The sequence below is a fragment of the Melanotaenia boesemani genome, chromosome 11, assembly GCF_017639745.1.
Source record: "Melanotaenia boesemani isolate fMelBoe1 chromosome 11, fMelBoe1.pri, whole genome shotgun sequence".
Lineage (NCBI taxonomy): Eukaryota > Metazoa > Chordata > Actinopteri > Atheriniformes > Melanotaeniidae > Melanotaenia > Melanotaenia boesemani.
Genome location: NC_055692.1, coordinates 3,840,796 through 4,084,967, shown reverse-complemented (window position 1 = coordinate 4,084,967; position 244,172 = coordinate 3,840,796). Strand labels below are relative to the sequence as shown.

The window sequence follows — 244,172 nt, the reverse complement described above, 5'->3', positions numbered from 1 at the left end:
TGTTGCAGCACGAGCCGGTAAGCCGCATTTGTTTTGCAGGGCTGCCAACACGCAATGGCCGTGAGACTTGCGCATTTAAGTGGCTTCTCACGCTCTCGCGCTAAACCTCCGATTCTCATGCTAAAATATGTAAATAAGTCGAATGGAGAAATAATAGATGCAAGCACCTCCTCTTTTATCATTTCGCTGCTCCCCACATGTAAGCAGAACACACACATTCTAGCTTACGACGTCAGTACAAAGCCCCCACTTCCTGGTCTACCGTAATAACCCCTGTAATCCGCAGGCACATTACGCAAATAGAGTCAGCCTATATACTAGCGTATTTGACAAAATACACATTAAGAGCAATGCCGGCTAATCGAGAGGTTTGGGAGGATTCCCAGTGGGTCGCATTACTTTTGGGCCGGTGTCCCGGCGTATGTGAAAAAGGCGCTTTTATTTATTTAGTTTATTGACCTTTACAAAATGTGTACTTGCATTATTATGGCATATGTCATTATATTAGTTGAGAATGGTCTCAAAATGACACATTAGCGCTTTGTGCAATATTATCGTTTATCGCGATAATTTCTGAGAAAATTTATCGTACAGCTAAATTTGTTATCGTGACAGGCCTATGTATGTATGTATGTATGTATGTATGTATGTATGTATGTATGTATGCATGTATGCATGCATGTATGAATGTATGTATGTATGAAAGTATGTTTAAATGTATGTATGTATGTATGTATGTATATATGTATGAATGTAGGTACATGTATATGTATGTATAAACATAGGTATGTATGTATGTATGCATGTATTTATGCATTTATGTTTGTTTGTATGTATGTTTGTGTATATGTATGTATGTAAGGAAGTATGTATGTATGTATGTATGAATGTATTTATGTATGCATGTATGTCTGTATGTCTGTATGAATGTATGTATTTATATTTGTATTTATGTATTTGTATACGTATGTATGTATGTACATGTATATATGCATGCATGTATGTATGTATAAACATATGTATGTTTGTATGTATGTATGAATGTATAAATGTATTTAGCTATGTATGTATGTTTATATGTATGTATGTATGTATGCATGTATGTATGTGTGTATGTATGTATCTATTTATGTATGTAAGTAAGTAAGTATGTATGTATTTATGTATTCATGAAAGTATGTATGTATGTATGTATGTATGTATGTATATATGTATGTATGAATGTATGTACAAATGTATGTATGTAAGTAGGTATGTATGTATTTTTGTTTGTATGTATGTTAGTATGTATGAATGTATGTATGTATGTATGTATGTATGCATGTATGCATGTATGCATGTATATATGAATATATATATATGTATGAATGTATGTACGTGTATATGTATGTATAAACATATCTATGGTTGTATGTATGTATGTATGTATGTATTAATATATGTATGTATCTATATGTGTATGTATTTATATTTAATGTATGTATTTATATTTGTATTTATGCATGTATGTATGTGTGTATGTATGTATGTATGCATGTATGTATGTATCTATGTATGTATGTATGTATGAATGTATGCATGTATGTATGTATTTATGTTTGTATGTATGTATTTATATATTTATGTATGTATGTATATATGTATGTACGTATATAAGTAAGTATGTATGTATTTATGAATGTATGTATGTATGTATGTATGTATGTATGTATGATTGTATCTATTTATATACGTATGTAAGTATGTATGTATGTATGTATGTATGTATGTGTCTATGTATGTATGTATGAATTTTTGTTTGTATGTATGTTAGCATCTATGTATCTATGTATGTATGTTTTTATGTATGCATGTATGTATGTATGTATGTATGTATGTATGTATGTATGTATGTATGTATGTATGTATGCATGTATGCATGTATGTATGTATGTATGTATTTATGTATGTATGAATGTATGTATTTATGTTTGTATGAATGTATTTATATACGTATGTATTTATGTATGTATGTATGTATGTATGTATGTAAGTAAGTATGTATGTATTTATGAATGTATGTATGTATGTATGTATGTACGTACGTATTTATGTATGTCTGTATGTCTGTATGTATGTATGTATGTATGAATCAATGTATGTATTTATGTTTGTATGTATGTACATGTCTGTATGTATGTATGTATGAATGTATGCATAAATGTATGTATGTATGTGTCTATGTATGTATGTTAGCATCTATGTATCTGTGTATGTATTTATTTATGTATGCATGTATGCATGTATGTATGTATGTATGTATGTCTGTATGTATGTACATGTATATATGCATGCATGTATGAATGTATGTATGTATGAAAGTATATTTAAATGCATGTATGTATGTATGTATGTATGTATGTATATATGTATGAATGTAGGTACATGTATATGTATGTATAAACATATGTATGTATGTATGTATGTATGCATGCATGTATGTATGTATTTATATTTGTATGTATGTATGTATGTATGCATGTATGCATGTATGTATGTATGTATGTATTTATGTATGTATGAATGTATGTATTTATGTTTGTATGAATGTATTTATATACGTATGTATTTATGTATGTATGTATGTAAGTAAGTATGTATGTATTTATGAATGTATGTATGTATGTATGTATGTATGTACGTATTTATGTATGTCTGTATGTATGTATGTATGTATGAATCAATGTATGTATTTATGTTTGTATGTATGTACATGTCTGTATGTATGTATGTATGAATGTATGTATAAATGTATGTATGTATGTGTCTATGTATGTATGTTAGCATCTATGTATCTGTGTATGTATTTATTTATGTATGCATGTATGCATGTATGTATGTATGTATGTATGTACATGTATATATGCATGCATGTATGAATGTATGTATGTATGAAAGTATGTTTAAATGCATGTATGTATGTATGTATGTATGTATATATGTATGAATGTAGGTACATGTATATGTATGTATAAACATATGTATGTATGTATGTATGTATGCATGTATGTATGTATTTATATTTGTATGTATGTATGTTTGTAAGTTTGTATGTATGTATGTATGTATGTATGTATTTATATATGTATGTATGTATGTATGTATGAATGTATGTATTTATATACGTATGTATGTATGTGTCTATGTATGTATGTATGAATTTTTGTTTGTATGTATGTTAGCATGTATGTATGTATGTATTTATGTATGTATGAATGTATGTATTTATGTTTGTATGAATGTATTTATATACGTATGTATTTATGTATGTATGTATGTATATAAGTAAGTATGTATGTATTTATGAATATATGCATGTATGTATGTATGTATATAAGTAAGTATGTATGTATTTATGTATTTATGAATGTATGTATGTATGTGTGTATTTATGTATGATTGAATGTATGTATTTATGTATTTATGAATGTATGTATGTATGTATGTATGAATGTATGTATAAATGTATGTATGTATATATGGAAGTATGTTTATATATATATATATATATATATATATGTATGTATGTATGCATGTATGTATGTATGTATGTATTTATGTTTGTATGTATGTATGTATAAACATATGTATGTATGTACATGTATATATGCATGCATGTATGAATGTATGTATGTATGAAAGTATGTTTAAATATATGTATGTAGGTATATATATATATATGAATGTATGTACATGTATATGTATGTATGAACATATGTATGTTGTATGTATTTATATTTAATGTATGTATTTACATATGTATCTATGTATCAATGAATGGATGCATGAACATCTGTATGTATGTATTTTTGTATGTATGCATGTATGTATCTATGTATGTATGTATGCATGTACGTATGTTGGGATGTGGGTGGTGACTGAAAGAACAAGATCGCAAATACAAGTGGCCGAAATGAGTTTTCTCTGCAGGGTGGCCAGGCTCTCCCCTAGGGACAGGGTGAAAAGCCCTGTGATCTGGGAGGGGCTCAGAGTAGAGTCACTGATCCTCCACATCGAGCGGAGCCAGATGAGGTGCCTTGGGCATTTGGTCAGGATACCTCCTGGACGCCTCCCTGGTGAGGTGTTCCGGGCACCTCCCACCGGAAAGAGGCTCCGGGCAAGAGGACACGCTGGACGTGTATGTATGTGTGCATATGCATGAACATATTGTGTATGTATGTACATTTGTAGGTATGTATGCATGTATGTATGTATGTTTGTGTGTATGTATGTTAATATGTGTATAAGTATGAATGTATTTACGTATATATATGTATGAACATATATATGTATGTATCTATGTATATTTTTATGTATGTACATATATATATATGTATGTATGTATGTATGAATTTATGTATGGATGTGATTTAAAATGAAATAAGAGAAAAGCTTTTTCATATGGCTCAGAAATAAAATGAATAATAAATAATGCAAACTGCATTTCATTTTCTTCTCCAACACTGCTTCTAACACCGTAACCTAATTAAATGATAAATAAAAGGACTTTTAAGAATTCATTTTCTAAACATGCCCCAGCACATAGTTACCAAAATTCAATTTAAAATGTCAAATTTGAAAATTAAAATGCATTAGCAGAAAGGCTTTTTCCTTTTAAGGTCAAAGCTGCATTATTTGACTCATAAATAAAATTAATAATAGATCATCCAAACTGCATTCTATTTTCAAATTCAAAACTGCTCTTTTTATGACACAATTAAAAAGAAAACATAAAGGACATTGCTCTTTCGTTTTCATGTCTGCCCCGCAAAACATGTTGTAAATTCAATTTGAATTCGCAATCCCAGGTGGCGCAGGATAGTGACGTCAGTGTCCGCTCTTCTTCTTCTAATTCTTTAGCCCCAGTTTGACACAGCTGCTCATCTAATACGCTTGAGGGCGGTGTGCATATCTGACACTGGAACATGAGAGAAGAGTAGAGCTTGAAAGTTGTGTTGGTACCACAGACTCTTAGAGTATATCTGTATGTGTATATATGTATGTATGTAAACTTCAACTGGTTCAGAATGCAGCAGCCTGGGTCATCACGAGAACCCCGTCCACCCATCACATCACTCCCTGTCACCTACAAGGCCACTCATAACGTCGCTCCTCCATGTCTCCATACCAGTCCGTTCCCTCAGATCCTCCTCATACATCCACCTCACCGTCCCCCCAGCCCGCCTTGTTGCCATGGGGAGCAGAGATTTCAGCTGCTCTGCTCATTTCTGGAACTCACTCCCCCCAGGCCTCCGTAACTCTGATTCTATACAACTGTTCAAATCCAAACTCAAAACACATCTGTTTGAACCGGCATACTCACTGTAATTTTTCACACTGCATATTGTTTTAGGCATCCTTTAATTCATGAATGTATTTATTGATTTGTTTTATTCTTGTGTTTTATTCTGTAAGGTGAACTTAAGTGTCAAGAAAAAATAAAATGTATTATGTATACATATATATGTATGTACATGTATGTATCTATGTATATATATATATATATACAAACATACATACACATGTATAGATAGACGTATATGCATGTATGTATGTTTGTAAGTATGTGTATATGTATTATGTATGTATATATATATATATATATATATATATATAGAGAGAGAGAGAGAGAGAGAGAGAGAGAGAGAGAGATATGTTTACAAATGGATGAATATAGGTATCAACATATACATATATACATGTATGAAAATACGTATGTATGTATGTATGTCTTAATGTATATATGCATGCAGAAATGTATGCATGTGTATGCATGTATGTATAAATCTGTGTGTGTATATATATACATACATACATACACATGCATGTTTATGTAGATATTTATGTATGTACATATGTATGCATGATGTATGTTTCAGTGTATGCATATATATATATGTAAATATAAATGATTGTAAACATAACAACCAGTTTTTCCTTTTTTTGACAGAAGACCTTCAGTTTCACCAGATGACCTTGTTCTCACCTGAGATTCTGATGAGGGAGGAGACCAGCAGCAGTTCTGCAGATTTAATCAGACCAGGATGTGATGAGCTGATGCTTGTCAGACGAGTATGAACATCAAATGTCTGAGCAGTTATAGGAGAACTGACAGTGGATAGTTGTTACCAACAGAACCCTGAAGACCTGCAACATTTATTTCACTTTACAGAAGATTTATTTACTTTATTTTTCTTCCTCTAGTTGGCATGGTTTTTTTTTTCTTTTTTTAAATTTTCCGTAAGCGGCCTGTAATCAATCAATCAATCAACCTTTATTTATATAGCACCTTATCATACCCTAGGGTACCCAAAGTGCTGTACAGATAAAATAACAACAAATAAAACATCAAATCATAATAAAACAAACAGTATAAAACAGTAAAATAAATTAAATAAATTAAAAGGCCTAGCCCAATGATCCTGCTCTCTAGGATTAAAAGCCAAAGTAAAAAGATAAGTTTTCAAAAGACATTTAAAATCATTCAAGTCTTTGGCAGACCTCACAGATAGAGGACGTCCATTCCAAAGTTTTGGAGCCACCACAGAAAAAGCTCTGTCTCCTCAAGTGACTAGTCGGGTCCTAGGGACTACTAACCTCAACTGATTTTCTGACCTCAGTGCCCTACCAGGACGCTGGTGGTGAAGAAGCTCGGAAAGATAAAGAGGAGCCAGACCATGTAAACATTTAAAAGTCAGAAGTAAGACTTTAAAAGAAATCCTAAAAGAAACAGGCAGCCTGTGAAGGGATCGCAGTACTGGAATAATGTGCTCCCACCGTCTGGTCCCTGTTAACAGGCGGGCAGCTGAGTTCTGAATCAGCTGTAGACGGCGAAGGAGAGATTGATCAATCCCAGAATAAAAGGAGTTACAGTAGTCCAGTCTTGAGAAAATAAAAGCGTGAATGACCCTTTCTAGGGCATCACGGGGAAGGTAAGGCTTAATTCTACAGATAAGCCTCAGATGATAAAAACTAGACTGGACTACTGCACAAACCTGCCTGTCAAATTTCAGGTTAAAATCAAATAAAACACCAAGGTTTTTAATAAAAGGATGAGTGGATGAATCCAGGGTGCAAATAATGCTGCTGCATCCTGTCAGCAGGTCAGACTTACCAAAAATAATTACCTGTTTTGTTGCTGTTTATACTCAGGAAATTCCTCTGTAATTGAAACCATGTAGTTTTTACTAATTTGTACTTTGTTTGCAGAATATAACCCACTAACTTTAAGAATCTTTAAAACTGCTTGATCCTTGAACATGTCGTCTGTGAAATCTAACGTCTTAAAAAGGGAAAATTAAACATCACTACTCTTCATCACAAATCAGCTGATTTCTGTGATACTGTGACAGGTGTCTGTGAAGCTTTCAATGAAATCAAGTAGAAAACCAAAGACTTGTGTAACAGTTTATACTTCATCCCTCAACGTGGACTTTGTTGGTGCTGAGTGAGATTTTTACTAAAATGTCTGTACAGATATTAGAAATGCCTCTGTGTGTTAGTACTTGATAACTGCAGACATGAATGTTTTGCTTCGTGTCCTGTTAAGCTGGGATTAACTGGGTTTCTGTACCACACAGACTGTTTGAGGAAGCAAACCTCGAGGTTCACTACTTCCACATGACCGATGAAACTAGTTTTTATAGGAAATCCTTTTTCTGACGTTTCCAGCTGTTTATGAGCAGCTCTGCCTGTAGAAGATGTTGTTATTAAAGTGTGACCCCACTCCAAATCTAAGCAAGTAGCTCAGTACAGAAATGACATTTCTAATTAGCAGATTTAACTACATGTAGTTTTAAACCGGGACACGGTTTAGTTTTTAGGAATTCAGGAACAAATTTTAACATGTTTTTGTTTTTTTAGGGTGATGTGCAATGTTTAAGCTTTAAGTGTTCAATGTTGGGAAGGAGTCACTTTTACCATCAAACTGGGCAACATTTTAAGTTCTAGACAGTTTTTCATTGTAAAATTTTACCATCTGAAGCAAATGACTTTCCTGTTTTGAGTCTTAATGTCTGAAGCATGAAAAGGCATCAGTCTGCTACCGTTTATTTTCTCTAAACTTTGAGTCGAACAGTTGCCGACTCATTTTGGAATGAAAGCCATCTTCCTGTGTGATTATTTAAGATTTTAGGCTTTTTAAAAAGTTCTGCTGTGATTCGTTTTTTTAAATTATTCACCATAAATATGCTCTGTACTGTTTGTAAAAACTTTTTAGTCTTTTGTAAACAGACATCCGTATTAGACACGTTTTCTAACAGCCGGATTTTTGTATTTTTTCTTACACGAAACTGCTGAACTTCACTCTAAATAAAATAAACCTGGACTGTTTGAAACCATCTTTTTCTTTTGTCATTTCTATTAACGTCCTGAATTCAAACTGGGCAGCAGTGCTGGATGATAAATGTTGGTGGAAAAAAAGATGGCTCCCCTTCTGGAATTAGAGAAGAAGACCCTTCAAGAACTATCTGGATTTACTAATTTTCTATCAGAAAAAAAAATCATTTACACAATATAATTAATCTTTGTTAACAAATCCCAAAACAAGACTGAAAACACTTGAAGTGATCCTTTAAATCAGTGGTTTTCCAACCTGTTTTCCCTGAAGACCCCTTTCATGCCGCAAAAAGCCATGGACCCCTAACCGCCCATGCTGAAATCATGCTTTATGTTTCAGTCATCTTCTCACCATTAATTATACACCGTGGCTGAGTCCTGTCCATCGATAATCCCAAAGTTAAGGTATCATCAACATTGAGGTAAAACATCACAGGAAAAATTAGGGTTATGATCTCCACCACCATCACCACTACACCTCACCTAACCACAGTACATGGATGAGAATAGACTGGAAGCAGAATGAAGTTGTGGCCTTCTTTTTTTTTCTTAAAATATTGTTGCCTCTGAAACTCTAACAACCTTATAAAATAATATTTCCTCTTTTCTCTAAAAGCTACCAGTTTTCCTTAGCATGATCATTATTTGTTATGAGCTGGTTTATATGAACACAGTTATGATAAACTAGACTAATGTGGATCATATAAGCCCAGATCACTAACTTCAGATCTCTCTGGGATACTGTCCTACAGGCTGTTGATGTTTCCCTGCTGCAACACATCTGATTCAAAAAGGTCATCAAGACGCTGGAGACTTGTTTCATTTAAATGGGAAACATCTAAAACCTGCAGGGCAATAGCCCAAGAGGTCCATGGGTGGTAATCCCTGATTTTAAGGTCCGGTTTAGGACAGGACGGTGCACACTTCATTGCGTTTCCACTGGCAAGAAACTAGTAATAGTGACAGAAAATCTGATCTGAGCCATCCTACTTTTTTGATTCCCTTCCACTGGAGTCCCAGTCTCACAGATCCGACTCTAAAGGGTGGAGATTAACACTTCAATCCACTGATTGGCCGAAAGAATCGTCACTTCCTGTGTGATTCAGCAATAAGATCAAAGTAGGAACAGCTCCACGTTTAAATATATGGTGTTTTTTTGTTGACAAGAAGAAAGAACACAAACGACTGGATGTCCGACATTCTTTGTCGGTTTCTGGTAGAATTCTTTGTTAGAAGGCTTCATGCCGCTATGACGTAGCTGACGCATCTATCGCTATTTGGCTAATACACAGTCTACCAGGTAGAGGTAAGGCTTAATTAGACTATAATTAATGATGGTTGGAGTCCGTACATAGGACCGGAAGTGCTGAAAAACCGACTCACTTTAGGAGATTTAAGCATAAAACAAAAACTTGGATGACTGAGAAGTAAAATGATAAAATGCAGCTTTGTTTTATTTCTTCCTTCTAACAGAATGATGAGTGGTAGATTCATAAAAAACAAAACTTACAGAAGTTTTCTGCTCAGGGAAAAGGCAATAGTTAGGAGCCGAAATTTAAGCCTGATCCAAAAAAACAGCTCCAGCTTTTTAAGGAAGTACAATAAAATTCATCCCTTCTAGTATTTAAAGTAAAATTTAACACATTCGGCTGTGTAGACTACAGGGAAGGTATGCATAGAGAAAAATCTACTGCTGGGTAGAAGAAAGTGGTTAAAAACGACTCGGATGATGTAGTTTACGAGGTATTGCGAAGCGAGGCGGAGCCCAGCTCAGGTAAGGCATCATGGTGCTGAAAAGGTTTCAGAAGGCAGACTGGAAAGAGCTTAAAGCTTCTGATCACAGTTTGGTTGTTTCACTGGGTTTTCTCTTTGTCTCTAAAAGCATCAAGATGCAGCATAAAAGGATGAAAGACACGTGGAAACACCAACCCGAAATCCCCGCAGGATTTAGGGGTCACTCAAATAAAATTAAAAAAAAAGTTAGGATATTAAGTTTGTGTTTAAAAATGATCCCAAACCAAAAGAGCTGAGGGTTAATAAACCAGCGGAGCGTGAAGCTGTAGAAGTTACTGCTTTGAGGGGAAAGGAGCAGCTCCGAAAGGGTCCAGGTCCACCGGCTGTGGGGGCGCCGGCTGCTGCTGAGGTCCACTGTCGATGACCATCTCTGTGAAGGGCACCGCCCCAAAGTCATCCATCATCCTGCTCTCTCCAAGGCCGCCGTGGAGCGAGGCCGTCCAGGACTTCCCATTGGCTGTAGTCATGTCACCTTTACCGTCACCCAGTCCTGGATACTGGCTGTGGCGGCTGCCGTCCTGAGGATGGAAAGGTTTGGCTCCGAACGGGTCCAAAAGAGTGTCGTCCACCAGAGACGCTCCCTTGTCCTTGCCTTCTGCCATGGTGATGTCCACGCTGATGTTCTCCTTGGAGTCTGAGGTGCTGAGGAACTCGTTGCTGCTCTGCGAGTCTCTCCGGCCGACCTTCTTGTGTCTGCGGACCCTCTCTGGCGTGCGGTAGGTGGTCTTGTTGCCTTTGCGTCCCCCAGTCGGGGTTCCGTGGTGCCGCTTCCCGTTGGTGGCCCCCATCGCAGGCTCCTGCTTGGTTTTCCTCTGGCGTGACGACAGCTTCTGGAGGCTGCGCTGCTTCAGTCTCTGCTGTTGGGGGCTCGCCGAGTCCTCCACGGACGACCGGAAGATGTCCTCTGCACTCCTGGAGGTGGTGGGTGGCGGCTCGGCGGGGCCCGGCTGGAAAGGACAGAAGCCAAAAATGTCGATGCCCTCAGGGGATACGGGCGGCGTTTGGCCCATGGGGATGTCGCCGCTGCTTTTGCCCGACTTGGAGAGGTTCCGGCTAAACGGCGCTTTGGTGAAAACATCCAACTCGTCTGCAGCCGGCTGCTCGTGGCTGACCTGCCTGAATGGAGCTTTGGCGAAGATGTCGGCGCTCTCCACGGGCTCGACGGGCGAGGCGTCACCAAGAAATGGAATGGCACCGAACACGTCCACAGCCTCGGCAGCTCTGGCTCCGCTGGGCGACACGGGAGGGGTGATCAGGGTGGACCCAGAATCCCCTGGAGGACTTGTGGAGGCGACAGCTCCTTTACCGCTTGCTGGTTTCTTCGAGCGACTCCTGACCCTGCTAGGGTCACAGTCCGAGTCAGAGCTGTGTTTGTCTTCATCCTCCTCATCCTCAGAGTCCATCAGCAGAGGCCTCTGCCCTAAATTCTCCGGCTCAGTGTCTTCACCGTGCTCACTGTTCAAAGCTTCATCCTCCTCCTGTTCTTCATCCTCGCTGCTTTTTGGAGAAGGGGGGTCCGACTCGAAGTCGCTCTCTGACTCGTCGCTGGCCTTGCTGCTGTTCTTCTTGCCCGGTTTGCTCTCCTTGGGCGCCGCCGACTGCAGACCCTCATCCGAGGTGGGAGCGACCTCCTCCATGGTTCCTGCAGAAACAAAACACACCAAGAGTTAATTCTGAGCTCAGCCTGCATCATTAACCGTTTCCTCCACAGAAAATCCAACATGTCCGACTGGCTGAGTTTCATTCAGTCCGAGTTCGTTTTGGGTCGGATTCATTCAGACATCCTCTTGTCTTCAGGTTCTGTAGACGGTGTTATCAGTACTGTAAGACATCAGCCTCTGGTACTGTAAGACCCCCAGGACCCATGATCCCCAACACGTTGGAGACCAAATAATAGTTTACCAACTAAATCAAACACATTCTCAGAAACTTCCTTGGGCTCATTTCTAACTAGAGAAGAAACTCAAGAGTCATTTATTTTATTAATTTATGCCAAATTATATTTATATTTATAAATTTAAAAGAACGACTGCTTATTTATTATTATTTAATTCCAAACAACCAAAGTGATTTTTTGACCAGATTTATTTTTTTATTTGTAAACTAATCCTTTTATATCAGAAAAACTTTAACATTTTTTTAATTCAGAACATAATATTTATTAAAATCATCTTTTTAATACAAAAATTCAATCAGATTTTTTAAATTTTTCTTATTCGTTAAAAAAACTGAGTAAAAAAAAAGGTTTCCTTTGTTTTTAGTAAAATTATATCAGTTCAGTTAAAAAAAGAAAATCCTTTTTTTTTGTTAATTATCTAATTAATTCAGAAAACTGCACCCAAAATTGTTTTGGGTAAATTTATTTAGTTCATTCAGAAAAACATTTTTGTTTTTATTATCTAATGAATTCAGAAAACTAAACAGATTTTTTTTTTAAAAATATATACTTAAAAATAAAACTAACAGAAATATATATATATATCTATAGATATGTCTATATATCTATATATTTAGATATATATAGATATATAGCTGAATGAAAATTATCTTGTAAATTTACAAAAACAGCCCCATTTCTTCTTCTTCTTCAACTGAATGCATGTTCCCGACCTCTTGGACATAGAAACAGATTAAATATTTGTCTGGGATCCGGCAGCTGTTTTATCACCATAAGTTCTGACAGAAGGAAAATCTCAACATGAGAAATAGAACTTTTCATTTTCTTCCAATTCCCACGGGACTTCCTTAGTATGTTGCATTAGTGAAATCTGGATTACTCGGCTTACAGATGCCAGCAGTTTGTCTCTTACTGAAGGAGCAGAAGAGTCACAGCCTTCAATATGCTGCTAAAAGCTGCTGTTTTTCTCTGTATGGAGCTAGGACAGCGACATACGTTCGGTAACTTGTTTTTCCATATTTGTAAGTGTAACGAAGTACAAGTTCAAATTAAATTAAAGTACAGATTAATTCTGTAAGTCTGAAAACTTACAAGTCAGAAAATAAGTCAGCTTTACAAGTACAAAAAAAAAATTGTAATACATTTATAAAACTTATTTTCTAACTTATATCTTTAAAACTTAGAAAATGCAGGTAAATTTTACAAGTCAGACAAATTTAAATTTTTTAAACTTGTAAAAATTATTTGTACATTAGACTTATATTTTCCAACCTGTAACATTTACTTTTATTATCTGACTTTATTATGTGTCTTGACAAAGTGACTTTTTTCTTGTATTTTTAAGGCTTGTACAGATACTTGTATTTTCTGCATTGTATGACTTAACAATTTTAAAACTTTTTTGTACATTATTTATTTTTTTACATGTAGTTTACTTTAAAATACTTCATATACCAATTTCAAGAATATGTACACGAGTTAGAAAGCTTGTGTCCCTCTCGTAGCTCCATAACCCTGCAGCAGTTAAAGGTTAAAGAAATAAGACGACCAGCTTTTCAAGATTCACAAAATTGCTTTTCAGTTCAAATCTCCCTAAAAAGGTTTAAGCTCTAAGTCAGTTATTCCCTGAAGGCTTGGAAAACTGAAGTCATTTCCATCGTTTAATTCTGCGTTTCTATAAATTCCTGCACACGTTTGGCATTTCATGAAAAAAAAATCATGCCTTGTGTTAATAATGTCCAAGAGATTTGCATAAAACTCAAAAATTAGCCTAATTAGCGAATGGAGAGCCTCCAGTCGTGTTGAAGAATGAACCAGGAGCCAACTCATTGTTCCCCCTCTGCATCAGAAGACCCCCTGCTGAGAACATGAAAATGGAAACCTCTCCTGTCTGCATCCAAACTGGCAGGACGGGACGACAGATTAGCCAAAAAGCTTTTGTTGTCCTTAAAGCAAACAAAGCTGAGAGGTCTAAAATAAAAAGATATTAAGGCAGGCGGTACGAGGCGCGGTGCATCTGTTCAGCCGGCCACAGATTAAAAGTTGTAATCGTGTTCACCTCTCGATGAGGCAGCAGACCGTGGAAGCGATTTAATCACGAGATGTCACAGATTGTGCTCCTGAGCTGAAGGATTACACGCTCGTCTGATCTTTAAGAAGATGCAAATAAGTGGTGAAAACATTCAAGTGATTGTTCTGCTGCAGGATGGAAGATAAAATCTGTTTGAGCTCACAAAAGTCTGTTTCCTCGCATCGAGCACAGATGGGTTAAAAGCTGCAGAGAAAGCAAATGAAAGGTTAAAAATCTCAGCCTCATGAGGAGCAGCGATTCAGGCAGTTTGAAGACGAACCGTCACCTTGTTTATCTGTAAGCAGGATAAAGAGTAAATTTGGTGCATCGGCAGCCTTCAGGTTTATGGTGATGCTAAATCATGAAAGGTTAAAGACCTGAATCCAGGTCCACGTTCCTGGGTCTGCTTTGAAATTTTAAGTTTGTATTTTCTGAAAGACTTTCAGAAAACAGGAAAAATTCTCCTGTTTGACACAAACATTGTACTAAATGTATCTTTACTTCACTTCCTGGTGTCAACCTACTTCTTTACATTACATCACTTTCGTTATTCCTCACTCTACATTTGTAATTTTCTCATTTTTATTATTTTAATATGCTTGTTTCTCTATTGTTGTAAGTGCTGCTATATACCACAGTGATTTGGTTTCTCATTACAAAATCCCTGATCAAACTCTGTTTCACAGTTTTAGTCTACGTTACATCCAGCGGGGCTCAGATTTAAAACTGCACCCTCTAGATGTAATTTTAAATTCCCCTAACCAGGCCATTTATTTACTTGCAATGATCTGGACATTTGAAACCCTCTAATTGGGGCAGCATGAGATCCTGCAGTCCAGCAGATGTCTGCAGACACCAGGACGCAGCAATGCTAACATGACGGGGAGAAACTCAGCTAAAAGACTCTACCAAGCACGGACACCCAAACCAAACACAGTTCAAAGCCCAAGCAGTTATATGGGAAAGTAAGAAAACCATGAGAACACTTCTGCCCACTTTGGCGCTTCTGCTAATTTCTCCACACAAACAAGGTGTCACATGAAAGCAGAAACTCTGCTGCTTACAAAGACGTCTGTCTCATCACTGTGGGACAGAAACTCTGGAGCTAGCAGCCAGAACCAGAAATCATCAGCTATCACGTGTTGGGGTGATTAACGGGGAACTTTAATGCCGTTCTTCATAAGCTTGGGATGCCTGTTTCTCTTTGTTTTAGATAATAAAAGTTGCTATATTTAAAATGTATTTCCAGAACTACAAGCAGTTCTGGCTCAGCATCGTTAGCTGATTTAAGTCAGATGACAGGTGGACCATTTATTTCTAGAAGTTAATAATCAAAAGTTAGATGAAGAAAACTTTCTTCAGTTTCTTCGGTTTCTAATCAGCTTTGAAAATGTGTTTCCTCTGAGATGCGGTAAAACTAAAGCTGAGATACTCACAAGACACCTAATCAGGTCCACCTGTTCAACTGCTTGTGACCCAAGAGACTTTGATCGTGGCATGGTTGTTGGTCTAAGTGTTTACTGGGATTTTCACACACAACCATCTCTAGGGTTTACAGAGAATGGTCTGAAGAAGAGAAAATATCCAGTCAGCAGCAGTTGTCTGGATGAAAATGTCTTGAAAATCACACCAGGTGCCACTCCTGTTAGCTAAGAACAGGAAATCACCAGATCTCGGTCCAGTAGAGCAGCTTTGGGATGTGGTGGAACGAGAGATTCTCATCATGGATGCAGCAACTGTGTGATGCGGTCATGTCAATATGGAGCAAAAGCTCTGAGGAATGTTTCCAGCACCTTGTTGAATCTATGGCTTTAAGAATTCAGGCGATTCTGGAGGAAAATAGGGGTCCAAAATGTCTTTTTCTTTAGCTTATTTGTGACCACGACCATATTTCACAAATAATTTGGTCTCAAATGTCAAACAGATTTAGTGGAACTACATCTGTCAACTCTCAGATAAACATGTCCAACTCCAGGACTCAGCAGCCGTTACGCTGCAGGGACTTCATGAGGACAAGATCAGCTGTCAGTTGGGAGGAAAACCCCATATCCATCAGGCCAAGAGGGAAGGGGAGGGGTAGAGACATTACAGGCCTGTCATTACTGGAGAATTTTAACCATTACATCAAGTCCTCTGGACACTGATATCACTGAAAAACATGACAAACAGGGACATGATTAGCCCTCATGACAGCAACCTGGTACAAGAAGGTGGACCTGATGGTGGAATTTAAGGGAATTTAAGTCAGAGAGAAAGAGAGTTGCTGCCTCACAAAAACGACCAAATCTGTTTTAGAAAATGAGAAAACGGAGATGATTTAGCTTTCCTCCTCTCCCTTTAATCTGACCGAGGATAAAACCTTTAAACTATAAAATATGCTTGTTTTGGTCATGCAACTTAAAATTCTTTGCACTTTAAACCAAAAATGAGAACTTTTTATTTATATGATGTTAGTTTTTTTTCCTTTAACTGCAAACTCACCCAGCTCCGTTAGCCGAGTTTCTCCCTGTTAATTTGGTAAGTTAAACGTTTGAATTGATGATTTGATTACGAATGATTGCTGCTTCCTAACATGCACATGAATCATCAGCACTGCACGCATTTTACAACAGAGGTCAACCAGAATTATGCGGCTCTAATTTACCTCCCTGCTTAAACAAAACCAAACCAGTTGCTGTTATTGCAGCTTAACTTTAAAATAAGCCCGAACTAAGACAGCCATGTTAATGTCAGGAACACCTTGCTTGTGCTGGTGGAGAGACTAAAACTTCTCGGATCTTTCAGGAGCTACAAAGAAGGAACCAAAGTGAAAAATGATTTTTAATGTATTTTTTTATTTATCAGTAACATTCTATAAAGAAATACATTCACACTTACAGTATGATACACGGCCGTTTACATAGTCTGTTGCAAAAACAAGGTATGTATAAGACAGCTTAGTGATCTGCAGCTTCTTTCTGCAGGAGCTGCTCATTTCAAGTACAACTAAAAGTCAGAATTCATTCAAATAAAGACTGAGGCATTTAAACCTCTCTGGAGGATGTAAAGCTGGCTAAACAAAGTTTAAAAAAAGAAGGGGTAAACACCCCGAGACAGAGAAAGAAGAAAAAAACAGAGTTGAAAATGTAAACAAGACGTAACAACATATTCAAAGTGAAGTTAATGGCTCTGGTCATCCCTTTTTCTTTCCCCTGCTCAAACCAAGAGATCCGTCCACCAATACACATGAACAAGATGTTTCTGAGCATGGCTGTCTCACTACATGAAGAACGAAAGGAACAAAAACTGGACTGAGATGAAGCTTTTTGTTTTTTTCCAGAGAGGTTCGATAAGAGGCGGTGAGATGAGCGGAAACATGAACGACATGGACATTTCAACTTACCTGCAGCTAAACACATGCACTCTACGTTACAGATAAATGTGTCTGATGGATGGCTGAGGATTCAAAAACAAACGCAAATAATTACATACAGCCCTTTAGGATTGTATGGGTTACATGTAAACATCAAAATGTTCCCCCATTTTGATGGACAAACGTCTCAAGCATTCCTCACAACACGAGCACGGATGTTTACGCCACACTGTGCCATCAGCCAGGCGTGTTCAACAGGAAGTTCAGTCAGCGTGTCGATGAAATCGCTCCCACCGTCCGATTTCTGCACCAACACCTCGTTTCAGTTCAGGGGACAGAAGAGCCCACTTTAACCCACTTTGTCCATCATTTCTGTCTTTTAATAGAAACTTTGGGAGTTTAAGAAAACGAAAACTGCCGTTCTTTGATAATAAAAAGGAAGAAAAAAGAAGCTCTGTTGGTTACTTAAATAAAATGCTGCTCAAAGGCACTTTGTAGCTAAAAAATTTAATTAAAAGAGAGAAACATACTTTAAAACAAAAAAAGAAAAAAAAAAATCAAATGAATGCGATTAGAAAGTAATGAGCCTAAAAAAAGTCCCAAAACAAGTAAAAAAAAACTAACAAAAAAAAATTTATAATAAAAAAAAAGAGGCCCAAAACAAACAAGAAAAAAAAAACATTTCTGCTAAATATATTTAAAAATCAAATTAAAATTTGGCCTAACAATAAAAAAAATTTAAAAAAAAATTAAAAATCCCAAAATTATATAAATAAAATAATTCAGTTCAGCCCGGTTCAAAACAAACCCCAAAGTACCAACTGCTTTCACCTCCAGTAACTTCTTCCTCCACCACCGGCCTGAGCTGCAGTGAATCTGAGTTTTAACCACGGACCAGTCAGTCAATCACGGTTTACTCCCTCTCCTCATTCACCATCAAGCTCTCTCACCCACAGTGATGCTGAGTGGCTCCTGCTTTACAATGCGGTGATTCGTGGCTAGTGTGGCCGTGAAGTTGGCTGTGTGTGTAAATGTAGAGGTTTAATCGGTCTGAGTCTGCAGGCTCCATCTGTGGCCGACTGCATGCAGCCTAAATATTTTAATAACTGCACCTGAATAAATACACAAGCATGGAGAGCATCAGTTCCTTCCAGGTTTACTAATTTTACAAGACGTGTTGAAGGGAATAAGATGCTCAACTGATCCCTGAAGACCCAATAAAAGTTCCTAGTCCCTGGGAAAATTTCTGTTAAGTCATATTTTAAATTCTTCAGTAAGTTAAAATGGTTTAGTGAAATGCAATAGTGCAACATGACTGTCAACATTAGATTAATTCTAATTTCCATCTGGAGCAGTCCAACTTCAGGAAAAAGTTTGAACTTTAAACATCAACAGCTGACTGAACAGACACAAAAAAAAACAAAAAACAAAACAAACTTTAAAAAACAGACTCCTAAATTTGACACCTGATCCACTGATGGCACAAACACAAGAAGCTTAAAAAAAGGCTGATCAAAAATTCGTTGCAAATTTTATCACGTCAGCCTGCAGGAATGATCCGGCTGCAGCTAAAAGTCGGTACAAAAAAACTCTGTTTGCTTCGTTTGGTTTCTTTCTTTTGGTTTTCTTTTTCCTTTTGATCCAAATTCAACTCATTTTATATTCACTAAGTAACAAGTGAAGACAATAAAACATTTCCACACTTACATTCAAGTGCTTATAGGGTAATATTGCATCATTATCCTGCCTTATTCTACTTTAACTGGAGCCACTGAACTTGCATTAAGCCTGCGAGTTTAAAGACAAAAGATTAATTCAGCAAAAAAAAAAAAAAACCCAAACTTTTACACTCTAGAAAAAAACTGATCCCGCTTATCATTAAATATATTCTATGACTTAAAAACGTTTCTAAACCGCCTATTAAAACAGTAATTTATTCACATATCAGGGCAGGAAGAGAACAGAGGCACAGAAGCTTATTGCTGCCATCAAATACGTAAAAATACTCAACTTTCATTTTTACATGTTTCCAGACGATGAGCGAGAGCTAATTTTCAGAGCGTCAGCAGCAGAGGACAAAGTTCACACCAGAACGTTTGAGGTTGGTCCTGAAATCCGTGAGGAATCGAGAACGTTCCGAGAGGGTTTGGGCTGGGATTTTAATGTAAACACACGGCATCGAGCCAAAACTCTGGAAGCTTAAATGCAGTTTTGTTTCTGTAGTGGTGGAGTTAACAGTACCGGGCTGAGTGATGCTCTGGCTATACTGGTGCTTGACATCGTCCCGGTGAGACGTATGATCATTGGGGGAAGAATTACAACAACCCACAAATGGGTGCAAATCGACACCAACTACAGTTTTTATTTAAAAAATATTTAATTTAAATAAAACTGTTGTCTGAACACATAAGGAATTTTATTAATTTCCATAACGTGATACAGCTCAACTCCACACTTTAAAATACCCAATACATCTATCCAACTTCTCTGCAACGGTGTGTAAAGTTTGGACAGCCGTTTGTGTTAAAAGAGGCCATTTTCTCTGCTGACTTACATAAATGCACCGAGTCTTGAAATGCTGCAGATGTTCTGAGATGAAAAATGTCTGCAACCTTTATTTTAAACGTGCTGCAAAGAAAACATCCGTCTGCACCGCCTCTGTGTGATAACCAGCTGATCGCTCGAACTGAGGGGATACCGTCCCCCGTGGAAAACACGGTGGAAAAACGGGCCATAAAAATGAACCGTATCACCACTTCCTTCTGCTCGAGGATTTCAGCAGCTTAAAAGAGATGAAAAGGGACAAATATGTCCTCCTGTGTTGACATCACTCAGCCCTTTTTAGTACCAGCAAAGTGAAATTGTCATGAAAATGGTCATTGTCGTATTTCTCTTGCAGAACTACAGCAAGTCTGGCTCTAAATTACCAAAGCTTTAATAAACTACAAGTCAGTACCGTGGTGGGGAGCGGACCCTCGCTTTGCTAAGGGAGCTATAGAGGAGACTTACTTGCGTGTCAGTTATAGCAGGGGAGGATAAAATAAGTCCAGAAATAAGCCGCTAGCACTGGGTTCGCAAAACCTTTTTCCTCCTGATGTCCAGTCGGAGCCATTAATCATTTATTCTTTGTACTACAGACAGAAGAAGGTGACTAATCTGGAAAACCTTCCGTTATAAGAGGGCAGAGAGAGGAGGGTGGATGGGGAGTAGGTGGCTCCACAGTGTTGGGTCCTCATGGTTGAGACTCCTCTAAGACTTGCCTGCGTTGGCCACGAACGGGATGGATCCGAACAGGTCCTCAGGTGGGAGGGGTTTGGTGGTGGAAGCAGCGGGCGGCAGTCGGTCCGTTTCCACGCTGGCTGTTCTCTCCACCGGCTTTTCTGTTGGTGGGAGTTCACGGAGAGGAAGATGTTAAATATGAACATTTGTAGTAAGACAATAAATAAGTCAATAAAAATCTGAATTCCTTCATTATACAACAGATAAAATAAGTAATGAACACGCCAACATTTTTCTCAGTAATAGAGCTGCTGGCATGACACTCATGAACAGTTCAGGAATGGTTTTGAAAAAAAGCTGAAAAGAAGCCCCCACCATGATGCTCCCACTTCCCTATCAGTGTTTTTGGGGCCATGTTCAGTCCATTCCCAGGGGTTAGAAGACAGTACAAACAACGAAGAAGAAAACCGGTTCATCTATTGGTTGATGCAGGACAACTTCTGTTTCCATCAGAGTAAAACATGGAGCTACATCAGATCTTAGCCGTCTTCGGTTGACTAAGTTTACTATCAAAACTTTTTCTGCATTCTTCCATGTCTGTCTGTGAAACATTTCTTCTGACTATTGTTCTATGTGTGTGTGTTGTTTGGCTGCGTTACCCACAATGCCCTGCGTTACATCCCTTTTGCGTTGTAGCTCGCTTCCTGTTTTGTAGTTCATTTGAAGCAGAGCAAAACTTACGTTTTTAGCCAGACCTAAGTTCACTTCTTCAATCGCATCAGAGTTTATTTGCATGTTCACACCTCCCCAAATGTACCCGACTTTCCCAGCAGGCAAACTAGGATTCGAATCAGAAGGTCTGGAGTCAATGTGCCTTTAACAGGACCTGATGTGGTCTAGATGCCAACAATAAACAAAAGAAGAGCTTTATTTGCATTTTCCTAAATGGAATAAAAGTTTCACAAGTCAGAAGCTGTGTTTTAATAAACCTACATGCTTTGTAGAATAATTCTGTCCAGATTTGAGAATCCTAAGTCTTGCAGCTTTTCAGCAGGACCTGGTCTAAAGAGGTCAAGGTTCCCCATAACAGCAGAGAGCGTGTGTCACAAAACGTGGCATCAAGCAAACAAACATCAGTGCTCTGTGAGCCTTGCTGTCCCTCCAGGTTTGGTTCTGAAAGTGTTTGGAAGGGTGTCTGTGATAGAAAGTTATCAAAGGTCCCTTATTGATTAGCACAGCTTAAAATGGATCCAGTATTCTTTGTAGGTAACTGTAAAATCAACACGTTATCTGAGATCCGAACTTTAAAACAAGTTAGAGTCTACTCAGTAAAACCACAAATTTCATGTCAACAACCCCATCAGAAATATTTTTACAGAGAAAAATGTTAACGTCTTCAATACGAATTTTACCTGCTGTGTGAGAATACACACAGTATATATACACAGTATATTAAAGAAAATAAAACCCGTGATAAAAGCACTGAAAGTTCACTTGCTTGCTCTGAGCATATCAAACTCCCGGTCAATCAGCTCCTCTTCAGTTAATTTAGAAAAGTTGTCCTCCCCAAAAGGGTTCCAGCCTGACATGTCGGGGGGGTAACTGACAGCGCTGCTGCAGCTCTGAGACGGTGGGGTGATCCCATCTGAGGCAAGCAGAGGGTTTCTACTGCTGAGGGAAAACAACAAAAAGGCCTTCATTATGGATAAATTCACCAGCTGCTGACCCATCCTACTTCTACACTCCAAATTCTGTGGGATAATCTCGTTATGTTTATAACAGCAACGACAGCGTTTGTATGCGTTTATTACCAGGGATTAGTGTACGCGGGATCCACAGGCGACGCCCCCATCTGGGCAGCGCCACTTCCAGGTCCGGCCCCAGCTGTGGGTGTGGTGGCGTTGTAGGAACCCAGGGGAATCTGGAACTCAAGAGGGGAAGACATATAGGGTAGAGGCTGCTGAGCGGGATGATGCTGCTGCTGTGGATGCTGCTGATGATGATGCTGCTGCTGTTGCTGCTGGACAAAAGCCTGTTGGTACTGCTGCAGCTGTTAGGGAAGGAAGAGAGGGAGAAGAGGGCGAAGGGAATGAGGGACGGACCATTGATTCCATGGCGCATAATGATGATGATGAAATGTTGTTAGAAACCAGTTCTGGATTTGGAAAGCTGGGGACACGGTGGAGGGGAGGGATGAAGGAATGAAAGTCAAACGGTCGATAGAGCACCAAACTGAACAAATCAACCAAGTTTAACATGTAAAACAGACACTGATGGGCAAATTCTAAGCTAACTTATTACATTTCTGCTCAATAATAGACTTAAAAAAACTCTTTAAACCTTAACTCTCCATTTTTACTGTTGCGTTTTTAAATATCCAGACAAATTTAACTGATCTGATGTCATTTAACTATATTACAAAGCTTTTAAACATTTAGCAGCTATCTTAAGAATAACAGAACTAAAATGCTTCATATGTCAGCAAAAAACACAAATGAAAATGCTCGATTTCCCTCCCCATCCGATCCCCCAGTGGCTTCACTCAGACCAGATTGCCTCTGAAATAAAGCAGATGGTATGCGTTCGGTGGGAAACGGGCTAAAAATTGCGCCGCCCTTGCAGTGTACATTTGGAGGACCCGTGTTTGTGTGTTTGATTCTGTAGCTGCGTAAATACAAGTTTTCTGAACACTTGGACGGGTTCAGCAGGAAGTTTGAGCGTCTGCTTCTGATGCTGCTTGGCACAGACGTGAGGAGATCTGAGCAGAGACGACTCGCTGCCAGTTTTGGGAACAGAGAGAGCAAACTTGAGCCATTCTGACATTAAATGAAATATGCAGCTCTGTGATATTTCAAGCTGCGTCTCCATGTGTTTTACTGTCATTTGCTCAAACTATTTACAGCATAGCTGGATGAAATCTGCTCTGAAATGCAGTCATAATCGAGAGTAGTGTTTCTCAAAGGGGGGCACACATACCCCTTGGGGGTACTTGGACACACTCCAGGAGATGCATGGGAAAATAATAAAAAAAAAAAATATGATTACTGGTTTTCTTTTATATCTTTCTTACTCAGTAGAACTTATATCAGTTTCTATAATGAAGTCAGGATTACGACTTATACTGTACATTTTAAAAGTGTACATTTAAAATAACTTCTAGTTCATGAAAGGTTACTCACTTATGTCATTTACTGTATTTTTCAGTTCCAGATGCCTGGTTTATAATATTCTCTAAAAGGATAGTTCAGTGAATGTAAACATCTCAACAATGTAATGCTTTGGACTAAAACGAGGGGGGTAATGTGGAGTTTGTATTATTTATAGGTTATTATGCAGTTATTTTACTGGTCTGGGCCACATGAGATGAAATCGCGATGTATGTTTAGCTAAAATGTAAAGACATCACTGGCTTACAGGGGGTACTGGGCTGAGAAATTATTCCACAGTGATCACAATGTTGACAAATGTTTGAGATCCACAGATCTAGAGTTTAAGGTGTTTTATGTGCCTGAATGACAATTTGTTTGCCTTAGCAGCTGTTGGTCCAAGCTGAAACCTTTACCAGCACTCACCATGGCGGCGTACTGGGCCTGGGCAACCTGCTGCTGATACATGGGCTGCATCATCTGCTGCTGCTGGAGCAGCGCCTGCTGCTGCTGCTGCTGCTGAAGCTGGAGCGACTGCTGCACCGCCTGTTGGTACTGAGGAATGTGGGAATACATTTCTTCACACTTCCTGAGTAACAGACAAACGGAAATAACTGCTGAAACTGGGGGTGTACCTGTAAGTATTGGAGCTGCTGAGCATTAGCATGCTGCTGCTGCTGCACGGCTTGCTGCTGCTGTTGATGCTGTAGCTGCTGTAGACGAAGGTCACCAGGCTGCAGCTGCTGTAGGACTCGGTGCTGCTGACTGCCGGGCTGAGCCTGCATGGATGGCTGTCCTGAGCCAGGCGTGGGAGCTGAATGTGCAGATGAACACAGTCAAACTTTCATCCATGGAAGAGAAAATATAATTAGCCCTGAAAACTACCCTATTTCACCGGCATCTCCAAGTGCTATCGCCTAAATTTTATTTTGGTTTTCACATTGTTTTTCTTACATTTAATTTTGCACATCCTTATTTAAATTTATGGTAAATGGTCTGTATTTATGTAGCGCTTTCCTGTACCTGGAATGATACCCAAAGCGCTTTACATTATACATCACATTCACTCGCTCACACACTGATGGCTGAAGCTGCCATGCAAGGCGCTAACCACGGGGTGGGTGTTCTGCTCAGGGACACCTTGACATGCGCTTGACAGGTCGAGGACCGAACCGGCAGCCCTCAGGCTACAAGACGTCCGCTCTACCCACTGAACCACACCACTTATACACTTTTATAGCCTTTTCTTATTTTCTCTTGCTCGTACAGAAACAAGTATCCAGTTCTTTTCATTTTGACAACAACGGCGGGAAGCGTTTGGCGAAACGATAACAGTTGAATGACTTTGTTTGAGAGGTCTCTGTTCAGCAGTCAGCTTTTTTTTTTTTTTTTCTGCATGCATATATTCTACTTTTTTTTTACCCTCCCATCACTAAAAGAGGAAGAAGTGTAAATAGTTTCTGCTTTGTGTTCAAATTTATTTAGTTTTATTTGAACTTGTTCTGTCTTTTCTTTAATTTCTTTTAAGTTTGTTCTAATGATTCTTCTGCATCACGCTGTAATGCTTTTAATATTTCATGTAAATCACTTTAAATTGTCTTGTACATAAAACATGCAATACAAATAAACTTGCCTTGGTCAGTCACTCTCTTTTCATTATGAATTTTGTGGTTCACATGTTTAATATCTATGCAACAGTTCATATTTTCAATTCTTAACTAACACAGATGAATGGCTCTACCGTCATCATATAAAGTTAAAACCTATAAATACAAGGTAAGAACTGAACTCCCTTGAACAGGAACACTGGGGTGTACCATTTTAAAAGGGGCATGAAGGAACAAAAGGAAAGGCCACTACGGCATTAAATAAAGGATGGTCGTATCAATGTAAAATACCCATCCAACTCTACCATCTTTTTAGGAACACATCCTGCTGTAGTCTTACAGCAAAGGTTATTCTTTCCATCTTGAATATGTCAAATTATGTCAATCCACTCATCCACTGCAGGTTCCTACTTACTTATAATGGCTGCTCAGTCTTTCTCAGATATGTAACACACTGACTGAGGCCTCTGAGAAGTAGCTCTTGCTTTTCTTTCACAAACCTTTCTGGCCATTGCTGACAGGTGCTGAAGGCACGGTCATCTTGACAGGTGTGACAGTGTTGGTGAGCGGCAGGACGTTACTGTTTGCAGCCTTTGGCCTCTGTCTGGGAGCGATTGATGTTTCCGTTGGGCCCACAGAGTCGGTTATCCTGCACAGGAGGAATGAAAACTAACATTTTAATTGACTTTAGTTATGTCTTAATTGTATGTGTGAGTTTATATTATCTCTCATCCCCTCAGTCAGCAGTACAGTACCTTGCTTTTGTCATGCTTTTCTTAGCAGCAACCTCGCTGGCTGTTAGAGGCTCAGGAAGCGATGTAGGGATGGGAGAGTTCTGGGAAAAGGAAAAATAAAAAAGGCAAGAGAATAAAATTAACATCTGCAAAGGCTGAAAAGGTTCTAACAGATTTATTTAGCTGACTTACAAAGAGGTTTGGCACTGGACAGTCTTTTCCAGCTAATTTAAAGGCAAAGTAGGACACTTGGTAAATGTCTGGTCTCTTCTCCTGGTCTGGCTCGAGCATATATCCTTAAAAAAAAACAAAAAAAACAGAAAGGACAATTTACTGAGAGAGTGGTGCATATTCTCTCTTTGGCCACTTGGGGGAGCTGTTGGTCCAATATCTGGAGAAAAAGGGAAGCTCTGCCATAGGATACAGTTTGGGGAAGCTGTCATGACTGGCAGCCCTCAACTGGTTCAAACAGGCTCTTGTTGTCAAAATGCATAAAGAAAACTTGAAACAGTTACAGCAGTTTTCTTTGTTCTGAGGGTTTAACACAAGGAGAGAGAATATTATCCATTTAATGAGAGTAGAGACAATAAAAAGAGTAGTTGCACAACTTTGGTGTAAGCGTATTTAAATAGTGATTAACTAAATTGACAGATAATCAACAGAATGACAAAGCTGAAGCCTTTATAAACCACCAACTTACTGATTAAACAGTGCAACTTGAAGGAGAATTTGGAGTTATCTGGAACAATAAAGGTTCCGTCACATATGGCGACTTGACTCTCCCCAAATGGAAGTGTGAAGAAACACAGCTTGTACAACAAGCATCCAAGTGCCTGTGGAGAAAACACACAAAAACTTCATCCACTCGCATCTACATTAGCAGGATTCCAGTATGACTTTTAGTATTTGATGCACCAGGATAAAAAAAAAATAAAGATGCACCCAAATTTCCCCAACGTTACTCTTAGCGTCACATTTTAAGGATGTCCTTTTGATCAGGGATAGAGTATAATAGCACTACCTATATACATCAAAGATTATTTCAATTATGGTAAACAAAAATGAGGTTTTTATGAAAATGTTTCTTTATTTAAAGGCACAAGTGTATCTTGCATCAGTAGTTTAGTCAAAATCAATCAATATTTTTTTCTACAACAGCCTCCCGGTGCAGCTCAGACACATGCCGTGAGATTGATGAAGCTCTCGTGAGACTCTTTGTCAGCCAGTAAATTCTCAACCCAACGCTTCACCAGAAACAGATTTCTCTAAACATCTGCATCTCTGGAGGCCTCTCAGCCACTGCTGAATTTCTGGATGAGACTGGATTGCAAAACGAGTCCACAAAGACGGGGGGCTGCAGAGGTCAAAATTCATCAAATTTTTCCTGTTCATTTGACTCAAGAACCATAAAAAAAACCCAACTTCTAAAACTCCAAGCCCTGGTTTATTTGTTTTCGCCATCTTTGGTCGGCCTGTTTTTTGTTTATGTAAAACTTCATGTAGAAGCTCAACCCTGTAAATCCCAGTCCGTTAACATGCAGACATGATGTTTCCAGGACAGCCTCAGTTGTCAAATTATGAGGCTAAAATGATGTAAAATGACTGTATCAACAGATATAGCAGCATAAAGATCAATCTGACCAGCTTTTTTTCATCTACTTATCATTGTTCATCATCACTTCCGGGTCAAAATAGAGGTTTCTTAGCAACGGAGTAGTGATAGTGATTTTTTTTTATGATCAAAATGTGATAAAATAATGGTGTTATCATAGATCACTCATCGTGGATTTAACATATAGAGTCACTACATTTTATGGCTGGATTGTAAACCTGAACGGGATATAAATGCCTGGTAAACATATGTAGATCACTTAAAGGAAAAGCTACCCCCACTGAGTTACACACTACCGTTCCTGAGACACTGTTCACAATATAAGCAACAGTGACTGGGGGAAATCTAGAGCTAGCAGAGTTTTAAGGGTTAAAATACACAAATACATGGAAAGTTGATTTATTTAGCAACAGCAGCAGAAGTGGGAAGGCCTGGCCTTTGGCTTTATTAGTGCCAGTCTCTACCCTCCAAGTGTAACAGGCCTGTTAAGAATAAATATTTCTCATGTCACTGATCACAAAGCTGCTTTAAAGAAGAACCTGAGCCACAGTGTGCTGTGTGGCAGCAAGGCCTGTCGAAACAAATCCGCATGCAAAACCTGCCAAATCATTTATTCAGCAGGAGCTAAATTTGGCTCTCTGCCGCCTTTTTGCTGATGATGCAATAGCAGATGAAAGACTTAGCGTTAAGGGGATCCTTTCTTTGAGCTTTTTTCACCAAACAAGCTAATCCAGTCTGATACTAAACCCTTAATCCAAAACAGGCACCATCAAAGCCAACAACTTAAAATTAATAGTTCTTTGAGACTAAATAAAACTCCAATGCTACAGAACAGGAAGTGAGCATGCTGACAGGAAGTTGATGCTGTGTCACAAGACTATGTTTAAGACTTCTGTTCCGATTTAAAGATAAAAAAACAAAACGGTGATAAAAAGTCTGAATGTGTTGTACAATTTAATGTGTACAAGATGATCCCTCCACAGTCAACTTCATAACTTCTGGCTTTTATATTGCTTGTTCAGGGCTGAGGCCCAATTTCACACAAGCTTATGAAGGTCCTCAACTGGACCTAAATATCTCACATGTAGAGAAAGCAGAAGAGGACAGAGTGTAGATGAAGTCCTGGTTTTGTTCTTTTTTTGTGGTTAAAGAGCAAGTGAAGGCAAACTGGCCCAACAGGTTCCTTCTCCCAGCTGCTCTGGGCGGACTGACGCCCAGGACAAACCAGCCTTGCAGGATGTATAAAACACACCAACTCTGAACACACACATACACAAAGGTGATCTTACCCATATATCAGCCTTAGTGGTGATGGGTTTTCCTGCATACAAGTTAATCATCTCCGGGGCCCGATATGAAAGAGTTGTGTACCTGTGAGATACAACAAACATCAAACCGTTAATGGTCACATGAGGCATCACCAGAGCTGCACAACATTTTCTTCCACTTAACAGTTTTTAATTATTTTCCAAATGCAGTTACATAAAATAATTACACAGCCTGTAGACAAAAAAGCTAAACAGCTAAGAGCCTCCGACTGGATAATTACTGCATGGATGATGTTTCAGATGCAACGTTATTGGTGTTAAAGATGCGAGGAACGTGTGTGGAAAATGTACAAAAGTACTGTGCTTCCCAAGGATATGGTATCAGATGTGAGCAACAAAAATCAGGCAAACTGCATGTGTGGTCGAAGGATCAGAGGAGTGGCTGCATGTATCACACATCCTGTCCATTTCATAGACAATTCCAACTCCTCCTGGGACCACAGACAGGCACTTTTTACGACAGATGGATTCTGCCTGAACAGGTCAGGAGTGAGGCTGTTTGCCTCCAACTTGTTTTATTTTCTGAACAGACACTCTGTTCCTTCGGACAAGGACAACAGACAAGAGACCAAAACAAGGTGATAAGACAGAGCCTAGAGGAAACCTTGAGAAAAACCACCTCAGTTCCCTCCTAAAGAAAGTCCCAAAGCTGCCAGCGAGGACCCACCCTCTTCATCTCATCATACTCCACCCAGGTCACCCTCCCTCTCCCCATCCTCCCCACCCCTCCTGGACTTCACCACCCAGATGAAGGAGCTGGTCACTATTGTGACCAAACTGATCCCATACCCCAGTCCCTTCTTTTCATCCCGAAGCATCCCACTTCATCCTCCCCCACCAGTTCCCCAGCGAGCTCTGACCCAGTCATCCCAGCCCCAGCGCCCACCTCCCTTCCCTCCACAACCAAACTCCTCATCTGTCTCCAGCCTGATAACAGCACAGCGTCTGATTGATATGTGCTGGGTCCAGGCTGCAAATATGTGGGTACTCATGGCTCTCTCCAGGACAAGCCGGGTCCCAAAATTCCAGTAGTTTCTTTTATCACAGTTTTAATAGGCAACAAAAAAGCTTGATAAATGTTCAGAAAAGCAAGTTTCACCCAATATATTCTATACATTTATCAGATCTTGTGTTCATTCCTCATCAGACTCAGTCTGGCCATAACAGGAACTGGACAGATAACATTTTTAGCACACTGAAGCTAGCTTTACTAAATATCATGTTTGGCTTCAAAGACATTTTTATTCAATAATTTTATAACAAAGCACAAACTTAGTTTTTGTTTTTAACAGAAACCTGGTTAGACAAAGACAATGAGTCAGTTGTTCTAGATCACTTCAGAAAGGTGGAGGAGTGGCTGTTTGGTTTAACGAATCCCTCGAATGCAGCAGATATCTAATATCTTCATTGGAATATGTGGCTCTCCAGATGAATTCCCCTCCCGTGTGTTGTTTCTTGACATTTACTGACAATCTAAATACTGTGCAGCGTTTTTTGATGACTTTGCTGAACTGCTGTCAATAATCTGTGTTGACTTTGGAGAAGGGAAAAATGGAGGAGTTCAGGGCTGTGATCAAGACATTGTGGACATTAAACTGTTTGTCATGCACAGCTATGACTACAACCCAGCTTAGGCCATTTAACTGGACAGCCATTTTTGTGCCAGTATACATGCACATGAGAAGAATTGATTTGATGTCCGGCACCACTACGATACATGGCGATATTTCCCCTTTTAGCTTGTTAGTTTCTACCTTTTTTTCCAGCTGACCTACTACCTCACAGACTAAAACAATTGACAGACCATGTAGCTTGCGGCACACTGGTACCACATTTAGCTGTAAACCTGACAGCTTTACAGCTCTATACATTTCTGTATACAATGCTCATTTTGCTTTTCCTTTAAGGAGTTTTATGTACCAGCAAAGATCATTTACTTCATCTCAAAAACGTAATTAATTTCTCAAGAATTAAAGAGGATAGACGACAGCAACTCCAGATATAAAATGTGCTAAAAAATAACCCTAAAAGTTACATCTTATGATTTAAAAATTATGTTTCTGTTAATAAAAACAGCTGAATGTGTGAAACAAACTCAGTGGTTATGAAAAAAGCTCAGTGTGAGGAATAAGGCGAGTTTACACGTTTACTGCTGATAAGCGTCACAGTTTATAACAGCTGTAAATGTGGGCCAGAGCTGAACCAACCTCTGAGATTCGACCCTAAGCAAACATAATCATATAATAGAAAGCCGCAGAGCAAACCAGCCACAGTCAATCATTATTTACAAAGTGTTGAAGTTGTGATTGAACTTTAAGGATTATAAGGTGATAAAAAGCAGGTTTGAGGAACTGGCTACTTTGATCTGCTGATTTTAGTCATTCTGGTGCAAGGCCACAGCAGTGGAAGCCCATGTGATGTGATCATCATAAACTTCTCTTAATGTTGGTGTTTGTGAATGAAATCAAAACGAAGGCTGCTGTGATTTTAAAAACGATTTCATGTGAATTAATGAGTTAAACCAGTTCTATGACTAGAGTTGGTTGATGAGGAGTAAAATAGAACTGAACATTGTATATAAACTTATTTCTTTCTAAATGCGACAACAGTTACATTAAGCATGTTACCCACAGGTGGATTTATATTATTACATCTGCTCCAAATAAATCTTATTGTCGTTTTCAACCAAATAATTACAGGAAGTAAATTGCATTATAGGCAATTTTCTTCCTGTTTTACGTTGCAGTAATGTGAGTAATTAGTTTCACCTCATATTCAGTTGTCTAACTCTGGAATTTCCCACAGTGATTCTGGGGGAATACCAGTGAAAAACAAACTCACTGTCCTGTTCATCAGGTCCTCCTTCTAGTACCAGGTTTCACCACTTTATTACTTCTGAGGTGTCTTAATTTTTGGTGCAATGGTGCAAAAGGTGTTGGAAACTTTCCTGAGGTTTTGTTCCATATTGACATGACAGCATCACACTGTTGCTGCATCCATGATGAGAATCTCCCGTTCCACCACATCCCAAAGCTGCTCTACTGGACTGAGATCTGGTGACTGTGGAGGCTTTTGGGAGTCCAGTGAACTCATTGACTGGTTTCTTGACCATGGCAGAGATGATCTGAGCTTTGTGTTATGGTGCATTATCCTGCTGGAAGTAGCATCAGAAGATGCTACACTGTGGTCATAAAGGGATGGACATGGTCAGCAACAATACTCAGGTAGGCTGTGCTGGTTAAACCAGGCGACGTTGGTACTAAGGGGCCCAAAGTGGGCCAAGAAAATCTCCTCCACACCATTACACCACCAGCAGCCTGAAGCGTTGATCCAGGCAGGATGGATCCATGTTTCATGATGTTTCCACCAAATTCTGAGTTTAGCATCTGAATGTGGAGCTGAAATGGAGACTCATCAGACCAGCAACGTTTCTCCATCTTCTGTTGTCCAGTGTTGGTGAGTGTGTGTGAATTATAGCCTCATTTTCCTGTTCTTGGCTGACAGGAGGCACCCGGTGTGTCTTCTGCTGCTGTAGCCCATCTGCTTCAAGGTTGGACGTGTTGTGTGTTCAGAGATGCTGTTCTGCAGACCTTGGTTGAACCAGTGCTGATTGGACTTCCTGTTGTCTTTCTATCATCTCCAACCAGTCTGTCCATTCTCCTCTGTCCTCTGACATCAACCAGACTTTCTGGTCCAGACAACTGCTGCTCACTGGATATTTTCTCTTCTTCAGACCATCTCTGTAAACCCTAGAGATGGTTGTGTGTGAAAATCCCACTAAATACTCAGACCAACAACCATGCCACGTTCAAAGTCACTTAAATCCCCTTTCTTCCTCAGTCTGATGCTCAGTTTGAACTTCAGGAAGTCGTCTTCACCATGTCTACATGACTAGATATGTTGAGTTGCTGCCATGTGATTGGCTGATTAGATATTTGTGGTAAATAATTCAACAGGTGTAGCTGATAAAATTTCTGCCGCAATAATATGAGGCATTGGTTTCGCCTGTCAGGAATATACAGCTGTCCAACACAGTTCAAGTAATTCTAGTGACATATCAGAGACATATAACACCTACTAATCTAGACATTCTTGTCTTTCACAGATGATTAAAATAAAAAACCTTACTTCTTGATCTCGTCCTCCACTGCAGTCACACCATCTTTTTGTGGCAATAAAACCTTGTGTGTGGCGCTGCCGAAGTCACACAGCACATAACTTCCCTGGTCATTCAGCAGGATATTCTCAACCTGGCAAACAAACACAGATTTCATACTTTATGAGGTAAAACAAGTCAAATTAGAGGAAACGTGATTTTAAAAAAAAAAAAAAAAAAAAAAACCCTTTACAATAATTCCAATCCCAGAACTTTTAAATCTGCACATGAAGCCAAAGTTCACAAATACAAATAATCCTGGTTTACTAATAATTTCAAATTCAAGAGCTTGAGGTCAAATTTATTTATCCAGGTCTCTCTCGAGCAACTAAAGCTGGATTAATACGGCGTCTGTGTACAGTAGGGCCGGCCTAGCTGGCGCTGGTGAAATGCGCTCTTGCACTCGACTGTAGCGTTAAACTGTCGTGTTGTAGTTTCTCTTCAACGAGAAGCACGTTATCACAAACTGATCAATCACAAGGGAGCACTCCCCCGTAACTGTGCTGCGTAGCAGCGGTGCACATCGGGTCTGGAAGAGGTGCACGTCGGGGCTCTGCGGAGCTCATGACGTTGAGGGTGTAAATGACCGTACACAGACGCCATGCAAGTATAAATCCAGCCTAACTTTTTATCTTTGGTCACATCAAAGCACCTAAACCAGGGGTTTCCATCTCCAGTCCTCAAGGGCTCCAATCCTGCAGGTTTTAGATGTTTCTCTGCTTAAACACCTGATTATATTAAATGTCTCTCCTCAAAGGTTTGTTGTCAAGTGCTGCCCCACCTTGCTGACCCTTTAATCTGATTCCCCCAATCTAACATTTTACAGGTCTAGGTGGAGGGTTTTATCTCCCCGAATATCTTCTTAATCAGTTTTCAAATTAACCGTGGTCGACAAAACTAATAGGAGAGGCTGCTGTGTGTTTAAAATACAAACAAACCTAGATGTTTATGGCTGTTTGAGCAGGCATAAACCTGCCATATAATACAAAGAGGAGCTGCCTTTCACCTAATTCAAGTCTAAATAGATAATTTTTCATGAAAAAGATGGACCAAAGATACACCACCTTTTACCCTAGGAGCAAAGAAATGCTCTGCTCCTGTAAAGTGCTATAAAAGCATTATATAGCAATATTATTTACACTTTTACTGCAACCATCAGCCCTGTTGGTTGTAGTAAAAGTAACTTTTTAATTTAATTTGTATTTCTTGAACAATTTAAACCCTTTTTTGACATATAAACCCACATGTTTCAAATAATAAAACCATGAAACATTTCACAAATACTAAGTGCAAACCAGAGTAAATGCTTAAAAAGAAATTATGAAAGAGTAGAGATGTTTGGAGAAAGAAAAATGACTGAATGAGCACAAACTGAAAGCAAAACAAATAAAAGAGAAAATAAAAGCCAGTGAATGAGTTTCTATTTGTGGAGACGTGACATGAGAAAAAAAATTTCATACTGTCATAGGAAAAGAAAAAAAAGCTAATGCAAGCAGCAGCGAGTGTCTCAGTCTGTTGACAGCTCAGGGTTAAGGGTCTTTTTTTGCAATCTCACTTCCCCTGGCGATGCGTGACTGGGCCTCCATGGTCTTTTGTGTCCCTGCAATGTTATATAAGCTGTGTAGGCTGAACAGATAGACAGCAAACAGAGGACAGGCCTGTGGAACTGAAGGAACTGCTCTGTTTAGAGGCTTGTCCAATTGGACAGAATACAGCAGCCCACTGATGAGGCACTGAGGAGAATTCAACCAGGGTGGGAAATTACCATCAGCCTCTGTGCATCAGCAGAATGAGGGCAAAGCTGACTGTTAGCCAACGCCTGAACTGAAAATCCATCCTAAAAATCGGAACTTTAACATGCCTGCTGCTGTGATGTCAAGGTGCAACTTTAAGAAGAAGTAGATGGAAAAGAAAAGAGGGTAAATGGTGGATGAGAAGTCAAACAGAGGCATAAACGAAAGGAAACGAGAAAAAAAAATTTGAATTAAATTAAATCAATGCATTCTTTCCTTTAAATCACATTTTATTAAGTTTACAGACATACACTGAACACTGAAACAGCATCAATAATCATTTTTGAAACTTTCCTTTAACCTGCCATTTCTTTCCATTGTTTCTAATATGTCCAGTATAATGGTGCTTTCCCATTACATGTTATTGTGATGTATGATCATCCGTCCATCCCCCCTTCCATCCATCCATCCATCCATCCATCCATCCATCCATCCATCCATCTAAAGTTGTGTCACAGAGGAAATGGGTCCAGCTCCTCCTGGGCATCCCAAGAAATCCCAAGACCCAAGGTCTGGGAAAGTCTATGCAGCCAGTCTATAGTCTCTCTAGCGAGTCCTGGGTCTGCTCCAGTATTTCCCAGTAGGACTTAGCTGGAAAACCAGAAGGAATCCTAATCAGATGCTTAAGCCACCTCAGCTGGCTACTCCTCCCTTGTTTTGGGAATAAAGTGGTTACAGAGATGCAGTGACCTGGGTTCAAGTATGCTGAAATATGGCAGAGAACTGCTCTCTAGTAAAATCTACAAGCGATAAGTAAAATGCAAAGTCCAATTTCCTAATCATGATTAACAAAGTAAATACTAAATTTTTAACACACCAAGCTCCCTCCTGATATGGGAGCTCCTCTCAGGATGCGCTCGGCCTTCCAGAGGAAGCTTTTATTAACCGCTCGTATCAACAGTCTCATTCGTTCGGTCACTATCCAAACCTGGTGACCATAGGTGCGGGTTGGAACCAGTAACTCTATCTGCTCTCTTTTCCACAACAAACCAGTGCAGCACCCTCCTTACAGCTAATGGGGCCCCAATCCATCTGTCCTCACTCCATCCTACCATCACTGGTGAACAAGATCTTGAGATACTAAAAGTACTCCACCTGAGGCAGACTCCACCCTTTTCCAGTTGACCACGTCCTCAGACTCAGAGAGGCTGACCTTCATGTCCAGAACCACCCTGGTGCTGAGGATCTTGGTGACCTGTCATCACCTGTGGGTGTAAACAACTCTCTAGAGCTGCAAGGACACATCAGCATAACTTCTTGTTACACTAGTGCATGTAGATGACAGACTGTGAGAATGTCTACACAAACACAAAGTTTATTAACCACAAGTTTGGATTTCCAGATCATTTTTTGTTTCTCCTCCTTAGACGGAGCTCAGCTCTGCAGCAGATACTTATTTATAATTCTTGTCTGTGTCACAACAACTTGCCACGCTGACAAACAGCTGATACCGTCTGTAATAGAAAACAAAACGGGAAAGACGTACCGAGTAGTACCGGAGAGTATAATGTAATGAAAAAGCACCATTAGTGACAGCAATGGTGAAAACTTCCATTATAAACCTCGCTCTGAGTTTTTTTTTTTTTTAATGTGCATCTCTTTTATTGGATCATATATTTTGAATTTGGCCAGTAGATTTTAGTTTTAGGGTTTTAAAAGCCCAACTCCATAAGACGCAAATCCTCAAAACACACTTCATGGCCGTAGTATTGCATGGATTCTTCCGCATCCAATGAACGAGGATTTGTGTTGCAATGTCTCCAGGGATGCTCAGCAAATTAAATATTGGTCCCTCAACAGGACTTTAATTCCCAAACTTTTTGAGCCACGACCCACCTGTAGCCTCTATTTATTTTACAATAACCTAGCGACCCTCCTGAAATGACCTTGGAACCCCCGTGGGGTTCGGGATCCCAGTTTGAGAAAGGCTGGCTTGTTTAACTACCCCAAAAAACAAAGAGGCTAAAGCTCCCTCTACCTTTAGGTCTCTGTGGATGATGGGCGTCTTGCATTGGTGCAGGCGAGCCACGGCCTCACAGGCGTCGCAGAAGATGTGGAGGACCTCCGCCTCACTAAAGCCCACATTTAACCGCTGGTTCATCTGCTTCACCACCTGACCCGCTGCAGGAGAGACATGAAAATAGTCAACACACGTAATCAGTTCAGGCCACGACTTACATATCTGATTATTCCCAATAAGCAGAGGAATGTTTGCATGTAAATCTGACCAATGAGGGCAAAAACAGCTTAAAAATAGCACTGTAAAAGGAAAAGATGACTCACTAACCTGCTATGATCAATACACAGAACATGGGTAGCAAAAAGCTTGAGTTGACTCAGAACTTTGGTCTGTTTGATGTTTTTATGTAAAAATAAATGTAGAATCCAAACATGTAGACCATCATTCAGGACAGGCTCAGCTGTCAGATTATGAGGCTAAAATGAATGTATGAATAGATAAAGCAGCATAAAGGCCGACCAGAAAAAGAAAACTGAATTTATTACTAACAGAACTTTGTAGAAATAACACACAGATCAACAGTGACCAAACCTTTTCTCATCTCATCGTTCTCTCAAGTCTTGACTTCAGGAGAAAAATATTGTTATTGAAACAAACACACAACAGAAACTATTTCCATGTTTCCACTTTTCCTCATTTCCAGTTATTCCTGCTACTATTTACCTGCTATCCTCACTAAACCAACTCCAGCTCAGCTGCTTTGTGGCGCCACCGTGCATCAGAAACGTCTTCTTGGCTTTATTCCAGCCATAGAGGAGCATTATTTTTCTTCTTTTCACACACACATAGAACTTTCTGCTCACTGGTTGATCTTTGGCTGCTCCTGATTGGATGTTACCGTCAATCTAAGCTCTCTGATTGGTGGAAAGTCTGACAGGAAGTGGCTTCATCATCATGTCCAGGTCTAAATAGAGGTCTCTTAGCAACATAGTAGTGATGGTGATGTTTTTATGATGAAATGTGATAAATAATGCTGTTATCATGGATCATTGTGGATTTACCAGATAGTCTCTGAATAAAAACTACATTTAGTGGCTGGATCAGAAACCTCCTGGACAGAATAAAAATGAGTGGAAAACTTCTATAGATCACCTAAAGGGTAGCTATCCATCACAATTTACCCCCCAGTTACACACTGTCGCTCCGGAGAAACTGTTGACGATCTAAGTGATAAGCATCAGCAATGTAGACGGGTTTCAAGGGTAAAAGACGCTGTACCTTTACAGAACTCCATGAGGATCAGGACCTCCCACACACTGTCTGAAACTGGATTGATTGTGGAGTCCAGGTATCCGACGATGTTCTTATGGCCCGACAGCTCTTTCTGGAGGTGGGATGAAAACACAGGAGTGGATCAAATTAGAAAGACACAAACTGAGCACAAAGAAAATAAAACAATATTCTCTAAAAAGTGGAAACTGCATGTCCAGGACTAAGTTGGTAAGAGACACCTGATACACGAAGTAGTACCGATAAATCCTCAAGTTTTACATTTGATCTGAAATAAAATGCTTTAGAAGGAAAACGTGAGAAGCGCCGTTTAAAATAACGCTCTGCTTTGTTGTACAGACAACACATGAAAAGCACATGTAGGAGGACATGCCAGAAAAACTAGCTAAACAAATCTCAACATTAATGACACTGAATTTACACAACAACCACATTTACTGTCTGTCTCTGAAAAACAAGCCGCAAGTTTGTGTAAAATTGTTCACAACTACTGTTTGTGTGTAAGAGTGATGCAAATATGTAGTTAAATACCAGCATGACTAGAGAAGAAGCTGTGTGTGTGTTGTGGAAACTGACACACCTAAGGCAGCGTCCCAACAGGCCAGAACTGTGTCAACGTTTAAGGTTAGCCGTGTGTGTGTGTGTGTGTGTGTGTGGATATTGCACGTTGTTCCAGATGATAAAGCAGTAATCAGACAAACAACAGCTCAGACTGAGTCGACACTCTGGGGTCAAACACCTGCTGCTGTCGTAGGTGTTTGGAAAGCCTGAGAATATTTTGAGCTCTTAGCTCTTTATGACAGATGTCCATTAATATGTCAACCAGTTCACAGCCAAACATGTTTTGCTCTTGATGGACTGGAAAGGCTGGAAAATGTATATTTACCTTGTTTTATGACTGTATGCATTTTCATGAGCTGTGAGGGTTTGTGAACCAACAGAAACAAGAATTATATGAGCAAATTAAATACCAGAAAACTCAGAACGTTCACATCATCAGCCTGCTGCCTTCAAGTGGAAATTAATTAGAGTCTGTTTTGTAGTCAAGGAAGGTGGAAAAAGAACAGCAGCAAACAGTGTTTAAAGCCATCCCTACAACTTGGTAATGGTATTTTAATTAAAAACATCTGACTGTGATGGCGTTGTCTGTAAATAATATGATGGAAGACAAAGTGGGGTGTAATATCTCAGGCTAATTCGACCAACAGTGTGAGGATGCTCTCACCATGATGGTGATCTCCCTCTTGTAGACGTTCAGGTCCGGCACATTGTTGACGTACATCCTTTTGAGAGCGCAGCGGACGCCGCTGTGCGTACGAGCCAGGAACACCACGGAGAAACCTCCTGAAAAACACAAGACCAAAAAGCATCCGTTCATATGCAGAGTCCTTTCATGAGATTATGACATGATGGTCTGTTAATCATCCTTGATGATGGTACACTAAAGAAGAAGAAAGCTAAAAAAAGAAAAAGGGAAAAAATGAAGAGGGAAAATAAACATTTATAAAAAGAAAAAGGAGAGCGGAAAAAGAGGAAAATTAATGCAAAAGAAGAGAGAAAAAAACACAGAAGAGGCAAAAGAAAATGATGCTCACAGGACAATTTGCAGACACTTTAAGGTAGAAAATCTTGTCACATGGTCATTACAGTGTTGGGCAGTAACACATTACTTTTGTCAGTAAGTAATACTCTAATGCATTACTCTTTAAATAAAGTAACTCGGTTACCGTTACCCTACGGTGTGTTACTAGCCAAGTTAATACATTTCAGCCAGCAGCTGCAAGTTTTTCCTGTTTACAGCGGTGATGCAGTGCTACATGGGCGGCGTTGCAAAGTCCGCGTTTGTTTTTCTGTCGCTTGTAAATATCGACACTCGCAGGCTGAGGCTTCCTCTGTGAAGCCCTCCGGATTCTGTCACAGCTGACCACAAAGCAACAACCCCTGAATGCGGAGCGGAAACGCGAACACAACAGTTGTTTTTTTCAGGAACTAACATTCACAGAGCTGTGGACTAACCCACACACACACACACACACACAAAGCTTCACTTGACAGAGACAGTGAGGATGCTCGTGAAAAACTATGGAAATACGGAAATAAAAAAAATATATAATAAAAAGTAGGAGAAAGATGGACGGTCAACATGCAGCACAGATTTACTTTTTCACCAGCAGTTACTTTACTTTTCATTTCTATTTTTTTTTTTTTTTCAAATAATCAGCTGATCTGACAAATAAAGGGGTGAAAAATTACTTTAAGTTTGTTTTATATTTCGTACAACACCAAGTTATAAGAATGTTAGTGGGAGCATATTTAAGAATGCTACCTTTAAAAAAGTAACTAAAAAGTTACTTTTAGCAGTAATGCATTACTTTTCTGTCTAAGTAAACAAAGTAACTAAGTTACTTTTTGAATGAAATAACTAGTAACTAACTTTTTCAGTAACTAGCACAACACTGGTCGTGGTTAAGCTAATCTAGAGTCCCTGCCGCCGGCTGCTGTTACCCCGTTTATCTACAGTACCTAAACACCTCTGCTTCTGCATCAAGGCACACAATCCAGGAAACTTTCAGCCTCTAGCTTCTGTATTTCTTACTTTTTATGTACTTTGTGTCGACTGGTAACTTTAGTTTTTGGCTTTATCCAACGCTATAATCTCATAAGTTAAGTGAAATATAAAAACAGACTAAGCAAAAACAAACAACGTAAAGCACGGTGCCTGTGTGTAGTTACAACAGCGAGTGTTACTGTGGCAGATTATCAGATCAGAGGGGAGGGAGCTGAGGTCTTTCTGCAACACACAGCAGCAGATAACGATATAAAGTCCAGCCTGCTGAGACAAGAACTGCAGCAGATGATAAAGTCAGGAACAGATTTCAACAGAGTAAATAACAAACTGCTTTGATCCGAAGACATTTTCACATTTTCAGCTGTTCAATTCTACTTTCATTTGACTTAAAAACAGACAAACATTTCGTAAATTTATACCTTTACATTCCTTCTCATACATAAAAGGAGTAGATACAAGTAAAAACTTATGTCTCTAGAACATTTCTAAACAGCACTCAGTTTGTCAACTTCACAACAGAAGACTTATAATAACAGATTTAGCCCCACCCACAAACAAAAACACCTAAATATACAAAAACAATGTCAAAGAGAAGGAAAAAAACCTACAATATTTCTGGCTTTGAACACTAATTACCGTCCTGAATTAGAACACTGTTAAAGCTTAAAGTTATTTATTATTCAAAACTCAATAATGTTTTTACTTTGCTGTAATTTAGCTCATGTGCAAACAGATATGTACTAATACACTAAAACAGGTGCAGCATCATGAAACTAAAACATAAAAATAATTTTTTTTATTAATTTAAAAAGGAATATAAAATTAACTTAAAATATTATTTAACAGTTAAATAATTCTCATTTCATATATAATTAAAAATGATACTTTTAGTTTAATAATAATAATAATAATGAATAATTATATTAAAATATTTCATTATAATTAAATATTTAAATAACAAATTAAAACACTGATGAAATGCGTCACATATGCAGAATGTCTTTGCAAAGGAAACAAAGACATGAGTGGGAATATATCAGGAAAAGGACTAATCAGAACTCTCCTTTTGCAGAGCAAATCCACCAGAATTTAAAAAAAGCAGCTGTATCAGCAGACAGGCCTTTAAGCAGTAAAACAGACAGAAATTCTCCTCAGACAAAGTAACACCTTGTGGAAGAACTTCATCGATTTGCCTTGACCTGCCAGCGTGCTAAGGTTAGCTTAATGGTTATTCCAAACCACTTGGCCTAGCCTGAATTGATTACCTGCAACAACGTTAAGTACAAAGCCAAAGACTTGAATTATATGGGATAGTTTGGTGAAAGAAATACTTAAAAAGACGGCAGGATGCAGTCCTTCATGGTGTATTTGCTGTTTGAGGAAAAATTCTGTAGTAAAAGGTTAAACTTTACGCCAGGACAGAGAAAAAAAGATGTGGGGGTTACACTGACCGGATGACCAAATTTATAAAGGCAAAATCCATTTGCTCGGGCGCAGGGCCAAGAGACTGGAAAGAGCAGGCTGTTTGAGCATGCACGGACAAGATACAAAGAACGGCTGATCCTCACTGAAAGACTGCAAGGCAGAGCCAAATTAACCCCTTACCTTGTTGTTGTTACCATGAGATGTACAAATGGTACAGGCGCAAATCAGATGGCAGCTGATTGTTTTGTCTTTTTGTGCCCTACACAGACTCATAATCTTTTAATCTCTAACTCCTCTTGAAGGTGCTTCAAACACAAAAATGTTAGTTTACAGTGCGTTTTCTAGGAAACATAAGTTCATATTCTGTCTCAGTTCTTAGACATGTCTGAAGGACAGAAATCTGATAATTTAGCCAATTTACACGTATACATCTTCACTCTAAACTCCTGACATTTCCACTCCAGACTCCAGCGATCATTTTTAAGTCATAGTAACTTATGATTTCATCGCCTGGGCAGCTGGGGGAGTCTCAAAGGTGGACGTTGCTTTCAGAAAGTTAACAGAAGTTAGAACGGCCTCAGCCTCGGTCATCTTGCCAAACAATTCCTCGTCTGCCTGCTGGCCTGCTCTGCAACTGACTGGGGCCATATGCTGCAGGATCAGGTTCTCACTAAATCACCACCATGGGGCTTTTGTTGCCTCCCATAACTATGCCAGCCACGGAAGTGGTATGCTATTGAGTACATTATTCTCCTAAGTGGCTCTGGATTGAATGATTTGTTGTAGAGAGGCTTTTGTGCCCAGCATACAAACATCCTGGACAAATAAGGAACTCCAAAACCTCACAAAAAGGCCTTGCTGTACAGGAGGCTGGCCTCTCTGAAGACTAATTGTTGTCGTTATTCATTTGTGTCAGTTTACCTCATCACTGCTGAGTGCCAATAAAATACATCTTCAGTTTGCTGTTAAAATCTTTCTTTAGATTTTCTTAATTTTTTAAAGCACTTGTCTGGAACAAAATGTCTCATCGATGACAGAGAATGAGCGAACTGGTTGGAGATGATAGAAAGGCAACAGGAAGTCAAATAACCACTGGTTCCAACCAATATTAGCAGCTTATTTGTGACCATGACCATATTTAACAAATAATTTGGTCTCAAGTGTCAAACAGATTCAGTGGAAATACATCTGTCAACTCACAGATAAACATGTCCAACTCCAGGACTCAGCAGCCGTTACGCTGCAGGAACTTCATGAGGACAAGATCAGCTGTCAGTGACAGTTGGGAGGAAAACCCCATATCCATCAGGCCAAGAGGGAAGGGGAGGGGTAGAGACATTACAGGCCTGTCATTACTGGAGAATTTTAACCATTACATCAAGTCCTCTGGACACTGATATCACTGAAAAACATGACAAACAGGGACAGTCATGGCTAGCCCTCATGACAGCTTGAGAGGATATTTACAGCTTTTATCAAACAGATGCTCGGCTCCGTTTGTCAGTAATGAAAACAAAAAGGAGCACTTCAGTAGAGAACAGAAGGTTTGTAATTTCTACTCAGCCACGAGGCGCAGATGTTCCTCTGAAGTTGTCTGTGATAACAAATCACTCTGACCAACCACTTTCCTGTTCATCGCTCCATCACCCCCGCTTTGCCTCTCGCTTCTCAATCCACAGCTCTACTCTTCACAAAGTTCGACAACTCAACATTTTAATGAAGTTTCATAGATTGCAATTTAACCCCGCAGGTTTACTTCAGCTGGGAACAAACAAGATGAGAAAAGGCCATTTTTTGGAAGGACATTTCGAGCAGGCTGAGGTATTTCCTCCTTGAGGCCCCCATCTCTTTACATGAACCCACAACACTTCCCCTAAAACTCCACAGCTATAAAACCTGAAGAGGAACTGCCACTTCACAAAGAATGTGTAGGATATTACACTTCTACTCTAACATGCAAGACAGAAGATGGTTAACAGTTTGACTTTTCTCCGACTGAACAATAATTTTCTGGTGAAAATCAGTGGCTGTGCTTTGCAGAGCCAATCGTCATTTCAGTAACCCCTCCACCTACAATCTCACAGCTTTCTTTTATGACTTCCTGGACAGTAATTTCACAAGAATCAAGCTTGGAAATGGATCTTCTTTAATAAAAGTTTTAAAAAGAAGCTGTTAAAGAAGCACAACACAAAGAAGCTGTCTGCTCAAATTCAGGGAATGCAGTTAAACACTGGACTGAAAGTAAAAAGCCAGCAGAGGATTTAGAACAGAGTATGACACTAATATTTTTTCTAAATCTTTGGAGAAGCCCAAAAGCAGCTAATCTCGATTTAAAAGATTAAATCACAATTATTGTTAGGGAAATGGTGTTTAGATTTTTTTTTCATATTGTTCAGACCTACAGGCAGAAGGCCGCTAAAACCCCCCCCACCCAAAACAAACAAGAAAAAAATTATAACTAAAAAATAAAGTCTCTTTTGAAATGATTAAAAACCCACAATACCCCTGGGAAAAATTAGGTCACATAATAAAACAGAATTCAGGAGCGGAAAAAATGATAAAAACAATCTTTAAAAAAATTTACAGGACTGTACCAAACCTGAGCTTTTCCAGGTGAGGGACGCTTTGGAGAACTTTGTAAGACTCTTGTCTCCTTCTTGTTCTACATCATTAGCAGCAACACTGTATTCAAAACACAAACCAAGTTTCGATATTATCCAGACATTGTCTAATGCAGGAAATCAGCTCCTATCAGAGTACTCGTTAGTCAGTTTAATGTGCTGTGCAAGCTGCTCCTGTTAATTACCAACGACGACTTTTTCATCCCCAACACTTTAGAAAATCCTCTTAGATTTGGTATTTCACAGACTAATGCAGGAGAGGCTTTTGTTCCCCGGGGAGTTAAAATGGTTGCAGACATGCAGTTTTATTAACTGTATAAATGAAGCTTCAAAAACACGTGGACAAAATTGTTGGAACCCTTCAATTAAAGAAGGAAACACCCACAACAGTCACTGAAAAAACTTTAAAGTGGCCAAAGGCAATAATACATAAACCCATAATGAAAATCTGACATTTTAAACTGTGCTTCAACAGAATAATTAACAATAAAACAAAACATATTAATGAAACTGGCCTGAGCAGAAATGTTGGTACTCTTCAAATAATATTTTGTTGAGCAACCTTTTAAGGCCACAGGTATTTTGTTCTTCGTCATTCTTGGCTGTTTTTAGCCGTGTGCTTTGGCTCATTATCCTGGTGGAGAACCAATGACCTGTGACAGAGACAAAGCTTTCACAGGGCGGCAAATTTGGCTCCAGAATGCTCTGATAGTCTTGGGATTTTATTGTAACCTGCACAGACTCGAGACAGCCTGAGCTAGAAGCAGCAAAGCAGCCCCAAAACAGAACCAGGCCTCCTCCACAGTCTTTTTTCGATGCACAGAGCTGACGTGACAACCCAAAAAGCTCCAGTTTTGTCTCATCTCTCTAACAGACACGTTCTCCTAGAAGCTTTGTGGCTGGTAAATGTGCATTTAGGCAAAATCCAGTCTGGCTTTTTTATGGTTTGCCTCCAACAGTGGAGTCCTCCTCCTCGTCCTCTATCAAGTCCACTTTGGCTCAAACAACAACGGATGATTGGCGGTGCTTCTCAATGCCATTTTAAACAGATTTAAGAATCTGTTGCTCTAAACAAGGAGCTGTTCCTGCCTTGTTTTCATGCCAGGTTGCACGGGAAGTGACTTTTTTTCTCTGTGTCAAGCGCAGGGGCGTCGCCTGGCCTGGGCATTCCCGGCTCTAGCCCCGAACATTTAACATCAAGCCCGAATGTTTTTTCACTCCAGGAGGAATAAGTTCACATTCCCTCAGCTGCCTTATGACATTAAAGAAGATGGCAGTTTTGTAATTTCCTGGCTTCTGTGAATGCCACACAGGTACAACAATATGACCAATCACTGAGGAATTTTATGGAAGCGGGGAATCCTCCGTGTGTAATTGGCTGACAGCCCGATGTTTTATCCCTAATCTGAACTCTGGTGTTATTTCGAGCGGTCATCATTAGCGGTCAAACATGGACATCAGAGGATTTTTGATTTAAAGAAGAGAGACAACTCTTCAGTTGTGGTTGCTGCCAATGAGCAGCAGGACTCTGGGCCAACACACGAAACAGTTAAACCGCAAATAATTTAAACGCTGTATGTCTTAAAAATTAAATGAACAACTGCCCTTTTCTGTTGTTTGCATTAAATCCAGTGATGAGTCTACGTGATTCGCTGGTATACCCGCTGCTGTGTGTGTGTGTACGCGTTTGTGTTGCAGTAGATGAAAACGGCTTTCCCATTAGTGTTGGATGTTTGGTTTCTAGATGCTGCTTTAGTTCAAATATAGACAGAAAAAGAACAGCTTTATTATTTGGTTATTTACTGATGTTTTTCCAGGTCACTGGCTGGTCAGTAATTAAAATGTAAAACACTCTTTAAAACTCTTTATGTTGCTCACAATATATTTATATTTGGAATACAAAACCAGTCTTTCATGATCTTACCTTTGTGTGGGTGTATACTTTATGTATTACTGAGGTTGGTGGTTCTTGCATGTGTGTGTTGCACAAATACTAAATACAGTATATGGTCTGACAGTATGTATGTACAATATAGAAATATAAACAAAAAAAGTATATAAACATGTAAAGACAGTTTCCATGTGTTCATTGTAAAGTCTGACAGCAGCAGGGAGGAAAGACTCGTGGTATCTCTCCTTCCAGCAAGGATGGATCAGTCTGTCCCTGAAGCTGCTCTCCAGAGAGGACGGCAGCCTGCAGGAGGTGGGACTCATGGTCCAACATGGTCCAGTTTTGCCAGGACCCTTTTGTCACCTACCTCCTGCACTGAGTCCAGAGAACAGCCCAGGACAGAGCTGGACTTCCTGATGACTGTCCAGTTCTTCCTCTCCCACTCTGTGATGCTGCAACTCAAACCGTCCTAACAAAGATTTCTCATCTTCCTCATGTCATTGATGTGAGCCTGTTGTCTACAAACATCCTGTCCTGCCCTTGAACCCACTCCACACTAATGACAGTGGAGAGCGTGGCTTTATCCCTTTCTCCAAAGTCATCAAAAGTTAGACCTAAAAATAGACATGCAGTCGATTTCATCAGGTAGTTGAGAGATTCTGCACCCTGTGAGTTTTCTCTTGGTGGAACACCACACCGACTTGTCACTTTCTCTTATCCTGTATCCTTCCAGGTAGAAAACCTGCCTCTTACCAAAACTTGACTGGGCAAGAAGGGTGTTAGAGAGGCAACACAGACCATGTCCAAACAGAGACGAGTTTAAGTGTGTCTGCTAAAGTTTACTGTTATCACGGAAGAAGTGTTTTGGGAGCCCAGAAAGTAATTTTTTAAAGCAGGTGGCAAAGTTAATAAATCTAAAGCACTATTTCTTTGTTTCTGGGTTTACAGCCCAAACCCTTTTTTCCTGAGCCCAGGACGCCACAGCCCCACCTCTACCTGTTATCTGTTTATAAAAACTACTATAAAACTGTACATTCCACAGAAGTCAGCTTAACAGAAGAGCAAAAAGAAAAAGACAAAATCACTACTTATGGAAAACTTGCCAACTGTCATGTTAGAGGCCAAAAACATCTAGGAGAAGATCCTCTACTTAGATAAGAATTAAACTGAACTATGCGGCCATCAAAGACGACACTGTCTGGAATAAACCCAACACCTCTCTGTAGCTACAGGATTGTTGTTCCCTCTTGTTTTCTTTTTCAGAGGGAAGTAAAAAACGTGAGAAGAGTGTGGTTGAAAATGCTGGCTAAAGCCAACTTTGTTTTAACAACCTTTCAGTTTAATAAAGTTCCAGTAAGCAAGTGGAACTGCTTTAAGCATCTATTCTGGATAGCTAAGAAACAAAACCCAAACATCATCTGCAGTGAAGCACGGCGGTGGCCGCATCATGATGTGTGAACATTTTTCATTATCAGGACTGGAAAACTGGTCTGAGCTAAAGAAATGATGGATGAAGTACAAAGAAAATTCTCACTGTATTTGGCACTTTGATTCCCTTTTGTCTTTTTCATTTTTTAATAAGCTTCTTTGTCAATTTCTCTTCACCAATTTGAATAATTTTTCCAGATGTTTACAAAAATACCCGCCAAAAAATCCATTCAAATGAAAGATTGTAGGTAAAAAAAAACAAACAAGAAAAGCAAAAAGATGTCAGTGGGCTCATACAAGCCGCTGTAAGTAAGCTCTGTGGTGTATACCACAAAGAGAAAAAACCAAGGCTGCCAAGATCAGCTATGTGGCACTATGCCTGAGCACAAAGGTGATAGTGTGATGCTGCATGAACACTGGACCAAATGAATATAAGGTGCATTTAAAGAAAAATGTCAGAACATCCTTCATGTAGCAAATGTTCCAACACCTGGACCTGCATACTGATTTCTTTCAGCTACTTTATTAGACACCCACAATGCATTTCAAGAAACAAGAATTACTGAAAGGCTAGCAACCGCTACAAAAAGGCCTCGTGAATTATGACAGATCTATAACAATCTTTGGGATTAATCTTGTCAGGGACAGGGATGATTAATTCTTTAAAATCCTAAAAGATTAAGAAGTGATTTGTATCTAACGTCTCATTATTCTGTTTATTTGATGAAGCTGTTTCTACTGTACAGCCCTTTGCCCCAAGTTTATTCCTTAACAAGGGTCCCAGGACAGTCTAGTACATTTAACACGATTCTCTTTGGATTGATCTCTGGGCTCACTGTCGGAAAGCCGATGGCAAACTAGTTGATTAACCAAACTCACCATTTACTACTAGGCTTAAAACTCAGTACACGGCTAAATCAACAGTATGCAAGTTCTTTTACCATTTCAGACTCATTTATCCGTCCATTTCACTCTGTCTCTGCTTGTTGTAGAGCAGCAAAAGAGAAAAAACATCTTGGAAGTACATAAAACTTAAAAGAAGAACTAACAGTAACTCATCAGTTTTATCTAGACTTCTGCAAACCTAACAGGCCTTTCTTTCCCTTTAAAAATGGCATACTTCTAGTTGCCTACTGAGTGGCAACTGCAAACCGTTTACATCACACCTTTCAAAAGATCAACACTCATCTCCCCACCCTGATTCAGCACTTTGATGCAAGTCCTAAGAGAGAAGGTGCAGTGGTGACTGTACAGGCATTTTCATCCTGGGATTACTGAGCTGGAAGGTTCTGGCAGTCTGCGCTTATACATCTCACCTTCAGTTAAATGTCTGCAACTAAACCAACAGACAGGCGTGGCGGAGCTTTCAAGGATTTATGACAGCGTCGTGAAAGGATTCATGAGGGTGAAAAAATAAAAACATGGGCTGGTGGGACAATTTAACTTCAAGTTCAACGCCACCCGGACGTCCAGAGAAAATACAGAAAGTAGGAAGGACAATGTTTGTTTATTTATTAGTTAGAATAGCATACACAACTATGACATCATCACAATCTGGCCACAGATTTAAGCAAACGGCTGTAATCTGCACTTTACTGAGTCCCCCTGATGCTTATTCGTAGACGGTGTTGTGTTTAAACTGAATTAAATGAGCTGAAAGCCAATGAGTAAAAATGGGCTTTAAAAATGGACAATGTGGAGGCCTGCTGAATGTACAGGTTCCATAATTTAGAGAAGACCTTATCCCCAATGAGCTTCTGCAAATGAACCGTACTAGCAGACCAGGGCTTGTTTTAAGTAAACCTAACAGCGGCAGTGTGAATGAGGGGGGCACCTTTATCACTGCTGCACCACTAAACATGCAGCAGAGAAGCTGTGTTACTGGAGATGTTGAGCGGTGAAGATGGATGGAGAAAGTTCAGACATTGGAGTTGAATATAATCATGTATCTGTTGAGAGATACTTTGGTTTTAAAAGATCGAACATGGACCAAAATACTGAAAATGATGTTGATTAAAGTTGTCGGTGGATGCAGAGACACAAGAAATTGTCTGCAAACATGATTTGGAGAACCAAGAATGTCTGAAACTAAGATAAGCCCCCAGGTAAAGGTAGATGGAGGACACTGGAGTCGCTTGGACCGTGTTGGATAAAAGGTACAGACTATGACAAAATTGAGACAACCAACAACATGACAATTTATACAGCCAATGACCTGGTTCTGATAAGTTTTTTGTACAGTGTACAATTCTCATGACAATGGACATCTAAACCAATGTCCCTCTGGTTCACCCCCATTTGTAGCTGCACCGCCACCCCCTCCCTCTTCAGATCGGGTGATTGAGAAATGGTATGAAATGCTTCATTTGCGGTTTCTGAAAGCGAGATCGGGCGGCGACACAGAGAGGCAGTTACAGAAGGCCTGAATGAGCAAGCACAAAAGCAGCGATGCCCATCACGGGACCAAGAGCTGCATCGTACCAGCATTCTTTCTGGGGTGCTAGAATAAGACAAAGAGACAATGTGGCCATTCATCCCCAGTACAGTATGCTAATAATGTAGATGGGATGCTCTCTCACCACCTCCCCTCACAAACAGGGCAGATCAGATGGGTCAATAAAAGAAAACTTTATCAAGAGAAACACTCTGCAAATCATTTAAACAAACTCGAACCATAATGTTTAAATACAGGTTTAAAGGCTCATTATGATGTTTTTGTGTCCATTTATATACTAGATCTTAATTTTAGTGTTTGAGGGAAAGCATTTATTTAACTTGGTGTTTTTATTTTTATACATTCACTAATTTTATTATCTATTAAGTATAAAAAAGAGATAAACAGATATTGGTAGAGGTTCAGTGATGAAAACAACAGGTCAATAGGGAACCATCAGCAGCAAAGCTTTTAATATCCTCATGAAAGTCGCTTTACTGGTTTTAGACATACTAGAAGTTACTGGGAAGCTTTTGGAAGTTGTTGACTATAAACAAAATACTTAAATATTAAAATGGCTCAAAAATAATTTGACATGCCATTAAATGACACAAAAATTCTATTAAGAAACCTCTTAAACATGACAAACTTCTATTTCTTTTGTCATTTTTCAACTGTTTAAACTTTGTGTTAATTTTCCTATTTAATTTGCCTTGTCATTTATTAGTTCCATTTATTTATTTGATTTGTTTTCCTTTTTGCATTTTGCATTTTCCTTCTCTATTTATTTTTCCAAGCATATTTATTTCTGTTTCTCCTTTTTACATTTCTCTCTGTCAAAATCTGGATTTTTAATATAGCATGAGTATGAATTGTTGCTTATGCATTAATGTGTAAATAAATAAAACAAAAACATGTTATTCCACAGATTAATGTTTTGCTATAAACTCATTTATTCAGACAACCCGCAATAAACTTAAAGACCAACGCAGGGGTTTTAATGTGATTTTACACACTTACGGTTTAAAGAAATGAACACATAATAATTTTAATTATAAAATTATAATTATGTCTTTGATAACTGTTTCAAGAAAATCTGTAATCGTAACATTCCTACTCTGCAGACGGGATCAACTGTATGCAAGGTCATGCTCACAAAATTAGTTTATGCTTTATGTCAGGCTTGTGTCACCCAAATCACGGAGAGCAGTCAAAGCCAGTTTAGTCAAGCTTGTTAGGTGAAAGTTTAAAAAAAAAGAAGAACAAACACAAAAACACAACCGTAAAGAACAATGTTGCAAAACAGCTTGTAAAACTGCACCAATAGGAAGTGAAACCACTGAGCCAAACTCTTCCTGTTGATTAGAAAGAATCACATTTTACCAAGAATCCCCACATCACGCAAACACAAACCATCTGATCCGTACCTGCGGTGGGAAGTTTGTACGGCAGCCGTGTTACAGCTGTGGTCTGATGAATAAACAAAATAAAAATAGTGACATAAGGGCTGCTATCCATGTTAATCTGACAACCAGACATGTTCCAGAGGCAGTTTATCTGTTAGATCCTTAGTGGCTGCCCTGCAGAGAGCCTGGTGGAATATTCTGACTTTGAAGAAACAAACGCAAGCAGATTCACAGCAAAACACCACGTAGAATTAAATTTAAACACATCCTTGATTAAAAGAAATAACATTTATAACTCTGCTGTATAAGTTTTAAGGAAGTGTAACTGATAAACTAATAACTGGGTGTATTGTAATCAGTTATCCAAATATATTGTATGTATTTCCAGAATTCCAGCCTGTTAGATAAGTTCATGCAGAGGGGACGACATGCTCACAGCTGCATCCTGTTCCTACATGTTGACTCTGTGTTCCTCTTACAAACAGCTCGAGTAAAACCGCAGACACTGACGGACAGGAGGGAAATGACTAGGTTCCTACTCATCACATGAAATGTCCAGCTCTGCAGATCACTGGAAAAACAAGCCCCAATGATGTGGAGAACTTCTGACTTTGACATGTAGTGAATTTATCTGGATGGAACACCTGATAACCCCAAAGCCATGTGTGGGGGGAATCTCATGTCTTTCATTTAAGTGGTGCAGCAGCTGGAAAACAGCTGAATATGCTGCTAAGAGATGAGATGTCACATGACCACTTCAGTACGGAGACGTCAACTACCACAGTGATTCTGGATCAGACACTGTAGCACCGACATGATCCGCCCTACCTGGAGATTAATAATGACCTTATTTCATCCAATCTGAAGATCAACTTGACTAAAAGAAAAACGAAAACCTCACATAGGTGCAGACTCAGCCGTTGTTTTCACTTTGAGAAACTGCATCAGAGTTCTCATGTTTCTGATCTCATCTGGACAAAAGAAGTTAAACAAGAACTGTGCAAAAATTAAGAGGAAAAAAAAAAACATTTTCTGGATCAACGTCCTCCTTATTAAGTTCTATGCACTCAGGCCCTAACCACAATATTTTATATAAGACTTTAAAACTCTGCATATCTGACTTGTTCTGATGGTACACTGACTTTTACACACTTTACAATCCTTTTTCCCTGTTCCCACTTTACAACACCGCATCACACACTAGCAACTGGATACCGACACTGGCCGTGCTGAATACTGATTCAACAAAGACACTCAGGAAGTCATTACTGGAGGAAGAGTGTAAAAAGATAAGACAAGAGTCAGCACTGGGCTGTGTTTTTAGATGGATGCAGAATAAGCCGTTGTTAGGAGCTGGTAAGTAAAAAAAATTAATCTGAAAGTTCAGTAGCGCTGCTTTAATAAGACGCTGGGCTTCTCTGTCGGCCCACAGCTCTGCTTCGTTTCAGCTCTTAAAGGTTAACAAAAGAATTGTTGCTTACATGGACATTTTTTTCCAGATAACTTCTAGATACGGTATAATTTCCAAACCAATCGCCGTCACATCGTTCTACTCAAAATACTCAAAAGATCTTAAAATTAGACCCTGTTGATCTTAGCACTATCCATATTCAGAATCAGCCATGCATCTCTCATCACACTCCAGTCAACTAGCTTAGGTGATGCACCTCTAAACTGGTTGCCAACAGCTCTGATGGCAACTTCCAGCAGGATAATCCACCACACCACAAAGCTCAGATCATCTCCACCTGCTTTCTAGAACAAGACGATGAGTTCACTGGACTCCAACGGCCTCCACAGCCACCAGATCTCAGTCCAGTAGAGCAGCTTTGGGATGTGGTGGAACGGGAGATTCTCATCATGGATGCAGCAACTGTGTGATGCTGTCATGTCAATATGGAGCAAAACCTCTTAGGAATGTTTCCTTGTTGAATCTATGAAACCAAGAATTAAGGCCGTTCTGAATGAAAACAGAGTCCAACTCGGTTCTAGCAAGACGTTCATAATAAAGTGGCCGGTGAGTGTAATAGTTACAGTAAAAGCTCCTTCTGTGCTTCCCTGTTGCACATCAAATGGGAGGAGTATGTACAATCCATTACATCAGCTAGTACATACGCCAGATGCTAGGGCTGGGCGATATGGCCTAAAAATAAAATCTCCGATTTTTTATAACCAAATCCGATTTCCGATTTTAATCGATTTTTTTTCCTTTTCTTTTACAAAACATAAATAAACTTATTAAAACATTCATTTGTTTATATAGATGAATGCTAGCAAAAATAAAGCATATAATGTCATAGCTCTTCCACCATATAAACAACTTCATATCTTACATTGAAATATGCGACACAATGCATCCGTGATCTCTTTCCATCTGGATCCTTATCATACAGGATCCACTGCAGGAATAATTCCCCTGATGAAGGTTGTCTCTTAACAAGGGTTTGCAGCATTTCTCACTGCAGTTATACGTACAGCTAAATCCCAGGCGTGAGTGAAGGGTCACTTTACTGAAAATCTGTCAGACAAACACTGTTCTGGTGTGGAGGGAGGGCTAAGTCTGCTGCTAACTAACTATGGAAAAAAAATCCCGATTTTCAAAAAAATTAATCTCCAGAAATGAAAAAGTCGATTTATCGATTTTATCGATTAATCGCCCAGCCCTACCAGATGCTCTGCATAATTCAAGCGTTTAAGCACACACCCGCCTCAACTACATGGCAAATCTGCTGAACATGAATTGGTTTCCTCTGTGGCATGTAAGCTTATTTTTTCACGATACCTCATCCCAATAGCAAACATTGGAATCCTAGACCACATTAGAGGCTGGTCTAATGTGGTCTAGGTTCACTTGAATTCAGCAGAATCGCCCTTTACACATACGCTCAGCATGTTTATTTACGTGTTGACACTTTAGAGAAGTTCTTTCTGACATTGGCTTTGTTATCGGCCGGAAACTGACCAATCAGAGACACGTTAACCACAGTCTCCACTTCAGGAGTGTCAAAACTCGAGTGAGCGTGGATTGTTTAGCCGAGCGTTCAGTGACAGAATTGAGAGCGTGCTGGTCACTGCCACGAGGACATTGGTCCACATGTGCACAGAGTGGATTGATGGGTTCTCACAAGGGTGATTCTCTGCTTACAAACACTGTGTTATTCCCTCACAGTGCAGAACTGCCTCCTTGTAATATGCGTTTTCACTTGCGGGTACTAGTTTACTTGCTCGTATTATGTACACACACCCGGTGACCATGTGTGTTTTCATGCAAGCGGTGGGTTTTCAAGCGTGCCCCTTTTGGAAACGCTGTATTGAAATTTCTACTTGTAAAATCTAAAGCAACTTATCTGCAGCTACCTTTCCTCTCCACAACAGAGTCTGCGCTCACGTGCAGAGCAGATGTCTGACAGCACAGTAGCTGCTGGTTCAATGAAGAAGTTTTGAAGCCCATGAAACGATGTAATTCTCAGCATTTTGAAGGTGTGTAGTGCTAACAGTACAGCAGTGGCAGCCCGCCATGGCTGAGGAAACACTGTTATTACCATTTCTATCATCCAACTCCATCTTAAATGCAACGACAGGTTATGGTGGGACAGACTGCTGCACCTTTGACGGCACCACTTGGTAAACTTTAGTTACACACCATATGGATTTGCTGACATATGCAAAAACAAAGTCTAACAGGCTGCACCGTATGCTCTGGTGGCCCATCAAAAGATTTAGTTCAGGTGTTGAGCAGTGGTGTCAAACTCATTTTAACTCAGTGCCAGACCAGTAAAATACCAGCATAATAACCTAGAAATGAGAAACTCCTTATTTTTCCCCTTTGTTTTTGTGTAAAAGATACATGAATGTTTTCAAAATGTTAACATTTATTTCATTGTATCCCATTAATTTTGAACTGGAACTTTCTCAAGAAAAATAAGTGGTGTTCATCATTTACATGTGCAAATTACAGCTCACAATAGATCCACAAAATCACAATTTAACCCCCTGTATCTGGAACTAAAACAAGATCTTACATGATGATTAGAGTAACTTAACATTTTGAAAAGTACATATCTGTGCATTTCCATGTGTGTCGTAATCCTGACGACCTGAACTGACTCGCCTCATAACAGAAACTGAAGTCAGCGCTATCAAGTCAAAGATATAAGTTATTCCCCTGCCCAAGAAAAAACTAAAAAAATACAACCTCACTGTGACAAATGAGGAATTAAAGTTACTTTAATTTATTCTGTCATTTTTACCAAACTCATGCTGTGAGCCAGATTGGACCCTCTGGCAGGCCGGTTTTGTCACCTGGGCCCTATGTTTGACACCCCTGGTGTATACTATTTTTCTTGAATCTCTGTTGTAGTTTTGTTTTCAAATATCACGGTTTGAAGCAGCAAAAATAAAAACCCTGCTGGTAGCTCAGGTTGTGGGGGAGGTTCTTCTTGACTTACTTCTTAATGTTGTAAGGCTGCAAACTGAACGTAACAAATATATGACCAAGTGAAGCCCAGACAGCCAGCTTTTACTCTGAGACAGAGCAAAGGTCACTGTGCAACCTCCTGGCAGCAGAACCAGCTATAGCCACATCGTGTGATTATATGATGACAGACGTATGACCACTTGCAGTTTCTTTCTATTTTGTTCCTCTAAATTTGAGCGAGAGATCAGGTTTGCACTGTGATGTTATGTTGCATGATTAAACATGTTTTCAAGTCAGAAGCAGTTTGTTAGCGCTTATTTACAGTAGCTACAACAAGATATGTCCAATAATCCCTTTCCTCTGCTCATATTAATTACAGGACATCCCTCATTTTATATTTCATTAAAAAAGGCTGGTTTTTCTTTGGACATTTGGTAGTTTTTTTTCCCACTTATTGAGAGTCCAGTCATTGAACCTGACCACTATCAGTTGTTTAAGTCAAGCATTAAAATGCTTAAAGTAAATATTTATAAAACTTTTGTTCCAAAATAGCAATTAATGACTAGTTTAACAAGGACAGGGGCCTCGAAGACCAAGTTTTGGTTGAAAACTGAACCTAAAGACCACTTAAAATGGGTGTGTTCAAGAAATATTGACTTTTAAGCTAAACAGAATTGTCTAAACTCTGTTCCTATTGTTTAGATAGGGCTGCTCAATTCAGTCCGATGAGGACTGAAGTCCCACAGGTTTTCAATGTATCCCTGCACCAACACATCTGACTCAAACATTTTGTCAATGTGCATAACTTCTTAAGCTGTTAGCTCCATTTCATTCGAGTCAGGTGTGTTGCAGCAGGAACACACTTAAAAACCTGCAGCAGTGCGGTTCTTGTAGGACCTAATTGAGTAGCCCTGGTTAAGGCTAATGACTAACAATCCTTAGACAACTGAGAAATAATGAGAATTTAGTGGTTAAAATGGCTCTACATGTTGTTAGAAACAAATCTAAAGCACATTTCTTCACTTTTCAGTTATTATCACATTCCCAGGTAACAAAACGCAAGAAAATTTAACTACTTCCGGGCTCATTACAGATTCTACTGAAACAACTGGTTGTCTAAATGTCTGTGGAGGCAGCTCTACAACTCAAAATGTTTTTGCAATTAAATATACACCGTGATGGGCAGTGACCCGCTTCAAAACCAACAGCTGGTCTGCAAAACATGTTTGCCTCCACACTTCCTTATGCTCTTAACGAGATGGTTAAGTTATAAAAAACATGTTTAAAATTTTAAGAGGTCCATCGAAATGCTGAAGGGCACAAGTACAACTACTGCATGAGTCCTGTTTTATCCATTTTAATGCTGCAGTCTGTAATTTGGAATACTTTTTTTGGTTTTAATGTTTAGCTATTGTAAAGAAAGAGAGGTTCCTTATTTAAAAAAAATCCTCATGGGACTAAAGCAATGTGATGAACTGATGTGAGAATGCTGAACAAGGTGATTTTTTTACATGGCTGCATGTTGACAGAGCAGGGGGCTGGACCATTGTTAGCCGAGGTGGTGGGGCCAATCCCCAGCTGGAGGAGGATGTAAACCACAGCTGTATGAAGAAAAAGTTACATGTTTTGTTTGTAGCCATGAACGAAATCATTTGTGTTCCCGCTTAAAGCGCCACGATATGCAAAAAGAGGCGAACATATTTCAGTTAATCTATAGTTTGGGGGGAAATAAGAAGATTTATAGGTAAAGATCGACTTTTTTCACATAATAGAAAAAAACAAAGCTAGAGGAGCTGCTCTGCTTCTGTGTGGAAAAAAAAGCTCTTCAGACAAGGGATGGTGGGTGTGACCCAGAAACCCACAAAAAGTAGTACATACCCTCTGCAATGAGCTCCTCCACGGTGACTTGATACCGGCCGACTGCAAACACCTTCCCAAAGTAGCTGCTGACTCCGGAGCTGGAGCCGGACGCCCCTCCGAGTCCGCCGCTCTCAGACTTTGGCATTCTGGAAAACTTCTTCATCCTTTTAATTTCTCTTTCAGATCACCCAAAGCAACCCGTTAAGTCGTGGTAAATTAACCACTCAGTTCCAATTGAACTCGATAGTGTCCAACGTGCCCCCTATCTACTTATCTGGACTCTTTTCTTCTCCTGCATGCTCTGCGTCTGGTTCTTCTGGACGGACTACCTGCTGTCGGATAGATCGGCATTTAAGTGCAGTTAATAAAAAGGCGTCATGGTCAGGTGGTACAACCACAACGGTGTCCCAAATCTCTTGACAGCATCCACTCGCGTCAAAAACAAAAACTGGGTTCGTTAGCTTATGTGACACATACTGCTAGCTGGCTGCAGCCGTTGCTAGTATCCATGCAGCCACAGGACGCTCCCCCAACAACGAAAAGGAGGACACGAACAGCAACACAGGTGGCTCCGCCGTGGATAACACCTTCTCTGGTTGCAATAACTGTTTCTCAGCGATATATCCAACCCAACAGTCTTCTAAATGTAGCCGCGGCGTCGTTAGCTTTCCACACCCCGACGTCTTCACTTAGCTGGGGCGATATAGCTAGTTAGCTCCTCGTTAGCCGCAGAAGCTAACGAGCTTCGCTAGCACCCTCAGCAGTTCCTCTCCGCCCGAATTGCAGGTGGGCTAACTAAGTAGGAGCCCAGACCAGTGCTAGCAGTAAGCGTCGGCTGCTTTTCAGAAGCCTTCAAGTTAATTCTATTTCATTGTTTTTGTCGACTTCACTCCTCACTTTGTATTTTTTCTTTTAGCTTCGCCAACGTTAAACTTCTCGTGACTCCCCAACGACAGACTTCATATAAGTGGGTGGCTTGTTATTTACCCAATGAGAGTGACAACCAAACCTGACGTGGCCCCGCCCCCTCCTGTTGTTATGATTGGTGTGATTGGAGCTGTATGGAAGCTCTTTACTGCCAAAAAGCAAGAAAATTAAAAATGAATGAGGTTGCGCATGACAGCCTAAAAAATCACTGACAGAATATCTTAATTAAATGAAATAACAAAGTAAATATTATGAGGTAATTTTGATATGTGAAATACAATACTGTACAAGTCTTAAGCCATATGTCTTTTCTTAATATAAGAACATTTTAAATAGGCACAACCATTTATTGTATGCTCAAACATAGAGTTGGTTACTCAGGTTTTTATTCGCTGTATTACATTAGATAACTTTAGCTGTAAAAATCAATTCAATATTACAATATATATATTTATATATATACACACACACATATATATATATATATATATATATATATATATATATATATATATATATATAATTTCCTGGCACCCACCCAATCAAAACATTTCTAGACCTGCCCCTGTATAGCTGGAGTATAAATCCTCTCTACCACAAATCTACTACTTTGTTAAAGCTCAGGTCCGAGTCCTGGGAGCTTGAGGGTCCTTTGCAGTATCTTAGCTGTTCCTAGGACTGCCCTCTTCTGGATGGAGATGTCTGAAGTTTCTCCAGGTATCTGTTTGTGCCACTTCTCTAGTGTGGGGGACACAGCCCCCAGTGCTCTGATGACCACAGGTACTATTGTCATTCTGCACAAATGTTTCTGTATAGTATGTCGGCTACTTGTTTATATATATATATATATATATATATATATATATATATATATATATATATATATATATATATATATATATATATAACAATTATGCATAACTTTAATTAGTTTGGGTTTTTTTCTTGGTAGTAATAGGCTTCCATAAATAGCAGGCGACAATACTCCTATCTTGCTGGGCAGCATGAGGAGAACACTGAACACTGAACAGGCTGGAAAGAATGCAGCATGTGAAGACTTAAACAAATCTCAGGCTACACTGAACTGATGTGTCAGCTCATTTTTAAACATACAAAACCAAACTCTGATATGCATCTCTATCCAGTAGCACCCGTCTTCTTTTATAACTTCCTCGTGCCTGAATCGATTGCTTGGAACCCTCTTGAAGTTTAATGATCATCCTCTGTGGGAAAAACAATGTGATTCTTCACCCAACACAAGCCAATGAGAAAGGGGTGTGACAGCTGTTTCTGTGAACCACAGGCCTTCAGAACAAAGGCATGTGTGTGGGCTGGACAGTCCAACACAAAATTCTCAATGCCTTCACTTCCTCACTGTCCAACTTATGCAACATCACACAACCTCGCTCATGTCATCAGTTGCTACAAGCAGAAAATGTCTACTTCTGCAGATAAGTGGGTACAATTACCATATTCAGGTCAGTGGTTGGGGGGGGACATGGCTGAGATGGGTATTACATAAGAGATGAGGCGGAGCAGAGTCTGATCACATGATTGTATAAACCCCCATGTCTGGACACATCCTGTTTCTGCAGGGGGGAATCTTCCCTCTCTGACACACTTATTGTTGTGTTGTCTGTGCAGAGTATGCTGCCACCTGTTGGCATGTTTAGATACAGAAAAATGCAGATTGGTCATTGTAAGTAAAGTTAACGTACAAACTAATTCACAATATTTCAAAGCACTAAGACAGAGATTTCTGCACCATTTTCAAGATCAGAAATTCTCAACTACTTTCCTTACTTTAGACCCCAACATGAACATGTAATTTCCAGCTGGTGCTTGAGTTGTGGTACTCGTGGTGGAGTTGGATATTGGTTATTATAGAGCAGAACTTTAAGTCTTTGAGCTGTAAAAAATGTGGAACTTGAAGAAGGTGGTAACTAAAACAGAACCAAGACCCGACTTAATACAAATGTTGACTTAGAAAAACTGAATGAACTGAGGTTTACAATAAATGATAATATTTTTCTGAGCATAACACTAACATAATAAACTCTGAGGACTGTGCACTATTTGTTGATTTTAGTTCTGCCTTTAACACAGTTCAGCTTCGTCTACTCACTTTAAAACTAACGTAGATGAAGGTCAACCCCTTTTTTTACAACCCCAGTTCCAAAAAATGTGAAAACAGAATGCAATGATATGCAAATCTTATAAACCCATATTATCAACAGAACATATAAGATGTTAAAACTGAGACATTTAACCATTTCCATCCATCCATCCATTTATCCATGGACTCCATTTTCCTCCGCGGGTCGGGTCATGGGGGCAGCAGCCTAAGCAGACTTCCCTCTCCCCGCCCACTTCTTCCAGCTCATCCGGGGGTATACCGAGGAATTCCCAGGCCAGCCGAGAGACATAATCTCTCCAGTGTGTCCTGGGTCTTCAACGGGGTCTCCTCGCAGTGGGATGTGCCCAGAATACCTTACCAGGAAGGTGTCCAGAAGGCATCCTAACCAGATTCCTGAGCCACCTCATCTGCCTCCTAACAATGCGGAGGAGCAGCGACTCTGAGCCTCTCCCGGATCACTGAGCCTCTCACCCTATCGCTACAGGAGAGACCTGCTAGTCTTTGGAGGAAACTAATTTCAGGCCGCTTGTATTTGTGATCTTGTTTCCTTGGTCACCCTTTTTGTTCCAAACCAAAACCAGATCCCCTCAACACCTTGGCTGCGCCAAGAAACTCTGTCCATAACAGGATTGTTGACAAACTGCAGCCTCAGAGAAGTCCAACCCTCACTGAAAATGAACCTAACGTATTACTAGGAATGTGGATCAAGCTTTGGCATCGTTTGTACAGGGACAGCCCATTCGAGGTGTTCGGTACACCATAATCCCAGAGCAACCCCCCACACCAGTTCCGAGGAGACACAATCAAACACCTTCTTCAAGTCTACAAAATACAGACTGGTTGGGTGAAATCCCTGCCTCCCATGTTCCACCACAGGAACCTTTTCCAGGAAACGGGGTCTTTAAGGGGTCATTTCCTCGACCCCATCCACTTTAACTGCAGGGGCTTAAAAAAAACTCTGAGGCCCAGAAACACCCCTGGTATGGAAATGGTACTTTTAAAAACTACCTTAACCCTTTAGGGGTTGGGGCCTGCAGCACTGAACACTTAAGGTTAGTTGATTTTTCGATGCATTTTATTAGAAAACCAAAAATCAGGGCAAAAAAGACTCCAACATACCAGTTTTGGAGCAGTTTGGAGTCTGAAATTGAAGAAATTCAGATTAACGTGGGGTTTATTTTTTTCCACACATCACAGATTACAGGATAACCGATGAAAGTTTTCATTCAGTCTAATACAGTGACTAACAGTAGTACTTAGAGGAAAACTCCACTAGTATAAGTTATAACTCCCTAGAAGAGGAAAATAAGTTACAACATGAGAAATATGAAGTAGCCAATGAGAAACTGGTTGTAAGCGCCACAAAAACTCAACTCTGACGATGACAACAAGATAAAAACAAAGATCAATCCTGCAGGCTTCTAAAGCTTAGGCTTAAAAACACCAACGTCTATGAGGTGCAACAATGAACACCAAAATCACTTCTTATCCTCATTTACAAACAGGTTGTGAAGGATGCTTAAAATAAAAATAAACCAGATTTTACTGACTAATTTGTGCCAATCAGTTCTATCCAGACCTATTGATGGTACAACAGTTAAAAGAAGACGCTGTGTGTCTTAGATTAAATTATAACTTGGTGATTTTTTCTAATGCTTGAGGCCACCGTGTTTACAATAAATCCATCCAACTCTGAAAAGACTGAACAAGAAAAAAAAAATCACAGAGTTCAATCTTTATAACAAACAAAGTTCTGGACAGAATTACTCTACAGCTCACTCTCCCAGTTGTCAAACTCTGAGGAGTCTTGATTTAACAGCTTGTCCCAGTAGAAGTCCATGATGGCACTTGGCAGCAGCTCATCATCATCCACCAAATGGATGATTTTGATTTTCTTCAGTAGTTGATTTATACTTTTTGCCTCTGCAAAAGTGGAAAGGCATAAAATTAAGAGCAATATAAATAATATTTACCACATTTTGGTAAAGACCAGATGACTTTTTATGTCTTGATATACAGTCACTGACCACTTTATTACTGCTTAACACAAATATCTAATCAGCCAATCACATGGCAACAACTCAACACATTTAGTCATGTAAACATGGTGAAGGCGACTTCCTGAAGTTCAAACTGAGCATCAGAATGAGGAAGAAAGAGGATTTAAGAGACTCTGAACGTGGCATGTTGTTGGTCTAAGTGTTTACTGGGATTTTCACACACAACCATCTCCAGGGTTTCCAGAGAACGGTCTGAAGAAGAGAAAATATCCAGTGACCAGCAGATGTCTGGACCAGGATGTCTTGTTGATGTCAGAGGTCAGAGGAGAATGGGCAGACTGGTTGGAGATGATAGAAAGACAACAGGAAGTCAAATCAGCACTGGTTCCTACCAAGATCTGCAGAACAGCATCTCTGAACACACAACACGTCCAGCCTTAAAGCAGATGGGCTACAGCAGCAGAAGACACACCGGGTGCCTCCTGCCAGCTAAGAACAGGAAACTGAGGCTACAATTCACACACACTCACCAACACTGGACAATAGGAGATGGAGAAACATTGCTGGTCTGATGAGTCTCCATTTCAGCTCCACATTCAAATGCTAGGCTCAGAATTTGGTGGAAACATCATGAAAACATGGATCCATCCTGGATCAAAGCTTCAGGCTGCTGCTGGTGTAATGGTGGGGGGATGTTTTGTTGTCCCACTTTGCTCCCTTAGTACCAACGTGGCCTGGTTTAACCAGCACAGCCTACCTGAGTATTGTTGCTGACCATGTCCATCCCTTTATGACCACAGTGGAGCATCTTCTGATGCTACTTCCAGCAGGATAATGCACCATGTCACAAAGCTCAGATCATCTCTGCCACGGTCAAGAAACCAGCCAGTCAGTTCACTGGACTCCAACGGCCTCTACAGTCACCAGATCTCAGTCCAGTAGAGCAGCTTTGGGATGTGGTGGAACGGGAGATTCTCATGATGGATGCAGCAACTGTGTGATGCTGTCATGTTAATATGGAGAAAATCTCTGAGGAATGTTCCCAACACCTTGTTGAATCTATGCCACCAAGAAACAGTTCTGAAGGAAAAATGAGGTCCAACATGGTTCTAGAAGGTGGACCTAATAAAGTGGCAGATGAGCGTATACAGTGGAACAAATGTTATACTTTTAACTATTCATCAAAACATACAGTATTCAAAACACAATGAATATGGATTTAAAGTGCAGACTAAGCTTTGATGCTATTCACAGTTTAGGAATTGCAGCTCTTTATTATGTAGAATCATTTAATGGCTCAAATGTACTTGACTTAAACCTTTTTCTTCACCATGTCCTCATCAGATAATAAGACAAAAGGTAAAAAGATGAGTGCAAGAGTATCATTTGCATTTAGAAGCAATGTATTGATGGAAGAAAAATAGACCTGGAATCAGCTCTGCCTGAGTAGACGCATCATCATCCTCTAAACAAGCTTGTGATGCGTTTTCTTTGGCGTGAATATTTAGTATGTAGTAGGACAAAGGTTTGTCTCTGAATGTCACCTGGAAGGAAGCAGAGGTTTGTTCATGGTTGAGAAACATTTCCAATGTGACAAAGTAAATGATCACTTACCAAGACAACAGAGCATCTTCATGTGAATGAAATAACCAGCAAAACCTGCATCACGTCTCATATTTCCATCAAGCTTTGTTCAGTTCTTCAAATTAACCAAAAGTGTCTTAAGTAAATAAATATTGTGTCATGGGTTGATTCTGCATCTCAGTCAAAAATGATTAAATTTGAGAGTAAAGAAACGTAATGCACCATCCAATCACTTGTATTTGATCACATGGCTTTTACAAGCCCGTCTTCTAAAAAACAAACTGGAGGTCAAACAAACTGAAATAACTGATGTTGTGCAGGAGATATTAAATATTTAGATGTGAGTTTAACACTAGAAACCATATGTTTATTTATAAAGTGTTCTACATACAATGGGTCCAATAAAACATAAAAATCTCATAAAATAAATAATAACCATAAAAAAGTTGAGCTATGAGATGCCATAGATCTTTGCACATTACAAGAAGACGTTTCTGATGCACAGTGGCGCCACAAAGCAGCTGAGCTGGAGTTGGTTTAGTGAGGATAGCAGGTAAATAGTAGCAGGAATAACTGGAAATGAGGGAAAAGTGGAAACATGGAAATAGTTTCTATTGTGTTTGTTTCAATAACAATATTTTTTCTCCTGAAAGCCAAGACTTGAGAATGATGCGATGAGAAAAGGTTTGGTCACTGTTGATCTGTGTGTTATTTCTACAAAGTTCTGTTAGTAATAAATTCTGCTTTCTTCTTCTGGTCGACCTTTATGCTGCTATATCTATTCATACATTCATTTTACATCATTTTAGCCTCAGAATATGACAGCGGAGGCTGTCCTGAAACTTCTTGTCTGCATGCTAACTGGGATTAAGAGGGTTGAACTTCTGCATGTATTTTTACTTAAAAACAAAACAAAACAAATAAGAACAATAATAATGTGGAACAACCCCCCTTAAAGAAGCTAACCTGGAAAAACTCAAACCTGAGATTGTTATCAGGGATGTAAACAGACAGGAGAAACAACAAAAGCTAAACACAGAAAAACTAAAACCCAAATGTTTCATAATCTAAAATCCTTCATGCTGAATAATTTGGATCACAGCATGGAACCGTGTCCCGGTCTGCAGTAACATGTAGCGGCAAACAGCCACAACAGATCTGTGAATTTCAAAAGAAATATCAGAAACCAAAAGACAGGATAACAGTATAAAATACTACAAGACAGGATTTTTTCCCATGAAGCTGCTGTGTTTTAACATGACCGCAGGCTTTAAGGTGTTTGTAGTGAAAAGCAGCCATTCTTTAGATAAGCTAAAGATAACCTGGTAACCAACCTTGTTCAAAGCATATGTTGAGCTGATGGGGATGTTATTACCAATGATGGACTCCATCCACCGTTCTGGAGTCTGGTGCAGCTTGCCTTTACTCATCATGGAGCCATCAGCTTGTACAAAAGCAAGATGCTGTTTACCCTGCAAGAAAAGAACATAAAAATGTGGCTTTTTTATAGTAAATGTTGTATTCCCGGTGACAACTCTTAAGAAGACAAGCTATGACACAAGGGCTACAAAGAGGATAGCTTTATCTGACCTTCCAAACCAGCTGTAGAGCACTTCCAGGCGCCACAACTCCCCGCTGTACAAGCCGACAGAGATATCCTCTGTCCTCTTCAGCCCTTGCCTGTATCAGTGCTTTCTTTCCTTTCATCTTGAAGCTGGCATGTTGTAAAGTTGTTTCGAGTTGCGGGGTACTATGACAGCTGCTGGCTGTGTCATTCTGCAGATCAGGGTGTGTGGGAGCGCTCTTATCCTGGGAGAACAAACATCTCAACGAATCGGGCTGAGTAACCATCGCATGGCTCTGGTTCCTGTCTCCATGACAGCTGAGAGCTTCTCTGGGTTTATAAGATTCTGGTGTGGAAACTGGGGCGGAGCATCGATCCAGCTGCTGTCTCAGTGTGTTGTTGACTCTTTGATTTGAAGGCTGAGTTGAATGTTTGGCCTTTACTTGTTTATATGCTTCTTCCAGATGTATTTGCTTCTGTAGGATTTCCATTAAGCTCCTCTGAAGTGACGCAAGGGAGATGAACTGACTCTTTAGCACACGCTGGCGAAGGGAGTCAGGAACTCTCCTGCAGCCAGAAAATCAAACAACTCTGTTGTCTAGAAAGTTGATGTGGTACAACAACATCACACAAAACAGTAGTAAGATTAATCTCTTCTTGACGAGGCCCATTGTATTTGCCTCCTGTTTGAAATTACATACCAAAAACAAATTAGTATATCTTCACAACTACATGAGATTACTACAGAATTGTCAGAATTAAGATATGTTACTGTGTTAGAGTAAATTCACCCGGAACACAGTTAAAAAAGTAAATGTTATCCTAAAATACAACCACATTAAGCTTAGTGAAAACCAGAGAGTAGCAGCCAAATTCATCTAGGAATTAATTTAGTCCTAAGAACTAGCAACGTAGTCCTAGGAATTAGTAATGTAGTCTTATGAATTAATAACATAGCCCTGGGAATTCATAACGTAGTCCTAGGAATGAGTAATGTCTGAAGAACTGTGCGACAGTACAAGGTAAAATGTGAACCTAAGTAGTGTTGCAGGTGTTTTAATAGAGGTGTTATGCAGGTAAACATCTCAGGAAGCCGTCAGCCGATGATGATGATGATGATGATGATGGACACCTCTATCAATGGTCAGAGTCAGGAGAATCCAGGGATAGCCCCACATTTACCTTAGAAACACCATGAGGGTCCAGAAAGAAGTGAAGCCCAATACAGTCTATGACAGGAAGAGTGAATCCTTCACTATAAAATCTCCTTCATCTCCATGGCAACCAGCAGGACCTTCATGATTCATTTAAAATAAAACAGCAAAAGTAGACGTGGTTTCTGATTCTGGCCGCTAGCTCCCAGAGTTTCTGTCCCACAGTGGTGAGACAGACATCTCTGTTACCAGCAGAGTCTCTGCTTTCATACGACACCTTGTGTGTTGTGGTTTGCTGGAAGTGGAGATATTAGCAGAAGCTCTGAAGGGGACAGAGCAGTTTTTCTTACATTCCGGTATAATTGTTTAGGGGTTTGAACTGTGTTTGGTTTGGATACCACTGCTTGGCAGAGTCTTTTAGCTGAATTTCTCTGTGATTTTGGTATGCTGCATGTTAGGATTGCTGCTTCTTGGTGTCTGCAAACATCTTCTGTACTGCACATATTTTTCTTGTCCTGTCCAGCATCATGCCAGCAGAATGGTGGTCTGGCTGTTGCATTGTGGTGAACAAATTTGCTTTGCCAGAAGGAGCTTCATGGGTATAAGGCTCCTTTATTCTTTATTTTTAAATTAGTCTGTTGCTGTATTTACATATAAATGTTGGACCTACACATACATGTTTTTGTTGGGATGGGGACAAAAGAAAGAAGAGAATAAACAGAAGAGAAAAAAAAGAAGAAAAAAAAGGTACACCAGATAGAAAGCAACAGCATCAGAGTTTCAATCTAAAGAGGAAAAACCAGACAGCCAGCTGTTACACTCAAACGGAAACAGAAACCACCTGCAACATCTTCCAGAAAACAAAAGCCACAATCAGAAAATCGAGCATGATCATGAACAGTGAATGTACAATTGCGATCGGGCTCCTGCATCGATTAGAGGCAGACTGAGGGGCCCCCAGGATCTGGGAGGCTAACCCAGAGCACAACACTAAAGGCGGATTTATGCTCGCGCAGCGTCTGCTTCGTAGCTGACGCTGGTGAGTTTGCTCTCGCACTCGAGCGTAGGAGGTACTCGTCGTTTTGGTGTTGTGTCGCAGTTTCTCCTCCTAACCTGAAGGATGCAGCAGGGGTGGTATCGGTTGGTAAACTTACCAGGTCGGACTTCTTTTGATGGTTCACTTCAGTTTGGTCAGTATTTTCTGTTTTAAAAACACAATGGCGTCCAGTATGGTTCAGTGTGTTTATTAGCTTGTGGAAGATAACGAAGAAATAATTCGATCAGCCTCTCATTAACTTGATCCACTAGTTATTGTTTTTAAAAATGGTGGTTACCACACAAACTCAGTGAGAAGATCCAGAAAAAGGGGTTTTTCAGGCCAGATGTTTATCACTTTTAGTATTTTATACCAACATTCAGTTCGGAGACAGAAATTAAAGAGTAATTTGTGTACAGAACGGGGGGTGGGGGGGCTGCTTGGTGTGTGTGTGTGTGTGTGTGTATACATGTGTGTACGTGCGACTGTGTGAAAGATTTTAATGAGTGTTTTTATTGTTATGTAATTCTGCTTTGATGTATGTAAAGGCTTGTTTTATTTTTAATATGCATAACTTTTAAATCATGTAAAGCCCTTTGTGTTGCCTGTGGCATGAAAAGGGCTTTATAAATAAAATTTGATTTGATTTAAAGCAGCAAGTCTGGGGGAAACAGCTGAACTTACTGGTATTTCTGGGAGAGACTGTCCATCTCCAAACGTTGCTTGGCGAGCACATCGGATAACACACTCTGGATCTGTGTTAAACCTTCAGCATACCTGCCTGGAAAACAGCAGAAAATTTAACTGATTCAGTGACTGTGTAGTTCTCCAATTTCATACACTGAACCAAACCTTTGAAATGCTGTGTTCTTTATGAGTACTTATAGTAAGTGAAGCTTTAAATTAATGTAAATGCAATGAAAGACTTAACCTGCATCATTTAGATCCATTAGAGGCCAAACTGACATTTCTATTTGTTTCTTCCTGACTTCCTCCAAAACCGCTGTTACAGCTGCTGAATGACTCACCTAAAACAAAAACAATCTCATCCCACCGAAGAAGGTTTCTACAGAGAGATGCTCTATATTTAAATATATGCATGGAAAGCTCTTACAATATCAACAATTATGTCTTCTTTTCTCTGCTGAGCATCGTTGTGCTGTTGTGCTTCAACTCTGTCGTCTGATTGTCTGGACTGAAGGTTTGTTGAGTCGCTGCAGCTCCGACCGAAGCTCTGAGGGAGCTCTGAGAGGCAGCGAGCTACCGAGGACGTGGCACCTGAAACAATCCTGCAGTCAGATCGCTAAAGAAAACACAAGCTATGTTTACATGGACAAATGTTTCACTCATCTAATCGAAATCAATCTGATCAGATTCCAGCTGATGTGTTTAGATGGATGCTGGATAAAGTGTTTACATGATGGAAAGATTTAATATGATCGTAACACTTTTGTCATGCACAACTAGTTCCTACTAGTTCATCAGATGGTTTTTTTTGTTTGTTTTTTTTAACCTTTTGACCATCAAGATGCTCCATAATCCTTAACTCTTTGTCCCCCACCAAAAAAAATATCCGTTTTTATGCTGCTGCCGCCATTTTTCCACTTTTCCCTGAAACTCATCACCTCATGAATTCCCACGGGGTTCAGTCATGCACAGAAATAACATCCACAAAACAAACCATCACAATAGTAGACATGCTTTTTTTTCCTGCTGATCCCATCATGAAAAGGTTTAAAACACCCCTCTCGATCGGATTGAAAATTCTTTCCGAAACTGAAACAAACTGCCAGCGGAGATTAAACCGTCATCAAATGTAGACATTGTCATGAAGCCGTGGACGTGAGGACCCAAGTGCAGGCTTGAAGAGGCAGGAGGCAGACCGGTCCAGGTTAAAGGCTTCAATAACAAAAACTAAAACGTACATAACAAAAACACTCTGGGGCAAAACTGTGAGATGACATGGCATAGACTAAAGCTGGGCTTACACCAGAAGACTTTTAAAAGATTTGCAAAAGATTCCACCAGCGCACATCTAAAGACAAATGTTTATAGTTTTAAGCCTCAGCCTGAGATTTGACTAATGCTGGGCTCACACCAAACGATTTTCACGGTCGCAGACTCAAAACAGAAGTCTTTAGGAAATCTTAGGAGTTTTACTGGAGTCACAGCGCTCCCGTCATCTCGGTCGTTAGGTGTGAGCTGGTAATCTGCCCTGTTTAACGTCAATCTTTCTCCAGTCTTGGATCTGCGACAATTTCTAACATGTTTGATATTATCGCAAGTTGCAGTGACAAAACACGATCAACAACCAATAGATGAGCTCTGACAAAAGCAGAAACAGGAATCCCGACATTCAGACCACTGGCAAAAAAGGACGGGGGGGAAAAAAAAGAAAGAAAAAAAAAAAAAGACGAACAAGAAGCGGTGATGAAACATCGTAGGTGGAGCGTCCAGAAAGAGGAGCGGGTGGTTATTAGAAGTAAACGTAAAGAGGGAAACTCTTTCCTTGTTTGCTTTACTGTGTGCAGATCAGCCCTGTTCCATACCAACTGTCCAACATGTCGCAAAAAATGCTAAAAGAATCTAGTTGCAGTCTTGTAATTTGTGACCCTATAGATTCACAGTCTTTGTCAAATCTCAGTCTGAGACTAGGCTGAGACTTAAGACTCTAAACACTGATCTTTAGATGTGAGCTGGTAGTCTTTCAGAGTCTTGTGCAAATCTTTTAAAAGTCTTCTGGTGTAAGCCCAGCCTAAGACTGTGAATCAATATTTACAAGACTACAACTAGATTCCTTTAGCTTTTTTGTGATATGTTGGACAGTTGATGATCTGCCCACAGCAAATCAAGCAAGAAGAGAGTATCCCTCCAGGGAATTACAAATCATCATTATTAAATGTGGCTTTGCATCTCCACCAGGTGTTACACCGACTCATCAGAATCTGGAGGGATGAATGAGTTTCTATTCTTCTCTCATTTGTTAGATCATAATACTGTAACACATAAATGATCCACAGCAGACGTTTACTTCTTAATAACCGTCTGCTCCTCTTTCTGGACACTCCACCTACGATGTTTCATCACCGCTTCTTGTTCGTCTTTCCTTTTTTTTCTTTTTTTTACATCCGTTTTTGCCGGTGTTCTGACTGCTGGGATTCCTGTTTCTGCTCTTTAGAGCTCATCTATTGGTTGTTGATAGTGCTTCGTCACTGCAACTTGCGATAATATCAAACATGTTTTACCTGTGACTCCTGTAAAACTCCTAAGATTTCCTAAAGACTTCCGTTTTTAATCTGCGATCGTGAAAATTAGTATGGAGTGATTTATAAGCTTGCTCACCTGGTTGTCTGCATTGTTCTACGGTTACACCAGATGACTGCTGTACTGCAGTGGATGCCTGGAAAGACCTGAGCAGCTCCTTGATATTCTCCTCCTTTGCCATGTCTAGAGCACTGAGGCCACCAACGTTCTTGTCACTTGGATTTGATCCGTTCTGGAGGAGAAACTGCACCACCTGCACAGCACAGCTGCATTTATTATTACATAGCATCATGTTAGGAAGGGAACAAGGGGTTGTGCATGATTTATAACATGAAATACAGTCATGTGGTATTTGTGGAGCCCACTGTGGCCAAGGATTACTATTACTATTTCTCTTACTATTACTATAATTATTACTGTTACATTTTACATAACAAGAGTGTTATAATACAGTTTAAATGTAAAATAATCTAATTAAAATGTTTTTAATAGCTAATAAATTCAATTTAAATGCTGTTAAAACTCTGTTATTTTACTGTGAATTTATTTATGCTGGAGGAGCCAGGTTTAAGTCCCCAGACTGGTGATGAAGAACCCTTGAGCAAGGCCTTTAACCCCTAACTGCTCCGTGGAAAAAAGAATGCCAGGCAGCCCACTGCTCCTGGAGATAAGGTGGTAGAAAGGATTTATACTTCAGATACGCAGGGCCGGGTCTAGAAATGTTTTAATGGGAGACCAGGCGGGAGAGAGATGAGATATATTTTATAAGGTCTTGATTTTATGTAATTTTAAACTGATTATTACAACTAAAGTGATCATCTGATGTAAAAATGTGAAGAAAAACCCAAGTGATCTTTGGCTTTTTCTGTTGACAGAATACAGTGAAAACAGGCAGATTTCAGGCAAAGTCGTGAATGGTGATTAATTGTGATTAATTAACTTGTAAGCTGTGATTTCTCTGATTAAAAACTGTAATAATTTGACAACTCTTACTTTAAATAAGATTGATTGCTTTGTTTTAATCTGTCATGTACTAATTAACAAATAAAAATTACCAAAAAAAATTAAAAATTGGTTAAAAAAAAATCACCAAATAAATAAATAAATAAAACTAGAAGCACTCTAGAAGCATTCTGAGAAAAACCCCAAAAGGCCCAACAGCTCACCTAGTACCCCCTATAGTTTGAAGCTTCTGGATCACCAGATCCAGAATATCAACATGATCCGGGTCAAACAATGTCGGATTATAACATCTACCATGATGTCACCTTGTATTTTTTTTGCCAATAATTCTGGGCATTACCTAACGAGTTAGAAGTTGTTATGGTGAAATTATCCCCATTTCCCCATAATAAAGAATCCTTAAAAAATCACCCCCAAAATCTAATCACTTGTTCCTTCATTCCATGTCTGACATTTCCTAAATATTAAATCAAAATCTGTCCATAACTTTGTAAGTTATGTTGCTAACAGGCGGATGCTTCATTGGCGGAGGTAATTTAAATAATTAAAACTAAACAGAACATCACTTCTCATTTCATAAATAAAAGAAAGCCTGTGGAAACAAAGATCTTTGGCTCTCTAGTAACAATGTTCCACACCATCATGCTTCTCCATCACCTGATAGTTTCCAGAAGAAACAGCATCATGTAGCGGCGTCACACCATCACAGCTCCTGGCATTTACATTGGCTCCGGCCTTCAGCAGCTCCTCCACCACTGCTCCATCACCCAGAGCGGACGCCTCATGGAGAGCTGTCCAGCCTGGAAAATCAAGTCAAAATGTAATCATGTTATCAATCATGTTATCATAATTATAGGATGGATGAAGACATATGTTGATGAGATTTAGTGTCTGAGTCTAGAGAAACCTGCATAATCCTCCGTGTTGACGTTGATTCCGGCCTGAATGAGCATTTTGACCTGAACCAGGTCTCCTCTCTTGCATGCTTTGTGAAGATGTGTCTCACCCTTCCCATTTCTCTTGTGAAGATACTTCAGACTTGGGAACTTTGACCTTTGCCGAGCATTAGTTTTCAAGACTAATAAAATAAACAGGACAAGTTAGATTTAAAGGCCTTTTGGTTACCTTGGTAATCTCTGTAAACATGATTTCTCAGCTCACCTGATTCAGACTGCATACAGCTGGACATCGCTGGCTCCTGGGGTTTGAGCTGATTCAAATCCACCTCCTTTTTATTTTCCATCTCTTTATCAACAATTTGGGAACCTGAATTAGTTGTAGGAAGGTTCTCGGCAGCATATCTGGTTAGGTAGGCAGGAAGGTCCCGCAACAAGCTTGGAGAGTCGCCGTCTGAAAACAACATCTCCTCTTCCTCCTCAAACTCATTCCGATTACAGCCATCGGTCATCTCTATGGTCCCTAGAGGTTAAAAAAAACAGCAGATTAGAGACCTTTTGGCTTAAAAAATATCACAAACGTTCAGAAATTTAAAATGAAACAGCAATGCATGTAATTAACATTGTGTGCTAGACAGCTCAGACAGCGTGATCAGATCACATGGCATTTTCTCAGGGTCAAGTAGGTCACCCGGAGCTGCCGTCAGCTTCACTGGACGGTGCATATTTAAAACTCTCTCCCAGTTTTTTTGTTTTTTTTTACATTGACAGACCATATAAAACCAGAGATATGATGTTTTAAATTTATTTAAAAATATTTATCCAGGTGTAAAAGCGGGATGGAAATATATTAATCTTTTTTTCATTTAGCCAATTTATTGTAATAAATAATACAGTTTTCCAATCTGATTTAATTACTTGTGTATTTTTGGACCCAACATGTAAGTAAAGCAGGTTAAAGTGATAAAATAATTATTAGATCACATTGGTGAGAATAAAAAGAGATACCAAACATGACTGTGGTAAACATTTTCTCCTTTTTATGTGGTATATAATGGCAAAATTAAAAGCATTCAAACAGCCAAAATAGTTTTAGATCATTCAGGTTATAAGGACTTTGCTGAGGGGTTAGACTAAAATATTAGTTCTGGTGATGAATGCTTTTTGCAATGAGAGCTGCCACCATTCAACAATAAATAATATTTTCATTTGGTACTAACCTGCTTCTGTCTGAAGTCTGATGAAAAAGGGTAGGTCCCTGCTACTATATTTTAATGTCAGTCATAAAGGTGGTGCTTGGACAGCCTGATATCTTACAAGGTGGAACCTGAAGTAAAGAATTTGGGAACCACTGGCATACTGTATACACACCACTTTCAACACAGCATACCTCTGAACTGCAGTAGTCACATTAACAAATGTTTGTGGGTTAATTTAACTGAAGATGAACTGTTTAAGGCTGGGGTGCCGAAAAGGGGGGGTAAAGGGGAAGGATTCATGGGGCCCATGAGTGACAGGGGGCCCAGAAGGGCCCTCAATGCAACTGTAATACTGACAAAATTATCTGATACTTAATGATAAACGTACAATCATGCAAACAATTTAGTCACAATGCAACAGTATCACTAAGTTTTTTTGTTTTGGAAACACTTCTGAACACTCAACACCCCCTCCATATTTCCCTTAAATGGTTCAGTCTAGGCTGCACGGTGGTGTGGTGGTTAGCACCGCAGCCTCACAGCAAGAAGGTCGCCGGTTCGAATTTCAGCTGGGGGTAGGTTCGGACCTAGAGGGTGGTGGCCTTTCTGTGTGGAGTTTGCATGTTCTCCCCGTGTATGCGTGGGTTCTCTCCGGGTTCTCCGGCTTCCTCCCACCGTCCAAAGACATGCATGTTAGGTTAATTGGACACTCTAAAATTCTCCCTAGGAGTGAGTGTGCGTGTGAATGGTAGTTTGTCTCTATCTGTGTTGGCCCTCTATCTGTGACCTGTCCAGGGTGTACCCTGCCTCTCACCTGTTAAAATGCTGGGATAGGCTCCAGTTCACCCGCGACCCGAAATGGAATAAGCGGTCAAGATAATGGATGGATGGATGGATGGATGGTTCAGTCTACCTGCTCCTTCAGCTGCGAAGCAGCGCAACAGAGACAGAAAGCGAGTGGATGCTCAGACGGCAGCGTGCCTCAAAAGTCAGGAAGCTTAAAACGAAAAGGAAAAAAGCTGAGGCTGGAGAGAGAACAGATGGGTTGACAGTACGTCACCCAGTTCTTCCAGAGGCGAGGTGGTCAGTCAGTTCGTCTGATGCAAAGTTGTGGAACTTCAGCTTGTTGTCTCTTCTAAACTTTGTTCATATAAACTAGCTCACTTTGCTCCCCATATTGGCTCATATTTCTGAATAAAACGCTGGATTTTATTCATTTCACAATTTTAGTCAAATAATTAATGCAGACAAAAAATTAGCAAGCAGCTCTGGTAGAAAAAATAAAAAAATAAAATCACGCATGTTCCTTACAGAAAACAAGAGCAGCCGAAGCAGATGCTGCCAGACATTCCCTCCCCACCCCTCCGCACCTGAACACGCCCCCCACCCCTACCCACCTGAACATGTCCAGGTGGCCCCTGTGGAAGGAGGTGGGCAGCTGAGTGTTGAATTAATTGATTATTGTTAAGAAAAAAAAACGTATAATAGAAAAATAGCTCAGAATTAATAATAATACATATATTTTTTTGTTTATTTTAGACCGATTTGAATCGTTTAGAAAATGCTCAGCTATCACTGTAATGTTAGGTCAGGTCAGTAATTTGGGACTCATCCTCCTGCTTTGCAGTAGGAACATTTCCAGTGCAGCAGACTGGGTGACGGCTTTCAATCCAATCAGAGAAATAGTTACATTTTCTAGATATCAGAAGATTAACTAGCAACAACCATATAGCATCATATATGTTTCCCCACTAATCTAATGCTTCACTTGTGAGTCTACAGATCTGGAGATAAATTAGACTTCATGTGCTGCTACATGAGAGAAACAATGACGTGGAGGATTGGTAGTCAAATCAATTTCCGTTCACATTGTTGGTGAAATCACTGAAAGCACCTTTAAAACAAAATAGTGGGAGGCCACCAGAAATAATGATTGTGATGCTATTACAAATTACATTACATCATTGGAGATACTATATAATTTTGTATGCCATGTACACTACAGAGCCAGGTCCAGGATCATCTTCAAGTTTGTCAGAGAGGAGAGTGGAAATGGAGGAAGACATCGAAGAGGGTACAGATTCAGATGATGAGGATACACCACGAGAGAGTGTAGGAAGGCTCAGAGAGACAGCAGAGAGTGAGAACATTGAAAATCAAGCTGAAGATGTTGAAAGTGAGTCAGATGAGGGGGGCCCACTTCAGTTTCTTTTCATGGGGCCCAAAATCACTAGCAGCGCCCCTGGTTTAAGGTAATCCAAAAAGTGCGTTGTTAAAGAAGAGAGCTTCCTGTTTCCAGGACCAAAGAGCGCTGTCATGGCAGGGAGTCCAAAAATAGGAATTCAAATAATAATAACCAACGTAGCAGAAACGGAACAAGACTTGGCAGAAGAAGCTAACTACTAACACATGAACGGATGCTTGAAACCAGATATACAGAGGGAGATAATGAGAAGGACGGGGCAGGTGAGGCAGTCAATAAACTAGGACCTGAGGCCTCACAGAGGCTGTAAGAAATTGCTGATCTACTAGGACTTCCACTCAAAACCATGTGTAAGGTGGGTGGTCAAAGGGTGGTCTACAATAGAAAAAATATCCAGTGAGCAGATAATATGAAGCCAAAACTCTGACACCAAGTAGTAATGACACCAAGAATTAAGGCAGCTCTGTGGTCCAACCTCATACCAGCAAGATGGACCTGATAAAGTGACCACTGAGTGTATAAGGCTGTATAGGCATGTCTGAATAAATGTAAAAAAGACTAGACTTTATTAAATTAATAAAGATGTTAATGTTAATATTACGACATGTTGAGGCGGACAGCATTCAGGTGAATGCAGCTCTACATCCATGTTTGTGAGGGTTACCTGTTGTCAACAATACCTTTATTACATTTCCAGATGTGTTGAGCCATCACTGTACCATCAAGTAGTGTTGTCTCGGTTTAGGGATGGGCGGCTCAATACCCCGGAGTCAATACTTCAATATCAGCAAGTTAAAACATCGGATTCTATATTTTTTTGAGTATCGAGATACCACTCTGCTGATACGAAACATGCCGTTTGATTTCACTTCTGAGAGTTTTAGGGAATAAAAGTGCATGTGAAGACAGTGTAGTCCTTCTGTGTCACATGACTATGGTAGCCTATCAGATCTCTTGATGATGATGCTGCTGCTACTGTTAGTGATGAGGTTTTCATTTGATATTTTCTTGGTTTAATGCAGGTTATTGCACCATGTGCTTTATTTTATATATATATATATATAATTTTATCATTTTAAAAAGATTTATCTTATTTATGTTTAATTTACTCATCAGTATATTTATTGTTGTAAAAACATTCCCTTTAAGTACTCATGTTCTTGAGTTTATTCATATTTCATACTACCCTTGCAATAAAGATCTTAATCCACATTGTACAATTGTGATTTTCCTATAAGGACCAAGAAGTACCAATATCGATGAAAAAGTACTTTAAACTACAGGGATCGTATCGACAGGAAAATGTTGGTATCGCCCATCCCTATCTCAGTTGTTAGGGTTGTTGTAGAAATATAACATTGATATAGCCTGAGTATGTAAACCTGCATTATATTAGGAGCTCACATAGCGTAGCTTTCTAGTGGTTTGGGGAAACGCCGACACATGAAAGACAACTTGACAGCCATTGAAAATTATTTCTGTACCAACAAAGTGTCTGAATTTGTCAAGCTAGCATGGCAACTCATGGACAACAGTAGCTAAACGTAAACTTAGAAATGTGCATTTTTATCTTGTTTGCCATAAGCTAGGACTCTAAATTACTCGTGTATCTTGTGTTAAGTGGGAATATTACCTGTTTAAAGGGAAAGCAACAAGTGTTTCCTGTTGTACTATTTCAGTTTGCATTCAACTGGCGCGAAATGCTTAAACAACACGCATGCGCGTCACCGCTCTGGAGTAGCTATGTTGCATTCACTGGCAGCTGGGAATTCTCATAATATTGATACATCAACAAAGTCCAATAAAACGCCACATAAACGTGGAATGTCTAACAGCTGAGTAAGTCCGTTGCTTTATAAAGGTAGAAAGAATGTGTTTAGTCAGTTACCATAAACCCATTCTGTGTCATTCATACTTGTGTCACAAGTTAAAACACGCTGCAAATTGATGTTTTTTCCAGCCTGCTGTCATTACTGATTATATAGCAGTCTAATGGATGGATGGGTGGATGGATGGATGGATGGATGATTAGATTTCAGCATTTTTCAGAAAACTACAGCTTTGAATTTTATTGAACAATTGCACTCGGATTGCGTATTCCTTTATTTATTACAACATATTCATATTCCTATTGATAACAAAATGCTCTCCTTGTTTATCATTAATAAATAAAACAAAAAAAAGTCATATAACTTTTTAATAAGGCCAGTAATAATTTGACATAATATCTAGTCCGTTGTAGTGATTTGTGCAGGTTACAATATTCAGCAGAAATAGTTGTGGCATCTAAGTGATAAAAGAGATGCAAAATTAGCAATTAAATCTGTAAAAAAAAAAAAAAAAAAAAAAGCTTTTCAAAGATTAAACATAGTAAATACAATCCTTTCTAACGCCATTTTTGAAAAACTACAAAACATCAATGAAAGCAGCAGTTTATTTAAAAGCCTAAATCCCAGTTGTTGGGTAAACTATGCCACCTGCTGGTAGTTTTGCTGAACTACCAGTCTGAGCATATCAGTGAGAACGTTCAGAATCAGTCCTGGACTGGCTGTCTGGAGCAGCGGGACTGTTCCCGGTGACCTGGGCACTTAAGTGGCCTAACGTAATAAATAAATGAATAAACAAAAGTAAAAAAAAAAGAAACAGACACCGGCCCACCAATAAAATGATTTGTGTTCGTCAGTTTTCACCTTCACCAACTGGCGATTGATTAAAAACATCAGTCAGTCAAGTTTTATTTTCATCACGAGAACTTATCAGCACGTGCTGGTGGCCGAATGGTGACTCGGAAAAAGAGGAAAGGGAGAGCAGAAAGAGAACTATATACATATATAGCCTCTATATATAAAAGAAGGCGCTTGAATAGGAAGCGGAAAATGTCCGCAGAGGTGTCCAGTCACCGGCGACGTCACGTGAGTTAACGTTGAATAAATGACAGATGCGTGGGTGGGGGGCAGCGTGTTGTTTGGGGGCAAACTTTTATCTTATTAAAATGCTTAAAGAATTCTGCAGAAAGACCATCGTTTCCAGAGATTTATTATTTTTTAATTGCTGAATGGTGTGAGATACTGAAAGGAGCTTCACATAAATTTACTTCATTAGTACTGAGACGCTTGTCCAGGTGAACGGAGTCCAGAAATGAGGAAGCAGGATCTTTACAGTACATAGATCTATAAATATTCTCATAAAACTTGTTTTTAGGATAATCTGTTATTCCAGATTAGGCATTCGAGTTGCTATATTCAGATTTTTCTAAACTAAAGAAAAAATGAGTATTTTGTTCACCTTCCTCTATCCATTTACTCCGAGACGTAACAAATGCTCCTTCAGCTTTTTGTTTGTATATATTGTCTAATGTGCCTAGAAGCTTATGGTATTCCAGTTTACCAGACTCAGAAAGGTGGGACTGGTCAGCAAAAGATGAGAGATCAGTTAGTACTTTATCTTCCTCTGCTCTTCTAATTTTTGCTGACTTACTACCATGCATTCTTAGTAGTTTACTCACCTCAAATTAGCAAAGCTCCCAATTCAGACCAATTTTTTTCTTTGTTCCAGATTTTTTTTTATCAGATTGCTGATGCCTCCTGAAACCTCTGTAGATTTAAGATGAGAATTATTCATTTTCTATTACAAAGTTCTACGAGAAAGTGAAGAAGAGAAAGTGATAAAGATAGAGATGGCTTTGTGATCAGTCAAGGAACAAGTAATAAAGTTAACAGAAATATTGAGACTAGGTAGAGATCTAGAGAGAAGCCAATAATTGATTCTGGATTTATGAAAACAGTCTCTATTAGACCAGGGTTCTGATCTCGCCTTACATCCACCAGGTCAAATTTAGCCCTGAAATTATTAATAGATGGATTTGATACAGGAAAATTCCTGGGTGGCCATCTATCAATCCTATTATCAATAGCAATGTTAAGATCACCTCCTATGATCAGGTCAGCTTTTGGGTATTTTTGTGTCCAGTAGAGAATTTTTGTCTCTAAGGCATTAAAAAAAGTACTTACCTCAGAGCTAACATTATAGCCAAATACATTAATCAATAACAGCGTAGAGAGAGAAACTTTAACAACAGCTAAGCAGTACAGGATAAAATAATACAGCCGCCAGGGCGGTTACAATCTTTTAAAAGTAGCGTTTCAGACAATGATATTACACAAAAACATGGAAAACAGCACATAAATCAAGAGTTTTAATGGCTTTCATATTAATACAATGTCTAATAGTTTTAATATATTGTTTGACCTAATTATTTAAGATAGAGAAGAGTGGATTTTCATTAGTGTATCGACATTTGTGGATATGCCATTTGGCTAAACATATAATAAGACTAATGATATAAATTTGTTTTTTTCCCAGATGGATAATTAGTGAAGCCAAACAATATAAGTTCAAAGCAAAGGGAAAAGGGTGTTTCAATGTAAGAATCAGGTTGCAAATGTTCTCCCACAATTTGGTGGAGAAGGGGCAAGACCAAAATAAATAAAAAAAAAAAAAACATCTTCAGGGTGTCCTTCACAGAAACTGCAATTTATATCTATATCCTCTTTGAAACGTAGAAAAACTTTGGATGGGTAAAATCTGTGAATTATTTTAAAAGATACTTCTTTACTTTATTATTTAGCATGTATCTAACCGATAAGCTCCAAATCTCTTTCTAGTCAAGATAAGTAAGATACCACGTATGGAAGTGATAAAACAACTTGCTGAAATATTGAGCACATATGACGATTACTGTTGTGTGTTGAAGAGAAACAAATTTGGCCAATTTCAGACTTGGTTGGATCAATAGGTAGTAGTGTTGGATTCTGTCCTATACCTTTAAATAACATTAGTATTCCATAGTCCATATTTTAACTATGTTAAAGACGGGATAGTCCCTCAGCTTTGGTTAGCAGAATCCTACCTCTCAATGACAAATCTCTTTGTAGCCATTAGTTCATTTTTTTTTTAGTTTTGTCAATAATCAGATCAAAATTCAAATTGCATCTGGTTTCTAGAGCTTTAGAGATGTTGATACCCAAGTAAGTAATAGTGTCTTTTACTGGTATATTACAGATAGAAAGGACGTTGCAGTATTTAAAGGCAAACAATTCACATTTCTTTATGTTTAAACAAAGTCCAGATGCAGCAGAGAAGGTATTTATCAAATCAATAGATAAAAGGTATCTGAGAGAGCTTTTAAAAAAATGTTGTATCATCAGCCAGTTGGCTGTAAGTAAGTAAGTAGCTGAGTACAAAGCAAAAAAAGACAAGTCAATATGGGACATCCCTGTCTGACCGTGCGTCTAAGGAAGAAACAAGGAGAAAGATACTTTGAGCAGTTTCCATATGTATATGTGGTTTTGATTTCACTGCTGAAATATGAGCCAAAGCCAAACTTCTTAAAAGTCTGGAACATAAAATTATGTTTGATTGTGTCGAAGGTTTTATAAAAATCTAAAAAAAGGATCAAACTTTCATCAGAGGGTAAATTTGAATAATCAATTAAGTCAAGTACTAATCTGATGTTGTTGGAAATGTGTCTGTTACTCATGAATCCAGTTTTAGTCTCATCAGTTATGTGGTCCAAAACAGTTTTAATTATTTTAGCAAAGATTAATGCAAATATTTTATAATCATTATTGAGTAAGCAAACTGGGTGCCAGTTGTCAACGAGGAGTAAATCTTTCTTTGGTTTTGGTATTAGAGTTATGAGCCCTTGGTTTAAGGTAGGAGGAAGGGATTCATTGTCTCAGAGGTAATATCATCTGTACCTGGAGACTTATTAGGCTTGAGGTGTTCAATAGCAGATATGACTTCCTGTAGTGTTGGTGGTTTGTCCCATGATTCTTTCAAATCTCTATCAATTATTAGTTTGGCATGAAAGTCTGAACAATAATTAGCTATGTTTACAGCGTCATCTGTAATGTTGCCCTCAATATTTAGCTTTTGTATTGTATTATTTTTAGCAAGAAATTTTTCAAGACAAAAAAAATAAAAAATAAAAAAAGATGCGGTATTCTGCTCTCCTTCCTCCAAACATCTCTTCCTACTCCTCACAAAGGCCTCCTCAGCTTTCAATCTGTACATGTCATCCAGTTTGTTTTGGAGACTGATTAAGTTAAATTTTCAGGTACTTATTTCTGAAATTAGAGTTTCTTCTTCAGCTTTTGAACTTCCGTATGCTCTTTAAAATTTGGAAAATTCAAATTTTCACAATGTGTTTCCTTGACTTTGGATCTTACAGGCCATTTTATAAAATTGTGTGAAAATTTGTAAAAAAAATTAAATAAATTTAGCAGAAAAATGTTGATCAAATATTTGCATTTATGTCAAGAAAGTCCATTACAAAGACAATGCCTTTTTCATAAATATTGGCTTCTTATTAATGGTTATCATTCTATTATTCCATAAAGTGGAAGCATGGGAAGAAAACTTGTGTGAAAATTTGTTTAAAAAAAACAATGGTCTGGACCAAACCACTATTTTCACAACAACCCCCTCTCCTAAACTGTGTGCGACACAAAAGTAAGCCTAACTTAACAGGACAACATCCCCAAGGGAAAACACAAACAGCTGGGATTAACCCGGCTGTAAACACAAAATAGTCCATCACACAAAAGGCTACCATTTCCGCACAGCACACACACAGAACAACAACGCCACCAAAACTCTGCCGAAGTGAGGGGAAGCTGCCTGTGCAGTCCAGCTTCTCCCTCTCGAATGATCCCTGCAGCAGCCCTTTTTTTCCTGGATTCCAAGAAGCTGCAAGGCGATTGGCTGGCCGTTGAGCCAATCAACGGGAAGGAGAGTGAGGTGCATCTCATCCAGCCACTCCAAACAGACGTCAAGGCCAGGCCAGGATGAGCCACAGCTGCCTGCAGTGAGCAGTGGCCGTAACATATGCTCACACCTTTGTGTACACAACCACAAATCCATGCACCCACATATAGGCAGGTAACTGTCAAAAGCCCATTATTCTATTCAAATTCAAATCAAATTTATTTTTAACAGCCATGAACACAAAACTAAAAGCCACCAGTTCAGTGCTTTTCATTCCCCCACTCATCAAAAGGTTCAGTACAACAGCACAACAGGATTCCTGATTAGCTAAACAACATCACTTCAATTTTTCTGTTAATTTTTTCTATGCCAGATTACTATAATAAATTTAATAGAAAATGAAAAAGTTGACTCAACTTAAAAAGATAAGACACTGTCCAACTTATCAAGGGTTCCCAAACTTTTTCAGCCCACCTGTAGAGCCATGTCTGCCTCAGCATAAACCACCAAATATTTGTGTTTTGTTCTTGATTAACTGTTTAGGTTTAGGTTACTGTAAATCTTACACATTCATAACTCATTCCTGTAACAAATACTTGTCCTGCTGTTGCTCTGTACCTACTGCCAGTTCCTCTTTACTACTAGTGGAGTGTCCTCCCTCTGAAGCACCTGCATTATATCCAGATTTGCAGCGCACACACACACACACACATATTTCATATGGATTTGTGAACATAAACCTCTGACATCAAACAGCAATGATGAAAAGTTGCAATCATATCATTTATAGTAAAACCAGATGAACACACTGATAAACTGATTAAATCAAAAGTTCCTTCATCAGCATTTAACCTGGAATAATGAAACGTTCTTCACTCTCACAGCTGTGCAACTACTTGTGTGTTGGACAGGGACAGATGTGGACAGTATATGTGGACAGAGACAGATGTGGACAGTATATGTGAACAAGGACAGATGTGGACAGCGACAGATGTGAACAGAGACAGATGTGAACAGGGATAGCTGTGGACAGTGTATGTGGACAGGGACAGATGTGGACAGGGACAGATGTGGACAGTATATGTGAACAAGGACAGATGTGGACAGAGACAGATGTGAACAGGGATAGATGTGGACAGTGTATGTGGACAAGGACAGATGTGGACAGGGACAGATGTGGACAGAGACAGATGTGAACAGGGATAGCTGTGGACAGTGTATGTGGACAGGGACAGATGTGGACAGGGACAGATGTGGTGGGTGCCAGTTTCTGCAGACCAATCATCTGCACCAGTGTAGTTCACCGTGACTCTTTTTTACTTTTTACTGATCTAATTATTTTCAACCCCTTTTTGGTGGCAGATGTTGTTGAAAAATTAATTAGCAAGAGTCCAGAATGAGTAAAAGCATAACAAACTTTATTAAAGGAAAATGAACAAAGACAATTACTTGCAAGCAATGAGAGTGGTCATTCTGACTTGTATAAAGTCAAAAGAGACTGGGGAAGCAAGAGAAAAACAAAAAGTTATACATTTCGTTTGAAAGAATCCTTCCTTCCTCAAGACCTTGGGTGAGCAGGTAAATCTCAGGACTGGCACCATAAACAGCCTACACTATTTTGGAGCAGTCCAGCCATAGGTGTATCTCCACAAGAACCAGTTCTATAAAGGACTCATAAATATGAAAACATACTCAACCCTATATATTAAAACTAAATGGGAAAAGGAGGGTGGACTAGATATTACAGAAGAGGAATGGTCAACAATATGGGCATACCAATGGAAATGTGGCAGTTCACATAGTTGGAAGGAATTTGGCTGGAAAAGTTTGATAAGATATTTTATGACACTCTACCAAATGTCTCATTATAGAGGAAACTCCCCAACCTGCTGGAGAAATTGTGGAAATACAAATGCAGATCATTACCATGTTTTCTGGGAATGTCCTGGTAATGAAAGGTACTGGTGATGAAATAGGTAAAAAATAGTCATAGAGAGGCTGAAGTTGGGCCTTTCCTCTTTGTCTAAAGCACCAAAAAAAAAAAAAAGGTCAGTTTCTGATTTAATCAGTTTAGCTGGGTTGCTGGTTGGAGCCTCTGCCTCTGTGTTGCCTTCAGTTTTGGTTTGATGGAGATGGGCTGAATATGACCAAGGCTGAGATTCTTTATCATCATCTTCACTCTGCAGAGGAGCCGTCTTCATTGGTAAACTGGTAACACTTGTTGTAAATATTAGCATAATATTATTCTCAGTACTTCTCACAAAATGTATGCATGTGTGAAAACAGAAACATTGCTTCAGAATTATTTCATAATAGCAGTAGCAGCTTACATGTAGAAGCTAGATGATAAATAACAAAGAAAACAGCTTAAGGCTTTAACATTTCCTAAAACAGCTCTTTCAATTAGTTAACCTTAAATAAAGGTGCCAGAAAAGGGAGAATTTGAAACCACCTTAGTGGCAGGCCTTGAAGCCGGAATAATCTGAGAGTAGCAGAGAAAGATAAGTATAGTACAGGCAGTCAGAGTTGTTTTGCAGATCTCTTCAAGGACTCAACACTCATCAGCACCCGAGAGAGGAATCCGAAGGAGGAACTGAGAAGAGAAGCTACGCTCTGCAAAAATACACATTCACATGAACTGGCACAAACATGCACACACATAGTCTCATGCATTGTAACAGTCTAAAAGAGGAGGATAACTAAGATAGGCAGGTCTTTCTGGCTGAACCTGAGGACTCTGCACTTCATGTACTAGAGATCAGGAGCTAGGGCTAAAGAATTGATCTCCTCTTAAGAGATATGTAACTTTTATTCTTCTGGGAAACAAAGAATTGTCAATTCTACTCAAACTCTCTGGTGTTTATGTCTCCCTATTTCAACTGGATTTTTGAACACAATATTCCTTCTGATTAATATTATAGGTTTTGGAAAATTTTAACTCCAACACACTCTCCACCATCCCATCATCAACTACTCTCCATCCTGTTTGGGCCATAGTTCCTCTGGTTCCTCTTTTAGGAGATGGGACTCTAGGTCCAGACTCCGTTTACAACAAACCCCTTTGTAATCACCAACAGCTGCTGCACATCTGCAGGGAATACTGAAATGAATAAAAAGAAAAAATGGAATTTTAAGATCACGCAGCAAAAAAATGTCCACCTCATCCCTTCAGAGCTTCTTCAAAGTCACACCTTTAAAATGTCGGCATGAACAATACCTAAAACAACAAGAAGAGCAGTGTTGTATAAAATATTAAGTAATGTTGCAGAAAAGACAGTGTAAAGAAGAAAAGCTTATTACCACCTCAACTTTATCTGTTGATCAACAAACACAGTGCAGCAACAAACAAGTGGGCAGGGTTACCAACGAATTCTTGCCAGTCTTTTTTACTGGCTCTGTGATTTGTGATGGACATCGATGGATACCCTCAGTTTCATTCCTTCTCTGGGGTGATTTGAACTGCAACCAAGCTTCCGGTCTCATACAACAGCTTAGCTCAGCCTACTGCACTGTGTCAGATTGACATGCCAGAAATCATTTTGTTTAATTTAGACATCTGAGCCAACTTCTAACAAAGTATTTACTTCTACTACTTAGTCTTGAGAAACTGATTCCAGTTGTGTACTTAACTTTGCAGGCCTTCTTCATTTACTTTTTTGGCAGCTTCACTAAACTGCTATTAACATATTTTATGTATGCTGGATCAATGTAATAATTCCAGGCCACTACAAACCTTCAACCAAACCTTCAACTTACCTACTGACGACAATGGAAGCAGAAGAATTAGTACTGCATCGATCCTTTTTTTTGTACAGATTCCGATTCAAAATCAGTTTACGTGAACATTATTGTGATTATCGTCATTATCACTTTTGTTATTGTGTGTTTCATTAGGCTGTAGCAAACCACACATCACTTCTAAATAAGAGAGCAACAGATAAAATTTATTGAAATGTTTTCTGAAATTATTTATAAGAAAAAAAACTTCCAAAGTAAATCTAACACCTCATTTCTACTGTGTGCGTGTGCCGCAGTTTTGTTCTGACCTCTGTGGCATTTCAATCCACACCGGGAGTGTGTCAGAGAGCCTTGACCAATTAAAGACAATGTTTTCGTGATCTAGCAGCGCAAATCTGCACAGGGGCTTTTATTTTGAAATTTACAGGAAATCAGCCACTGCTCCCGTTTGCCCCTATCTTAACTGCTGAGTTGTGGGTGTGTTCCATCAAAAATAGACTTGGTGCGTATGTGTAGCAAAGAGCCACAACGAGGCTGTACTAGGATGCTTCTGACACGAACCGCGGTGCGCCCAGTGTGGACCAAACCATTGGCTAAAATGGCCGCGGATAGCTGAAGAGGTCATGGTGCAGCGGTAACATGGCCCAGTGGAAATTGGGGGTACGACAATGTCTGTAGCTGCTTCATAATCTTTATAAAAACAAATGTAGTTTTAATTTAACAGTAACTTATTTTTTTAAATATTTAATATAAGTCCAAAAGAATGTGTTAAATAGGAAGTAGGATGTTTTGAATTATGTGATTTGAAAGATTACAAAAGAAATTGTTGAATAAAATTCTACTAATGAACACTTTAACATAAAACATTCACATAAAACATTCAGTTTAATGCATCGCTTTCAGTCTGTATAACCTACTTCTGGTATTACCTGCTGGACATGAGAAACACGCTTATTTGCTCATGGCAACAGGAAACGATGGAATTTGCAGAAAAGGGACAAAAGCGACAGAGGAAGGAAAATAGGAAGACAGTCAGGGAACATGTCAAGAAGTGCCAAGTGTGGCACTTAAACCAAATAAAAAGCCTGTACAATGTATTCACTGTAAGACTGAGCTAGCTTTCCACAACAGTAAAAGTTCAATGTCGCAGCATCTCAGCAGAAAGTACCAGGCTCTACAGTAGCAGTCTCTGGTTAACGTACATGACTGAAAGTTAAATTGAAGATAAATACTGAAGAAGAAGCTATGTTGATCAAAGATTATGTGGCCAGATAATAACAGCGAGCCAGTTTTTGTTTGTTTTCTTCTCCTCAGTGTATAAATTACAGAACCTATCCATATAACCCAGCTGTCTATAAGAACCAGAGGAGACAAGGAAGTGTTCATTGTTCACCTAGAAATACTTCCTGCTTTACTGCCGTGCGGACGCTTCCTGTTCTCCTTCTGCTTGCATTTTTCTTTTATTTTTCTTTTTTTTTCTTATCTTTACCAAGCAAGAAATTTAGGAACAAGGACTCCTGATCACTTATGAATCACTAGAACAAATATATTCTATATTCTATACTCTGATAAATTTAGTTGATTGCCATCGGAGAACTACTATAGTGGAATGATGTCTCCTAACCCTGCAGTATCAGTGAGCTGCACTGAGTGTGAGCAACTTTCCTTGAGAATAACACAGCTGGAGAAGAGGATTGAAACACTGCAAGACATTTGTGTGAATGTAGAATTTATTGACTCTATTGCAGCTTCTGTACAACTTCCTTGGATGTATTCAAATGACATTGGAATAGCTGGGGAAGATCCCAAACTGGACAGTCAGACTGATCTCTTCTACTGGAACAGTGTTGGTGCAAGACCAAAGTCATCAACCCCGGCCAGAACCTGGTCTGATGTTGTTCGTCGCAGAGGTAAATCCAGCAGGAAATTTAAAGCTCCGGCACTCACTCCACCACCTGAAGTCTCACTGCATAATAAATATGATGTGTTGACTCATATTAAAATGAATGATGATGAATGTAATGCAAGTATCTATAAAAACACAAGAAATATCCCTAAAACTCAGCCAAGGGCTAACCAGACCAGGAGGAGAAGCCAAAATTCCACAAACAGGAGGACTAGAGAAGCTATCGGCGCCACCACACAAAAACAAATAGACACAATTCTGATTGGGAACTCTATAACACAGCATGTGAGGATGGCAAAGACGGAAAATCTAACATTTTTTGATCCATCAGTCAGGGAACTGATAGAGATGTTGCCAAACATTCTGTCTTCACATCCAGATGGTATGAAGATTATTGTCCACACAGGGTCTTTTGATATTCTGAGGAGGAAAACTGGAATGGAACTTTTCAGTAGACTTCTTGGCCTGAACACATGGTTATCATGGTTAAGTTCATTGATAACTTCAATATCTTTTGGAACTATAAGGAGCGATTCAGACCTGATGGTGTGCATCCAAATCTAACTGGATGCAGATTACTTGGTGCACACTTGCGTCATGCTGTTGGGACGGCAAACTCAAACATGAGTGCACAGATAAGAGTGAAGGACACAGTAGAAAGGTGATCAACTCCCAACTCTCCCCCCTCACCAGATCCTCTTTTCCACATCACCCAAGGTCTTCAAAGGATGTGTCTATCCCGGTCTGAGCCCCAGCGACCACCATCTACCAAGAAATACAGGGCTCCCTCTCCTCCCCCTCCTCTTAGATCATCTGTCCTGGCAGAGCAGGGCACGGGAGGATGTGCAGAAGGTTCACAGAGCAGCAGCAGAATTCACAACAAAGATAACACGCCATGATTTGTTCAGGGTCCTTGCTGTAGTTTTGCTACTACTGACAGCTGTTCTGAGATCAAGCCTGGACCCAGTAGGATTTCTGTGTTAGTTAGTAAAATAAGGAATCAAACACGGTCAGGTTGTGGGGTGAATCGATCTAATCTGTTAACTGTACCAGACGTCCAGGACACTGTGCAAACTTTATTGATGAATTTTCTGAGTTATTGTCAGTTATCTCTACTGATTTTAACCATTTTATCTTAACTGGGGATTTTAACATTCACATAGATAACATGATGGATGGTAATGTCAAGGAATTTTCGTGGACATGTTTGGTTTATGGCAACATGTAAAATAACTGACCCACATTCGAGGTCACATTCTGGACCTGGTTATTTCAAAGGTGTTGATATTTCTTCTGTTGCGGTCACTGATTCGGCCTTGTCTGACCATTTTTGTATTTTTGTTTGATTTACTGATCACTCAGAGTGTCCAACCAACCTGCTCCTCGGTTAGGAAGAGGTACATTAATGAAAGAACAAGTGCTAAGTTTGTGGAGGCCATAGCTGTGTTACCAACAACCAGTGCAGAGTCAGTTGATGGACTCCTGGATCATTTCAATCTGAAAGTCTTGAATGTAATGGATGCTGTTGCACTGATAAGAATCAAGAGCACTTTGATCAAACAGAAAACACCATGGAGAAACACCACTGTGGTTACCAGCCTAAAAAGAGAAAGCAGAAAAACTGAGCAGAAATGGCAGAAAAATAAACTTCAAATTCACTATGAGCTGTACAAACAAAGCCTGCGTAACTATAACAATGAGCTGTGCAAGGCCAGAGAGCTGCATTTATCTGAAATGATTAACAGGACTGAGAAAGTTGTATTTCACCAGCTTAATGACTTTTTAAATGAAAGTGGAAATCTTGATAAATTTCAGTCTGGCTTCTGACCTCATCACAGCACTGAAACAGCTCTGGTCAAAGTGTTAAATGATAGGCTGAATACCGATTCTGGACAAGTATCAGTCCTGGTTCTGCTGGATCTCAGGGCTGCATTTTGACACTGTAGATCACAGAATCCTGTTGCACAGGCTGGAAAACTGGGTTGGACTTTCTGGAGTGGTCCTTAAAGGCTGAATAATTAGGATTTTTTTTAGTAAAAATTATTTAAAATGTTCTCATTTGTTGGGAGGGATAAAAGGAAGCTTCCCTATTAACAATCTGTTTCCTACATCAAAAATGCTTTTGTCAAATTTTTCTCCTTCAAAATAAGAGTTCCGTGCCGGAATAATATCTGTGTCACACCGTCACTTTTTCCTACTTCCTGGTTCCTTATCCAGTCATATGTGACTCCCCACGGTTGCCTAACAACAACAAGGCAGCACTTAGTATTTTATGTCAGCAAAAGAGCAGCAGCGTGCAGGTATGGAAGATAGTAAAAGAAGAGGACCAGAAATAGTTTCAGAAAAACCTAAAAAGCCTCGTTTGTCCTTATAAACTCATGAAATTACTATCAAATTCATTTATTAAGTGAGACTAAGGGAAAACATTGCAAAGCATAGCAATTTACTATGTGTGAATCATCTTCGCTCGTCATCATGTTTGCTGGCGCTGCTGCAGCTATAAATCCGAGCGACCTCTTATGTTCAGCTTGTATATGCTCCCTATGGGTCAAGTATTACAGAACTATAGCATTGTTACGAACCCCTTCTGGTCTAGGGGAGGAAAGGGTTTTGTAACACAAAACTCTGGAAACAGAAATATAACAATTTATTTACAGAAATGAAAGCTATATACAAAAACTCAACTCAGTGTCCTTTCACAGGTGAACAAATATCTAAAAAACCAACTAAAGGTGTCCTTTAAAAGGAACTGCACAAAACCGGCAGCAAATTATAACTAGTTACAAAACGAAAAGGAAACTTAACAAAAGAAATCCTACACAAATATACAAAAGATGAGTAAACAATCATACAAAAGTCCCTAATAAAAGGGGATCTTCTCCTAATGAGAACGATCCTGACGTATAAGTCTATACATATAAGCCTACTGACACAGCTGCTCAAGAATAATGCTTGTACACACTCGGACAACAACCCACAAGGTGAACTGTGACCTACTGACACAGCTGCCCAGAATGATGACTGATCCTCCTTTTGAAAAGCGAGGCATCCTTCATGATTGCCAGCTGGTGGGTTGTGGGAGCACTAGTGACCAATCAACAAGGTGGAGGGGAGGAATTTCGCTGGTCTACAGCCAATCCCCATGCAGCACTGGCATAGCACTCTTTGCACATCTGGTGTAAACTGACAAGCCGGAGACCAATCCGTAAAGGTCAGGGGCCGTAACAAGCATTAATTATCAAAGTCATGCAGATGATACACAACTTTATGTGTCTTTATCACCAGACGACTGCAGCCCAATAGACTTATTATGTCAGTGTCTGGAGCAAATAAACACCTGGATGAGGGAGAATTTTCTACAATTAAATGAAGACAAAACTGTTTGGTAACAAAGAGAAGAGGGTCAGCATTGGTAAACACCTGGCGACTCGGGCTCTTAAAATCATCAACCAAGTTCGTAACCTTGGAGTGTTGATAGACTCAGACCTGACTTTCAGCAGCCACATCAAAGCTTCACTAAGAAGCTTTTTACCAGCTCAGAAACATCAACAGAATGAAACGTTTAGTCTCCCAGAAAGAGCAGGAGAAACTCATCCGTGCATCCATCTCAAGTAGGCTGGATTACTGTAATGGTCTTTTAACAGGACTTCCTAAAAAGAACATTAAACATCTGCAGCTCATCCAAAATGCTGCTGCTAGAGTTTTAACCAGGACTAAGAGATCTGAACACATCACACCAGTTTTGAAATCTTTACACTGGCTTCCAGTCAGTCACTGAATAGATTTTAAAACCCTTCTGATTGTTAACAAAACCCAGAATGGTTTAGGCCCAGAATATATCTGTAATATGTTCAGAGAATATAAACCTAGCAGAGCTCTTAGATTCAAAGACTCTGGTCAACTAGTCCAGACCAGAGTCCAGACTAAACATGGAGAAGCAGCATTTAGCTGTTATGCTGCAAACAAGTGGAACAAACTGCCAGGGGAGATTGAACTTTCAGCAAACGTAGACATTTTAAAATCCAGGTCAAAAACATTTTTCTCATGCGCCTATGCATGAAATCTGCACGGTAACTTTTTAACTCATCTTGCTTTTAATCATTTTATTTAATTATTATTATTTATTATTTTATTGTGATTCTTACTATGTGTTTCTGCCTTTTACTATTTCTTAATATCTGTAATGCTTTTGTTCTATGTATAGCACTTTGAACTGTCCTGTACATGAAATGTGCTGTACAAATAAACTGCCTTGCCTTGGTCATCCCAAACTTCTTCCATTTAAGGATTATGGAGGCCACTGTGTTCTTGGGAAACTTGAGTGCTGCAGAAATTCTTTTGTAACCTTGGCCAGATCTGTGCCTTGCCACAATTCTGTCTCTGAGCTCCTTCGGCAGTTTCTTTGACCTCATGATTCTCATTTGCTCTGACATGCACTGTGAGCTGTAAGGTCTTATATAGACAGGTGTGTGCCTTTCCTAATCAAATCCAATCGGTTTAATTAAACACAGCTGGACTCCAATGAAGGAGTAGAACCATCTCAAGGAGGATCAGAAGAAATGGGCAGCATGTGAGTTAAATATAAGTGTAACAGCAAAGGGTCTGAATTCTTATGACCATGTGATATTTCAGTTTTTCTACATTTCTGTTTTTTTTCTGTCAAGATGGGGTGTTGAGTGTACATTAATGAGAAATAAAATGAACTTAGACTTTAGCAAATGGTTGCAATAAAACAAAGTTTCCGTACCCACTGTAGATACAGCAGCAATATAAGTTAAACCTGGGGAGGACTTCATAAAGCAGGATTAAGGGAAATTCTTACTAATTTTGATAAATCTGTCTCATCAAAATGGGAGTTCTGAGTTATCAAGGTAACCTGTGCTGGAGTCTATTTTGGTCAGGCTAATTGCCAAGATTATTTAGGACTCGTCTAAATGACGATGGGTCAAAACTCCCAAAAAACCTTTCCACTGTGGCAGCTCGCCTCTCAACTTAATTACACTTAGACATCAAAACACAAACACAACACACAAACAACTTCTGGGGGGGCGTGTCATGTAGTGCATGGCGGGACTACTAATATGACCTTGCTCCCAGCAAAATATGGTCACTGCCCCTCAGTTTTACTTGCAAAAAACACACTCACCACAAACAGTCATGAGCAGGGAGGAGGAGGACAATGGGGACACCTCACACCCCTCTTCCCCGGGTCACCGCCGGGGGAGGGAGGTGGTTGTCCTGGGGGCCAGGAAACTGGGGCGGCTGCGCTGATGGGTGGCTGCCGATCCTGGGGGATGCCCGATCGGCTGCATCTGGGTGGAAGGTGATGGGGTGTGGCTGGGGATGGCGGTGGGGGCCGGATCTGGGGCTTGCTGTTCTCTGGTCCGCCAGGGACATCTCCCACAGGGCATGGTGGGAGGGAGGGGTGGCTGGGGAGCAGTGGCGACTGGTGTAGTTTTCTCTAGGGGTGGGCTATACCAAACTCCAAAACATACATATATTAAAAAAAAGCATGCAAATAATCTAATATAGTATCACTGTATTTAAATAACTGAAAACAACAAATGCAACATTACAGTGACATGTAGTGCTTTACTTTTTGTACATGAATTTTGCCCTTCTATCCTTGAGAGAAGCAAATTTCTCAATGACTCTATGGTTAAAGTCAGGGATGTTTTTGACAAGTTTCTTTTCCATAGATAGCATGGCCAATGCATTGAGACGATCCTGTGCCACTGTGTTCCTGAGGAAGGTCTTGATTCTCTTCAGTGTTGAGAAGCACCTTTCAGATTCAGCTGTAGTCATAGGAGTTGTGATGATGATCTTCAGCAGAGCCACAGTCTCTGAGAAGGTGTCCTGAAGATTGTTCCCCATGAAAAGGGGGTATGATCTCCTCTTTGCTGTAGATGAGGGCCAGTTCAGTTTTCAACTTTTCTTTGTTCAGAAGAGGGTAAGCCTCCATGGTGGTATTCAGTGCTGCTTCAGGGAACTGGCTGTTGTACTGTTGGAATCTGTCTGCTTGTTGCAGTGTAGCACTGATCAGATGTTTGGTGACTTTTGCATGGCCCAAGATGGTGTCACAAACCTAAAAAATTAATTCACCAATTTGATACAATATGGAGATGAAGTTAAGTCAGTTTTATTCAAACAAATTATTTTTTTTTTAATTATGTGTTCATTTAATTTAAGGGACAATGCAAATTAACATAGCACCTCCATAAAAATAGACTTAATTATACATGGCCTATTCTAAGATGTCTTCCTCACTTGCACCACTATGCACCACTATGATTAAAAACATTGTAAAAGACCAACACCACACATTTAGCTTCTATCTCACCTCTGTAGCTACCCTCTGAAGATCACCTGGGCCTAGTGTGCGGCGTTTCTTGGCCAGCTCAGATACACTGCCACTATGTTCTCCACAGAAAGTAGGGAGGGAATCTCTGAACAGAACCAGAAGAGAAAAGTTGAGCTTTAGTTTCCAGGTAAAACAACAAGAAATGTCAAGTTCAAGCATGACAGAGGTTAACACAATATCAGCAATATTAAACAGCACAAAATATGTATTAATTTACCTGATACTTTGTATGTTGTCTGTGAACTGCTGCATGATTCTCTGGACAAAAACTGAGTCGATGGTCCGTTTCTGGAGCTGGCTGTACAGAATGTCCACATGAGGCATGATGTGATGGAACAGTTTCAGGAAGAAGCTGAAAGTGTCATTCTCCAGTAGTCTCACAAACCCTCCAGCTTCTCTTACAGTGGTGGGATCAAACTCTCCTGAGTCCCTGATGGTCTCAAAACACTGGATCAGGTCATCTTTGTGCTCAAACACAGTGCTCACAGCCTGGATATGGAAGTTCCATCTTACTGTGCTCGCTCTTGGGACTCTGTGTGCCACCACTTTATCAAGCACACAGGTTCTCTTGGGAGATTTTGAGAAAAAGCTAGAGAATCCAGCCAGGTCAGAGAAGATGAGATGTGACCTGCTGCATAATGAGGTTGAGCTGGTGAGCGTAGCAGTGAACATAGTATGCATTCACATACACATCTTGTACCTTCTTCTGCACACCACATGTGGCTCCTCTCATGACACTTGCACCATCATATGCCTAGGAAATGAGCTTGCTCTTCTGGTCATCAGGGAGAATGGAGCTCAACCTATCCAGAAGTGCTGTGGCAATGGGGTCAGCTGTGGCACTGTGGAGAGGTATGAACTCAAAAAACCTCTCTTGCACATAATGGGCTTTGTCAATGTAACGGATCACAAGTACCAGCTGATGCTGAGTTGAGATATCCATTGTTTCTTCAGCCTGAATGGAGACAAAGTCTGCACTCCTGACTTCTTCAATGATGCACTCTCTCAAAACTGAGAGCATGCAGTCAAGGAGTTCATTCTGTAGTCTTGGACGTTCCCTTTAAATACAGTAGCTGTCTGCAGGTGCTCATGTAGAACTGCATCTAGTGATGCTACAAAGTCCACCAGTCCTCTAAAAATGCCAGGATTTTCTGAGCTTTCACTTTCATCATGTCCACGCAGGGCTAGCTCAAATGCACCACAGAACTTGACACAGTCTATTATTTTAGACAGGATGTGCCTGTTTTTGTCAACCTCCTCATTATGCTTACGGATCCCTATCCTGTAGCCTTCATCAAGCTGAGCAGAAATGTTAATTTTCCCAAACATGGCTAGTCGCAGTGCATTTTGCATGTGGAGCCCAGTTTGTTCGCGCTTCTTTGCTTTTTCTGAAAAGTGCTTTAAATCAGTCATACCTGTCTGAATCCATGCTGGGTCTGATCCGGGTGTTTGAAAAAGGAGGCAAGGAAAGCAGAATAAAGCATTAGCGTCGCTACATGCAGTTAGCCAAGCCTTCTTGCTAAACAAGGTCCTGGAAAATGACCGGGTGTACTGTCTCCCTCTGTCTTTGGACTGCTGATTGATGGCAATATCTGGCTGATCAGGCCCAAGCTGTTTCACTTCAAGCTTCTCTTGAAATGTCCTCCTCTCAAATGGTTTTGTTATTAGTGATTTTACTGAATTACTCAATTTGTCGTTAGCCATTTCTTCTTCTTCTCCGACTCACTCTGCGCCCCGAGAAGCTCCTATCTCTTGCATTGAAGAGAAGCAACTGCGCATGTACAACTTACAGCGAGAGTCTATGAGTAAAGATTTTTGCGCCCGGGGGAGGAAACACGTGACCAATCAGTAACTTTAAACAACATAGATGAACACAACAAATTTACTCGCTAATTATATATTATTTACCTTGCTCATCTAAAAAAGATATACATATATTTTGAAGTATTTTATTTATTTATTTATTATTTTTTATGGGGAGTGGTGAGTGGTGGGGCGGCGCCCTAGCGCCCTCTATTGGCCAGCCGCCACTGCTGGGGAGTGAGATTGGGAGGTTTGTATGCTGTGGGTGTACTTATACAGTGTGGGTGTGGGTGAGGAGTTGTGTGTGTGTTAGGATGAGCGGGAGTGTGTAAGGATATAGGTGTGTGTGTGTGTTTCTGTGTGAGTTTGGGGGGGGCATCAAGTGCACTTGTGGAGGGGGCCTGGGCAGGCCTGGGGGTGGTGTGCCGTGGGTCTGGGCTCTGCTGCTGTCCGCCTCCCCGTCCTCTCATTCCCCGATAGGCATGTGGGGGGTGGGTACCTTTGGGGTCGGTAGCGGATCATTGGCTGCAGTCCCTGTATGGCCCGGTCGGGAGGGACGGCCTCTCCTGGCCTGTCTTGCCCTGGGACCCCTCCTGGGGAGCGGGGGTGCCTAATGCCACTAGAAGCTCAACATCCAGAGGGAAGTTTGCTTCTGGACTTACATCCCCAGACCCCTCTTCTTTCCTGCTCTCTCTGTCTCACACACACACACACACACGTAGGGATTTGGGAGGTGTGCACGCCAGGTGGGGTGGAGCGGAGGGGGCCATTCAGTGGTCTCCTCGGTTGCACCCCGTGGTGACTCATCTCTCAATTATAATTGCACTTAGACACCAAAACACAAGAAACACAACACACAAACAACACCTGGGGGGCGTGTCATGCGGTGTATGTCGGGCGGGGCCACTTAGGTGGCCTGGCTCCGGGCACATTGCGGTCACTGCCCCTTAATTTTAATTGCAAACAACACACACTTCATAAACAGTCAGGAGCAGGGAGGGAAAGGGTAATGGGGACCTCTCACACCCCTGTTTCCCCTGGGTGTGGCCGGGGGCAAGCGGGGGGAGGTGGTTGCCCCAGGGGCGGGGACCCCAGGACCTGGGGTGGCTGCACTAGTGGGCTGCTAGCTCTGTGGGTGCTGGGTCATGTGTGTGGGTGGGCGCCTGGGGTGTCCCCCACGGGGCATGGTGGGTTGGTTATGTGTGACGTGACTGTGTGATGGTGAGTGCAGGAGAATTATTGAATACAGAATTACTTGCAAGTAATGAGAGTGGTAGTCACGGCTTGCATGAAGTCAAGAGAGACTCTGGGGAGGCAGGAGGAAAAACAAGTTATTCATTTTTGTAGAAAGAATCCTCATCCTGAAGACCTTGGGTGGACACACAACTCCAAGAGCTGGCGTCAAAACAACCTCACATAGTTGTGTCTCCACCAGAACCAGTCTGACTATGGGTCTGAGGAGGGACCAGATAAAGGTTATCTTACCCTAGTAGTGAACTTTTAACAGAGCATGTATATGAAGAGAATAAACCTTAAAAGTGAATAAAAGCATGATGAGTACAAATGTACAATGTAAAAAGTGTAATATAGTAACAATCTGTGTAAATACAATTTATAAATGAATATAATAAAGTAAGTAATTATAGTTGTGATTACAATATAGAGAGCATAATAAGTAAAATTTCTTCCACATACTCATTCCAGACGCCAGGTAATTTTTCTACAACACTTTCCAGATTAAATGTCTGATTTTGGGCTTCGATATTATGAAATAAATTTCTAAATAAATGCGACTTATAGTCCAGTGTGACTTATTGTCCGGAAAATACAGTGGGCATTTAAGGTTTAAGCAGTACAGAGCAAGGCCGGCTTTACGCAGGGGCAAGAGGGGGCAGTGCCCCCTCAAACAAACATTCTGCCCCCTCAATCAAATGCGCCGAAATGGGCAAATCTCTCCAAACGCTCTCTCCCCTCTGTACTGAACTCTGTGTGTCGGAGCTTCACAGGATCCATTGTACTGTCTTCAACAAGTCCTTCCCACCACCACAGAAAACAACCAATCAGTGTTTAGTATGCAAATGAGTTGACATACAGCCTGATCTTGCGGTGTCATATTTCTCCCCCTCGTAGAGAGAGCGGCTGCTGAGCTCCAGCGGTAAAACTTATAGAGTAAAGCTCTGTTAAATGTGTTGTAGCGATACTGAATAAATACTTATAATAACAGACGTATTTATTGCATCTATTCTGTCAACTGGGGTTTGTTTCTGTTCTATTTAAACGTGTCTACGCCTGTTAGTAGGAGCAGTGATCAATCACGCACGGGCCATAGATGTGACTGCCTCCTCGGTACAATACAGACTGAGGGAAAACGAGCTGCGCATATGAGACCCCTCAAGCTCCGCCCAGCCTTTAGTTCAGCATGCTAGGACAAATTTGTAAGAGTTTTTGGGCAGAAAAATAGGAGACTGCTGTTGTAGAGTGAGGAAAAGTTTCTAAACAAAATAATGATTTGAAAAAAGGACCCACACTCCCTCCCCCCACATTGAGAGAAGATAAAAATAAGAAATAAAATAAAATAAAAATATAGATAAAAATAAAGATATCTAATGTTCTGCTCTGTTTTGGTTGTTTGATGGGTTTGTTCGTTTGGGATACCTCTTTTATACTGTAGGTTATTTAAATTTGTATACATATATGAGGTTATTGTAACAAAGTTATTTTAGATGCATTAATGGCTGTACGGTAAGAAAATTGTTATGTTGTTGGTTCTTAAAATTTTGATGAAGGATCATTTAGTTTTTACTCATTTTCATTTATTATTATCATTATTTCCCCCTGAAGGTTCACTGCCTTATTTTGGTAGGGGGTTTAATTTTTTGCTCTGTTATTGTTGTGCTTGATAGTTATGATTCTTTAATCATTATGGTCTATATACAGACAGAAACAAACACACAGATAGTTGAGTTTATTGTTATTAGTTTCAAATTTATTCAAAATGCTTAGACATCTAATGGCTGTCCAATAGGGCAATTGTTATTTTGTTGGTTGTTAAAGCTTTGATAATGGATCATTCTTTTCTTTTTTCTTACTTCATTTTGTTATTGATATTTTCTGTTCCCCCCCTGAGGGATTGCCACCTTATTGTGGTCAGGGGGTTTGCGTGCCTCAGTGACTCTAAGAGCTATACCAGCAGGAGCTTTGGTTTCAGGTGGGACACCCAAGCTGGACAGGTCTTAGAGTAGAGGCCTGACAAAGTGCAATCCATTTCTTTGAAGTTGGACTCCACTAACAGCACAGTTCCGTTAAAGAAACACTTAAAAAACAACAACAAGAAAATGCTGAAGTATGTACTCATAATGCCCCCTTCAAATTTATGCCTGCCCCCTCATGTATGCATTCCTAGAACCGGCCCTGGTACAGAGTGAGACCAAAACTTTCCTAGAGAATCAGCGAGAGTCAAAGAGAGTGAGAAAAACTTGTTCAAGTCTGTCTTGAATGAGTCTGGATTAAATAAGGTTGAGCTGAGTTTCTGGAAAATGTTAAGACCCAATTAGGAGATGGTTCTAGTTTGAGTCAGACTTGTTTTTATGAAATACCCCCCCAAAAGTTGTTCTAACCAGCACATAAAAATGCCACATAAAAAAAATTAACCACAAACCTCACAGGGAAATTGTCTATTATTTGTGGATTCTCATGTGTCGGTTTAAGTGTGTCTTTTGACTAAATCTGTGTCCACATTCATCACAGCTGAACGGTTTGTCTCCTGTGTGGATTCTCATGTGTTGGGTTAAGGTTGTCTTGTGACTAAATACATGTCCACATTCATCACAGCTGAATGGTTTGTCTCCAGTGTGGATTCTCATATGTTGGGTTAAGTTTGTCTTTTGCCTAAATCTATGTCCACATTCATCACAGCTGAACGGTTTGTCTCCTGTGTGGATTCTCATGTGTTGGGTTAAGGTTGTCTTTTGACTAAATCTACGTCCACATTCATCACAGCTGAACGGTTTGTCTCCTGTGTGGATTCTCATGTGTTGGGTTAGGCTTGTCTTTTGACTAAATCTTTGTCCACATTCATCACAGCAGAACGGTTTGTCTCCGGTGTGGATTCTCATGTGTCGGGTTAAATGTGTCTTTTGACTAAATCTTTGTCCACATTCATCACAGCTGAATGGTTTGTCTCCTGTGTGGATTCTCATGTGTTGGTTTAAGTGTGTCTTTTGACTGAATCTACGTCCACATTCATCACAGCAGAACGGTTTGTCTCCGGTGTGGATTCTCATGTGTTGGGTTAGGCTTGTCTTTCGACTAAATCTTTGTCCACATTCATCACAGCAGAACGGTTTGTCTCCGGTGTGGATTCTCATGTGTCGGGTTAAGTATGTCTTTCGACTAAATCTTTGTCCACATTCATCACAGCTGAATGGTTTGTCTCCTGTGTGGATTTTCATGTGTTGGTTTAAGTTTGTCTTTCGACCAAAATTTTGTCCACATTCATCACAGCTGAACGGTTTGTCTCCTGTGTGGATTCTCATGTGTTGGGTTAGGCTTGTCTTTTGACTAAATCTTTGTCCACATTCATCACAGCAGAATGGTTTGTCTCCTGTGTGGATTTTCATGTGTACACTGAGATGTTTTTTATGACTAAAGATTTTACCACAAACATCACATTGAACTGTTTTTTTCTTTGTGTGGTCTCTTTCCTGGATATTTACATTGTGTGTCGATCTAAAACATTTCTTTCTGTTCAAACAGCTCAAAGACGTTTTTGTTAAGTGTCTCTGGAGAGATCATGGCCGTGAAATTCTTCACCACATTTAGAGCTGCTCAGTGATTTTTTGGCGGTGTTAGACTCCACATCGTTGTTTACACCTGATCCATGTGCCTTGTTGTCATTCCAGCTTTTATAATCATCTTCCATTTCAGGTCCAAAATGTGACAAATGTATCTCAGAAGAGTTTGAAGCCTTTCTGTCACTTTTTGGTTGTAAATAAATGTTTGGGTCTGAATTACTGGTTATTTCTTGTCCTCCAAAGTCATCTCCATCAGATTCTGATTTAATGCGTTTAGCTGGGTTGTTGGTTGGAGCCTCTACCTCTGTGTTGCCTTCAGCTTTGGTTTGATGGAGATGGTCTGAATATGAGCATGACTGAGGATCTTCATCATCATCTTCACTTTTCACAGGAGCCATCATCATCGGTAAACTGGTAACACTCTCCACCATCCCATCATCAACTACTCTCCATCCTGTTTGGGCCATAGTTCCTCTGGTTCCTCTTTTAGGAGATGGGACTCTAGGTCCAGACTCAGTTTACAACAAACCCCTTTGTAATCACCAACAGCTGCTGCACATCTGCAGGGAATACTGAAATGAATAAAAGAAAAAATGGAATTTTAAGACCATGCTGCGGAAAAATGTCCACCTCATCCCTTCAGAGATTCTTTAAAGTCATACCTTTAAAATGTCGACATGAACAATACCTAAAACAATAAGACGAGCAGTGTTGTATAAAATATTAAGAGAAGACAGGGTAAAGAAGAAAAGCTTATTACCACCTCAACTTTATCTGTTGATCAACAAATACAGTGCAGCAACAAACAAATGCTAAGGGTTACCAACTTTTTTACTGGCTCTGTGATTTGCGATGGACATAGATGCATACCCTCAGTTTCATTCCTTCTCTAAAGTGATTTGAACTGCAACCAAGCTTCCGGTCTCATACAACAGCTTAGCTCAGCCTACTGCACTGTGTCAGATTGACATGTGTTGTGGCTTTTGCCGGTCGAGTTCCCTCCTCCAAGACCGTACTCCGTCCACGAGAAGGGGCGCGCCTCCCAACCGGAGTCTCCTTTTTCCTTCTCTCCCTCTTCCCCGGTCGGCTCCGGCTTTGACAGTTAACTTCACTCGCGCGTTAAAGAGAATCTGACTCCGATACTTTTCTTTAAATGGTTTATTGCAAATGCACAGAGGCTGCTGATGATTCAGACTACACGAACTAACCAGAGTCCTGCTACGCAGAACTCTTTAAGCTCGTTTTTCGACCCCTCCTCTCCTTCCAGAACCTTCTAGAAGCTTCTATCCTGTCACTGTTCAACATCTGTCTCCTTTCAGACCTTTCACACACATTCACACACATATAACCATTCTTACAACATCCCTGATTCGGGGAAATGGCTGGCCTTCTCCCCAGCTTTTCTCGGGTCCCTTAGGCCGCTCTGCTCTCCTGGTTCGTGTGTGTTTATCATCTGGATCTGGTCCCGGCCGGCTGCTCACGTACGCTGTTTTTAAAGGTCATCCTGCGAACAGTGTCCTTAACTGACTTTTTCTCCACAGACTCCACCCTCTGGTCATTTTTCTATGACCATTGTCAAACAGTGTTATCCTTCTTCTTCTTCTTCTATCATCGTAATATAACTCTGATGTGGGCCTGCAAGCTGCTAAAAACTTCAATATAAAACACACATGATATATAGTTGATTACTTAATATGATTATACCGATTACATGTCTAAATATCTGATAACATTGTTAACCCATCATTCTGCCTCCCATCCACACTCATTCACACTCTGATGATCCTATGGCCTCGGCTGGCTGATAGCTCAGTCCGGCGCCATACGATCCCTACGTCTGTCCCTCATTGACGTAAAACCCCAATTTCGGTTACTGGACACTTTCTACTGCTTAGTATATGCCGGAAAAAACCTTCAGTGTGGTTTTCTTTAAGGAAAAACGACATATGACCCTCTGCTTGGGTACACATTGGACTTGCACCCTCACAGAGCCATCTACTCGATGACCCGGGGTCTGGGGTCATCCTCCTAAGCAGTTTACTCTGTATCCAGAACTACCTTCCCCGATTCTTCCACCCCGGTCTTTTACTTCCACCCTCTCGCGCTGTTTAACCGTCTGCTCCTCCCTTAGTTGACGACGCATCTCCTATATATATATTATGTGATGTATCTTGACCTTTAAAATTGTGTTTTGATTAATAAAAATAAGCGTGTAAAGAATTGAATCCATCGACATCCTACGGTCCCCGTCTATTAATCAAACAGATGTTATACATGACATTATTCATTTGTTCATCACTTCATGACTGTACTTAATCATTTCAGTCCCTTCTTTCTTTTTCTCCAACCGGTTTCCAGTCTATAACTCTCCACCCTCTGACACCTCGTGTGTCATGAAGTCTCCACACTGGCCTGCCATGCATGGAGCTGAAGGTGGGGCAAGGGAAAACTCTGCTTTCAATGGGCATGTACCCCTTCAGGGGTATTTTGATCAACACAGCTGTAGCAGGCTGCAAAAGCAAGGCAAGCGAGGCAGCTCCTCCTCTCCTCGTTCTGGTTGTTCAGCAGACCCCCTTGAAGTCTGCTGAGACCCCCTCCTCATCATCCTCCGAGCTGAGGCTGCTGTCCTCCAGCTTAAGGTCTCTCGGTGGCATCAAGGTGCCGCTTCCATGCTCCTTCTGTATGGCAGTCCCCCTTGGAGCTAGCAGCGCCATCTGCTTGGTCACCGCTTTAATCACCAAGGTCCGGATCACTGGAATACAGCAGCATAAGGCAAAGGCCATAACCAACAGAGACACAGTTATTCCAGTGAACCATTGTAAGAGTGATACTTCCCAATTGTCGAAGAAGCGGCTCAGTCCAGCTCCCCAACTCTCCTGTCCTTCTGGTGCCTTTGTCATTTCTTGTTTCAGTCCTTTAAGTGTGGCCATGGCCCGTGTGAACTCTCCTGTTTTGGACATCACATCAGGAATAAACGTGCAACATTGCTTTGTGCCAATCACATGGCATACTCCCCCTTGGGCCGCCAAGAGCCAGTCCAAGGCCTGTCTATTTTGCAATGTCATTATGCTGGTTGCCGATAACTGTTCACCCAGAGCCGATAACGCATCATCCGTCGCGTTAGCGAACCTATGCAGCGTGAAAAACACGTAATTGAGCCATTCCGTCGTCTTAATTATGCTAACGATCGGCATCAGCGCTTCGAATCCTACCGCAACTTCATTACGCACTTTAAACTGTTCTGGAATACCCTTAGGTTGACCGATCGACGAGAACCATATTCTCGGGTCTTCCTGAAGGGCTCTCCTGCGCCGCCTATGTCCCTCTAACATACTTGGTGGTGTGGTCGTATTACCCCCCTCTATCGGTGTCTCCTCTGCGTCTACCGGAACAATCGTGACGTCCGCCACCGTCTGTACCCGTGCGCACCTACCGATCCAGCCTTCCGGGAGAGTGGCGAGCAGTCGAGTTCCCCCACAGTACCAGTAGGTGTCTGGAATCGGTAGTGTCTGGCTATGAAAGGGGCATGCATAGATGGAGACCTTTGTTGAGCCTATTATCTTTAAAGCTGGTCTTAAATGGGCTTTAGCACACTTTTCATCAACATACCACAGTGATTTGCACAGAGACCGTCTTATCTTTCCTATACCCAGGTGACCGTCCCATTTTTGAAAGCATTCGAATTGGCCAACGGGTACTAATGGGATTTCTTTAAGGGGTATCATACCCGCCAGTCCTTTTCTTAGATTCATAACATATTGGCCACATTGATTATGCAGTGACTGATATTCTGGTGATGCCAAGATTGACATGCATCGGGCGGGGCACCAAGGGAGGCCATCATCATTTCCCGCGTCGGCGAGCCATTGTTCTTCTAAGGTCTCGCATTCCTGCCAATTATGCTCCGGGTCTACAAGCATTAACCTCTCTGGTCTGGCTGTAGTACATGCATAACAGTTCGTCGCGCCCGCTGAGTCTGCTACATATTCTACCCAGCGGTACCACATATTTCGTGTAGCTAAATCATATAGGAATTCCTCCGGTGCATCAATTACGCCTGTCTCCGTTGTCCATGGGTTGACAATCTTCCCTTCGACCCATGTTTTAACGTCGGCCGCCGCCTTGGCTATGGCCTCACGCCATGACATCGTAGCCTGGTTCTGTTCTGGATTGGTCTTACCGTCTTCCTGTGTCTGCGCGCCCCGTGGTTCTCCCCCTTTTAGTCGTATTATCACACCACCTGTGTTCTCCCAATTACGTCTGCACACTTACCCACGGCGACTTCCATCTCTATGATGAGGTCCGTGTGTGGGAGGGCCAATGACCAGGCCGTTTCCTCATGCTCACTCTTACCTCTTATTATTGCCACCAGGGGATGCCAGATCATAAAGTGCTCAGATCTGTCCCGGACTACCGACAACCAAACCTTAACAGCACAGTCAGTCATAATTTCCTCCAAGTGTCTCATCATTCCATACCCCATTACAGCGAACGTGTCTGCTGGTATCCCCGGCTTTTCCGGCTCCAGGGGAGTGTTTATCATGACGTCTGTGTCTATTATTTTCCTCCTTCTTGGCTCTACGTCGTCGGCTGTTCGTTGAATCGTCCTGTCTCTTATCTGAAGCTGGCAGAGTAACTCGTTCCATGTCCCCGTTATTATCATTCCCCTCCTTGTCCCTTCTGGTGTCTCTGCTTCCAGCAGTTGTCCTCCTGGAAGTATTACAAAACATGAATCTGCGAGACACCCTACCGTCAGACTTTGTTCGATTGGATAGGATGGCATATTTTGGAAGTCGCAATTGGCTGCTCTTATGGCTTCCTCTGTCCCCTTCAGCTGGAACTCTTTCGTCTCATCCATAATCGTCAGTTCCCGTTCTGGTGTGGTCTGCCATGCAATGGTAAATATACATTGTTCATAATACTTTTGGTCTGGTAGTATTGTATTCATCATCTGCCCAACACATTTATACAGTGCTTGTTCTACTTCCGGGATGATTAGATTCCCGGTCCGCCGGCCCCGTCTAAGTGCCACACGTCCATATTTTGAGGTTATATAGTCATATAACAATGTTACCTTTCCGTTGCTTGTTATGATAGTGGTCTGTCGTGGTTCTATCTTTGTCGTGTAAGATGCTCTTGTATTAACATTACCATATCTCTGTCCGGTTTCCTGTGGCCTGTTGGGCGGGGGTGGTCTGTTTAGCAGGCATTGGTTAGGTTGGACCAGGTCCCGTCCGGGATCTGGTTCGGGAGGCCGGACCATCTCTGGCTGCTGTGCCCGGCCCCCCTGATACATCATAAGACCCATGACCAGGAGCCAGAGACTCGGGAGAGCCCCTTTGGCTGTCATCATCTGCTCGTGTCGCGGATGCTGGCGTGCAGTGGGATAGGTGAAACCAGGTCGGTTTCCCTTTGACCTGAACTGCGGTTCTGGTGGCTCGTGTGACTTCGTACGGCCCCTCTCGCCTCGGGCTGTTCCACTGTCTGCAGAACACCTTCACGTACATGAGATCTCCTGGTTTGATCTTTGGCTCCTCCTCCAACTCCCTTCTGGAATCGTTTTCCTGCACAGAGAGAACATGTGACACCAAACTATCCTGCACTTTAATCAATTGTTTCACATACTCCCTTAGTTCATTGTTCAGTGTGTCCAGAGAGGCTCCTTTATGTGTTCGAAACAGCGGGCTTGGCATCGCTCGTCCAGTTAGTAACTCATGCGGGGTTAATCTTAGCTCGCGATTATGCGTACCTCTGATATGCATCAAAGCTATTGGCAAAGCGTCGAGCCATGTCAACCCCGTGCTCTCACATATTTTCCGGAGTTTGTTTTTCAACACTCCGTTGATCCTTTCGACCTGTCCTTGTGACTGGGGGTGGTAGACGCTGCCCAGTCGTTGTGAAATCTGTAAACCCTGCAAAACAAGGCTTAGGACTTTTTCAACAAACTCTCTCCCGTTATCGGATGAAATCTGATCTGGAATTCCAAAACGGGGGATGACTTCTCTGATCAGAAATTTTGCGACCTCTTCGGCAGATTTACGGCGGGTCGGAATTGCCTCAACCCACTTCGTAAATCTGCACACGGCCACCAAAACATACCTTTTTCCTTGGACTCTTTGTATTAGGTCGATGAAGTCGATCACCAGTTCTGAAAAGGGGCCTCTCAAAGGGAAAGTTCCTGGGGTTGGTTTCAGGGACTTTCGGACATTATTCTTTATACAAACCTCACACCGTGCGATGTAGTTCTCTACATGGGCATGCAGGTTGTACCCCCAAAAACCCCAGTTGCGAATCTTCGCTATTACCTGAGACTTGGAGTCGTGGCTCACTGAATGACCTTCCCTTATCAACAAGGTCATAAGGTCGTCTGGGAGCACAATGAGTCCGTCATGAGTCCGCCATACCTGTTCATTGTCCATCTGTGCTCCCCTCTGTCTCCACCAGTCTTTTTGTGTGTCCAGTACGTTTTGTTGCATCAGTACAATGTCTTTTATGGTAATTTTGTCTTCCAAGTCAAAAGTCGCTGTTTCAATTACAGCTTGCAAGCTTGCAGCTACTTGTTTGGCCGCTCGATCGGCTTCGTCGTTTCCTTTTGCGACGATTGTGTCACTTTTAACGTGAGCTGGGCATTTAACTATTGCAATAGTTTTTGGTTTCATAAGTGCCCCCAGTAGCTGTTTAATTTCGTCGGCGTGTTGGACCGGTGATCCGTCGGATCTCTGGAAGCCGCGGTTCTTCCACATTCCTGCGAACAAATGTACAATGGAGTGGCAATACGCGGAGTCCGTGTAAATCGTTACGTGTTTACCCTCGGCCAGTTCGCATGCTCGGATTAACGCTTTAAGTTGGGCTTTTTGCGCGGAACACGGTTGTTGAGCTTTTTGCGCTTCCAGCACTTCGAATCTGTTTGTTTGAGGGTCGTGTCGGACCACAGCATATCCTGATGTCAAGCCGTTTAATGTTCTGTAGCATGAGCCATCCACGAAAAGGCAAGACAGTTTCTTTGTGTAGCACATTTCATGTACAGGACAATTCAAAGTGCTTTACATTAAACAAAGGCATTAAAGATATTTAGAAATAGTAAAAGGCATCAACACATAATCACAATAAAATAATAAATTACATTAAAATGATTAAAAGCAAAGTTTACAACCATTCCCAGAGTGCACTTCTCACAGTTAGACTATCATGGCGCCCAAGAGAAACTCAGCGTCTCCCGAGGAGGTGGAGGAGATCAAAAAGTCTCTGGACTTTCTTCCTGCGGAAATCACGACGATTGCTGCACAGCAAAAAAAAAATAATGGACCTGGTGGTTGAAATCCAGGCATTGAAGCACATAATTAAAGAAAAGGACAAAAAAATTGAAACATTGGAAAAACGGGTAGACGATCTGGAGCAGTATTCCCGGAAGAACGACCTGATCATCAGCGGTCTGAGAACCAGGCATCGGTCCTATGCCATTATGGTGGCGAATACTGGGGAACACACCGACAGGAGAGGACCCGAGGAATCCGAAGATGAAAAGGAATCTCTGGAGCAACAGGTAGCAAACTTTCTGGACAGTAAAGGAATAACGATCAACTGTGAAGACATCGAGGCTTGTCACACACTGCCCAGTAAAAATAAAAATACCCCGCCAGCAATAATTATCCGCCTCACAAACCAAAAGAAAAAACGGTCACTGCTAAAACAAGGAAGGAAACTCAAAGGAACCGATGTGTATATTAATGAGCACTTAACCAAAAAGAACGCAGATGTTGCTCGAAAAGCTCGAATGCTGAGGAAACTTAAAAAGATTCAAGCAACGTGGACAGCAAACTGCAAGATTTATATCAAGCAAAATGGATCAACACCAGAGGAAGCAAAAGTGCACGTCACCAGACACATCAGTGAGCTGGACAGGTATGAAGCATGATTTGTGGAGGGAAGTAGCGTACTTAAATGGAAACTGCATAAAATAATGGACTCTAATATAACACTCAACAAAAATGATGATTTCAGACTATGAAAAACTAAACTTGGAAACCTTCAGTTACACTGATCATAAATCACAGGACTTTGAAAATGATGTTGACCCAGAAAACCACTTTTACAACAATAACTACAATGAATGCAAATACTATACAGAAGAGCAATTCATGAAAAGAAATATGAATCCTGATGATGCCATATCAATTATACACTTCAACAGTAGGAGTCTAAATTTAAACCTCTCAAAAATTAATACTGTCTACGGCAACTGGGTACAAAATTTACAATAATAGCAATATCAGAAACCTGGCTGAATGAGGAACAAGTTGATATGGTACATATTACAGGATATGAGAGCTACTTTATAAATAGACCAGCAACAAAGGGAGGGGGAGTTGCTTTATATATAGATAAAAGTTATCAAAGTCATCTCATCAGCAGTATGTCATTTGTGATGGACAATATCATGGAATGTGTTACAGTAGAAATAGATATGGGCAGTACAAAAAATGTTGTACTAAGCTGTATTTATAGAAAACCTGGTTCTTGTATCAACACATTTAAGGAGAGCTTATTCGAATTAACAAACAATATTGGTAACATGAAAACGGTTTTCATTTGTGGAGATTTTAACATTGACTTGTTAAATCCCCAAGAACATAACATAACAGCAGAGTACATCAATGCCATGTATAGTCTGGGTTTTTATCCTACCATAACGCGACCAAGCAGAATAACAGCACATAGTGCAACACTTATCGATAATATATTTACCAATGTCCTGGGCAGGGAAATAGAAAGTGGGCTAATAATCAATGATGCTAGTGATCATCTCCCGGTGTTTGCTATTCTTCATAACAGTATCAGGACCAAGAAGAACAACAAAATCTTTAAAATAAGGAGACAAATGACACAGAGAGACATTAATAATCTTAAAGAAGAGTTAAGGAAGCAGGATTGGAATAGTGTGTATGTAGAAAGTGCTGATGAAGCCTATGAATCATTTTTGTCCATCCTGTTACCTTTGTATGAAAAAAATTGCCCACTTATAGGAAAGATGATTAAACAAAACTATCTACAGAAGCCTTGGATAACTAAAGGAATACTTAATGCCTGTAAAAAGAAAAATGTGCTATATAAAGAATTCTTGCGGAAAAGAACTGTGGAGGCAGAACAAACATATAAGAAATACAAAAATAAATTAACTATAATAATGAAAACCTGTAAAAAAGGATCATTATAGTAAATTGATAGAGAACAATAGAAACAACATTAAAGGTACATGGAACATACTTATTAATATTATTAAAAAGAGAAGTGGGAAAACAGATTATCCCCAAAATTTTCTGATAAAAAAAATGCTGTAACCAACAACTTAAATACAGCTGCTAATGAATTTAATAATTTCTTTGTAAGTGTTGGTCCTGATCTGGCTAAGGACATTGTAAACACTGGAGATAAACAGACACTAGAGGGGGAGAGTACAAGTATTAAAGAAACCATGTTTATAAAGGGAACGGATGAAGAGGAGATCATTGACATAGTCAGAAAATACAAAAGTAAAAAATCTATCGACTGTGAAGGATTTAACATGTCATTGATTAAAGATATAATCGAATACATCGTCAAACCTTTCACACATATCTGTAATCAGTCCCTGATAACAGGAGAATTTCCCAAGAAAATGAAATTAGCCAAAGTTATACCCATTTATAAAACAGGTGACAAGCAGATGCTATCAAATTACAGGCCCATTTCATTGTTGCCACAACTGTCAAAAATACTGGAGAAAATATTCCTCAATAGACTGGAGAACTTTATTACAAAGCACAACATACTGTGTGATCAGCAATATGGATTCAGAACAGACAGGACAACTACACATGCACTTGTTGACTTTACAGAGAAGATAGCCGCAGCTATAGAAAAGAAGTAATATGCAATAGGGGTATTTTTAGATTTGAAAAAAGCTTTCGATACTGTCGACCATGAACTATTACTTAAAAAATTACAAAAATATGGAATTAGAGGGACAGCACAAAACTGGATTAGAAGTTATTTACAGGGCAGAAAACAATATGTACAAATATAAGAAAGTCAAGTCTGAAATACAGAATCTTACCTGTGGGGTCCCCCAGGGGTCAGAACTGGGCCCTTTTCTGTTTATTTTGTATATAAATAATTTAAAAGAATCCTGTAAAAACCTGAAACCAATATTATTTGCAGACGACACAAATTTATTTTGTAGCGGGGAGAATCTGCAACAGCTTCTGGATACAGTGGAAAGAGAAGTCTCAATATTGAAGAGATGGTTTGACAACAATAAATTGACATTGAATTTAAATAAAACAAAATATGTCATTTTTGGAAATCGTCAAATTAACTCAAACAAGAAACTAAGAATAAACAAAATAGAAATAGAAAGAGTAACAGTTATCAAGTTTCTTGGAGTAATAATTGATGATAAATTAAATTGGAAATCACATATAAGCTACATCAAGTCAAAGATATCCAAATCAATTGCAATATTACTTAGAGCCAAAAATCTTATAAATTCAAATTCACTATATACTTTGTACTGCTCCTTAATACTCCCATACCTGACTTATTGTGTGGAACTTTGGGGTAACACCTACAAAACAAATACAGAACTCATATATATTATTCAGAAAAAAGCAATAAGAATCGTTTGTAATGCTCCGTACAGACAACCCACAAACCAACTCTTTGTCAATCTGAAAGCGCTCAAATTCAGAGATCTAGTTGACTTTAAAATAATACAATTTATGTATTTAGTAATTCATCAAAAAGCACCACAAAGTATCCAGGGGTTGTTTCAGATAAGGGAAAGTACATATGCTCTAGGAGGCACAAGTATGCTAAAAACATCTATGGTACGAACGAAAACAAAATATCATTGTATTACAACTAAAGGAGTTAAGCTATGGAACACTTTAAGTGCTTAAATGAAATCATGTCAAACTCTTAACAAACTTAAAAGTACTTTGAAAAATCATATACTACATGAATGACAGAAGCATTTTAATGTATGTATGCCTGAGTGCTAATATGTGTATGTATACGTACGTGCATGAATATGCATGTATGTATCTGTGTATATTTATAAATATATACATGTGTGTGTATATACATGTGTATACGAGTATGTATATAAGTATAAGTATATGTATATATGTGTGTATGTGTGTGAATATATATATGTATATTTTAAATATAACTGGAGAGTATGAATCTGCCAAATGACAGCTATTATGTAACATATATGAGTAATTCCATTGAGGACTGATAGGTAACTGATAAATTAATTTTTTGGTGTATTGTGTTTTAAAAAGGGGCAGGCATTATAAGTTTTCTTCTTCCTGCTCCTTTTCATGCATGGTTGTGCCTTAAGATGTGCTTTTGATTTGTTTTCGTAAAATTCTGTGTTGCTTGTGCATAGCCATGTGAGAAATAAATAAATAAATAAATAAAAATAAAAAGTAAAGTTAAAAAAAAAAAAAAAATTAACGTGCAGATTTCATGCATAGGCGCATGAGAAAATAAATGTTTTTAACCTGGATTTAAAAATGTCTACATTTGGTGAAAGTTTTATCTCCACTGGCAGTTTGTTCCATTTGTTTGCAGCATAACAGCTAAATGCTGCTTCTCCATGTTTAGTCTGGACTCTGGACTAGTTGACCAGAGTCTTTGGATCTAAGAGCTCTGCTAGGTTTATATTCTCTGAACATATCACAGATGTAGTCTGGGCCTAACCCATTCTGGGATTTGTAAACAATCAGAAGGGTTTTAAAATCTATCCTGTGACTGACTGGAAGCCAGTGTAAAGATTTCAAAACTGGTGTGATGTGTTCAGATCTCTTAGTCCTGGTTAAAACTCTAGCAGCAGCATTTTGTATGAGCTGCAGATGTTTAACGCTGTTTTTAGGAAGTCCTGTTAAAAGACCATTACAGTCATCCAGCCTACTGGAGATGGATGCATGGATGAGTTTTCTTGGTCTTTCTGAGAGACTAAACTTTTAATTCTGTTGATGTTTCTGAGCTGGGCTGTAGTAAACTACACATCACTTCTAAATAAGAGAGCAACAAACAAAGTTAAATGTTTTTTTTTTTTAAATTATTTATGAAAAAAAAATTTCAAAGTAAATGTGTGTGCCGCGGTTTTGTTCCAACCTCTGTGGCGTGTCAATCCACACCGGGGGCGTGTTAGACACGGATCACACTGACCAATTAAAGACAATGTTTTCGTAATTTAGCAGCACAAACCTGAACGGGGGCTTTTATTTTGAAACTCACAGGATTTCCTGTCTGCCCTTATCTGAACTGCTGAGTTTGACCTGTTCTGGGTGTGTGCTCCGTCAAAAATAGACTCGGTGCGTATGTTTAGCGAAGAGCCACAACGAGGCGCTTCTGGGATGCTTCTGACACGAAATGCGGTGCACCCAGTGTGGACAAAACCACTGGCTAAAATGGCCGCGGATGCAGAGGTCGCGGATGCAGAGGTAACATGGTTCAGTGGAAATTAGAGGTATGGCAATGTCTGTAGCTGCTTCATAATCTTGATAAAAACAAATGTAGTTTTAATTTAACAGTAACTTATTTTTTAAATATTTAATAGAAGTCTATATAAGAATGTGTTAAAAAGGAAGTAGGAAATTTGTGTTTATTTAGACTGGAGATGCATTTTCAAGACAGGAGTGGCCAAAAGCAGTTTGTGGTCAAGTTCTTCAAGGCCAGTTTTGGTAGAAAATCTAAAAAAGATGGCTGGTTTGACTTTGAAGCAATACTAATCAACACTTCGTTTAACAAGAAACATTCACATAAAACATTCTGTTTACCACATCACTTTCAGTCTGTATAACCTACTTCTGGTATTACCTGCTCGACACGAGAAACACGCTTGTTTGCTGATGGCAACAGGAAACGATGGAATTTGCAGAAAAAGGACAAAAGCGACAGAAGAATGAAAATAGGAAGACAGTCAGGGAACATGTCAAGAAGTGCCAAGTGCGGCACTTAAAATCAAATAAAAAGCCTGTACAAGGCATTCACTGTAAGACCGAGCTAGCTTTCCACAACAGTAAAACTTCAATGCCGCGGCATCTCAGCAAAAAGTACCAGGCATTTTAGTAGCAGTCGCTGGTTAACGTACATGACTGAAAGTTAAACTGAAGATAAATACTGAAAACAGGGTTCCTACAGGTTTTAAAAGTTAAATTTAAGACTTTTTAAGACCTTTTTAAGACAACTTGGAAATGAATAACTCCTAGAATTTAAGAAAATGCAGTGACTGATTATTACAATGACCTGGGTGTGTATGTAAAGCGCAATGCTTCACTTAAACTGCTTTAAAATTTTGTATAGCACTAGGCCTGTCACGATAACAAATTTAGCTGTACGATAAATTTTCTCAGAAATTATCGCGATAAACGATAATATTGCGCAGAGCGCTAATGTGTCATTTTGAGACCATTCTCAACTAATATAGTGACATATGCCGTAATAATGCAAGTACACATTTTCAAAGGTCAATAAACTAAATAAATAAAAGCGCCTTTTTCACTGTTGCATCTTCAAATAAACTCCAGACAAGTAGACAAGCATGCCGGTTTTAATGACGAACCAAACTTCAGCACTTTACATCGAACAAAAACCCGTGTTCTTCTTCTGCTCTTCAAAATCTACTGCTTTTGAAATCAAAGTCATTCTGCCCTCTGTTGGCCTTATAAGTAACTACAACCCAGCAGTTAGCTGGGATACCACATTCACATACGCCGGGACACCGGCCCAAAAGTTATGCGGCCCACTGGGAATCCTCCCAAACCTCTCGATTAGCCGGCATTGCTCTTAATGTGTATTTTGTCATATACGGTAGTATATAGGCTGATTCTATTTGCGTAATGTGCCTGCGGATTACAGGGGTTATTACGGTAGACCAGGAAGTGGGGGCTTTGTACTGACGTCGTAAGCTAGAATGTGTGTGTTCTGCTTACATGTGGGAAGCAGCGAAACAATAAAAGAGGAGATGCTTGCATCTATTATTTACATATTTCAGCATGAGAATCGGAGGTTTAGCGCGAGAGCGTGAGAAGCCACTTAAATACGCAAGTCTCACGGCCATTGCGTGTTGGCAGCCGTGCAAAACAAATGCGGCTTACCGGCTCGTGCTGCAACATGCTGCAGTCAAGTGTGACACTAGAGAGATCACTCCGGAAGAAACCAGAGCGTTTAGTCGAAATACTCCATAGTGAAACCTATTGTCATACACAGTCTATGGTAAAGGGGGGACGAAAAAAAATTATCGCGGCCGGCAAACTTATCGTGCTCTTATTTTCTTATCGTTCAATTAATTGACTTATTGCTTATCGCGACAGGCCTATATAGCACATTACAACACAAAGTAGTTCAAAGTACTTTTTATCAATGTAACCACAGCCAGTAGAACTCAGGAAGCGACAAGCAGCATCTGACTGATAATTTACAGGAATAACAAACTTGGCTGAGCTAATGTTAAACTACACAGCGTTTTATTTATAGTCTCAGTCTAGATAGAAGGTTTACACTGAATTCTTTTATTAAAACAAAGCAGTCTGAAGTATGTCAGCTGCTCTCTGTATCACGCTATTGGAGTTGATGCGACCGCATACAGTCATTTACCACCTGAAAATCATACACAAAGGTTTTGTTTTTTAACTATTCCAGGAGGTGAAACACTCACTCTCCATCGAGGAACAACATTGGTGTTACATTGATAAAGCTGTGCACATCACGGGAATGTTCACAGCTTAACAGGCTGAATCTACCGTCAATGTTTTCATTTATAAGCTGTATTACGGCTTAAAATGGATTCCCTATTCTTTACAGGTTTTGTTAACGTCGCTGTATTTTCTGAGATGTGAATTTTAAGAATATGTGCGACGACTGAATAAGACAGTTTAATCTGGACATCTAAAACTGAAGTTTTTTTCTGTCTGTCGAGTTTTTTGCCACCACATTATAGTCATTTATGGAAAATTTGTCAGCAATGAAGTTCGGAATTTGCGGCTTGACTTCACAGCAAGCTGTCACATGATCTTTAAATGATTTAGTCATTACCACATGTGTCATGTTAACACAGTAATGCTGTAATGCGTAGGTTACCTGTTCCAGAGTTTGATATTTGCCAGCAAGTCCTGTGTTGTCGAGTGTCCCATGAAACCCCAGATACCTTGAATGAACCTGTCCCCCATCCCAGAAACGAACGTGGACATCCAACTGCTTGGTATTCGTGGTAGTGTTCAAACTCTCGTCAAACATCAGGACGAAGGGTCCGTTGTCCACTCGAGAGATTAATTCAGTGTTAATATGAACTGCTAAGCCAGACTAGGCTATGTTCTGCGACTCCGTCGTTGGTCTTGTACAACATTGTGTTGTGTTTAAAGTCCATAGCACTTCGGCTCTCAGGGTTGGTGTACAGCCAAACATTGGGCGGAGGTCGACTTTAGTCGATGTTGCTGCTGAACTTGTCACACTGCCAGATGGTGTCTGCGATGTATATAAACCTGACGGTCCAGAGATAAACACAGAAGGAGTTTGCTGTTTCGCTTTTAAGGCGGCGATATGCTTCGTTGATTCCTCATGTGACTCTAAAACCTCGATCCCCATGGTTCTCGTTTTGATGTTCTTCTTGCACTGAGCTTCGAATGGGTTCTCCACCAGTGTCAACCAAGCCGAAAATAACCCTTTGTCCAGCCATGTAATATTACATTTCCCAGTTTACTCATCAAATCCACTAAATTCTCAAGTCACTGTCAGCTAGCTTTCTTTTGTGCAAAAATAAATGCTTTGTGTGTGTTGGGCTAAATGTTCCCCAGTCATTTATCCCTGCAAAGTCAGCGATAATTGGATCCTAATTTTAATATAATGGCCAGGTTGTAACGGCTGTAACGTAAAATTACTTCACTTCTGTCACTTTGTAGTTCGGACATTTCCTCAACACATTTTAACGCAATACAGCGTACAACTTTAGACCAACATAAATTTTATCCGGTAGGTCATAACTTAAGGACAAAACTGTCCAATTTAAGGACTATTTAACGTATTAAATGCATATTTGCAAATTTAAGACTTTTTAAGACCTCGTGGGAACACTGGCCATGTCGCAAGTGGGAATACTGTTTTGTTCAAAGGGAGTGTATTGAGTGGGATATATGTGAATATATGTGAGTGGTACCCTCTTACTCTACGTCCATTCACCCCGTGACTTGGCACGATTGAGCCTTTGTCTGTCATTGTCTTTAGTTTTAGCTTGACAGGTTCAGCGACTGCTTGCATCTTCACAAATTTCTTGGTATGACTACTATTGTTCACTCTCACATCGTTTCACACAGGTGAAGCGTTTTCTTCTGGCGGTGAAGTTTCAGATTTGTCCACTTGTGGTCGTTCTTCATGAACTGGAGTAGGATGGTTTTCCTGCAAATATAACAGTTAGCTCTTTCATGACAGATTTTGGAAATGTGTCCAGCTCTAAAGCAGCCAAAACACATGTTGTTTTCAGTGTTTTCTTTTCAAGTGACATTGCTGCGTATTTTTCACCTTTATAAATGAAACGGCTTTCCTTACAGCAAACGCATTCAATGTGTATTTTGCTCCTAACCGGAGAAAGGATAATTTTAGTTTTGTTGCTCTGCGTCGCACTAAAGGGTTTTGAATTTTTGGTCACTTTTGTTGTGGCTAGAATACATACTTTAACATGTTTTTTTTTGTCTGGTTTTTCAAATATTCTTAAAGCAAGCAAATAAATCAGCTACTGTGAGCTCAGCGAAACCTGGATATTCTATCTCTAAATGCTCTTGGTACTACAAAAGGATGGCTGTACCATTTATTCAAAGGGGTAGTGCACCCAAAAATGTGTTTTTTTTTTAGCTGTAAACAACACAGAATTACACATATACTGTTGATAAAATTTGTATTTAATTTATTTTAAAAACAGGATTTTGTGGGTAAAAATGGTTCATAACGCCCTCTACAGGGTAAAATCAGGTTATGTTTTTTATGACAGAGAAGTTATCTACATCACGAGAAAACTTAAAAAACCCCACAGCCCCTCCCTCCAGATGCAGATAGATGGGTCCTCGCCTTGCAGGCATAGAAAACCACACCCACCAACGCATATGATGGGATGTGAACTTATATGGTGTATTTGCTAACCTTCCTGACTCCAGGGTCTGTAGTTGGTATTTCCTGGAGAATTAATACATAGAGCAGAAGACGTTTGAGTCTGGCAAGCTAGTGGTCCATCGGTCCAGCAGACTAAAGTCTCAAGCTGCTCAGAGAGTTTTTAATTCACCACCTATAACCCCAAATAATTTCACATCATTTGTCATTTCATCCCTTAGCCAGAGGTCTTCACAGTTGGTACAAACCTCCACAGAAATAGGCTATTTCTTACCGTGACTGCTCGTTTTCCACAGCAGTCAGTCAGGTTATCCTAAATTCTGTGATCTCGCTCACCACCATTCTGCAGGTCGTATTCTTGTAATGCGTTTAACATGCGGGATTCATTTACTTGGACAAACTGCTTCAAATGCATCTCCATGCATAGGGAAGAAAAACGAAAAAAAAAAACAAGACAAAACAATCATCTACTTTTGGAAAAAAATGGTCTTAACACAAATAATGATCGCCACTTGTTATGTTTATATTTTTCACGTTTGTTATATAATTATTGATAAAAATAAGACTCAATCTAGTAAATAATGCTAATTTAGTTGACTGTTTTATTTCCACTTTACGATGTTCTAAGGAGGAGCCAGGAGAAGCTTCTGCAGCAACTTAGAAACTAGAAATCCGACCCATGGTTGGAGAACTCGCTCATTGTGCAGTACACAAACTGTTATGGAAATTCAGCTTTTCGTGTGATGTCAGAATAAACCTAATATCCACTATAACCTTTACAGGTGAACTTAATTTGACTTTCTGGAAATTTCTGAAAGCAAAATTTCTATGTGCAAGATGGCTGTCGTGTAAATGTGGTGGTACTACTGAGCTCCAACAATCTAACTACATCTAAAAAAAATCAATCAACATCCACCTAATCTTAACCAGTTTTCGATTGGTTTAAGACACAAATACCTCTGGACAACAAACATTTCTTGAATTTGGTGAATTATTTGGACCTTTCCAGCAGAAGTTACAACCTGCTGCAGAAGCTACAACCCGCTGGCAAGCAGATACTATCACCAAACTGCTTTTGTATTATCTAAGGACTACATTTGCTGCAACAATGCCCACAGGGAAACTGGCTCAAGATTTGAAGGAGATAAAGAAATCTTTGGATTTGATGTCACAAGAAATAACAGTGGCAAAACAACAGAAAGGCCTACAAGAAGCATTGGATGAAAACAAACAACAAGGCTCTACTGCAAGAAAAGGATAAAAAAAAATTAAACAACTGGAACAAACACTTGATGACTTGGAGCAGTATTCAAGGATGGATGACCTCCTGATATCAGGGCTTGAAATGCATCGAACTTATGCACAGGCCGCAGCTGGTGACGGGAGATGACAGTGAGCTACCATCTGCTCTAAATCTGGATACTTCTTCATTGGAAGATCAGGTAATCAAGTCCTTTAACAGCAGAGCCATCACAATAGACAGTAAAAATATTGTTGCTTGTCATACTTTGGCTCAAAAAAATAGCAAAAAGCCAAATATTCTCATCAGGCTTGCTAGCAGGAAACGCAAAATGGAGGTGCTGAGAAATGCTAAAAAATTGAAGGGCACAAGCGTATATGTGAATGAGCACCTTACAAAAAGAAATTCTGAAATTGCAAGCCAAGCAAGGATCTTGAGAAGAGAGAAGGAGATTCATGACACCTGGACGAGAAACTGCAAAGTATTGATAAAGCTGAATGAACCCCAGAACGGGCAAAAGTGATTGTTATCAAAGATATTTTAGAGCTTGAACAATACAAATGACACTATTTTGGGGACTAACATGGATGACATGAAGAAGACTATTCACAATATATGGACAGTAAAAAAATAAGACCTACTAAGAATTTGGATGGATCAAAATACTCAGCAATAAGAACAGAAACTGGTAAAGCATGCTGTTGTGGAATTTTTATTATCAAAGATCACACACTAAGTGAGAATCAAACAAAGTATTTTTGTTAAGAGCTGATCAGCAATGGGAGTCACACAGTCAAACAGCTTTGGCTGAGCGAGTCCGCAGAGATACACACGGGCTTGGTTAATATAGACTCGCATTGGCATGATATCATTCAAGGTCGTTGAAGCAGATTCTCAGTACACTGTCTTCAAACCCTGCACAGCCTGGTACAAGGTTTTCTAAAGAATGTTATCAGTGGTGTGAGAGGAAAAGGAGAGCTCACTAAATATTATCTGGGTACATGTCGTTCTCCTATTCAGTAAAACAAAAGTCAAGGTTTTAATATACAAAGTGTAGACTACAGAATACAAAGGTTATGTGTATAAAATTTTCCATTACAATGCTATAAAAGTTTACAGTTGCAAATGATCGACTACTGAGTACAAATCTCAGGATGTGTAAAATGATATTGATCCAGATCAAAATCTTACAAGCAAATCGGTGAGCAATATGTCATTTGTAGTTAATACAACTATGGAGCGTGTCACTGTGGAAATCGAGATGGAAAAATCAAAGAATGTCATAATTAGCTGTATATATAGAAAACCAGGATCCTGTATTGAAAAGTTCAGGGAAAAAATAATTGAAATGTATGATGGTATAAAAAACAGAAAAATGTGTTTTGTTTGTGGGGTATTATGTAATCGAGTAAAAAATTATAATAATATACTGGAAGAAAATAAATCAAATATCAAGAATATTTGGCGTGTATTAAATGAGATAATAAAAAAGGGCTGTCATAGTTCTACTTTACCAAATTATTTAACAAAAGAAAATAATAAAACTGAACAATGATATTGCAAATGAATTCAACAAATATTTTATTAATATTGGGCCAAATTTGGCAAAAGAGATAAATTCTAATCAAGATTATGTAGATAAAATTGTAGGTAAAATAACAACTTTAGAGAAAACTATATTTATACAGGGTACAAATAAAAATGAAATAATTACAGTTGTTAAAATAATTCAAAATTAAAACCTCAGCAGACTGGAATGGAGTGGATATGTCAGTATTAAAAGAAATGATTGAGTACATAACCAAACCACTGGCAGGTTTCCAGAAAAGATGAAGAATGCAAAGGTTATCCCTATTTAGGCTGGGACATACATGACTTTTCTAATTACAGACCGATTTCCCTATTATCACAATTTTCAAAAATACTGGAAAAAATATTTCATAATAGATGATATGATTTTATTTTAAAACATAATCTGGGTTCAGACCTGATACGACTACGACTTGCTGATCTAGTGGAAAAAATATCTGATGCAGTTGATAATAAACAATATACTGTAGGGGTGTTCTTAGATCTAACTAAAGCTTTCGATAAAGTTAACCATGAATTATTACTTAAAAAGATGTGTAGATATGGAATCAGGGGCGTGGCTATCTCCTGGCTTAAGAGCTACTTAGAGAATTACAGTTATTGATAATGACCACTGGTCTCCCACAGGGATCAGTGTTGGGTCCTTTGTTATTTATTCTTTAAATGAATGATTTGTTCTTAGTATCAAAAACATTGCATTTCATATTATTTGCAGATGATACTAATATCCTTAGTTCTGGCAAAGATTTAAAAAAAACTAATGGACACAATTAAAAATGAACTAAATAAACTAAAGTATTGGTTCAATTCAAACAAATTAAGTTTGAATTTAAAGAAAACCAAATGTATCATATTCAAAATTTAGCTGTTAATGTGAAAACTAAATTGAAAACAAATTATAAGAAATCGAAAGAGTGAATGATGTAAAATTTCTTGGGGTAACAATAGAAAGTAAGTTAAGCTGGAATCTACGTATTGATCATATTAGAGAAAAGTTGTCTAAATCACTGGCAGTGTTACACAAAGTTAAAGAGTTTCTAAATCAAATAATGTTATATCTCTTGTATTGTTCCTTAGTATTACCTTACCTAAAGTATTCTATTGAAGTGTGGGGAAACACCTACAAAACAAATCTAAATCCCTTTTTCATAATTCAAAAGAGAGCAATTCAAATTGTTAATAAAGCAAACTACAGAGAGCACACAAACAAAATTTGTGTTAAAATTTTCCTTTCTGCTCCAGAGCCTCTCTAGAAAGGCTGTTCCTGCTTTGCTCTCCTTTCTGATTGCATTTTTCTTTTCTTTTTTCTTATCTTTACCGGCAAGAAATTTAGGAACAAGGACTCCAGGTCACTTATAAATCACTGGAACGAATATATTCTTTGATAAATTTAAGTTTTTTTTCTCTCTTTTACATGAATGTGAATTGTAATATATTTGTAAAAAGATGTCTGAATAAACTTCAAACCTTCACATGCACAACTGTTCTGTGTTTTAATTGCAGAGCATGCTGTTCAGAAAGAAAGAAAGAAAGAAAGAAAGCTTGTATCTGAACAGTCCTCTTCACATTTAGTGAGTTTTTAAGTTGGTGCACAGAGTCTACAGCCTACAGCTTTCAGAAAACACACAATTATTTAAACTACTGAAGAATTAACATGTTCTGAATAAACAATAAAACCCAATGTTTAGCACCTTGTTCCAGTGAAACATTTATTTCCACACAATACGTGTATGCTCACTTTAGTGCAGCTCAGTCCACAGAGCTTCAATGGTACGTTTTTATTTACTTGTTTATTTTTGTATAAATGCCACCTCTGATTCTGCAGGAACACTTGAGTGCAACTATATTCTTCTGTTGATCTTTTTGTTGTCAAAATGTAACACAAAAACCTCAGCGGTGTTGGCAACCACAAAAAATTCCTGCCCTCCTCTAAAAGAAAACCAAATATTTTCTGTCGCACCTGAGAACCTGGTCAACCGCCCAGAGCCACCACCCCGCCGCACCAACAACTAAACCTCACTACGCACCAAACATCACAACCACAAAATTCCACTACCATCACAAAACCAAACACATCACGGCGAGGTATATAAATTCTCACCTCCCTCCTGAAGCTTCCCTTGATAATAAGCCTTTATCCGATCCTTCGTCCGCCCCGTCTTTCCCTCCCCAGTGAGCTGGTCTCCAGAGGACAGAAACGGACAATTCTCAGTATCCAAGATACATCGGAGTCTCCAACTGTAGTTTAAAGTGTTAATTATCGTAGTAGAAAATACCTTTTAAAGCAAGTGAAGCGGATCCTCGAGATCTCCAACGTCTACCTCGACGTTAGTTTTTTGACCAACAAACAAAGCCAAGTGGAAGAACAATCGGAAATAATGTCATAGTCAAGCCATTCTTCCAGAGCCCTCGATATACTCAGAGTTGCGACATCCGCTGACTTCGCTGTAAGAGCAGTCACGTGGGTCATGGAGCCTCCAATAGTTCCAAACAAAACCCACGCTGCTAGTCTCTACTAGGAAACAGACAGCAGCGATCAGATTACTGAGGGTGAAAACTAAATAAACATTATTGCTGCACATACACGTTTGTCACTTAATGCATTATTATGTTAATGTTGATTTAAGTGATGATCAAGTCATGTTTGACAATAGATTAAATAAGTGTAACCAGCACAATAATTTCATACATTTTTTTGGGGGGGGTGGTTTGTTAGTTTGTTTCATCTAATTATTAAAGCCAGCCAGCCGTGTGGTAGCATGTAATGTCCCAGCAGTATGGACTTAAAGTCAAAGACACAATGAATACAACACTGAAGGTTTGTATTTAAAGGTCCAAATCTGCTGTGTCGCTCTTAAACTGGATTTAAGCTGCGTCTGCTGCTTCTTCTTCTTCTTCTTCTTCTTCTGCGGATCGCACGCAACGATTTGGGGCTTTTCCGCCACCATCTGGTTACCAGTTTAAATTGCAGACATTTATCTACTGCGTGAACTAACAAACTGACTGAACTTTATAAAACATCCTAATACAAATAAATATAGTCTTATTTATCAATTTACTCGTTCACGAGTATATTTGGGACTCTGATAAGAACCAAAACAATACCATCTGATGATTAAATAATAATAAATGCTAATTACTCCTTATCTATTTTACATAAAAATGAAAAACAAACTTTCTTGTGTGTTTTTCTGATGTCTTTCTGACTACCTACAACTACCAATGGCTGTAATATTGTCATTGTGATAATAAATAACAGTAAGCTAACAATAAGTTGAGTCAGAAGTGGAGGAAAGATAGAATCGTCTACCCACACATATCCTGAAGATAGATAGGCGGAGGTTCCCAGCATGCTTTGCGTGTGTTTAGTAGCCTAATAGAGTTTAAATGTGTTGAGATGTACTAGATATAATAAATTCGCAGATATAGAGCAGTAAACTGTGTTATTCTACTACGGTAGTCATTGGTTGTATTGCTAAGGGACCAATTTCGCACCGTTATACAAAAGCTAACTAGTATTATGATATCTTAAAGCTTTCACAGAGTGTGTTGTTGAGTTTTGGGCTTGAATTCTAAGTACACTTTTGTTGTGTTTTTTGTACGTTTTCATTTGATGATGAATCTTCTGTTGAAAGTGCTGCAGTTCCTAAACAAGCATCAGTGAAGTGGGATCCATCTTTGTTAATAATTTATTAAAACAAATAGGCAGTTGTGCCGTAGGTCATTGCCGACGCCCCCCCCCCCCCAAAAAAAAAGAATAAATAAATAAATACCAAATAAACGAAATTATGTCATGTGTATAAATGTGTGTATGATTTTGCAGCTAGTTCTCCCTGATGAGCTTTAACTACTTTACCTGCAAAAACAGAGATAAATGAACAGTTTACGTTTAGGCTGTGAAATTTTATTAAGGCGTTATACATGTGGATATGGAGCCCCCCCCCCGGCGATATGAAATTTTTTTTCTTTTGCATTAGCACACAATCCTTTTGCGTTACCTGGTAATACTTTTGCATTAGCACGCAAAAAAATAATGATCCAAGAGCAAGCACAGTCTGTCAAAGCTGTTTTTTTCTGTTTCATGGAGCAGTCTGTCAGAAAATAACATGAAAAACAAGTGGTCAGATCTCAAGGTGGAGGCAAAAAAATAAATAAATAAAAGTAAATAAGTAAATAAAAAGAATGTGCCTTCCACCGTCAGTCTGTCTGCAACTGGAGGGGGCAAGAGCACCCCTGACTTGGCAGAGACTACAGATGAACCTGGTAAAGCTCTGTTACATATTTTACATCGTAGCTGTGTAAACGTTTTTATACACGTGTACAGAAAACATCAGGCTGATGTGCTGTATCCTTCAGTTCTTAGAGGGAGATGTGGTTGCCAAGCTCCAGCTGTCCTTGCAACCGGTGTGTATGGAGCATCTGGAAGTGGTCAAGTTCTGGCTGAAGCTTTACTCCAAACACAAAGTTCAGTACTATTAATGTTATCACTGATGAACATAAAGAAATTAGAGCTGTGATGTGGAACACAGTGACACTTATGTGTGACATCTAATGCATTAAAAGACCTTTAAAAATGAACCTTTACATTGTTGTCATCTCCACTGCATTACATCCTCGCTGATTTTCTCCCATGTAGAGCCTTCCTGTCAGGGAGAGAGGCTGTGGCTCGCGGTCCTCGTGCAGGGCAGGGGTATGTCATGGTTGCTGCTACACTGGGCCTCCAGTTCCTCAATCAGGGTCATCTACTCCACCTGGGCTTTGCTGATTGCTCCCTCTCCTCACCTGTGCTTGTTAAATCTATGCCACCAAGAATTAAAGCAGTTCTGAAGGCAAAAAGGATCCAACCAGGTCCAGACCTGAGAAAGTGGCCAGTGAGTGTAGTTTGTGTGACTCAAACTCAAGTGGTGCCTCCAAATTATAGAGTTGATTGATGGAAAATGAGGGGTAATAAACACCAGCTGTATTAAACATTTTAAATCTTGCCCCATACTTCAGCTGGTAGTTTACTACGATGTGCTCATTGGTAATCTTTATTTGCCTCCTGTGGTTCAACAGGTGGGGGATTCATCTCCTAAATCTAATTCAACAGATCAGTAATGAATCTGTAGGGATAATTATGGGTCTAGAATGAAGAGTTATTAAAATCACATGAAATGAGTAAAATATAAAGAGATGTTTAGGCATCTGTTCCCCAGTTATCTGGATGAGTCATTTTCTGTCAGTGCTGTGTGTCCCGGAAGATTTTCAAACTGCATTATTCAAAAGCATTTGGCTTCAAAAACGTGTTGCTTAACATCAAGTTGTTGTCAGTCTCCTCCAGTAAAATACCTCAAACATGACGTTTAAAACCTTAGAGTTTGTAAACTCACAGATGCTGGTATGAGATGGATCAGGCATAATTAAATGTTAGCTTGACAGTCCAGTAACATCCTCTGATGATACTGGACTTGTTCTGGCTTTGTATAGAAGAATCATTTAGCTGAAGCATACTGGAGTGAACACAGCAGATTTGACTACCATATAATTCAAACCTCATTCATAAGACACAAAGTTCTTAACAAAAGGACACAAATTTAATACATTTTCTGGTTATAGTTAAGATAGCACAGCTCACTTCCATTTCAGAGTACGGAGAGCAGCTGTAGAGTTTCTTAAACTCAGCTCTGATGTCCAGCAGGTCCATCTCAGACCGACTCACCATAATCCAGTTTATAGTGGACTCATCTGTGCCACCACCCTGCATCGAGAAGGCAGAACGACACTCGTATACTTATAATCCTCTCATTTCTCAGAAATTCCTCAGTTTCTTTCACCCTTAAAACAGTGTTAAAATATTCATATTAATGATAAAATCCTATATGAACTGTGCTCCTCCTGGTGGGGAAGCCCACTGCAGCCAGGACCAGGATGCATTCATGAGAATGGTGAAATAACCTGAAAAACTGTAAGGAACAGCTGAGCTGTGAGCACTGTTTCATACTTCAGCAGCTGTGCAATGAAGCTCCGTGCATTGACCCTAGTAATGGTGTTAATGTTCTGTCCATCTTGAATGGCTGAAAGAGCGTGAAGGACATCAACATACAGGGATACATCTGGCTTTCTGAAAGCTCCAAATACCTTGGTAAAAGCACTGTCTTTGGCCCACCAATGTGTCTCTCCAATTGGAGCAAGCGATTTGTGTTTAGGGTCCTTCTTCTCCTTCTCCCAAATGGACATCCTCTGGTAGGACTCTTGATAAAAACAGCAATATTATTATTGAAAAAAAAGAGAGCCACTTTCTAAGACAGATTGTGTTGTGTCTGCTCAAACAAGGTTGAGGATGTGTGAATAACACCACACATGGATTTGATGAGGGTCTTTTCTGAGAGAAGTGCGAAGAAAACCTTGTATTGGCCCTGCATGTTGGAGGCCCCATCTGTTGAGATTCCAATACACTGCTTCATATCCAGGTTCATGTTCCTCAGCACCTCACTCACAACTTTGACAAAATACTCTCCAGTGGAAGACTCACAGTTAAAGCAACAAGCAACATTCTACATTAAAATATGTCTAAGTTATAGTGTTTTAAAATGGGCTCGATTTTTCACTCAGTTTGGTAGAATTCCATTCATTGCTATGGAATAAATGCTTTTATGTGTGTTTTTCATTTTTTTTAATCTGAGCAACAGATTTTTTAAAAAATTCTCAACAGAAAACCAAGAAGTTTAATAAGTGGAATAAGAATAACAAATAGTATTACATGCGTCTTGATGACTTTGCCATTGACACCAGTAATTATATAAGATTATATAAATGTCATATTGTTTCTACTGAAGCCGAGAGCGCCTGGGCTTGCATGTTTGTTTAATACTGTTTTCTCGTGATAAAAGAATAATTTAACTCACTATCTCAGGTGCTGGAGCTGTCCCTGGTCCATCATAGAACACGACTCATGCTCACTCCTAGTAAGAATTTAGAGACTCAAATCAGCCAAACATGCACGTCTTTGGACTGAGGAAATAAGCTCATGCAAACTCCACACGTTTCCCCTGAGAAACCTACTTGTTAATCTAAGAATTATGAAAATGTGACCAAGTGCTATTTATTCAGGAAAATACCAGAATGAACTGGAACAAGAGACCACTATATTTAAAAAATTAAATTTATTTATTACACAGAATAAAATCCTTTAAAAAAGAATGGTTTGGATGTTGGACATATAAAAGGGTGGACAGTATTTTTGTACTGATAGATTTCAGACCAAAGAAATGGACCAAACAAAAGGAACTAAATAAGGCAATACTACATTTGGAGAAGCTCAGTCAGAGCAGTGTTACAAACCACATTACCATGCATGGAAATTTTAACAAACTACCCTTATAGTTACCCTTAGAACACATGCAAAGACCACTTTCCCTTTGGAACCCCTCCCTTTAATATAGTCCAGTGTCTAAACAAAACCAAAAGTGGCCCATACAATATATCAATTGAACAAATAAAGGAAAATAATTAAGAGTGGGAAAAACAGTGGTTAACACCCTGATGCTAAACCTAATAAGAGTTACAATCAAAATCCAATTAACATGAAATAAAAACTTAAATTGTTCAGACATGTTAAATGAAAGAAAAATACCTGGTCAAAGCACGGAGGCGACTAAAAACTATTAAACATTCCATTGTCAGGTCGTTAAATCTTGATCCTTTTGTCTAATTTTAGACCATTTTCTAACTTGCCTTTTCTCTCAAAAGTTTTAGAAAAAGTAGCTTTTATACAATTGCAGTCTTTTTTTTTAGAAGATAATTCCATCTTAGAGAAATTTCAGTCTGGTTTTAGATCTCGACACAGCAATGAATCTGCTCTGTTAAAGGTGCATAATGATATTGCTATCTCTGTCAGTGCTAAATGTCCAGTTGTTCTGGTACTTCTGGACCTCACTGCAGCGTTTGACACAGTTGATTATACAGTCCTGCTGTCTCGCCTCGAACAACTTGTTGGTATTTGTAGCACTGTACTAAAGTGGTTTACCTCATACCTGACCAATAGAAGTTTTGTGACAACTTGTCCTCTTCTTCAGCATCTCTGTGTTGTGGCGTACCACAAGGTTCTATACCCAAGCACCCTTTTATTCTCACTTTATATGTTGCCACTTGGTTAAATTATTTTCAGGCACAACTTAGCATTTCACTGCTATGCAGATGACATTCAGCTTTATCCCCCAGGGCCGGTTGTTCAAAAAATTTAATCTGGATAAAAGCTATCCGGATTTCGTAATCCATTTTTTCAGGACGGCGGATCACGTAATCCGGCTTATGTCATTTTTTGACAGGCTCTCCTCTGATTTTGCAGTGATGAATAACAGGAAATATGTTAGTGCTTGTTATTGAATCTGTTTGGTCTTTTATTTCATGGGGATATGATAATGTCATGTTTTTATTTTTACATTGTGCTCTTTTACTCAAAAGTTTTAAACAACCCAAACTGAGGGTTTTATCCGGATAACAACCAGGATTGGATTACGTGATCCAAGTGGATTTCGGAATCCATATTTCCGTTTTGAACAACGCATTTTCAAGATTTGATCCAATGCGATAACCGATCTCCGCTAGGATTACGTTTGAACAACCGGCCCCCAGTGTCACCAGGATGCGGTGATTCAGTGAGATCAGTGGCTGCCTGTACTGCTGACATTAATCAGTGGTTGCACCACAATTTTCTCTACATGAATGAGGACAAAACAGAGCATATTTTATTCCGCGATCCTGGAACTACTGATCTTGGTGCACTGACTTCAAGATTCAGACCTACTGTGAAAAATCTTGGGGTCATCTTTGATCATTTTAAACGTGAAAAACTAAAAGACTGTGTAGTGAAATCTAGTTTTTACCAACTTCAACTCTTGGCTAAAGTTAAGCCACTTTTAAATTGCTTGGATCTAGAAAAGGCTATCAATGCTCTTATCAGCTCTAGAATAGACTATTGCAGTACACTTTATATTGGAGTCTCCAAGTCTTCAGATGCCTCCAGCTAGAGCAGAATGCTGCGGCTCATTTTTAACAAACATGCCCAGATGGGAGAACATTACTTTGGTTCTGCAGTCACTCTACTAGCTTCCAGTTTCTGTTAGAACTGATTTTAAGATCTCACCTCTCATGTCCACCAGGTGCGTGTGCGCCACATTACGGTTGCACCACGTTTTTTTCCAACCTCCGTGACGTGGTGGATCTACACCGGGAACGTGTCAGGTGTGGAGCATCCGCGAGTGCAGTCCAGCTAGCAGGATCCGCAAGATCACGAAATCACCGGATAAGTGGAGAATTTTCCCATTTCCAGGATAACCGTCTCGTCATCCATGATGAAAAAGAAAACCCACTGAGACTCTGACTTGTTAAAGACGCAATAATTTCATAGCTCAGCTGCGTAAATCTACATGGGGGCTTTTATACCAGAAACTTTTAACCGTGTCTGATTTCCTGTCTGCCCCTATTTTAACTGCAAAATTTGATGCATTCTAGGTGTGTGCCTTGTGAAAAATTTACTTGGACTGTAAATTTAGTGGAGAGCCACGACAAGGCGCTTCTGGGATGCTTCTGATACACGCTGCAGCGCACTCGGTGGGAACCAAACCATTGACTAAAACGGCCGCGAATAGCAGCGGAAGGTGCGGTGCAGCCTTCTTACAGTCTAAGTCAAGCTCATTAAAATTGGAATTCTATTGCATCATTGTGGTTTCAATTATTCCCTGCTGAGTTACTATGGTAACTTTTGCTGGAGAAACTGTTAAAATGTGATTCCAAAAAAACTTTCCACCAGTTCAGTTGATTCTATTAAAATCAAATATCAGCATTTTTATTGTTTCTAACAAAAAAAAAAAGCTTCATAATTTTTAAAGTTAAACCTTGTATGCAACAAGGTGCAATCTATATATTCAAATTTAAGAAGAAGAAAAATACTAACTCCATTTACTATTAGTTATTTAAAGATCCTCCTACTCTGTCTGCCATTGATTTGTAGAAGAAAAAAAAAAGTTAATTGATGTTTAACCAGTACAGAGTGAGACCAACACTGTCCTGTGTAACAGATATTTGTTGGAGACCAAATTAGAAAATGGTGCTAGCTTGAGTCAGACGTTTTGGGTGACTCTCTTAATTGAAATCAGGGTTAAAAACTTTTCTATCTGCTGTCTATTAAAACAACTGTTAAATTCCCAACAGTGGAACTTTATTTCTTGCATTTTATCCATTTCAGTTTTTCTTTCTGTTTTTAATGTCTTTTATTTCTTTTAAAGTTTGTTTTATAATACACCTGTTAATGCTTCCTGCACCCTGCTGTAATGCTTTTAATCTTTTACGAAAAGAACTTTGAATTGTCTTGTATGTAAAATATGCTGTACAAATAAACATGCCTTGAGTGATTTTCATTGAAGATATTGAAGATTTTCTACCCAGCACATATCTACACTGTAAATGGTTTGTCTCCTGTGTGGATTCTCTTGTGTACATTTAAGCTCATCTTGTGTCTGAATCTACGTCCACATTCATCACAGCTGAATGGTCTCTCTCCTGTGTGGATTCTCATGTGTTGGGTTAAGTTTGCCTTGAGACTAAATTTATAAATGAATATAGTAAAGGTAGTAATTATAGTTGTGATTATAATATTATATAGAGAGCATAATAAGTAAAATTTCTTCCACATACTCATTCCAGACGCTCAGCAATTTTTCTACAACACTTTCCAGATCAAATGTGTGTTTTTGGGCTTGGATATTATGAAATAAATTTCTAAATAAATGCGATTTATAGTCCAGTGTGACTTATTGTCCGGAAAATACAGTGGGCATTTAAGGTTTAAGCAGTACAGAGTGAGACCAAAACTTTCCTAGAGAATCAGCGAGAGTCAAAGAGAGTGAGAAAAACTTGTTCAAGTCTGTCTTGAATGAGTCTGGATTAAATAAGGTTGAGCTGAGTTTCTGGAACATGTTAAGACCCAATTAGGAGATGGTTCTAGTTTGAGTCAGACTTGTTTTTATGAAATACCCCCCAAAAGTTGTTCTAACCAGCACATAAAAATGCCACATAAAAAATTCACCACAAACCTCAATGGGAAATTGTCTATTGTGTGTGGATTCTCATGTGTTGGTTTAAGCTCGTCTTTCGACTAAATCTATGTCCACAGTCCTCACAGCTGAATGGTTTGTCTCCTCTGTGGATTCTCATGTGTTGGTTTAAGTTTGTCTTTCGACTAAATCTATGTCCACAGTCCTCACAGCTGAATGGTTTGTCTCCTGTGTGGATTCTCATGTGTCGGTTTAAGCTTGTCTTGAGACTAAATCTATGTCCACATTCATCACAGCTGAATGGTTTGTCTCCTCTGTGGATTCTCATGTGTTGGTTTAAGTTTGTCTTTTGACTAAATCTATGTCCACAGTCCTCACAGCTGAATGGTTTGTCTCCTGTGTGTATTCTCATGTGTTGGGTTAAGCTTGTCTTTTCACTAAATCTATGTCCACACTCATCACAGCTGAATGGTTTGTCTCCTGTGTGTATTCTCATGTGTTGGGTTAAGCTTGTCTTTTGATTAAATCTATGTCCACAGTCCTCACAGCTGAATGGTTTGTCTCCTGTGTGGATTCTCATGTGTCGGTTTAAGCTTGTCTTTTGACTAAATCTATGTCCACATTCATCACAACTGAATGGTTTGTCTCCTCTGTGGATTCTCATGTGTTGGTTTAAGTTTGTCTTGAGACTAAATCTTTGTCCACAGTCCTCACAGCTGAATGGTTTGTCTCCTGTGTGGATTCTCATGTGTCGGTTTAAGCTTGTCTTTTGACTAAATCTTTGTCCACATTCATCACAGCTGAATGGTTTGTCTCCTGTGTGTATTCTCATGTGTTGGTTTAAGTTTGTCTTTCGACTAAATCTATGTCCACATTCCTCACAGCTGAGTGGTCTTTCTCCTGTGTGGATTCTCTTGTGTTGGGTTAAACTTGTCTTTCGACTAAATCTATGTCCACATTCATCACAGTAGAATGGTTTGTCTCCTGTGTGGATTCTCTTGTGTTGGGTTAAACTTGTCTTTTGAATAAATCTATGTCCACATTCATCACAGCTGAATGGTTTGTCTCCTGTGTGGATTCTCATGTGTACGTTTAAGCTTTTCTTTTCATTAAATCTACGTCCACATCCATCACAGCAGAATGGTTTGTCTCCTGTGTGGATTCTCATGTGTTGGGTTAAGCTTGTCTTTTGACTAAATCTATGTCCACATTCATCACAGCAGAATGGTTTGTCTCCTGTGTGGATTCTCATGTGTTGGGTTAAGCTTGTCTTTCGACTAAATCTATGTCTACATTCATCACAGCGAAATGGTTTGTCTCCTGTGTGAATTCTCATGTGTTGGGTTAAGCTTGTCTTTCGACCAAAACTATGTCCACATTCATCACAGCTGAATGGTCTGTCTCCTGCGTGGATTCTCATGTGTTGGGTTAAGTTTGCCTTTTGACTAAATCTATGTCCACATTCATCACAGCTGAATGGTTTGTCTCCTGTGTGTATTCTCATGTGTTGGGTTAAGCTTGTCTTTCGACTAAATCTATGTCCACATTCATCACAGCTGAATGGTCTGTCTCCCATGTGGATTCTCATGTGTCGGTTTAAGTGTGTCTTTTGACCAAAATTTTGTCCACATTCCTCACAGCTGAATGGTTTGTCTCCTGTGTGGATTTTCATGTGTACACTGAGATGTGTTTTATGACTGAATATTTTTCCACAAACATCACATCGAACTGTTTCATTTCCTGTGTGGTCTCTTTCCTGGATATTTACATTGGGTGTCACTCTAAAACATTTCTTCCTGTTCAAACACTTCAAAGATCTTTTTGATAAGTGTCTCTGGAGGGATCGTTGGTCTTGAAATTCTTCACCATATTCAGAGCTGCTAAGTGATTTTCTGGCCGTGTTAGACTCCACATCGCTATTTACACCTGATCCATGTGCCTTGTTGGCACTCCAGCTTTTATCATCGTCTTCCATTTCAGGTCCAAAATGTGATAAATGTATCTCAGAAAAGTCTGAAGACTTTCTGTCACCATTTGGTTGTAAATAAATGTTTGGGTCTGGATTACTAGTTATTTCTGGTCCTCCAAAGTCCTCTTCAACAGTTTCTGATTTAATCTGTTTAGCTGGGTTGGTGGTTGGAGTCTCTACCTCTGTGTTGCCTTCAGTTTTGGTTGGATGAAGATGGGCTGTATATGACCAAGGCTGAGATTCTTTATCATCATCTTCACTCTTCAGTGGAGCCATCATCATCGGTAAACTGGTGACACTCTCCATCATCCCATCATCAATTGCTTTCCACCCAGATTCGGTCATAGTTCCTCTGGTTCCACTGTTTTTGAGATGGGACTGTAGGTCCAGACTCTGTTTACAAGGAATCCCCTCTATAATCAGCTGCTGCACATCTGCAGGAAACACTGAAATGAAAAAGAAAGAAAAAGATCATCCACCTCATCCCCTCAGAGCTTTTTCAAAGTCACACCTTTAAAATGTCTCCATGCTAGGGCTGCACAATATTTAGAACATTTACCTTCATTGTGATAATAGTACAACACAATCTGATCCATGGTTAGAAAACTCGCTCTCTGTAGACTACACAAATTGTTATGGAAATTCAGCTTTTTGTGTGATGTCAGAATAAACCTAATATCCACTATAACCTTTACAAGTGAACTTAATTTGACTTTATTGAAATTTCTGAATGCGCACGTACAACTGTTCAATGTTTATATTTTAATTGCAGAACATGCCATTTTCTTCATAATGTATTGTGTGGAAAAACTTATTTTCACACAATACATTTATGCTCACTTTAGTACAGCTCAGTCCATCAAGCTTCAATAGTACTAGGGCTGCTCGATTATGGGAAAAATGATAATCACGATTATTTTAATTGAAATTGAGATCTCGACTATTTAACACGATTATAAATAAGCGGTTTGGGGGGGGGGGGGGGGTTGACATTTGAAGTGTTTACTGTGGTAATGCCGACTAGTTTCTTTCCGCCAGGTCCCCATAGCTATTGTTTGTCTCAGACCAGCAGCTATGTTCCGTCTGGTGTGATCTGGTGTGATTTCACGTTGAAATCCGCGTCAATAAAATGTAGCGCGACATCTCTGGTGCGGCTTTACCGCAGGTCCGTAGCGGTGGCGAAACATCGGACTGTCACCACGTCTTTCACAACACCCTCACTACACTCATCATACAGGGAAGAAAGAGACACTCCACTAACATGGTGTTGAGATGGCAGTGACACTGTTTGTCCAAAGTGTTGATGAGTTTCTTAAATCCCGGATTGTTCACTGTGTTAATTGAGAAAAAAGTTCTGTTTGTTTATAACGTTTGTCTCTCTGTTACTCTGGGAGCTGGTGGATTATTTAGTTGCGACTCACAAAAATTGAACATTTTTCTATTTTTTTGTGTTGCGTAGCAAGCCCCCGTGTAAACGTGTGCGTGCACGAACGCAATATTTTACATGCACGACTGTCGCCTGTCGCTTGGCTGGAGGAGGGCAGCGATTTTCGCTTCCTCGCGCAAGTTTACATAGAAAATGATGGAGAAGGAGCGACTCCGCCTCCCGTGTGTCCAGGTGTCTGCAACTCGTTCTGAATAAAACTAAAGCGGTCGGGCTGTGGGACGAGTCTGCAGCAAAGTGCTGCAATGACAGCTGCGCTCGATTTGAAAACAGCACAAATCGAAGGAAAAAAAATAATCGGACCATTTCATTTTTATGATCGTTGAAAACCCAGATCGTAATTGCGATTAAAATTCGATTAATTGCCCAGCCCTAAATGGTACATTTGTATTTACTTGTTTATAGGGCTGCAACTATTACTATAACAGTCGACAAAAAAAAATAGTCAACAACGAATTTAACCGTTAACCATTGTCTGGTAACGGTGGCAGAGTTGAGGATTCTGCACAAACTGCTGGATATTATGGACAACGCCAGCCACCCTCTGCACACCATCATCAGTAACCAGAGGAGCCTGCTCAGTGAAAGTCTGCTCCTTCCCAAGTGTAGGACCAATAGGCTTAAGAACTCTTTTGTCCATCATGCTATCACACTATACAACTCCTCACGTGGGGGTATGAGGACAGAGAGGAGGACATAGAACATAGAGAACAATAAAAAAAAAAAAAAGGGGGGGGGGGGGGGGGGGGGGGGTAGCCATTTACATCTACTTGTGCAATATATGCACGCATAGAGATGGACACTTTTCCTGGTGCAATAACCTCTTTTTCATCAGTAGTGGAATAATTTTAACTCATTCTATACAAAGCCATATCTAGCTCTTTCTTTTATCTGATTTATTTGTGTGTTGCTATTTTTACTCTTTTTGCTCTTTTGACCTCTGTGCTTATTCACCTGCTTTTTCTTATGTGCTGCTGGAATTTTGAATTTCCCAAGGGAGTCATCCCAAGGGATTAATAAAGTGAAGTCTAAGTCTAACAAACAAAGAAAAAAATCCTACATTGTGAGGCATCGTCTTCTTCCCTATCTCTGCAGAGGGTTACACACAGACTGTATATAAAAGATAGACGGAGCCTCCGTGACGTCACCCATAGGTTTCTGAAGAGCAAAAGTGAAGCTCGTTGGGCGTTCCCATCATCGCCATCTTGGTAGCGTCACATGTGTCGTTAGTCCCGGAAAATCCAAAAATGGGCAAAGCGGTCGAGCTGAGAGGGGGACTGTGAAGGTGGGGGTGGATGAATGACAACCATCAAACTCCGAGCTAACCTCAAGCAATGGTAGCTAACCAGCTAATGGAGGTAGACGGGCTAAAGCTAAGGCACGCTGTTAGCAGGCTAAAAACTGTGGTTGTGCTGCACTCTCCCTTCTTTCCGCGGATATTGGACACCTGTCAGTCAAAAGGACACGCCCCCTAATCATGCTGAATTTCAAGATTAAATAACATCCAAATGGATGAGCTAGAAAAAAATTCACCCCCCTCACAGTTGTCATGAAGGTAAACTTGACCTATTAATCCTAAAATGGATTTTTGTACCAGGCTTTAACTTTATTTATGTTAATTAAGTTTGTCTTTTTAACATGGGAATCTATGGCAGGGCTATTCAATTCCGTCCTACGAGGGCCGCAATCCAGCAGGTTTTCCATGTATCCCTGCTTCAACACACCTGACTCAAATTAATTAGTTATTGTTCAGAACTTGATTGGCTGTTAGATCCATTTAATTTGAATCAGGTGTGTTGAAGCAGGGATACATGGAAAACCTGCTGGATGGCGGCCCTCGTAGGACCGAATTGAATAGCCCTGGTCTATGGGGATTTGCTCTGTTTTGGAGGCAGCCCCTAGCGGATGAGGGGTGATGAAGGGTTTTTGCACTTCCACGTAGGCTTCACATTTTACCCCTCGTTCTGTACAAACATGACTCTCTAATTTATGTCTCCAAGACTGAATGTAGGTATAAAATATTAAAAGTAATAAATATCTGGCTTGATGCTGCTGTGAGAAAACAATATCATGGGAATACATCCACACCAGGAGCCAGTCCACCTATGTCCTACAGCGGCTGCTGCCTCGACAACCACCCAGACAAGAGCAATCACTGCTGCAACAACCCCCAGACCGAGCACGCAAAGCCCCCAACATGGAGCATCCCCATGAGGAAAACATTGGAGTTAAAACGACAATTAAATAAACTTAAGAAACAATAAAAACAGCTTTGAATGAATAAATAAGTAATACAGTTGAGTAAAATAAATTAACGTGAAATAAAATTATGTAAAATAAATTAAGATCAAATAAAATTTAGTTAAAAGCTAAGCTAAAAAGATAGATCTTAATCCTCATTTAAAAAAACATCAACGTTCTCTGCAGCAATTTTAAAACTGATGTAATGTGTTCCCGCCCTCTGGTCCTCGTCAGAACACGTGCCACTGTAGGTTTGAAATGGACTTTCTGGGAAGACCAGACAGCAGGGTGTTACAATAATATAATCTACTAGAAATAAAAGCATGCTTAAGCACCTCCGTGCTGGCATGAGAGAAAAATGGGCAGACTCTGGCAATGTTTTTAACATGATAAAATCCAGTTTTTGTTATATTTCTGATGTGTGGAGTAAAATCCAGAGCAGTCGAAAAAGAACACCCAAATATCTCACACACTGAAAAGGATTAAAATGATTTAGTTTTGATAAAATGATCTCTCTCTCTTGCCCTCGGGACTGATAATTAAAACTTCAGTTTTGTCCTGACTGAGCTGTAATCAATGCCGTGTTTCCTGATCACATCCCCAAGAGGCAACATGTACAAATTAAAAGTATTGGGCCTAAAATTTGAGCTATTTCAGAGTAGCTTTAGTAAGCGCTACGGAGAATGGACTGTTTCTCTGTCTGAACCTTTAAATGTTGATGAGTGGTGCCTGTCCATGCCCTTCTCCAAGTGAGGATCTGGCTTTCACAATGGCAGTATCCACTACCAGGGGTAGTGGTTATTGCCCTTCGTGAGGTCACAAAGAGAAAGATCTCAGACTCACGTATTTGAATACACATTCACTAAAAATGTGGAGCAAGTGAGAGAGGTCAAAGAATTTTCTCACTTTTGGGACTCATACACAGACTATGAGGACACATAAACTTTCAACAATTTTACATGGGTGTCAGAGGTCCAACAACATTGTTTTCAAAGTGTATTACCAGTTTGAGAACAATGTTGGGGTGGCTGTAGCTCAGGAGGAAGAGCAGTTGTTACCAACCAGAAGGTAGGTGGATCGATTCCAGGCTTCCACTGACTACATGTCAAAGTGTCCTTGGGCAAGACACTTAACCAAACGTTGTCTCCCGATGTGTCTATTGGGGTATGAGTGTGTTTGTGTGTGTGAATGGGTGAATTTGATATGTAGTGTAAGGTGCTTTGAGGGGTCAAACTGACTGGAAATGCGCTATATACAGATGCTCACCATAAAATTACAATATCATGAAAAAGATGATTTATTTCAGTAATTCCATGCAAGAAGTTAAACTTGTATAATGTAGACATTCATTCCTCCCAGATTGGCATATTTCAATTTTTTTATTTTTTATTTTTATTTTATTTTGATGATTATAACTGACATCTAATGAAAACCCCAAACTCAGAATCCCAGAAAATTAGAATATTATTTAAGACTGATACAAAAAAAAAAAAAGGATTTCTAGAAATGTTGGCCAACTGAAAAGTATGAACATGAAACGTATGAGCATATACAGCACTCAGTACTTAGTTTGGACTCCTTTTGCCTGAATTACTGCAGCAATGCGGCGTGGCATGTAGTCTATCAGTCTGTGGCACTGCTCAGGTGTTATGAGAGCCCAGGTTGCTCTGACAGTGGCCTTCAGCTCTTCTGCATTGTTGGGTCTGGGGTATCACATCTTTCTCTTCACAATACCCCAGAGATTTTCAACAGGGTTAAGGTCAGGTGAGTTTGTTGGCCAATTAAGAAAAGGGATATCATGGTCCTTAAACCAGGTAGTGCTAGCTTTGGCACTGTGTCCTGTCGGAAAATGAAATCTGCATCTTCATAAAATTGGTCAGCAGCAGGAAGCATGAAGTGCTCTGAAACTTCCTGGTAAACGGCTGAACTGACTGTGGACCTAAGAAAACACAGAGGACCAACACCACCAGATTACATGGCATCCCAAACCATCACTAACTGTGGAAACTTTACACTCCACCTCAAGCATCATGGATTCTGTGCCTCTCCTCTCTTCCTCCAGACTCTGGGACCTTGATTTCCAAAGGACATGCAGCATTTCTTTCATCAGAGAACATAACTTTGGACCATTCAGCAGCAATCCAGTCCTTTTTGTCTTTAGCCCAGGTTCCTGAAGCTCTGACTACAGCTGCAGTTCACTCTTTGTGAATCTCCCCCACATTGTTGAATGGGTTTGGTTTCACAATCCTTTCCAGGATGCAGTTATCCCTATTGCTTGTACACTTTTTCTACCACATCTTTTCCTTCCCTTCGCCTCTCTATTAATGTGCTGGACACAGAGGTCTGTGAACAGCAAGCCTCTTTAGCAATGTCCTTTTGTGTCTTGCCCTCCGTGTGCAAGGTGTCACTGGTTGTCTTTTGGACAACTGCTACGTCAGCAGTCTTCCCCATGTTTGTGTAGCCAAAAGAGCTAGACTGAAAGTCCATTTAAAGGACTTGCAGGTGTTTTGAGTTAATTATCTGATTAGTGTGTGGCACCAGGTGTCTTCAATTTAAACACGGCTAATTTTCTGGGATTTTAAATTTGGGGTTTTCATTAGTTGTCAGTTACAATCATCAAAATTAAAAGTAATAAACATTTTAAATATGTCAGTCTGTGAGAAATGAATGACTACATTATACAAGTTTCACTTTTTGAATGAAATTACTGAAATAAACTTTTTCATGAAATAGTACCAATACCACCATCATTCCCTCATCCTGTAGTGGGGCAAAAAAAGTAGTCAGCCACCAATTGTGCAAGTTCTCCCACTTAAAAAAATGAGCGGCCTGTAATTTTCATCATAGGTATACCTCAACCATGAGAGACAAAATGAGAAAAAATATTTACGTTAGTAGAAAGCTCATTTAAAGAGATAGACAGAGAAAGATATAGACAGAGAGACAGAGTACCTTTTGGGTAACCAAGGCTTGGCCTATTATTGATGATCCTGTGGCAGAGGGCGCATGCTTAAGGAAAAGAGCATTCAGGCCACCAAATCCACAGGTTTTCAGGTGTAGGACCCCTACCAGTAGCAGTGGCCTTTGATGTTGTCTTGGTATCTACAGTGCAACAATAGTCGCATTCGGACAGAGAAGTTCTCAGAACTGCCCTAGTTCTATGAACGGCCCTTCCCCAGGGGCGCAGCAGACAGAGGAGACAACATGTAAGTTTAACTTATTAAACATGTGCCGATTGTATGCGTGTCGTATGAGTAAACATTTCAGACGGTATTCTACTGCCTGTGTTGCGCAGATTACAATAAGTCAACATTTCAGGTGGCAGGTTTATTGTAACTCGTGTTCTGTTTGCATTTCAGACGTTGCTGCGGTTCATTGAGCAACACTCCTCACTGTCCAGCTGGTCCGGAGCAAAGCTGATGACTGGTGATAAAAGGTTGTTCCCGGTTTTACAATGAGCAGTAGACAGAGAATTTGTGTATGTCTAGGGAGACAGAACATATATGTATACATGATGTACACATTTAAATAGAAAATGTTCCATAGAAAAGGTATCATTTGATCATTTTTGGTTATGTGATCTCATCACCTTCTTTTAAACTTTGTGTTAATTATGGAATCTATCAGTACAAAGGTGAAGGAGCAATCCGTCACTGGAGGGTTGGTTTTGACTGATTTATGGTCTAGAATTATGAGGAGATACAGTCACACAAAATTAGCAGTATGAGGGTTAAAATGTAGTAAGGGGTGGTGAAATGTTTACAGGTGTGTACTTTTCTACAGTCATTTAGCAGACGCTTTTCTTTTTTATCCAAAGCGACTTTTATAATTGTCCACAAGTATTTGATGCTGGACCTTCGTTAAACATGAACTTCATCCTGTCCAGCAGACCAGGCTGCCAGAATATGCAACCCCCCCAGTAAATCTATCCCTGTTGGTCCTGATCCTACTATTTCTGTGTGACCAGACCATTTAAGCATAATTGTTTTTCTGTGTAATATATATATATATATATATATATATATATATATATATATATATATATGATCAGCAGGTTAGTTCATGCTTTTGGTAAGGTTCCTTGAGAGGGGGTGCTTTTTTCGGCACAACACCTGACATTACAGTTTTTTCTTTTCGCCCGTTTTATTTAAAGAGTTAAAGGAAAATCCGCCACAACTGAAAACCCATATCAACCCCACAGCGCCACAACTCTTACCGGTTAAACCAAACACAACACACCAAGATAACGAGGCTGACATGTAAATTCTCACCTTCCTTCCCCACGAGGATTCCCCTCGATAACAAGTCTTTGTCCGGTCCTTCCTCCGCTCCGTCTTTTCTCCACTGCGAGCTGGTCTCCACAGAGGACAGAAATTGATCCAAGATACATCGGAGTCTCCAGTTGTAGTTAAAAGTGTTAATTAATGTTGCAGAAAATACCTTGAAAGAACACAGATCACAACACAGTGATATAGGAAGCTTCCTCTTCTTCTTCTTCTTCTGCTGCTTCTTCTTCTTCTTGGTTTCTTTGTTAGCGGTTTGCACGTAACGATTTGGTACATTTCCGCCACCAACTGGTCAGGAATGTGGAGTACAAACGTTTTTCTGCTCCGTGAACTAATACACGTGAACGGACTGAACTGTATTTTAGCACTTAGTATTTTTATAAAAACAGCTAAAAGTTATTTCGTCTTATTTATCAATTCACACATTCACAAATATATTTGGGACTCTGATAAGAACCAAAGCAATATTATCTGATGATTATAAATGTTAATTACTCCTTATCTGTTTTATATAAAAATGGAAACCAGACTTTTCAAATTTTTTTTAAAAATATTTACTAATTCGTGTAATATTTTTATTGAGATAATAAACAGTAAGCTATATGGGATCAGTGTACTCACATATAAAGCATAGTGTAACATTCATACTGAAAGATGGTGCACGACCAAACCTGTACGCCCAAAAGTATTCAGATCTTTAAATCTGTGTGTAAGCTTGTTCCTGAGCATCTTTCCTTCATACATAGCCTACCAGCTGACTTGGAACTGAGCACAGCTGCAAGACTGCTTTGTTTTCTCCCATTTATACATATGAAAATGACAATGAGTAAATGGCATGATTTCACTTTTAGTCCAAATAATAATGAGAAACACACCCGAAATGTCAAAAAGAAGAATTGTAACAGAATCTGAAACTGATGTGGTTGAGTTAGAAGTGGAGGATTTATATATATATATATATATATATATATATATATATATATATATATATATATATACACATATCTTTTTACAGAAAAAGAAACAAAAGATTTGTTAGGGTGTATGGCATAAATCAAATTTTTTCAAGCAAAATAAAAAGTTTTATTGCTTTTTTATTTTTTATTAAGGGAGTTGGTATAAGAGAGGAACTCAGTATGAAACTCAATAAATCTATGTTTAACATTTATATATCTACATTTGTGTATGCAAATTTTCTTTTTTTTTTTTTTACAAGAAAGTCCTATTCATTATCGACCATAACAATGCCATAAGTAAAGGGGGCTCTGTTTTGGAGCCCCTAGCGGATGAGGGGTGAACTGCAATTTTTTGCACTTCCACGTAGGCTTCACATTTTACAGGCGGAGGTTGCCACTTGGATCAGAGATGCATGCAGCAGAGCTCTCATTTTGAATGTAAATATCGTTGACGATCAGGTTAATTTATTGTTGCCACCAAAATCGTGATCATGATCAAAATCCAATTAATTGTGTAGCCCTAATTTTAACCAGTTAATTTTCAGTGTTCCATTGATAAAATAAAAATCAATAGCCTGTAGACCCCCATTTTTGTATTCCTTGACCATCTCTCTTCACTTAATATAGTGCATCTTTTTCTTCTAGATATAATCAAAAAAATTTTGTTATACCTTCTTAATGGCCCTGTTAGGGATGGCCAAAGAATACGGATAGATAGATAGATGGATAGATAGATCTCCATTAGCGTTCCATCTTGATAAGAAAATTTTCACTCAGTAAGCTAATGTCTCTCAATAACCAGGAGTTAAGTTTAGATTGACATTCAGTTATCACCCTCCCTATATTCAAATTTCCTCTTTCAGCTAGGTTTTTAGTTATATGTATTCCTAAGTATTTAACAACTGATTTTACAGGAATGTTGTATGCTTCTGTTAAACCATTAGGATGAACTGGACTTAACTCACATTTGTTTAAATTGAGTTTTAGCCCTGTGGCATTAGAAAATGTGTCAACTGGTTGTATTATCTTGGGTACCTCAGTTAGGTGTTTAATAAAATTGGTCATTTTGTCTGCAAGCTGGGTGATGAAAACTGCTATTCCAATAACATTTAAAGGAGCAATATCAGAATTTTTAATAAAAATAGAAAGCATTTCCGTGGAAATTATTAGGAGAATTGGGGAAATAGGGCAGCCTTGCTTGACCCGACGTTTGATAGCAAATCTTGGTGTTGTACCACCTGGTAATGAAATCGAGCTATTTGCATTATTGTAAAGAGATTAAATAATGGCTCAAAATTTATTTCCGAAGCCTAGAGATCTTAAACACTGAAAAGTAAAGGGGTTTTAAGTCGAGTCAAAGGCTTTATAAAAGTCAAGAAACAAAATAAAGCCATCATCTTCAATTAAATTATTAGTCAAAGAGATCACTCACAAAACAGATGTTGTGAACAAATCTATTTTTTCAACTATTAACTAACTTACTTAAACAAACTTTTCAATCCACTGGCATAAACAAAGGTTACAGTTTTGTAATCAGTGTTCAACAATGTAATTGTTCTAAGACTGTCCAGAATTTTTGTCCAGAACCAGGTGGCTTAAAGCTCAACTTATTACTGGAGTGATCTGATAGAGGAGCTGCTGACACACAGCAGCCTGAAACAGAGAGCATCATTGAAGCAGAAATTAACCAGAAGTAGATTCTGGATTTCAGTAAGTTATTTGATTTAAACCAGGAGTCCTGTTTAGTGTCAGGATATTTCAAGCCCCAGGGATCTACTAAATTATGATTGCCGCGGAAATGTGATAAAACAGGGTTATGAGAACTGTGTTGACTTTAAGGAGGGTATCTGTCCAGACATTCACCATCAATCACGTTGTAATCACCTCACACAATTACACTGGCAAGAGGATAGCTAAGTTTAAGGTTTTCAATATTCTCAGAAAGATCTTTGAGTAATAATTTGTTCTGGGCTGGATTGTTAAAGCCAAGATATTAACAACAATACCATAAGAGAAAAAAATAGACAAAGGGAGAACGAAACGAAACAAACTGCAACAACTGCAATCAAAGCTAAATAGAGAAACTACACAGCTGCTACACCTGAAAAGCAACTGTAAACATCCTAAAGGCTTCTAAGAGAACACAGCAGACCATCTATAGGGGCACCTGTGAGAGGGAAAATTGTAAAAACCATGAACAGCAATGAACACAATAGTAACAAGTATATGTGTGGGGATGTGTCTGCATGTGTGTATGTGTTTGTGTGCAGGGGTGTGGATGTGTATGTATGTGTGTTTTCAAAACATTAGGGGTGAGCTGTGTTGAGTGATCATGCAAATGTCACCGCGCCCCCTCCAAGGATCAGAGGCAGACCAAGAGGTCCCCCAGATCACCGCAGGAACAGCCATGCGTCCAGACAGAAGGAAGCAGAGGAAGGCCAGAGCAGCAGGGACTCACAGGGCATCACAAAAAGACATACATCTAATGATCACCTGTGCATCCCCTACCTACCTACCACCCTGCCTATCTACCCTACTACCCTACAACCCTACCCGACCACCCCACTCAGTCACCCGCCATAAACCCTCACTCGTCCAATGCCATTTTCCCTTCCACATCTCCAACCTACCCCCTTCCTACCTAGGCTCCCACCCACTTGGGAGACATGGTGTGTCCCAGAGCACCTACTGGACACCAGGCTATGCACTGACCCATCCCACAGCAGCATGCCCAAACCAGCCGGTCAAATGCTTCTCGGCATCAATAGAGATTATTGTGGTTTTCAGATTGTGTATGGTAGCATAGCATGATTAGTCTTTGTGTATTAGTGGAGGAATGTCTCCTCTTTAGATAGCCTGTTTGGTCATGATGTATAATAAGAGGAGTTACTTTTTCTAATCATGGAAGTGTGGGGTCTTTTCCTGGTTTCAGTACTACTGTAATATTAACCACATTTATGTTTTGAGGTATTTTACCATTTCACTTAATTTCTGAAACAATAATGTGGAATATGAAGTGCTAGTGGAGCAGCAGTGGCTCAGGCGGTAGAGCAGGTCGCATGTTCGATTCCCACTCCCGTTGTGTCCTTGGGCAAGACACATCACCCTCCTTGCCTCCAGTGTTGGCATCACTAGTGAATGAATGTGGATGAATGTTCGGTGAGGCCCCAGGGCAGCTGTGGCTACACACGTAGCTTACCATCACCAGGTATGAGTGAGGAGTGGATGAATAATGGATATACAACGTAAAGCGCTTTGGGTGCCTTGAAAAGCGCTATATAAATCTAATCCATTATTATTATTATTAGTGTGGTCCAAAGTTCTTTATAGAATTCTGCTGGAAAACCATCTGGACCTGGGGCTTTATTACTGGGCATGTTGTCCCTGATATTTCATTATTTTCTGTGTACAAAGACCATTCCCTTTTAAAGTAACTGATAAAATCAGGATCTTTAAGTAATGATGTATTAAATCTCCAGTTTCTAGAAGGTGGTTTAATTTTCTTTTCAATTTAAGTAAATGGGGTTGGTGCACAGTCACTGATAGTGATGGGATAGATTCTAGTTTCCAATACATCATTCATTAAAGAGCTGTTATCTAATAAATAATCCATTGTAGATTATGAGTGGTGCACTGATGAAAAAATGATGTACTCTCTAGAAGTGGGGGTCTGTAAGTGTCAAGCATATGGGATAAATTTTGTGCCACTGGGGAGAGAATCTGAATACTTTATATTTGAATTTGAATCATTCAATTGGAATCTGAATATGCCTGTTTGAATAATTGCTTTAAAAAACTGAATCCAAATGACCATATTTGATATTGAATCTTTGTTTTTTGAATGTGTATATTGGTAAAGTTGAAACTTTTGTATTTGAAAAAAATCATTCCCTAATTCATTTTCATAGTTCAGTTTCAGTTCTCTCCATTTAAATTCAGATCTGAAATTCAAACTTTTGTGCCACACATCCGGGACCTGACGTGAGGCAAAACTAGTCGATCGCAGATGGAGTAACGTCAGTTTTGTGCAGTTGTTCTCAACAGCTACAAGCAGAGGGTGGCGGCGGGGAGAGAGAGAGAGAGAGAAATGGAGAAACGCTAAGATCCAGGCCAGCCACTCTCGCTACAACGGCAGTTACTGTTCCTGCAATGGCACTTGCCGTTTCTGTAGTGGTAGTTACCGTTTCCTCAACAGCCTCAGCGGTTTGCCACTGTGGGCTGGTTGCAGACTTTTCACATTAGTGGTAACTCCTAATACAAGAAAAATATGCGTAGGTTTGCACAGATTAATCTTCACCTCAAGTGACGTACATACAGTTTCTGAGTTAATCTGTTTAGCTGGGTTGCTGGTTGGAGCCTCTACCTCTGTGTTGCCTTCAGCTTTGGTTTGATGGAGATGGTCTGAATATGACCAAGGCTGAGGATCTTTATCATCATGTTCAATCTGCAGAGGAGCCGTCATCATCGGTAAACTGGTAACACTCTCCACCATCCCATCATCAACTACTCTCCATCCTGTTTGGGCCATAGTTCCTCTGGTTCACCTTTTAGGAGATGGGACTCTAGGTCCAGACTCCGTTTACAACAAACATCATTGTAATCACCAACAGCTGCTGCACATCTGCAGGGAATACTGAAATGAATAAAAAGAAAAAATGGAATTTTAAGACCACGCAGCAGAAAAATGTCCACCTCCTCCCTTCAGAGATTCTTCAAAGTCATAACTTTAAAATGTCGGCATGAACAATACCTAAAACAACAAGACGAGCAGTGTTGTATAAAATATTAAGAGAAGACAGGGTAAAGAAGAAAAGCTTATTACCACCTCAACTTTATCTGTTGACCAACAAACACAGTGCAGCAGCAAACAAGTGGTCAGGGTTACCAACGAATTCATGTCAGTCTTTTTTACTGGCTCTGTGATTTGTGATGGACATCGATGGATACCCTCAGTTTCATTCCTTCTCAGGGGTGATTTGAACTGCAACCAAGCTTCCGGTCTCATACAACAGCTTAGCTCAGCCTACTGCACTGTGTCAGATTGACATGCCAGAAATCATTTTGTATAATTTAGACATCTGAGCCAACTTCCCATTCATAACAAAGTATTTACTTCTCTACTTAGTCTTGAGAAATTGATTCCAGTTGTGTACTTAACTTTGCAGGCCTTCTTCAGCTACTTCTTTAGCAGCTTCACTGGACTGCTGTTAACATATTTTATGTATGATGGATCAATGTAATAATTCCAGGCCACTACAATGGAAGATTGGAAGATGTCAAACCTTCAACTTTCCTACTGACGACAATGAAAGCAGAAGAATTAGAACTGCATCAATCCTTTTTTTGGACAGATTCCGAATCCAAATCAGTTTACGTGAACATTATTGTGATTGTCGTCATTATCGTTGTTGTTATTGTGTGTTTCATTAGGCTGTAGCAAACTACAAATCACTTCTAAATAAGAGAGCAACAGATAAAATTTATTGAAATGTTTTCTGAAATTGTTTATAAGATAAAAAACTTCCAAAGTAAATCTAACACCTCATTTCTACTGTGTGCGTGTGTGCCGCAGTTTTGTTCTGACCTCTGTGTCACCGGGAGCGTGTCAGACACGGATCACACTGACTAATTAAAGACATAATGTTTTCGTGATTTAGCAGCGCAAATCTGCACAGGGGCTTTTATTTTGAAACTTACAGGAAATCAGACACTGCTCCCGTGTTTGATTTCCTGTTTGCCCCTATCTGAACTGCTGAGTTGTGGGTGTGTGCTCCATCAAAAATAGACTTTAGCGAAGAGCCACAACGATGCTGTACTGGGACGCTTCTGACACAAACTGCGGTGCACCCAGTGTGGACCAAACCATTGGCTAAAATGGCCGCCGAAGAGGTCATGGCGCAGCGATAACATGGCCCAGTGGAAATTGGGGGTACGACAATGTCTGTAGCTGCTTCATAATCTTTATATAAACAAATGTAGTTTTAATTTAACAGTAACTGATATTTTAAATATTTAATATAAGTCCAAAAGAATGTGCTAAATAGGAAGTAGGATGTATGTGTTTGTTTAGACTGGAGACAAGCAGTTTGTGCTCATTCTTCAAGGCCAGTTTTGGTGGAAAATCTGAAAAAGTAAGATGGCTGGTTTGACTTTGAAACAATGCTTCTAGGGCTGAAACATATAATGGAATTATTTGATTTAAAAGATTGCAAAAGAAATTGTTGAATAAAATTCTACTAATCAACGCTTTGTTTAACAAGAAACAATCAAATAAAACATTCAGTTTAAAGCATCACTTTCAGTCTGTATAACCTACTTCTGGTATTACCTGCTGGACATGAGAAACACGCTTGTTTGCTGATGGCAACAAGAAATGATGGAATTTGCAGAAAAGGGACAAAAGCGACAGAGGGAAGGAAAATAGGAAGACAGTCAGGGAACATGTCAAGAAGTGCCAAGTGTGGCACTTAAACCAAATAAAAAGCCTGTACAATGCATTCACTGTAAGACTGAGCTAGCTTTCCACAACACTAAAACTTCAATGTAGCGGCATCTCAGCAGAAAGTACCAGGCATTTTAGTAGCAGTCTCTGGTTAGCATAAGTGACTGAAAGTTAAACTGAAGATAAATACTGAAGAAGAAGCTACGTTGATCAAAGATTATGTGGCCAGATAATAACAGCGAGCCAGTTTTTGTTTGTTTTCCTCTCCTCAGTGTATAAATTACAGAACCTATCCATATAACCCAGCTGTCTATAAGAACCAGAGGAGGCAAGGAAGTGTTCATTGTTCACCTAGAACTTCCTGCTTTACTGCCGTGCGGACGCTTCCTGCTCTCCTTCTATTTTTTCTAATCTTTACCAGCAAGAAATTTAGGAACAAGGACTCCTGATGACTTCTAAATCACTGGAACAAATATGTTCTTTGATAAATTTAGTTAGTTGTTTAGTTAGTTTAGTTGATAAATGCCATCGGAGAACTACTATAGTGGAATGACGTCTCCTAACCCTGCAGTATCAGTAACTTTCCTTGAGAATAACACAGCTGAAGAAGAGGATTGAAACACTGCAAGACATTTGTGTGAATGTAGAATTTATTGACTCTATTGCAGCTTCTGTACACTTCCTTGGATGTGTTCAAATGACATTGGAATAGCTGGGAAAATCCCAAACCGGACCATCAGACTGATCTCTCCTACTGGAACAGTGTTGGTGCAAGACCAAAGTCATCAACCCCGGCCAGAACCTGGTCTGATGTTGTTCGTCGCAGAGGTAAATCCAGCAGGAAATTTAAAGCTCCGGCACTCACTCCACCACCTGAAGTCTCACTGCATAATAAATATGATGTGTTGACTCATATTAAAATGAATGATGATGAATGTAATGCAAGTATCTATAAAAACACAAGAAATATCCTTAAAACTCAGCCAAGGGCTAACCAGACCAGGAGGAGAAGCCAAAATTCCACAAACAGGAGGACTAGAGAAGCTATCGGCGCCACCACACAAAAAGAAATAGACACAATTCTGATTGTGAACTCTATAACACAGCATGTCAGGATGGCAAAGATAGAAAATCTAACATTTTTTGATCCATCAGTCAGGGAACTGATAGAAATGTTGCCAACCATTCTGTCTTCACATCCAGATGGTATGAAGATTATTGTCCACATGGGGTCTTTTGATATTCTGAGGAGGAAAACTGGAATGGAACTTTTCAGTAGACTTCTTGGTCTGAACACATGGTTATCAAATGCATGTATCACCCATGGGATAAAGTTCATTGATAACTTCAATATCTTTTGGAACTATAAGGATCGATTCAGACCTGATGGTATGCATCCAAATCTAACTGGATGCAGATTATTTGGTGCACACTTGCGTCATGCTGTTAGGACTGGTCAACTAGTCCAGACCAGAGTCCAGACTAAACATGGAAAAGCAGCATTTAGCTGTTATGCTACAAACAAGTGGAACAAACTGCCAGTGGAGATTAAACTTTCAGCAAACGTAGACATTTTTAAATCCAGGTTAAAAACATTTTTCTCATGCGCCTATGCATGAAATCTGCACAGTAACTTTTTAACTCATCTTGCTTTTAATCATTTTATTTAAATGTATTATTTTATTGTGATTCTTACTATGTGTTTCTGCCTTTTACTATTTCTTAATATCTGTAATGCTTTTGTTCTATGTAAAGCACTTTGAACTGTCCTGTACATGAAATGTGCTGTACAAATAAACTGCCTTGCCTTGGTCGTCCCAAACTTCTTCCATTTAAGGATTATGGAGGCCACTGTGTTCTTGGGAAACTTGAGTGCTGCAGAAATTCTTTTGTTACCTTGGCCAGATCTGTGCCTTGCCACAATTCTGTCTCTGAGCTCCTTCGGCAGTTTCTTCGACCTCATGATTCTCATTTGCTCTGACATGCACTGTGAGCTGTAAGGTCTTATATAGACAGGTATGTGCCTTTCCTAATCAAATCCAATCGGTTTAATTAAACACAGCTGGACCCCAATGAAGGAGTAGAACCATCTTAAGGAGGATCAGAAGAAATGGGCAGCATGTGAGTTAAATATGAGTGTAACAGCAAAGGGTCTGAATTCTTATGACCATGTGATATTTCAGTTTTTCTACATTTCTGTTTTTTTTCTGTCAAGATGGGGTGTTGAGTGTACATTAATGAGAAATAAAATGAACTTAGACTTAGCAAATGGCTGCAATAAAACAAAGTTTCCATACCCACTGTAGATACAGTAGCAATATAAGTTAAACCTGGGGAGGACTTCATACAGCAGGATTAAGGGAAATTCTTACTAATTTTGATAAATCTGGCTCATCAAAATGGGAGTTCTGAGTTATCAAGGTAACCTGTGCTGGAGTCTATTTTGGGTCAGGCTAATTGCCAAGATTATTTAGGACTCATCTAAATGACGATGGGTCAAAACTCCCAAAAACCTTTCCACTGTGGCAGCTTGCCTCTCAATTTAATTACACTTAGACATCAAAACACAAACACAACACACAAACAACCTCTGGGGGGCGTGTCATGTAGTGCATGGTGGGACTACTAATATGACCTATTAGGGAGGAGGAGGAGGACAATGGGGACACCTCACACTCCTCTTCCCCGGGTCACCGCCAGGGGCGGGAGGGGGGTTGCCCTGGGGGCCAGGAAACTGGGGCGGCTGCACTGATGGGTGGCTGCTGATCCTTGGCCTGGGGGTCGTCTGGGCTCTGCTGCTGTCCTCCTCCCCGTCCTCTCATTCCCTGATAGGCATGTGGGGGGGTGGCTGCCTTTTGGGGTCTGTAGCGGATCATTGGCTGCGGTCCCTGTATGGCCCGGTCGTGGGGGACGGCCTCTCCTGGCCCGTCTTGCCTTGGGACCCCTCCCGGGGAGCGGGGGTGCCTAATGCTACTAGAAGCTCAACATCCAGAGGGAAGTTTGCTTCTGGACTTACATCCCCAGACCCCTTTTCTTTCCTGCTTTCTCTGTCTCACACACACACACGTACGTAGGGATTTGGGAGGTCTGCACACCAGGCGGGGTGGAGCAGAGGGGGCCATTCAGTGGTCTTCTCGGTTGCACCCCGTGGTGACTCACTTCTCAGTTTTAATTGCACTTAGACACCAAAACACATGAAACACAACAGACAAACAACACCTGAGGGGGCATGTCATGCGGTGCATGTCAGACTGGCTCCCGGCACATTGCGATCACTGCCCCCTCAATTTTAATTACAAACAACACACACTTCATAAACAGTCTGGAGCAGGGAGGGAGAGGGTAATGGGAACCTCTCACACCCCTATTCCCCCTGGGTGTGGGGCGGGGACCTGGGGTGGCTGCGAGCTAGTGGGCTGCTAGCTCTGTAGGTGCTGGGTCGTGTGTGTGTGTGTGTGTGGGGGGGGGGGGGGGGGGGTTGGGGTCCTTTGAACCACCTGGGGTGTCCTCCCCCACGGGGCATGGTGGAGGATGGGGGAGGGGGTCGATGGCACCCTGGTTCCCGAGGTGTGCGGCTGGAACATCGGGGTGTGTGCTGGCCTACACCGGATAGTTGTGGGGGGGCAGGTTCTCCTGGGCTCCTCCTCTGTAGAGGTGTGGTCGCATTTGCACGATCTTACTCACCACTCCTCATCACTGATCACTCCGTAGTCCTCATGTCTGCATGCTGACACAGTCACTGAGTTGTCCAGTGGGTTTATATACTAAGAGATTATTCTTCTTCTTGTTTTTCCTGAGTTAGTATCTGGTCGCTGTTGTGCTACTTTCATGATATGTCTTGTTGATTTGGTTATTATTCAAAAACTCTTAATGACTAGCAGCTCTGTTTTTTTGTAAAAGTTGTAGGAAATTTTCTGCTGTGTTCATGTACAGGTATAACAGTTTGTCTGGTGTTAATGTGGATTGAAGGGTCGTTTCCTTCTGTCTGTGATGTTTTTGTCTCCTTGCTTCTTTCCCTTTTGCATCTTTTTGCTATTTTCCACCTTTTACTGTCCCCTCCGGTCAGGTCCAGCAAGATTCCATGATTCAAAGTAAATAAATAAATTAGGGATGCACCGATATGAAAATTTTGGCCGATACCGATATCCGATATTAATATTGTTGTTATGGCCGATAACAGATATTTACCGATGTCGATATATATATTTTGTTTTAAAAGGTTTAAGATTATCAAATTCTGTACAAAGTGAAAATAAGGCAAACATTAGGGGTGTTAGCTTCCCACCATTGTTTGTGAGGTTCTGGATGTCAGTTTTTCGGATGACATATCAAATTTGTGGTGCTGAATGAGTTCACACGGCATCCTCCTCGCATTACTTCGACTTTGCAGATATTGCATTTCAAGTACCTTCTTTTTACACCGTGAAAAATTACCATACTGCTGAAATTGCTTTTTGCTTCAGTTACATCCCACAATGTAGTGCTGCATCGCTGTCACATGTCCAAACATGGCTGCATGGCCAAACCTTCCGACACACGTACACAATCAGCAATTATACGAAAATAAATATCGGCTGTTAATATCGGCCTAGTTTTGCTTATCAGACCGATACCGATATGTTAAAAAATGACTAACATCGGCCAATACAGATATTAATGCCAATATATCGTGCATCCCTAAAATAAATAAATGAATCTGATTATCAAGAGGAGCCTTACCCATAGGCCTCCCCTTGGCAGAGCAAATTTGTTCAGCACGATACAGCAACCAGATTATCATTTTGCTTGTTATGATGCTGGACAGGACATGTTAAAAAAAAAAAAGCTTACCACCAGATTAACCAATTTAAATCAAATATTTTCTAACAAAAATAAAAACTTACATTTTTTGTCAAATCTTTTATGCAAGAAGTGACAAAATATATTTAAATAAAAAAAAAAAAAATATTGTGTTTTTTTCTATTAATTGTTCAGTCTTTATTTGAAATGAACAATTGAACCGGTTATTTCATATTGAGCTTGAAACTTGATTGGTAAAAGGGCAGGGTTGTGACAGTTAATGAAAAGATTACTGAGGCGCTCAAGAAGATGGAAGATAAAAAGCCTTTATTAACTCATGGCTAATCTATTAAAAAACACATCCACGCCAACGCATTTCAGCCTAAGGGGCCTTCATCAGGGCGAGTGGCAAAATGTTTGTCTGGTAGCTTAATTCTTGAATATATAGACAATCACCAGCAGCTGCTCTGTGTGGGCAGGTAAATGGTCACATGGTGCCCGTGGCCTGCCAATGACAATCACAGTCAGATTCTTTAAACAACAGGTTAACACAGCATAATATAACAAGATTTAAGAGATATGTATAGAAACATCATATATCAACTAAAAAATAAATAAATATTGTTCATTTCTTCTTCAAGGAACCACAGATTAAACAATTACATTACAGGACCATTACAAAAAAGGAGAAAAATCCAGTTCCCCATTCAAACCTGGGTACTGTGTCGCTTTTAGTGTGTAAATCCAAAATGCCTCTCTTTGTAAGAGTTTTTTAAGTCTGTCTCCACCTCTGATTGGGTTTTCTATATGCTCTATTCCAGATACCTTCAATGAATTACAATTACCATGGTTAGCATCAAGATAGTGAACAGCCATAGGATATTGTAGGTTACCAGTTCTAATTGCATGTTTATGTTCAGCCAACCTTGCTTTTAATTTGCGCTTTGTTCTTCCGATGTAGAAGCAACCACATGGACATTCTAGTCTGTATACTACATATGAAGTATTGCAATTAATAAATGATTTAATGTCAAACTTACGACTGGATGATACGTCTGTAAAGTAGTTAGCATTAATCATGTTGCTACAATGGTTGCAATGTCCACACTTGTGGTTACCTTTAATGGTGGGCATCCAAGTTTTTTGTTTTAAAGGGGCAAGGTGACTTTTAACCAGCTTATCATTTAAGGTCGGGGCTTTTCTGAAACTTATCGTTGGAGAGTCTGGAAGAGCTTCTCTTAGGACACTGTCACTTTTCAATATATCCCAATTTCTTTTAACAATTTGTTTAATTTGATTAGCTTCATTGCTGTATTGGGTTAATACTTGATTAGAGTTCAATTGATCTTTTTGTTTAGGGACCAGCAGCTGTTCTCTAGGGAGACTTTTAGCTTTATTGAAAGCTTTGAGTATAGTTTGTTGTTTATAACCTCTATTTTTAAATCTTTGGCTCATGTCTTGTGCATTGCTTTCAAACTCTTCTTCTGTATCGCATATACGTTTCAGCCTCTGAAACTGACCAAACGGAATATTATCAATTAGCCAAGGAGGATGGAAGCTGTCTGCTCTAAGAATGGTATTGCGATCTGTCGGTTTCCTAAAAATAGAAGTGTGTAAATCACCGTTGATACCTTTAGAGATTTTAAGATCTAGGAAGTTAATTACAGATGAGGAGAAATCTAAGCTGAGCTTTAGATTCTTATTAGTATTGTTCAGATATGAATGGAATTGAAGTAATTCGGCTTCCGAACCAGACCAAAGTAGGATGATATCATCAATATATCTACCCCACCATATAATATTGTTTAGATAGGTATTGAGGTCAGAGTAAATAAATTTTTCTTCCCATGCTCCCATAAACAGGTTAGAATAATTAGGTGCGAAACAAGCACCTATTGCTGTACCTTTTTTTTTGTCTGAAGAATTGATTCTGGAACAAAAACACATTATTATGTAAGGTCCATTCAGCCAGTTGAAGGATGAAAGCTAAGGGGGGCATCTGCTCCGGATGTCTCTTTTCCAAGTAGTGTGATAATGCCTCTAGTCCTTCTTTGTGATCAATATTGGTATAAAGTGCTTCAACATCCATAGTGGCTAGAAGAGAGGGTCCAATGTTCTTTATGTCCTTGATTTTATTTAATACATGAGTGCTGTCCTGAATAAAAGATGGCAGTTCTAAGACAAAGGGCTTATTGAAAGAGTCAACAAATTGAGATGCTGGTTCTGTAATTGATTCGTTACCACTGATGATCGGTCTTCCGGGTGGGTTCTCCAAGTTTTTGTGTACTTTAGGAAGCATGTAGAATGAAGGAAGTCTGGGGCAGTTACAGCCCAAGAAGTCATGTTCTTTTGTGAAATCCATTCTTCATTTTTCGCATGTCCAAGTATTTCCATAAGTTCAGTTTTCATTTGTTCTATTGGGTTGGACGATAAAGATTCATAATACTCACCATTCTTTAACTGTCTCATGGCCTCTGTGATGTATTGGTCTCTGCCCCAAACCACTACAGCTCCACCTTTATCAGCTCTTTTAATAATGATGTTCTCATTGGCTGACAGCCATTTCAACGCATCTGTTTCTTCTTTTGTCAGGTTATATTCCACCTTTCTCTTGGATGCAAAGAGTTGGTCAACTTCATGTCACCTTTTTATAGAAAGTATTTAGGGTGTGATTACAAACATTTGGTGTAAAGGTGGACTTAGGCCTGAATGATGTTCTTATTGTGTCTTGCTGTACATAAGAGCTAAATGCGGCTTGGCTGGGAGTAGTGTGGTACCAAACTTTCAGCTGAAGGTTGCGATGGAACTTCTACAGATCAACTTTTGTTTGGAATTCACTGGCTGAGGTCTTAGGGGCAAAAGTGAGGCCTTTAGAGAGAACAGATATATGGCTAGTTGAAAGAGGAGTATTAGAGATATTGATTACTTGTTCATCTTCTTGGTCTTGCTTCTGCCCCTGGTATGTAGGTTGTAGTGTAGATCTCTTGGATGTCCTGCCTCTGCCTCTTCTGGTCTTGCGCTTTGTTGTCCTTGTAACTTGTTTCTTTTGGACCTGGTGCCTAAAAAAAGTGGAGGAGGAAGTTTCTTCTTTCTCAGAATGGTCTTCATCACTGCTAGGCAGTTGAAAAGAGACTGTTCTTCTCCTTTGTGGGTGAGTTGTCAGATTATGTTTATATTTCCATATATAGACTTTATTTTCTTTGTAATCTGATAGATCTCTCTTGAATTTCCTTAGTTTATCTTGTTTGAGCTCTCTGTGTAGCTTATCTAGATCAGTTTTCAGCTCTGTTTCAAAGAGAGGTTGTTCTTTAACAGTCGTTGTAATTTCTTCCTTTAAGTTGACTATTTTATCCTGAATTTGAGTTTTCTGCTTCTTAGCCTCTTCTATCAGAAGAAGCATAAGATCTAGGGAGCATTTGTTCAATATTGCCTCCCACTTGTCTTTGAACTCTGGATCCTCAGCACCAAAAGATGGGAATTTTTTTATTCTAAGTCCTCTTGGAATCATTTTTTCTCTCCAATAGTCAGATAGTGTTGTCATGTGGAGCTGTAGTTTCAAGTCTTTCTCAGAGTTTTTTCAGTTCAAAAAATAGCCTTTTAGCATCTGTGGTCTGTGCAGAGCTCTGGTCTAACAAGGTGTCTGAGACAATAAAGTTCTCACCTTCTTCTTTGGAGTAGGAGAAGGATCCTGAAGCCATTTTAGGGTGAGAAGCTGATAATTTCCCAATGTTGAAAAACGGAGCAACTCCAGCCAAGGACTATCCCACAAAATCCTTTACTTGTAATGGAAAAAAGAAAAGTGCCTGGAGTGCTGCTTGGGTGTAAAAAATTGTGGTATTCCTCTGGTGCTCTTCAGTTATGGGATCCAGTAGAATTAATGAAAAGATTACTGAGGCACTCAAGAAGATGGAAGATAAAAAGCCTTTATTAACTCATGGCTAATCTATTAAAAAACACATCCACGCCAACGCGTTTCAGCCTAAGGGGCTTTCATCAGGGCGAGTGGCAAAATGTTTGTCTGGTAGCTTAATTCTTGAATATATAGACAATCACCAGCAGCTGCTCTGTGTGGGCAGGTAAATGGTCACATGGTGCCCGTGGCCTGCCAATGACAATCACAGTCAGATTCTTTAAACAACAGGTTAACACAGCATAATATAACAAGATTTAACAGATATGTATATTTGAAAGCAATGCACAAGACATGAGCCAAAGATTTAAAAATAGAGGTTATAAACAACAAACTATACTCAAAGCTTTCAATAAAAGTCTCCCTAGAGAACAGCTGCTGGTCCCTAAACAAAAAGATCAATTGAACTCTAATCAAGTATACTTTGTGACCCAATACAGCAGGGATCCCCAACTCCGGACCTCTTGAGCCAGTGTCCTGCAGGTTTTCACTGCATCCCTGCTGCAACACACCTGGTTCAAATTAAATAGTCAATAGTCAAGGTCTACACCAGCCTCTTAACGACCCATTATTTGAGTCAGGTGTGCTGCAGTATGGAGATATTGAAAACCTGCAAGACACTGGCTCAAGAGGTCCGGAGTTGGTGATCCCTGCAATACAGCAATGAAGCTAATCAAATTAAACAAATTGTTAAAAGAAATTGGGATATATTGAAAAGTGACAGTGTCCTAAGAGAAGCTCTTCCAGACTCTCCAACGATAAGTTTCAGAAAAGCCCCGACCTTAAATGATAAGCTGGTTAAAAGTCACCTTGCCCCTTTAAAACAAAAAACTTGGCTGTCTCCCATTAAAGGTAACCACAAGTGTGGACATTGCAACCATTGTAGCAACATGATTAATGCTAACTACTTTACAGACGTATCATCCAGTCGTAAGTTTGACATTAAATCATTTATTAATTGCAATACTTCATATGTAGTATACAGACTAGAATGTCCATGTGGTTGCTTCTACATCGGAAGAACAAAGCGCAAATTAAAAGCAAGGTTGGCTGAACATAAACATGCAATTAGAACTGGTAACCTACAATATCCTATGGCTGTTCACTATCTTGATGCTCACCATGGTAATTGTAATTCACTGAAGGTATCTGGAATAGAGCATATAGAAAACCCAATCAAAACTCTTACAAAGAGAGGCATTTTGGATTTACACACTAAAAGCGACACAGTACCCAGGTTTGAATGGGGAACTGGATTTTTCTCCTTTTTTGTAATGGTCCTGTAATGTAATTGTTTAATCTGTGGTTCCTTGAAGAAGAAATGAACAATATTTATTTATTTTTTAGTTGATATATGATGTTTCTATACATATCTGTTAAATCTTGTTATATTGTGCTGTGTTAACCTGTTGTTTAAAGAATCTGACTGTTATTGTCATTGGCAGGCCACGGGCACCATGTGACCATTTACCTGCCCACACAGAGCAGCTGCTGGTGATTGTCTATATATTCACGAATTAAGCTACCAGACAAACATTTTGCCACTCGCCCTGATGAAGGCCCCTTAGGCTGAAATGCGTTGGCGTGGATGTGTTTTTTAATAGATTAGCCATGAGTTAAAGGCTTTTTATCTTCCATCTTCTTGAGTGCCTCAGTAATCTTTTCATTAATTCTACTGGATCCCATAACTGAAGAGCACCAGAGGAATACCACAATTTTTTACACCCAAGCAGCACTCCAGGCACTTTTCTTTTTTCCATTACAAGTGAAGGGTTGGGACAGTGTCTATAAATGCCGAATGTGATGTATACATTTTCGTACTTTCTCAGGATCTCTATCAGTTGTTCATAAATGAGTGTAATAAGGAGACTAATTATCCCCCACAGTTAAAACATAAATAAATAAATAAATAAAAAATCCTGGGGAAAAACCAGCAGTGTTTGGTTAACATACTGGAAACCTATTCAACCTGTCATTTCATGCTATTGTGGAGTTGAATAACATACCTTTTGTGAAGTAATTTTGCTACATATGCTTATCACTCATATATATTAAGATAATAATCACATGTATATTCAGTTTTCTTCTTTCTTTATTCATGTATTATTGTTAATCCATTCACTATTACATTTTTTCATATTGTGTGTTCTCATTTTACAGAATATTGATGTTACTCTTTTTCTGCTGGGTTACTGTTCATGCTTGTGCGAGGTCAGAGATGGGTCAGCCTGACCACTGTCATACCAGACTTTGGATATGGCAAAGATAAGGCTGGTACTTCGAAGACGCCCATCTGCTAGATAGCAATAATTGTTTATCATGCCAGCCCGTTTTTGGTACTTGGGTGTGTGATTCTCCTCTGAGAACTGGTAAGGGAGAGGGGAGCCATCCAGTCTCCTTTCTCTGACTTTATCAGTTTTGAGACTGACCTTCAGGTGGGGGCTGGGGTCTAAACAGCCTCGCATAGTTGTGTCTCCACCAGAACCAGTCTGTCTTAGGGTCTGAGGAGAGACCAGATAAAGGTCATCTTACCCTGGTAGTGAACTTTTAACAGAGCATGTATATGAACAATGTAAAAAGTGTAATATAGTAACAAACAGTGTAAATACAATTTATAAATGAATATAGTAAAGTAAGTAATTATAGTTGTGATTATAATACAGAGAGCATAATAAGTAAAATTTCTTCCACATACTCATTTCAGATGCCTGGTAATTTTTCTACAACACTTTCCAGATTAAATGTGTGTTTTTGGGCTTGGATTTTATGAAATAAATTTCTAAATAAATGCGACTTATAGTCCAGTGTGACTTATTGTCCGGAAAATACAGTGGGCATTTAAGGTTTAAGCAGTACAGAGTGAGACCAAAAATTTCCTAGAGAATCAGTGAGAATCAAAGAGTGAGAAAAACTTGTTCAAGTCTGTCTTGAATGAGTCTGGATTAAATAAAGTTGAGCTGAATTTCTGGAACATGTTAAGACCCAATTAGGGGATGGTTCTAGTTTGAATCAGACTTGTTTTTATGAAATAACTTCCCTAAAGTTGTTCTAACCAGCACATAAAAATGCCACATAAAAAATTCACAACAAACCTCACAGGGAAATTGTCTATTGTGTGTGGATTCTCATGTGTGGGGTTAAGCTTCTCTTGTCACTTAATCTATGTCCACATTCATCACATCTGAATGGTTTGTCTCCTCTGTGGATTCTCATGTGTTCGGTTAAGCTTGTCTTTCGACTAAATCTTTGTCCACATTCATCACAGCTAAATGGTTTGTCTCCTGTGTGGATTCTCATGTGTTCGGTTAAGTGTGTGTTTCGACTAAATCTTTGTCCACATTCATCACAGCTGAATGGTTTGTCTCCTGTGTGGATTCTCATGTGTTCGGTTAAGTGTCTCTTTCGACTAAATCTATGACCACATTCATCACAGTTGAATGGTTTGTCTCCTGTGTGGATTCTCATGTGAAAGTTTAAGCTTGTCTTTTGACTAAATCTGTGTCCACATTCATCACAGTTAAATGGTTTATCTCCTGTGTGGATTCTCATGTGTTGAGTTAAGTGTGTCTTTTGACTAAATCTATGTCCACATTCATTACAGCTAAATGGTTTGTCTCCTCTGTGGATTCTCATGTGTTGGGTTAAGTTTTTCTTCTGTCTAAATCTATGTCCACATTTATCACAGCTAAATGGTTTGTCTCCTGTGTGGATTCTCATGTGTCGGTTTAAGTGTGTCTTTCGACTAAATCTATGTCCACATTCATCACAGCAGAATGGTTTGTCTCCTGTGTGGATTCTCATGTGTATGTTTAAGCTTGTCTTTCGACTAAATCTTTGTCCACATTCATCACAGCTAAATGGTTTGTCTCCTCTGTGGATTCTCATGTGTTGGGTTAAGCTTGTCTTTTGACTAAATCTTTGTCCACATTCATCACAGCTGAATGGTTTGTCTCCTGTATGGGTTCTCATGTGTTGGGTTAAGCTTGTCTTTTGACTAAATCTTTGTCCACATTCATCACAACTGAATGGTTTATCTCCTGTGTGGATTCTCATGTGTCGGGTTAAGCTTGTCTTTTGACTAAATCTTTGTCCACATTCATCACAGCTGAATGGTTTGTCTCCTGTGTGGATTTTCATGTGTATACTGAGATGTTTTTTATGACTAAATATTTTTCCACAAACATCACATTGAACTGTTTTTTTCTTTGTGTGGTCTCTTTCCTGGATATTTACATTGTGTGTTGATCTAAAACGTTTCTTTCTGTTCCAACACTTCAAAGACCTTTTTGTTAAGTGTCTCTGGAGAGATCGTTGGTCTTGAAACTCTTCACCACATTCAGAGCAGCTCAGTGATTTTTTGGCCGTGTTAGACTCCACATCGTTGTTTACACCTGATCCATGTGCCTTGTGGTCATTCCAGCTTTTATCATCGTCTTCCATTTCAGGTCCAAAATGTGACAAATGTATCTCAGAAGAGCCTGAAGCCTTTCTGTCACTGTTTGGTTGTAAGTAAATGTTTGAGTCTGAATTACTGGTTATTTCTGGTCCTCCAAAGTCTTCTCCATCAGTTTCTGATTTAATCAGTTTAGCTGGGTTGCTGGTTGGAGTCTCTACCTCTGTGTTGCCTTCAGCTTTGGTTTGATGGAGATGGGCTGAATATGACCAAGGCTGAAATTCTTTATCATCATCTTCACTCTTCAGAGGAGCCATCATCATTGGTAAACTGGTAACACTCTCCACCATCCCATCATCAACTACTCTCCATCCTGTTTGGGCCATAGTTCCTCTGGTTCCTCTTTTAGGAGATGGGACTCTAGGTCCAGACTCCATTTACAACAAACCCCTTTGTAATCACCAACAGCTGCTGCACATCTGCAGGGAATACTGAAATGAATAAAAAGAAAAAATGGAATTTTAAGACCATGCTGCGGAAAAATGTCCACCTCATCCCTTCAGAGATTCTTCAAAGTCACACCTTTAAAATGTCGGCATGAACAATACCTCAAACAACAAGAAGAGCAGTGTTGTATAAAATATTAAGAGAAGACAGTGTAAAGAAGAAAAGCTTATTACCACCTCAACTTTATCTGTTGATCAACAAACACAGTGCAGCAACAAACAAGTGGTCAGGGTTACCAACGAATTCATGTCAGTCTTTTTTATTGGCTTTGTGATTTGTGATGGACATCGATGGATACCCTCAGTTTCATTCCTTCTCTGGGGTGATTTGAACTGCAACCAAGCTTCCGGTCTCATACAACAGCTTAGCTCAGCCTACTGCACTGTGTCAGATTGACATGCCAGAAATCATTCTGTATAATTTAGACATCTGAGCCAACTTCCCATTCATAACAAAGTATTTACTTCTCTACTTAGTCTTGAGAAATTGATTCCAGTTGTGTACTTAACTTTGCAGGCCTTCTTCAGCTACTTCTTTAGCAGCTTCACTGGACTGCTGTTAACATATTTTACGTATGATGGATCAATGTAATAATACCAGGCCACTACAAACCTTCAACCAAACCTTCAACTTTCCTACTGACGGCAATGGAAGCAGAAGAATTAGAAATTCATCAATCCTTTTTTTGGGCAGATTCCGAAACCAAATTAGTTTATGTGAACATTATTGTGATTATCATCATTATCGCTGTTGTTATTGTATATTTCATTAGGCTTTAGCAAACCCCACATCACTTCGAAATAACAGAGCAACAGATAAAGTTAAAAGTTTTTTTTTTAATTATTTAAAAGAAAAAAAAACTCACTTCCAAAGTAAATGTGTGTGTCGCGGTTTTTTTTCCCGACCTCTGTGGCATGTCAATCCACACCGGGGGCGTGTTAGACACGGATCACACTGACCAATTAAAGACAGTGTTTTTGTAATTGTTACGGCTGTCAGTTTCCCCGTCAGGGAAACTGATTGCCCGATTGCCTGCAGCCGGACTGGAATGTGATTGGTCCCAGGTACCGACTGGGATCCGCCCCCCCTGTGTCCGGATTGGTCCAGATGTCTCCTGCTTCCGGACTGCTTCTCCAATCCAGGGGGAGGAGCTCCTACAAGAAGGCCCCAGTCACACTTATCGGGGCGACTGTGGACAGTGGGACACAGTTTGCCAGCCTGGGAGAGATTTCTGACTTGTGTGGTGATCGAGGACTTTCTGCTTGGACTTTTTGTGTAGATACCAATTAGGGGTTTAACTATAGGAATTTGTGTTGATTTACCTCCCTTGTTTGAGATGAAGTGACAGTTTGGTTAAGAGGAATAATTTTGGTTTTGGTTTTGTTTGTGATTCCGCCTTTGAGCGTGATACCCGTTTTTGGGACATTTTTAGTTTGTGTTTTGGATAACTGTCTTTGGAACACCTTTTGTGTCTCCGGTTTTCTTTTGATACTTATCCTTTAACCCTTTTTGGGAACATCTTTTGTTGGTTTAGTTTGGTTTATTTCTTGTAGTCGGCACCGGGTTATGTTTATTTGTTTGAGAACCTGGCTTTAGTTTTGTTTATTTCAAATAAACTGTGTTGTACTTTTAAATCCTGTGTCCGACTCCCTGTGTTCCGTCCTTTGAAGCCCTAGACAATTGGGGACGTAACATAGTGGGGGCTCGTCCGGGAGTTTTTTTTTGTTCTTTTGGTAGTTGTTAAGTGTTAAGATTGTAAATTATCGCTTGTCTGCAGCGGTGCAGTGTGACGCCTGCAGTGCAAGAGTGTCACGTCATCTCAAACACGGTAGGTGGGGTAAAACTCAAGTTGCTGGCATCGTACAGTGTTTGTAAGTACAATGGCTTTGAGGAAGGCACCCTTTGATCTGGACAGGTTTATCCAGGAACCATCTCTGGATCAGATTGATGCCTGCCGCAAGGATGATTTAGCCGTCATAGCGGATCACTATGACATCCCGTGGCTGAAACAGAGCAGGAAAAAGGATCTGAGAGCAGTGGTGGTGGCAGGTCTAGTGGATCGGCGTGTGCTTGGTGTGTCAGAGGTTGCTGATGATACAGCTGAACCTCCTGTTGTTGCTGGGACCGTCTGGTGGTGTGGGTTCAGGAGACGCTGAGCAGAAAGTTCAGCTCGGTCTGGATGACCGGAGGTGAGGATTCAGAGGAAGGTGACCGGCCCGCGACGCCTGTTACGCTTCCACGGTTTGATCCCCTCCTGACTGACAGCAGTTCTGGCACTTCACCGGCGAATGTCCGGCTGAAGCTAAGGTTAGCCAGATTGCAGATGGAAGCGCACGAGAAGGCGCAACAGAGACAGTTCCAACTTGAAAATCAGGAAGTTGGAAATAGAAGCCGACAAAGCGGTTCGCTTGCGGCAACTCGAACTGAGTGCCCATGCCAGCGCCACTTCACCAAGCCCCTCTGTTGCTCCGTCAGGATCACAGAATCCCACTGCTTTACCCTTCGATATTACCAGATCCATTCCTTTGTTCCGGTCTTCGTGGAGTCAGATGTTGACAGCTATTTTCCGGCGTTTTGAACGCCATTGCGCATGCGTTAGGTTGGCCTAAGCAATGTTGGCCGCTTCTCGTACAATGCCGGTTGACTGGAAAGGCCCAAGAGGTTGTAGCAGCGCTCCCTCTTGCGGATAGCCAGGACTATGACATCGTCAAGTCCGCGGTATTGAAGCGTACGCGCTGGTACCGGAAGCCTACAGACAGAAGTTCCGCTCGTACAAGAAAGAAATCTCCCAGACTTATATGGAATATGCTCGTGAGAAAACCATATTGTTTGATAGATGGTGTGCATCTTGTGATGTGAGAACTTTTGAAGAACTCCGAGAGTTGATTTTGGTGGAAGAATTCAAAAATCGAATAACTGAAGGATTGGTTGTTCATTTAAATGAGCACCGCGTTGACACCTTGTCAACTGCAGCCACTTTGGCTGAGGAATATGAGCTAGCACATAAAGTGGTATTTCAGACTTCAACAAACCGGCTTTCAGGAAAACTACGGAAATAGTCAGGACTAGGAAACCTGATGAACGTGTATGCTTCTTTTGTCACAGACCTGGCCATTAACTGCCAGAAGCTTAAAATGAAGGAACAAAGAGCCCCTTCATCAAAAGAAGTGGGATTCGTAAAGCTTGCAAAAACAAAGGCATGCGATGACCAAGATCGCATAGACCCTGTTTTAAGCCTTTTGTGATGACGGGTACGATTTCTCTAACTGGCCAAACAGGTGATGAGAAAACGGTACAAGTGCTACGAGACACGGGTGCGTCCCAGACTCTCATACTCGCAAGCGTCCTGCCATTCTCTGCAACCTCATCAGCAGGTTATGACGTCATGTTGCGAGGAGTTGATATGGGATACGTTCCCCGTGCTGTACATAATGTACATTTAAGGACCTCACTAATCAGCGGTGTGTACCCGATGGCAATTGTGAAGAACTTCCCGTAACTAATGTCACTATCCTTTTAGGAAACGACATTGCTGGAGGACGAGTGATTCCAGCACTCGAGGTCCTTCCTGTTCCGAGGAGGAGTGACAATCTGTTGGATGATGTTTCAATTGGAGTGGTAACTCGGTCACAAAAGAAGGCCCACAAGCGTGAGAAAACCAATACGAATAATGAAAGTGATATTACATTATCTGACAGTTTTCCTTGTTTCATCTTTTATAGATGGGGAACCAGCTGATCTAGGGGAAAAGACGGGGATCTCCGACATAAAAGCTCGGCGATCCTTGGTCTCCCCTGCTGTTCCGCTGCTTCCGGTTACGCATGACCAGCTGATTGCTGCGCAGAGGGAGGATCCCTCTCTAAGCCAGTACTACAACAGGTAGTAGGTGCTGGGCGGGGGGAGGCCTCAGGTAAACTCCTTCCATTTACACAATGGGGTGTTAATGAGACGATGGTGTCCGGTTGTAATTCCTAACTCGGATTGGAATGTTGAGACCCAAATCGTCGTTCCCATCAGTACCGGCAAAATGTATTACAACTAGCTCATGATGATGTGTGGGCAGGACACATGGGTATTAACCGAACATATCAAGGAATATTGAAGCATTTCTTTTGGCCGGGAATGAAAGCTGATGTCGTAAAGTTTGTGAACAGTTGTCATCTTTGTCAGATGACTGGTAAGCCAAATCAGCAGATTCCACGAGCACCATTACATCCAATTCCCGCGATCGGTGACCTTTCGAAAAATTAATAATCGACTGTGTAGGGCCTTTACCTCGGACACGCTCAGGTAATGTGTTCATGTTAACATTGATGTGTGCAGTCACTCGTTACGCTGAGGCCATCCCTTTACGCCGCATCACAGCAAAAGCGATTACCAAAGTGTTGATAAAGTTCTTCTCATCCTTTGGTCTTCCTCGAGTGATCCAAACAGATCAGGGAACTAACTTTAAGTCGAAGTTATTCTCCCAAGGTGTTACGTGAATTAAATAATCCAACACATTACATCAAGTGCCTATCACCCAGAGAGCCAAGGTGCCCTGGAACGGTGGCACCAGACCGTAAAAGCCCTATTGAGAAAATATTTGCTACAGCGATGAGAAACAGTGGGATGAGGGTGCTCCCATTTGCTCTGTTTTGCTGTTCGTCAAGCTCCCCAAGAGTCTTTAGGGTTCAGTTCCGCTGAACTAGTGTTCGGACATAGACTTCGTGGTCCGCTTAAGTTGTTAAAAGAGGAAATGTTAAATGTGCATGCGTCCCCCAAAAAGAACGTGTTAGATTTCGTGTCTAGTTTTCGTGAGAGGTTATTATGTGCACGTAAATTCGCTGCTGATAACCTAGAGAAGTCACAGCAGAAGATGAAACGTCGGTTTGACAAAACTGCCAATAGACAGGACATTCCAAGAAGGAGATAAGGTTCTAGCTTTACTTCCGGTTTCGAGTACCGCACTAGCAGCTCGCTTCTCGGGCCCGTACACCGTCCAGGCTCGACTGAGCGACACCGATTACGTGATTGCAACCCCCGAACGTCAACGCAAAACTCGCGTATGCCACATCAACATGTTGAAGGCGTATGTAACGCGGCAACCTGAACAAGAACCCATTGCGTGTAACCCCGTTGCTTTAATAGTGACAGGTCCCGATACGACAGGAACTGATCTTCCCTCACGTGTAGACACTTTACTAACCCCACGTCTGCCCAACTCTCTGATGCTGGAAAAGTTACCGTCAACACCTGCAGCATTTGACGGAAGAGCAAAAACAAGACGTGGCTATCCGTGGTCTCTGACCATCTATGTCTGTTTAATAAATGTTGCCCACCCAGACCAGCGCAACTGCAAGCACGATATTGACGGTCAGGGATACCACCCCGATAAAACAACATCCATATCGAACTAACCCAGTGAAGAGGACATTAATGAAAGCGAAACTGACTATTTGCTTTGTCATGGTCTAGCCACCCATAGTTCTAGTGCATGGAGTTCGCCCTGTCTAATAGAGATAAAACCAGATGGATCACCCAGATTCATCACTGACTATAGAAAAGTGAACGCAGTTACGGTCCCCCGATGCGTATCCGCTGCCCCGCATAGACGATTGTGTAGACGCTGTTGGGTCCGCGAAGTTCGTAACCAAATTAGATTTATTGAAGGGATATTGGCAAGTACCCCTCACGGAGAGAGCGTCGGAAATCTCAGCTTTCGTTACACCTGACCATTTCCTTCAATATTCCGTGATGGCGTTTGGGATGTGCAATGCCCCTGCCACATTCCAACGGTTGGTAGATACATTATTCAGAGACGTTCCCAACTGCAGCGCATACTTAGACGACGTGGTAATACACACGGACACATGGGAGCAGCACATGTCTGTGGTAAGAGAAGTATTCTCTAGACTAGCCTCTGCCACGCTAACGTTAAACTTAGCAAAATGTGAATTTGGCAAGGCAACTGTCACATATTTAGGGCGTGAAGTGGGACAAGGCGTGGTACGCCCAATTTCAGCGAAAGTGACGGCTATGAGTGAGTATCCTGTTCCCCAAAATAGAAAAGCATTGCGCCGATTTCTTGGTCTTACGGGATATTATAGATCCTTTTGCCGGAACTACGCAACTGTAGTTGACCCGTTGACTTCGCTGATGAGTCCAAAGAAAGAGTTTAAGTGGACCTCCGGAATGCCAACATGCTTTTGAAAGCGTAAAAGCCTTATTGGTTCTATGCTCCGGTGTTAAGCGCGCCAGATGTTGGCCGGCCGTTCAAACTAGAGGTGGACGCCAGTGCTGTGGGTGCGGGCGCCGTGCTTCCTGCAAACTGGTCAAGATGGGATTGATCACCCCCGTCTGTTACTTCTCTAGGAAGTTCAACCGGCACCAATTACATTACTTCACATTGAGAAGGAGACGCTGTCCCTGATACTGGCTTTGCGGCACTTGGAGGTGTATCTGGGATCCTCTCCTGCCGCCAATCCGGGTCTTCACTGACCACAATCCGCTGACGTTTCTATCCCGCATGTTATAACCATAATCAAAGATTAATGCGATGGGCTTTGATTGTACAGGAGTTTCCACTCGAAGTGGAACATAAGAAGGGAACAGACATGTTTTTGCTGACGCTCTATCCCGAGCGCATGAGTGAAATATGTATGGATTGACATGTACACTAACCCTTTTGTTTGTGGGGAAATTTTTTGTCTACTTGCTCGGAGGACCAGTTTAAGGGGGGAGTGTTACGGCTGTCAGTTTCCCCGTCAGGGAAACTGATTGCCCGATTGCCTGCAGCCGGACTGGAATGTGATTGGTCCCAGGTACCGACTGGGATCCGCCCCCCTGTGTCCGGATTGGTCCAGATGTCTCCTGCTTCCGGACTGCTTCTCCAATCCAGGGGGAGGAGCTCCTACAAGAAGGCCCCAGTCACACTTATCGGGGCGACTGTGGACAGTGGGACACAGTTTGCCAGCCTGGGAGAGATTTCTGACTTGTGTGGTGATCGAGGACTTTCTGCTTGGACTTTTTGTGTAGATACCAATTAGGGGTTTAACTATAGGAATTTGTGTTGATTTACCTCCCTTGTTTGAGATGAAGTGACAGTTTGGTTAAGAGGAATAATTTTGGTTTTGGTTTTGTTTGTGATTCCGCCTTTGAGCGTGATACCCGTTTTTGGGACATTTTTAGTTTGTGTTTTGGATAACTGTCTTTGGAACACCTTTTGTGTCTCCGGTTTTCTTTTGATACTTATCCTTTAACCCTTTTTGGGACATCTTTTGTTGGTTTAGTTTGGTTTATTTCTTGTAGTCGGCACCGGGTTATGTTTATTTGTTTGAGAACCTGGCTTTAGTTTTGTTTATTTCAAATAAACTGTGTTGTACTTTTAAATCCTGTGTCCGACTCCCTGTGTTCCGTCCTTTGAAGCCCTAGACAATTGGGGACGTAACATAGTGGGGGCTCGTCCGGGAGTTTTTTTTTGTTCTTTTGGTAGTTGTTAAGTGTTAAGATTGTAAATTATCGCTTGTCTGCAGCGGTGCAGTGTGACGCCTGCAGTGCAAGAGTGTCACGTCATCTCAAACACGGTAGGTGGGGTAAAACTCAAGTTGCTGGCATCGTACAGTGTTTGTAAGTACAATGGCTTTGAGGAAGGCACCCTTTGATCTGGACAGGTTTATCCAGGAACCATCTCTGGATCAGATTGATGCCTGCCGCAAGGATGATTTAGCCGTCATAGCGGATCACTATGACATCCCGTGGCTGAAACAGAGCAGGAAAAAGGATCTGAGAGCAGTGGTGGTGGCAGGTCTAGTGGATCGGCGTGTGCTTGGTGTGTCAGAGGTTGCTGATGATACAGCTGAACCTCCTGTTGTTGCTGGACCGTCTGGTGGTGTGGGTTCAGGAGACGCTGAGCAGAAAGTTCAGCTCGGTCTGGATGACCGGAGTGAGGATTCAGAGGAAGGTGACCGGCCCGCGACGCCTGTTACGCTTCCACGGTTTGATCCCCTCCTGACTGACAGCAGTTCTGGCACTTCACCGGCGAATGTCCGGCTGAAGCTAAGGTTAGCCAGATTGCAGATGGAAGCGCACGAGAAGGCGCAACAGAGACAGTTCCAACTTGAAATCAGGAAGTTGGAAATAGAAGCCGACAAAGCGGTTCGCTTGCGGCAACTCGAACTGAGTGCCCATGCCAGCGCCACTTCACCAAGCCCCTCTGTTGCTCCGTCAGGATCACAGAATCCCACTGCTTTACCCTTCGATATTACCAGATCCATTTCCTTTGTTCCGGTCTTCGTGGAGTCAGATGTTGACAGCTATTTTCCGGCGTTTGAACGCATTGCGCATGCGTTAGGTTGGCCTAAGCAATGTTGGCCGCTTCTCGTACAATGCCGGTTGACTGGAAAGGCCCAAGAGGTTGTAGCAGCGCTCCCTCTTGCGGATAGCCAGGACTATGACATCGTCAAGTCCGCGGTATTGAAAGCGTACGCGCTGGTACCGGAAGCCTACAGACAGAAGTTCCGCTCGTACAAGAAAGAAATCTCCCAGACTTATATGGAATATGCTCGTGAGAAAACCATATTGTTTGATAGATGGTGTGCATCTTGTGATGTGAGAACTTTTGAAGAACTCCGAGAGTTGATTTTGGTGGAAGAATTCAAAAATCGAATAACTGAAGGATTGGTTGTTCATTTAAATGAGCACCGCGTTGACACCTTGTCAACTGCAGCCACTTTGGCTGAGGAATATGAGCTAGCACATAAAGTGGTATTTCAGACTTCAAACAAACCGGCTTTCAGGAAAACTACGGAAATAGTCAGGACTAGGAAACCTGATGAACGTGTATGCTTCTTTTGTCACAGACCTGGCCATTAACTGCCAGAAGCTTAAAATGAAGGAACAAAGAGCCCCTTCATCAAAAGAAGTGGGATTCGTAAAGCTTGCAAAAACAAAGGCATGCGATGACAAAGATCGCATAGACCCCTGTTTTAAGCCTTTTGTGATGACGGGTACGATTTCTCTAACTGGCCAAACAGGTGATGAGAAAACGGTACAAGTGCTACGAGACACGGGTGCGTCCCAGACTCTCATACTCGCAAGCGTCCTGCCATTCTCTGCAACCTCATCAGCAGGTTATGACGTCATGTTGCGAGGAGTTGAGATGGGATACGTTCCCCGTGCTGTACATAATGTACATTTAAGGACCTCACTAATCAGCGGTGTGTACCCGATGGCAATTTGTGAAGAACTTCCCGTAACTAATGTCACTATCCTTTTAGGAAACGACATTGCTGGAGGACGAGTGATTCCAGCACTCGAGGTCCTTCCTGTTCCGAGGAGGAGTGACAATCTGTTGGATGATGTTTCAATTGGAGTGGTAACTCGGTCACAAAAGAAGGCCCACAAGCGTGAGAAAACCAATACGAATAATGAAAGTGATATTACATTATCTGACAGTTTTCTTGTTTCATCTTTTATAGATGGGGAACCAGCTGATCTAGGGGAAAAGACGGGGATCTCCGACATAAAAGCTCGGCGATCCTTGGTCTCCCCTGCTGTTCCGCTGCTTCCGGTTACGCATGACCAGCTGATTGCTGCGCAGAGGGAGGATCCCTCTCTAAGCCAGTACTACAACCAGGTAGTAGGTGCTGGGCGGGGGGAGGCTCAGGTAAACTCCTTCCATTTACACAATGGGGTGTTAATGAGACGATGGTGTCCGGTTGTAATTCCTAACTCGGATTGGAATGTTGAGACCCAAATCGTCGTTCCCCATCAGTACCGGCAAAATGTATTACAACTAGCTCATGATGATGTGTGGGCAGGACACATGGGTATTAACCGAACATATCAAGGAATATTGAAGCATTTCTTTTGGCCGGGAATGAAAGCTGATGTCGTAAAGTTTGTGAACAGTTGTCATCTTTGTCAGATGACTGGTAAGCCAAATCAGCAGATTCCACGAGCACCATTACATCCAATTCCCGCGATCGGTGAACCTTTCGAAAAATTAATAATCGACTGTGTAGGGCCTTTACCTCGGACACGCTCAGGTAATGTGTTCATGTTAACATTGATGTGTGCAGTCACTCGTTACGCTGAGGCCATCCCTTTACGCCGCATCACAGCAAAAGCGATTACCAAAGTGTTGATAAAGTTCTTCTCATCCTTTGGTCTTCCTCGAGTGATCCAAACAGATCAGGGAACTAACTTTAAGTCGAAGTTATTCTCCCAAGTGTTACGTGAATTAAATATCCAACACATTACATCAAGTGCCTATCACCCAGAGAGCCAAGGTGCCCTGGAACGGTGGCACCAGACCGTAAAAGCCCTATTGAGAAAATATTGCTACAGCGATGAGAAACAGTGGGATGAGGGGCTCCCATTTGCTCTGTTTGCTGTTCGTCAAGCTCCCCAAGAGTCTTTAGGGTTCAGTTCCGCTGAACTAGTGTTCGGACATAGACTTCGTGGTCCGCTTAAGTTGTTAAAAGAGGAAATGTTAAATGTGCATGCGTCCCCCAAAAAGAACGTGTTAGATTTCGTGTCTAGTTTTCGTGAGAGGTTATTATGTGCACGTAAATTCGCTGCTGATAACCTAGAGAAGTCACAGCAGAAGATGAAACGTCGGTTTGACAAAACTGCAATAGACAGGACATTCCAAGAAGGAGATAAGGTTCTAGCTTTACTTCCGGTTTCGAGTACCGCACTAGCAGCTCGCTTCTCGGGCCCGTACACCGTCCAGGCTCGACTGAGCGACACCGATTACGTGATTGCAACCCCCGAACGTCAACGCAAAACTCGCGTATGCCACATCAACATGTTGAAGGCGTATGTAACGCGGCAACCTGAACAAGAACCCATTGCGTGTAACCCCGTTGCTTTAATAGTGACAGGTCCCGATACGACAGGAACTGATCTTCCCTCACGTGTAGACACTTTACTAACCCCACGTCTGCCCAACTCTCTGATGCTGGAAAAGTTACCGTCAACACTGCAGCATTTGACGGAAGAGCAAAAACAAGACGTGCTATCCGTGGTCTCTGACCATCTATGTCTGTTTAATAATGTTCCCACCCAGACCAGCGCACTGAAGCACGATATTGACGTCAGGGATACCACCCCGATAAAACAACATCCATATCGAACTAACCCAGTGAAGAGGACATTAATGAAAAGCGAAACTGACTATTTGCTTTGTCATGGTCTAGCCACCCATAGTTCTAGTGCATGGAGTTCGCCCTGTCTAATAGAGATAAAACCAGATGGATCACCCAGATTCATCACTGACTATAGAAAAGTGAACGCAGTTACGGTCCCCGATGCGTATCCGCTGCCCCGCATAGACGATTGTGTAGACGCTGTTGGGTCCGCGAAGTTCGTAACCAAATTAGATTTATTGAAGGGATATTGGCAAGTACCCCTCACGGAGAGAGCGTCGGAAATCTCAGCTTTCGTTACACCTGACCATTTCCTTCAATATTCCGTGATGGCGTTTGGGATGTGCAATGCCCCTGCCACATTCCAACGGTTGGTAGATACATTATTCAGAGACGTTCCCAACTGCAGCGCATACTTAGACGACGTGGTAATACACACGGACACATGGGAGCAGCACATGTCTGTGGTAAGAGAAGTATTCTCTAGACTAGCCTCTGCCACGCTAACGTTAAACTTAGCAAAATGTGAATTTGGCAAGGCAACTGTCACATATTTAGGGCGTGAAGTGGGACAAGGCGTGGTACGCCCAATTTCAGCGAAAGTGACGGCTATGAGTGAGTATCCTGTTCCCCAAAATAGAAAAGCATTGCGCCGATTTCTTGGTCTTACGGGATATTATAGATCCTTTTGCCGGAACTACGCAACTGTAGTTGACCCGTTGACTTCGCTGATGAGTCCAAAGAAAGAGTTTAAGTGGACTCCGGAATGCCAACATGCTTTTGAAAGCGTAAAAGCCTTATTGGTTCATGCTCCGGTGTTAAGCGCGCCAGATGTTGGCCGGCCGTTCAAACTAGAGGTGGACGCCAGTGCTGTGGGTGCGGGCGCCGTGCTCCTGCAAACTGGTCAAGATGGGATTGATCACCCCGTCTGTTACTTCTCTAGGAAGTTCAACCGGCACCAATTACATTACTTCACCATTGAGAAGGAGACGCTGTCCCTGATACTGGCTTTGCGGCACTTTGAGGTGTATCTGGGATCCTCTCCTGCGCCAATCCGGGTCTTCACTGACCACAATCCGCTGACGTTTCTATCCCGCATGTATAACCATAATCAAAGATTAATGCGATGGGCTTTGATTGTACAGGAGTTTCCACTCGAAGTGGAACATAAGAAGGGAACAGACAATGTTTTTGCTGACGCTCTATCCCGAGCGCATGAGTGAAATATGTATGGATTGACATGTACACTAACCCTTTTGTTTGTGGGGAAATTTTTTTGTCTACTTGTCCGGAGGACCAGTTTAAGGGGGGGAGTGTTACGGCTGTCAGTTTCCCCGTCAGGGAAACTGATTGCCCTATTGCCTGCAGCCGGACTGGAATGTGATTGGTCCCAGGTACCGACTGGGATCCGCCCCCCCTGTGTCCGGATTGGTCCAGATGTCTCCTGCTTCCGGACTGCTTCTCCAATCCAGGGGGAGGAGCTCCTACAAGAAGGCCCCAGTCACACTTATCGGGGCGACTGTGGACAGTGGGACACAGTTTGCCAGCCTGGGAGAGATTTCTGACTTGTGTGGTGATCGAGGACTTTCTGCTTGGACTTTTTGTGTAGATACCAATTAGGGGTTTAACTATAGGAATTTGTGTTGATTTACCTCCCTTGTTTGAGTTGAAGTGACAGTTTGGTTAAGAGGAATAATTTTGGTTTTGGTTTTGTTTGTGATTCCGCCTTTGAGCGTGATACCCGTTTTTGGGACATTTTTAGTTTGTGTTTTGGATAACTGTCTTTGGAACACCTTTTGTGTCTCCGGTTTTCTTTTGATACTTATCCTTTAACCCTTTTTGGAACATCTTTTGTTGGTTTAGTTTGGTTTATTTCTTGTAGTCGGCACCGGGTTATGTTTATTTGTTTGAGAACCTGGCTTTAGTTTTGTTTATTTCAAATAAACTGTGTTGTACTTTTAAATCCTGTGTCCGACTCCCTGTGTTCCGTCCTTTGAAGCCCTAGACAATTGCGGACGTAACAGTAATCTAGCAGAACAAACCTGCACGGGGCTTTTATTTTGAAAGTCATAGGAAATCAGACACTGCTCTCATGGCTGATTTCCTGTCTGCCCTTATCTGAACTGCTGAGTTTGATGTGTTCTGGGTGCATGCTCCGTCAAAAATAGACTTGGTGTGTATGTTTAGAGCCACACAAGGCTCTTCTGGGATGCTTCTGACATGAACCGCGACGCGCCCAGGGTGGACCAAACCATTGGCTAAAATGGCTGCGGATGCAGAGGTCGCGGTGCAGAAATTAGGGGTACGGCAATGTCTGTAGCTGCTTTATAATCTTCATAAAAACAAATGTAGTTTTAATTTAACAGTAACTTACTTTTAAAAATATTTAATAGAAGTCTATATAAGTATGTGTTAAAAAGGAAGTAGGATGTTTGTGTTTTTTTAGACTGGAGACGCATTTTCAAGACAGGAGTGGCCAAAAGCAGTTTGTGCTCAAGGCCAGTTTTGGTAGAAAATCTGAAAAAGATGGCTGGTTTGACTTTGAAGCAATACTAATCGACACTTCGTTTAACAAGAAACATTCACAAAAAAACATTCTGTTTAACGCATCACTTTCAGTCTGTATAACCGACTTCTGGTATCACCTGCTGGACATGAGAAACACGCTTGTTTGCTGATGGCAACAGGAAATGATGGAATTTGCAGAAAAGGAACAAAAGTGACAGAGGGAAGGAAAATAGGAAGACAGCCAGGGAACATGTCAAGAAGTGCCAAATAAAAAGCCTGTACAAGGCATTCACTGTAAGACCGAGCTAGCTTTCCACAACAGTAAAACTTCAATGCCGCGGCATCTCAGCAGAAAGTACCAGGCATTTTAGTAGCAGTCGCTGGTTAACGTACATGACTGAAAGTTAAATTGAAGATAAACACTGAAGACAGGGTTCCTACAGGTTTTTACAAGTTAAATTTAAGACTTTATAAGACCTTTTTAAGACAACTTGGAAATGAATGACTCCTAGAATTTAAGAAAATTTATATATTTACATCAGCAGTGACTGATTATTACAATGAGCTGGGTGTGTATGTAAAGCGCAATGCTTCACTTAAACTGCTTTAAAATTTTGTATAGCACATTACAACAGAAAGTAATTCAAAGTGCTTTTTATCAATGTAAGCACAGCCAGTAGAACTCACGCAGCGACAAGCAGCAGCTGACTGATAATTTATGGACTTTGCTGAGCTAATGTTGAAAACTACACAGCGTTATATTTATAATCTCAGTCTAGATAGAAAGTTTATACTGAATTCTTTTATTAAAACAAAGCAGTCTGAAGTATGTCAGCTGCTCTCTGTATCACGCTCTTGGAGTTTGGCCGTGGTGCGACCGTACAGACCAGTGCGCACACACAGGGGAGAAGACTTCGGCCAGCACCGCATACAGTCATATACCACCTGAAAATCTTACACAAAGGTTTTGTTTTTGAACTATTCCAGGAGGTGAAACACTCACTCTCCATCAAGGAACAACGTTGGTGTTACATTGATAAAGCTGTGCACATCACAGGAATGTGCACAGCTTAACAGGCTGAATTTACCATCATTGTTTTAATTTCTAAGCTGTATTACGGCTTAAAATGGATTCCCTATTCTTTACAGGTTTTGTTAACGTCACTGTATTTTCTGAGATCTGAATTTTAAGAATATGTGCGGCGACTGAATAAGACAGTTTAATCAGGACATTTAAAACGGAAGTTTTTTTCTGTTTATAGAGTTTTTTGCCACTGCATTTCAGTCATTTATGGAAAATTTGTCAGCAATGAAGTTTGGAATTTGCGGCTTGATTTCACAGCAAGCTGTCACATCATCTTTAAATGATTTAGTCATTACCACATGTCTCCTCCATGAGCCGCCACCTTATCGTGGTGGAGGAGTTTGTGCGTCCTGATGATCCTAGCGGCTATGTTGTTGGGGAAGCATTCCCCTGGTAGGGTCACCCATGGCAAACAGGTGTCTAGGGGAGGGACCAGACGAAGCGCGGCTCAGATGACCCTTATGATTATGAAAAAACAAGGACCCAGGATTCCCTTGCCCGGACGTGGGTCACCGGGGCCCCCCTCTGGAGCCAGGCCTGGAGGTGGGGCACAGAGGCAAGCACCTGGTGAACAGGCCTTTGCCTATGGGGCCCGGTCGGGCTCAGCCCGAAAGGGAGACATGGGCCTCTCCTCCCGTGGGCTTCCTTGGCTGCAAAAGCTAGCTCTAGGGACGTGGAATGTCACCTCTCTGGCGGGGAAGGAGCCTAAGCTGGTGCGCGAGGTTGAGCGGTTCCGGCTCACCTCGACGCATGGCTTGGGCTCTGGAACCACTGGCCTCAAGAGGGGCTGGACCCTCTTCCATTCTGGAGTTGCTCCTGGTGAGAGGCGCCGAGCAGCTGTGGGCATGCTCATGTGGAGATCACTCCTTCCGGGGACTCCCTCATTCTACTGACAGCGAGACCTGGAGGGCCGTGATTGGGAGGAATGGCCCCCCTAATCTAAATCCGAGTGGTGTTTTGTTGTTGGACTTCTGTGCTCGTCATGGATTGTCCATAACGAACACCTTGTTCAGTCATAAGAGTGCCCACATGTGCACTTGCCACCTGGACACTCTAGGCCACAGTTCGTTGATCGACTTTGTAGTCGTAGTCGTGTCGTCGGACTTGCGGCCGCATCTTCTGGACACTCGGGTGAAGAGAGGGGCAGAGCTGTCAACGGATCACCACCTGGTGGTGAGTTGGCTCAGATGGTGGGGGAGGATGCCGGTCAGGCCTGGCAGACCCAAGCGTGTTATGGGAGTCTGCTGGGAACGTCTGGCGGAGTCCCCTGTCAGAAAGAGTTTCAATGTCCTGGGTGAGGCGGGGGACATTATATATATATATATATATATATATATATATATTCGGGAGTACATTTGAATATAAAATTGTTGATCACACACAAGAGATTCAATAATTTTTAACAAAATGCACAAATTTGATATTGGCCTGTAGTTGGTTAAAACTGGCCTTCTTTTAAAAGAGGAACAATAAAAGCTGACTTCCATTCTGATGGAATTTCTTTACTTTCAATAGGAAGAGTAAAAAGTATCCTAAGAGGCTGTGCAACAGAATTAGCAGCCTTTTTCAAATAATTATGCTCTATCAAATCTGGTCCAGGAGGTTTTCTGTTATTAGGCCTGTCACGATAACAAATTTAGCTGTACGATAAATTTTCTCAGAAATTATCGCGATAAACGATAATATTGCGCAGAGCGCTAATGTGTCATTTTGAGACCATTCTCAACTAATATAGTGACATATGCCGTAATAATGCAAGTACACATTTTCAAAGGTCAATAAACTAAATAAATAAAAGCGCCTTTTTCACTGTTGCATCTTCAAATAAACTCCAGACAAGTAGACAAGCATGCCGGTTTTAATGACGAACCAAACTTCAGCACTTTACATCGAACAAAAACCCGTGTTCTTCTTCTGCTCTTCAAAATCTACTGCTTGTGAAACAAAGTCATTCTGCCCTCTGTTGGCCTTATAAGTAACTACAACCCAGCAGTTAGCTGGGATACCACATTCACATACGCCGGGACACCGGCCCAAAAGTTATGCGGCCCACTGGGAATCCTCCCAAACCTCTCGATTAGCCGGCATTGCTCTTAATGTGTATTTTGTCATATACGGTAGTATATAGGCTGATTCTATTTGCGTAATGTGCCTGCGGATTACAGGGGTTATTACGGTAGACCAGGAAGTGGGGGCTTTGTACTGACGTCGTAAGCTAGAATGTGTGTGTTCTGCTTACATGTGGGAAGCAGCGAAACAATAAAAGAGGAGATGCTTGCATCTATTATTTACATATTTCAGCATGAGAATCGGAGGTTTAGCGCGCGAGCGTGAGAAGCCACTTAAATACGCAAGTCTCACGGCCATTGCGTGTTGGCAGCCGTGCAAAACAAATGCGGCTTACCGGCTCGTGCTGCAACATGCTGCAGTCAAGTGTGACACTAGAGAGATCACTCCGCAAGAAACCAGAGCGTTTAGTCGAAATACTCCATAGTGAAACCTATTGTCATACACAGTCTATGGTAAAGGGGGGACGAAAAAAAATTATCGCGGCCGGCAAACTTATCGTGCTCTTATTTTCTTATCGTTCAATTAATTGACTTATTGCTTATCGCGACAGGCCTATCTGTTATTTAAACATTTAAGGCCTTTTGCACTTGCTGCACAATAAAAGGTACAAAATGAAAACATTTGAGGGTTTTTACAGGGAGTCGTTGAGGCAGCTCCTATAGAGTCAAACAAAGAACCAGATGCCACAAAATGCTTGTAAAGTTATCTTTCTTTAGCTGAGCTAAATAACTATTACCAATGTCCATGACTGATTCGGATGTCTGCTACTGGCTCCCCCTTTGTCTGTAACTAATCTTTGCTACCCTCTACAAAATAATGAAATCAAAAAACAGAAAACAAGTCAAGCTGATAATAATACAATGTTGTAATATAATACAACTTTTTTAAATCAACATCTTCCAGCACAATGAAAGCATTAACCTTTCCAGGTATCTAGAGCTGTTATTCAGAAATGGGAAGAGTACTATGAACTACACAGGAGGTACATGAGATAAATACAACACCAGGTAATGAAAACTTTGAGTAATTCATAATAATAAAAAAAATGACATGAAAGAACAAAACATTACTATTGAAGTATTTCCCATGTAATTTTTTTCTTAACAAGGGGTTTGCCCTGATCCGGTCCAGGGTACAAAACTGGGAAAAAATATTCCAAAAGGGGTAAAGTACTGAAAAAGAACCCCTGCTAGAGCATGAGCAATCATGATTCAAGATATGATAACATGTTTTGTTAAAATTTGGACTTAAATGTGCAGCCTTCATTTGTGTTGAGATGTTGCAGTTCAGTTGCATTAATTAATAACTAAGAATAACTAATGATAACTAATGATAACTAAGGATAACTAATGATAACTAATGCTAACTAAGGATAACTAAGGATAGCAGCTTAGGTAGCACTAGCATACCTAAACAAAAATGCTGTATAAGTCAGAATGATTGTTGGCTATTGTAAACACTTACATTTCCAAACTCTGATTATAAGACAACCCCCAATTTCCATAACTAATCTTCAGAAAAAGACTATCAGTGTTTCCCCTAACATTATACCCCTACCAGATCAAACTGAACTATTTTGATCTGATTTCTATGTAATAGGAGGCCACAGCAGAAGTCCTTTAAGTCTCATTTGCTCAATAAACGGTTTATACTGAGTTATTTTATTAAAAACTAAACAGTGTGGTGTTATTTAGCTGATATGCACCTAGACTGTATAGGATATACATGACATATGTCAGAGCTGATCCATCTGTCGCGCTCTCGGAGTTTCCCCCCAGATGCGCGCACACACTGACACCTGCGCGCATGTAACATAATGTAATGTCTTGTGTAGCGACCCCCGACGGCGATCTGCTTGTGTCAAACAAAAGATACACATATTTGGGACAATACGTTCCCTCAGATCCTCCTCCTCCATCCACCTCATCGTCCCCCCAGCCCGCCTTGTTACCATGGGGAGCAGAGCTTTCAGCTGTTCTGCTCCTCATCTTTGGAACTCCCTCCCCCCAGACCTCCGTAACTCTGATTCTATACAACTGTTCAAATCCAAACTCAAAACACATCTGTTCAAACTGGCATACTCACTGTAATATTTCACACTGCTTTTATTATTGTTTTATGAATCCTTTTTAATTTATTAATGTATTTATTGATTTGTTTTATTCTTGTGTTTTATCCTGGAAGGTGACCTTGAGTGTCTAGAAAGGCGCCAACAAATAAAATGTATTATTATTATTATTATTACTGTATATCTTACCCTTTACTTTTCTTCTAAAAAAAGCTATGGGGTTGTAGCTGCTTTATTTTAGATTTTCTGTCCGTTTTGCTAGCTCTATGCTGGCTTGCCGCGCTCTGACTGCTGCTCTCTCCTCTGCAAATGCGCACACAGAGCCCCCTGGTTATCGGCTGTGGGTTTGTGGCGCTATAGAAGCAACGTACTGTCATCTGACACCCAGTAACGTAATTTGACGTTAGTGACGGGGCTAATCAGACCCTCCAACCCACAGTCCAGCCCTGCTCAGCCCAGCGTTGCTCTGAATGTGAGCGTGAGTGAGTGTACGTGTGTGTAACCTGCGGCTGTTGAGAAATAACGGAGCGGAGGGGCTGGAGGAGCAGGCGGCAGTTAAGTTTAACTGCATCAGTCTTTGCTGCCGGGGCTAGACTCAAAAGACTCGGGGCTAAAGCCCCGGAAAAATCGGCTGACGACGCCACTGGTTGGTGCCTGTCGTGGCGGTAACCCCCAAACTTGTTGGTGGACACCAGCAGTAAGGGATGCCGTCAAGCTGAAGAAAGAGTCCTATCGGGCCTTTTTGGCCTGTTGGACTCCAGAGGCAGCTGGTGGGTATTGGCGGGCTAAGCAGAGCGGGCTTCGGCGGTTGCTATGGCAAAAACTCGGGCACGGGAGGAGTTTGGAGAGGCCATGGAGAATGACTTCTGGACAGCTTTGAGGAGATTCTGGTCCACCATCCGGCGGCTCAGGAGGGGAAAGCAGTGCTCCGTCAACACTGTTCACAGGGGGGATGGGGGCCTGCTGACCTCGACTCAAGACGTTGTCAGGCGATGGACGGAATACTTCGAAGACCTCCTCAATCCCACCAACACGTCTACTAATGAGGAAGCAGAGTCTGGGGTAGCTGGTGCTGGCTTGCTTATCTCTGGGGCTGAGGTCACTGAGGTGGTTAAAAAGCTCCTTGGTGGCAAGGCCCCGGGGGTGGATGAGGTCTGCCCAGAGTTCCTTAAAGCTCTGGATGCTGTAGGGCTGTCTTGGTGGACACGCCTCTGCAGCACAGCGTGGACATCGGGGAGAGTCCCCCTGGACTGGCAGACTGGGGTGGTGGTCCCCCTCTTCAAAAAGGGGGACCGGAGGGTGTGCTCCAACTACAGGGGGATCACACTCCTCAGCCTCCCCGGTAAGGTCTATTCAGGGGTGCTGGAGAGGAGGGTCAGTCAGATAGTCGAACCTCGGATTGAGGAGGAGCAGTGTGGTTTTCGTCCCGGTCGTGGAACAGTGGACCAGCTCTATGCCCTCTTTGGGGTCTTTGAGGGGGCATGGGAGTTTGCCCAACCAATCTACACGTGCTTTGTGGACTTGGAGAAGGCATTCGACCGTGTCCCCCGGGGACTCCTGTCGGGGGTACTCCGGGAGTATGGAGTGCCAGACTCACTTGTACGAGCTGTCCGGTCCCTGTACGACCGGTGTCAGAGCTTGGTCCGCATTGCCGGCAGTAAATCAAAATCGTTTCTAGTGCGGGTTGAACTCCACCAAGGCTGTCCTCTGTCACAGATTCTGCTCATAACTTTTATGGACAGAATTTCTAGGCGCAGCCGAGGTGTAGAAGGGATCCGTGTCCAGTGGCCTCAGGATTGGGTCTCTGCTCTTTGCGGTTGACGTAGTTCTGTTGGCTTCATCGGGCAATGATATTCAGCTCTCACTGGAGCGATTTGCAGCCTAGTGTGAAGCGGCTGGGATGAGAATCAGCACCTCCAAGTCCGAGACCATGGTCCTTACCCGGAAAAGGGTGGAGTGCTCTCTCCAGGTCTGCAATAGGGTCCTGCCCCAAGTGGAGGAGTTCACGTATCTCCGGGTCTTGTTCACGAGTAAGGGAAGGATGGAGCGGGAGATCAACAGGCGGATCGGTGCGGTGTCCGCAGTGGTGCGGACTCTGCATCGGTCTGTCGTGGTGAAGAGGGAGCTGACCCAAAAGGCAAAGCTCTCGATTTACCGGTCGATCTTCGTTCCTACCCTCACCTATGGTCATGAGCTGTGGGTAATGACCGAAAGAACAAGATCGCGAATACAAGCAGCCGAAATGAGTTTCCTCCGCAGGGTGGCCGGCCTCTCCCTTAGAGATAGGGTGAGAAGCTTGGTGATCCAGGAGGGGCTCAGAGTAGAGCAGCTGCTCCTTCACATCGAGAGAAGCCAAATGATGTGGCTCGGGCATCCGGTTAGGATGCCTCCTGGACGCCTCCCTGGTGAGGTGTTCCGGGCACGTCCCACCGGAAAGAGGCCCCAGGTCAGACCCAGGGCACACTGGACGGACTACATCTCCGGATAAGCTGGTGAATGTGGCCTCCTTACATTTAGTAAGTTTTTAAGTTGGTTCACAGAAAGTCTACAGCCTACAGCTTTCAGAAAACGCACAAATATTTAAACTATGAAAAACCATGAAAAATTCCTGCCCTCCTCTCAAAGCAAAACTTAATGAAAACCAAATATTTTCTGTCGCACCTGAGGACCTAGTCAACCGCCCAGAGCCACCACCCCGCCGCACCACCTAAACCTCACTAAGTACCAAACATCACAACCACAAAATTCCTGGGAAAACTACCACTTACCAATAAAACCAAACACATCACAGCGAGGTAAATAAATTCTCACCTCCCTCCTGAAGCTTCCCTTGATAACAAGCCTTTGTCCGATCCTTCGTCCGCCCCGTCTTTCCCTCCCCAGCGAGCTGGTCTCCACAGAGGACAGAAACAGACAATTGTCAGTATCCAAGATACATCGGAGTCTCCAACTGTAGTTTAAAGTGTTAATTATCGTAGTAGAAAATACCTTTTAAAGCAAGTGAAGCGGATCCTCGAGATCTCCAACGTCTACCTCGACGTTAGTTTTTTGACCAACAAACAAAGCCAAGTGGAAGAACAATCGGAAATAATGTCATAGTCAAGCCATTCTTCCAGAGCCCTTGATATACTCAGAGTTGCGACATCCGCTGACTTCGCTGTAAGAGCAGTCACGTGGGTCATGGAGCCTCCAATAGTTCCAAACAAAACCCACGCTGCTAGTCTCTACTAGGAAACAGACAGCAGCGATCAGATTACTGAGGGTGAAAACTAAATAAACATTATTGCTGCACATACACGTTTGTCACTTAATGCATTATTATGTTAATGTTGATTTAAGTGATGATCAAGTCATGTTTGACAATAGATTAAATAAGTGTAACCAGCACAATAATTTCATACATTTTGGGGGGAAATATTCATCTCAACCAACAACCTAGCATTTATTAAAGATCACACATGATTTTCCTCATTAGCCTTCATATTTTTTTACTGCCAACCGTCCTTACAATTCACTTTTGTAAGGTTAAATGATTAGGTTATTAGGGCTTACTTTCATCTAATTATTAAAGCCTGCCGTGTGGTAGCATGAAATGTCCCAGCAGTATAGACTTAAAGTCAAAGACACATTGAATACAACACTGAAGATCCCCTTCAGACAGAAGTGTCTCTCAGCTGCATTTCAATGAGTTGTGTTTAAAAGTCCAAATCTGCTCTGTCTCTCAAAAGCTGGATAAAAAAAAACTTGATCATGCTTAATTTATGTCCTTCCCTTTTTGTCTTGTTTTTATTTAAAATTGTGTTTAATGTATTTTTATGTTTTTAATGTCTTTGTAAATCCCTTTGAATCATCATGTTGCTGAATTGTACTGTACAAATAAACTTGCTTTGCTCTGAATGTAAAAGGAAAAGTCTCACTGAGAAACAACTTGGTTTAACTAAAAACTCACCTAACCTACTGGTGGGACTGGTTATCGACAGGCACAAGAAAACTAGTGAAACCTTTAAAAAAACAAACTTGAATGACATAAGACAATAGGGCAAGACAATAAATCAGTTTCAGTGTGCATAATGAAATGATAAAAATAAACCTTGGGAAAAGGAAAAATGACAAACTGATGGATGTCAGTGTTCCTGCCTGCTGCTCCTGAATAAAGATTTTTTTTTAAATGACAATAATGACTAAATTAGCTACAGAACATAAATGTAGAACAGCTTTAAGGGTAGAACATGAGCTAATGTCAATGAGTGTTACCAAATAATTAAACAAATATGTGTAAATAAGTAATGCAAGAGTAAAGAGGGAAGATAAAACAGTGATAGTGAGTGAACAGATATGCACAGGGAATCGGTGAAATATAAATTAATTAGGACTCAATTTTAGGTGATTACAAGTCAGTTATTGGTGCATGAAACATGAAAACAAAAGGGTACAAGTCAGTTTTAAATGATATTTCAACAGTTTAAATTAAATTTAATGGAGAAAAGCCCACTCTGCGATTTTCTATTATATGTAATGGTTATATATAACAATTTACAGACAAGAAAACAGTCAACCATGGTGAACTGTGCAGCATTTGGATGCTCCAATTGGTCTGAAAGGGGCTTCCCAATTTATGGATTTCCAAGGGACCCAGAGGAAAAGGTGGCTTGTAATGGTCGGCAGGAAGGATTTTTATATAGCTGCATGAATAAGCAACAATAACAAACTGTGCAAGGTATGTTATGTCTACAAAGGTGACAGAACAATACCTTTTTACAAATTTTTTTTTAATGTCTTCACTAACTTAAGTCATATTGAACATCAAATTCTATGACTCTATGAATAACAATGCACTTGATCAGTACATTAAAATAAATTATATAAGACCGTGACCACACTTATTCGAACTAAACAAAAAAAGCTGGGAGGCCATGAGGTAAAAGGACATATCTATAACATAAAAAAGGCAAAATACATGTAAAGAAAAGCTTATCACATTGAACAGACAATTATTTTATTGCATAACCTCCGACAAAATATACGTGCGTTTCCGTGACTGATATTGCATTACCTCTGAATATGAACGGAATGCATTGGCGATGACCGCAGTCTGATCTGGTGTTTGGAACTATTGAACGTCTCCAGTAACCCGGACGTGCGCCGCCATTTTTTGTACATGGGGGGTCAATGAGAGTGTCGCCACTATATCGAGGGTTCTGGATTAGACTACTAACCGATCTGCATTAGTTTATAGTGAAAACGGACTAGAACAAGTCGTTTAGTCTGTATGTAGATGACAGAACCAGGCGGGACAATCAGCCGCACCGATGTAGAGCATCGTGGCATTTTATACATAGCATAACTCTTCTTCCATTGTAACAACACGTCCTGCTGGACATTACCTTTTCCCCCACTAGTTTGATTTAAAGACTTAAAGAAAACTTCCGCCACAACTAAAGACCACATTACCCCACAGAGCCACCACTCTTACCGACTAAAATAAACACATCACACCACGGTGTGTAAATTCTTACCTTTCTTCCCCTCGAAGCACCCTGTCTTTCCTCCCCAGCGAGCTGGTCTCACAGAGGACAGAAACGAACAATTGTCGGGATCCAAAATAACTATACAACTATAGTTTAAAGTGTTAATTAATGCTGCAGAAAATACACTGAAAGAACGTGAATAAACTTTATTCACTCCCCAACAAACGCAACACAATTTTAAAATAAAGATGGATTCTTCTTCTTCTTCTTCTGCTTCTTCTTCTTCTTCTTCTGCGGATCGCACGCAACGATTTGGGGCTTTTCCGCCACCATCTGGTTACCAGTTTAAATTGCAGACATTTATCTACTGCGTGAACTAACACAAACGGACTGAACTTTATAAAACATCCTAATACAAATAAATATAGTCTTATTTATCAATTTACTCATTTACAAGTATATTTAGGACTCCGATAAGAACCAAAACAATAACATCTGATGATTAAATAATAACCAACACCACCACCTGCTGGGACCCGTTCTCATCTCCTGCCCCCATGACTTACTCACAGCCCCCACAGCTCTTCCCCACCTCCGACTGCAGACACCTCTTCGCACCTCTGTTGTCACCTCCACCCCCCAGCCCACTGCTTACATCCACCTCAGAACCTGCTATACCCCCCACCCCCCAGTCTGGACTCCACATCACATCCAGCCAGGTGAAGAGAGAACTGGAGAGACTCAAACAGAGGAAAGCCGCTGGACCGGACGGACTCAGCCCTTATGTGCTGAAAGCATGTTCCGGTCAGCTCTGTGGAGTTCTCCAGCACCTCTTCAACATGAGCCTACGCCTTCAGAGAGTGCCAGTGCTCTGGAAAACATCGTGCCTGGTCCCAGTGCCCAAAAAAGGACGTCCTACTGCACTGGAGGACTACAGGCCAGTAGCACTGACCTCTCACACCATGAAGGTCATGGAGAGACTGGTTCTGGCGCACCTCAGGCCACTGGTGGGCCCATCACAAGACCCCCTCCAGTTTGCATATCAGCCCCATGTTGGAGTTGATGATGCAATCATCTACTTGCTGCAGAGGGCCTACTCCTCCCTGGATAGACCTGACACATCAGTCCGCATCATGTTCTTCGACTTCTCCAGCGCCTTTAACACCATCCAGCCTGGACTGCTGAAGGCCAAACTGCTGGACATGTGGGTGAGTGCTCCCCTCGTCGCCTGGGTAGACGACTATCTGACGGGCAGACCGCAGTTTGTGAGGTTACAGAGCTGTGTGTCTGATCGTCTGATCAGTAACATTGGGGCCCCCCAGGGAACTGTGCTGTCTCCCTTCCTCTTCACCACATACACATCAGACTTTAAGTACTGCACTGAGTCGTGTCATCTGCAGAAATTCTCTGATGACACGGCCATTGTGGGATGTGTGGAGGGGGGGAGGGAGGCAGAGTACAGGGACCTGGTGGACCGCTTTGTGAGGTGGTGTGGGGAGAACCACCTACTGCTGAACGTGGCGAAGACGAGAGAGATGGTGGTGGACTTTAGGAGGAACAAGCCTCTGCCCTCTCCTGTCTGCATCAATGGGACGGATGTGGACTCAGTGGACTCATACAAATATTTAGGCGTCACACTTAACAATAAGCTGGACTGGTCCACCAACACTGACGCCATCTACAAGAAGGGGCAGAGCCGGCTTTACTTCTTAAGGAGGCTCAGGTCCTTCCACGTCTGCAATAAGATGCTGCAGATGTTTTATCAGTCTGTTGTGGAGAGCGCCATCTTCTTTGCTGTAGTGTCCTGGGGTGCGGGCATCAAGGCAAAGGACGCCAACAGACTGAAGAAACTGATCAGAAAGGCAGAGTCTGCTGTCAGCTCTAAACTTGTCACCCTGGAGGAGGTGGTGGAGGAGAGAATGCTGGCAAAACTGCTGGCAAAACTGCTGGCAATCAGGGACAACCCCTCCCACCCCCTCCATAGCACACTGGACAAGTTAAAGAGCAGTTTTAGCAGCAGACTGATCCAACCCCGCTGCTCTAAGGAACGGTACAGGAGATCGTTCCTTCCTGCTGCAATAAGACTCCATAACTCATCCACCTCTGCCAAAGCCATGATCACACAACTGGACTAAGCCAACCACTGAACTTACTGCAACCTATAACTGTCGCTTGATATTATATATCATATAATTATACAATATTTGTATCCTTTGCACATCCAACATTCTGTATCATCTTTGCACATCCGTTATTTACATAGTCATATTGACATATTAATATCTGATAGCTAGTTTCATTATTACTGCCACTGCACTTTATCTGCCAATCCACTCTGTATTCATATTTTATTTATTTCTAATTTTATTCCACTCTGGATTTCTATCTTTATTTTATTTCTACTTCTATTCCACTTTACTTATATTGTATATTTTACTTCTATTTTTTATTCATAGTTTATGCCACGTATGACACTGGACTACTGTAACAAAGCAATTTCCCTTCGGGGATAAATAAAGTTGTCTGTCTGTCTGTCTGTCTGTCTGTCTGTCTGTCTAAATGTTAATTACTCCTTATCTATTTTACATAAAAATGAAAAACAAACTTTCTTGTGTGTTTTTCTGATGTCTTTCTGACTACTTACAACTACCAATGGCTGTAATATTGTCATTGTGATAATAAACAAGAGTAAGCTAACAATAAGTTGAGTCAGAAGTGGAGGAAAGATAGAATGAATAGCCTAGTGTGCCTCTAGAGACACTCTAGAATAGCCTACACTTGTAGCATATTGAAGTTAGATGGGCGGAGTTTCCCAGCATGCTTTGCGTGTGTTCGACAGACTAATAGAGTTTAAATATGTTGAGATGTACTTAAATGCAATAAATTCTCAGATATAGGGAACTAAACTGTCTTATTCTATTTCGGTAGTTATAAGGTTGTATTACTAATGGACGGATTTGGCACCGTTGTACAAAAGCTAACTATTCTTATGATTTTATTAAATCTTTCACACTTATTAGTAAGTTTGGGGATAAGGCTCTAGGTACACTCTAGATAAATTGTGTGTATTCTTTCATTTGATGATCAATAATCCTTTGATAGTGCTGTTGTCTCTAAAAAAGAATCTGTGAGGTGAGAGTCAGCATTGTTAATGACTTATATTATAACAAACAGAGTGTTGTGCTGTAGGTCCGTCCCCTCCACCGTCAGTCTGTCTGCAACTGGAGGGGGCAAGAGCACACCTGAGCTCACACACTGGACCACAAAATAGAGGAGGAAGACACTGACTTGGCAGAGACCACAGATGAACCCGGTAAATCTCTGTTACATATTCTACATCGTGGCTGTGTAAACGTTTTTATACAGGTGTAAAGAAAACATCAGGCTGATGTGCTGTATCCTTCAGTTCTTAGAGGGAGGTGTGGTTGCCGAGCTCCAGCTGTCCTTGCAACCGGTGTGCATGGGGCATCTGGAAGTGGTCGAGTTCTGGCCGAAGCTTTACTCCAAACACAAAGTTAAGTACTATTAACGTTATCCCTGATGAACATAGAGAAATTAGAGCTGTGATGTGGAACACAGTGACACTTATGTGTGACATCTAATGCATTAAAAGATCTTTAAAAATGAACCTTTACATTGTTGTCATCTCCATTGCATTACATTCTCACAGATTTTGTCCCGTGTAGAGCCTTCCTGTCAGGGAGAGAGGCTGTGGCTCGCGATCCTCATGCAGGGCAGGGGTATGTCATGGTTGCTGCTATACTGGGCCTCCAGTTCCTCAATCAGGGTCATCTACTCCACCTGGGCTTTGTTGATTGCTCCCTCTCCTCATCTGTGCTTCACCCGACTTAAACTCTCTCCAGTCTCTGCTTCCCTGCCAGATGGTCAGCAATACCAACCTTGTTGAGATCCAGTGTTTTCTTGTGTTTCAGAACTCCTGTTGTCGACCCTGTCACGTCTTTGGATTTCTCTTGCTTGATCCACGCCGGATTTATTCCTATCAAGTGCCTATCTGGATATTGACCCCTGAGTTTTGCCTGCCCCTGATGAGTAGGCTGATCTCTGCCTCTCTGTGTATGACCATTGCCTGCCCTCATGACAATACTTTGGATATTGGATATATACTTTGATGTCTGGAGTTTTTGCAGATCTTCCCGCTACACTCCATCGGACTGCTCCAAGTTCTCTCTGCCACTACTCTTGCTTCAATAAACCTTACTCTGTTCAAACCTTAAAATCTGTGTGAGGCTAAATTTCCGGGTCTTCTGGAGAAACCATTACAGTGTTGGTCAGGGGGGAGACTGTTTGCTTCCCACCTTTGCAAAATCATCATGTCAATCAGTGGTTTAGGCTACAACCATAATGATAAATTCACCAGTTAGTTGCCACACAGACCGGTCCTTTTCTCTATGGCAGGGTTTGAGTATTAAGTTGTTTTATATGTTTTTTAAATTGAAAGATGTTGATGAAATAGTTATGGCTCACTACAAGCCGCAGTATGGATAACAGTGCTGGTTTGAATGTTTATGTTAACATGGATCTATAACTGATGTTTGTTGTGAATTAAATGTGTGCGAAGAGTATGATGCAGTCCTACTGCAATTCACCACCTACATATTTGATTTTCCCAGTCTCAAATTTACGTACGCATGGGTCAGAGTTTACATACAGTTGCACATTTTCCTGTCACGTTTGGTTTTATAGATCGAAACTTCTGCACGGGCTGCTGTAGCCCATCTGCTTCAAGGTTGGACGTGTTGTGTGTTCAGAGATGTTGTTCTGTATATCTTGGTTCCAACCAAGATATACAAAACATTTAACTTCCTGTTGCTTTTCTATCATCTCCAACCAGTCTTCCCATTCTCCTCTGATCTCTTGACATCAACAAGACATTTCTCATGCGGTTGTGCCAATATGGAGCAAAATCTTTGAGGAATGTTTCCAACACCTTGTTGAATCTATGCCACCAATAATTAAAGCAGTTCTGAAGGCAAAAAGGATCCAACCAGGTCCAGACCTGAGAAAGTGGCCAGTTTGTGTGGATCGTGTGACTCAAACTCAAGTGGTGCCTCCAAATTATAGAGTAGATTGATGGAAAATGAGGGGTAATAAACACCAGCTGTATTAAACATTTTAAATCTTGCCCCATACTTCAGCTGGTAGTTTACTACGATGTGCTCATTGGTAATCTTTATTTGCCTCCTGTGGTTCAACAGGTGGGGGATTCTTCTCCTAAATCTAATTCAATAGATCAGTAATTGTGCTGCAGATCTTCTTTTGAATGAATCTGTAGGGATAATTATGGGTCTAGAATGAAGAGTTATTAAAATCACATGAAATGAGTAAAATATAAAGAGATGTTTAGGCATCTGTTCCCCAGTTATCTAGATGAGTCATTTTCTGTCAGTGCTGTGTGTCCCGGAAGATTTTCAAACTGCATTATTCAAAAGCATTTGGCTTCAAAAATGTGTAGCTTAACATCAAGTTGTTGTCAGTCTCCTCCAGTAAAATACCTCAAACATGATGTTTAAAACCTTAGAGTTTGTAAACTCACAGATGCTGGTATGAGATGGATCAGGCATAATTAAATGTTAGCTTGACAGTCCAGTAACATCCTCTGATGATACTGGACTTGTTCTGGCTTTGTATAGGAGAATCATTTAGATGAAGCATACTGGAGTGAACAAAGCAGATTTGACTACCATATCATTCAAACCTCATTCATAAGACACAAAGTTCTTAAAAAAAGGACACAAATTTAATACATTTTCTGGTTATAGTTAAGATAGCAAAACTCACTTCAATTTCAGAGTATGGAGAGCAGCTGTAGAGTTTCTTAAACTCGGCTCTGATGTCCAGCAGTCCATCTCAGACCGACTCACCATAATCCAGTTTATAGTGGACTCATCTGTGCCACCACCCTGCATCGAGAAGGCAGAACGACACTCGTATACTTATAATTCTCTCATTTCTCAGAAATTCCTCAGTTTCTTTCACCCTTAAAACAGTGTTAAAATATTCAGATTAATGATAAAATCCGATATGAACTGTGCTCCTCCTGGTGGGGAATCCCGCTGTAGCCAGGACCAGGATGCATTCATGAGAATGGTGAAATAACCTGAAAAACTGTAAGGAACAGCTGAGCTGTGAGCACTGTTTCATACTTCAGCAGCTGTGCAATGAAGCCCCGTGCATTGACCCTAGTAGTGGTGTTAATGTTCTGTCCATCTTGAATGGCTGAAAGAGCGTGAAGGACATCAACATACAGGGCTACATCTGGCTTTCTAAAAGCTCCAAATACCTTGGTCAAAGCACTGTCTTTGGCCCACCAATGTGTCTCTCCAATTGGAGCAAGCGATTTGTGTTTATGGTCTTTCTTCTCCTTCTCCCAAATGGACATCCTCTGGTAGGACTCTGATAACAACAGCAATATTATTATTGAAAAAAAGAGAGCCACTTTCTAAGACAGATTGTGTTGTGTCTGCTAAAACAAGGTTGAGGATGTGTGAATAACACCACACATGGATTTGATGAGGGGACTTTTCTAAGAGAAGTGCGGAGAAAACCTTATATTGGCCCTGCATGTTGGAGGCCCCATCTGTTGAGATTCCAATACACTGCTTCATATCCAGGTTCATGTTCCTCAGCACCTCACTCACAACTTTGACAAAATACTCTCCAGTGGAAGACTCACATTTAGAGCAACAAGCAACAGTCTACATTAAAATATGTCTAAGTTATAGTGTTTTAAAATGGGCTCGATTTTTCACTCAGTTTGGCAGAATTCCATTCATTGCTACGGAATAAATGCTTTTATGTATGTTTTTCATTTTTTTTAATCTGAGCAACAGATTTTTTAAAAATTCTCAACAGAAAACAAAGAAGTTTATTAAGTGGAATAAGAATAACAAATAGTATTACATGCGTCTTGATGACTTTGCCATTGACACCAGTAATTATATAAGATTATATAAATGTCATATTGTTTCTACGCATGCCGAGAGCGCCTGGGCTTGCATGTTTGTTTAATACTGTTTTCTCGTGATAAAATAATAATTTAACTCATTATCTCAGGTGCTGGAGCTGTCCCTGGTCCATCACAGAACACGACTCATGCTCACTCTTAGTAAGAATTTAGAGACTCAAATCAGCCAAACATGCACGTCTTTGGACTGAGGAAATAAGCTCATGCAAACTCCACACATTTCCCCTGAGAAACCTACTTGTTAATCTAAGAATTATAAAAATGTGACCATTAAGGAAAACACCAGAATGAACTGGAACAAGAGACCACTATATTTAAAAGAACAATTTATTTATTAAACAGAATAAAATCCTTTAAAAACAAATTGTTTAGATGTTGGACATATAAAAGGGTGGACAGTATTTCTGTACTGATAGACTTCAGACCAAAGAAATGGACCAAACAAAAGGAACTAAATAAGGCAATACTACATTTGGAGAAGCTCAGTCAGAGCAGTGTTACAAACCACATTACCATGCATGGAATTTTTAACAAACTAACCTTATAGTTACCCTTATAACACATGCAAAGACCACTTTCCCTTTGGAACCCCTCCCTTTAATATAGTCCAGTGTCTAAACAAAACCAAAAGTGGCCCATACAATATATCAATTGAACAAATAAAGGAAAATAATTAAGAGTGTGAAAAACAGTGGTTAACACCCAGATGCTAAACCTAATAAGAGTTACAATCAAAAACCAATTAACATGAAATAAAAACTTAAATTGTCCAGACATTAAATTGTCCAGACGTTAAATGAAAGAAAAATACCTGGTCAAAGCACGGAGGCGACTAAAAACTATTAAACATTCCATTGTCAGGCCGTTAAATCTTGATCCTTTTGTCTAATTTTAGACCATTTTCTAACTTGCCTTCTCTCTCAAAAGTTTTAGAAAAAGTAGCTTTTATACAATTGCAGTCTTTTTTTTAGAAGATAATTCCATCTTAGAGAAATTTCAGTCTGGTTTTAGATCTCGACACAGCAATGAATCTGCTCTGTTAAAGGTGCATAATGATATTGCTATCTCTATCAGTGCTAAATGCCCAGTTGTTCTGGTACTTCTGGACCTCACTGCAGCGTTTGACACAGTTGACTATACAGTCCTGTTGTCTCGCCTCGAATGACTTGTTGGTATTTGTGGCACTGCACTAAAGTGGTTTACCTCATAACTGACCAATAGAAGTTTTGTGACGACTTGTCCTCTTCTTCAGCATCTCTGTGTTGTGGCGTACCACAAGATTCTGTATTCAAGCCCTCTTTTATTCTCACTTTATATGTTGCCACTTGGTTAAATTATTTTCAGGCACAACTTAGCATTTCACTGCTATGCAGATGACATTCAGCTTTATCCCCCAGTGCCGGTTGTTCAAAATAACTTAATCTGGATAAAAGCTATCTGGATTTCGTAATCCATTTTTTCAGGACAGCGGATCACGCAAAATAGGATTGGATCACCCTGATCCAAAATCCTGTTTTTCAGGATCACGTAATCTGGATTTCCAGCATGTAGATCAGTGTTTGCTGCCGGCCACGTGAAGAACATGTAGATGAGACGGTTTGCATGCCTTGCGAGTGGAACCACTGGGAGCATGTAACATAATACGTGCATGTATTGTCCTACATAACATTGCGACCAGACGGTATATCCCGCTCTGTGACAATGTTAATGATGCACCGAGTGGAAGTACCGGACCAACCTCTGTCATTCTGTCAGAATGAGGGACGGGCAGAACGTGTAGTGAGGGATGCAATCGTTAGAAATGTCATTTTTTGACAGGTTCTCCTCTGATTATGCAGTGATGAATAACAGGAAAATTTAATATATTAGTGTTTGTTCTTGGATCTGTTTGGTCGTTTATTTCGTGGGGATATGATAATGTCATGTTTGTTTTTATTTTTACATTGTGCTTTTTTACTAAGCTGAAAGACTTAATAGGAGCCTGTCCCTATGTTATGTCAGGTGTAAAATACAAATATACGCATATTTACCAAATAAAGAGTTCTATTATTTGATAAATATAAGCATATTTACCAAATAAAGAGTTCTATTATTTGATCCGCCGTTAGGTTGTACCGCAGTTTCTTTCTGAAATCCGCCTTGTAATCCTGCTCTCTGTTGGGATCAGGATAATCCTGTTTTTTTGGATCAAAGTTATCTGGATTCTACTCAAAAGTTTTAAACAACCCAAACTGAGGGTTTTCTCTGGATAACAACCAGGATTGGATTACGTTATCCAAGTGGATTTCGGAATTCATATTTCCGTTTTGAACAACGCATTTTCAAGATTTGATCCAATCCGATAACCGAAATCCGCTAGGATTACGTTTGAACAACCAGCCCCCAGTGTCACCAGGATGTGGTGATTCAGTGAGATCAGTGGCTGCCTGTACTGCTGACATTAATCAGTGGTTGCACCACAATTTTCTCTACATGAATGAGGACAAACAGAGCATATTTTATTCTGTGATCCTGGAACTACTGATCTTGGTGCACTGACTTCAAGATTCAGACCTACTGTGAAAAATCTTGGGGTCATCCTAGACCATTTTAAACGTGAAAAACAAAAAGACAGTGTAGTGAAATCTAGGTTTGCCAACTTCGACTGCTGGCCAAAGTTAAGCCATTTTTAAATTGCTTGGATCTGGAAAAGGCTATCAATGCTCTTATCAGCTCTAGAACAGACTATTGCAATACACTTTATGTTGGAGTCTCCAAGTCTTCAGATGCCTCCAGCTAGAGCAGAATGCTGCGGCTCATTTTTAACAAACATGCCCAGATGGGAGAACATTACTTTGGTTCTGCAGTCGCTCTACTAGCTTCCAGTTTCCGTTACAACTGATCTTAAGATCTCACCTCTCATTTTCACCAAGTGCATGTGCGCCACATTACAGCTGCACCATGTTTTTTTTCCAACCTCTGTGGCGTGGTGATCTAGACCGGGAACATGTCAGATGTGGAGCGTCCGTGAGTGCAGTCCAGCTAGCAGGATCTGTGAGATCACGAAATCACCGGAAAAGTGGAGAATCACAATCAATCCCAGATAAATGTTTCATCATCCATGATGAAAAAGAAAACCCACTGAGACCCCCTGATCGGTTAAAGACGTAATGTTTTCATGGTTCAGCAGCACAAATTTGCACAGGGGCTTATAATTTTGAAAAATACTGAAAGCTTTTACACTGCTCCTGTGTGTCTGCCCCTATCCAAACTGCAGAATTTGACACATTCTGGGTGTGTGCTCCGTCAAAAATTACCTCGGAGTGTAAATTTAGCGGAGAGCCATGACAAGGCGCTTCTGGGATGCTTCTGATACGTGCTGCGGCACACCCGGTGGAAACCAAACCATTGACTAAAATGGCAGCGAACAGCAGCGGCACAGCTGTAACGTGGCTAACACACACCCGGTAGAAATGAGGGGTTATTGTTAGTTTTTAAAACTCTTAGTGTCCTTGGTTCATCTTATTTATCTGACATCCGGTCTCTACAAAACCCAAACAGAACTCTTCTAGCCAACTTTTGCTGGAAGTCCCAAAAGCCAAGTACAAACACTGGAGCGACCGGCTTTCTTTGTGGCCAGGCCCAGACTCTGGAACAGACTTCCCCCTGATGTGCACATTTTAACTGACCTGGGTCTCTTTTTAAGTCTAGACTCAAAACATATTTCCTCAGATTGGCTTTTAATACCCAGTAATACTATGACTTTCTTTTTTTATTGCATTTGTTTTATCATTTTATTGCATTCAGAGTGGTTTCATTGGAAAGCAATTTGGTCACCTTTGAGTGTTGGAAAGTGCTTTATAAATACATATTGATTAATTAATTGATTAATTATTTTGATAAGTCTGGCTTGTCAAAATAGAAATTCTATTGCATCATCGTGGTTTTAACTATTCCTTGTTGAGTTACCATGGTAACTTGTGCTGGAGAACACGTCTACTCTGGGCAGGGCTAAGTGTCAAGCTTAACTAAAGGAATATCTGATGGTTGAAATGCGATTCCGAATAAAGCTTTCCACCAGTTTAATTGATTCTATTAAAATCAAATATTAGCATTTTTATTGTTTCTAAAAAAAAGCTTCATATTTTTAAAGTTAAACCTTGTATGTAACAAGGTATATTCAAATTTAAGAAGAAAAATCCTAACAGCCTTTTCAATTAATTATTTAAAAATCCTCCTACTCTGTCTCCCATTGGTTTGTGTAAAAACACACACACACAAAGAAAACAAAAAAAAACAAAATTGTCAATTGAGGTTTAAGCAGTACAGAGTGAGACCAACACTTTTCTGGGGAATCAGAAAAAGACAAAGTGTGAGAGATATTTGTTCGAGACCCAATTAGAAAATGGTGCTAGCTTGAGTCAGACCTTTTGGGTGACTCTTTCTTGAAATCAGGGCTAAAAACTTTTCTATCTGCTGTCTATTATCAAAGCAACTGTTAACTTCCCCACACTGGAAGTTTATTCCTTGACTTTTATCTATTTCATTTTAGTTTTTTCTTTTTTTTTCTTTAAAAGTTTGTTTTATAATACACCTTTTACTGCTTCCTGCACCCCGCTGTAATGCTTTTAATGTTTTACGAAAAGCACCTTGAATTGTCTTGTATACGAAATGTGCTATACAAATAAACTTGACTTGCTTTGGGTGACTTTCATGGAATACCCCCTGAAGATATTCTAACCAGCACATATCTACACTGTAAATGGTTTGTCTCCTGTGTGGATTCTCATGTGTTGGATTAAGTTTGTCTTCTGACTAAATTTATGTCCACATTCATTACAGCTGAATGGTTTGTCTCCTGTGTGGATTCTCATGTGTTGGGTTAAGTTTGTCTTCTGACTAAATCTATGTCCACATTCATCACAGCTGAAGGGTTTGTCTCCTGTGTGGATTCTCATGTGTTGGGTTAAGTTTGTCTTTTGACTAAATCTATGTCCACATTCATCACAGCAGAATGGTCTGTCTCCTGTGTGGATTCTCATGTGTATGTATAAGCACGTCTTTTGACTAAATCGTTGTCCACATTGATCACAGCTGAATGGTCTGTCTCCTGTGTGTATTCTCATGTGTTGGGTTAAGCCTGTCTTTTGACTAAATCTACGTCCACATTTATCACAGCTGAATGGTTTGTCTCCTTTGTGGATTCTCATGTGTCGGTTTAAGTTTGTCTTGTCACTAAATCTTTGTCCACATTCATCACAGCAGAATGGTCTGTCTCCTGTGTGGATTCTCATGTGTATGTTTAAGTTTGTCTTGTCACTAAATCTTTGTCCACATTCATCACAGCTGAATGGTTTGTCTCTTGTGTGGATTCTCATGTGTCGATTTAAGCTCGTCTTTTGACTAAATCTACGTCCACATTCATCACAGTTGAATGGTTTGTCTCCTGTGTGGATTCTCATGTGTTGGATTAAGTTTGTCTTTTGACTAAATCTATGTCCACATTCATCACAGCTGAATGGTCTGTCTCCTGTGTGGATTCTTATGTGTTGGATTAAGTTTATCTTTTGACTAAATCTATGTCCACAGTCATCACAGCAGAATGGTTTGTCTCCTGTGTGGATTCTCAGGTGTCTATTTAAGCTTGTCTTTTGACTAAATCTATGTCCACATTCATTACAGCTGAATGGTTTCTCTCCTGTGTGGATTTCCATGTGCTGGTTTAATTTTCTCTTGTCACTAGATCTATGTCCACATTCATCACAGCTGAATGGTTTGTCTCCTCTGTGGATTCTCAGGTGTCTATTTAAGCTTGCCTTTTGACTAAATCTATGTCCACATTCATCACAGCTGAATGGTTTGTCTCCTGTGTGGATTCTCATGTGTTGGGTTAAGTTTGTCTTTTGACTAAATCTAAGTCCACATTCATCACAGCTAAATGGTTTGTCTCCTGTGTGGATTCTTGTGTATTGGTTTAAGTTACTCTTGTCACTAAATCTATATCCACATTCATCACAGCTGAATGCTTTTTTATGACTCAATATTTTTCCACAAACATCACACCGAACTTTTTCTTTTCCTGTGTGGTCTCTTTCCTGGATATTTACATTGTGTGTCGATCTAAAACATTTCTTTCTGTTCAAACAGCTCAAAGACCTTTTTGTTAAGTGTCTCTGGAGAGATCGTTGGTCTTGAAACTCTTCACCACATTCAGAGCAGCTAAGGGACGTTTTGGCGGTGTTAGACTCCTCATCGCTGTTTACACCTGATCCATGTGCCTTGTTGTCATTCCAGCTTTTATCATCGTCTTCCATTTCAGGCCAAAAATGTGACAAATGTATCTCAGAAGAGCTTGAAGCCTTTCTGTCACTATTTGGTAGTAAATAAATGTTTGGGTATGGAATAATGGTTATTTCTGGTCCTCCGAAGTCCTCTTCAACAGTTTCTGATTTAATCTGTTTAGCTGGGTTGGTGGTTGGAGTCTCTACCTCTGTGTTGCCTTCGGCTTTGGTTTGATGAAGATGGGCTGTATATGACCAAGACTGATATTCTTTATCTTCATCTTCACTCTTCAAAGGAGCCATCATCATCGGTAAACTGGTGACACTGTCCACCATCCCAACATCAACTGCTTTCCATTCTGATTGGGCCATAGTTTCTCTGGCTTCACTTTTATGAGATGGGACTCTAGGTCCAGACTCCGTTTGAAAGGAACCCCCTCTGTAATCAGCTGCTGCACATCTGCAGGAAACACTGAAATGAAAAAGAAAGTTGCATTAAAGTAGGGATACACCGAAATGAAAATTCTTGGCTGACACTGGAAACCAAGGCCAAAAACCGAAATACCAAAAGAAATTATTATGTCAGTTATTAGTACCATTGCATTCATGGATATGAATAGACGCATTCTGACAGAGAAGTTCTAAAAACGCAGTTCTAAGAACAATACTAGTTCTATGAACTGCCCTTCCCCAGGGGAACTGTTTCATGTTGCATTCGCACATGAATTAGGGAGGTAGGGGGACCGATGGGACGCAACCGTCTGCAACAATGACGTGTGACTTTAGCGCCACACACCAAAACAAAACCCGCGAAAAATAACGAGAGCACAAAACAACACCACCAAGCTAATATGGAGAACGAAGAGATCGCTGTGTTCATGCTCTGCTTGACGGGGATGTTATTGATGGAAAAATCAGATGTCTAATGTCAAGGCTGGAAATGGCCATACAGAGTCAGGAGATAAAGAATGCAGCTGCAGGCTATACTTCTTTGTTTCGAGGAGGAAGAATGGAGAACAGAGCACTGCAGACAAAGGAGACGACATGTAAGTTTAACTTTATTAAACATTATTAAACGGCGTATGAGAAAACATTTCAGATAGTGTTCTACTGTCTGTCTTGAGCAGATTACGATAAGTGAAAGTTTCAGACGGCAGGTTTATTGTAACTCGTGTTCTGCGTTTCAGACGTTGTTGCAGCTCATTGAACAACACTCATCACCGTCCGGCTGGTCCGGAGCCAAGCTGATGACTTGTGAAAAAAAGTTGCTCCCAGTTTCACTGAGTAGTGTATAGAGAATTTCAGCATGTCCAGAGCAAGGTTATAATAGTTTTGGATCTTTCATTAGTTTCAGTTTTTATTTCATTTTGACTTTTTATTTTCAAATTCAGTTAGTTTTAATTAGTTTTTAGAGCAAATTTTCTAGTTTTTATTAATTTTTGTTTTTTAAAAATGCTTAGTTTTAGTTTAGTTTTTATTAGTTTTAGTGTTAGTTTTAGTTTTTTGTTTTTTATTTTTTCTAAATTAGATTATTTGCGAGGTGCAAAATAAAAAATAATCAGAATAAGCACTGTATAATAAAAACTTAAGATACACTTTTTAAAAACTGTATCAGGAGGAAACATGAACAGCCATCGACCAATCAAATACAACAGCCCATAAGATAACAGCCTTAAGTAAAAAAAAAAAAAAAATTGTGCAATACTGCTTCTGAGATAGTGTGCTAGGTAAAAGTCAACATAACCAACATATTAAAGACACACATCAACATAACATGAATCCATTCAAGAGACAATTCAAAGAGTTTGGCAGCCAGGAGTCTAAAGGAGATAAATCTGACTCATCATGAACAACCTGAAAAACCCAACAAACCCTAGACCAGAGCTTTAATTCATTCAGATGAAACAATTCACAATTAACTACATAAAGAATTGAACTAGAGGTGCAGCAACTTTTGTACAAATCACTGCAGCTGATTAACAGTACAAAACCTCACATGTTATACTGGACATGATAAAGCAGTGAATATTTTAGACACTGAAAGTGAACGTTTCTGGTAGACCGTAGAACCAGCAGCTGGTTAAGATACTGATCTATCTCAGCTGGATGCTGATGTGCTTTTCTTTTCTTTTTAGAATTAAAAGTTTAGTCTCCCAGAAAGACCAAGAGAAACTCGTCCATGCATTCATCTCCAGTAGGCTGGATTACTGTAATGGTCTTTTAACAGGACTTCCTAAAAAGAACATTAAACATCTGCAACTCATCCAAAACGCTGCTGCTAGAGTTTTAACCAGGACTAAGAGATCTGAACACATCGCACCAGTTATAACATCTTTATACTGGTTTCCAGTCAGTCACAGACTAGATTTTAAACCCTTCTAATTGTTTACAAATCCCAGAATGGTTTAGGCCCAGAACACATCTGTGATATATTCAGACAATATAAACCTAGCAGAGCTCTTAGATCCAAAGACTCTGGTCAACTAGTCCAGACCAGAGTCCAGACTAAACATGGAGAAGCAGCATTTAGCTGTTATGCTGCAAACAAGTGGAACAAACTGCCAGTGGAGATTAAACTTTCACCAAATGTAGACATTTTTAAATCCAGGTGAAAAACATTTCTTTTCTCATGCGCCTATGCATGAAATCTGCACGGTAACTTTTGAACTTATCTTGCATTTAATCATTTTAATGTAATTTATGATTTTATTGTGATTCTTGCTATGTGCTGCTGCCTTTTACTATTTCTTAAAATCTGTAATGTTTTTGTTTTATGTAAAGCACTTTGAATTGTCCTGTACATGAAATGTGCTATACAAATAAACTGCCTTGCCTTCTATGCTAAACATACTTAACCTGTTGTCCAACATTGTAAACAAAAACAAATTTAAGCCTCTCAAATTCAGCTTTTCAAGATTTTGTGTGCGACTGTGTGTGTAGGTCTGTTTGCGTGTGCGTGTTTGCGTGTGTGAGACTCTGTGTGTGTGTGTAACTGACTGTGTCTGTGACTCACATTCCCTCCCCATGCTGCTCGGCCTGGCTGAAGCTTATCTTTCCGGGGGGGGGAGCAGAAAAGCTACCTGGTCCAGGTGCTCCTGGTTAACCTTCATGTGCAGCTTTTCAAATGGATTTTCAGAATCGTGGTTTTTCCTTACACATATTGAACCACCTGCTTCTTCTACAAGACACTTTATCTTTGACATGATCATAACGAAAGAAATCCCAAACAGGACTCTCCTTGCTTTCTTCTAACTTTCTCCGTAGCATCATGCTAGCGGGCGGACACGCTGTTGACACGTGACGTCACGGCCATACGACGCAGACACCTGCCGTAAATCCAGCAGAGCGAAGTAAACAGATTTCATATCAACTTATGTCTGAAATAAATTTACAAAAAACGAAAACGAAGGACATTTTTGCTTTCATTTTAGTTCATTTTAGTTCGTTTTGTAAACACACAATACAGTTTCAGTTAGTTTTCATTTTTTTTTAAAAACTCGTTTTTATTTTAATTTCAGTTAATGAGAATGTTTTTTTAACGTTAGTTTTCGTTTTTTCGTTAGTTTTCGTTAACTATAATAACCTTGGTCCAGAGAGACGTTTCAATCCATCTGTCGCCACCTGAAGCTGCACTGGAGAGGATGAACACAACCACCTGCTGCAGATACTGAAGGAGTTGGTGTGCTGCAGCCTCGATGCTTTACCTCATGCCTTCCAACTAATCACAACATACCTTTTCATAATAAGCATCATGTTTTGGAAGTTTGACAGACAAAATATACATGTATACATGATGTACACATTTAAAGAGAAAATGTTCCATAGAAAGTGTATCATTTGTTCAATTTTCTGTTATATGCAAAATAAAGATCTCATCACCAGCCTAAAGCTTTGTGTGCATTATGGAATCTATATGTAGCAAAGGCTAAGGAGTAATCCAAAATAAAATAAAAATATAAAATAAAAAAAGATAAAAGCGATACTTCTAACATTTCGACAAAGTGCAATTGCGATTTGCAGGTGTTTCCATTAAATGGTGTTTAGCGCATTAGCAATAGTGATGCGCGGGCCGCCACCTAACCCGCGGGTCCCGCGTGTTACCCATGGTTCGGGTTGGGGCAAAGAATTTTCGCTTCACTGCGGGGCGGGTTGGTGTGGTTTACTATTCTGAAATATCTAGTTCTATTCATTTTAGTTTTTGGCAAACTGAAAATAAAGACCTTAATCAGTGTCTACATTTTGTTACTATAATATGTAACACAAAATATTTATCAGTTATTTAAACACAGGTCACGTTTTGTAACGTATTGTCCACGTAGGCGCGTAGTAGGCTACGTGCAGAAAGCGCCAAGCAGACAAGCAACAAAAGATGGAAGAAGTGTTGAAAAACATTCGTTCGGGAGTTTACGTCCTTAAAAAGAAGAAAGAGGGTCAAATGGCTAAATCACAGGTTTGGGACAGGTTCAACGAGGTAATCAGTTCAGACAACAGCAGCAGCATTGGCTATGTGCTTTATAACACTTAAACGCTTTAAAACACTTTATTTATTTGCCTATTTATGTTTATAGGCTTAACGTTCAAATGAAAATACATTTTGTGTTGCCAGTTTCCAGTGCCAATTTAGGAGACCATATGCACCTTTCTCAGACTAAATAAAAGCATTCGTCAATATCATAACATGTGTTTTAATGGGGCGGGGCGGGGCGGGTTAAAAAAATAGAAGCGGAGGTGCGGGGCGGGTTGGTGCGGTCCAATTTTTTTAAAAGAGCGGGACCCGCGGGTCGGAAAAAAACCTGACCCGCGCATCACTAATTAGCAAGTATTCTCGTTAAATCTCGTCCCATGAGACTCCACGTTGAGGAGGATAGAAAGTTCTAAATCTTTGTAAAACTCTGCATTTCGCCATTGTTTGCTATCAGGGATGACAATTATATTTTTAATATATTTTTTTTAAAGTCTCCTCCTGCGTCTACTCCTACTGCGCCATCTTTATTTGAAATGAGCTGGTCATGTGACCTGCTACGCCACATCTGGTGAGGCGTAAATGCGAGAAAAGTGTTTCCATTACACTTTTGCGATATACTTCTATATTGACACCTCATGAGAGAGCGTAAAAAGTTTTTAGCGATATTTGAGTTTTTTTAAATGTAGGTGATTCCATTACCAGTTTTTTATTGCAATATTTAGCTTTTGCGCAATTTTAGGGGTAATGCAAACACACCTACTGAAGGGTTGGTTGTGACTGACTTATGGCAGATTTATGGTTGTGCGGCATTTGCGTCTGCGTAACTGCCGTAGGCTCGGGATAGGCTCCGCAGAGGCTTGGCGCACACCTCTTCCAGACCTGACGTGCACTATGGCCACAAGTATTTGATGCTGGTCCTTCGATAAGTATGATAAACTTCATCCTGTGATGTGCTGCATTTTAAAAAGTTGATAAACTGTAATGTAATGCACAGCCCAGGATAAAGACTTAAAATGTAGTGAGCAAAGATGGATTATTTAATATTTCATAGCTATTATTGGTTAATAACTACTTCATATTATTAGCTAATGTTTTATAGATGTGGCCAAACCACAACAGGCAAAAACTGAATACTTCTGACACATTACAAAGTCATTTATTTTTTTTATAGTGAATACAGCGGTGGAAAAATAACTATTTACATGCATATATGATTCTGCATATCACTTTGGCTTTTCCTGTTATCCTGTTCATTACACCCAGAGACCCTCTATCACAGATTTCCGATGGCTTCACCTCTGCCTGTAGAGCCACTCGCTTTGTGCCTATTCCTGAAAGAACTGTATGTTGAAACTGCATCACTTTGCCTCTGCTGTTCAGCATTTAACAGCTTGTCCTGCACAGTAGCCAGAAGAGTGTCAGCCCTTTTTCTCTTTCCTATAAAAAACAGGGAGGGTGCAGACAGATACTTAACACAGCAACTATAATAAAATATTTTCAATTGTAATATAGTGACACTCAACGAGATGCATGTACAATGCAACAGGATGTTTTTACCTGGCAGCTGGCTGGTGCTGGCTGATAGTAGTTGATGCTGGCTCTGGTAGTTGCTAAATGGATAAACATTTTAGAATAAAAAAACAAGTTATAAACTAGCTAATAAAGCCAACCTTTCACTATAAATATAGTGTAAAATTCTCAATTGTCCAGGAGTGCACAAGTTGTAATAGCAGTTATTTAAACTGGAATTAAACATTAAAAAAAGAAAGCTTAAGTCCAGTTGAAATGACTGAGTCTGCTGTTACAATCAGTTCTGTATGACTCCATCAATTCCCCTTTTTTCATTAATCAAGTATCTGTATATGAGCATACATAGTTTACATTTAACTCTTCTATCTCCATTAAATCAAGACCAGAGATTCTTTCTATGCATTAAATCTGTTTTATTTACCTGATCGATGCGGCAAGGGCTGCTGGTGGCAGCAGGAGCATCCAGGATGCTGTTCAGCTCCATCTCTGATGGAGTAAACATGGATCAGAACCATATTATATACAAAGCAGATGGAAACTGGTGAAGTAGATCAGCTCAGTATCTGAGAACAACTCATAAGTCTATACAGAAGCTTAACGCTTCTTGTCCTGTTTACTAACCTTCAAACTCCTCTGGGTGTGCGTTGTTTTCACTGTAGATGATCGCCTCCAGAAACCACATGCAGTCCTTTGCTGTGGCGATGCCTGAGTAGGTAGGCAGGATGGTGGCACAAGGTATCGAATTGTAAAATTGTAATTTCCCAGCTTGGAATTAAGTCTGTCCATCTGTCTACCTATTTTCTGTTTTTTCGGTTTGTCCCACTCCGGTTGTCATGGTCCTTAAGTTATTTGTAGTCTTGTGTGAGTTTTCTACATGCACCTCTTCGTGTTATGATAAATCTCCGCGTTCAACTGAGAACTTATCGTTGCCAATATTTTTATATACCGCTGCAAACCTTCAAAACCTCTCTGAATATCCTGTGTGGCGTAGACGGTCAGAAGGGCTTTGTTTTTCAGCAGCTATAAGCGCATGGATGGGAGCTTCAACAACATTAAACAACTCAGGTAAACACACATCTGAGAAATGTTGCCTCCTTGGCAAGGCATAATGGGGTTCAATGTGCTCGATCAGCCTACAAAATCCCACATCTTCTACAACAGAGAACGGCTGATCATCTAAGGCAATGAGTTCCGTAATACTTTGTGTAATCCCACTTGCCTTGGCACCAACGCTGGGAAACTTCTTTGCCTTTTTTAAAAACTTACGCCACAGAAGGAGTGGGCATGCTCAGAGGAATTTTTCTTTTCTGTGCTGCATTCCTCTCATACTCAGCATAGCAGTCAGGATGCTTGGATTTCAGATGACAAATTAAACCAGACGTGGAGAAATTCTTTGCAGATGCACGTCCTCTTGAAATTTCACATTACACGTTTTGCAAATCACTATCTGTGGGTCTTTTTCAGATATACTGAAATACGTCCATGCAGCAAACATGTTGGCCCTTCCAGAAAAGACTATGTTGGCTGCATTTTTGCTTGCGTCATCACAACATCCTGTTTCGGGCCTTGTTGTTTCGGTGATAAAAGTCTTTCGGCCAAAAAATTCAAATTCACTTTTAGGCTATTTTCAGCAAAAAAATTTTGTCACCAAAATATTCGGTGCATCCCAAGATTAAAGACCGTGCAGCAGAAAAATCAGAGTGTAATCAGAGTTTCTTCAAAGTCACACCTTTAAAATGTCTGCATCAGGAATACCTCATTCAGCAAGAAGAGCAGTGTTGTATAAAATATTAAGTTAAGTTGCAGAGAAAACATGGTAAAGAAGAAAAGCTTCTCCTCAACTTTATCTACTGATAAATAAACACAGCACTGTAACAAGTAAGTGGCTAACAAATTCACGCCAGTCTTTTTTATTGGCTAGACATCACATTTTTATTGTGATAGACATCTCTCCTATGATACTCCTCAGTTTCATTCCTTCTCTCAGGTTATTTGCCTGCAACCAAAGCTTCTGTGTTTCATAGCACCGGCCCAGCAAAAAATTGGTGCCTGCTTAGAACCAGTTTTGAGTGCCAGGAGCCGGTGCTTGAGCAGCGGAAAGTCAAAGGACTGGTGCTTTGGCAGGCTCTGGCTCTGAACCAGCACTGGGACCAACTTGGTCGAAAAGGGGTTTTGCCTCCTTTTGGACAACTACAAAGGCTGCAGCAGGCTACAAAAGAACTGTCGACCAGCTAGTAAATGACTTAAAGCTGAAAAACAGTTCAGAGCCATATATGGAGCTGGAATGTAGAAGCAATGGACAGCCTCCTTCTAAAATAAAAAAAGATAGCCTGCACTTTGAATCACCCAGCAAACCAATCAGCTGAGACTATGAACTCCAACCACAGCTACGTCCGTCCTCCGTTACCTGCAGGAGTTTTCTAGATAGATATGTTATGGCTAGAGTATAGATAATTTTAAACTTTATCTCTTCTGTTAGCCATTCTAACCAGCTAACAGCTGCTAACAACAGCCAAAAAAACATAACACGTGACTTGTGTTGTCCCATAAATAAAACTTCACCTACCTTTTGGCCATGTAAGCGCAACTCATATTATATACTGTGAGATGAACAAAAAACCAAGATTGTTTGTTTTTGTTTTTAAGAGTTAAACTAGTTACTAGAAAAAATTTAAACAATTTAAACAATTAGAATGAATATGTTACCTAGACTATTATTTTTGTTTCAAGCCCTACCTGTGAGAGTCCCAGTGACTACATTTAATTTACTTGACAAGCTGATTTCTAAATTTATCTGGCAATTTAAAAGCCCCAGAATTAGGTTCAAAACTCTCCTTCTCCCTAAAGACAAAGGCGGACTAGGCCTGCCCAACTTTAGGAAGTATTACTGGGCAGCACAGCTGACTGCAGAGGTGACCTGGATCAGGCAAGATGAGGAAACTAGATGGGAAGGATAGAAAAAAAATGCAGCCAAAGGAGTCCCCCTGGCAACACTTCCGCTCCTCAGCTTCCATTCCTTCTTCTTCGGCCCCAATCTGACCCAGAGTCCTCGACATACTCAGTCGCAACACTCTCATTGACTCCCGTGTGCAAAAAATGGCGGCGCACTTCCGGGTTACTGGAGACATTCAATAGCTCCAAACACCAGATCAGACTGCAGTCATCGCCAATGTATTCCATTCATTTTCAGAGGTAAGTCGATGCAATATCAGTCTTATAAGTCACGAAAATGCATGTATATTCTGTCGGACGTCCTGCAATAAAATAATTATGTCTGTTCAATGTGATAAGTTTTTGTTTAAACGTATTTTGCCTTTTTTATTTTATAGATAGTCCTTTTACCCCATGGCCTCCCAGCTTTTTTTTAGTTCGAGTAAGTGTTGTCACGGTCTGATATTATTAATTTCAGTGTAGTGATCAAGTGCATTGTTTTTCATAGATTAATTTCTGTTAATCCATTTTAAATTAAAATAAGGCACAGAATTGCTTCCATAGGTAAAAACGTAAGACTATGACTATCTGTTGCACAATGACAAAGACGCTAGTTGGATTGAGGGTCAGCTTTTACCGACGACTAGTTTGTGGTCGTGTGACTTCCGGGTTATGAAGTAGGTTTGCGCTCCCCATATGTTAACTACAGGTAATCTCTTCCATGAAAATGAAAGGGCTACAACACTTAGAAAAAGGTAAAATCACTGACAGCATCCAGTTTATAGATGAATGTGTATAAAATTAGCCTAATTTGCATTTTCACAAAAAAAATAAAGGTTTCACAAATCACAAACTGTGTTTTAATGAATCTACATGCTGTCTAGAATATATTTTCATTTTATTCTCTGTACCGCTTAGTCCATTACGGGCCGCTGGTAAGCTGGAGCCTATCTCAGCATTAACGGGTGAGAGGCAGGGTACACCCTGGACAGGTCACCAGTGCATTGCAGGGCCAACACATAATGGGAATTCAAAAATTACAAAATTTCAAGAATTCAAAATATAGTTTATTTTTATCAGGAGCTGGTCAAATGTGGTCTAGCTTCCAAAGAAACTGGCAAATCTCAGTGTTATTGTAATGTAATGTAATTGTTTTTTAATTAGGAGTCTGGAACATGTCACAACACTTTTAACCTTTTAAATATTTTTGTCCACACTGTTTATTAATAGACATTACTATCTAATATGCCAGCGCCGGATCCTCCTGCAGCAGCTTTGGACGTTTCATTTTCAGCCTGGTCATGCAACAGAGGTGAACGTTGTCTGCTTTGAATACAGCTGGGAGCTCCCCTGTGTACGGGGAGGGGTCTGCACAGCACTTCTCCTCATTGGGAAGAACTATGTTCATTCACCTCAGTCTCCAAAAGTCTCCAACAATACAAGAAAAAGTCACTAGATTTGTCACTAGTCGCTTTTATTTAAAGTCGCTAGAGGGGTCTGAAAACTTGCTAAGTTGGCAACACTGAGGAATAATAAATTCCTCCCAAGACCCCCATAAGCCAATCACAGTGGTCGTTCGTCCCGCGCACAAGCACATTGGCTGTCGTCTTCTTCGTTGGTGTTTGTCTCCTTTTCTCGTATTGAAGTTAGAGTCGACAAACCAGCAACTAATTTGCACATTACAGTGAACTACTGGGCGGAAGAGGGGAACAGAAGTTTTTAGCTACAAAATAAATTCAATTATAACTACTACTAGAAAAAGACCAGCAAATGTATTGGTCGCCATCGGAGTAGATTCACTCGCACTGTCTCACATTTTAGTCACAAAATGTGACCATTTGGTCGCAGTCTGGAGCCCTGTATTGACACAGTTCTGCAGCTGTTTCCGAGTTGGACAAGGACTAATGTGGACAGTAAGTACAGACCAAGCAGCCAAAGCATATAAAAAAAATCACCTGTCAGTTTAACATAGCACAATATATTAAAGGATATTTTATCTATGAAAGCAGGAAATCCCGACCTACTTTCTGTCCAGGGTTGGAATAACCAGTAGCTTTATGTTTCCGCTAACAGCAGATAGAACAGCACTGCAACAAACCACAGCAACAGGTTTTGACAGTAAGTCGTACCAGGGTCATTATTACAGCTACATAAAAAGGGTGATGAAGAATATCAACTAGTGATCATCATGTCATGTTTAATATAAATCTGCAGCTCCTTACCAGCCGTCTCACCTGTACCACAGCAGTTATCAACCTGTCTGTTGCTGCTGCCGGTGGAGACTTTGAAATCACAGTTCTCTCATCCTGAAGCGCTTTTTTATTTTTTAAAATAAGGCCCCTCTCTTCTCCCTTTCCCTCTCAGTCTACTTGCGCCACCAAATTCCTCTTCCTCTCAGCTGTTCCGCCTCCGCTTCGCTTGTGTTGATTAATCTTTTTTTAAAATCTGGATTACTACAGACCAATCTGCATTAGGTTTATAAGGAAAACGGACTAGAGCAAGTAGTTTAGTCTGTGTGTGGATGCCAGAACCGGCGGGACAATCAGTCGCACCGACGTAGAGCATCGTGCCATATTTTAATTTTTTTGTTTATATTTTTACAAGCAGGCTTAAGACTTAAGACCCAGACCATCGGGAATTGTCTCTTCGTGCGGCCGTGGGCCAGTCCGGGCCTGTTAGAGAATAACTTTTCTTTCATCCTTACAACACACGTCTTTACTTTATTTTTATTTATTTATTACTAGTTTTATTTTGAGACTTAAAGAAAAATGCCACAACTGAAAAACACATCAACCACACAGAGACACCACTCTTGCCGATTAAACCAAACACATCACATCAAGGAATATAAATTCTCACCACCTTCCCCACGAGGCTTCCCTCGATAAAAGGTTTTTGTCCGATCCTTCTTCCACCCCGTCTTTCCTCCCCGCGAGCTGGTCTCCACAAAGGACAGAAACAAACAAACAATCATCAGTATCCAAGATACACCAGAGTCTCCAACTGTAGTTTAAAGTGTTAATTAATGTTGCAGAAAATACCTCAAAAGAACGTGAATCAGCTATACTCTCTGACCACTGACCAAGAAACACCACATAACGTTGCAGTGCAGATGTGGTCTTCTTCGTCTTCTTCTTCTTCGGCGGCGGATCAGACGTAACGATTTGATGCATTACCACCACCAACTGGTCAGGAGTGTGGACTGCAGACAGTTATCTGCTGAATTAACTAAAACAAGTGAACGGACTATACTTCATAAAACATCTTTATACAAGTACATATCGTCTCATTAATCAATTTACTCATAGATATGTCACAGATATGTTTGGGACTCTGATAAGAACTAAAACAATAACATCTGATGATTATAAATGTTAATTACTCCTTATCTGTTTTACATAAAAATGAAAACCAAACTCACTTGTGTATTTTTTCTGATGTCTTTCTGATTATTATCAGCTACCAATACCTGTAATATTATATTGTGATAATAAATAACAGTAAGCTAACAATAAGTTGGGTCAGAGGTGAAGGAAAGATAGAATTGCTTCCAATATTGCATTGTACATACATCTTGTTGAGTTTTTATATTACAATTCAAAATATTTTATTATAGTTGCTGTGTGTTAAGTATCTGTCTCCACCCTCCCTGTTTTTCCATGAGCGATGCTCCAGGAACAGAGCGAGCAGCTGGACGGGCAGAACTGAAGCCAGCAGAGATCTGTGATGGAGGGTCTCTGGGTGTACTGGACATTATGGCAGGAAAAGCCAAAGTGATATGATCATCATATACGTACATGTTAATAGTTATTTCTGCACTGCTGTATTCACTATAAAAAATAAATGACTTTGTAAAGAGTCAGAAGTATTCAGTTTTTGTCAGATGTGGTTTGGCCACATCTATGAAATGTTAGCTAATAAAATATTAAGTAGTAATTAACCATTAATAACTATGAAATATTAAATAATCCATCTTTGCGCACTACGTTTTAAGCCTTTATCCTGGGTTGTGCATTACATTACAGTTTATTAACTTTTAAAATGCAGCACATCACAGGATGACGTTTATAATGTTTAACGAAGATCCAGAATCAAATACTTGTGGTTACTTATAAAAGTTGCTTTGCATAAAAAAGCGTCTGCTAAATGACTGTAGAAAAGTACACACCTGTAAACATTTCACCACCCTTACTACATTTTAACCCTCATACTGCTAATTTTGTGTGACTGTATCTCCTCATAATTCTAGACCATAAGCCAGTCACAACCAGCCCTCCAGTGACGGATCGCTCCTTCACCTTTGTACTGATAGATTCCATAATGCACACAAAGCTTAAAAGTAGGTGATGAGATCTTTATTTTACACATGACAGAAAAATGAACAAATGATGCATTTTCTATGGAACGTTTTCTCTTTAACTGTGTACATCATGTATACATGTATGTTCTGTCTGTTGAACTTCCACAACATGATGCTTATTATGAAAAGGTATGTTGTGATTTGTTGGAAGGCACAAGGTAAAACATCAAGGCTGCAGCAACCAACTCCTTCAGTATCTGCAGCAGGTGGTTGTGTTCATCCTCTCCAGTGCAGACTCAGGCGGCCACAGATGGACTGAAATGTCTCCCTGGGCATACGCAAATTCTCTGTCTACTGCTCATTGTAAAACTGGGAACAACATTTTCCTATCAGTCATCAGCTTTGCTCCGGACCAGCCGGACGGTGAGGAGTGTTGTTCAATGCACTGCAGCAACATCTGAAATGCAAACAGAACACGAGTTACAATAAACCTGCCGCCTGAAATATTTACTTATTGTAATCTGCTCAGCACGGGCAGTAGAAAACCGTCTGAAATGTTTACTAATACGACACGCACACAACCGGTGCATGTTTAATAAGATAAACTTACATGTCGTTTCCTCTGTCTGCGGTGCTCTGCTCTCCTTTCTTCCTACATAAAACGAAGAAATATCGACTGCCACTGGATTCTTCATCTTTGGACTCTATGTACATTTCTCAACATCAGACGCCTGATTTCATCGTCCATCAGTAACATCTCCGTCAAGCAGAGCGTGAACACGGCGATCTGCAGCAACTGTGTGAAGCTGTCATGTCAATATGGAGCAAAACCTCTGAGGAAGGTTTCTAACACCTTGTTGAGTCTATGATACCAAGAATTAAGGCAGTTTTGGAGGAAAATGGGTCCAACCTGGTACTAGAAGGTGAACCTAATAAAGTGGCCAACCAAGACTTAATTGTTTATAAGTCCTGCAACTTAATGCCCACCCTTCTTTGAGCAGCCTCGTGAGGATGTTATTTCTTATTTCTAAGTAAACAGGAACACTCTCCAAAGGAGACTTTGTATACATCAAGAGATGCCTCATACTGGCATCTTTCTGACTCCCCGTGGATGAGGAATCATTTGGGATTTGAAAGTTTGTCTTCACAGGTTTTGTCAGTTTAAGTGGAAGCACAGGTGAATATTTTCAGAGGTCTGAAAGGATAAACTTTGTCTTTTAAGTCTAGCACAGTCATCAGTCTGAGGCAGCAACAGTTGTTTAATTTAAGGCACTCAGTCTTCTTATTCAGTCTTCAAAGACATTCATCTTTCCTTCAGCCCTGACCAGTCTTCTTGTCCTTGCTGCTGAATTGGTTTAACATGATGCTGCCTCCACTGTGCTTCAAAGCGGTGTATATAAATTGATGTTGGTTTACAAACAGTACTCTGTACTTAATGCTCAGTTACTTAGTTTGGCCTGACATCAACTCTAAGAGGAGTATCAGTCATATTTTATGTAAATTTGATTAATGAGGATTGTTTGCCTGCCTTCTTAAACTCTGACCTATCCATTCGGTTTTCCGCATTTTGACCTAAAGCTCCTTTTGCATTTCAAGATTACTTGTGAAGTGTCAGCTGAATACTTGCTACTACTTACTAGCTTGTTGTGTCCTCCACTCAGAGCTGTCGGGTGACTACAGCAAATATGTGAAGGCAATCTGTGGAGGAGATGACTAAACTCAGCGTCCACCTGAGGATGGGAAGACACCTACCCTCTTATACTTTCTCTATAGACCTGTTGTCTTCCACGCTTGATGAAAATTGTTTTAAAACTGACCATTTGACTTATTTTCAGTCTCAAACAAAATCCACTATCTGTACAAGTTAGCAGCATCCTTGCACAGAGACAAATCTCTTCTAGAAATGTAGAAGTCAATGTTAATATTTTTAAAGGATGATTATTTAGGGAACTACTTTAAAATTTACTTCAAACTGGTGGAGTGATACTGGTGATCCATACAGGTCTGGACAGATGTTTCTGTCCTCCACTAAACACCTGGGGTTTCCAGTCAGAATTTGGAGGTGGCCAGTGCCACCCCACTTATCTCCACTGGCCTTACGGCCTACAGCAGTGTTTGCATTTGTTTAAATATATCATTAACAATGCTGGATCCCATTTCACGGCTCCTTGTTTAAGGACTCCAGCATTTTAAATAGATAATTTATTGTCAAACAATATAAAACGGCTGCATGTTGATAAAATACAAGAGGATAATGCACTATGCTTAATTTCTACTTATCTCTACCACCAATTTATGCTAAGACCGTGGAGGCTATAAGAAAGCTATTGTCTTGTTAGCTTCTGCATAACGGCGCCATATCAGTAATCGGTAACCTAACCATGTAACTACAGAATCAGAATAACACGGTTTACTGCTCTATCTCTCCAGAGTTATTGCATTTAAGTAAATTTGAACACATTTAAACTCTTATTAGGTCAATGAACACACGCAAAGCATGCTGGGAGACTCCGCCAACCTATCGTCAAAATGCCAGAGCCCTTGATATGCTCAGAGTTGCGACATCCGTTGATTTCCCTGAAAGAGCAGTCACGTGGGTCATGGAGCCTCCAATAGTTCCAAACAAGCCCCGCGCTGCTAGACTCTACTACGGAACAGACAGCAGCAATCGGATTACCGAGTGTGAAAACTAAATAAACATTATTGCTGCACATACACATTTGTCACTTAATGCATTATTATGTTGATGTTAATTTAAGTGGCGATCAAGTCACGTTTGACAATAGATTAAACAAGTCTAACCAGCACAGTAATTTCAGACATTTTTGGAGGGAAATATTAATCTCAACCAACAAGCTAGCATTTATTAAAGATCAGACATGATGGTCCATGACTCACGTGACCGCTCTTACAGTGAAGTCAACGGATGTCGCAACTCTGAGTATATCGAGGGCTCTGATACGGTCTGGGGAAAATTTAGGGTGCGTGACATCATTGAGCTAAGCGTGAAGGTCCTGCAGAAAAATCTCAAATCTGATAAAAGTTGAACTGCGATTGTGTCAAAACCGAAAAATTAAAAATGCCATTTAAGACAGTAAAAGGTTTAATTTTTATGTCCCGTTTAACTTTTAATGAGGTTTCTACATGAAAGCATGCCTAAGTTATAGTTTTAAAATGGGCTCGATTTTTTACTCAAATTGTCATTATTCCATTCATTGCTATGGGACAAAATATGTATGTTTTTCTTTTCTTTTTTCTTTTTTAATACTGTGCAACATTTTTTCCAATTGTCAACAGAAAACCAAGAAGTTTAATAAGTGGACTAAGAATGACAGATAGTAATATGTGTTTTGATGTCTTGGGCACTGACACCAGTAATTATAAAAGATTATATAAATGTCATATTATATAAATGTCATATTGTTTCTATGGAAGCCGAGAGCGGATTGGCTTCCATATTTGTTTAATACTGTTTTCTTGTGCTAAAAGGATAATTTATCTGGTTATCTTGTGAGGGCTGGGCTGGAGCTGTCCCTGGTCCATCACAGAACACGACTCACTTCTAGTGAGAATTTAAGAGACTCTAGTCAGTCTTTGGACTGTGGGAATAAGATCATGCAAACTCCACACATACCCCCAGAAACCTACTTGTTAATCGAAGAATTATAAAAATGTGCTATTTATTCAGGAAAATACCAGAAAAAACTGGAACAAGAGATCACATTTTTTTAAAAGAACAATTTATTAAACAGAATAAAATCCTTTAAAAACGTTAATGATCTGGTTGTTGGACATATAAAAGGGTGGACAGTATTTCTGTACTGATAGACTTCAGACCAAAGAAATGGACCAAATAAAAGAAACAAAATAAGGCAATACTATATTTAGGGAGGCTCAGTCAGAGCAGTATTACAAACCACATTACCATGCATGGAATGAAAAACCAGCCAACCAAATGATAACCCTTAAAACACAACAAAACACATGCAAAGCAGTGCTGGTTTTCAGTCTAACTGTTGCAGGAATCAAGAATCTCCTCCATTCTCTCCTTCACGCTTTGGATGCAGCAGTCTGACTTTAACAAATATTGAGAAACTCTTACTGATCATCAGAGGGCTGTCAAAGAGGCGAAATCTGTTGCTACTTGTGAGTCCTTTCTGAACTTATGTTGACAAGGCGATGTTGGTTAAACAACTGAACAATAGCTGCCTCAGCACAGAATCACCTGCGGTTGTTACTCATCTGCTGTTTGAGGATTTTCAGCTGGTGTCACTTTCACATCTTACAGAAATAGTCTAAATTGAAGACTACAAACTGCCCTTTAGATATTCTTCCAGATAGTCATTTAAAACAAGTTTTTACTACTGTAGGACCTTCTCTCTTGGTTTTGATTAACTTGTGTCTTAGCTCAGGCATTTTTCCAGCTGCTATTAAACATGCCATTGTCAGGCCTTTTCTTTAAAAAACAAAAAAAAACAAATCTTGATCCTTTTGTTTTGTCTAATTTTAGACCAGTTTCTAACTTGCCTTTTCTCTCAAAAGTTTTAGAAAAAGTGGCTTTTATACAGCTGAAGTCCTGTTTTTAGAAAAAAATTCTATCTTAGAGAAATTTCAGTGTGGTTTTAGATGACAACACAGCACTAAATCTGTTCTGTTAAAGGTGCATAATGATATTGCTATCTCTATTGATGCTAAGTGCCCAGTTGTTTTGGTACTTTTGGACCTCATTGCGGCTTTTGACACAGTTGACCATACCTGGAAGAACTTGTTGGTATTTGTTGCACTGCACTGAAGTGGTTTACCTCATACCTGACCAAAATAAGCTTTTGTGCAATGCTTGACAACTTGTCCCCCTTTTCGGCATCTCTGTGTTGTGGCGTACCACAAGGTTCTATACTCAAGCCCTCTTTTAATCTCACTTTATGTGTTGTCACAATTATTGCCAGGCACAACTTAGCATTTTATGCAGACGACATTCAGCTTTATCTCCCAGTGTCACAAGGGTGTGGGGATTCAGTGAGATCATTGGCTGCCTGTATCGCGGACATTAACCAGTGGTTGCACCACAATTTCCTCTACATGAATGAAGACAAACAGAGCATATTTTATTCGGTAATCCTGGAACTACTGATCTCGGTGCACTGACTTCTAGACTCAGACCTACTGTGAAAAACTTGGGGTCATCTTTGATTATAATTTTTAAAACTGAAAAAGAAAAAGACAGCATAGTCAAATCTAGTTTATACCAATTTCGACTCTTGGCCAAAGTTAAGCCATTTTTAAATTGCTCGGATCTGGCAAAGGCTTTTATCAGCTCCAGAATAGATTATTGCAATACACTTTATTGGAGTCTCCAAGTCCTCCCTCAGATGCCTCCAGCTGGTGCAGAATGCTGCGGGTCGTTTTTTAACAAACAGGCCCAGGAGGGAGCACATTACTTCGGTTCAGCAGTCGCTCCACTAGCTTCCAGCTTCTGTTAGAACTGATTTTAAGATCATATTGTTTATTTTTAAAACTCTTAATGGCCTCGGTTGATCTTATTTATCCAACATGCTGTCTTTACGAAACCCAAACAGAGTCCCAAAAGCCAAGTACAAACACTGGAGTGACCGGGCTTTCTCTGTAGCTGGGCCCTGGGTCTGGAACAGAATTCCCCCCCTGATTAGGGTTGGGCATCGAGTATTGCGCATTGATTTGAACCGGGACTCACTTTCCAATTCTCCCAGAATCATTCAAATTTTTAAATTGATTCCTAATTTCAATCCCCGGTCTGTTGACTGGAAGACAAAGCCACTAAACACCAACAAACAAGAATCCGCCAGAAGTGTTTGTGTTACTGCCCACCCATTCCATTCACTCATGTTATCTTTTCCATCTGTGAAAATGGCGCGCTGCCCGGCGGTCGCTACCTCAGTCTGCCTGATCCTTTTGACTACTCTTGGATGGGTTGTACTGAAAATATATTTTGTTGCACCTGTTGCAATGACAAAAAAAGTTTGTTCACTGTCTACACTTGTAATTGGCATGAATGTCGGTTATCGTCACAAACCTTTGTCAGGCCGCAAAGAAAAGGACCGCATGCATTTTTGGCTAGTCAAGCAGGAAGCGCTTGTTGTGTATCTCTAGGTGTCCTGGGATGAAAATGCCACATAAAACAGTGGGGACACGTTTCTTTTTTTGGCCAGAAAGGTGAGGAATACAAATTTACCCAGCAACACTGGGTTCAAAGAAAGGTCAAATGGCTATTTGACCACAAATTTGATTTTATTTATGAAGGAGGAGTTTGCAGACAGACATTCATAAGGACTATACTGGAAAAATACAGAACTTGGAATAATTTTGTGGCAAACTGATTTTGATATTTTTTAACAGTAGATCCTTCTGTGGAAAAGCAAGACAACTGATCATGGAATAGATTATAATGTTGCGTCATTACCACGAAACAAATGGGAAGTCCCGTTAGCTGTGTTGCTAGCTACAGCGTTTCTTTTACAAACTGTGCTATGGTGTTTAGGAGTACTCTAAAATAAATTATGTGGCTCGATTGCAATAATGACGGGTTGAAACATAATTACCGAAAAAGCTTTCCACCAGTTTAATTTAATCTATTAAAATCAAATATCAGCATTTTGACTGTTTCTAACACACACACACACACAAAAGAAAAATCCTAATTGCCCTTTCAATAAATTATTTAAAGATCCTCCAATTGGTTTGTGTAAAAAAAGAAAACAAGAAAAAAACAAAATGGTCAATTGAAGTTTAAGCAATATAGTGAGACCAACACTTTCCTGTGAGAGATATTTGTTCGAGACCCGATTAGAAAGTGGTGCTAAACTTGAGTCACATTTCAGGTGACTCTTCCTTAAAATCAGGGTTTTCTATCTGCCGTCAACTTAAATTCCCCACACTGGAACTTCATTTCTTGCATTTTATTTTAGCTTTTTCTTTTGTTTGTTTGTTAATTTCTTTTAAAGGGTTGGCTTTTAAAAGTTTGTTTTACAATACACTTACTGCTTTCTGCACCCCGCTGTAATGCTTTTAATGTTTTACATAAAGCACCCTGAATTGTCTTGTACATGAAATGTGCTATACAAATAAACTTGCCTTGGGCGACTTTCATGAAATAAACCCCTGAAGATATTCTAACCAGCACATATTTACACTGTAAATAGTCTGTCTCCTGTGTGGATTCTCATGTGTCGGTTTAAATGTTCCTTTTGACTAAATCTATATCCACACTCATCACAGCTAAATGGTTTGTCTCCTGTGTGGATTCTCATGTGTACATTTAAGTTTGCCATTTGCCTAAATCTATGTCCACATTCATCACAGCTGAATGGTTTGTCTCCTGTGTGGATTCTCATGTGTTGGTTTAAGCGTGTCTTTTGACTAAATCTATGTCCACATTCATCACAGCTGAATGGTTTGTCTCCTTTGTGGATTCTCATATGTTGGGTTAAGTGTGTCTTTTGACTAAATCTATGTCCACATTCATCACAGCAGAATGGTTTGTCTCCTGTGTGGATTCTCATGTGTACATTTAAGACTGACTTTTGACTAAATCTATCTCCACATTCATCACAGCTGAACGGTTTGTCTCCTGTGTGGATTCTCATGTGTTCGGTTAAACCTGCCTTTCGACTAAATCTATGTCCACATTCATCACAACTGAACGGTTTGTCTCCTGTGTGGATTCTTATGTGTTGAGTTAGGCATGTCTTTCGACTAAATCTATGTCCACATTCATCACAACTGAATGGTTTGTCTCCTGTGTGGATTCTTATGTGTTGGGTTAGGCATGTCTTTCGACTAAATCTATGTCCACATTCATCACAGCTGAAGGGTTTCTCTCCTGTGTGGATTCTCATGTGTCTTCTAAGATGTTTTTTATGACCAAGAATTTTACTACAAACATCACATTGAACTGTATTTTTCCCTGTGTGGACTCTTTCCTGGATATTTACATTGTGTGTCACTCTAAAACATTTCTTTCTGTTCAAACAGCTCAAAGATCTTTTTGTTAAGTGTCTCTGGAGAGATCGCTGGTCGTGAAACTCTTCACCACATTCAGAGCCACTCAGGGATGTGGCCGTGTTAGACTCCACATCACTGTTTACACCTGACTGATGTGCCTTGTTGTCATTTGAGCCTTTATCACCGTCTTCCATTTTAGGTCCAAAATGTGACAAATGTATCTCAGAAAAGCCTGAAGCCTTTCTGTCACTATTTGGTTGTAAATAACTGTTTGGGTCTGGGTTACCGGTTAGTTCTGGTCCTCCAAAGTCCTCTTCAGATTTCTCTTCTGATTTAATTTGTTTAGCTGGGTTGGTGGTTGGAGCCTCTACCTCTGCGTTGTCTTCAGTTTTGGTTTGATGGAGATGGGCTGAATATGACCATGGCTGAGGATCTTTATCATCATCTTCACTTTTCACAGGAGCCATCATCATCGGTAAACTGGTGAAACCCTTCACCATCCCATCATCAACTGCTTTCCATCTTGATTGGGACATAGTTCTTCTGGTTCCTCTTTTATGAGATGGGACTCTAGGTCCAGACTCCATTTACAAGGAATCCCTTCTGTAATCACCAACAGCTGCAGCACATCTGCAGGAAACACTGAAATGAAAAAGAAAGATAAAGACCATGCAGCAGAAAAATTCCCACCTTATCCTTTCAAAGCTTCTTCAAAGTCACACCAATGTCTGCATGCTAGTGCTGCACAATATACTGAAAATTTACCTTCATCGCGATAACAGTCATTGCGATATATAAACGCAGCAACTGTCTAAGATGCGATAAGTAGTAGTCCCTGTTTGCATATTTTTAGAAAGCGATGTGATGCTAAATGTAGGGCTAAGCAATATATTGAGATTTTCAAATATATTGAGACTTTATAAGATGCAATATAGAAGCAGGGAATATCGTTTATATCGAGATAGCTTGTTTTGAGCTAAAAGCATAATTTGTTTTGCATTTTGCACAGCTGTATTTTTGTTTTGGTCATTGAAAAGTATTTTTAATTTACTTTGTTTTAGGAGCATTTAATTTAATATGAAGGTACCTTAATTTCAGTCAGCTGTTTTAATGCACATGTGCTGCTGATCGTTAAAGTATATTTAGCACTCCCTTCTCTACAGATGACTATCACAAACTTCTACAGGGGATCAACATGTTGGAAACAAAGATTCAACAGCTCGAGGTGAATGTGAAAATGAATGGATTGTGTGGATATGAAACAACCTTGCCTTTAATAAAAAACAGCGGACAAGATTGTGCTAACACACAGCTAATTAGCACAAACTTAGCTGGAAAGAAAAAGGAGGACAGTGTATGAGGTAATAACTCTTTCACTGATAGTCCTCCCTGGAATGCTCTTGGTGCAAAGCCAAAGAGTAAATAATCTCACAGGGAAATGGGAGGACGAGTAACAGGCAGAGCCCAGTTTGCTGAGATTAGCGACGCGACTGGCTGGTCTGCTCTACCATCCAGACCAAGCACATCCTCAACCACTCTCATTAGCAAGACACAGTCATGGCCAGTTATCAGAAGGAAAACTAACAAATCCTCTCCACAACAACCGGACATGCAACTACAGAACAGGTTTGCTCCACTGCTGCAGGATTCTGGATCTACATCTGATGATCGGAATGAAATCTCCCTACACACCGAGGTTAGACCAAAAAAACAAATCAGAAAGTAAAAGGCAACAAGAAAAGCAAACGGCTGGGCCTCAGACTCTGATTGTTGGTGACTTCGGTGTGAAAGACGTGAAAAATGTGTGTGGAAAACGTACAAAAGTACTGTGCTTTCCCAAGGATATGGTATCAGATGTGAGAGGCAAAATTACGCAAATTGTGGCAGCGCACCCAACTGTGGAAAACCTCATTCTGCATGTGGGGTCGACTGATGTTGTGAAACAACAATCTGAGGTGCTTAGGCAGGATTTTACTGAACTGCTGGATACAATCAGCTGTGTGGGTGCCTGGATATCCATCAGTGGCCTCTCCCTCCCATCAGAGGAGGCGTGGAGAGATTTCAGTAGGCTGTTTAGTCTGAAAGCATGGCTGTCGGCTGTATGTACCACACATCTAGTTCATTTCATAGACAACTTCAACTTTTTCTGGGACCACAGGCACTTTTTTTAAGACTGATGGATTCTGCCTGAACAGGGGTGAAGCTGTTCGCCTCTAACCTGTTTTATTTTCTGAACAGATACTATGTTCCCTCGGACAAGGACAGCAGACAAGAGAGACCAGACAGAGCCTAGATGAAACCTTAGGAAAAAACCACCTCAGCCCCTTCCCAAAGAAAGCCCCAAAGCTCTTAGCAAGGACCCACCCCCTTCATCTCATCGTACTCCATCCAAGCCACCCCTCCTGGACTTCACTTCCCAGATGAAGCAGCTGGTCACTATAGCGACCAAACTAACCCCATGCCCCAGTATACGTGGCTCTTCAGTTGAAAGCTTATTATGATATAATTTATCTAAATTTCTATAGACCACCAGGGCACTGCGCAGAATTTTATGATGAGTTTAGTGAACTACTGCTACAATCTGTTTGGATTTTGACTGTGTAATTATTGTTGGTGATTTTAACATCCATGTAGACAACCCTCAGGACACAGCGACTAAAGATCTGGGTAACAGTCTGGAGAACTTTGGGCTGACTCAGCATTTAACAGAGCCCACACACATTAAAGGACACACTCTAGACTTAGTGATTTCTAAGGGTTTGGATGTTTCCATGGTTACTGTGTGTGATGTGGGCCTGTCTGATCATTACTGTGTTTTCTTTGAGTGTACAGTTTCTGTTCACACAAATGTCTCAACAGAGGTCATCACAAAACGGTAAATAACTGAAAACACGAGTTGAATGTTTAACCAGATCTTCTCTTTAACACCTGCCCTATCAGGGGGTTCAGCCAATAATCTTGTTGCTAGTTTTAATGCTAAAATGTTAAATATTATGGATGCTATTGCTTCTATTAAGGTGAAGGTTGTCCCTGGAAAGAAAAAGTCTCCATGGAGAAATTCCACACTGGTGAAGCATGGTAAAAGAGAGTGTTGGAAAGCAGAACGTAGATGGAGAAAAACAAATCTACAGGTTCATTGTGACATGTATAAAGAGAAGCATCACTCTTATAATCTATAACTGAAGAATGCAAGAAAGTCCTATTTCTCTTACATTATTAGCAAAACTGTCACAATGCTCGGGTCTTATTTGCTATTGTTGACAGGTTAACAAACCCTCCTGTGTCTGTAGCCCCTGAATCTTATTCCACCAAGGCCTGCAATGAGTTCACCAAATTTTTCACGGGAAAAATCCAAAATGTCAGACAAGTAGTTGGTTCATTAACAACAGGTTCAACAGACATACTGTGTCCATTTAAACCAGTTTAAAAACCATGACACAGTTTAATCCCATTAACATCAGGGTCTTAGCAGTGCCTGCCTCCAGTTTTCAGCCATGGTGGCATCATACTGCGGCCCAATTGTGCACAAATGACTGATCGACTCTTGTCTAACTTGGTCTTTTCCAAATGCAATACAGTATAAGACTTTCAAGTAATGTGGAGCCCCTTCAATACCTACCCAAAGACATGATCCCTCTGTAATGATGATTATTTTATACTGGGGAATAACGTTTTGCATTATTTAGGTTTTAGTGATTGTTGATGGTTGCCAAATATTCATACAGTCTTTAGGTTTTAGGAGGTTGTCTTGAAACAATGCTTTTTTCCCCCTTTTACTTATTGTTTAACAGTTAAGGTTAAAGTATTAATAGGTTAAAGGACAGATACACCAACAGAAGACAAAAAGTTGTATTCACTGCTCCAGTATTTGATTTGTTAAATACATGACTGATCAGAAATAGAAATAATGTAATCTGTGTTAATGTTTTACAGGGCTGTGTATAGTAAACTCCTTTGAATTGCCAAAAGTGTATAAAATAAACAAGAACAAATCTCAGAATTTTGTGTTAACTTAATATTTCAGTAATTTTTTTTTCAGTAATTTTTTAAACAATACATCACATTTGATGAAAAGCTCATGTTGACTTGGCTGTGGCTTAAAAACTCAGTGTTAAGGACTGCTAAGCCGACCACAGATGGAGAAAAACAAATCTACAGGTTCATTAGACATGTCAAAAGAGAAAATTTACTCTTACAATTTACAACTAAGGAATGCAAGAAAGTCCCATTTCTCTGACATTATTAGCAAAAACTGTCACAATGCTCGGGTCTTATTTGCTTTTGTTGACAGGTTAACAAACAGGCTCTAGGTAAATGCATTGAGGAGATTAATGACTTGATGTGTCTGAACTTTCTTCAGTTAAACAAAAAAAACTGAGGTGATTGTATTTGGAGCCAAAGAGAAACGATTAAAAGGTCACCACAGAGCTTCAGTCTATACACCTAAAAACCACCAACCAGGCCAGAAATCTGGGTGTAGTGATGGACTCAGACCTTAACTTTGAAAAACACATTAAGGGAATTACAAAATCAACCTACTATCACCTTAAGAATATATCAAGGGTAAAAGATCTTTAGTCGGCTTGATTATTGTAACAGTGTTTTTACAGGTTCTACCTAAAAAATCAATTAAACACCTGCAGCTTATTCAGAACGCTGCTGCTCGGGTCCTCACTAAGACCAAGAAAGTGGACCACATCAGTCCAGCTCTAAAGTCTTTACACTGGCTACCTGTTTGTCAGAGGATAGACTTTAAAGTTCTGCTGCTGGTCTATAAAGCTCTGAATGGTTTAGAACCAACATACATCAGTGACCTCTTGACCCAGTATGAACCTACCAGAACCCTCAGGTCATCTGGTTCCAGTTTCTTATCAGTTCCCAGAGTCAGAACCAGACATGGAGAAGCTGCATTCAGCTTCTATGTTCCACAAGTCTGGAGCAAACTCCCAGAAAGCCTCAGATCAGCTGAAACCCTCAATTTATTTAAATCCAGGTTAAAGACCCACCTGTTCTCTGCTGCATGGAACTAGTTTTTATTTAGAAATCAAAATCCACATCTGGTTCTTTTAAGCTGGAATCATGTTTTAATATTGTCTTTTCCCACACTGGAATTTTATTTCTTGCATTTTATCTATTTTATTTTGGCATCTTCGTTCTGTTTTTATTACATTAATTGCATTTCTTTTAATCTTTTTTTTTATTATTATTAATGCAGTTGTATTGCTTTCTGCACCCTGCTGAAATGTTTTATGTAAAGCACTTTGAATTGTCTTGTACATGAAATGTGCTACACAAATAAATTTGCCTTGCCACAAGAAAAATTTATGCTGTTACAAAAATAACTGTAAAATAACTGTAAGAATCGATATTGAATCTAATCAGATTTAATCGAAATTTAATCGATTTAGAATCTTGAAAAATCGAATCGATTCTGGAAATATGTGGCAATATCCAGCCCTAGTCCCTACCTGTAAGGCTTTACTCTTCCCCCAACTTACTTTAGCTGAAGAGGCTTCCTGGTACAGCTCCAACCTACTGCTCAGCTGCTCTACATCTCTCTGATTCCGTACAATAATTGTGATGTCATCTGCATAAGCAGACACAATCAGCGGAGGACACCAAGGCATCCCTGGCAGCAGAAGACCTGACAGTCTGGCCCTTATCTTAGTTAAAAGAGGCTCAAGAACTATAGAGTACGGGATTCCAGAGATTGGGCAGCCCTGTCTCATACCCCTCTGAAACTGCACTGGACAGTAGGCCTGTCGCGACAAGCAATAAGTCAATTAATTGCACGGTAAGAAAAAATGAGCGCAATAAGTTTGCCGGCTGCAATCATTTTTTTTCTCTCTCTCTTACTTTACCATAGACTGTATGACAGTAAGTTTCACTATGGAGTATCCCGACTGAACGCTCTTGTTTCTTGTGGAGTGATCTCTCGTGTCATACTTGACAGCAGCCTGTTGCAGCACGGGGCCGTGGTGAAGCACTGAACATGTGCGAACTGGTATGCCACATTTGTTTACAAGGCTGCCAACTCTTATGCATGAGCCATGAGACTCGCGCATTTCAGTGGCTTCTTATGCTCTCACGCTAAACCTCCGATTTGTCATGCTGAAATACACATCAATCTGCTAATCGAGAGGTCCAGGAGGATTCCCAGCAGGCTGCATTACTTTTGGGCTGGTGTCCTGGCATATGTGAAAAAGGCGCAGCGTCGGTTCACTCAGTGCTCATAGATCAGTCTGACACGCAGCACTGAGGAGACATATTTCAGCTTCATAAACAGCAATGATGCACAGTTTTTTTTCTAGTTTTTTAATATAATGGGACTAACTGGCAGTTTTACTGCTTTTCCCTGTCTGAGCCCCTGACGTCTGCAGGAATACTTTTCAGTTTCTCATGGGGGTGAGTATTACAATGCAAAATTATGCACACATCGAAACTGCAATCACATGAGAAGTGTTAATGGGATGTTTAGGTGTAAAAATGTGAACTACTGCTATTAATTTGAATAACAGAAAACCGTGATGATGTGCTAACACACTCATGTACCAAAACAAAGTGTTGACTGTAATGTTAATGATGTAGCAAGGTATTTAGGTATCATGTAAGTGTAGTCACTTTAATAGAAGTATAGATTATTTATTAGAAAATGGCCCAAGTAAAAGTTAAAGTCACTCTGAGTGCTAGTACAAGTCAGGGCTATACTTAATGCATACTGCAGCTTTGGGAGCATGTTTTTTTATTATTTTATTTTGTAGAAAGTAACTAAAATGTAAGCACAAAAACGAAATATAAATACTTTGTTACACCTCTGGTAATTGGATGTATGCATCCAAACTGCCCCAGGTGAATGCTTTACAAGCTAAACTGTCTGTTAGCATGAACCATAATCTGAACGTACCATAATCTGAAACAAGTATTTTCTTTGTTTGCCTTTTTCAGAATTGGCAAAGACACGTTGACTGACATCATCAGACACTTTGATGAGAATGGGGCAAGACCATGTTTAAGGAAGAAGAGCCCACGGCCACAGACACACATGTTCATCAGCCATGAACAGATCAACAGAGCTGTGGAATTTATAAAGAACTACGCTGAAGACAATGCCATCATGATGCCTGGCTGACATCCTGGACATTGAGATTGGCATGTGAAGTTTCTGCCAACTCATGTGTACAAGGCCTCAGTGTGGCGTCTCTACATGAAGTCTGCTAAGGAGCTTGGTATGTGTAAAATTAAATAATTATAAATAGTAAATGATAAATAATAAATACATAAATAATAATCATCTGTCTTTTCAGGGGAGCGTGCAATTTGTAAATTAGGCTTCAAAGCAGTGTGGAAGCAGCTACTCCCACACATCAGAAGCTGCAGGCCCTGTACGGATCTCTGCTGGCAGTGCCAACAGAGTAACGACCAGCTGCTAAGGAGTGCAAACTTTCAGAGGAGAAAATCTGAAGCAGTCAAGAAGCAACAGGATCATCTTGAGCTTGTGCAAAAAGGAGAGGGCTGTGTACACCGAGATGACTGCTGCCTGCAAAAAGAAGATCAGAATGCACTACAATTTTGATTTTGCACAGCAGGTACTATTTATCACACATTATTTTCCCTTAAGTCTAAAAGTTGTTTTGTTTTTCCTATAGTTGTTTGGTTTATAAAGATTGGTATAAAAACACACACAGCTTAATTTTATCTGATCCTTTTTTCCTCTGTCTTCTTCAGATGCACTTCCCCTCAAACCATCTTCAGCCTGGTTCAATGTACTTCCTGACACCACGAAAATGTGGCCTCTTTTGTGTCTCCTGTGAAGGGTTGCAAAAACAGGTGAACTTCCTGATCGATGAAGGCTTGTCGGCAAGTAAAGGGCACAATGGAGTCATCAGCTACATGCATCATTTCTTCACCAGCTTCGGAGTTGGAGAAACAGACGTGGATCTTCATTGTGACAACTGCAGTGGGCAAAACAAAAACAACTTCATGCTCTTGTACGGCGCCTGGTGTGTCGGACACAAGCTCCACTCCATGCTTAGCATCCACTTCTTGACTGCTGGCCACACCATCCCCCCCCCGACTGTGGCTTTGGACCGATCATTAATGAGGACCAGAGTCAACACTTTGGCAGACATCACCATGGTTAGTTTATTTTATCTGAGTATTATAAAATATGATTTAAAAAAAAGGCAAGGATATGTATTAAAGTCAAACTTATTTTCATTGTGGTACTTGCTGTTGACAAGTAGTGGAAAACAGCTCTCCTGAGAGCCGCCTCAACATCCCGCAGCTGGTCGGAATGGCAAATGGCACGGTGATAGTCAAGACCAGTCCCCAAGAATGTCAATGGGAAAAAACGGGGGAACACCCGACACGGTAACCCGGGAGGCAGACACCGCAAGCGGGGAAACCTGCAGGTAAACCCCGTCCACTGTAACGCTGCTCGCTCGCAATCAGCCCCCCAACCATACCCTCCTCCTTTAAGAAAACCACAAAACCTTTATTCATCCTAGAAGCATAGGACAGATTGGCATGTCTTACACAGTCCCCCACAGAAAGGAGAACCGTTTCCATCTGGACCGATGGGTTGGGCTGAATCCGCATGCTGTGCCTCAAGGACGGCATCTCAAAGGACGCCATCTCTGCCAAGACACATGGCCTGCTGGCCACCCACTGACCACAAAACCACTAGCAACCATCACAAATAATGCGTGTCAGCAAGAAAATAAATATCGGGTAGAAAGAACTGAAAAGGAGAGAGAAAAAGAAACTTCTATTCAAACTCACCGCACGCTCCACCACCACCAAAGTCCCTGCATGCATCAGGAAGGAAGGATGAAAGAAAGCATTTGAAACATAAATGGACCACTAAATATTTTTGTTCAATGACAGTTTGTATCTGAACTTTCCTCTTCACATTTAGTGAGTCTTTAAGTTAGTGTACAGTCTACAGCCTACAGCTTTCAGAAAATGCACACAATTATTATTATTGTTTTAATTTTAACCTGTTGTTGTAGTACAGTGGTTACATTTATAGTACATTTATAGCTGTCATTCCAGTAATCGAAAATAAAAAATAGTTTACATCCATTATTGTCTCTCCTGTCCCTGGGCCAGTATTGTTTGTGCAATTTTTAGAACTCCTCCTCCCTGAGCAACAGAAATCATTTGACAAGAGGCAAATACTTTTGGGGTAAAGAGTAATTGTCAATTTTTCTTAAAAGGCGTACTAAAAAAGGCGGAATAAGACCAGAGTATACCCACTTCTCGAGGGACTACTACACCACTGGTCGCACCGATGTAGAGCTTTTTTGTTTTATTTATTTTTCCAAGCAGGCCATTCGCTTAAGACCCAGACCGCCGGGAACTGTCCCGCTATTCCCGTTTTTTTTTTTTTTTTTTTTTTGCAAGGATCTCATCTTATTTAACCAGTATTATTTAAATACTTGAAGGAATGAAAATTCCGCCACATCTGAAAATCACATGAACCCCACAGAGCCGCCACTCTTACCGATTAAACCAAACACGTCACAAAAGGAATATAACCTCTCACCTCCCTCCCCACGAGGCTTCCCTTGATAACAAGTCTTTGTCCGATCCTTCTTCTGCCCCGTCTTTCCTCCCCAGGAATATAAACTGCGTGAACTAACGCAAGTGAACGGACTGAACTTTATAAAACATCCTTATACAAATACATATAGTCTCACTTATCAGTTTACTCAATCACAAGTATATTTGGGACTCTGATAATAACCAAAATAATAACAGCTGTTGATTATAAATGTTAATTACTCCTTATAGGTTTTACATAAAAATGAAAAACGAACTTACTTGTTTATTTTTCTGTTGTCTTTCTGAAAATTTATAGCTACCAATGGTTTGTGTACGTTCAGGCAATAATTTTTTCTTTTTAAACCAAAATTGGAAAAACGGAAGTACCGTTGGTTTTCTGTTTTTTCATTTACAATCAAAATCGGAAAAACGGAGAAACACAACTGATATTCCTTTCCTATTCCCAGAATTCAAAGACAAAAAACAAGAAAAACCTATTATAAAACTGTCTCGTTTTTTGATTTTGGCAATTCCTTTTTTTAATTTTTCCTTCAGAATTGAAGCACAGTAGATATTATATTATACATACATTTATAACTGCGTTGACCCCATAGACTGTATGGTTGACCCATATAAAACAACATTAATATGTTCTCTAAGGTATACAGTGATCCTGAAGTATATATATATATATAAATATATATATATATAAATTAAAGCCTAGTGGAGAGCAAGTAACCAGGATTACAACAGATTGTTCACCGTTTCTGTAATCAAAGTGCTGTGAACTCCTAAATTATGTTTAACTGCTGCCGCTGTCTGTCATATTACATGGTGGACTAGTCGATAAAATAATTTTGAACTTAAAAGGCTTACATTTTCTTGAAATGTGTTTACCCGGTCAAGATCACACAAACAGTGCAGTTAAAACTTCCCTTATAGTTTGATTAAATGTTATCTCATTGTCTCAGGGATGCACATCTGAGTACATAGGTAAAAAACATTTACTTACCAAATGGACAGATGGACAGGCAGGCAAGCAGGCAGGCAGACAGACAGACAAATAGATAGATAGATAGATAGATAGATAGATAGATAGATAGATAGATAGATAGATAGATAGATAGATAGATAGATAGATAGATAGATAGATAGATAGATAGATAGATAGATAGATAGATAGAGGGAAGTTTCAGTGATCACAGTGCTGTGAACTTTTCATAGCTATTATTCCTTGCTGGCTAAGTTATGTTGAATGGCTGGAATTTATCTGTATTAAGCTGTCATATTACTTGGTGGGGTTAGGTGTCTGGCCATCAGGTCTGCAAGTAAAATAGAAAGTGATAGATCACTTATCATTATAAACAGAGATACTTATCTTCATGGCATTTTCAAACATGTTATTGTTCATGGCAGTCCCATGTGGAATAAGGACTTCAGTATGTGTAGCCTGCCAAAGTCCAGTCCATTTTTCCTTATGTACTCTGCCACCTTGTGGTGATTTAATAACAGCCGTTGTGTAAGGAAATAGAATATTAGAAGTTGCCCTGTGTTGTCCTGATGAAAATCTTTCTCTAGACTCCACCATTTACATTTACTATTGAGAAAACTGTGCAAAAAGACCTACCCACTGGAAAATCAGAATGAAAATGCCGATTTTCCACTTTGGCAGATTGAGTGTTCCACCATGTAATGTGACGGCTTAGTATAGATAAATTTCAGACTTTCAACGTCATAGATATATAAACTAGATGCTACATTTGAGCTTGTCAGGCACGTCAACACGGCCGCCATCTTGGGCCGGGGTTTCAGACCTTGTCAGATCAGTCAGACTGTGTCAGACTGTGTGTGTGAAACCAAAATGCCAGATTTTAGTGCTGCATACGGATGTTCCTGTGAAAAAAACACCAAAACCAAGGAACAAGGGATACTGTTTCACAAGTAAGAAGTGGTTTTATATTATTTAACTGTTATAAGCTTGTTGAATTTGATGTATTTCTAAAGCTAACATAAATTAAACCAGCTTATGTTAGGACAAGAAAATAAAAAATGTTTTTGTTAGTAAGACAATGATTACAGTAAGATGATTTAAGTGGCAATCACCCACTTCATATAATTGTGCTAAGTAGATCATTTCAACAATATCTATTAAATCAGTGTCATGGTGCTAACATGAATTTAACTTTGACCTGTAGCTACAGAAGAACTGAGAACTGAGCGATGTTCAGATGGATTTGTTTTGTATGTTTCCAGAAGATAAATGTAGGAGGCAGCATGGGTAGCAGCACTCAGGATGAGAGACTTTGTACCGAAAGACTGTTCAGTCGCCTGCAGCCGTCATTTTAACCCAGAGTCTATTTAACAGAACTGGACAATCAGCTGGTTTAAAGGAAGGAGTGATACTATCCATTTTTAATTTTCCTGACCATCTTTACAAAGTTAGTGCCATGACAATTTATCATGTAATCGTAATATTTTACTAACACAACAGAGTCCCCACTAAATGATAATAAAATACACTATTAGAAATGGTTCCTTTTGAATGAACCCTTCAGTACTTGTACAAATTTCCCTGGTCTTGAAGTCTATCTTTTATTTATTTATTTATTTTTTACGTTAGGGTTAAAAAAAACATCTGTTTTATATTGGTGACGTGTTCTTTAGTACCTTTATCCGGTTCATTATTTGTTGAGCTTGTCACATCAGAGGTAAATGTGGGTTCTTTATTTTGTATCAAAATGGCAAGAGGAACAGATATAACTTTTTTGGGAAATGTTTAATTTAGGCAATCCTCTTTTTTTAGTGAGTTTTATTTATTTATATTTTATATTATTCATATTATAAATGCTTGCCCCTTCCAGGAAGCTCTCAGGAGCACCATCAGGAGTGCAGAGGAGACGCTGGAAGTCTCTGACGTGGCCGTTTTCTGTCCCGTGATCAGTCCGGACGACTCTGGGGCAGCCTCCTAGGCGTTGCACTGCTTCCATGTAATATCCTCCGATCACCTTTGGATCACTGCTCGTCGTATATACGTTCAGCCAGATGATTTTCCTTGAAAATCCATCGATACTCCCATTTATACAAAGTCCGTATGGCTTAAGTTTATCGTAGGAGTCAACGTGCCAGATAAAGTTTGGGCCTTTACTAAAGTAGTTCCTTCGCCTGAGACGCCTTGCTTGCCTTCTTGAAACTCCTGAGGGATCAAGCTCTTTCAGCACCAGGCGCACATCTTCTTTCCTCACACAAAGTCCATGCTGCCTGCATTTAGCGTACATCCATCGGTACCCGTGAAGCTGTCCTGAATGCTGCAGCTCCCTTCGGATGAACTCGACCAGTACTGCAAGTTCTGAGTAGTCCTTTCGATGACATCCACTTAAATTCAGAAGTCTTTTCAAATGTGTCAAGCTTATATGTAACCCATGTTTTTGGGCAAGCACAGTTACAATATCTTTATACTGCAGACCGATCTCAAAATAAAACTTAATAAACTTCTCCAGAGGGTGAGGAAACTCCATTGTGTCCACGGTGACGCAACTAACGAGTGTGTTGTACATCCTGCTTAATATAAAAGTATTGCGAGGGAATGCAAAAGTATTGCGAGGGAACGCAAAAGTATTGCGAGAGCACGCAAAAGTATTGCGTGGGCACGCAAAAGTATTGCGAGGGAACGCAAAAGTATTGCGTGGGCACGCAAAATAAAAAAAAATGTCCATGTTACCTGGGGGGCTCCGTAAATATGTGTGACAAAAAAAAAAAAAAAAAAAATATGTGTGACATTTCTAATAAACCAAACCAAATAAACATCGCGTGAAAATTCAACGAGTTATGGTGATTTTAACCGTTGATAGACCTCTGCCTCTGTTGAATAATGCAGTAAGTAGACGTGGCTTACCCCGGCCTAAGATGGCGGCCGGGTTGACGCATCGTTCCTATGAAGGCGACATCTACGTGTTTATATCTATGGTTCAATGTAACTTAGCCAGCAAGGAATATTAGTTATGAAAAGTTCACAGCATTGCGATCACTGAAACAGTGAACAATCTGTTGTAATCCTGGTTACTTTTTACCCACTAGGCTTTAATTTCTATAGTTAAAAAAAATAAATCGCCTATGCACACTTGTAGCATGTTGAAGAGAGATGGGGGGGAGTTTCCCAAGATGCTTTGCGTGTGTTCAATGACATAATGGAGTTTAAATGTGTTCAGATTTACTTAAATACAATATTTTCTGCATAGAGCAGTGATATGTGTTATTTTGTTTTGGTGATTATTTAGTTAGGTCACTGAGTACCGATTTTGCACCCTTAAACAGTAACTAACTAGAATTAGGATGACTTAGGGTTTATAGCTACATCTTTATATATCTATTCGCCAGTAGGTGTCGCACTCACACGCGTTCGTTCACATCTTATTCTTAGATTCTACTAGTTGCAATGTATACCTTAATTAGGACCGAGCACCCTGGGCGTTCTTCTTCTTCTCAAAAATAAATAGCATTTTTGGGGACCTGAACATACTCGAAAAACTCACTAAATTTTGCCTACCTAAAGGAATGCAAAAATTTACATATTTTGGGGTCTCGGGACTGTTCTGGTAGAATTGAACGAGACGCCACCTACACATGATGCGCTGCCACTGCACGTCATCAATCTTTATGAAATTCGCTACACATATTCTAAATGCTCAGGTGAACAAAAAATCGTCTTGGAGCAATGGCCTAAAACCAACAGGAAGGACTTCCGGGAAGATTGCATGTTGAGCTGTCGCTTTGGACATTTGCAGCGCTAGATTTGCCCCATATAAAGAGCCATCACAACCTTTAAAACGCTCCACAAGCTCTATTGAACAAGATGAACAAAAAGACCAAACCGAAAACAGGATCGGGCAACAGCGGAAAGACACAGATAGAGACAAATACAATGGCAGGAAGTGAAGCATGTGCTAACAACCACGTCTACGCCATGGAAACTAACACAGCTAGCAATAGGAAAGAAACGGCACCCACAAATCTAAGTAAGATTCCAATATGTAAAAAAAGTAAAGCTGCTGAACAAGATGAGGAGGTATCTAACTCCACCATACTAGAAGCCATCCGCAACATGACGCAGAAATTCGATGAACAATTAGCAGAGCTCAGAAAACAAGCTAAACAGAGCAGCTGCATGATAGCAAATTTGACCAATGCTGTCCAGTTTAACAATGAAGAAATCAAGAAATGCAAAATAAAAATCACAGAGACAGAAAAACAAAATGAACTCTTGATCAAAGAAAAAAAAGAACTTAGAGAGCGAGATAAAGAACAAGAAAGACACATCATGAGGTGGTGGTTAAAAGTCCAAGGAATGAAAGAGAAAAGTAGAGAAAACATCAGAGCAACTATGTCCTGAATTTCTTTAACAAGATTACCCCCGACATGGAGGCCCTCCACATCGAGGAGGCAGTGGACATCGTACACAGAGTTTGAAGGAAGGAGGACAACAAAACTCGACCGGTGGTGGTGTTATTCACGCGGAGGTTTGTAAAAGAAGAAATATGGAGAAGGAGCAGGGATTCCGCTATCTACAGAGAAGGGAACATACGTCCGGCTGAGATGATACCACTGGAGGACAAAGAAGCAAGGAAGATAATCTGGCCACAAAGTGAAGGAGCCAGAAAGGAAGGGAAGCATGCATACTTCCGCGGGCCTCACGGCTATATTCATGGCAAAAACAATAGGTTGAAATTTGAAGGTTTGTTCATCAAGCAATGTAAGAGTTAAAAAGTATTTTGGGACGTTTAACATGTCAAACTAACCTAGTTTTCCTATAAGCGTACAGACTAGTTGTTTCTCTATTTTATTTCTTTTACTTTTAGGTGTGAATCTATGTTCAGCTGTTTGTTTGCAACGTTAAATGTTAGGGGTCTAAAAGATTTGGTTAAGAGAAAAGCAAAGTTTTTATTTTTCAAAGGGTGTAAGGAAAATTGTCTTTTTTTTGCAGGAAACTCATTCCTCTGACCTAGATGCCAAGTTTTGGGTCAACCAGTGGGGAGATAGCATATTATTTTGTCATGGTACTAATAGATCTGCTGGTATCGCTATTTTATTCAAGGTTTCAGGGAAATATTATTACACATGAAGTGGATGGTGAGGGTTGTTGGATAATAGCGGTTTTAAGGGTTGACAACTACCTTTTATTATTAGTTAATATATATGGTCACAAAACAAATGCTCAAAATGAACAGATGTTCGAAGTTACAGCCAATACGGTCTCAGAACTAAAGGTACTCTATAACAGATCATGTTATACAGGCTGTGCAGAATTATTAGGCAAGTTGTATTTTTGAGGATTAATTTTATTATAGAACAACAACTATGTTCGCAATGAACACAAAAGACTCATAAACATCAAAGCTGAATATTTTTGGAAGTTGGAGTGGGGCTTTTTTAGTTTTAGTATCTTAGGAGGATATCTGTGTGTGCAGGTGACTATTACTGTGCATAATTATTAGGCAACTTAACAAAAACCAAAAATATACCCATTTCGCTTATTTATTTTCACCAGGGAAACCAATATAACAACTCAAAATTTACAAATATACATTTCTGGCATTCAAAAACAAATCAGTGACCAATATAACCACCTTTCTTTGCGAGGACACTCAAAAGCCTGCCATCCATAGATTCTGTCAGTGTCTTGATCTGTTCACGATCAACATTGTGTGCAGCAGCAACCACAGCCTCCCAGACACTGTTCAGAGGGGTGTACTGTTTTCCCTCCCTGTAGATCTCACATTTGATGAGGGACCACAGGTTCTCTATGGGGTTAAGATCAGGTGAACAAGGAGGCCATGTCATTATTTTTTCTTCTTTTAGACCTTTTCTGGCCAGCCACGCAGTGGAGTACTTGGATGCGTGTGATGGAGCGTTGTCCTGCATGAAAATCATGTTTTTCTTGAACGATGCTGACTTCTTCCTGTACCACTGCTTGAAGAAGGTATCTTCCAGAAACTGGCAGTAGGACTGGGAGTTGAGCTTGACTCCATCCTCAACCCGAAAAGGTCCCACAAGCTCATCTTTGATGATACCAGCCCATACCAGTAATCCACCTTCACCTTGCTGGCGTCTGAGTCGGAGTGGAGCTCTCTGCCCTGTACTGATCCAGCCACGGGCCCATCCATCTGGCCCATCAAGACTCACTCTCATTTCATCAGTCCATAAAACCTTAGAAAAATCAGTCTTATGATATTTCTTGGTCCAGTCTTGACATTTTATCTTGTGTGTCTTGTTCAGTGGTGGTCGTTTTTCAGCCTTCCTTACCTTGGCCATGTCCCTCAGTATTGCACACTTTGTGCTTCTTGGCACTCCAGTGATGTTGCAGCTCTGAAATATGGCAAAACTGGTGGCCAATGGCATCTTGGCAGCTTCACGCTTGATTTTCCTCAGTTCATGGGCAATTATTTTTCGCCTTGTTTTTTCAACACGCTTCTTGTGACCCTGTTGACTATTTTGAATGAAACGCTTGATTGTTCGATTATCACGCCTCAAAAGCTTGGCAATTTTAAGAGTGCTGCATCCCTCTGCAAGACATATCACTATTTTTGACTTTTCAGAGTTCGTCAAATCTCTCTTCTGACCCATTTTGCCAAAGGAATGGAAGTTGCCTAATAATTATGCACACCTGATATAGGGTGTTGATGTCATTAGACCACACCCCTTCTCATTACAGAGATGCACATCACCTGATATGCTTAATTGGTAGTAGGCTTTCAAGCCTGTAGCGGTTGGAGTAGAACAACATGCATAAAGAGGATGATGTGATCAAAATACTCATTTGCCTAATAATTCTGCACACACTGTAGCACATTTTCTGCAATAGCAGTTGCTCAAAGTGCTGAACAATAGAACAAAAAACCCCCCACAGTTAAAAATGAAACACTACACAATAAAACAATAAAAACCAATGAAAATAAAAACAGAAATAAAAATTTATAAAAAAGATAAAATCTATAAAATAATAAAAACAACAAAACTAGAATAAAACTAAATAATAAAACACGTGAATGTCAAGCTCAGTTTTGTTCAAGTGCCAGTGCAAAGAAGTAGGTTTTGAGTACAGACTTAAAACCAGCGACCCCTTTATGGTGGTAGAGCAGCCTCAACCTCCAGCTCTGTTTCTTCGTTCTCTTCAAGTAACACATTGTTGGCCAACCTGACGAATGTGTCACTTTTGGATAAAAAATCATGGCAATGCCTTTCAGCTGGGTTTCTGCTGACTCAATCATCCGATGAGCAGTCAAGATATCCATGCTACGTATCTATAGATATTTTGAGACTGTTGAAATAACCTGAAAAACTGTAAGAAACAGCTGAGCTGTGAGCACTGTTTCATACTCCAGCAGCTGTGCAATGAAGCCCCGTGCATTGACCCTAGTAGTGGTGTTAATGTTCTGTCCATATTGAATGGCTGAAAGAGTGTGAAGGACATCAACATACAGGGCTACATCTGGCTTTCTAAAAGCTCCAAATACTCAAAGCACTGTCTTTTGCCCACTAACGTATCTCTTCAATTGAAGCAAGACGTCTGTTTTTAGGGTCCTTCCTCTCCTTCTCCCAAATCGACATCCTCTAGTAGGACTCTGATAAAAGCAGCAATATAATTGATGAGAGAACAGAGAGAGCCACTTTCTAAGACAGATTGTGTTGTGTCTGCTAAAACAAGGTTGAGGATGTGTGAATAACACCACACATGTATTTGATGATCCGACTTTCTGAGAGAAGAACATGCCCTGCGTGTTGGAGGCCCCATCTGTTGAGATCCAGTGCACTGCTTCATATCCAGTTTCATGTTCCTCAGCACCTCACTTACAACTTTGGCAAAGTGCTCTCCAGTGGAAGACTCACATTTAATTAGAGCAACAAGTCTCTCATAAACTATGTCTGTGACATATCTTATGATGACAGAGCACTGATCTTGGGCTGTGATGTCCTGTGTCGTATCAATCTGGACAGAGAACATACCAGATTCCTGGACCTGAGTTTTGATTGTGGTCTTCATTATGTGTTGGATGGTTGTAATGTTGTTGTTGATGATGGCTTTGGACAAGAAAGTAACTGGAGAACCTCTACCACCTCTGGATCCAGACTGGTGTATTTTCTTACTATTTTCTATGCAAATAGTGAGGTTTTCCTTGAGGCAAACATATTTTGAAAGCAACACAATCATTTCTAAGAAGCCATGATCCACTGTGTCTTCATTAGGCATGTATGCTGCCTCTGACTGTGACCCTCTGTTGCTCAAACCTCTTACCAATGAGCTTCACCACATCTATGAAGATGCTTTGCTAGAAAAAGCTCTCTGCACTACAGCCTTCTCTGTCCTCTGCTGGAGATGATGACTCAAGAAATAGTCTAAGTCCTGGTTTTGGTCTTGTAAAATCTTTTGAAGAGAGGGCACTGACATCCCAGGCTTGGCTTTCACTATCAGTAGCTGGATCATCTTCAGTCTAAATAAGAGATTTGTAACAGGGATGGTGTGAACCCAAATGCAACACAGGAAGACTGAGGAAAAAGCCAGACAAATAATGTCAACATTACAGCCACCTACCTGACTAGCATCTTAATCCAGGTCATGCTGTCCACTAGATGTCGACGCAAGAGCTGCAGGTGCTGCTGAGGATGAGGATGATGTAGTTGAAGAAAATATATTTGCCAGTTTCTGACCCTTTTTTTTCTCTCCACTTTTGCACTCCCCCTTACATGTTTTTCCTCCATTTTTGCATGCGTGATTGATCAATGAAGATGAAGAGGAGGAAAGCCCCGGTACTCCTGATGGCCAGTCCACCCTTGCTGTACACTCATCTGTTTATTGTGTTGCAATGCTCTGTTTCTTTTCGGTCCAGTCGACAATCCCTTCAGCTGCCTCCAGTGTCACTCTGATCCGTAGCTGAACTGTTGCTGTCGTCTCTAACAAGATTCACCTCCTCTGCTGCTGCCCGATCTGCTTGTGCCCCATTTCTGCACACCTTCTCCGTCTCACACCTGTCCTGTTCTATCTAACCAACTCCCTGCTTATGTCATGGCGAGGGATGGATGCCAGGTGTCGCTAATCACTAATCAGCTGTCTTGCCCATTTTCACAACCAAAACTAAAACAAATACACAAGAAACAAATAAAGTGCACAACAAAGAAAACAAGACTATGATTAACTACACACAAAAATGGGACTATTTGACTGAATATTATCAATAATATTCTATCTTAGCCACACTACTTGCCATGATAACTGATAATTTCGCTGCAAAACAACACACACCTTTTTTAATCCTTTAGACATACACTCAAAGGCCACTTTATTAGGTAAAACTTGCTAGTTTTGATGAATACTTTTTTTATTTACAGGACAAACTGTGGGTGTGAGAGCGGAATGTTTCTGAATGGTTAAGGGCAAAATTTAAGGTGTGTGACATCATTGCAGCTAGGTGTGAAGGTTCCACATAAAAATCTCAAATTTGATAAAAGTTGAAAAAATTTAAAAATGCCATTTAAGACAGTAAAAGGTTTAATGATAATGTCTTGTTTAAACGTTGAATTAAGTTTCTACATGAAAGTATGCCACAGTTGTAGCGTTTTAAAATGGTCTCAATTTTTCACTCAGTTTGGTAGAAACCCATTCATTACTGTGGGACAAATGTTTTTAGGTACGTTTTTCTTTTCTTTTTTTCTGTTTTAATAGGCAAGGCAAGGCAAGGCAGTTTATTTGTATAGCACATTTCATGTACAGGACAATTCAAAGTGCTTTACATAAAACAAAGACATTACAGATATTAGAATAGTAAAAGGCATCAACACATAATCAACACATAATCACAATAAAATAATAAATTACATTAAAATGATTAAAAGCAAGATAAGTTAAAAAAAGTTACCGTGCAGATTTCATGCATAGGCGCATGAGAAAAGAAAAGTTTTTAACCTGGATTTAAAAATGTCTACATTTGGGGAAAGTTTAATCTCCACTGGCAGTTTGTTCCATTTGTTTGCAGCATAACAGCTAAATGCTGCTTCTCCATGTTTAGTCTGGACTCTGGTCTGGACTAGTTGACCAGAGTCTTTGGATCTAAGAGCTCTGCTAGGTTTATATTCTCTGAACATATCACAGATGTATTCTGGGCCTAAACCATTCTGGGATTTGTAAATGATCAGAAGGGTTTTAAAATCTATTCTGTGACTGACTGGAAGCCAGTGTAAAGATT

The 244,172-nt window shown here is 40.3% G+C and overlaps 4 protein-coding genes and 2 long non-coding RNA genes across 15 annotated transcripts; 1 reads left to right on the top strand and 5 right to left on the bottom strand.

The window, feature by feature from the left end:
- Positions 1-9,804: 9,804 nt before the first annotated feature.
- Positions 9,805-59,362, bottom strand: bmp2k (BMP2 inducible kinase). 2 transcript variants are annotated; one of them, XM_041998335.1, is made up of 16 exons: positions 58,405-59,362; positions 39,561-39,679; positions 38,324-38,429; positions 37,064-37,206; positions 33,265-33,386; positions 29,098-29,179; positions 26,897-27,029; positions 26,389-26,492; positions 26,218-26,297; positions 25,963-26,111; positions 24,491-24,669; positions 24,282-24,410; positions 22,521-22,759; positions 22,208-22,380; positions 20,751-20,870; positions 9,805-11,812 (listed from the first exon to the last, which is right to left on the bottom strand). In XM_041998335.1, exons 1-16 carry the CDS (start codon positions 58,547-58,549, stop codon positions 10,443-10,445), a joined length of 3,393 nt encoding a protein of 1,130 aa, XP_041854269.1. In that variant the 5' UTR covers positions 58,550-59,362; the 3' UTR covers positions 9,805-10,442. The 2 variants fall into 2 exon arrangements, with proteins under 2 accessions (XP_041854269.1, XP_041854270.1); XM_041998336.1 differs by having other exon boundaries at positions 22,208-22,377.
- On the top strand, positions 28,083-38,378 carry LOC121648335. The gene is made up of 3 exons (XR_006011955.1): positions 28,083-28,119; positions 36,721-36,726; positions 38,295-38,378. It is a non-coding gene; the product is annotated as an uncharacterized LOC121648335 (long non-coding RNA).
- Positions 59,363-62,507: 3,145 nt separating the features above from the next.
- On the bottom strand, positions 62,508-214,325 carry LOC121648314 (gastrula zinc finger protein XlCGF57.1-like). 9 transcript variants are annotated; one of them, XM_041998325.1, is made up of 13 exons: positions 214,160-214,325; positions 213,978-214,059; positions 74,177-74,434; positions 73,923-74,093; positions 73,673-73,815; positions 72,131-72,305; positions 69,903-70,066; positions 69,720-69,816; positions 69,473-69,569; positions 66,625-67,165; positions 66,369-66,506; positions 64,877-64,994; positions 62,508-63,373 (listed from the first exon to the last, which is right to left on the bottom strand). In XM_041998325.1, exons 1-13 carry the CDS (start codon positions 214,289-214,291, stop codon positions 63,219-63,221), a joined length of 2,271 nt encoding a protein of 756 aa, XP_041854259.1. In that variant the 5' UTR covers positions 214,292-214,325; the 3' UTR covers positions 62,508-63,218. The 9 variants fall into 9 exon arrangements, with proteins under 9 accessions (XP_041854259.1, XP_041854260.1, XP_041854261.1 ...); XM_041998326.1 differs by lacking the exons at positions 213,978-214,059; positions 214,160-214,325 and adding an exon at positions 150,915-151,119; XM_041998327.1 differs by lacking the exons at positions 213,978-214,059; positions 214,160-214,325 and adding an exon at positions 78,947-79,015.
- On the bottom strand, positions 101,515-133,301 carry LOC121648325 (gastrula zinc finger protein XlCGF8.2DB-like). The gene is made up of 2 exons (XM_041998350.1): positions 133,103-133,301; positions 101,515-102,566 (listed from the first exon to the last, which is right to left on the bottom strand). The coding sequence occupies exons 1-2, from the start codon at positions 133,210-133,212 to the stop codon at positions 101,567-101,569; spliced, it is 1,110 nt and encodes a 369-aa protein (XP_041854284.1). The 5' UTR covers positions 133,213-133,301; the 3' UTR covers positions 101,515-101,566.
- LOC121648330 lies at positions 102,689-125,329 on the bottom strand. Its single transcript, XR_006011950.1, has 3 exons — positions 124,934-125,329; positions 124,759-124,839; positions 102,689-103,254 (listed from the first exon to the last, which is right to left on the bottom strand). It is a non-coding gene; the product is annotated as an uncharacterized LOC121648330 (long non-coding RNA).
- LOC121649401 (gastrula zinc finger protein XlCGF57.1-like) lies at positions 133,482-135,665 on the bottom strand. The gene is made up of 2 exons (XM_042000216.1): positions 133,975-135,665; positions 133,482-133,512 (listed from the first exon to the last, which is right to left on the bottom strand). Exons 1-2 carry the CDS (start codon positions 135,663-135,665, stop codon positions 133,482-133,484), a joined length of 1,722 nt encoding a protein of 573 aa, XP_041856150.1.
- Positions 214,326-244,172: the final 29,847 nt, after the last annotated feature.

Bases quoted from the DNA above. Each gene is read 5' to 3' on its own strand.
- bmp2k (XM_041998335.1), bottom strand. From the start codon at position 58,549: ATGAAGAAGTTTTCCAGAATGCCAAAGTCTGAGAGCGGCGGACTCGGA. The intron at 39,680-58,404 runs GTATGTACTACT...TGTGTTTTTCAG, and splicing joins GGAGGAGCTCATTGCAGAGG to GAGGTTTCTCCGTGGTGTTC. The intron at 37,207-38,323 runs GTACAGCGTCTT...TCTCTCCTGCAG, and splicing joins CCTCATGGAGTTCTGTAAAG to CGGGTCAGGTGGTGAAGCAG.
- LOC121648314 (XM_041998325.1), bottom strand. From the start codon at position 214,291: ATGCATCAAATCGTTACGTCTGATCCGCCGCCGAAGAAGAAGAAGACG. The intron at 214,060-214,159 runs GTATTTTCTGCA...TCCTTTGTGGAG, and splicing joins CTGATTCACGTTCTTTTGAG to ACCAGCTCGCGGGGAGGAAA. The intron at 73,816-73,922 runs GTTTCTCTAGAC...TTGATTTTCCAG, and splicing joins CAACACGGAGGATTATGCAG to GCTGGACAGCTCTCCATGAG.
- LOC121648325 (XM_041998350.1), bottom strand. From the start codon at position 133,212: ATGAGAATCCACACAGGAGAGAGACCATTCAGCTGTGATGAATGTGGA. The intron at 102,567-133,102 runs ATTTACAGTGTA...AAAGAAAAAAAC, and splicing joins ATCCACACAGGAGACAAACC to AGTTCAATGTGATGTTTGTG.
- LOC121649401 (XM_042000216.1), bottom strand. From the start codon at position 135,665: ATGGAAGACGATGATAAAAGCTGGAGTGCCAACAAGGCACATGGATCA. The intron at 133,513-133,974 runs TGGACATAGATT...CTGATTCTCTAG, and splicing joins CCATTCAGCTGTGATGAATG to GAAAGTTTTGGTCTCACTCT.